The sequence below is a fragment of the Scardinius erythrophthalmus genome (assembly GCF_964197995.2).
Source record: "Scardinius erythrophthalmus genome assembly, chromosome: 3".
Lineage (NCBI taxonomy): Eukaryota > Metazoa > Chordata > Actinopteri > Cypriniformes > Leuciscidae > Scardinius > Scardinius erythrophthalmus.
Genome location: NC_138223.1, coordinates 52182827 through 52471184, shown reverse-complemented (window position 1 = coordinate 52471184; position 288358 = coordinate 52182827). Strand labels below are relative to the sequence as shown.

At 39.7% G+C, this 288358-nt stretch overlaps 14 protein-coding genes and 1 gene segment (V, D, J or C); 3 read left to right on the top strand and 12 right to left on the bottom strand.

The window, feature by feature from the left end:
• LOC308688282 (uncharacterized protein) overlaps positions 1 to 33533 on the bottom strand; it is a 49201-nt gene extending 15668 nt beyond the window's left edge. Inside the window, exons 1-7 of one of the 2 annotated variants that reach the window (XM_081361243.1) lie at positions 33146 to 33533; positions 32644 to 32970; positions 23430 to 23516; positions 22979 to 23056; positions 20711 to 20815; positions 20593 to 20627; positions 20369 to 20474 (exon numbers count right to left, since the gene is read on the bottom strand). In XM_081361243.1, coding sequence (XP_081217369.1) covers positions 20369 to 20474; positions 20593 to 20627; positions 20711 to 20815; positions 22979 to 23056; positions 23430 to 23516; positions 32644 to 32970; positions 33146 to 33185 — 778 coding nt within the window. In that variant the 5' untranslated portion in view covers positions 33186 to 33533. Of the gene's footprint in view, positions 1 to 20368; positions 20475 to 20592; positions 20628 to 20710; positions 20816 to 22978; positions 23057 to 23429; positions 23517 to 32643; positions 32971 to 33145 lie in introns of those variants that run through there. The other variant, XM_081361247.1, reaches the window with a different exon arrangement.
• Positions 33534 to 54436: 20903 nt separating this feature from the next.
• Positions 54437 to 61559, bottom strand: LOC308688292 (uncharacterized protein). The gene is made up of 7 exons (XM_081361264.1): positions 61413 to 61559; positions 60911 to 61237; positions 60267 to 60371; positions 56084 to 56192; positions 55926 to 55965; positions 55621 to 55698; positions 54437 to 55537 (listed from the first exon to the last, which is right to left on the bottom strand). The coding sequence occupies exons 1-7, from the start codon at positions 61450 to 61452 to the stop codon at positions 55469 to 55471; spliced, it is 768 nt and encodes a 255-aa protein (XP_081217390.1). The 5' UTR covers positions 61453 to 61559; the 3' UTR covers positions 54437 to 55468.
• Positions 61560 to 66671: 5112 nt separating this feature from the next.
• LOC308688290 (uncharacterized protein) lies at positions 66672 to 73079 on the bottom strand. Of its 3 annotated transcripts, none has more exons than XM_081361261.1 (7): positions 70666 to 73079; positions 70246 to 70560; positions 69891 to 69968; positions 69152 to 69229; positions 68696 to 68812; positions 68583 to 68617; positions 66672 to 68464 (listed from the first exon to the last, which is right to left on the bottom strand). In XM_081361261.1, exons 1-7 carry the CDS (start codon positions 70703 to 70705, stop codon positions 68252 to 68254), a joined length of 876 nt encoding a protein of 291 aa, XP_081217387.1. In that variant the 5' UTR covers positions 70706 to 73079; the 3' UTR covers positions 66672 to 68251. The 3 variants fall into 3 exon arrangements, with proteins under 3 accessions (XP_081217387.1, XP_081217388.1, XP_081217386.1); XM_081361262.1 differs by having other exon boundaries at positions 68696 to 68800; positions 70666 to 70760; XM_081361260.1 differs by having other exon boundaries at positions 68583 to 68812; positions 70666 to 70897.
• A 1805-nt stretch (positions 73080 to 74884) lies between these two features.
• On the bottom strand, positions 74885 to 128091 carry LOC308688280 (lachesin-like). The gene is made up of 9 exons (XM_081361241.1): positions 127972 to 128091; positions 127467 to 127796; positions 82202 to 82453; positions 81862 to 82113; positions 77032 to 77274; positions 76852 to 76948; positions 76694 to 76733; positions 75947 to 76024; positions 74885 to 75863 (listed from the first exon to the last, which is right to left on the bottom strand). Exons 1-9 carry the CDS (start codon positions 128009 to 128011, stop codon positions 75795 to 75797), a joined length of 1401 nt encoding a protein of 466 aa, XP_081217367.1. The 5' UTR covers positions 128012 to 128091; the 3' UTR covers positions 74885 to 75794.
• Positions 128092 to 146498: 18407 nt separating this feature from the next.
• LOC308688289 (protein CD300H-like) lies at positions 146499 to 183768 on the bottom strand. 2 transcript variants are annotated; one of them, XM_081361259.1, is made up of 7 exons: positions 183594 to 183756; positions 183092 to 183418; positions 181923 to 182009; positions 173477 to 173581; positions 173359 to 173393; positions 173151 to 173242; positions 146499 to 146963 (listed from the first exon to the last, which is right to left on the bottom strand). In XM_081361259.1, the coding sequence occupies exons 1-7, from the start codon at positions 183631 to 183633 to the stop codon at positions 146906 to 146908; spliced, it is 744 nt and encodes a 247-aa protein (XP_081217385.1). In that variant the 5' UTR covers positions 183634 to 183756; the 3' UTR covers positions 146499 to 146905. The 2 variants fall into 2 exon arrangements, with proteins under 2 accessions (XP_081217385.1, XP_081217384.1); XM_081361258.1 differs by lacking the exon at positions 146499 to 146963 and having other exon boundaries at positions 172742 to 173242; positions 183594 to 183768.
• LOC308688281 (uncharacterized protein) lies at positions 148974 to 155012 on the bottom strand. The gene is made up of 7 exons (XM_081361242.1): positions 154798 to 155012; positions 154353 to 154676; positions 154029 to 154106; positions 153282 to 153359; positions 152804 to 152920; positions 152685 to 152719; positions 148974 to 152572 (listed from the first exon to the last, which is right to left on the bottom strand). The coding sequence occupies exons 1-7, from the start codon at positions 154835 to 154837 to the stop codon at positions 152126 to 152128; spliced, it is 1119 nt and encodes a 372-aa protein (XP_081217368.1). The 5' UTR covers positions 154838 to 155012; the 3' UTR covers positions 148974 to 152125.
• Positions 166538 to 168064, bottom strand: LOC308688294 (CMRF35-like molecule 2). The segment is given in 3 exons: positions 167835 to 168064; positions 167382 to 167705; positions 166538 to 167018 (listed from the first exon to the last, which is right to left on the bottom strand).
• A 3271-nt stretch (positions 183769 to 187039) lies between the features above and the next one.
• LOC308688286 (uncharacterized protein) lies at positions 187040 to 193634 on the bottom strand. Of its 3 annotated transcripts, XM_081361254.1 has the most exons (8): positions 193142 to 193634; positions 192928 to 193029; positions 192499 to 192828; positions 192330 to 192407; positions 191418 to 191534; positions 189209 to 189243; positions 188940 to 189086; positions 187040 to 188817 (listed from the first exon to the last, which is right to left on the bottom strand). In XM_081361254.1, exons 2-8 carry the CDS (start codon positions 192965 to 192967, stop codon positions 188515 to 188517), a joined length of 1050 nt encoding a protein of 349 aa, XP_081217380.1. In that variant the 5' UTR covers positions 192968 to 193029; positions 193142 to 193634; the 3' UTR covers positions 187040 to 188514. The 3 variants fall into 3 exon arrangements, with proteins under 3 accessions (XP_081217380.1, XP_081217379.1, XP_081217381.1); XM_081361253.1 differs by having other exon boundaries at positions 192928 to 193204; XM_081361255.1 differs by lacking the exon at positions 193142 to 193634 and having other exon boundaries at positions 192499 to 192798; positions 192928 to 193101.
• A 15305-nt stretch (positions 193635 to 208939) lies between these two features.
• LOC308688291 (uncharacterized protein) lies at positions 208940 to 211408 on the bottom strand. Its single transcript, XM_081361263.1, has 7 exons — positions 211289 to 211408; positions 210760 to 211113; positions 210473 to 210577; positions 210027 to 210141; positions 209870 to 209909; positions 209534 to 209611; positions 208940 to 209450 (listed from the first exon to the last, which is right to left on the bottom strand). Exons 1-7 carry the CDS (start codon positions 211326 to 211328, stop codon positions 209382 to 209384), a joined length of 801 nt encoding a protein of 266 aa, XP_081217389.1. The 5' UTR covers positions 211329 to 211408; the 3' UTR covers positions 208940 to 209381.
• A 2412-nt stretch (positions 211409 to 213820) lies between these two features.
• LOC308687836 (CMRF35-like molecule 5) lies at positions 213821 to 216539 on the bottom strand. The gene is made up of 6 exons (XM_081360663.1): positions 216433 to 216539; positions 215976 to 216302; positions 214909 to 214995; positions 214697 to 214792; positions 214343 to 214395; positions 213821 to 214244 (listed from the first exon to the last, which is right to left on the bottom strand). The coding sequence occupies exons 1-6, from the start codon at positions 216473 to 216475 to the stop codon at positions 213957 to 213959; spliced, it is 894 nt and encodes a 297-aa protein (XP_081216789.1). The 5' UTR covers positions 216476 to 216539; the 3' UTR covers positions 213821 to 213956.
• Positions 216540 to 222118: 5579 nt separating this feature from the next.
• LOC308688202 (uncharacterized protein) lies at positions 222119 to 227281 on the bottom strand. The gene is made up of 7 exons (XM_081361129.1): positions 226973 to 227281; positions 225854 to 226195; positions 225002 to 225037; positions 224822 to 224890; positions 224119 to 224235; positions 222997 to 223040; positions 222119 to 222895 (listed from the first exon to the last, which is right to left on the bottom strand). Exons 1-7 carry the CDS (start codon positions 227010 to 227012, stop codon positions 222668 to 222670), a joined length of 876 nt encoding a protein of 291 aa, XP_081217255.1. The 5' UTR covers positions 227013 to 227281; the 3' UTR covers positions 222119 to 222667.
• A 598-nt stretch (positions 227282 to 227879) lies between these two features.
• Positions 227880 to 233500, bottom strand: LOC308688207 (uncharacterized protein). 2 transcript variants are annotated; one of them, XM_081361132.1, is made up of 6 exons: positions 233447 to 233500; positions 232974 to 233336; positions 230865 to 230909; positions 230598 to 230711; positions 230439 to 230479; positions 227880 to 228629 (listed from the first exon to the last, which is right to left on the bottom strand). In XM_081361132.1, the coding sequence occupies exons 1-6, from the start codon at positions 233493 to 233495 to the stop codon at positions 228372 to 228374; spliced, it is 870 nt and encodes a 289-aa protein (XP_081217258.1). In that variant the 5' UTR covers positions 233496 to 233500; the 3' UTR covers positions 227880 to 228371. The 2 variants fall into 2 exon arrangements, with proteins under 2 accessions (XP_081217258.1, XP_081217259.1); XM_081361133.1 differs by having other exon boundaries at positions 228195 to 228629; positions 232974 to 233333.
• Positions 233501 to 257355: 23855 nt separating this feature from the next.
• On the top strand, positions 257356 to 262691 carry LOC308687957 (uncharacterized protein; the record flags this gene model as incomplete). Its single annotated transcript, XM_081360776.1, has 7 exons — positions 257356 to 257410; positions 259834 to 259986; positions 260142 to 260220; positions 260337 to 260382; positions 261981 to 262067; positions 262160 to 262219; positions 262457 to 262691. The coding sequence occupies 7 exons, from the start codon at positions 257356 to 257358 to the stop codon at positions 262481 to 262483; spliced, it is 507 nt and encodes a 168-aa protein (XP_081216902.1). The 3' UTR covers positions 262484 to 262691.
• A 3826-nt stretch (positions 262692 to 266517) lies between these two features.
• On the top strand, positions 266518 to 272184 carry LOC308688267 (B-cell receptor CD22-like). 2 transcript variants are annotated; one of them, XM_081361224.1, is made up of 10 exons: positions 266518 to 266786; positions 267067 to 267121; positions 268198 to 268554; positions 268653 to 268901; positions 270190 to 270444; positions 270528 to 270764; positions 270846 to 270936; positions 271084 to 271129; positions 271328 to 271578; positions 271820 to 272184. In XM_081361224.1, the coding sequence occupies exons 2-10, from the start codon at positions 267076 to 267078 to the stop codon at positions 271875 to 271877; spliced, it is 1590 nt and encodes a 529-aa protein (XP_081217350.1). In that variant the 5' UTR covers positions 266518 to 266786; positions 267067 to 267075; the 3' UTR covers positions 271878 to 272184. The 2 variants fall into 2 exon arrangements, with proteins under 2 accessions (XP_081217350.1, XP_081217351.1); XM_081361225.1 differs by lacking the exon at positions 271084 to 271129 and having other exon boundaries at positions 271420 to 271578.
• A 4200-nt stretch (positions 272185 to 276384) lies between these two features.
• On the top strand, positions 276385 to 286565 carry LOC308687956 (B-cell receptor CD22-like; the record flags this gene model as incomplete). Its single annotated transcript, XM_081360775.1, has 10 exons — positions 276385 to 276427; positions 276785 to 277132; positions 277231 to 277479; positions 284562 to 284816; positions 285327 to 285569; positions 285638 to 285734; positions 285850 to 285895; positions 286091 to 286168; positions 286256 to 286315; positions 286539 to 286565. 10 exons carry the CDS (start codon positions 276385 to 276387, stop codon positions 286563 to 286565), a joined length of 1446 nt encoding a protein of 481 aa, XP_081216901.1.
• Between the last annotated feature and the right edge of the window lie 1793 nt (positions 286566 to 288358).

Here is a 288358-nt window from a genome sequence, read left to right as displayed (position 1 = left end):
TTGAAAGTTAGTCCCGCTGCACTGAAGTTTCTCTCGCTGCTGCTGCTACTTGCAGGGATGCTGAGGATACTACGGGCCAGTTTTGACAGTAAGGGGAAAACACCACTGTTGTTTTTCCACCAACCCAAAAGATCCCGCTCTTCTTCCATGCCGTGGTTGCGGCTGGAGTATTGCGTAACTTCATCTGCGGTTTCACCGAGGGGCACGTTTACCCACTGCTCAAACTCTGCCACTATCTTGCTTCTTTTAGTGGCCGGTTCAGCCACCTGTTCAGCTGGCTCGTTGCCTGTGGTAAAGCTGGCTATCCGACGCCTGGTTTCTTGCTGGATATCATCTCTGTCAGGGAGAGACAGCATGCGGAGCTGACAGAACTTTGGCCAAAGGAATATGGCAATCTTATGTAGTGTCTGGATTTTGATTTTGCGGTTCAGCCATTCTAGATGCCGCTCACGAATGATGGCCTGATGAGGACTGTCCGACGTCACAGGTCTGCAGTGGCACTTAAGCCTCTCGTGCCACAAAACAACCAGGTTAAGTGTGGGGTACTGGTCACCCTCTAGTTCCCTCTGAGCCTGGTAAAATGGGCGCAGAAACTCCAAGACATCTGGAGATATTTCGTCGATTTTTCGGCTTTTCCCTCGGCTTTCAAGTTTTTCTCGAAGCTCAGCGTACACCTGCTTAATTGAATCCAAGGTAAGGAACACCGTGCTAAACCTGGGGTCTGACATTTGCCTGACAGTTGTTGATAACTGACTTATTATACCCGTTTGCTTGACGTATCGCACAAGTGCCTTTGCTGCCAGCAAAGTCTGTGTGACCTCTGGTGCGCTGTCTCGTAGTTCGGCAGAATCAAGCGCGTGTTTGAGAGCTGTGTTATAAACATGGTCCTGACAATCCAGGCGATGATACGGCGCGAGTGCAGCAATCATGTTTGATCCCTGGTCAGTGACCCAGACGACTTTGTTCATAACACAAGCATCAAATCCTAGTACAGATACGAGCAGTCTCTGTAATTCTCTCCGTATGTTGTCACCGGTTTTCGCTTCTTCAGGAGGGAACATCGCTGTTGTAAGGACTCTGCTTCGAAGCAAAAAATCAGGTGTGATGTAGTGGCAAGTGATAGTTAAGAAACTGATCTTGCGATAATCGTCAGTCCACATGTCGGTGGTCATCCCAACACTAATATCATAGATATTTCTTTGACCAGCGCCTGTCTTTTGGAAGCCGAGGTTTCCTTGCATCTCCGAGAGATGGTTGTGGGATCAGGTAACACACTGTGCACTGAGACACAGCCATATGTAGCCCCCACATTTATTAGGTCTTGCGCTAGGTTAATAAAACCTTTTCCAGCAACCGTATGAAACGATCTAATATCCCGACAGCAAAACTCCACACATTTTTCTGTTACATTAGATTTTACAGAAGCTGGTACTGACTTGGCTGTTGGAGATAGATAGTCCGAAAGAGATGACTGTCTGTTGTTACTACTAGCGGCTAGGCCTGCTGTTGGACGAGTGCATCCACGATCAGTGTGTCGCTGTAGAGAAGATGTACCTGTCTTTTTGCTGTCATACGCCAAGACAGCTTTGCAAGCTCTACACTGCACGTAGCCACTGGGCTCTTTACTGGTTGAAACAACAAGATCATAATGCTTCCAGATTGCAGCTTTTCCTGCATCATTTGGAACTGTCATAAGTTTCCCCTCAGTTATTGTTTTGCTTTATCAGACTCATGGTTTGTTTGTTTGCTTGCTGTCGTCTGCTGTCTGTGTTGTGACTGAATGAAATAGCGCGCGAAAGCGGTAGCGCATGCGCAAAACAGTTTTGTGATATGAATGATATAATGATAAAATAAAACAAATAATATATATATATATATATATATATATATATATATATATATATATATATATATATATATATATATATATATATTTATTTATTTATTTATTTATTTATTATATCAAATTCAAACTCGGTAGGCAGCTGACAGAATTCCTTTTTTGGCGTGCAGGTGAATCCCAAAATATGAGCGAGAAGAAACCGCTCTGGATGAAATGTGAATTTTAAAATAAATTAAATGAACAATAACTTAAATAAAAGTGCTTAAAAAAAACATTTCGTTTGTATATAAATATATGCAACCGAAATGTTTTTTTTAAAGCACTTTTATTTAAGTTAATTTGTTTTAAAATTCACATTTCATCCAGAGCGGTTTCTTCTCGCTTTGCAATGTTTTCGCTTTCTTCTCGATGTGCAATGTGCAATGTGTGCATAGGCTACACAGACCACAGACACACAGGCTCTCTCTCTGTGTGTCTGTGGTCTGTGGTCTACTATGCACACATTGCACATCTGCGCACGCAACTTTCTCTCTCTCGCGTGCCGGTCACCACAACACAGCAAGCAGGCAAAGCACACGGCACGCAAACTATATATAGCCTATTTCGTTTTTCTTAGTTACAAACCAGAACCCGAGGCTGTTCAATAAACATTAACATTTTTCGGGACCCGTCGGGCTCGGGTCGGGTAGCAGACCTCTAGCTCTGATGCAGATGTCAGTGTGTGTGTGTGTGTGTGTGTGTGTGTGTGTGTGTGTGTGTGTGTAAGAGTGCAGATGTCAGTGTGTGTGCGTGTGTGTAGATGTCAGTGTGTGTGTGTGTGTGTGTGTGTGTGTGTGTGTGTGTGTGTGTGTGTGTGTGTGTGTGTGTGTGTGTGAGAGTGCAGATGTCAGTGTGTGTGTGTGTGTGTGTGTGTGTGTGTGTGTGTGTAAGAGTGCAGATGTCAGTGTGTGTGCGTGTGTGTAGATGTCAGTGTGTGTGTGTGTGTGTGTGTGTGTGTGTGTGTGTGTGTGTGTGTGTGTGTGTGTGTGTGTGTGTGAGAGTGCAGATGTCAGTGTGTGTGTGTGTGTGTGTGTGTGTGTGTGTGTGTGTGAGTGAGAGAGAGAGAGAGTGCAGATGTCAGTGTGTGTGTGTGTGTGTGTGAGTGCAGATGTCAGTGTGTGTGTGTGTGTAAGAGTGCAGATGTCAGTGTGTGTGTGTGTGTGTGTGTGTGTGTGTGTGTGTGTGTGTGTGTGAGAGTGCAGATGTCAGTGTGTGTGTGTGTGTGTGTGTGTGTGTGTGTGTGTGTGTGTGTGTGTGTGTGTGTGTGTGTGTGTGTGAGAGAGAGTGCAGATGTCAGTGTGTGCGTGTGTGTGTGTCTGTGTGTGTGTGTGTACCTGTGCTGGTGTGTTCAGTGCTGCTATACGGACTAATGCTGGATGTTGAGATCTGGACACGTGTCGTTGTCTTTGGAGCTGAGAAATGAAGAAGAGCGTCACACCATAATACATATATTCATAAAACTATAAACATGAGTGAAGAAGTAGATTGGTGTTAAAGCTGCAGTCCGTAACTATTTTGTGTTCGAAATGTCCTAAATGTATAGACACAAACAGAGAGAAGGAGCTCCGGCTCAATGTTCTTCAGACGCAGCAGTTTATTAACCTCTAGAGCGCCAACAGTTTCAGACTGCAGATTTAAGTGTTGAATATCAGGCACCTCTGATCACATCTAGCTGGATGTGTGTGTAGTGAGGAGACGCCCATCCAGCTTTACATCCGTACGGTCCAGCATCTTCCATCTTCAGGTTACTGATGGTCACTGTAAATGATCTGGTCTGACGATTATCCTTCAGTGAGAATCTGCCCTTGATCACTGAGGACTCTCCTCCATCAGACTCTAGTATACGGACAGCGTTACTGTAAACTCCTCTGTAGAAGTATTTATAAGAGTTTTCATATCCTCCTGGATAAGGGCACGTAATGATCACTCGTCGTCCCTCTGTTCCTCTCACTGTAATGCCCTCAGACAGTGAACTGCTCACTGCACACACACACACACACACACACACACACACACACACACACACACACACACACACACACACACACACACACACACACACACTGCTTTACTCATGTACACTGATAACACACACCATAATGTTAGATAATAAACACTTTTAGTGGAGATCTTCAGCTCTTACCCGTCAGCAGAAACACACACACTATCAGTGGAAACTTCATTTCTTCATCAGTTCAGTTCAGAAAATCAGTCTGAAACTCTCAGTAGTTCCTCACACGACTCTCTGAAACTCAAACAGCAATAATACTGCTCTCATCTATATGTGGAGAGAAAATAATACGCTTGTTTCTCATCTCACGTGTTGAGATTCAAACTCATACTGTTCACTGACTGTGATCTCTAGTTTCCGGTGTGAAAACCAGAAATTAACTGTGAATTCATCTTCTGTTCAGTCTTTAATATGTTTGAGTGTTTTCTGTTGCCCTTTTGCTCTTTTTCTACTTCTGAATGTTTTAATATATTTTCAAAACATGTTAATTACATGTTAAGCATCACCTAATATTATACCTAATATTGCCAAACTCTGAATGAAAAAGACATGAGATGAAGAAGAAATGTGTGTTAGGGGTATTTTCTGTGGTAATCGACAGCATGGGGAAACACTGTTGTTTACAGAAACTATAAATAATACAGAATATTTCTTGAACATTAAAATCTCTCTCACCATCATATGAGCTCTGGGAGAAGAGTTGCATTGTGGGAAACGTAGTGTGTTTAGCTGAAGCCTCAAAGCTCTTCCTGTGGCTGTAGTTTCACTTCCTGTTTGGCAAGTGTGAGCCGAAGACATCATGTTTAACTGAAGCTAAAGGCCTCCTAATATTATAATGATGAAGCTTTTCTTAAGCATCTCAATCGCACCAAACTAATCTGTGCCATTTATATGTTGCTTGCAATGATTTATACGGATATTCATCTACTTTTGAACGGTGCAGTTTCAACATCAGCCAGCAGGAGTGAACCGATGAACACAGACAAACCTTGAACTGAACATCCAACAAGGACATGCTATATTCACATTAATAACTACACTGAAAAAAAAATATTATGGCCCCAATTAAATTAAGCATAATGAATTTTTTCTCATTTAAACCATTTAAATTTAGCTGTTGATTTTAATAAAAATAAAAAAAAAAAAAAAAAACATTGGTTTTATGAGAATTACATGCATTTTGAACCAAGCTATGTGAATTAATTAAAGTCAGTTAAAAAAGAAAAGTTGGTTATAAGTTGGTTCTCTGCGCATGCGTGTAAATGCACAGATTCTTTCACGTCGTTTCCAGACAGCTTCATGCAGTGCGAGTGAGTTGAAGAATTGTATCATTTATCATCGATTTGCACAGTAAGTAACATTTCATATTATGTATCACTATTTATTACAATAAACCGTCTGTTGACTGTACAAAGAATATAAATTGCTCAGGTTCAGAACACGTCTTCCACAGACAATTTTCACATTGACCAACCGTCACATAGGCCTAACGTTACTGTACGTCGCACGCGCACATAATTTTACACATATTCTATGTGTATCTCTATCTTATGTCACGGGATGTACTTTTAAGATATTTTAGGTAAAAATGTTGCTTTATAAACTTCAAATATGCTGTTTGTAAAAATAGCTCCTATTTAAAAATTGCTGCAGCCTTTTCTGATCTCTGGGCGTCTTTAGCTGAGCACGTCAAAACACTTCGATGAACACACGGCCTAAAACACGTCAAATTAGCGTGTGTGTATACATATAAAAACAATGGGTTGGAAAACGTGTTCTGTGTGAAAGGCCTCTAATCGTTACAGTTTGCATGTTTGCAGTTTTTTGTTACTGAAAAAATAAAACTTCAGTTGCAACTATGGGTTTAAAGCAATGAGGACGAGATTGTGCTTCCTTGTACTTTGTCAGTCAAACACTGTGTTTGTGATTTTTTGCGCTCTAGTATTTTATAATATGTGGAGAATTTCCACAGTTTGTTCTATCGGTAAAGTTCACAATATAGCATTGGATTTCTGAATATGTTTAGTGAAGTTAACAATAGGGATCCTGTAATTATGTACCTGAAATTATGATCCTGTGATTAATGCAAATATCTTTACTACTGAAACATCAGTTATTTTCGCTAGCTTTAATGGTGTGGTATGTATATATCTTGAACTAACAATAATAATCATTGTGTGCTTCCTTTCATTTGAGGTGCTCTCCTCATGCAGAGTTTCCTGGTTCACATTTTCAGCCCAGTCCCAGAGTTCTGTTCCAACAATTTTCACAGTAAGTAATATTTTATTATGGGGCATCATTCAATACAGTAGACAATCTGTTGACTGGTTACGGATGTTTTTTTTTTTTTTAAGCATATATTAAAATAGCATATATTACTACCATGTTACCTGGATGACCCACAGCTGTTTTTTTTTTTTTTTGCGACTGTGGCATGACGAGGAGTTACTAAGGGTCTAATGTAATGACTACGCCACCTGGGAATTCTCAACCCAGGAAAACCAACCTAATAAATAGGCTGCACAGATTTATTCCCGTAATAGGACAAGAGACGTGGATGAATAAATTACTTTTTTTATTAAAAAAAAGAGACACAAATGTAATAAATTATTCAAGACAAAGACAATACAAGGAAAATGTTCAAAATACTACAGCGCTCAATAGCACAAACCTCACAACATCAAACACACAGTAAAATCTCCAGTGTTGAAATCCTGGTGTTAAGGACTTTTAGAGTAAAGTGTTAATTTTCTGGTGTTGAATTTCAAGGGATTAACACTGCTAGTGTAAACTGCACCCTCTGGCTGGTGAAAATATGTGGAGTTAAATTAATAACACCGAGAGAGTGTAATTAGTTACATCCGGGACATTTGCGCGCTGGGCGCGACCAGACGAGCTGAAACTTTTTTCAAAGACGCCATTTTCTTTGACTCGCGATGCAAGGCATACGAGGAGGGAAAACGCATCAATTAAAGCTCCAGTATGTGATTTTTTTTACCACAAGAGGGCGCAGTTTACAACAACAACAAAGGCGAAGCTTGATGACGCTATGAAGGAGGTGACGATGGGAGATGTCGTTTATAATGCGTTTTCACCATCTAGCGATATATATCTACATGGAATTAATGAATCATGATCACGGATGAGGTAATTTATCCGTTTTTGTATTACCTGTATGTCTGATCGTATTATTTTATGTCATCATAATTAATGAACTGCAAGGAACGTGAAATGTTATGCTATATCATCCAGTTACAACATAGAGCTATTTGTCAAATGATTTGTTGGGTTAATGTTGTGCAGTTTTACGTTTTATGGTTAATGCCGTGTTGTGTAACGTGTTCAAACCAATATCTAAAAGTAAATTTGAACGAACATTTGCAAGTAATGACTAAATATATTTTTTTAACAACACATATCCGATTGTATTTAATTGTACTGCCATAGTCTCGGTCACCACACGTGATAAAAAGCCTTACCAAAGTACAAAGAGCAATATAACTTTGTTTATAAGTGCTATTATTGACAGTTGCATGTCTTACCTGTCTATCAATACACTCGCGAGAGCAGAGTCTCGGTCAAATCCAAGATTGACGCGCAGCTCTCTCCATCTCGAAAACGCCTGGCCGATATTGATCCGGGTTTTATTCCTCCGTTTGTCACACAGTCTGCGTGTATCCGAATATGGACGCTTTCGTTTTGTTGGCACTTCCATACTCGCCAAAGAGTAATCGTGATCCATAACAGCTATAACCATACAGTCTATGGCTATAACGCTTTAACCACCACTTCCGCATTTGACCATGTGATATTCCGGCAGAGGTGGGACAAAGTCATTGTTATGCAAGTCACAAGTAAGTCTCAAGTCTTTGCCCTCGAGTCCCAAGTCAAGTCGAGTCAAAGATGAGGCAAGTCCCAAGTCGAGTCAAAAGTCAAAGCCAACAAGTCTCAAGTCGAGTCCAAAGTCCTACCATTTTAGTTTCGAGTCATTTCAAGTCGTCTTACCACAGAAATAAAATGCATACAAATCATGTATGTCTGTAAGATTTGTATTTATTTAAACCTTTTTATACAATGACATTAATCAAATACAGTAAAAAACAGAAAATTTAATTTTCAACAAAAAATTCACATGAATTTATTTCTTCTGCTGAACAGGAAGGAACAGGGGGAGATGGGTGCAACTAGGGGTGTGCCGGTTTCAGATTTGGTGATGACGGTTATGACGTGAGTCAAATGTGACGGTTCGTAACATAACTGTCAGGGGGGGGGGGGTTTGGTTTGAATAAAAGTAATATTTGTGTAGTGTTCAATGTTGTTATCAATAGAGATACGCGGATGGTGTATTATTTCATCCGCAACCGCATCACAAAACTCATCATCCGCACCAACTTTTTTTGACCAGATTTCAAAGCCGCAAGAATGCCCTTGTCTGTTCTAGAAAGGATGCAGCAAATATATTTAATGCTAATGTATGAGGCCTACGCTGAGTTTCATTCATTTACGATGAGATGCGCTCTAGTTCAGCTTCACAATGCAATGCAAGTGAGCGCGGCGCATCGGAACCTCAATGTCACGGTTATTTATTGTCTCCTATAGGTTTTAATTATTAAATACATGCAATAGGCTCTATGCACGAACGCTGCTAACGTATTTCCGGTAGGATCTCAGCCGGCGTCTTTACTTCCGCATAGCGCGTTCTATAGGACAATTCACTTTAATAAAATTCATTTTCTCAGAAACGGAGACAACGATTTTAGAAACTGATTCGCTAGTCGGATTTCTTGTGATATGAGAGAATACTCACCCTCAAAGTTGTCGATGTAGCTCGAAATTTTTAATTTAAAGAACTTCTCTTTCTTACTCATATGTGTGACAGTTAACTGCCTCACAATATTGTTAACATCATTCATGTTAACCACAGGAAGTTTTTGTAAACAGCGAGTGTAATTTGCCATTATCTCCACCTAATGCAAAAACGGCTTCTGACGCAGCACCGGATGTAACTGGGCGGGCTGAGACAAAACGCGGAAGCGATCGTACATAGAGCCTATAGAGAGCCTAAGTCCCTCCCCTTCCGGTAGACCACCATGGGACCTTATTTCGGAAAAATATTGTATGGTAGTCAATGGCGAGAGACAACAAATATTTTGATCTCGTTTGAATTGTGCCCTGATTTACACATATGATGTTTGTCAATTTAAAAGATACATTTTAAAGTCAAGAAAGTCGCAGTTTGATGTAAAACTGCTGAGGTATAAGACTGTAAAAATAAGTAATTAGAAAGACTACAAACCCAGAAGGCGCACATGGGACGTCATACCTTTTCTCTCAATGAATGAAGCTAACTTTACTGAAGCTAACGTCTGACATTTTTTCTATAGTCTTACATTATAATCGTAACGTTACGCCGTCATGCCTGAGTGTTTTGAGCCAGACTGCACACATACGAGCAACGGATCTTGTGACGCACATAGTGCGAGACGAGAGATGTAGTTAATTGAGCGATTTTCACATAAAACTAAACGTTACTCTTCTGTTTTATGACAAACTGTGACTTTCTTGACTTTCATAATTACCTTTTAAATTGACAAACATCATATGTGTAGTTCAGGGCACAGTTCAGACGGAATAAAAAGATAAGTTGTCTCTCGCCATTGACTTCCATACATATTTTTTCCGAAGTAAGGTCCCATGAGCCGGAAGCGGAGGGGCGGGACTTAGGCTCTCTATTGGTTGATGAAACATTTATTAAAATTAAGATACAATTAATTCAGTCAGACATGATTTTTACCACTTCATTAAGTTTTGCTTTGTAGAAATCCTTTCTTTAAAGCAAAACTTAATGAAGTGGTAAAAATCATGTCTGACGATTTACAAAACAAAACTTCATTAAGTGGTAAAAACCATGTCTCCCGATTGCAAATGTTCATTGCTAATGTTTATAATTGCTAATGTTTTTCATTTGTTTAATAAATCTCATAATGATGGCATATCATTATATCATAGCTTTTATTTCTATCTAAAATAATTGGGTCGGTCAGGGGGTACTTGGCAAAGAATCAAATACAGTTGGAAACGACGTAGACCATTAATAACACAGACTGTTAACAATTGTTTTTAATTAGTATTTAAACATTCTCTATGATAAAAAAATTTTGTGTAAAAAATATTTTAATAACACGGTTTTGGCGGTTATATAGATCTAATGATGGTGTTCAACTATAACCGTCGGTCTCACGGTTATATACTAACCGTCACACCCCTAGGTGCAACTGTGATGCAATTATTAATAATTGTAATTTTTGCATCACAATAAGTGTATTGTCAAAACATTTTAGTAACTAAACTGAATTTTATTAGGTTTAGTGACAACATGTTACAATGTTTACATGGTTCAATTTCTGGTAAGCTACGCTTTTTTATTATTTCAGTTCAATTCACTTATTATGATTTGATTTAGCCTAATATTGACTCATTTGGATAAATATTAGGTAGGCTACACAAGATAGGCATTCATTTTTCTCAAGAAAAAAACAACTCACCTAATGCTGTAAACATACAGAGAGCCCTATCAGCTGGCAGTATTATTTAAGGTTAAAAATAACACAAATTAAATATAATGCATTTTTTATTATAATAACAACTTTATTTAATGATATAAGTAAAAATATAATAAACATGCAATAGTACACATATTTAGCAAAATACTCTCTATAGCTCTTTTTTCTATAGCCAACTAACGTGCCTATATTATGGTCATTAAATGCTTTCCTGAGGTAAATTGTTATGTGACATAATTGTTCTCCAGCTGTTTTATTGACCCCTTTGATTGATGGCTCGATATTATGTATGAGGAATATACATTTCGGTAAGCTGTACTGTATCTTTCAACAGTGTTCATTCGTGTTTAACGTTATTTACTATCAGCTAGAGATGATCGGTTCACGTGCCGCTAGGGATCTGTCGTGTCACATTTACAAGCGCCAAAACGGTATTTATTGTCTGAATTTCGTAATAAAAGTGACAGAATCTGAGAGCAGAGATTTTTTTTATATCATAACTAACCTGCTCTGTCAAGTCTGTCGGTCTCCGTGTCCTCTTTGCTTCGCGATTTTTCTGTGCGTGAGAAAAAAAATGGATGTGTGGCTACATCCAATAAGGTGCTATCATTCGTTCAAATTCGTAGCATGCGTTGTGCTTGTTGCGCTTCATTGGTTGTCTTGCAATGTGCCTGCTTAGATGCTGTCGAATCAAAACAACGTGGGACTACAGTGTTTGGATGTCGTGCAGGCAGCGCGCGCGCTCTCTGCATGCATACAGGTGGTGCAAATTTTTTCACAGATGCAGATAAACAGAGCGGCGTGTGAACGTTTTTTCCCCAGTTTTCATGGGAAGTAGCAAGTCTTCTCGAGTCAAAAGGCGCAAGTCCAAGTGAAGTCACGAGTCATTGATTTTAAAGTCCAAGTCGAGTTGCAAGTCTTTGTACATTTTGTCGAGTCGAGTCTGAAGTCATCAAATTCATGACTCGAGTCTGACTCGAGTCCAAGTCACATGACTCGAGTCCACACCTCTGTATTCCGGTGTGGTGGGTCATATTTTTTATTTTATTTATTTTTCTTCTTTGTCAGACGTCGTTATTGTTTATTGTGATAAGAAAAAAAAAACTCAAAGTTGTTGTAAAAAAAAAAAATAATAATAATGTCCGCTCTATCCTTGTTTTCCGGTGTGGACCATGTGATCGGATATTCCACCACACCGGAAAACAAGGATAGAGCGGACATTGCGTCACTGAGAGGCGACGTTTCTTTTCCGGGACGGCCAGTTATTTAAAATCGGAATTTCTCTGAAATAAAAAATCTTTGGAGACTTTTGAAATATTGTAAGTACACAACTGGAGGAAATATATCACACTGTGCAAGTTATCTTCGGAAATTTTATTCCAAAATTCCTACATATTGGAGCTTTAAGTGTTTTATTGCATTTATACATGCATTTTTATAACATCATATTGTTTTATAACAATATGTATATGCTGTGCATGGCTAAACTGCTCTCAGAGGGGCATTTTACATGACTCGCGATGTGGAGCAGACCAGGATGGTGTTGCTTTTTAACAGGGAAACGACGAAAATAAGTGTTTTAACTAATTTGCAATATGTATTTTATAACATATTGATTTATAGCGCTATTTAAATGCTCTGCGCGCTTAAACGAGCCAAAACTTTTTTCAAAGGCGACATCTTCTTTGACTCAATACGGAACTGACGACGAGGAGATTTGCTTGTAACGTTAACAGGGAAAACACCGAAAGTAAGTGTTTTTACCTAATTTACAACATGTATTTCATGGCATTATATTGTTTTGTAACAATATTTATGTGATGTGCGCGCTTAAACCTTTCTCACAGACAAACGTTTGGCCCTCCATCTTCTTTGACTCGTGCCAGGGTTCGAATTACGGGGGAGCTAAGGGGAGCTCGGCTCCCCTGAAAAGGACCTGGGCTCCCCTGAAAGCCTACTTTGAGACATTTAGGGGGAGCTCTAAAACACTGTCCATTTTTTTGTGTCGCATATAGATTTTGATTTTCTGTACATTTCTTGTACAATCTGTACAAGGGAAAACTCCTTTATTCTCGAGAATATTGAAGCCTTTATTTTAAAACGCATTGCAGCAGCACAAGCGAGAGCATCAGAGCTCGCGCGCTGATAGGCTGTGCTGAGGCAACTGCACAAACCAATGGCGAGAAAGCAGAAGTGCGCGATCCAATAGGAGCGCTTGGCACCCTGCCAGACTCTGCGCGCCAAATGGAAGAGTATAAATACAGAGAAAACTCACCATATGACAGATCTAATCGACTGAAGCGAAAACACCTGACGTGAGAGAAATAGCACGGCAAGGCAACGCAGTACTCGTTCCCTTATCTCTAGTCTAAAGTAACCAAGGTTACGTAAGAAAGTACCTTCTGTACTGTTTACTGTAAACCTTTTTGTTTTAAATGCCCGAACATGCACCAAAAGCATTAAAGTCAGTCAGGGAGGATCGGAAAATAGGGCTCCCCTGAAAGCCACTTTGTAATTCGAACCCTGCTCGTGACGCAGTGCAGACACGGAGTTTGACTTTAACAGTGAAAACACGGAGTAAGTGTTTTAACTTATTTACAATACGTGTTTTATAATGTTATATTGTTTTATGATAATATTTGTGACGTGCAAATATCATAAAGTAGCCTATGTATTTATCCTCAAACTATCTTTTACTCTCGTTTGCCAGCACACCTAACGTATAACGTTAACTGAAAAACAGAAGAACAACTCCACAAACTGCGGACCGACAATGCACGTGAAATTGTCACTTTATTTCCTTATTTGATGGACCAATTTTCTTAAAATTGGTAAGTAGCCTAATTCTTTCAGATTAAAATATGTATGCAAAATGTATCAGATTTACTTTTGGTTGATGTTTGGATATGCTTTAAATGTATTGATTTTGCTATTTGTGTTTGCTAGGAGCATTTCTATGATGCACCAAGTAGCTAAGAGTAGCAGGCTGGGTGTTTAAAGACTGACTAGAACCTGGTGATGGTAACATTTAACAGATAACATGCATGTATGAGAGAATCTTGGGCACAAACATAAAAAATAATCATAGCTTTGTTGCTATTTTGTAGATTTTCTGTGTTTCATAACACTCATTTTGAATTTGTCCAGTCAAATTATTTTACAAAAGTAAATCTTTTTTTTTTTTTTACTTAAAATGAGTTTTCAAACCTTTTCATGATTTGACAGGTATGTTTTCTTGCTGTTTAATTTTAGACTCAACTGATTGAGAAAAATCTGCCCATCACCTGCCCCCAACATCACAAAGCCACAACAACGGAGAAAAGATTCTTCCGGCAGCTGACTATTTAGTGAGATTTCTTAAGGTGCGTGTCTTAATTTATTCTTAAAGGGATAGTTCACTTTGAAATTAAAGTTTGGTATGTTTTAGCTCACCTCAAGGGCATCCAAGATGTAGGTGTCTTTGTTTCCGCAGTAGTTTAAATTTTGATATTTTTAGGTCAAACCGTTCTTGTCTGTCAGTCATATAATGCAGGTCTATGGTCACGGTCTCAAAGAGCATGCACAGAGTCTGAATTAAACAATTTCCCATCGTAAGTACACATTGATGGCCTAAGACACGAAACGAGCGGTTTGTGTGAGAAAACGTAACTTTCTGGATTGTTTTGAAATAAAGGTTTGAAAGAGTAATATAGAGTGATGTGTTTATTTCAAAGAGTTTATTTTACAGTTCTTTGAAGTGGGTAATGCAGAACACTAATAAGAAAAACTGGTAATTCAGTGTTTTTATTTGTAAAAATGTGTTTTATCAACACCAAGATGGTGTAATATTTGACTCCTATAAGGTTGAGAAGATTGTGATTTCCATTTTTTTTAAAGTGTTAGGTCAACACCAGAACAGTGTAGAATTTTAACTGCACCCAGCTCTGTAACAGTGTTGTTGTTCTCTGCATTGGTGTTAATATTTTACTCTCTTAGTGTTCATAATGTAACACTGTGTCGGTGTTGCGAGAGGCAACACTTTTGAAAGTGTTGAACTAACACTTTGTGGGTGGTTCCCATGTATACACTTTTAAAGTGTTGAAATTAACTCTATTGGTGTTGATTTCCGGATTTCAAAATTACAAAAATAAATACACTTAGTCAAAAGAACAACACTCAAAAATAAGACAACAGGACTGAGTGAGGCCAGCAGGGGGGGACTCAATGTGCACCACAACACTCAGTAAGTAGCACCAGAAATGCAAAAGAAAAACCAAAGCAATAACCACATCAGTATCACCTTCACACCATAGACTGTAAAAAATATGGACAAAGCGTCTGTGACGTCACACATAGACTTTCTGAAGAACGGTTTTAAAGCAGTTTATGGGGGGTATGGGCGGCGCCATCTTGGAAAATCTCGGGAAATCCTAACCCCGCCCACCTTCTGGCCAATCCATATATGGGTAAAGAACGGGCTTTGTGTGAGACTGGAACAATGTCATTTTCGTGTGAGGAAAGCAACATAAACAACAATGGATGACATACAGCAGATCTTGTTCTTGCTTCTCTGCGTGTTTGTCACAAGAAGCCAAGCGCCGACATTAGGCGTTTCTCGATAGCAAGTACGCAAAGTTCAGACTTAATTTCCAAGTCCGACTCAGGAGAATGACTCCCGAGGACGCGAGTCCGGTTATTCTGCAAATGGAACAGCGTGCGTCACTCAGCTCGCTCTACTCCGGTTATCTCTGTATGTATATTTTAGGCAACAATAAAATGAAATATGTTATAAAACACCACACTGCCTCTTTTCGTTTTAATTTAAAGAAATCTTAAACATTATAGCCACACAAATGTGGTTCAGGCAACGCGTATTGATTATATTCACTGCATATAACGTTAGCCTATTTATAACAAAACGAAATATAAAACTAACCCTGCCTCTTTTCGTTTAAATATAATATAAAAATATTAAACTTTTAATATGGTCCAGGCAATATGTGCATTTGCACTAAACAACAGATGTTGCAGTAAACAACATTACAGATCATCTTCGTTGTATTAAAATTTAAAATGACAAAACTCAACCCAGTCTCTTTTTGTTAAATTTCACTTTTATCAATATTAGCCATTATAAAAGTATAATAAGTAAAAGGTACAAGAAGCTATACAAATAAAGCAAACAATTCAGTCAAACATACAAAGTCAGCGCCCTAGTCTAACCATACAACGGTAAAGTTAAATAGCTTATAAAGTTATGAAATTTCACTTAGCCCTCAGCCAAAACGATTGGCCAGGGAACAAATTATAGATTCACGAGACCAAAATTCGCCCATTAGATATAGACAAGACGAATTATATCTCATGTTTAACCACTACAGAGACGTCAGAGTCAGCGGCAAACGTCAGAACGACTAGCCGAGGAAAGGCTGTTCATGAGTGCCGAGCACCCGGTGATCGTCTGGATCTCACAACCTGGATCAAATTTTCATAAATCTTTATAAATAAACCACAGATTTGAGCTTTAAATAACTACATTCTCGCCTGAAAAACTCTTAAAACTACATTTCATGATACAAAAACAGTAGTATTATATTTCAACTGTAAATTAAAAAATGGCTCTTCTTATGTTGTCATTCTCCTTGGCGCAACCTATGCTCGTTATCAGCTGTCAATCAAGCTGTCAATCAAAGTTAACCACGCCCTTATTTGTCATACATTTTATATTTAATACTATCTAAACTAACGAGATAGAAAAATATTTACCCCCCTCACAGTTGTCAGGCACTCGGAACCTATCGAAAAATACAATAAAAGTCCATGGGACCAACCTGTAAAAACATGAATTTATGCTGTGAAAACGGACATTTTAACATGGGGGCTATGGACATTTGCTCCCTTTTGGGACCTCGCCCTAGCGGATTTTCGATGTATTGCAGTTTTTCGCACTTCCGGGTAGGCTTCATTTTTCAGATTAGAATGTTGCTGCTTGGTCTCTCGTTGCTTGCAGTCTCCGTCCAGACTGAATATGTTAATTAGGCATTTAGTCATTTTATCAATTTATTATTTTAAACTGCAATGACTTTATTCAGCTTTTTGTTTAATACTTTCAGTATTTTATTAGAAATATAATTATTTGAAAATAATGTGTTACATTTAATAGCTGAATTCTAACCTGTGTTACATGTGCCTGTGTCAGGTGAAGAAATAACCAGAGATAAAGCATATTAAAGGCTGAAGAGATGTTGAGGAGAAAGAGATGAAGTACCTGTGGAGGAGATCTGATGATCTGTGACGCTGCTGGACGCATCCTCTTTGCTTCGCGATTTTACTGTGCGTGAGAAAATGGACATGAGAGAGTGTAGATGTCAGTGTGTGTGTGTGTGTGTGTGTGTGTGTGTGTGTGTGTGAGTGTAGATGTCAGTATAAATATATGATGGCGTGAGAGCTTGTGAAAGTGTCAATTGTGTGAGTCTCACGGTGAATGCATGAGAGTTGTTGTGCATGAGATGTCAGTGTGTGTGTGTGTGTGTGTGTGTGTGTGAGTGTGAGTGCAAATGTCAGTGTGTGTGTGCGTGTGTAGATGTCAGTGTGTGTGTGTGAGAGAGAGAGAGAGAGAGAGAGAGAGAGAGAGAGACATTAATACAAAAAAGTCATTTTTATTTTTGATCATCTCACCTCATTTATAGCAGAACTTCTGTTTATTCTTTTCTTCTGACTGTCAAAAACACAAACAAGTTATTTAATTGTTTCATATACAATGAATAATCAAATATATTTATGAATTAGATCAATATATATATTTATGTACTCCTTATTGATACAGCATCTCCACACACCTTATAAAACAATTGTAAGTCATTTAACATCTCAATCAAAATCTAATTTGTCAAATATGCCCTGTTCTTGACAAGTGGTTGAGGTTTAGTAGCAAGAATCCATTAAGCCCTGCTGGTAGATGTCATATTAACTCCATTAACCCCTGCTGGTAGATGTCATATTAACTCCATTAACCCCTGCTGGTAGATGTCATATTAACCCCATTAACCCCTGCTGGTAGATGTCATATTAACTCCATTAACCCCTGCTGGTAGATGTAATTATTAACTCCATTAACCCCTGCTGGTAGATGTCATTATTAACTCCATTAACCCCTGCTGGTAGATGTCATATTAACCCATTAACCCCTGCTGGTAGATGTAATTATTAACTCCATTAACCCCTGCTGGTAGATGTCATTATTAACTCCATTAACCCCTGCTGGTAGATGTCATATTAACTCCATTAACCCCTGCTGGTAGATGTCATATTAACCCATTACCCCCTGCTGGTAGATGTCATATTAACTCCATTAACCCCTGCCGGTAGATGTAATTATTAACTCCATTAACCCCTGCTGGTAGATGTCATTATTAACTCCATTAACCCCTGCTGGTAGATGTCATTATTAACTCCATTAACCCCTGCTGGTAGATGTCATATTAACTCCATTAACCCCTGCTGGTAGATGTCATATTAACCCATTACCCCCTGCTGGTAGATGTCATATTAACTCCATTAACCCCTGCTGGTAGATGTAATTATTAACTCCATTAACCCCTGCTGGTAGATGTCATTATTAACTCCATTAACCCCTGCTGGTAGATGTCATATTAACCCATTAACCCCTGCTGGTAGATGTAATTATTAACTCCATTAACCCCTGCTGGTAGATGTCATTATTAACTCCATTAACCCCTGCTGGTAGATGTCATATTAACTCCATTAACCCCTGCTGGTAGATGTCATTATTAACTCCATTAACCCCTGCTGGTAGATGTCATATTAACTCCATTAACCCCTGCTGGTAGATGTCATATTAACTCCATTAACCCCTGCTGGCAGATGTCATTATTAACCCCATTAACCCCTGCTGGTAGATGTCATATTAACCCATTAACCCCTGCTGGTAGATGCCATTATTAACCCCATTAACCCCTGCTGGTAGATGTCATATTAACTCCATTAACCCCTGCTGGTAGATGTCATATTAACCCCATGAACCGCTGCCGGTAGATGTCATATTAACCCCATTAACCGCTGCTGGTAGATGTCATATTAACCCACTGACCCATGCTGGTAGATGTCATATTAACCCCATTAACCCCTGCTGGTAGATGTCATTATTAACTTCATTAACCCCTGCTGGTAGATGTCATATTATCCCCATTAACCCCTGCTGGTAGATGTCATATTAACTCAATAACCCCTGCTTGTAGATGTCATATTAACCCCACTAACCCCAGCTGGTAGATGTCATATTAACCACATTAACCCCTGCTGGTAGATGTCATATTAACCCATTAACCCCAGCTGGTAGATGTCATATTAACCCCATTAACCCCTGCTGGTAGATGTCATATTAACCCCATTAACCCCAGCTGGTAGATGTCATATTAACCACATTAACCCCTGCTGGTAGATGTCATATTAACCCATTAACCCCTGCTGGTAGATGTCATATTAACCCCATTAACCCCTGCTGGTAGATGTCATGTTAACCCCATTAACCCCTGCTGGTAGATGTCACATTAAGCCCTGCTTGTAGATGTCATATTAACCCCATTAACTCCTGCTGGTAGATGTTGAAACTACACTATACGGCTTCAACGGCCTCTTTTTACATTGACGGCCATTCAAACAATGTTTCCTGAAAACAACAAAAACACATGTTCTCTGTTTGCAACATTTAATTTGTAAAACTCTCTTGATTTTACAGTAGATGCCTACTGTCTTTCATTTAACAGCTCAGGAAAGCCATTAGTGAAGGTTTGAGACCGTTTGTTTTCTTGTGATGTCATCAGCCAATCAGTGACATCATGAAATCTGACCGTGCTGGGAAAGTCCTGATTGTGTAACTCTTGGTGATTTCTTGCTTCTCTTTCTACACAACACCATCAGCGCCATGAGGAAGATGATCACCATGATGAAGACTAACCTAACACAGATATAGATGAAAGACTCTGAATGAGAGTCGTGACCCATAACACACATTTAATGTATTTTAAACTGATATTATATATATATATATATATATATATATATATATATATATATATACACACACATTGCACTCAAATCCTCAAGAAATAAGAGTCATAAAGAGCGGCAGACAGATAAACTGACCTGATGTGATTTGATGATCTGTGTGATTCACGCTGATTCATAAAATGTATATATTCTAGCTATGATAAAACTGTGTTAGATGATGAGACTATACCGTGTTTTTCCAGTTAAAAAACAGTAAAATATTTCTTTTAGGTATGGAGAGTCATATTTTGAGTTCTGATGTTTGGATTAGGGTCATTGGTTTAGTTTAATACCCAGATCTGGTGACACTGACTCTGAAACACCAGAATCACTTCACACAGCGTCTCCAGGAGAGAAGAGGATAAACAGGCTAAAAATAAGGGAATTTACCTTTTATTAGCTTTAACTGTAGATGAGGTGTACTAATTACAAATAATAATAATAATTTTATTTTCTGTTGTTAGCAGCTTATCTTGTTAGTAAGATGACTGTGAACTTTATTTATACATACACTTTATAAACTGTGTTTTGTACAGAAACGTATGACAAAATATTGAAAAATTAAATCAATGTAGATTTTACTAGATGTAGATTTTGACAGTCTTTTTCATTTATGGTTGATGACTGAATATATCGGACCCTCGTTTGTTGAGATGTTTTGTGGATGTGTTGTGATGTTTTGTGGATGTGTTGCTGTTACGTAGATCAGTTCTGTCCCGCTGTCCTGTGTTGCTTCAGGAGACTTTATATTGGCATAATAATCACCGGCTGTATCTGTCACCTGATTGGTCGAGTGGGTGTGACTGGGGTTTGAATCAGGCTGGCGATTGGTTACTGTGGCGTAAACAGGAGAGACTTCTGTACAGTTGTGGAGGTGTGATGCAGGCGTCTGATTGGATGAAGATGCAGGCGTCTGATTGGATGAAGACGTGACGTCTATGTTTGGAATCTCCTCATACATGCAGTCAGTCTGAAAAACAACAATTACGTCAATAATCTACTTGTTAATATAAATAATTATCTCTGTTCATCAATAAACAATCATTGAACATGTCTGATCTTCTACTGGTAAAGATTTGAACACTCACCTCTGTATTGCGCTGCATGTTTTGCTGAAATAAAGCTGCATGAAAATAGAGAGTAAGTCAATTTACACACTAAAATAGAACTAAATAATAACACCAATAATCACAAATAAACTGTTACCCGTCCCAGATTTCCTCTTCCTCTTCTTCAGGATGATGAAGGTTCCAGAACACAGAGTCAGAACCAGCAGAACCGAACCCAGACCGCCAGCAACAGAAGCCAGATCTGAACAACACAATGTACACAACACAACAACACAATGCTGATTCTGATTATACTGTTTAGTGAATAATAGTCTATATCAGGGGTCGGCAACAGGCGGCCCGCGGGCCAAAACTGGCCCGCCAGCAATATTTTTTGGCCCGCCGGATTATTTTGGAAGTCCGTTTTTTTTTTTTTTTTTTTTTTTTTTTTAAATCAGCCTATTTTTATTTTACAATAACGTTTTACAAATAGGCCCCGCATATCATTCGTTCAATCGTTTTTTTTTTTTTTTTTTCAAATTAAAACCAAAAATTAAAAAATTAAAAACAACTTGTTTTTCCATTATTTATTTCCTGAAATAAAATTAAAAAACGAATAACGACTCGTTTTCCGATTTTCTGATTGTGCGTTCAGATCAAAAATAGAAAAAAAAAATAGGTTTAGACGAATTTTAATGTTGAATTTTAATTTAACACCTAGCAGATATACCAATCATTTTAAACAGATCAATTATTCGGGTATAACACACTGATAAATAATGTGTATTACCTGATAAAAAATATTTGCACTATGCTGCTGCACAAAACTCTTCCAATACTTGAGAAAAGCCGTGGCCGCGCGCCTACATCTGACAATATTGTTTTCTTGGTTGTGGTTTAAAAATAAACATTCTGAAAGTTTACTTCTGAATATTATATTTTGGGTTCAAACACGCGCCGCTGCACACCACACATAGTACTTAACAGTGTTAAATTTGAAAAATACTGTTCGATAGAACTGCTTTGTTACCACAGTTACCTGCGTGCTTCCTGCGATGAAGTTCCACATTTGCGTCTATCCAACACGAAAATGCAGCAAAGCCTTTCACAATATTGTTTTCTTCAGATAACTCCAAATTTCTCCCACACACTGGACTTGATTTTTGACGACTGTTGTCGACAACTTTACAATCTCCACTAGCTATTCTTTTCTTCAACTCCTCCTCAGCATCCATCTCGACGACTGCAGTGCAAGCAGATCGCGCGCGCGGTTAAGAGGAATTTTTAAAACTGAAAGTAGGTAACGTTATAGATTCCTGGGAAGTCGTGGCGCGTGGCCACAAATAAACTGATGTGGATTTTAAATTATTTTATAAACTTGAAATACAGGCATATTTTTGTAGATGTGTTTCTAAAAATATGCATATATTTTTACGTTTGAATGTGATTGTTTTAAACCCGTGTTTAGACCCGTGTCCGACCTGACCCGCACCAGTATCCGACACAGTTGGATATTTTTCACCCGTTTTAGCAAAATTTGCGGGTTACCCGTCGGCTACCCGAACCCGTGCAGGACTCTGTTTTAAAGTAGCCTATAGTAGCGGTCAGCGGGCGGTCGTCTGACTGACAATAGCCCACTTCCGACATGTTTTGACAGCGCATTCGCACTTCATTCTGACCACCTAGCCTACACCTAGATCTGAGGAGCTGTTTGGTACTGAAACCATTGTCAGTCAACAACATTCTTTTTTTTTTTTTTTGCAAGGATGTTTGGAATAGCCTAGTTTGGCAGAAAATAGCCTTCTTCATTTGTCAGTAGGGCAATATGGTTTTTATTTATGTTGCTTGAGTGATTTGTTATTTATTTGTTATTTATATTTCATTTTTTTTTTCTGTGACATTTTTTCTCTGCTGACAGTAGGCTACAATGTTAAAATAGCCTAATATTTATATTGACACGAACACAATATTTGTATAGCATTTATAATTGTTATAGGCTACTTAATCTCTCTCTTTCCGTTAGAGACATTTGAATGTGAGATTCTGGAAGTGAGATCTAAATTTTGCGGACCGTCAGGGCGGAACATAAAGCGGTGAATACAGAGTGTAGCCTATTTTAAGCGGTTTAATTTGTGTAGCTACGTGTAGCTGGCCCGCCACCTACTGGCTAAAAAAAATATTGGCCCGCGGCCATAGTTATTTGCCGACCCCTGGTCTATATACTGTTGTGTAACTGAAGTGAAACTGCAATGGTAAACCTCAACTCTTCAGAAGGAAACGCTTCTGTCTGTGGTTGATGTCAAAGCAAGTTAAACACATGAGTACGTGCCTCTACAAATGTTCAAACCACTTTCCTTTCTCCAAAATGAGCTTATTCTCTGTTGTCAAAGAGCTGCATTGTGAGAAATATAGATTGTGTGCTTACTAGTGTTTGTCTGATAGAGTTGAACTGTAGTATTTCCTGTTGTTGTTCTTGTTGTTTCAGTTTCTATTTGATGAGTCTCTGACAAAGAGAAACACCAGTGACTGTGAATCATGCAGTGAGAACATGAACACATATAAACTCTAAAGCTCTACATTCACACACAAACCATTCGCATCATGTGAATATGAACAGAAGTTGTATATTCTTTTATTCATTACACTGATTACTCTCAACTAAAAATATTTTAATGTTCATTCTAAAGACACTCTTATCCAAAGCAATTTGTGCATTTTAATAACGGGGAGCAAACATCTGAGGACTGAACCTTCAGTCTTCAACAACTTTAACACATTTAATCTCAAAGGAATCATCTAATATGACTTCAAGTACATTTAGAAGCACAATCTTCAAGAAATAAGAGTCATAAAGAGCGACAGACAGAGGAACTGACCTGATTGTGGACTCAGTTCTGTTGTACTGAAAGATGACGGTGTTTCTGAAGAAGGGCTGATGGTTGAAACTTCAGTGGTCTTATTATCTGAAGGGTCACAGGAAAGATCAACTTACAATCTTTCATTCAATCTCTGTTTTTATCACTCTGTTTCTTGTTGTGCCAAAGAAATCCAGTAAAGTCACTGTAACACACAGCCACTATAGGCCTATTACTGTATTTTACACTCAACACACTGAAGTATAAGCAGACAATCAACTCAACAGTTTAATATGAGTCAGCTTACAACCCCAAATCCAGAAAAGTTGGGACATGTAAACTGCAATAAAATCAAGAGTTACTGAAGGAGAAAGCTATACAGTACATCAGTTCACTGCAGATGTCTCTGAGTTATCTGAGCTTGAACTCATCTCAGATTATCTAAAACACAGTGGAAGTGTGTGCTGTGGTCAGATCAGTCCATGTTTCAGCTTGCTTTTGGGGAAAAAACTGACTTTGAGTTCTCAGTCCCAGACCTTCATCAGTTAAAGGTGCAAAAGCAAACATCTGTCCTGGAGCATCAGTGCAAACGGCAGGGGTGACTTACATGTGTGTAAAGGTACCAATGATGTGGAGACGTATACTGGGATTTTAAAGAGATCAAGATCACATCTTTCCTGCAGCAAGACAATGCCAGGCCTCATTCTGCTCAAGCTAAACAGTGGAAGTGCACCATTGACTTCCATGAAGTTCCATCGTATTTTTTTCAATGGGGTCCATCGACTGTTTTTGTTACTGACATTCTTCTAAATATCTTGTGTTCAGCTGAAGAAAGTAATTCATACAGGTTTGAATTAACTTGAGGGCGAGTAAATGATGACATAAACTTTGTCAGAGATTTTCTTTTAAGTTGTTCAGTGAAAACATTGGAAATTGTTCCTTTGTTAAATCAAGCTGAAAAATAATTAACAAATCACATAATTTTAATTGTATTGCATTTTACAAAATTATCACTTTTTTGGATCTGGGTGTTCGCGGCATCCAGTAGCCACGTAGAGGCTATGTAACGGGATGGCTTGTGACTCGCTCGCACTCATTTGTAATATCGGACGCTAGTTACCAAAAACAATAGACTGACGATGAGGATCGTATCTTGATTTCAGCTTTATTGTATCTTGATATGCAGCAATGAACGCAATACGGTCAAGAGAAAGTTGGCTTCTCTTTACAAGCCATTTCTGCCGTTCCTGTAGCTGAGGTAAGTATTCCCTTATCCACCTCCTCCAAAACAGGTCGGCCATGTACTGTACTTGTCGCCACCGACGACGTACATATAAATCCTCCTTTTCAAACAAACCAGGGGGTAAAGATGGTTGAGTTTTCAGAAGTAACAAATGGTTGGGTGTCAGAGCCTCTAGGTCTTTGGGATCCATGGATGATCTTGTAATAGGATGGCCATTAATAATTGACTCCACTTCGAACAAAAGCGTATGAAGGCCCTCTTCATCTAAACTCTGCCCCCTCAAGATTGAATTCATAATCTTTCTCACTGATCGAATCATTCTCTCCCAAATGCCACCGTGATGAGATCCCGTAGGAGGATTAAATATCCATTTGATACTCTTCTGGATTAGAACATCACTGATCTTACCATGGTTCCAGTTTTTTATGGCTTCCCTCAACTCTCGTTCGGCTCCAACAAAGTTGGTTCCATTATCGGAGCGTAATTCTAATACTTGACCACGTCGTGCTATGAACCGCCGTAAGGCGTGGATGAAAGAATCCGTATCCAATGATGCAACCACTTCGACGTGTATGGCTCTTATAGCCAAACAGGTAAAAATGACCCCATATCGCTTCACAGTGCTTCGTCCACGTTTGATTTCGAATGGGCCGAAACAGTCAATTCCAACTCGAGTAAATGGTGGTTCATCTGGTAAGACTCTGCTTGTAGGTAAATTTGCCATCTGTTGGGATCCTGCTGTTCCTTGAAGTCGTTTACAGATTACACATCTGGACAAAATTCTCTGTATGGCAGTACTTGCTCCTGGTATCCAATATCGTTGACGTAGCTTAGCCAACATGTAATTCCGTCCACTGTGCCCGACCTCATTGTGAACAGAAGTTCAGAAATATGCTGATCCTTTGCCAGTATTATTGGATGTTTTGATTCTTCAGGCATGGCTGAATTATCTAGACGTCCATACATTCTTATAACACCTACCTCAAGTACTGGATTGAGACGATACAGAGGACTGCTCTGCTTCACGTCTTCACCTCTTTGTAGAGATACCAATTCCTCTGGGAACCTCATTTTTTGGGAAAAGCGTATAATCGACATTTCACTTTCCTCTAGCTCATCCGCTGAAAGATAGCCTTCACTTACACTAGATCGTAGTTTACGCATGTTTCCCTTGATAACTTCCAGTGGTTGATTCGATTCAGTACAATCAAGAGTTTCCTTCAATTGTTTTCTCCTTTTACTTAGAGCTAGTAGGGCTTTTTTCAGCCTAAGGATCCAGGCCACAGCCCTCTTCAGGCGTGTCCATGATGAATAATGATTAATAAGCTGAGCTACAGCACTATATCCCTCCTCAGTTTGAACCAGTAGAGTGTTAACCACAAGTTCTTGCTTGATTTCTGGGTCTTGAACCAAACTCTTTCCCAAATCAATTGGCATATCTGGCCACTCTTCCTTTGAACCAGTAAGAAAGGGAGGGCCAAATGTCCACATCTTCTCCCGAAGTAAGAGATCCACCTTCAGCCCTTTTGAGGCAAAGTCAGCAGGATTGCAAGCAGAGTTTGTATATCTCCACTGAGCCACATGGGATGCACTCAGGATCTCAGACACTCTGTTGGCAACAAAACACTTAAATCTAGAGGACTCATTTTGTATGTACTTTAGCACAGCAGTGCTGTCAGACCAAAAAACAGAATCTTGTAATTTCATCCTTAGGTCTCTTTTTCATAGTCTGTCCATTCGACTGGCGAGAGTGGCGGCTGTAAGTTCCATCCGGGGAATGGTGGTAGATTTCACTGGTGCTACTCGAGCCTTACCCATCAAGAAGGCGGAATGTACAATGTTCTGACTGTTATGGAGAAGCAGGTAAGAAACAACGCCATAGCCTTCTTCACTGGCATCCGAGAAATGATGTAACTGAGCTGCCAAGACTTCTCCAAACTTCACAGGTTTCAAGCATCTTTTTGTCTCAAATTTCTCCAAGCCATGAAGATCTTCGAGCCAGTTTCTCCACTTCTGTACATATTTGATGGGTATAACACTATCCCATCCAACACCTTCCCTGCAAAGATCTTGAAGAATCTTCTTTGCAGAGAGAACCACTGGAGACAAAAATCCAAGAGGATCATATATTGCACTAACCACAGAAAGGATCCCTCTTCTGGTAAAGGGCCGTTCCTTTATTACTACCTTAAATCTGAAGGTGTCAGATTCGGCACACCACTGTACGCCTAGTACTCTTTCCATCGGAAGCGCAACATGGTTCAAGTCAAGGTCCTTTACCTCGTTCACCCGGTCTTCCTCTGGTATGGAATTCAACACCTTCCGACGTTGCTCATCCATTTGGTCAGATGGAATCCACCTTTAGTACACATTGCATGAAGCTCCTTATATAGTTGAATAGCATCAGATTCTGTAGGCACTGAAGTAAGACAATCATCTACATAGAAGTGTTTCCGGATGACCTCTGCCGTCTTGCAATTAAACAAACTTCCATGGTCCTCAGCACAGGAGTGCATAATTAGAACAACTTGGGGATGAAGAAGCTCCGAACAGATGTACAACCATTATGAATTCCTCCAAGTCGTTACTCAAATCGCCATTTGACCACCACAGAAACCTCAAAAGGTCAGAATCCTCCACAGGAACCTTCACTTGATAAAACATGGATTTAATATCAGCCATTAAAGCGACAGACTCCATTCTGAATCCTGTAAGAACACTTATTAAATTGCTCGTTAGGTCTGGTCCCTGAAGTAGTTTTCCATTCAATGACACTCCTTGAAATGAAGCACTACAATTGAAAACAACCCTGATCTTTTTCTTTTTCGTATGGTAAACCCCATGATGAGGTATGTACCACACCCAACCATTATGCCTCTCGAGTTCCTCCACAGGTACCTTTTCAGCATATCCTTTGGAGATCACATCTTCCATGAAAGCAGCATAATCAGCTTGAAATGCAGAGTATTTTCTGAATTTTCTTTGCAGACTCAAAGCCCGCTGTTCTGCAACTATTTTATTGTTTGGTAGGACCACATCTTTATTCTTGAGGGGCAAACCAATGCATTAATGACCATCTATCAGTTTTACAGACTGAGACACAAGATCCATGAACTGATTATCTTCTTTAGACATGCCTATCAGTTCATCTAGAGCATTTTCAGGGAAATCGGACTTAAACTGTTGTTCCCAAAGCTCATCCAATTTTGAGACAGAGATCCTGTTAACAGTCACATGAGGCTGGTCATTACAAAAAGTTCCATTACTTTCCATTCCTTTAAGCGGTCCATTCACTGTCCATCCAAGTATGGTTCTTACCGCATATGGTCCATTCATTCAACCTGCCATGGTTCCAGTGCCTCTGGTACATTTGCTCCAATTAAGAGCTCAACTCCTGCATCGATTGAGGGCAAGTGTATTTAGATAAGGCCATCGAACAAGATCATTCTGCATGGGAATATTGGATTTAGAAACTGGCATACTTTTCTGGGAATACACTTCAGGAAGTGAACAATAATGTGTCTGATCCAATCCAGCAACTTCTAGATCCTTGAAAACATAACTGGAAACCAATTTGTCTTGATTCATAGTTTTAAGCAGAATATTCAGTTTTTTGCCAGAAAGATTAAGCTTATTCATAAGACTTTCTGTACAAAAGGTAGCTGAACTGCCTGGATCTAAAAAGGCATATGTTTCCACAATTTTATTTCCATTCTTAGACTTGACACATACCGGTAGAATGGACAAAGCACAAGCATCTTCACCGGCCCCAGTAAGACTACTGGACTGAACAGAAATCAGAGCACTGCCCACTACTTGCTTTGGTTCCTCTGGCCTATCTCGCTGAAAGACATGAAGGATGCTGGGATGTTTTGAGCCACACACTCTGCATGTTATGCGCTTCTTACAATCTCTGCTAATATGGCCTGTACATAAACAGCCAAAACAGACTCCTTTCTTCTTCAGAAAGTCCAACTTCTCTTTATGGATTTTTTTAGCAAGAACAGTACAGGAATTCAAGAAATGTTCTTCTCCACAACAAAGGCAGGATACACTTCTTGGCTCAGTTTTCCTAACATCTTCCGTACCTGGTACAGTAACAGTGGTAGCAAAACTACTTCCCTTAGTCTTGGAACGAATCATGCTTCGACCTCCACCAAAGGGAGCCTCTAAGATGTTTCCAAACACAGGATCTGTTGCAATTTTTACTTGCTTCTCTACAAAATCCACAATGTCCTTAAATGATGCTGGATCCTTACGTTTTTCCTGCAGATCACATGCAACTGCTCTCCATTTGTCCCTGAGCTTAAAAGGCAACTTTGAAAGAATTATTTGCTTGTTGTAATTATTTGAATTATTTGCAAGATGATAATCTTGAAGATCCCTTGTATCCTCAGGTTTAATGAACTTCCAAGAGAGCACTTTGTCCATATATGCTGAAGAGATTTTGAGTTCGTTTCCAAAATGTTCCTTAAGTAGGGTCTTGGCTTTCATATAACCCTGCATGGATGTCATGTGTTGACAACTTCTGACAAGTTCTCTGGGTTGACCTCGGGTGTACTGCTCAAGAAAATAAAAACAATCACCATAGTTGTTTGCTCTTTTTTCCACAACCTCCTTGAATGAACGTATAAAGCAGGGAACGGCAACTGGCGGCCCGCGGGCCAAAACTGGCCCGCCAGCAATATTTTCTGGCCCGCCGGATTATTATGGAAGTCCTAAATGCTGCACAAAACTCTTCCAATACTTGAGAAAAGCCGTAGTCGCGCGGCGATTTCACCGCCGCATACTGTGTGAAACACACATAGGGAATCATGCGGCGCGGGATTACATTTTAAAGTATAACTGTACGTTCAAACTGGACGCGAATAGCGCGTCAAATTCGCGCCTGCCACGTCTAGTTACGCTTGACCACTTTGTGTCCATTCGCGCGTCAAAAGACTGTAGCGGTCAGAACTCTGGTGTACTTTGGACGGAGCGGGCGGTCTGACTGACAATAGCCCATTCCAACACCTTTTGACAGCGTATCCGCACTTAATTCGGACCTGTAGGCTACACCTAGCTCTGAGGAGCTGTTTGGTACTGAAACCATTGTCAGCCAACAACATTCTTTTTTTGCAAGGATGTTTGAAATAGTTCGGCAGAAAATAGCCTACTTCATTTGTCAGTAGGGCAATATGATTTTCGTTTAGGTTGCTTAGAAATTTGAGTGATAGGCTGCTTTTGTCCTATTTAATTTATGTTATTTATATTTCATAATTTTTTTCTTTGGCATTTTTTTCTCTGCTGACAGTAGGCCTACAATGTTAAAATAGCGTAATATTTATATTGACAGACCTCCTTAAACCTTAGGTGTGTATGTGTGTGTCCCGAATAAATAATAATAATAAAAAAGGAATAAAGTTCCAAAGTCGGACTGTAAGCGAATGAGGCATGATTCACACCTTTATTAAAATGGCTGTAATCTGTTACCACAATAGTACTTGATCTGTTTTAAATTATTTCCTTGATATATGCTTAAGGTGTTAAATTCAAAATAAAAAATCAAAATTAAAATTAGTCTAATCCAGTAATAAATTTTTTCTATTTTTGATCTGAGTACAATCAGAAAACCCGTCGTTATTTGTTTTTTCATTTTAGTTCAGGAAATAAATAATGGAAAAACAAGTAGTTTTTCATCTTTTTATTTTTGGTTTTAATTTGAAAAAACGATTGAACGAATGATCCACGGACAGTGACGGACCCATCATATTCTGCGATTATAGGCCTATATAAGAGTTTTTAATTTGTATCCATAGGCCTACTCTGTGTAGCTGGCCCGCCACCTACTGGCAAAAAAAAATATTGGCCCTCGGCCAAAGTTACTTGCCGACCCCTGGTATAAAGCATTGATATTGCAAAGGATCGCCATCAAAAGATAAAATATCTCTATGAGGAAGTAATGAAATATTGCGCTGTTTTACCAACATGGCAGTAATTTCATTTTGCTTTTCCATAAGATGCAATATATTTCCTGGTTCTCCATCAGTTAGTGATTGTCCTGAAACAGGCACATTGCTACTACGATCACTGAATAGCTGCCCATTCACAGATGCAGTTGGCTGAAATGGTGTTGTGGACCTTAGTTGTTGCACAGGCTGAAGCTGAAAATTTCTTTCCTTATTTCTTGCACCTCCTGATGAATTAATAAACAAAGACTGTGACTCAACATGCGGGTCGACTTGAACTGATGCCACTGCCACTGAATTAGAGCAGATCACTTCATCCTTCTCCTTTCTTGATTTTGTTACTTTCAAATGCATGCTTTGTTCTGATGCAGCAGTCCTATACACATTGGCTTTAGCCATAGACACGGCTAATTTAGTTTGAAGATCAATTTGTTCCTTTTCTTTCTTAAACGCTCTTCTTCAACCTCATGCTTTTGTTGCAGCATTTGCTGACTGGCTAATAAAGCCGCCACTTCCGCTTCAGCTTGAAGGCGAGCAGATGATGTAGATGATCTGCTAGATCGTGAACCAGAAGAAGAGCTCCTTTTACTTGATTTTTTGCTAAATACATTTGAAATACTATCAGTTGGTTTGATCTCATCCATGAAATGCTCACACGTCAATGCATTACATTCCTTACTTTGGTTTGGAATCCTTTGTGAATTTGCATTTGCATCAGAGGTTTCAGCAGCAGGCAACAAGTCATTTGAAGGAGAATGCCCTTGAACCGCCATTGTCATTGTTGGTATTCCATCTATTGCAGAATGAGATGACAGATGACATTCATTACTCTGTTCAGATGCTGCTGCTATGGTAGGAGTCAGTGTAGGTTTCATAGGTTTAAGATCAGACAGCCATTGCTCCACATCTTCTATAAATCCCTTGTTGAACCGAAAAACTGAGCCATACCATTCATTTTGCTTATTTTGTTCCTCAGCGGGAAGTAAAGGAATCACACTCTCATGCAACAAAGTGACATCATCTCTCAAGAGCTTCAATGTTTCCAGCAAAGAGCAAACTTTGGATGAATTTTCATCATTTTGCATAAGCTCTTTTATTGAAGCAATCACATTTTTTATTTTATTCACTTTGGATTTACGGTCCTTTTGTAGTGATTCAATCTTAAAATCCCAAGCCTTTGCGGTGAGCTTACGCTCCCTTTTACTCTCCATAAGCGCGTCAGCCTCATCTTCATCCATTTTCACTCATCAAACAACTTTAGCGACACATTCAACTTTCAAGGCAATCCGTTCAATCGCACACAACAATTGTGCAAATCCCAGCGCTACGTGAAACACACATGACACAAGCTACGCACTTTCCAGCCCACCGTAGTTTATCCAAACAAACGGATCCGCGCTCCACATCAAGCACAACCAAAGTAGCGTCTCCAATAGACAACCAGCAAGCAGATAGATAATAATCTGAATCACATACCGGTTCAAGTGCTCTGCTTCTCGTGTCCGTTTCTTCTTGCAATCCACAACTGCGTTCCAATGCAGCGCTTGAATGAAATCCACAGCTGCGTCCTAATACAGCGCTTGAATGAAATCTCCTTAAAAACAAAGCGCCGTTTTCTGTTGACTAATGTTCGCGGCATCCAATAGCCACGTAGAGGCTATGTAACGGGATGGCTTGTGACTCGCTCGCACTCATTTGTAATATCGGACGCTAGTTACCAAAAACAATAGACTGACGATGAGGACCGTATCTTGATTTCAGCTTTATTGTATCTTGATATGCAGCAATGAACGCAATACGGTCAACAGAAAGTTGGCTCCCGCAACTCGCCCCTTCCAAACACAGCATCAAACAATCCGCCAAAGGATATAATAAAGAAAACGGAAATGATCACCTGTGCCCACGTGACAGTGAATAACCAATAATAAAGATCAAATAATTAATGCTCCTACACTGGGGTTGTACAAGATTATTGACTTGATCTCTCACTCTCAGCTTGTTTCCATGCAGTTCATTTCTGCTATTAACAAATGTAATCACTTACCCAGTTCAACCAGCAACACAGTCTCTGAATAGACATCAATATCATAAGTCCTGCTCACACCACACCAGTATTGGCCTTCATCCTCTGTTCTCAGATCAGTGATGGTGACGGTGAAAACTCTGGTCATCGTGTCGTCAGTCAGAGAGAATCTCTCGTCTTTATCTGGAGATCCTGATTTAACCATGATGTTTTTATTTATTCCATAGTTACACTCCCCTTTACACAAATACTTTGAATTTGATTCATATCCAGATTTATATGAGCATCGGATCTCAACTCTCTCTCCTTTGTGTCCAGTAATTGTCTGTGGAGCTCCAACAACAACAGCTGAAAACACAAATATCATTATATAGAGCTGTTATGTGTGAGCAAGAGACATAAGCAGGCCAGAATAATAACTGACAAATATCATCCATATGAGTCTGATGATCATGTGATAACAGAGGAAAAACAAGAGAAGATGTCAAACTCTGTGTAAAAGAGCTGAGAGTCTCAAACTCACCTGTACAGATGCTGGAAAAGAGCAGCAGGACGTCCAACATGATGAAATTTGACAAGCGTTTCGCTGAAATAAAAGACCAGATTCTGTGTGACAAACGTTACTGTCGTTCTCTTCCGTACTGAGTGAACAATGTGTGTCAGCAACTGAAATATATATTTCCTTCCCCTTCTGTATCTCTAACCACATCAGCTCTACAGGACATCAGTGATGATTCACCAAACTATATTAAATATATAAGCAGTGTTTTACTCTGTGAGGAAGAGATGATCCACTTCATTATAAGAGGGAATGAGGATCTGTGACATTTACACAGTGTGTGAAATATGAGTGTTTCACACAGCGTTCCAGTGAACAACTCTTCTAGGGTATATTAAATATTAATGATGAGATAAAAATAAAATATTAAAATATATAACAACTTCTCCAGTATCAGTTCTCTTCCTGTGTTCATCGTCATAAGAAAGAAGAGTCTTACAATTGTAGTCCAGCCGGCAGTTCACATCACACTGATTCCCTCCACAAAAACACAACAGGATTTTCCCATAGGCTTCTGGATTATCGCAAAAAACAGCGACAAAAGTTCATGATACACACATGTTTCAGATGAACACAAATTTTATGAATATTGAAGCCTAAATGCAGTCGCCAGAAGTGAAAAGCTAACGGTCGGCTATAAATGAACTACATCACGATCATATGACTTCAACGTCACCATCACTAAACTTCTGAAAACTCTTTCAGTTTTCATGATCTAGAAACATTTTCCCAGAAGGTTTGAGTTAGAGTAGTTTATAAGATCTCAATGATAAGCATAACGATCAGGGTTCTAAATTAACACCCGCCAACCCGCCAAATGCGGGTTAAAATTAATTTTGGCGGGTGTTAATAAAAACTTACTAGCCAGTTTGGCCGGTGATGCATGAGGCATTACATGCAGGGATGTAGTGGAGGCTAAACGCACGTAAACGCCGTTTACGCACCTCCCAAAATTCGGAAATAGCGTTTACCCACCTCCTAAGTGTGTTTATCCACCTCTAAATTGCGTTTATCCACCTCTAAATTTCACGCTTTTCAAGTGCGTGATCGCCGATCGGTACATGATTCGAGCATTTGGGCCGTTAACGACAGTGCAGAACATTGAGCAGAGAGCGCAGGGCGCCGACACACACACACACACACACACACGGAAGAGAACGGCGCGGAAAAAAGTTCGTGAAGTTATAGCTGCGAGAGAATAAAACCTGATCGCCGAACACGGAGGCGAGATGGAACATTTTTGGTTTTATTTTTTTATTTTTTGCAAAATTGTCTGTTAATGTCGGCAGCCATTACACTTGTGGAAACTACAGTGCAACTATATTGTCTTCTGTTAATTACAGAAACTTTTTTCTAAGTTTTCTTTAGCCTAAAGTTTGCGAGAAACCATGGAAACGAATGGACACAGAAAACACAAGAAATAAGACAAACGGAGTTGGCTATAGTAAAGTATTAACGAAATGCGGCAGTGGTAGCCTACTTGGGACAGACTTCTGGGGGCGAGAAGAGGAACGAGGCAGGGGATGAGGAGGGTATTGACAGAGAAACTAAGAAAAGAAAATGCCAAATGGCTGACGGGTCGTGAATGGCTAGTGTTTGATCACAATAATGTCATCATGTATTGTCAGGATTGCCACATGTAGCCTACTCAAAAAAAAAAAAAATAATAATAATAATAATAATTTGGCTAGTGGATATTCTGATTGGCTGGTAACTTTAGAAAGTTACCAGCCACATTGGCTGGTGATCAAAAAAGTTAATTTAGAACCCTGATAACGATGCTGTAAAAGCGCACTGAGTTTACATGTTCGGCTGATGGCGTTTAATCTCCTCGACTGACTCTGTCGTCACATTTAGACACTTGTTAGCAACCGCCTTTTTCAAGACAAGTAACAGCTTCAATAAATCACGAGTGGGGAAATACTGATGTATTTTATGTCGTAGAATAAAGCGTGTCTTGAGCTTGTGTTCACCATAGACCTTATTTCAGCCATTTAACCAAAACCCATTTCATAAACCCATTGACTTCGGGACGATGAAACCAGAAGTGCTAAAATGCAACTCGCTTCCAAGATTTGGCTTACAAACTGATGTCAAACCTGCACCTCTACAGCCATCTTACCCTGAGGGAACGTGAGGAGCTTCGGCACAGCGCCACCTAGTGTTGGCGGATAATGGACAATTGATATTTTAGCCTATAAATAGTTTGAACTTCAATAGTTTAATATCAAGCTGAATGACACCCAACTTTCCCATGTTGGCCATTTACTATTTTGTAGTAACATGATGTATTTTATGAACTCAATAGGATATTATTACGAAACTTGGTTTGTGTGATCATGTCCTGAAGGAGCCTGAGAAGATATAAAGAGCTGTGTAGTGTTTTATACAATATCTTGTCAAAGCTACTGCCTTTTGCACTTAAACTTCATCATTGCTCTGATTCTCTGCTTTCTTAATGTTGCCTCTTGTATGAATTGCCTCATAATCGCTGCTTGCTGCTGTATTTTACATTTTTAATAACTTTATTGAACTGTAGATGAGGCAGAGTCCTGCACGGGTCCATTTTTGGAGACCCGCCCCCGCCCGTACCCGCAAAGTTCAGCACCAGATCCGACCCGTCACCCGTGATATCAAAATTAAATCCGCACCCGCCCAGACCCGTTAATATTTGGCCCGTTACCCGACCCGTGCCAAAATCATTCCAATTAAAGTGCTTTATTTTTTATCTCGCACCTCTCTCAACATTTATTCATTCATTATTTTTTTGTAAAGCACATTTAAAAACAAACCATGGTTGACCAAAGTGCTGAATAGGACAGAATAGTCAGTACAAGGATAATACAATATAATAAAATTACAAGAGCAATCGATACAGTTACAAGCAATAGAATAAATAACACATTGAGTATAATACAATTGAAGGTTAAGAGAGTACATTAAGGATCCACATTAAGAAAGTGTTTTTTAAGCTTCGATTTAAAGGTGGCAAATGACAAAACTATTCTGATTGACAGTGGTAGGCTATTCCATAATTTGGGGCCTGCTACTGCAGTCCACGGTTACTAGACCTAAGTGACCTGGGTGGGTTATGGTGTATTAAGTCAGATAAGTACCCTGGTGCTAGGCCGTGTACTGATTTAAAAAACAAAAACTAAAATTTTAAACAATTCTCTGTTTGACTGGTATCCAGTTTAGAGAGGTTAAAATTCGGAGTAATGTGATCAAACTTTCGACTACCAGTCAACAGCCTGGCAGCAGCATTTTGTACTAGTTGAAGGTGCCCGATAGATAGTTGGTTAGCTCCAAGAAAAAGTGAATTGCAATAATCAAGTCATGGGGTGATAAAAGCATGAATGACTATTTCAAAATTCTTTGGAGAGAGATAAGATTTGACTTTTGCAAGATGCTGTAAGTGAAAAAAGCAAGATTTAACGACGGAGTTAATATGCTGATCAAACTTAAAGGGTTACTTCAGGATTTAGCATTAAGCTTTGTATTAGTAGAAAACCTGTAGTATTTTCGAATTACCATGCTTTCCACCCTCATATCCCCCTGAGACGAGAGATTTATGTATTTTTTGTCTGGAAAAAATCCTCCGATGACGCAAAAATCGTCATTTTGCGTCATCGGAGGATTTTTTGTCCAGAGGCTAAAGACTACAGCCAGTAGATGGCGTTGTTCCGCATGTTTTCAACACGCCCATAGAGGGTGGGATCTCACTCACAGAATGTACACAGTATCAGCCGTCTTTCTTTGGAAGCTAAGCTAGCATGCTCTTGTTCTGTGGAGAAAGCTGAATAATAGGAGAAAGCTGAGTAAGTAGGGGTTACCATCTTCCTTTTCCCGGACTTGTCCGGCGGGCGAGACTGTTAAAAATGTCCGGGATTCGGCTTTTGCGTTCTGCGGTCGCCATTCATTGTTTACATGCACACCTCTTGTTCCAATCTAACTGAAATCATTCCGATCGGTGAATCTGACTGTAGTGTTTACATGAACGCTAAACAAGTGATCGGTTGATGTGCGTTTTACCCTTGCTAAGAAAATTCCCGCTCCTCCGTGAGAGATGCGAGACCCGGCGCGTCTCAGTAATGAAGCCACCGGCCTCGCGCCGTTCTCCCGCGGCCGTCAGCCTCGTCCTGCTCGCCACAGTAAACATGATGAATGGCGACTGTAGAACGCAAAAGCCGAATCCCGGACATTTTGGGTCTCTAAATCCCTGGCAAACTCATCACTTACTTAGGCTAGCCTTGTTGTTTACAACTGCGCACTCTTACCGGTAGGCGTGGCCTCCTAAGGCAGCGAAGCAAGTGCATTCTGGGAGTTGTTGTCTTTCATCCACATAAGCCAAAAATACATTTTCTGGCTTTTCTCAGTCTAGAAAGCTCCAAATTCAAAAATTTCTCCACATTTCTTCTTCTTAAATTACCTATTTTAAATACACATTCATCTTCCCAGAGGTGAAGTATCCCTTTAAGGCCTGAGTCAAACACAAAACCTAGATTTTTTGCAGAAGAGGTAACATGAGGATTTAACTCATAAAGATCTAGAATACCGGAGTCATGACGATCACTTTGTCCAAACAATATTACTTCAGTTTTGTTCTCATTTAGAGCCAAACAATTTTGTGCCAGCCATAGCTTCACTTCCTGAAAGCATGCAAGCAGGATTTCTAAAGAACTTGAATTATATTGTTTAAATGGGAAATACAATTGGGTATTGTCAGCGTATAAATGAAATGATACTCTGTGTTTAGAAAAGACAGAAACCAATGGTAACAGATATAAAGAGAATAATATCGGAGCTAGAATAGATCCCTGTGGTACACCACAGGAAAGATGTGCTGCTGAGGAAGTGCAATTTCCAATACATACAGAGAATGTTCTATTAGTTAAAAAAGACTGAAACCAATTTAAAACAGTGCCATGAATGACTAAATTCATCAGTCGAGAGATAAGAATTGAATGGTCAACCATATCAAAAGCAGAGCTAAGATCTAAAAGGACCAGGGCAACAGCACTCCCATTATCTGTAGTCAGCATAATGTCATTGATGACTTTCAGTAAAGCGGATTCGGTGCTGTGTAGTTTCCTAAATCCTGACTGGAAAGTATCATATAATGAATTTGTACTCAGAAAGGAGTGTAGATGATTGAGAACAACCATTTCCAGGATTTTCGAGATAAATGGAAGATTAGAAATTGGTCTGAAATTACTTAAATCAGATGTATCAAGATTAGATTCAATAGGGGAGTGACTGAAGCATGTTTTAGGCAGTGTTCAAACAAATGTTAATATAAAAATAGGAAATCAGGCCCTATGATATCAATAATTTGCGTAAAAAGTGTGACGGAATAAAATCATTTGGACAAGAGGTAGGTTTTAGATGTTCAACAATATCTCTGCAAGTAAGTAGTGAGATTGGATCGAACATGCTCCAGGTAGATGAGCACCTAGGCACTTCAGATAAAACAAGAGAACTCGGCGTTGTTTATGGTCTTAACCTTATTGTCTTTGTGACAAAAAAAAAAGAAAAATTTTCACATAAAGAATCAGACACATCAGGGAAAGCATCAGCCACAGGGTTTAAAACTAAATTCTTGGTCTATGGTGATTTTTTGAGACAATTTCTGCAAGATATTTTGATTTGGCAGACTTAACAGCTTTCTGGAAAACATGAAGAGATTCTCTTAAAATATCATACGACACCTGCAGTCGGTCCTTGAGCCATTTGCGTTCTGCTCGTCTACAATTTCGTCGGAGTGAGCGGATAGAGTCGTTAAACCAAGGTGAGGATTTTTTGATAGGACGTTTAAATTTTAAAGGAGCAATGTTATTGACAATGTCCAAGCAGGTATTACTGAAAAAAATTAGATATGCGTCAGCGTCCGGGCTTTCAGAGATCCGTTTCGTAGATAGTAGTTCATTGACTGCATTATAGGCAGTGGAAACGTCCTCGCTAGCTGTGGATGAGAAATAACGAACCCAACGTGCCTGAGCAGGTTTCGTATTTGATCGACGAGATAGGGCAGTTGTAAAAGTCACAGATTTATGATCAGGAAACCCATTGTCTCTTGTCTCCATATCCATGATAGAAAATCCATGAGCAAAGACCAAGTCCAGGATATTGAGAAAAATGAAGAGAATCCAATAGATTGCAAAATTTTTTGGTTAACAGCTTACTAGGACAGCAAATATGAATGTTAAAATCACCAAGCAATAAAATTCGGTCATATGTTGTTACTACATTCCCCGGAAAGTCTGCAAATTCACTCAAAGATAAATTATTGAACTGTGGGGGCCGGTAAACAACTGCTAATACTGGATTTTCCGTGTTCATTAAAGACATTTGAACCTCGAAGCTCACGTAAGCGTCTGTCGGAATGAAGCGGCCGTGAAAAGAGTTTTTAAAAACAATGGCCGCCACACCTCCCCCACGACCAGAGGATCGTGGAGAATTAAAAAAATGAGCAATTTTGGGGAACAAGTTCAGAAAAGGGACTCGAGTCCCCCAGTTTAGTCCAGGTTTCCGTCATAAACAAGAAATACAGGTTCTGTGAAATAAAAGTCATGTAAAATGAAAGTCTTATTTACCAAGGACCGCACATTAAGTAATGCCATCCTAAGCAGTGGGGGATCACTCTCCGGTTGAATCCCTCTGTTTAGCGGGCGCAGACACTGAGGGTGCACTCCACCTCGACGAACCCGGGGAAGTAGGCACACCATAGATACATCGAGGGAGTCAGGAACAATAGGCCGAATCCAGTCTTTTTTTATTTATCAGTGATCACTGAATATATCGGACCCTCGTTTGTTGAGATGTTTTGTGGATGTGTTGCTGTTACGTAGATCAGTTCTGTCCCGCTGTCCTGTGTTGCTTTAGGAGACTTTATATTGCCATAATAATCACCGGCTGTATCTGTCACCTGATTGGTCGAGTGGGTGTGACTGGTGTTTGAATCAGGCTGGCGATTGCTTACTGTGGCGTAAACAGTAGAGATATTTGTGCGGTTCTTGAGGTGTGATGCAGGCGTCTGATTGGATGAAGATGCAGACGTCTGATTGGATGAAGATGCAGGCGTCTGATTGGATGAAGATGCAGACGTCTGATTGGATGAAGATGCAGGCGTCTGATTGGATGAAGATGCAGACGTCTGATTGGATGAAGATGTTGCCATGGCGACATCACTGTTTGGAATCTCTTCATACATGCGTTCAGACTGAAAAACAACACATACATCAATAATTTACTAGTTTACATAGATAATTCTCTTTGTTGATCAATAAACAATCATTTAACATGTCTGATCTTCTACAGGTAAAGATTTGAACACTCACCTCTGTATTGCGCTGCATGTTTTGCTGAAATAAAGCTGAATGGAGCATCAATAGAGAGAAAAAGACTAATCAATTTCAACCCTAAAAACAGGACTTTATAATCACAAACAAACTGTTACCTGTCCCAGATTTCCTCTTCCTCTTCTTCAGGATGATGAAGGTTCCAGAACACAGAGTCAGAACCAGCAGAACCGAACCCAGACCGCCAGCAACAGAAGCCAGATCTGAAGGCAACGCTAAACACATGATATGTACATGATGAAACACAAACTGATTCTGATTATACTGTTAAATTAACAGATATAAATTCCTTTAATTATTGTACCATTAGGAATATTGTAATATAGTAAATATCCAGTTGTTATATTGTGTAACTGAAGTGAAACGGCAATGGTAAACCTCAACTCTACAGATGAAAACACTTCTCTTTACGGTTGATGTCAAACCAAATTAACCACATGAAATCTGATATGTGCATCATTTATATTTATACAGTATATCAAATGTGTCTCCACAAATGTTCTAATCAATTTCCTTTCAAAGATTGATCATGTGATCAGAGAGTTGCATTATGGGTAGTGTAGTTTGTGTTCTTACTAGTGTTTGTCTGATAGAGTTGAACTGTAGTATTTCCTGTTGTTGTTCTTGTTGTTTCAGTTTCTGTTTGATGAGTCTCTGACAGAGAGAAACACCAGTGACTGTGAGTGTGCCGCTCATGCAGTGATATAATAACACATAATAATAATAGACAAACACACACTTAACACTGTTTGCTATTGCTGCATATCTACAAATGTTGCAGATGTCAGCGCGTGCAGTCATTGTGTGTGTGTGTGTGTGTGTGTGTGTGTGTGTGTGTGTGTATGTGTGTGTGTGTGTGTGTGTGTGTGTGTGTGTGTGTGTGTGTGTGTGTGTGTGTGTGTGTGTGTGTGTGTGTGTGTGTGTGTGTGTGTGTGTGTGTACCTGTGCTGGTGTGTTCAGTGCTGCTATACGGACTAATGCTGGATGTTGAGATCTGGACACGTGTCGTTGTCTCTGGAGCTGAGAAATGAAGAAGAGCCGTCAATCCATTCAAATTAAACAAATATATTAATAACACAATCATGAACCACAGCATGAAGCATAAACATGAAGGATGAAGCAGATTGTTGTTAAAGCTGCAGTCCGTAACTATTTTTGTGTTCAAAATGTCCTAAATGTATAGACACAAACAGAGAGAAGGAGCTCCGGCTCAATGTTCTTCAGACGCAGCAGTTTATTAACCTCTAGAGCGCCAACAGTTTCAGACTGCAGATTTAAGTGTTGAATATCAGGCACCTCTGATCACATCTAGCTGGACTTGTGTGTAGTGAGGAGACGCCCATCCAGCTTTACATCCGTACGGTCCAGCATCTTCCATCTTCAGGTTACTGATGGTCACTGTAAATGATCTGGTCTGAGGATTATCCTTCAGTGAGAATCTGCCCTTGATCACTGAGGACTCTCCTCCATCAGACTCTAGTATACGGACAGCGTTACTGTAACGTCCTCTGTAGAAGTATTTATATGAGTTTTTATATCCTTCTGGATAAGGGCACGTAATGATCACTCGTCGTCCCTCTGTTCCTCTCACTGTAATGCCCTCAGACAGTGAACTGCTCACTGCACACACACACACACACACACACACACACACACACACACACACACACACACACACACACACACACACACTGCTTTACTCATGTACACTGATAACACACACCATAATGTTAGATAATAAACACTTTTAGTCGAGATCTTCAGCTCTTACCCGTCAGCAGAAACACACACACTATCAGTGGAAACTTCATTTCTTCATCAGTTCAGTTCAGAAAATCAGTCTGAAACTCTCAGTAGTTCCTCACACGACTCTCTGAAACTCAAACAGCAATAATACTGCTCTCATCTATACGTGGAGAGTAAAATAATACGCTTGTTTCTCGTCTCACGTGATGAGAAACTGTGATCTCTGTGTTTCCATGTGGCGTTAGATGTGAAAACTCCTCAGTTTTGACCAGGAAATGAACTGTGAAATCATCAACCACATCCTGTTTCTGTTCTGTCTTTAAGATGTTTGAGTGTTTTCTGTTGTCCTTTTCCTCTTTTTCTACTTCTTAATGTTTTTAATATATTTTCAAGACATGTTAATTACATGTTAAGCATCATCCACTCATAGGAAAACATGTCAAACATTTGAAGGAAACAATCCTTGCCAAACTCTGAATGAAAAAGACGAGATGAAGAAGAAATGTGTGTTAGGGGTATTTTCTGTGGTAATCGACAGCATGGGGAAACACTGTTGTTTACAGAAACTATAAATAATACAGACTATTGCTTGAACATTAAAATCTCTCTCTCCATCATATGAGCTCTGGGAGAAGAGTTGCATTGTGGGAAACGTAGTGTGTTTAGCTGAAGCCTCAAAGCTCTTCCTGTGGCTGTAGTTTCACTTCCTGTTTGGCGAGTGTGAGCCGAAGACATCTTATGATTAACTGAAGCTAAAGGCCTCCTAATATTATATTGATGAAGCTTTTCTTAAGCATCTCAGTCACACCAAACTAATCTGTGCCATTTATATGTTGCTTGCAATGATTTATACGGATATTCATCTACTTTTGAACGGTGCAGTTTCAACATCAGCCAGCAGGAGTGAACCGATGAACACAGACAAACCTTGAACCAAAGAGTATAGAATCCCAAGAGGCGAAACTCTGTTGTGTTATGGGTAACAGTCTGTAGATGGCGCTGTGGAGGCGCGTCCGCCATTATGGACTGAAAGCTGCTGAAATCGTTAGCGCCAGTCAATGGCAAAATCCAATTTAGTAGGTGTTTATAGTTCATGTGTGCACTTGCTAGATTGCACATCTTTTTTGTACCTTTCTGCCTGTAATAGGACATTCACAGATTGTTTTTTTTTCTTGACATTGAAAACATCGTTCACTGTGTGCACTTTCACTGAAGATGTTGAAAAAACAAGTTGTTAATATTTTTGTGATATTCTATGTAAAAGGAAAGTCTTTAGAAATGTTAATTTATAATGTTATTTATTTATTTATTTTTCCAAATCATATATATGGTGATGTTCACTAATTTCAAAATCAACATTTGAATAAATATCTTATTACTGTGTGTCTGCCTATATATTATTTCATGAATTTCTGTTATTCATATAACAAGGAAAATCCATAATAGAACATAAATATTGATAGATTAAAGGTTTGCAGTAATTTTATAATTGTATCATTGCAAACCGTAAGTGGTAGGCTAATGAAGCCGATTCGGTGGGGGACATACCCTTACTAAAAAGTACTATAGGAATCTTATAGTATTTTGGGACAAAATATTATAGTAATCTTATAGGAATACTATAGTAATTTGGGACATACTACAGAAGTACGATAAGACTACTATATAAATACTATAGCAGCTTTAAAATATTATTACAGAACATCACAGAAGTATGTTATGTTCTGTAATACCTCTATAATATCCTAGAGACGCTATAGTATTTCTATATTATTCTTATAGTACTTCTATAGTAATATTTTGTCCCAAAATACTATTTTCCTAAGGGTAATTAGGCCATGCATAACCGTAGACCATAGACGTAACATTTTCTGTCATTTAACGTCATTTAACGTCGGACATCCTCATTAATGTATTTTAAATTGTTTTCATATTTAGATATGATGGCCAGAAAAAATTAAGTTATGTTAAGTTTTTGTTATGTTAAGTTTTTCAGTGCCATTGACTCCCATTATTTTTCGGCGTTTTCCTTCAGTTTTCAGTCCATAATGGCGGCCGCGCCGTCACGTCATGGGGGCAACTGTTGCTATGGAGCGTTCTATTGAGTTTCGCCTCTTGGGCTTCTATACACTGTAAAATCCAACAGTGGTTCTTACTAAAACTTTTTAGTTAACTTTACTTAATGTCTTAACTTAATTGTAAAAATCTAGTAATCTATACTATTCACATACTATGTTTTATTTACTCAGAAAACCCAAGTTAAGATTAATTGATTGGTTTGAGTGTGGTTTTTGAGGCAGGGAAATTCTTAATGGACCTTTCACTCATTTCCTCCACTTCTGCAGTTATTTGTCTTTGTTTGCATTCACTCATTTCCCAAAGTAATCTTGAATGTTGAATTGTCAATACAACTGAAAAATTTGTAAGAATGTAACATAAGTTGACTTCATAAATTGATTTTGATTTTCCTAAAATATTTTTAGTCACCATTATGGCGATTAGTGATCCCTTTGGTTGGGCACTTGGAACTATATTTTCTTTATTATGATTATCTTTCTATAGATGCAGTGATGCAACAATAAATCAGTTGTTTAGTGTCAAAGAAAGAGAAGTAATACTACACACACACACACACACACACATATATATATATATATATATATATATATATATATATATATATATATATATATATTTGTGTGTGTGAGAGAAAATATGAATGGTGTATAATGTAACTCGTGTCAATTAGTGGTCTTTTATAATTTTGTTGCTACTGTTTATGCCTAAACACCTTCTGAAACAGTTAATCGAGTTTATATAATCCCTCTATATTTGTGAAAATCTTGTAATTGATCATGCTTGACTCACACAGACTTCATCATTCAGCATGCAAAACACAACCATGGTGACAAATACATTTCATTTAAAGGGGGGGTGAAATGCTATTTCATGCATGCTGAGTTTTTTACACAGGTAAAGAGTTGGATTCCCATGCTAAACATGGACAAAGTTTCAAAAACTAAGTTGTACGTTTGAAGGAGTATTTTTGTTCCAAAAATACTCCTTCCGGTTTGTCACAAGTTTCGGAAAGTTTTTTTCGAGTATGGCTCTGTCTTACGTAAGAGAGGGCGGAATTTCCTTATATGGGTCCTAAGGGCACTTCTCCGGTAAGATCGTGGGCGCGCGCGCACTCGTAAACCAGAGCAAGAGAGTGAAAGCAGTTCGCCATCAAAGCGCCCTGCCCGGCTTTTGGGAAGTCAATGTCACCAAAGAAGTGTGTTTTTGGTTGCCAGGGCAAGACAACCCTGCACAGATTCCCAAAGAACCCAGCGTTAAGGAACCCGTGGATGGAGTTTGTTTTCCTGAGCATAAACGGAGTTGTGTAAGACTGTTGTTCCCTGCATTTCGACGATGATTGTTTTATAAACAAAGCCCACATCGACGGATTTGCAGATCGTCTAATGCTTAAGGATCGAGCAGTCACAGTGATAAACGTTCGCGGTCGTGCGTTGGAACGGTGAGTAAAACTGTTGAACAAATGTCTCTGTGTGTTGTTACTAGCTCGGCGCCTTAGCACAGCTTTAGCTTCGCCCACACGGCCCGCCCCCAGCCGCTCGTTTTTTTCCGGAAAGACTCGGTACAGCCTATCTTTCAATTAAAAATATAATAAAACAAAAGACTTTTTGGAGATATGAAGGATGCAATATTACTCTATAGGTACTCAAGATTAACAGGAGATTGAGTGAAAATGAGCATTTCACCCCCCTTTAAAGTAAATTATCCAGTACTCTCTACAGTTATTTTTTAGTTACTAGAACTCTTGTGTAAGTGAACTATACTATACTAAGCATTTGTCAGTACCACATACTATTCCTATTTCACTTTACTTGCTTTTTTTAGAGCAATCGGTTTCCTGATATTTTTCTAGTAATGTGAACTCTAATGAGAAGTTAACACAACTAATGATTTTGATTCAAGAGTGCTTGAGTATACTTGATTAACAACATTAATACACTACTTTACTTGGTAATTTTAAGGCAATCAGTTTCCTCACCTTTTCTAAGTAAAGTCAACGTATTACATTTTACAGTGTACTCTTTGCTTGAACTGGACATCCAACAAGGAAACGAAATTCACATTAATAACTACAGACTCACAATATAATAATAATGAAATAAAACATATGCTTCACTTGCAATCAAGAATAACACGGTTTAATCTGTCCATTATAGTATTTAATGAATAAATATTTTTTGCGTCTGATATTCTATTTGTCATATTTATGTTTTGCATAAAACTGAAGAATATTCGGTACATCCTATTAAAAAAAATAATGATAATAATCAAATAAAATATTTAATAAAATAAAAATGTGTCAAGGTCTTGGAACTGATTATTTCAACATGACATCTTGACAGCTCAACAATAAACCATGAGAAAACATGAGATCAAGTATGTGAAACTTGCAGAAGAACACACATTATTATTTTACATTTGATTATTTTATGTATTTCTACATACAGTAACTCTTCAGTATACGTTGGTGTGCCTTAAAGGGGAAATGAAGCAGTCAATCAAGTTTACATGATTTACAAGATGGATTTCCACTTTAATCAACAATTATACAAGAAACATGACAAATGTAAACATATAAAAGAAAAAAAAAGAAAAACCGCTATATCTTTTGCTGCCAGGGCGCTGCCATTGTGTGCAGTATTCTAAAGTGTGACGTCACGGGGTTGGTTGGCTTTAATAAACCTGGCTGAATGTATTAATATCACGACGTCAAACTGTCTACACCACGGAGTTTTGACCGCGAACAACTAACGTTAGGTACAGTCATTATTAGCTAACAGCTGTAAGCATGAACTAGCTAACACTAACTTAGTGTTTAGCTAACTTTAGTGGAGTTTATTAGTTCCAGACAAAAAGACGACGTCAAACGTTAACGTTATGTTAACAAACTGCACATGGAAACATTGTTCGCGATGTCTGCCATCATATTCATGTCTCTTGTCAACAACACCATGTAAGCAGAGGTGGGTAGTAACGAAGTACATTTACTTCGTTACATTTACTTGAGTACTTTTTTAGAAAAATTGTACTTTTAAGAGTAGATTTGAATGTGGGTACTTATTACTTTTACTCGAGTACATTTCTAATGAAAAAACTGTACTTTTACTTCGTTACATTGGGCGACGTTCCTCTCGTTACTTTATTTTAATGCAATATGTGTTGTTAAATGCGTAGTTTATTCCAAGCGCGCTGTATCTTTTTTCTGGACTTGAGCGATGCTCAATTCACAAATGAATGACTCTTTTGAGTCGATTCTGTTCAAAGACTTCATCAAACAAGTTGGCAGATCTGTCTAAATCGGTTCGCGAATCAGTTTGAATGATCAGTTCAGTTCCTGCACGCACTGAATCATCTGAAGCCCTTTCAATTCACACTCGACTCGGAGTCGTAACAGAAAGATTTAAGCACATCAAGAGCGTTAGATGAAGTGGCAGTGGACCTACAGTAGCTACTAGCTACAGTCAAGTGAGAGCAAATCTTCAAATGCATTGCCAGCGATAAAGATCTTTATTACATCTTCGTAAGCTGTCTGTGAATGAATGATTCCACAGGACGATATATTCGATTTCATTTCACTCAGGTAATACATTTTACAACCAAACAGATTACTACGCCACGATACTAGAAAGTATGACATTACCCGTTTTTTGGACATATAAATTAATTTACATTAAATAAGCTACCATTGTTCACAGTTAATGAACACCCGCCATCCCGCGGTAGTTTGTGTGTATTGTTGCGCAGTGGGTGCGAACTCGACTTGAAATGCCTTTGCCTGCCGTTGACAGTTAGCCAGTTTAAACATGCTTGCAGAAATATACATTTGATTATATTTTTGGAGAACAGTCAGAAGAAGAACCGTCGATGTACTTTTTTTTGTTTTTGTTTTTTTTGTGTGTTCAGATGTTCAGTAGCAGTCATGAGCGCGAGCACATGTGAAGAGTTTTTAACTCTTCTCTGTAAATACCTTTGAATGCAACACTGCAGATTCATTTTATTTCGAAATTTTCTAATAATCCAAATGTAGTTGTATAAGTTAATATTCTACAAACCAGAGGACAGGCAATGATTTTCGAGCTATACAGATGGCAGAAATAATGCTTATGTCTCTCTTCTGTTTTTGTTGCAAAGATAGCTGATAATAATAGTCATTTAAATAAACAAAATCTAAATATATCATTTTATATATAGCCTACGACTTCAGAGGCAAAAGCCTCTAAGTACCATCTGAAATTTTCTTCTAAAAGAGCATTTTTATCAAGCTTGTATGTTTATGTTCACACTTAAATGGCAATGAAAAGTAGCCTACCTATTAATTGTCATTAAAGTGAAATTACTAACCTTAAATATACGAGCTTGATACAAATGATTGTTTTAGAAGAAAATTTCAGATGGCACTCAGAGGCTTTTGCATCATGAAGTCTTCACATATGTATATTGTTTTGGTTGTTGTTGTTGTGTTTCCTTGCCTTCCTACTATGTAAAGCGACCTTGGGTTTGAGAAAGGCGCTATATAAAATAAACTTATATATATAGCCTATATATAGAGGCCTATATGATCCGAAGTAACTAGTTACTCACTACTTGAGTAGTTTTTTCATTGGATACTTTTTTACTCTTACTCAAGTAACTATTAAGATTATTACTTTTACTTTTACTTTGAGTAAATATTTCTATAAGTACTTGTACTTTTACTTGAGTACAGTTTTTGGGTACTCTACCCACCTCTGCATGTAAGTTAGCATGTATTAATATATGCATTTGAGCCGATACGGCGTGGGAACCGAGCAGTGGTAAGTTACGTTGTTATGTCGAACAGCCGGTGGTGGTTTTGGGCGAAGAGCGGGTTGGTAAGTTGCAGCGCGTGTGGCTGTTGTAATGCGATGCCCACCGTGTCAGAGTCCATCTGCTGGATATTATGGCAAGCCATTTTAACATTTAAAAGCTAGACTGGATATGTGTTGCAGATATCTTTAATTCAGTTTTGCCTAGTCAAAAAGAACATTTCAGATATCCGCAACTACATTCTTCCTATCCATAATTGTCATTTCAGATATCCACAAAGACATTCTTCCTAGGACAAATGACATCACTTTTGCCATTCATTTGAATGGGGTTTATCATTACAGATATCTACAATTCAGATGCAGATATCCACTATGTGAATTACGGATATCTGTAACTGAATTGTAGATATCTGTAATTCTAGTTTGAGATATCTTCAATTAGATTCTGACTAGTCATAACTCCAGTTCAAGATATCTTTAATTCACCTTAATTCAAGATATCTATATGTTCCTTTTCAGATATCTTAAATTAAGTTTTGACTAGGCGAAATTACGTTGTAGATATCTGTAACTAGAGTTATGTCTAGTCAAAATGGCGTTGTAGATATCTCAAACTGGAGTTAGGGATAGTCATAATTTAATTGTAGATATCTATTATCAAGTTAAAGATATCTTGAAATTAAGTTTGATTAGAGATATCTGAAATTTGAGATATCTGTAACTTTTATTCTGCCTAGTCAAAATGTAATTACAGATATCTTGAATTAGAGTTTTGACTAGGCCAAATGACGTTGCAGATATCTGTATGCATGCATCACACTTTAGGCGGGAGCAGAGCGTGTTGTTCAAATCATCAAATCACATAGCACCTGTTAACTGTTAACTTTAATTAGCACTGATTAGCACCATGTCGGAGCAACCAGAGTTTTTAATCATCTTTTTTCATGCTGTTTCAAACTGAAAAAATAAAATTAAAAATAAGAACTAATCTGAACCAAGAACTTTGTTTCTCATCTAAGGAAGTTAATGTTATTGTACTTTCAAGAATAGCATGCATGTAAGCATCTTTATTGAAGTGAATTAGTGTGAATCTTTTTCACGCATAAATCTTACGGCAACAACAACCTTTTAAGCATGAACATAAACATAGCATTGTAAAAATTATTTTATTTTTTTTGTATATAAAAAACATTTTCTGGTGTTTTTTTCGATTACAGCCAACGCCATGACTGCTTCTTTCTTCTTCCATTCATAGAAATAAGGAAATTAACCCACTTTTTCTTTGATTATGGCGGGGAGGGGAAATGGATATGTAAAATAGAGCAACGTCATGCACAATAATTTGCACTAGTCATAATGACGTTTGAGATATCTTTAACTTTCATTCGGCCTAGTCAAAACTGAATTACAGATATCTGCAATTGTCATTTAAGATGTGTGACGAGTTGAATGTCATTTTCAATGACGTCATTGCAGATATCTGTAATTCAGTTTTGCCTATAGTCAAAACTGAATTACAGATATCTCTATCTGTCGTTTCGACTAGTCACAATTACGTTACAGATATCTTGAATGACAATTCCAACTATCCAAAATGTAATTACGACTAGTCAGAAAGACATTGTTGATATCTACAATGTTAATTCCGGATAGTCAAAATTTGCTTTTAAATGTTAAAATGGCTTGCCATAGTATATAACATGTTAGACTTCATTAGTTGTTCGCGAATCGCGGTCAAAACTCCGTGGTGTAGACAGTTTGACGTCGTGATATTAATACATTCAGCCAGGTTTATTAAAGCCAACCAACCCCGTGACGTCACACTTTAGAATACTGCACACAATGGCAGCGCCCTGGCAGCAAAAGATATAGCGGTTTTTCTTTTTTTTTATATGTTTACATTTGTCATGTTTCTTATATAATTGTTGATTAAAGTGGAAATCCATCTTGTAAATCATGTAAACTTGATTGACTGCTTCATTTCCCCTTTAAGCAGTCGTTCTGAACCAGTAATCATGTTTTTGACAATTCTGCAGGGATGGGATCATTTTTTCATTTTTTTATTTATTTACTACTTAAATTATGACTACATCATTATGTAATTATTTGACCCATTTTTAAGATAAGATCATCATTTATAGATAAGATCATCATTTATTATGCATGTTATTAATATTTATAAATGATAAATTAATAAATAACATTAATTATAATCTAAGAATTAATCTGTCTAATAACATCTACAAATATAAAAGTTATCTGTCTACCAAGCTCTGACAATGTATGGAATATTATATTAAGAGATTATCCAAATTTAAAAACAAAAACAAAAAAACAATAGTTTTTTCTGTCACGGTACTCTGCTTTAAAGCAACACTAAGGAACTTTTCCTCTTCGGTCCTCCTACAGGTTGGAAGCGGAATTGTCCATTACCGCTGTGGTAAATAATTTAGCCTACAGTCGCACACACACTCGCTGTTCATCCAGCAGCGGCTCTGGAATGAATGATGTCCACAGACAAGGTAGAGTATGATACATGATTTCATGAAAGTATGATGTACAGTCCTTCTAGAAAAATGCAGAGTTTTTTTGTGATTGTTGCGGGTTTTCTTAAAAACGCGATGGAATATGCGGGATATTTATGCAGTTTTATCAGATGAAATTTCGGAACGTGCAAAAACTGTGGTTTGATGAAAAAGAGAAAGAAAAGTGATTCCCCAACACCCTGTTCTCACAAGGCTACTACCTTAAAGGAGAACTCCGGTCAATTTTAACATTGAGCTCATTTTTTGTCCATTTGGAGTGCTGTCAATACAGAGAACAACGACAAAAATCTGTGTTGCCTAAAAAAAAAAAAAAAAAATCGGCTAAAGTGCAGCGTATATGAAAAAATGTGGCTCCTCATAAATATGCGGACTTTGGCTGATTATGCATTGAATTATGCGATCGCATAATCGCGTTGTTCTGTAGGGACTGGATGTATTGCAACATCAGAAACTAAGAAAAACTAAATAATGACTATTGTAACACTTGACATAAAACAAGTAAAATTTGTAATTTTCTTATTTCTCATTCGAACTACAGAAACGCGACCCGGTTTGGCAAACTTGCATAGTGTAGTTATAGCAGACATAGGGCCGCAAAGCGAATGCAGAAGTGCCGTTCACCCTGTTACGACTTGATGAACCACTGAAACCATTTTGGAAACATTATTTTAAGGTAAAAAAATTTCGTTAGTGTTGCTTTAAAGGAGACATATCATGCTTTTAAATTGTTCCTTTTTACATATAAATCATACATTTGTGGTCTATATAAAGCGGAACTGCAATGCTTGGGTCTGAATTCCTCATTATTATAGCTCCACAGGCCCCTTTTCTACCCCTTTTCTGATGTGCGTCTGAGAGCAACTCGTTTTGGTGCGGTCTCTTTAAATACAATTGAGACACTTCATACCCCGCCCCCTCTCCAGGTTGTAGAGGTGACACTCGGTCACACTCGGCACACCATTTTTGTAGTTTGATAGCAGAGATACGATTATCTAGCGGCACAGAAACTTTTGGACATCCAAGATTTGTGTCAATACAGAAAACATTTCATCATTGGATAGTTTTTTCATTTTATTAAAGTGTTGTTTTATGTCAGCTTAATGCCCGGAACGCTTTTCAGAAAAGATAAGGCAACTTATTTAGCACAATTCACACCCAGCGGTAATTCAGGAAAAAAAAATCTCCGAATGCTCCACATGAAATTTTGGTCTTCCGACCTTTTACCACCGTGTCGATTTATTTTGATTAATATGTGCGAGGGAGAGAGAGCAAGACAGCGCCTAGTTTGGAGACGGTGAAGTCTTGTTTACACTTTCGCCTGGCTCGGAAGAGAGAGAGAGAGCGACCGGGTCTCTCTCTCTCTGCTCGTTCTTTCAGTTAAACATGCGCCCTGTCACAAGCGCGGCAGTTCATCTACATTAGCCGGTGTAATGAAGCGTGTGGGTTACTACATCCAACAACATTACTCACTGATCAAATAAGACTTTGGTGGGACAAAAAAAATCGCTTTGGCGGGCGCTAAAACAAGTTCAATGCAGTAAAAACCCTGTTGTTGCTGAAGTAGTTATCCTTGAAGTGCTTCGCGTTCGCGCACACAAAAATGACTTATGGGTACATTTCCGTTAAAAATTAAACTCAACCAGGCACTTCGAAGAGGTTCTGATGCTGGGAGACGGTGTAATGAAGCGTGTGGGTTACTACATCCAACAACCGAACATTTTGACTTACCCTCTCGTAAGTTCTGCATCTTTGAGCTTGGACTACAAAATCGAAGCGAGAAATAAAAATGGCGGATTGCTCGAAGTGTTGGGCCGGGAGTCGATGTCCTTATTTGGCAGTTCTGCTGCAAAATACTGTGACATAATTGTTCACAAAACGTCATAGAGAATAGAAAAATCTGAAAAGGTTGAAAAATAAGGCCAAAACAGAATATAAAGATATCAACGAAACACCTGAAGAGACTAATTTCAAATTTTCTATACTTATACAACAAAATGCATTTAAGGGCTAAAAAAGTGAATTTAGCATGATATGTCCCCTTTAAGACAGAAGTCCACCGAAGTCTGCGTGAGCAAATTAAACTGTGCAGTTCGCCTTACGTTCATCATTAGTTACTGGACAGACATCGATACCTATTTTCAGATCTGAAGAGGACGTGAGCTCGACATGGTTTAAAAAAACGCCCATTACGCCCGTTTACAGCACATGTTGTCTAGACTCCGTCACTATGGAAACAAAGACGCTAATATCCAATCACCCGCAAATGAATGTGTGGGTCTATGTAAAATGGGACAAATCGCGTCCCACATTGATTTGATACGGGACGTATCATTTTTCCTTCAAATAGGCCTACGGGACGGTTCCGTATTTCACGGGACGGGTGGCAACCCTGCAGCGAGTCATTCTTTGTAATCTTCTTTGGTGAGCAAAATATCTTGAAACTTGCATTTTCCAGGCATCACGTTTCAGCCTATTTTAGCAATGTCTGTGAAACGTTGAGGTACCATTGTAGTAGTTTCGTGCGCGGGTGAACGTCACGGCAACGAACAACACAAAGTAGCCCACCTCACGCGGGAAACACTTAGCGTAACGCGTAAATGTGCGTAACTAACCTAAATCAAGCAAGCTAGTGTGCATAGGCCACAAAGTGTTGGCGAAATAACACATTCGCGGACCGGAGGGAATAATATGGAACTTTTTCCAGAAAACTTCTTGCACAAAATAAATTCAAGCACTTTCAAGGACCTGTATCTGTGTGTGTTTATTTTCAGAAACTTTCCAGGGCCTTGACTTTTTTTTCTCAGATTCACAAACTTTCAAGGATTTCAACAGTGGTGGGCCGTCAGAGCCAGCAAGGCCTTCTCTGCTGGCCTAAACACGACCACAATCACTGACTTGCACTTTAATATATTTTTTGAAATATTTTTTGGCTGTGGTTGAACGACCAATTTGCGACAGTATGGTTTCAGGAAACAGTTGTGACTAGCTAGTTGATTTCTTCAGTGATCCATCGTACTATGGTAGTTAAGCAGCGATTTACGTCGTTGTTCGGGAAACACACCCCAGTTTAGGCGGCCCCGAGTTCCTATAACTGTGTGTACAAGCTCCTCTTTTTCTGGTCTCTTGTAGATGCGAGCTCGTTGACCACATTTGCTGAGCTCTTCTTGCCCAGTTTTTCACACTTTTAACAGTTTTCATAGCGAAGCAAAGGTTATACATGTTTTGCTCTTTACTCCGACCTATATGCACTAAAAGCTATAACGGACGTTTGCAGTTTCAAGCTCCGTTTCTTTACAGCAAATGTATGTATCAACACTTTAGACAATGACAGGGCTGCGTCTCTAACAGACAGTGTTGATGTTTCTCTTTTTTCAGTAAAAAGAAGATCAGCTCTCTCTGTTCATTTCTCCATTTCATATTTTAAACAAATTTCTTTACAATGCTTTACTCCTATTAACTGTTTTATTTAATCTCTCTTGCTGTCTAATTATTCGCATCATCTCTCTTTCTTTGGGGATGATTTTCTTCTTATGAGGATTTTCCCTTCCTCCGTCTTCATTCCTTCTTGGCCTCCTTCTTTACTTTTATTTCTTTGTCTAGGGAGTTTATCATGGAAGTACACCTTTCTGGGTCAATTGACATGACATTTTAAAAAATTTATTACTGTTGGTGAGATTGCTCACATAGTATAGATTGAAAAAAATGAATGTAAGGACTGTTTAGTATCCATTGAGTAAGAGTGATGAGAGTTTCTTCTTGAGAAGACTTGAAGAGCTACTGAAGAGTCAGATTCTGATATTCAGAAGAGCCGGACTGGTGAACAGCAGGTCTGGGATGGACAGACTGTGTGAAAGACACATTGATTATTATCTGACTTTTGAATGCACAAACTGTTTTGCACATGTAGTTTTTGACATTTCTCTTACTGTGAGTGTGTCGTAGAGGTCAGGTGATCTGGACTTGAGCTCAAGAGCTGCATATGAGCCTGCACTGGGATCATCGCTCTACAGGGAAACAGAGAGAAGGAATTTACAGCACAAAAAAGAAGAAGAGATTTTAAACATTGTGAGTTCATGTCTCAATCAGAGTTTGTCAGTTTGTTGCGAGATGTTTGAGCATTCTGATAATTTCACAACATATGATGTAAACTGACTTGATCACAAGTTGGATCAGCCATAAAAAAACATCTCTAAATATACAAAAAAGCCATTTTAATTTTTGATCATCTCACCTCATTTATAGCAGATCTTCTGTTTATTCTTTTCTTCTGACTGTCAAAAACACAAACAAGTAATTTAATTATTTCATATACAATGAATAATCAAATATATTTATGAATTAGTTCAATATATATCTTTATGTACTCCTTATTAATAGATTTTTATTTACATTAAAAATAATATTAATAATATGACGATGACGATGATGATGACGATGACGATGATGATGATGATGATGATGAATAATCCTCCAGATGACGCTGTGATCGCATTTTGAACTGAAAGAGGAAGATCATGATTAACTCTCCAAACTGATGAATGATGTGAAGATACAGGAGTGTGTTAATAAAAGCTTCACATGTGACAGTTACAGCGCCTGAAATAACGTTACCCATGCAAGTACACTAAACGTTAGTTTCTAGCAAAAACAAAAGACACAGAGACTGAGTGAACTCAATCTCACCGTCTTTAACTCAGTAAAAACAACAGACTCAAACAGGGCCGGAGTCTGTAACTTAGGAAAACAAACAACGTATTTTGTCTTGTTTCCAACAGATATTCTATCAAAGCTTGTGGCAACCATAGAAACTGTACAAGACAACACCAGCATCAATTTAGCAACATGTTAGTGTTACATATCTGTTTACAAACTGTATCAGGTTATGCTGGCTCCATAATGTAACATAAAATGTGTCAGAAGTTTATTTACGCGCTGCGAATTTGAGGTTTTTGATGAGTAGCTTCTGTGAAAAACCGGCATGCATACAACCGGCGTAGCGTCATAGAACGTCTCTGAAAAGGTTCACGCCCACTTTTAGGGGAAAACAATCCGGCGAGCGCCATACACAGTAACGGATTGAGGACGTGTACTAACCCTTACAAACATGTAATATGTATTTAAAAATTTTTTTTTCACACAGTAGGCTACCCCTATTATGTATTTGTATTTAATTATTTTTTTTCACACAGTATTTTGTATTTTTTATTTTATTTTAAATACATTTCCATGTATTTATGCCCATCTCTGCCTGCCATCATCATCAATATCTTGCTGTTATGGAAATATCATGAATTACGGATGATGCTATCGAAAGCTAAATCAGGCTAGTTGTATGGCTGGACAGAAAAGTGCACTCAGTAGCTACTCTAAATATAAAGACACAATATTATACATTTAAAGATGTTTACTTCTTAAAACCGTAGTAAAATCATTCACTGGCTACCTGGTGACTCGATGAGGTACGAGTAAATGTCCGAGTAAACCACTGGGTGGGGTTGTTAGACCAATTTGACGCTGGTAGAATGAAACGGGATATGTTTTTAAGTTGCCCAAATTAAGTTTATAAATGTATCGTTCACGCTCTATGGAAGGCAGGGTGGACATATAATTACTCGACATATTTCATCTAAGTGATTTCTGAAGTTATACACGTCTGTCGGCTGTGTACGGACTAGGGATGGGCATAATTAATCGACGATCGATAATCGATCGTTAAGAATTTCGTCGATCACGTTTATTTGTTATCAATTAATCTAATGCAGGTTGCGTTGCGTAGTGTGAGTCTTGAAGCAATGGAATTGATTTTAGCGCGGAGGTACCTGTGCATCCCGGCAACGTCAGTCCCCTCAGAGCGGGTGTTTTCAGCGGCTGACTGGCTGTCACCAGGTTGCGGTCGCATCTGATCCCAGATCATGTCAACATGCTTATCTTTCTCAACAGAAATCAGTGGACTGGTGCAGAAGTTCTATGGGAACTTCATGCGTTTTCTCAGATCGGATAGCTATCTGATTTATCAAAACGATTCCATTTACACCCGGTCATATAAATGTGTTTTTGCAAAACGGATATAAATCCGATCTTGAATTCCCGCGCTACATATTTAAATTGTTGCACGTCCGAAAGCAACTGATATGACCTGCATTTTATTGATCATCAGCGAAAATTTCTAAATCAAAGACGGCAACAAGATATTGCGGCAACAGCCCTGGTAAGATCATTTCGGTTCTTTACTTTTAATGAAGATGATTGTGTGTTGATGAATGACTTTCACTTTGATTTGCGATAGTTTGCACGTTGGCTTGAATAGATGCTCATCTGTGGTGATGCGTGTTCCAGTAACGTCGTCATATCTGGCTATAACATGACATATAGCCTAGGCCTATAAAACGCTCTCACATGTTTATTTCTTAGCATTTTTGGGATAAGTCAAATTTACATATGTAGTTTCAACAACCAGATGCATTTACTCTTGTCCAGTTTCGTTTGGAATGCGTCTCAGATCTCCTCCTGAAGTGGTTTGAGCGATCGGGTTTAAATCCTCCTCGAATGCGTTTCGGAGGGCATTTACATTTGGTCTTTTCACGATCGGATAGTTATCCGATCACAGAAAACGGATGAAGTGGCCATGTGTCTCTGTTTAAGAACGCCGGCTCGCTGTTCTGCTGTTTTAGAGCACCGCAGGGCATCTTCAAGTCTAACGTTACCGAACGTGCAGTTTCACTGCCACAAGTTGATCTTCTTGTAATAAAGATCTCATCGAGGACAAACAAACTGTATTTTTGTATTTTCATTGCATTTTTAATTTATAAAAAGTTGAAGAAATAATGAATTTCAATATAAAAATATTAATGATTAATCGATAGTCGATCGTTAATTCTCCCGACGATCGACTAAGAAAATTTAATCGAATGCCCATCCCTAGTACGGACGTTGTTTTGTGCCGCTATTTTGTATTGAAGTCTATGGGAAGTCTGGCTTGTTTTCCCCTAAAAAGGGGCGGTTACGAAATTGACAGTTAAGTTCCCGGATGTGCCGGTTGTATGTATTGAACTGTGCCTGATTGACGAAGCAGTCATTCGTGAAATGAGCAGAACAGACGGTTTAGGTCGAACATTGCTGTGGTATTTCTGGATAAATAAACATTAGCCACTGGTCTCTTGTGTTAATGTTGTCCGGAAGCCTGTGCAGTGACGGTGGCAGTGTTCGGGGGGGCACTGAAGGCGGTGGTTGAGTAGTTCTGACGTCACACTTATACAGAAGTCACAACGGCTCGTGAAAAGGCACAGCTACTTTATGCAGGCTGTGTGCATGTGTCTGTGGATCGACTGTTGTGAAACTTATATGGTAGTTACACAGCTTCTAGACCTCTGTTATCATGGAAAAAAGCCAGGAAATTTCGGTTTTGACAATATGGGACATTTAAAGTGGATGTTGTTGTGAGGACTTTTATTATGACAAAGGTATAGAGAGAAGAGCGGAAGGAAAGGGTGAAGAGAAAAGTTAATAAAAGAGAAAGAAGCTAAAGAAGAACTCGTCCGTGTCCGAGGGTTTTATTTCTATATTCCTAAAGTTATCTTTGGGTGCTTTCACATCTGTAGTTCGGTTCATTTGGTCTTTGTAGCATTTTTCAGGCGTTTTGGTTCCTTTTCACACCACACTGATCGCTCTGGTCCGAATCAGTTTATGAGTTGATAACACGAACCAAAATGCAGTCACGTGACAACATCCACATCACTCGTTGGCCAGATGTGTCTTGAACGCATTTCCATAACTGCACTTCGATTGGTCAGAATTAACGTGCCGGAAAATTCCAACAGAACTCCCGGAAGCAGACAACACGCCGCTGTTTACTATGGAGAGACGACTGCGTGGGCTGATTGTTTCCTTGGTCATATTTTATCATATAGTTTGTCTACACCACTTTAGACAAACAATAATATTTGAGAATGAAGCGAGGATGCGGCTCGAAAATAATGTTAATAATTTCTATCAGGCTCCGCACTTCCTCACAACTCCAAGTTTGTCTGCGAGCTGCCATGCTTAAAGTGCAAACTGTCAACAAACATTTTTCCTCATCCCATAATGCACAGCGCATCTGACTACAGCAACTGGTTTAGTCCAAACATGCGCAGTTCTTTGGCAGTTGGTTCTGTTCGAGGTCGGATCACATTCTCACCACAAACGAACCGCTCCAGAGTTCGAGACCTGTCCGCTTTTGGTGCACCCGAGTGCGATTGCCACATCCACACCTGCCCAAACGAACCGCACCAATGGGGGAAATGAACTCTAGTGCCAATATCAATCAGAATCAGAATATCAGAAAATAAAAATAAAAATTGGTTTATGGAATAACTAAATCAAAAACTAATGCATGAAATGAGACGTATATGAGGCGTATTGAAAGTCATGTTGCCATGACAACCGTCTGTCAGACCTTTGACCTCCTGTGGCGATGGGAAGAGAGACGGACGGTGAGATGTGGAGAGATGTGTATATGTGTCCGGTGAAGAAATAACCAGAGATAAAGCATATTAAAGGCTGAAGAGATGTTGAGGAGAAAGAGATGAAGTACCTGTTGAGGAGATCTGATGATCTGTGACGCTGCTGGATGGATTCATTTCTGATTCTCTTGTGACTGAAAATGAGCCGAATGTTGAAACCTCAGTGGTGTTGTTATCTGAAGGTGGAAATAAAAGATCGACCTGAATTTGGTTATTAGATTTATATATTAACACAATCCTCTGAAAACTGCATTTAATGAAAACGCAGAACATCAACCTTTATATAATAATATGAAGCTGCTGATCCATCTACATTTCTGCCACAATAAACAGGAGAACTGATAATACTGTAGGTGAAGGGATTGTGATTGAGTGTAAAAGGAGCTTCTCAGACTTTGCAAGCATAGATGTGTCATGGCTAATCACCAAATATCATGAGATATTGTCAAACAATTCAGAAATCACATTTCTCAATTATTGATGACTTGATCTCTCCAATCTCTGAATAGACATCAATATCATAAATATTTCCTTTTTACTTTTGCCAGTTAATTAAAGTTGAAACAGAATTAACAAATGACAGATCCTTGATTTTATCGCATTTTACAAAATGATCACTTTTTCTGTGGGTTGTACAATATTAATGACTTGATCTCTCACTCTCAGCTTGTTTCCATGCAGTTCATTTCTGCTATTAACAAATGTAATCACTTACCATCTTTAACCAGCAACACAGTCTCTGAATAGACATCAGGCAAAGGCACAATCCTCTCCACACCACACAAGTATTTGCCTTCATCCTCAGTTCTCAGATCAGTGATGGTGACGGTGAAAACTCTGGTCATCGTGTCGTCAGTCAGAGAGAATCTCTCGTCTTTAGCTGGAGATCCTGATTTAACCATGATGTTTCTAAATCCATATTTACACTCCCCTTTACACAAATACTTTGAATTTGATTCATATCCAGATTTATATGAGCATCTGATGTCAACTCTCTCTCCTCTGTATCCAGTAATTCTCTGTGGAGCTCCAACAACAACAGCTGAAAACACAAATATCATTATATAGAGCTGTTATGTGTGAGCAAGAGACATAAGCAGGCCAGAATAATAACTGACAAATATCATCCATATGAGTCTGATGATCATGTGATAACAGAGGAAAAACAAGAGAAGATGTCAAACTCTGTGTAAAAGAGCTGAGAGTCTCAAACTCACCTGTACAGATGCTGGAAAAGAGCAGCAGGACGTCCAACATGATGAAATTTGACAAGCGTTTCGCTGAAATAAAAGACCAAATTCTGTGTGACAAACGTTACTGTCGTTCTCTTCCGTACTGAGAGAACAATGTGCGTCAGCAACTGAAATATATATTTCCTTCCCCTTCTGTCTCTCTAACCACATCAGCTCTACAGGACATCAGTGATGATTCACCAAACTTTATTAAATATATAAGCAGTGTTTTACTCTGTGAGGAAGAGATGATCCACTTCATTATAAGAGGGAATGAGGATCTGTGACATTTACACAGTGTGTGAAATATGAGTGTTTCACACAGCGTTCCAGTGAACAACTCCTCTAGGACATATTAAATAAAAAATGTTGAGATCAAAATAAAATATGGTGGTAATATTGTTGTTGACCCTGTTATGTGTTTAATGAAGGCATATTCATGGTTTTAAACACATGATTATCCTGTAGTATTTCAGTAACAGTACAACTTCTCAAGTATCAGTTCTCTTCCTGTGTTCATCGTCATAAGAAAGAAGAGTCTTACACTTGTAGTCCAGTCGGCAGTTCACATCACACTGATTCCCTCCACAAAAACACAATAGGATTTTCCCATAGGCTTCTGGATTATCGCAAAAAACAGCGACAAAAGTTCATGATACACATGTTTCAGATGAACACAACTTTTATGAATATTGAAGCCTAATGCAGTCGCCAGAAGTGAAAAGCTAAAGGTAGGTTATAAACGAACTACATCACGGTCACATGACTTCAACGTCACCATCACTAAACTTCTGAAAACTCTTTCAGTTTTGATCTAGAAACATTTTCCCTGAAGGTTTGAGTTAGAGTAGTTTATAAGATCTCAATGATAAGCATATCGATGCTGTAAAAGCGCACTGAGTTTACATGTTCGGCTGATGACGTTTAATCTCCTCGACTGACTCTGTCGTCACATTTAGACACTTGTTAGCAACCGCCTTTTTCAAGACAAGTAACAGCTTCAATAAATCACGAGTGGGGAAATACTGATGTATTTTATGTCGTAGAATAAAGCGTGTCTTGAGCTTGTGTTCACCACAGACCTTATTTCAGCCATTTAACCAAAACCCATTTCAAAAACCCATTGACTTCGGGACGATGAAACCAGAAGTGCTAAAACTCGCTTCCAAGATTTGTCCTACAAACTGATGTCAAATCTGCTCCTCTACAGCCATCTTACCCTGAGGGAACGTGAGGAGTTTCGGCACAGCGCCACCTAGTGTTGGCGGATAATGGAAAATTGATATTTTAGCCTATAAATAGTTTGAACTTCAATAGTTTAATATCAAGCTGAATGACACCCGACTTTCCCATGTTGGCCATTTACTATTTTGTAGTAACATGATGTATTTTATGAACTCAATAGGATATTATTACGAAACTTGGTTTGTGTGATCATGTCCTGAAGGAGCCTGAGAAGATATAAAGAGCTGTGTAGTGTTTTATACAATATCTTGTCAAAGCTACTGCCTTTTGCACTTAAACTTCATCATTGCTCTGATTCTCTGCTTTCTTAATGTTGCCTCTTGTATGAATTGCCTCATAATCGCTGCTTGCTGCTGTATTTTACATTTTTAATAACTTTATTGAACTGTAGATGAGGCAGAGTCCTGCACGGGTCCATTTTTGGAGACCCGCCCCCGCCCGTACCCGCAAAGTTCAGCACCAGATCCGACCCGTCACCCGTGATATCAAAATTAAATCCGCACCCGCCCAGACCCGTTAATATTTGGCCCGTTACCCGACCCGTGCCCGCGATAAATCACACACAAGCTAAAATCATTCCAATTAAAGTGCTTTATTTTTTATCTCGCACCTCTCTCAACATTCATTCATTATTTATTTATTTGTAAAGCACATTTAAAAACAACCCATGGTTGACCAAAGTGCTGAACAGGACAGAATAGTCAGTACAAGGATAATACAATATAATAAAATTACAAGAGCAATCGATACAGTTACAAGCAATAGAATAAATAACACATTGAGTATAATACAATTGAAGGTTAAGAGAGTACATTAAGGATCCACATTAAGAAAGTGTTTTTTAAGCTTCGATTTAAAGGTGGCAAATGACGAAACTATTCTGATTGACAGTGGTAGGCTATTCCATAATTTGGGGCCTGCTACTGCAAAGGCTCGGTCACGTCGATGTTTCAGTCTCGATCTACGCACAGAGAGCAATCCATGGTTACTAGACCTAAGTGACCTGGGTGGGTTGTGGTAGTGTATTAAGTCAGATAAGTACCCTGGTGCTAGGCCGTGTAATGATTTAAAAACAAAAACTAAAATTTTAAACAATTCTCTGTTTGACTGGTATCCAGTTTAGAGAGGTTAAAATCGGAGTAATGTGATCAAACTTTCGACTACCAGTCAACAGCCTAGCAGCAGCATTTTGTACTAGTTGAAGGTGCCCGATAGATAGTTGGTTAGCTCCAAGAAAAAGTGAATTGCAATAATCAAGTCATGAGGTGATAAAAGCATGAATGACTATTTCAAAATTCTTTGGAGAGAGATAAGATTTGACTTTTGCAAGATGCTGTAAGTGAAAAAAGCAAGATTTAACGACGGAGTTAATATGCTGATCAAACTTAAGGCCTGAGTCAAACACAAAACCTAGATTTTTTGCAGAAGAGGTAACATGAGGATTTAACTCATAAAGATCTAGAATACCGGAGTCATGACGATCACTTGGTCCAAACAATATTACTTCAGTTTTGTTCTCATTTAGAGCCAAACAATTTTGTGCCAGCCATAGCTTCACTTCCTGAAAGCATGCAAGCAGGATTTCTAAAGAACTTGAATTATATTGTTTAAATTGGAAATACAATTGGGTATCGTCAGCGTATAAATGAAATGATACTCCGTGTTTAGAAAAGACAGAAACCAATGGTAACAGATATAAAGAGAATAATATCGGAGCTAGAATAGATCCCTGTGGTACACCACAGGAAAGATGTGCTGCTGAGGAAGTGCAATTTCCAATACATACAGAGAATGTTCTATTAGTTAAAAAAGACTGAAACCAATTTAAAACAGTGCCGTGAATGCCTAAATTCTTCAGTCGAGAGATAAGAATTGAATGGTCAACCATATCAAAAGCAGAGCTGAGATCTAAAAGGACCAGGGCAACAGCACTGCCATTATCTGTAGTCAGCATAATGTCATTGGTGACTTTCAGTAAAGCGGATTCGGTGCTGTGTAGTTTCCTAAATCCTGACTGGAAAGTATCATATAATGAATTTGTACTCAGAAAGGAGTGTAGTTGATTGAGAACAACCATTTCCAGGATTTTCGAGATAAATGGAAGATTAGAAATTGGTCTGAAATTACTTAAATCAGATGTATCAAGATTAGATTCAATAGGGGAGTGACTGAAGCATGTTTTAGGCAGTCCGGGACCGTACCAGTGTTCAAACAAATGTTTATAAAACATAGGAAATCAGGCCCTATGATATCAATAATTTGCTTAAAAAGTGTGACGGAATAAAATCATTTGGACAAGAGGTAGGTTTTAGATGTTCAACAATATCTCTGCAAGTAAGTAGTGAGATTGGATCGAACATGCTCCAGGTAGATGAGCACCTAGGCACTTCAGAGAAAACAAGAGAACTCAGTTTGTGGTCTTAACCTTATTGTCTTTGTGACAAAAAAAGATGAAAAGTTTTCACATAAAGAATCAGACACATCAGGGAAAGCATCAGCCACAGGGTTTAAAACAGAGTCGATGGTGGAAAATAAAATTCTTGGTCTATGGTGATTTTTTGAGACAATTTCTGCAAGATATTTTGATTTGGCAGACTTAACAGCTTTCTGGAAAACATGACGAGATTCTCTTAAAATATCATACGACACCTGCAGTCGGTCCTTGAGCCATTTGCGTTCTGCTCGTCTACAATTTCGTCGGAGTGAGCGGATAGAGTCGTTAAACCAAGGTGAGGATTTTTTGATAGGACGTTTAAATTTTAAAGGAGCGATGTTATTGACAATGTCCAAGCAGGTATTACTGAAAAAACTAAGATATGCGTCAGCGTCCGGGCTTTCAGAGATCCGTTTCGTAGATAGTAGTTCATTGACTGCATTATAGGCAGTGGAAACGTCCTCGCTGGCTGTGGATGAGAAATAACGAACCCAACGTGCCTGAGCATTTTTGATCGACGAGATAGGGCAGTTGTAAAAGTCACAGATTTATGATCAGAAAACCCATTGTCTCTTGTCTCCATATCCATGATAGAAAATCCATGAGCAAAGACCAAGTCCAGGATGTGACCATGAACATGCGTAGGACATTGTACATATTGAGAAAAATTAAGAGAATCCAATAGATTGCAAAAATCTTTAGTTAGCAGCTTACTAGGACAGCAAATATGAATGTTAAAATCACCAAGCAATAAAATTCAGTCATATGTTGTTACTACATTCCCCAGAAAGTCTGCAAATTCACTCAAAGATAAATTATTGAACTGTGGGGGCCGGTAAACAACTGCACATAATACTGGATTTTCCGTGTTCATTGAAGACATTTGAACCTCGAAGCTCACGTAAGCGTCTGTCGGAATGAAGCGGCCGTGAAAAGAGTTTTTAAAAACAATGGCCGCCACACCTCCCCCACGACCAGAGGATCGTGGAGAATTAAAAAAATGAGCAATTTTGGGGAATAAGTTCAGAAAAGGGACTCGAGTCCCCCAGTTTAGTCCAGGTTTCCGTCATAAACAAGAAATACCGGTTCTGTGAAATAAAAGTCATGTAAAATGAAAGTCTTATTTACCAAGGACCGCACATTAAGTAATGCCATCCTAAGCAGTGGGGGATCACTCTCCGGTTGAATCCCTCTGTTTAGCGGGCGCAGACACTGAGGGTGCACTCCACCTCGACGAACCCGGGGAAGTAGGCACACCATAGATACATCGAGGGAGTCAGGAACAATAGGCCGAATCCAGTCTTTTTTTATTTATCAGTGATCACTGAATATATCGGACCCTCGTTTGTTGAGATGTTTTGTGGATGTGTTGCTGTTACGTAGATCAGTTCTGTCCCGCTGTCCTGTGTTGGAGACTTTATATTGGCATAATAATCACCAGCTGTATCTGACACCTGATTGGTCGAGTGGGTGTGACCAGGGCCGGATCTAGACATTTGGAGGCCCTAGGCAAAATTCATGTTGGAGGCCCCCCACCCCCAATAAAACACACTTGAAACAAATATGATTCCTAACCTTTTTATTTATACAACATTTAATTTTAAATTTAGTATATTTTTACTTACACAGTACATAAGTTTGGACAAATTACTATTTGTAATGTTTTTGAAAGAAGTCTCTTATGCTCATCAAGCCTGGATTTATTTGATCAAAAATACAGAAAAATAATATAGTGAAATATTATTACAATTTAAAATAATGGTTTTCTATTTTACTAGGCTATACTTTAAAATATATTTCTGTGAAGCAAAGCTGAATTTAGTGTCACGTGATCCTTCAGAAAACTTTATAATATTCTGATTTATTATCAAATGTTAGAAATGGTGCTTAATATTTATTTTATAACATGTGATACTTTTTTTCATGATTCTTTGATTATTAAAAAGTTGTTTTAAAAAAGTCTTCAATATCACTTTTATAAATTTAACACATCCTTGCTGAATATTCCTGTTTTTTTTCTGTATTTTTGATCAAATAAATGCAGGCTTGTAGCATAATAATAAACTTCTTTCAAAAACATTAAAAATAGTAATGGGTCCAGACTTTTTACTGGTAGCCTATCAAACTTTATCTAAGCTAATCTCTTTTTTTGTTTAATGAAGATGTTATTGTTATTGTTGTTATTTTGCTGTTTTATTCAGTTTATTCACAGTTCCAGAATACCACTTCAGTAGATGAACATCATGAACGTGCTTTTATCATTTTTCTGCGTTATGGGCAGGATTTTTCCCTCCCATTTAATCAATATTGACTGCAGATATTGTCATATTATTAATATCAGTAATATGTTATTATGTATTGCATTGCTACCTTAAATATGCTATACACAAATCAAGTGGAAGAGAAAGACACGATCGCTACTGAGCAGGAAAAAAAATCTAAACTAATATTCCTATAGGCTATGATGTCAGGGTATTATCTAATCATCAGCATCAGAATATAGAAGATAGACCCATAGATATGAGATCCTTTATTTGAAACATTTAAAAATGTTGCAGTGTGTTGGTTTTTTAACTTTGAATACAAACGTCTTGTCTTTTACTTTTGTAGCTTTTTTACTAGTCAGCTCTGGACGCGATGTTATTCATTGATTGTACGCGCAAATTCAAAGCGTCGCGTCTGGGCACGTTAATGACGCTCGCGCGCTCTTTTAAACTCATAAAGCGGTGAATGGTTTTTCCAGAAATGACGCTGATCTACAGTAGCCCACAAGTTTATATTTAAAATACATTGCAATCACACCAAAATCGATGACCTGCATTACGAGCTGTGCTTCTTTGCGTGCCTATTTCTGCTTTTGCTTCGCACTCAGCACCTGATGGATGCGTTCGTTGACCGCCTCTGATCGCCTCTGACGTCCCCTCGGACTAAACTGGCTGGCGCCTCTACAGTCATGGGCTGGCGTTAATGTGACGTAATGTAACAGTCTATGGTTAAGATAAACATCGTCACTATTTTTAGTTGATTAATAGGCTACATTTTGAAATAAATTGTAGATAGGACATTTAATTTTTTTTTTTTTTTTTTTTTTTTTTTTGTCCCTCTGTCTGGGCCCCATCCCGCCAATCGGGCCCTAGGCACGTGCCTAGTTTGCCTTTGCGTTAATCCGGCTCTGGGTGTGACTGGGGTTTGAATCAGGCTGCTGATTGGTTACTGTGGCGTAGACAGTAGAGACTTTTGGGCGGGTGTTGAGGTGTGATGCAGGCGTCTGATTGGATAAAGATGCAGGCATCTGATTGGATGAAGATGTTGCCATGGCGACATCACTGTTTGGAATCTCCTCATACATGCGGTCAGTCTGAAAAACAACACGTACATAAATAATTTACTAGTTTACATAGATAATTCTCTTTGTTGATCAATAAACAATCATTTAACATGTCTGATCTTCTACAGGTAAAGATTTGAACACTCACCTCTGTATTGTGCTGCATGTTCTGCTGAAATAAAGCTGAATGAAGCAATAGAGAAAAAGACAATTCAATTTCAACACTAAAACAGGACTTTATAATCACAAACAAACTGTTACCTGTCCCAGATTTCCTCTTCCTCTTCTTCAGGATGATGAAGGTTCCAGAACACAAAGTCAGAACCAGCAGAACCGAACCCAGACCGCCAGCAACAGAAGCCAGATCTGAAGGCAACGCTAAACACATGATATTTACATGATGAAACACAAACTGATTCTGATTATACTGTTAAATTAACAGATATAAATTCCTTTAATTATTGTACCATTAGGAATATTGTAAAATAGTGTAACTGAAGTGAAACTGCAATGGTAAACCTCAACTCTACAGAAGAAAACACTTCTCTTTACGGTTGATGTCAAACCAAATTAACCACATGAAATCTGATATGTACATCATTTATTTTTATACAGTAGATCAAATGTGTCTCCACAAATGTTCAAAGCAATTTCCTTTCAAAGATTGATCATGTGATCAGAGAGTTGCATTATGGGTAGTGTAGTTTGTGTGCTTACTAGTGTTTGTCTGATAGAGTTGAACTGTAGTATTTCCTGTTGTTGTTCCTGTTGTTTCAGTTTCTGTTTGATGAGTCTCTGACAGAGAGAAACACCAGTGACTGTGAGTGTGCCGCTCATGCAGTGATATAATAACACATAATAATAACAGACGAACACACACTTAACACTGTTTGCTATTGCTGCATATCAACAAATGTTGTGTTTTCTGTTCACATCACTGAATATTGATAATCACATTATATAAATGTTCATTTAGAAGACACTTTATTATCTGAACTGATACAGAGTCACTTTGGATAAAAGTCTCTGTCAAACCCACATAGCTGGACTCATGTTATTACTGTCATTATGAGATGATTTTACACTGACTGTCAAATGACGCGTCAAACGTTCAGTTGTTGTACATTTGATTCGAGTGTTGAGGAACATCACAACCTCTAAATGTTCAGTGTGATGCAATTGTGGTTTATTTTTCACAGAAGTTGAAGCTTTCAAGTTTCCAAGTTGATGCAAGTTTGTGTAAGACATGAATGATCTTGAATTACATCATGATCTTGAATGCAGCATTAAAATTGTGTTTAGAAGCTTTGATATCTCTGTGTTCACTATAATCAGAGTAAATTAATGATTTGATGGAAGTTAAGTTCTGAAAAGTTATGAAAACAATTAAAACACATATGAGTGCAGATGTCAGCGCGTGCAGTCATTGTGTGTGTGTGTGTGTGTGTGTGTGTACCTGTGCTGGTGTGTTCAGTGCTGCTATACGGACTAATGCTGGATGTTGAGATCTGGACACGTGTCGTTGTCTCTGGAGCTGAGAAATGAAGAAGAGCCGTCAATCCATTCAAATTAAACAAATATATTAATAACACAATCATTAACCACAGCATGAAGCATAAACATGAAGGATGAAGCAGATTGTTGTTAAAGCTGCAGTCCGTAACTTTTTTGTGTGTTCAAAATTTACTGAATGTATAGACACAAACAGAGAGAAGGAGCTCCGGCTCAATGTTCTTCAGACGCAGCAGTTTATTAACCTCTAGAGCGCCAACAGTTTCAGACTGCAGATTTAAGTGTTGAATATCAGGCACCTCTGATCACATCTAGCTGGACTTGTGTGTAGTGAGGAGACGCCCATCCAGCTTTACATCCGTACGGTCCAGCATCTTCCATCTTCAGGTTACTGATGGTCACTGTAAATGATCTGGTCTGACGATTATTCTTCAGTGAGAATCTGGGTAAGGTCTTTCCTCCATGAGATTGTAGTATAATGACACTCTCTCCGTAAACTCCTCTGTAGAAGTATTTGTAAGAGTTTTCATATCCTTCTGGATAAGGGCACGTGATGATCACTCGTCGTCCCTCTGTTCCTCTCACTGTAATGCCCTCAGACAGTGAACTGCTCACTGCACACACACACACACACACACACTGCTTTACTCATGTACACTGATAACATACACCATAATGTTAGATAATAAACACTTTTAGTAGAGATCTTCAGCTCTTACCCGTCAGCAGAAACACACAAACTATCAGTGGAAACTTCATTTCTTCATCAGTTCAGTTCAGAAAATCAGTCTGAAACTCTCAGTAGTTCCTCACACGACTCTCTGAAACTCAAACAGCAATAATACTGCTCTCATCTATATGTGGAGAGAAAATAATACGCTTGTTTCTCGTCTCACGTGATGAGAAACTGTGATCTCTGTGTTTCCATGTGGCGTTAGATGTGAAAACTCCTCTCAGTTTTGACCAGGAAATAAACTGTGAATTCATCAACCACATCCTGTTTCTGTTCTGTCTTTAACATGTTTGAGTGTTTTCTGTTGTCCTTTTCCTCTTTTTCTACTTCTGAATGTTTTAATATATTTTCAAAACATGGTAATTACATGTTAAGCATCATCCACTTATAGGAAAACATGTCAAACATTTTAAGGAAACAATCATTGCCAAACTCTGAATGAAAAAGACATGAGATGAAGAAGAAATGTGTGTTAGGGGTATTTTCTGTGGTAATCGACAGCATGGGGAAACACTGTTGTTTACAGAAACTATAAATAATACGGACTATTGCTTGAACATTAAAATCTCCCTCTCCATCATATGAGCTCTGGGAGAAGAGTTGCATTGTGGGAAACATAGTGTGTTTAGCTGAAGCCTCAAAGCTCTTCCTGTGTCTGTAGTTTCACTTCCTGTTTGGCAAGTGTGAGCCGAAGACATCACATGTTTAACTGAAGCTAAAGGCCTCCTAATATTATAATGATGAAGCTTTTCTTAAGCATCTCAATCGCACCAAACTAATCTGTGCCATTTATATGTTGCTTGCAATGATTTAAATTACAGAAGTACACTGTTATCCCTTGCTGTAAAAAAAGGCCAAATTCTGACAGTATCATACCATTTTCCATTTAAACAGTAATATACCGTAGAAAACAAAACTAGCCTACAGGAATATACTGTAAATTAACATTGCTCAAAATCGACACTCAGAGGCTGTTTTCTCAATCACACCCTATACTATGGAGCGAAATATGTGCCATAATTTAACAAACAAATCCAGCATTTTGCAAACAAACTCGATCCGCTTTGCAAAGGAAATCTCGACTCGCAAACAAAAAGAAACCAATGTGCAAGCACAAAGGTCACAAATGCGTGCAGGCAGATTTTCTCACAAATGCGTCCAGGCAGATTTTCTCACTATACTTAGTGAGTACTTAATACTTCTATAATAAGGTCTTCTGAAGAATATTGTATTAATATAGTGCATTAAAAAACTCTTGCTTGACTCAGACACACACAGACATCAACAATCAGCACATGAATCTCAACAATGGTGACAATCAAAAGTTTCATGTCGCAATGCATGCTGGGTTCCAGGATATTTTAAAACTTCCAGCATGCACTGCTGCATGAATAAAAAATATACATTGCCACCGTTGTTGAGATTAATGTGCTAAATTGTGATATCTCTGTGTTTCTAAAAGAGAGTGTAGCTCTGTTTCTCTGGTTATGCATGATGTGTTAAAAAAAATGAATCATTGTAATTTATTGCTGTGGTTTCACAGTGGTGCTAATGTAACACTTTTAATTGAGGATGAATTCCTTAGTGAATGAGCAGGCAATATGATGATTTTGTCATCATAATCATTATAACCGCAATCAGTCATAAACTGTGTCTCCTCATAAATATGCGGACTTTGGCTGATTATGCATTGAATTATGCGATCGCATAATCGCGTTGTTCTGTAGGGACTGGATGTATTGCAACATCAGAAACTAAGAAAAACTAAATAATGACTATTGTAACACTTGACATAAAACAAGTAAAATTTGTAATTTTCTTATTTCTCATTCGAACTACAGAAACGCGACCCGGTTTGGCAAACTTGCATAGTGTAGTTATAGCAGACATAGGGCCGCAAAGCGAATGCAGAAGTGCCATTCACCCTGTTACGACTTGATGAACCACTGAAACCATTTTGGAAACATTATTTTAAGGTAAAAGTTTTCGTTAGTGTTGCTTTAAAGGAGACATATCATGCTTTTAAATTGTTCCTTTTTACATATAAATCATACATTTGTGGTCTATATAAAGCGGAACTGCAATGCTTGGGTCTGAATTCCTCATTATTATAGCTCCACAGGCCCCTTTTCTACCCCTTTTCTGATGTGCGTCTGAGAGCAACTCGTTTTGGTGCGGTCTCTTTAAATACAATTGAGACACTTCATACCCCGCCCCCTCTCCAGGTTGTAGAGGTGACACTCGGTCACACTCGGCACACCATTTTTGTAGTTTGATAGCAGAGATACGATTATCTAGCGGCACAGAAACTTTTGGACATCCAAGATTTGTGTCAACACAGAAAACATTTCATCATTGGATAGTTTTTTTCATTTTATTAAAGTGTTGTTTTATGTCAGCTTAATGCCCGGAACGCTTTTCAGAAAAGATAAGGCAACTTATTTAGCACAATTCACACCCAGCGGAAATTCAGGAAAAAGATATCTCCGAATGCTCCACATGAAACTTTGGTCTTCCGACCTTTTACCACCGTGTCGATTTATTTTGATTAATATGTGCGAGGGAGAGAGAGCAAGACAGCGCCTAGTTTGGAGACGGTGAAGTCTTGTTTACACTTTCGCCTGGCTCGGAAGAGAGAGAGAGAGCGACCGGGTCTCTCTCTCTCTGCTCGTTCTTTCAGTTAAACATGCGCCCTGTCACAAGCGCGGCAGTTCATCTACATTAGCCGGTGTAATGAAGCGTGTGGGTTACTACATCCAACAACATTACTCACTGATCAAATAAGACTTTGGTGGGACAAAAAAATCGCTTTGGCGGGCGCTAAAACAAGTTCAATGCAGGAAAAACCCTGTTGTTGCTGAAGTAGTTATCCTTGAAGTGCTTCGCGTTCGCGCACACAAAAATGACTTTATGGGTACATTTCCGTTAAAAATAAAACTCAACCAGGCACTTCGAAGAGGTTCTGATGCTGGGAGACGGTGTAATGAAGCGTGCGGGTTACTACATCCAACAACCGAACATTTTGACTTACCCTCTCGTAAGTTCTGCATCTTTGAGCTTGGACTACAAAATCGAAGCGAGAAATAAAAATGGCGGATTGCTCGAAGTGTTGGGCCGGGAGTCGATGTCCTTATTTGGCAGTTCTGCTGCAAATACTGTGACATAATTGTTCACAAAACGTCATAGAGAATAGAAAAATCTGAAAAGGTTGAAAAATAAGGCCAAAACAGAATATAAAGATATCAACGAAACACCTGAAGAGACTAATTTCAAATTTTCTATACTTATACAACAAAATGCATTTAAGGGCTAAAAAAGTGAATTTAGCATGATATGTCCCCTTTAAGACAGAAGTCCACCGAAGTCTGCGTGAGCAAATTAAACTGTGCAGTTCGCCTTACGTTCATCATTAGTTACTGGACAGACATCAATACCTATTTTCAGATCTGAAGAGGACGTGAGCTCGACATGGTTTAAAAAAACGCCCATTACGCCCGTTTACAGCACATGTTGTCTAGACTCCGTCGCTATGGAAACAAAGACGCTAATATGCAATCACCCGCAAATGAATGTGTGGGTCTATGTAAAATGGGACAAATCGCGTCCCACATTGATTTGATACGGGACGTATCATTTTTCCTTTAAATAGGCCTACGGGACGATTCCATATTTCACGGGACGGGTGGCAACCCTGCGGCGAGTCATTCTTTGTAATCTTCTTTGGTGAGTAAAATATCTTGAAACGTGCATTTTCCAGGCATCACGTTTCAGCCTATTTTAGCAATGTCTGTGAAACATTAAGGTACCATTGTAGTAGTTTCGTGCGCGGGTGAACGTCACGGCAACGAACATCACAAAGTAGCCCACCTCACGCGGGAAACACTTAGCGTAACGCGTAAATGTGCGTAACTAACCTAAATCAAGCAAGCTAGTGTGCACAGGCCACAAAGTGTTGGCGAAATAACACATTCGCGGACCGGAGGGAATAATATGGAACTTTTACCAGAAAACTTTCCAAGGACCTGTATCTGTGTGTGTTTATTTGCAAAAACTTTCCAGGGCCTTGACTTTTTTTTTTCAGCTTTACAAACTTTCAAGGATTTCAACAGTGGTGGGCCGTCAGAGCCAGCAAGGCCTTCTCTGCTGGCCTAAACACGACCACAATCACTGACTTGCACTTTAATATATTTTTTTAAATATTTTTTGGCTGTGGTTGAACGACCAATTTGCGACAGTATGGTTTCAGGAAACAGTTGTGACTAGCTAGTTGATTTCTTCAGTGATCCATCGTACTATGGTAGTTAAGCAGCGATTTACGTCGTTGTTCGGGAAACACACCCAAGTTTAGGCTGCCCCGAGTTCCTATAACTGTGTGTACAAGCTCCTCTTTTTCTGGTCTCTTGTAGATGCGAGCTCGTTGACCACATTTGCTGAGCTCTTCTTGCCCAGTTTTTCCACACTTTTAACAGTTTTCATAGCGAAGCAAAAGTTATTCATGTTTTGCTCTTTACTCTGACCTATATGCACTAAAAGCTATAACGGACGTTTGCAGTTTCAAGCTCCGTTTCTTTACAGCAAATGTATGTATCAACACTTTAGACAATGACAGGGCTGCGTCTCTAACAGACAGTGTGGATGTTTCTCTTTTTTCAGTAAAAAGAAGATCAACTCTCTCTGTTCGTTTCTCCATTTCATATTTTAAACAAATTTCTTTACAATGCTTTCCTCCTATTAACTGTTTTATTTAATCTCTCTTGCTGTCTAATTATTTGCATCATCTCTCTTTCTTTGGGGATGATTTTCTTCTTATGAGGATTTTCCCTTCCTCCGTCTTCGTTCCTTCTTTACTTTTTTTGTCTTGTTTCCTTTGCAGATTTTCTTCAATCAAATCATCCATAAAAAATGTCAAGTTTATTTGGTAATTTTTTTTCTTTGTCTAGGGAGTTTATCATGGAAGTACACCTTTCTGGGTCAATTAACATGACAATTTAAAACATTTGATTATTGTTGGTGAGATTGCTCATATAATATAGATTGAAAAAAATGAATGTAAGGACTGTTTAGTATCTATTGAGTAAGAGTGATGGGAGTTTCTTCTTGAGAAGACTTGAAGAGCTACTGAAGAGTCAGATTCTGATATTCAGAAGAGCCGGACTGGTGAACAGCAGGTCTGGGATGGACAGACTGTGTGAAAGACACATTGAATATTATGTGACTTTTGAATGCACAAACTCTTTTGCACATGTAGTTTTTGATATTTCTCTTACTGTGAGTGTGTCGTAGAGGTCAGGTGATCTGGACTTGAGCTCAAGAGCTGCATATGAGCCTGCACTGGGATCATCGCTCTACAGGGAAACAGAGAGAAGGAATTTACAGCACAATGAAGAAGAAGAGATTTTAAACATTGTGATTTCATGTCTCAATCAGAGTTTGTCAGTTTGTTACGAGATGTTTGATAATTCTGATCATTTCACAACACATGATGTAAACTGACTTGATCACAAGTTGGACCAGCAATAAAAAACATCTCTAAATATCAAGCGTAGCGTTAGTTCTGGCAGGTCACGTTAGTCAAGCTCACATCAGCTGATCCACATCTACCTATAGGAATACGACACCTATCACCGTATACATATATATACATATACAGTATACTCTCCTTCAGTATAATCAGCAGCTATCGCGTTTCTCAGGATAATTACCCTCCTCCATCCCCAGCTCCTCCTCTCGGCCAGTCAGGATTTGGCATTCCCCTTGAATCAGAATATATTCTCGAATTATGTTGTACTTAAAATCTTGAATTAAATATATTTGCAAACATTCATGTTGGTTCTGTTCTGTTCACCCTAAGAGGGGTTATTGCTGCTCTTATCTATGCTAGGCTGCGCAGAGAGTTCTCGCCCAGAACCGAACCATAACGCCAATCCAAACTGTATGCTAATTGTCAATCGTATTTGACGATAGTGGTCCTACCAGAAATACAAAAAAGCCATTTTTATTTTTGATAATCTCACCTCATTTATAGCAGATCTTCTGTTTATTCTGTTCTTCTGACTGTCAAAAACACAAACAAGTAATTTAATTGTTTCATATACAATGAATAATCAAATATATTTATGAATTAGTTCAAAATATATATTTATGTACTCCTTATTGATAGATTTTTATTTACATTATAAATGATAATATTATGATGAAGATGATGATGAAGAATAATCCTCCAGATGCTACTGTGATCACAATCACATTCCCACCAGCAACATGATGAACTGAAAGAGGAAGATCATCATGATTAACTCTCCAAACTGATGAATGATGTGAAGATACAGGAGTGTGTTAATAAAAGCTTCACCTGTGACAGTTACAGCGTCTGATCTCTGAGATCCATGTTGATTGTGAGCCTGACAGTAGAAGCGTCCACTCTGTAGTGCACTGAAACTCTGTCCAGATCCAACAGCTGAGGGTTCATTCTCCTTAAACCAGCTGAAGTTCAGAGCAGGAGGGTTTGAGTCACTGATGCAGTTCAGAGTCACTGAATCTCCCTCCACTATTACACCAGATCCACTCATCAACACTGAGACGCTCCTGGGAGGATCTAATAACAATTATTATTATTATTATTATTATTATTATTATTATTATTATTAAGTTGGCTTGAGAAAGCCAACTTACTGAAATCCTATTTAAACTTCTTCTTCTTCTTCTTCTTTTTCTGACCGCAAATTTTGGGACACTAACTCCTAGACCGTTCAAGCTACATGCTCCAAACTCGGGTCAGACCTTCAGACTGTTCTGACTTGGTGTGCTATATCTTTTCAGACTGGTTTGACTTACGGTTTTCTTAAAAATTAATATTAAAAATCATAAAAATCCCACAGACTTTCATTGCAGACTGCTCAAATTGAGCCAAGACTACGGTGGCCCATTAGTGCACAAACCAAAAACTCAAATCTAAATTCTCTGAAGCCCTAGACTCAATTAAACTACCATTCTAAATCTATCTATCTATCTATCTATCTTAGAGTCCTGCACGGGTTCGACCCGCAAATTTTGCTCAAACGGGTGAGAAATATCCAACTGTGTCAGATACGGGTGCGGGTCGGGTCGGATCGGACACGGTGGAAACACGGGTCTAAACACGGGTTTAAAACAATCACATGCAAAGTAAAAATATATGCATTATTTTAGGAACACATCTACAAAAATATGCCAGTATTTTGATAAAATCATTTAAAATCCACATCAGCTTATTTGTGCCCACGCGCCCCGCCCTCCCAGGAATCTATAACGTATGGGTTACTTTCACTTTAAAAAAATCCTCATAACGGCGCGCAATCTGCTTGCAGTCGTCGAGATGGATGCTGAGGAGTTGAAGAAAAGAATAGCTAGTGGAGATTGTAAAGTTGTCGACAATACGTCATCAAAAATAAAGTCCAGTGTGTGGGAGAAATTTGGAGTTATCTGAAGAAAGTATTGTGAAAGGCTTATTTGCTGCATGCATTTTCGTGTTGGATAGCCGCAAATGTGGAACTTCATCACTGAGGAAGCACGCAGATAACTGTGGTAACAAAGCAGTTCTATCGAACAGTATTTTTCAAATTTAACACTGTTAATAATGTGTGGTGTGCAGGGCGTGTTTGAACCCAAAATTGTCGGCTAGACGAATTGCGTGGCAGAGATAGTGTTGTAGCCGCATCTGTTCGATTGGTAAAATGTTATAAGGCTACTCAGTTTTGTTGTAACGTTAGCCATGTTCTTCATGTAGCCTACCGGCCTTTTGACAGCTTCGGCTGAAGTTGTCCTTGTGTTAATTTCCTCTAATAACTTCTGTATGACCTGGCAATAAACATTTTTGTAATTGTGTCTATAATGTGATAGGCCTAGTCTAAACTTATTTTATTTCGGGTTCGGGTCGGGTAGCGGTTCTATTTTAAGCGGGTCGGGTCGGGTGCGGATTTTAATTAGTGCTGTTGACGGATCTTCAAACCCTATCTATCTATCTATCTATCTATCTATCTATCTATCTATCTATCTATCTATCTATCTATCTATCTATCTATCTATCTATCTATCTATCTATCTATCTTCAAACTTGATCTATCTATCTATCTATCTATCTATCTATCTATCTATCTTCAAACTTGATCTATCTATCTATCTATCTATCTATCTATCTATCTATCTATCTATCTATCTATCTATCTATCTATCTATCTATCTATCTATCTATCTATCTTCAAAACTTATCTATCTATCTATCTATCTATCTATCTATCTATCTATCTATCTATCTATCTATCTATCTATCTATATCTTTCTAACTAATCTATCTTTCTTTTTAACTAACTAATCTATCTTTCTTTTGAACTAAATAATCCATCTTTCTTTCTTTTTAACTAACTAATCCATCTTTCTTTCTAACTAATCTATCTTTCTTTCTGAGATCTATTTATCTTCAAACCTTATCTATCTATCTATCTATCTATCTATCTATCTATCTATCTATCTATCTATCTATCTATCTATCTATCTATCTATCTATCTATCTATCTATCTATCTATCTATCTATCTTCAAACCTTATCTATCTATCTATCTATCTATCTATCTATCTATCTATCTATCTATCTATCTATCTATCTATCTATCTATCTATCTATCTATCTATCTATCTATCTCCAAACCTTTTCCATCTATCTATCTATCTATCTATCTATCTATCTATCTATCTATCTATCTATCTATCTATCTATCTATCTATCTATCTATCTATCTATCTATCTATCTATCTATCTATATCTTTCTAACTAATCTATCTTTCTTTTTAACTAACTAATCTATCTTTCTTTTTAACTAAATAATCCATCTTTCTTTCTTTTTAACTAACTAATCCATATTTCTTTCTAACTAATCTATCTTTCTTTCATTCTAACTAATCTATCTTTCTATCTAATCTTTCTTTCTAACTAATCCATCTTTCTTTCTTTCTTTCTTTCTTTCTTTCTTTCTTTCTTTCTTTCTTTCTTTCTTTCTTTCTTTCTAATCCACCATTCATTCATTCTTTCTTTCTAACTAATATTTCTCTTTCTTTCTAGCTAATTAATGTTTCTTTCTTTCTTTCTTTCTTTTTTTTCTAACTAATCTTTCTTTATTTTTTCTTTCTTTCTAGCCAATCTTTCTTCTTTCTTTCTAGCTAATATTTCTTTTTTCTTTTTCTTTCTAACTAATCTTTCTTTTCTTTCTTGCTTACTTTTCTTTCTTTCTTTCTAACTAATCTTTCTTTTTTCTTTCTTTCTTACTTTTCTTTCTTTCTAACTAATCTTTCTTTTTTCTTTCTTTCGTTCTAACTAATCTTTCTTTCTTTTTTCTTTTGTACTTTTCTTTCTTTCTTACTAATCTTTCTTTTTTCTTTCTTTCTAACTAATCTTTCTTTCTTTCTTTCTTTCTTTCTTTCTTTCTTTCTTTCTTTCTTTCTTTCTTTCTTTCTTTCCACCTAATCTTTCCTTCTTTCTAACTAATATTTCTTTCTTTCTTTCTTTCTTTCTAACTAATATTTCTTTCTTTCTTTCTTTCTTTCTTTCTTTCTTTCTTTCTTTCTAACTAACCTGTCTTTCTTTCTTTCTTTCTTTCTAACTAATATTTCTTTCTTTCTTTCTTTCTTTCTTTCTTTCTTTCTTTCTTTCTTTCTTTCTTTCTTTCTTTCTTTCTAACTAACCTGTCTTTCTTTCTTTCTTTCTTTCTTTCTTTCTTTCTTTCTTTCTTTCTTTCTAACTAACCTGTCTTTCTTTCTTTCTTTCTTTCTTTCTTTCTTTCTACCTAATCTTTCTTTCTTTCTTTCTTTCTTTCTTTCTTTCTTTCTTTCTTTCTTTCTTTCTTTCTTTTTTTCTTTCATTCTTTCTTTCTACCTAATCTTTTTCTTTCTTTCTTTCTTTCTTTCTTTCTTACTAATCTTTCTTCTTTCTAATCTTTCTTTCTAACTTATCTTTCTATCTAATCTTTCTAACTAATCTTTCTTTACTTTCTAACAAATCTTTCTTTTTTCTTTCTTTCTAACTAATCTTTCTTCTTTCTTTCTAGCTAATCTTTCTTTTTTCTTTTTCTTTCTTTCTAACTAATCTTTCTTTTCTTTCTTGCTTTTCTTTCTTTCTAACTAATCTTTCTTTTTTCTTTCTTTCTTACTTTTCTTTCTTTCTAACTAATCTTTCTTTTTTTCTTTCTTCTTTCGTTTTAACTAATCTTTCTTTTTTCTTTCTTACTTTTCTTTCTTTCTAACTAATCTTTCTTTTTTCTTTCTTCTTTCCTTTTAACTAATCTTTCTTTCTTCTTTCTTGCTTTTCTTTCTTTTTTCTTTCTTTCTAACTAATCTTTCTTTCTTTCTTTCTTTCTTTCTTTCTAACTAATCTGTCTTTCTTTATTTCTTTCTAGCTAATCTTTTTTTTCCTTTTTCTTTCATTCTTTCTTTCTACCTAATCTTTTTCTTTCTTTCTTTCTTTCTTTCTTTCTTTCTTTCTTTCTTTCTTTCTTTCTTTCTTTCTTTCTTTCTTTCTTTCTACCTAATCTTTCTTTCTTTCTACCTAATCTTTCTTTCTACCTAATCTTTCTTTATTTTTTCTTTCATTCTTTCTTTCTACCTAATCTTTCTTTCTTTCTTTCTTTCTTTCTTTCTTTCTTTATACCTAATCTTTCTCTTTCTTTCTAACTAATCTTTCTTTCTTCTTTTTCTTTCTTTTTCTTTCTTTCTTTCTTTCTTTCTTTCTTTCTTTCTTTCTTTCTAACTTTTCTTTCTTTCTACCTAATCTTTCTTTCTTTCTTTCTTTCTTTCTTTCTTTCTAACTAATCTTTCTTTCTTTTTTCTTTTTTTCTTTCTTTCTTTCTTTCTTTCTTTCTTTCTAACTATTCTTTCTTTCTAACTATTCTTTCTTTCTAACTAATTTATCAATCAAAATTTAAACTACTTTAAACTTCAAACTACTTCAAACTTTTAACTACTTTAAACTTCTAACTACTTTTAACTTCTTCAAACTCTCTGGTCCGGCTTTCTCAAGCCAACTTAAAGTTTGTCTCAACAAACTTTTTTTTCTAGTTATTATTAATAACTCATATTACACGTTTTTAAAATTGCTAATATGGACTGAATTTATCAAAACAGAAAATTTGCATCTTATGTTTTATCATTAACTCACACATGACGTTTAAAGTCACAGCGGAGTATTTCTCTCCATATTTATTGATGGACTTGCACTTGTATTCTCCACTGTCATCAGAGCTGATCTTTGAGATGCTGTAGATTCTTCCAGATCCTACAGTCGTTCCTCCTTTAAACCAGTAGATTACTGCAGGAGGGTTTGAGTCACTGATGCAGTTCAGAGTCACTGAATCTCCCTCCACTATTACAACAGATGGACTGATAAACACTAAGACGCTCCTGGGAGGGTCTAAAAGGAAAAAAATTGAAAATTCACAATAAACATTAAAAAATGAATGAATTTGGAAATTTGAAACAATGTACGATCATTAACTCACACATGACATTTAAAGTCACAGCGGAGTATTTCTCTCCATATTTATTGATGGACTTGCACTTGTATTCTCCACTGTCATCAGAGCTGATCTTTGAGATGCTGTAGATTCTTCCAGATCCTACAATCGTTCCTCCTTTAAACCAGCTGATTTCTGCAGGAGGGTTTGAGTCACTGATGCAGTTCAGAGTCACTGAATCTCCCTCCACTATTACACCAGATGGACTGATGGACACTGAGACGCTCCTGGGAAAGTCTTAAATAGACAACAATGGAGATTCACTACAGATATAAGAAAATTATGAATTTAGATGTGAACAGTGTGTTTTTTGGTCCAACACACACACACACACACACACACACACACACACACACACACACACACACACACACACACACACACACACACTCTGTGTAAAAGAGCTGAGAGTCTCAAACTCACCTGTACAGATGCTGGAAAAGAGCAGCAGGACGTCCAACATGATGAAATTTGACAAGCGTTTCACTTAAAGGGGTCATATAATGCCATTTTTGTACAAGCTAATATGATTCTTTAGGGTCTAAATTAAAAGTTTGTAATATACTTCAATTAAAAATTCTCATTAGTATTGTAAGAAAACACTCATTTTACCTGGTCAAAGACAGCTCTGTTTTCAGCATGCCGTTTAAGTGCATGTGTCTTTAAATGATAATGAGCTTTGCTCACCCCGCCCCTCTGTTCTGAGGGGCGTTTTGCCACAACAACACAAGTGGAGTGGTGCCTTGACAACAGTTGAGGGTTTATTTTGAAGAATGGCAGTGGGAGTCTCTGAGGACACTGTGCAACCGTATCAAATTGAACCGGAGTTGGAAAACAGGATGTTTCTGAATGGTTGGTTAACTAATGTCACTTTGATCTATCTTTGTTTGTACTGGCAGGGTAGAGTAGTGAAAAGATATGAATGCTATGTGTTTACTGATGTATAGCCAACATTAGTTCATTGACAGATTGATGTTACAGCTAATGGTCATGAAAAACCTTTTTCCGGTAAATGTAGGCTTGTCCGTGATGCGTAACGTTATCTATGCAGTGTTAGGTACAACTGTCAGGGCTGAAGCACTAACATTTTACTGATCTGTTTAAAAAATAAGCAGTCTGTGAGACTATGACAGTCATTAGGCACATAAACAACACATACTCAGACAGGAGCTAATACCTTTTTCAATGTTCTCGTTTATATAGCAGTCTGGTGAAATGATTTGTGCAAACATGTAACGCACATCAGATGGTCAGATCACCAGCTCTATCTCTCTATATGTTAATTTACTGAAATTAGCCTGTCTTCAAATCCCCTTTTGCTCTGAGACCTAATTAAATCATTGGTGTCCTAATCCACAAACACCTCTATTGTCTTAAGATCCTTCCTTCCTGGACCCCAGACCCAACGGCGCCTACGAATGACCTAAATCATTAACTATCTATCTGAAAACAGAGATCCCTTACTGCTGACTTCTAGTTTATGGCTCCGCGAACATCCGCTGATCACCAAGAGCAATCCCCCCTGACCAATAAAAGCAATCTCAAGAGGACCCTAGGGACTCTCTGTCAGACATTCATTTACATGTAGACCCTCAGGCAACACGTAAGAAAACAACCAGACTCTGTTCGACCGCTAATCTAATCAGACCGAGTAACACGCACACACCTAGACTCTCTCACCCCGTGCTCGGGGACAAAAGTTCAACGCAGCAGGATGAACCTTCAGTGACTCTTCCAGCGCACACACACAAGGAAACACACACAGATCCTACCACGTGTGAATCAAAATCATCTTGTGAAATGTTTAAAATGTATTCTCTTGATGTATGCATGATCCCTTTGTCCCAAATATTATGCCTATATAGTTTTATTGATTTGTAATCCATTTGATGTGACTATAATCGCGAAAAATCAGGTATCCGCGGGTGACTATGTCATAGAGATACCATTCGTGGTATCATTGTGTTCCATAAATCCCAACGGTGTGGAATCTTTAACCCAAAATCTCCGAAGACGCATTATTTTATTAAATCCAGTGTTATTAACGATAGGAACAAATTTAGCTTCTCCTTAACTATTAGGAAGGGGCGTGAGCCTCCACAAAACGTCAGAAGGTAGTCACAATCGCCCTTCCAGGCGATTGGGTCATGCACCTAAAGAGGCTGGGCTTAACCCCTTCAAAATGCCGCGCTTCTCTGATCTCAACGCACATCGCCAGAGAGAGAGAGACGACACGCCTTCTTCCATCCTTGGAAGCTTCGTTCGCGTTTATTTTCATTTTTCTTCCAAGTTTTATTTTCTTAAAACTACTTTTACTTCAGTTGATAGTCTCCTTCAACCAACCCAAGATACCAACTTAAAGCTAAAGATCATTTTGCTGAGTTCCGCTCGCTTCAAGTCGCTATAGCAACTAGACGCTGTGATCACGTGACTCCGCTTCCGTCCAACACAGACGAGACCACACAAAGAGGGCCGATCTACAACTCAGACGTAACGTAGACCTTAATTTCCAACCTGAAGTGCTGTTTAAAGTGTCTAATACTGCTGTGCCTATTGGGGTCTTGTTGTGACTGACTGAACTGTCTCTACCTATCTCTCATTTCTCTTTACTCACACTTACACACTCTTCGACGCACACATCTGCACCTACACACACACATACACGCCCACCTCTTCACGTGTCTCCTAGACATAAACACACGGCCACGTGCTGCTAAAGGCGTGCTCCTACACACACACATACACACACACACACACCTCTCCTTACCACGCTCTCAGTGTACACACACAAAACCCTTTCTTAAAATTCTCTCTCTCTCTCTTATATTCTCCCTTCTTCCTTCCCCTACTCTAACCTTTTTATCTTACGTTTATTTTGTTGTATTCCCTATTTGCGATCGTATATTGTTTTGTTTATGCATATTTACTCCTGTGTGATTGAAAATTAGTACATGTAACCAGTAGCTCGTTTGAATAAACTTTGTTAAATCATTTGAATTAAGTTTGCCTGTTTGTTTCAATACTGAGTCCCTGAGTAGTGCAGATCTTTACCTCTTAACGCTCTACGATAAATTTTACTATTGAAAGAAATCTCAAATGGTCTAAAACACTAAGATCTTTATTTTCTTGTGGCCACAGAGAATAAATTGTCTATCAGTGTTAAAGACGTGAGATTTCCGTTCAGATATTGTACATTTTGTGTGCTGGACATACAGTTCGTACAATAAATGAACATTCTTCAACTTGTATCTAAAATTTCCCCAAATTGAACATATTCTACCCGTCTATATCAGTGAGTACTACAAGCGATTGTGTAACCTCTGATATAAGCCGAGGTTTTGACCAATTCCCTATTTGGTAATTCTTTAATTCATGTAAGCAACATATGCATAGTCACATTAATGCTAATTTGAGCTAATTAATTCCCTAACATAAGTCATTGTTGTTACATATTTATTGGTGTCTAGAACGGCGGGCACTCTCATACTCAGTTTGATACAGATTGTGCAAGTTTGTATTCATGTGTGATTTTTTTCAAAAGTTTAATGATTTTGTGCGCGTTTGAATCTTATAACGTTATTGAATAAGTATTGCATTACTGAATAAGTCGACTCGAAAACTGATCAAAGGGCGAAAAGCCATAACCCGCCAGCACGTCTGGTTGTGAAGGAAAACTGCAGTATTTACAGTGTTGTTGCGAGTCCAGAATTAGAGAAAAAAAAAAATCCTCTTTTTATTGTGACCTTACATGTAATTCTGTATTGAGACCTGTATGGGAACAGAGGAGTCCCTCAGGCATTATTACCGGTATTTCTGTAAATCCCGAGAGCAATAAGTAAGTAGCTACTCCGGTCAGAAAAGAATATATATTCTATTGTATGTCGTTAAGTAACGATAAAATACGGGTTAACGCATTGGTCTAGCTAACCAGAAGGAAAACCCCGTTCAAGCGTCTATAAAGACCAGAAACAGTTCCGCCGCGAACTTTTGATTTGCAGTGTTGTTTTATGTTTGCAAAGACCGGCCGTGGTCTTTAAAGAATTTATTTTGCAGCGTTGTTTGGTGCGTGCGAAGGCCTGCACGTTTGCAAAGTGTAATTTCTGATACGTCTCAAATTACCGCCCCGGTGACGCGTTCCGCGTTAGCGTAACACTGCCACCGTGTGGTCAACCACAGGTAAAGACCTGTTGGTCGTTATTCCTTCCGCCCTGATTGTTGGTGATTCAAAATTGACGGTCGTAAGTATCTAAGAAGTTGTTTAAATACATATTTGTATTTACAGCACGCTAAGTTCGTTAAAACAACCCTTTTATTTTGGACTGAGACATTTTATGGTGAATTTTAACTTCCCAGAAAGGGAACCGGAAGTTATAGAGTGTCTCGATCCAAAAACACTGATAGCTCACCCGGAAGCGAACAGCGCCCCTCGTGGCCACGCCCCTCCGGGTCAACTATCCCTCCTCCTCTCTAGTCACTCTACTCTGCTGTTTCCAGTTCTAAATCTGCCTCAGTGATTCTGTTTGGTTCTATTCCCATTCAATAATCATCTAATAACAAATTCGATGTTATAGTGATTATTTTATTTTTGTTCTATTAATTTTTGTTAAATCTTTCTATTTCTCTAAGACAACCAAACTTTTCTCTCCAAGGAAATTTAGATTTGAGGTGAAATTTAAACTTAATTTAATTTGGTTACTTCCATTTTCACATTCCAGTCATCTTAAGCCCTGAGCAGGACACCGCCCTCTGGTGGCCGAGCCTTTCTCAAGCCAGCCATCTGCCTGCTACAAATTTATAGAGTTACTAAATTTAATAACTTCAGTTATTGTGATTATTATACAAAATCAATTCTAATTCACTTGTGACTCTTCCTCAGGCTTAGTTGGATGTGATCTTGAACCAATGTTGAATTAAGATTTTAAATTGTGTCAAACAATTAGGGTGCACCACAGAGAGACGCCCCCTTGAGGCCTAAGTAACCCACTGCAGCAGTCCACCACACCCTCTTCCAGGTTACTTTGATTTTCTTTCTCTCTCCAAAGTTTTCTTTATCATTTGTATTATTATTGTTTTCAGTTACCCCTCGCAGGCCCATCTGACTTTTGTCCTATTTTCCCCATAACTCAATTTGGTGTAAGCCAGAAATCTTAAATTCACTTTAAGCTACTCTGTTCACTCCATCTTGTGTGTCCTATAGGCAAAACTCTCAGCGCCTGCAGTGGACTGGGGGGGAACCCCGAGCAGACCTCTGTGGGCAAGTTGGCCGACTGACGTTACCGACTCTGACCGTGCAGGTGACTCTTGAATTTCTCCTGTCTCTGCCACTGGCCGCGGCACGCAGTAGTGACATCAGCAATCCGGTGCCTCGGAGTGCCAGCCTCTACGCCAACGCAAAAGTTAATTGTTGGGACCACTGCCCAAACCAACGACAGTCCCTGTCACTCTAGGCCTACGGCCTAGTGGGTTCTGGGTAGTACCCACCTTTACATTGCGTTTGGTTGGTTGGTACCTCCGGGACTACCAGGGTTGTGTTTACGGTCACTCTGTTTGAGTGGGCGTGGTCGTGAGCAGAGTAACGGAGAATCCAAAGTCACGGCGGCCAAGTGTTTGGAGCGCCAGGAAGGTTGAACGAGCTCAGCAGGGGCCGGCTGGGTTGACCTCCATCCATTTCAGGTAAACTGAACTTTGATAATCAAACAAAAAAACAAAACAAAAAAAAACAGAAAAAAAACAAACCCTTGTCTTTCTTATAAACCACATAATCATAAATATTTTCCTCTGTGCACATCCCTCGTGCTATTAGTGTCCAAAGTACAGTCCAGATCAACTCACTGACATTTTTGTTTAATTTTGTTTCGTCCTTCCTTTTCAATCCTCACCTACGCGTGCCTTGCATGTTCTGTTATAACCTGTTTTTCAGTGTATCAACGAGATCCCAACAGGCTAGGTAACACAGGGACAACTGAACAGTCTCTATTCCGGGTCCCAAACTGACCCGCCTAACTGTCTAAAGTCAGTTAGCCCAAAATTTCTATAGACGGCACACCGTCCTATAGTTTATTAGTTTCACGACCCGGTTGCATTGGCCCTTCTTGTGTGTCTTGTGTGTTGTGTTTCTCTCGCCTACAGTGAGTCAAAATGTCACGTGCATCCAGTCCTGCGGAACACTGGAACAGCCTGGAGGCGTGGTTATCAGCCATAACTACGGGGTGCCTACCCAAAGACTTCGGTGACCCAAAGCTCCTGACCCAACAGGAACTGGACAACAAGGTGGACCAGATCATGTCCCAGGACCCCACGCAGGCCTACAGTTCAAAAGACTGGAGCCGCATCGTCGGGAGTCTCTCTCACTATCTTGTGTCACAGGCACGACTACTGGAGGAGGACAAGGCCAAGCTGGAAAAAGACACCGCTGGACTAAAGACTCAGCTGGAGGAAACCTGCAAACAAAAGGAACAAACCCAGCAGCGTCTGGAGGAGTTACTTCTGGAGGATGAGGAGGACACACGTCCAGAACTACAACAGGAAGTGGAAAGACTACAGCAGGCCCTGGAAGACCTGCGTCTGGACACAGACAGGACAGTGGAGACGGAGAAACAGAACACAGCAGCCCTCAATGACAAGCTACTATGTGGAGAGGAGCTGCTAGCAAGAGCACGCACAGAATTAAAAGACAGAGACGCTAGAGTCAAAGCTTGCGAAACATTGTTGCAGAAAGCCCAAGCTGAAATTGACGAGCTCGTCCAACAAAGATATGATCTCAAAGACGAGCTGGATATCGTCCACCGTGAACTCAAACATGCGTACGAACTACAAGGTAAGCGGGCGGGGGAGACACACATCACCCCGTCTCTCCCCACCCGTAAACCTGCAGGTCACAGCCAAACCCTTCAAGCTAAAGAAGAAGAGGAAAACCCACGTCTTGACGCTATCTCACCTGCTGGCCCCGTCCCGGAAGGACGAGCCACCAGTCACCGCACAGCATCCAAAGAACTGGACAAGCTTGCAAGAAACATCCCTACATTCAATCCAAATCCAGCCGGGGGCAACGACGTGTACTCTTACTTAACCGACATTGAATTCCACTTACAAACCGTGGACAACGTCACGACTTGGGACAAGTTATACCTCCTTCGGACCACTTCTGGTCGTATTGTAAGAAGTTTCCTTGATAGACAGCCAGAATCTGTGAAACAGAATTATCCACAATTACGACAAGCCCTGATCCGCGAATTCTCTAACCCAGACTCGGACCAAGGCATCATTGCGGCAATGGACCTCAAACAAGCTCGTCTGGAAACACCGCAAGCCTACTACGAACGTCTGCGACTCGCTTACTTCGGACCGAGGAATGAGGCATTTATGGAAGAGGACGTTAGTTTCAAAACGCTTTTCCTGCGGAATCTCCACCCCACTCAAAGTGCACACCTGGGCGTTTTAGTTTGTCCACGGACCCTGTCAATTCAACAATTACGTGACCTGGCCCACAAAGCATACGTAAAACAAACGACTGGGTCTGACAAACCTGGGAAATACCCCACAGTTTTCCCTGTCACTGCACCCTTTCCAGAACTGAATTTAGAAGGTGCACAGCCTACCAACTACGGACCCAGCAACAGACAGCCACGACCGTTCCAAGCTGGCAGAGGACAGCGTGGGCGGGGGGGAACCCGCCCAAAACCACAAAATGACCGTTTCAGGGGGTCCTGGGACCGGCAGCACTTCCCCCACAATCAAAAGGGGGGGGGCAGCTGGGATGCCGACCGACACCCCAGGAGAGGCCGACCCCGATCTCCCCGAAACACAAGCCCAGAGAACCGGCAACGGGACCCCTCCCGACAAGACACCGGTAAGCTCAAGATGGAGCCCAAATCCAGCGGGAACAGTGCAGCCACGCCTGACACAACAGAACTTGTAAACATCCTGAAAGAGCTTCTCCAAAGGAAACCCCACAAGGAAGACAAAGATAAACCAGACACTGCATGACTAATCCACAGGCCTGGACCCAATGCTTCCCACACTACCAACTCCACTAACTCCAGCCAGTTGACAGCACCACAAAACACTGCTGTCAATCCACAGACTGTTAAACCTGCTGTTACATCATTGAATGACAGCTCTAATCACTCCATTCAGATGACAGCCCCACAAAACCCTGCTGTCAAACCACAGACTTTTGAACTTGCTGTTTCATTACCCAATGACAGCTCCACTCACTCCATTCAGCTGACAGCCCCACAAAACACTGCTGTCAAACCACAGACTTTTGAACCTGCTGTTACAGCAACAAACGACCGCGTCACTCACCACAGCCAGCTGACAACGCCACTCCCTGAACAGGACTGCAACAGCTCTCACGATAAGGTCCCAGACAGTGCGGTCTTGTTGATCTGCAACCACAACGAGCCACCCCAGACTCACCCTCACTGCTTGTCAATCAATACACAAGATCCTACACCACAACTGCTGGGTAACCTAATTGAGAGAGGAGTGGCACGAAAACTGTACTTAACAATTACCTTGGAAAAGGACATGCATATCGAAGCACTGGTGGACACCGGCTCTGATCTAACGCTTATTTCTGCTCAACTGTTTGAAAAACTGAAGTGGGAAGCTCAAAGACAAAACAGAACTCTTAAATTCCACACGTGTGAGCTGAACGTACAGTCATACAGCCAGAATGACATCCAGCTAAATAATGTAGCTCCCATTCATCTGACCATCGGTCCAATGAGCATAGTCCACCCGGTATACATTTCTCCAGTAAATACTTATCAATTTCTCGTAGGCAAGGACCTGCTGGACCGCTTTGAACCATTATTAGACCTCAAGCACCTACAAGTTTGGGCGCAGGTGCGCGAACCACACCCCCTTCAGCCACACGACTCCATCGAACCAGACTGTCAAACCACAAGGTTCACGGGAGTTCCATCAGCCAGACACGAGGACAAAGTCCCCACAGCTGATCAGGGTTCAAGTTCGCTACTCTGCACATTCAGAACAACGCCAGACTCTGATAATTACCGCCCCCAAGTAAAAACTCCCCTGCAGTTGCAGGATGTGACCACAACAGACATTACCCTGGCACTATGGGCAGATAACTCAGCCATAAGTCTCTCCCTATTCAATGCAATCATTGAAAAGACTCCAGACCTGCCCTACACCTGCAAACGCACACGTTTCCCTTTGAACCCAGATCCATCCTCAATGACATCTGCCAAAGGAATCTGTGCTTTGAACTTGACATGGAATCACCGACACTTGACCCATTACTTTCTGATTCTGGAAGACCCAGCCCACAACGTTTTCATTGGAGCAGACATTTTGATTCGCCTCAAGGCTCATGTGGACATGATTAATGAAGTTGTATGGGCTCCCTTGACTTTACAGCCACCTGTTCCCATCAGCCATGACAATCTACTGTCAGGGCAGACCATTCCAGAAGTCTGCACTCTTATCAACGAACAGGGAACGGTGATGCCTGCTTACACTAAGGGGGTCGCTGTACGGCTCAACCTGCGACAAGGCCAAACCCTAAACCACACACTGGCCTTCTTCCAGCCTTCACCTGAGTGCGTGGAACTCGGACTAACCCTCGAAGCCACACCCCTCACTGAAGTGTCATCTCGGGTAGTCTACATCCTATTCAACAATTGCACGGCAACTGACATCGGCATCCCCAAAGCCTACAGACTGGGATGGCTAGTCAGTCACGCCTTTCATGACTTTGACCTGACGTTACCCGTCATAGGGCCCATTCCACCTGCACTGATACCTGAAGGGCATACTGACAACACATTGCTCACAACACCCTTCCAATTCATTGCCATCACATCTGTCATGCCGGTGGCCAAAAACCAGGTGTGCAGAACGGAGCTGACAGAGGACAAACAGCTCACAGTGTACACAGTCTCCCACCAGCCTGTCACTGAAACTGATACACCTGCCATGCCTGTCACTGAGACTGATACACCTGCCACGCCTGTCACAACCAGCTCAACTGACGACAAGCCTACGGAGGAACCGTATCCAGGTTTTGAATCCCAAGTGCAACAAATTCTACAGGATGCTGACGCACTTCAGGACAATGCCAATCGCCAAAAGCTACGACAAGTCCTATATAAATTCAAAGAACACTTTGCTAAAGACTCTTTAGACTGTGGTCTCACCAACCTCCACACAGTGCGCATACCCACGCACCCCAAGGCTCCTCCCACCTTTGTCAAGCAATACAAGATTCCCATTGCCTCACACGAACCAGTGCAGGAAATCATCGAATCCATGCTTGAAAAAGGTGTAATTCGAAATTGTAATTCCACCTACTCTGCACCCATCTGGCCCGTTCTCAAGCCAAACGGCAAATGGCGGCCAACAATAGACTATCGAAAACTAAATCAGCAGGTGCCGTTGTCACGATGGCCCATGACACAACTGGAGCAAGAAATACCCAGAATCAGGGGAGCCACCATCTTCTCTACACTCGATGTGGCCTCTGGATTCTGGACTATTCCAGTGCACCCAGACGACCAACACAAGTTGGCCTTCACCTTCGGCAACCGCCAGTACACCTTCAACCGATGCCCATTCGGGTATGCAAACTCACCAGCTGAGTTCAACATCTTCTTAAACAAAGCCTGCCCTGACGCCAGGACGAGAGGTAACCTGATTTACGTTGACGATGTGCTCATGAAAAGCACGACGGTGGCCGACCACCTAAAAGAAATTGACTATGTTCTGAACCAGTTATCTGCTGCCGGCGCCAAAATAGCTCTACACAAGGGGCAGTGGTGTCGCAAAAAGGTAAATTACGTGGGCCTGCTCATTGGACACCATGGCATCGAACCACAATCAAACCGCATCCATGCCATCCAAAACATCAAGCCTCCCACCAACGTCTCGGAACTTCGAAGCTTTCTGGGAGTATGCAATTACTCCCGGCAATTCATCGAACACTATTCAGACATAGCCAGGCCTCTCACAGCTCTGCTGAAAAAGGACTGCCCTTTCGTCTGGTCAGACGCCCAAGAACACGCCATGAAAGAACTTAAAAAACATTTATGCTCAGCCCCTTGCCTTGCGTACCCTGATCCGCAAAAAGAATTCCACCTCGACGCTGGGTTTTCAAACCAATGTCTAAGTGCTGGCCTATACCAACGGCATGACCAAGACAAAAAGGTGATCGCATATGCCAGCAAGACACTTCTCCCTCCAGAATGCAAATTCTCTGACTGTGAAAAAGCTTTGCTCTGTACGGTATGGGCCATTCAGCGCTTCTCCAACTACATTGGAGCACAAAAGGTCATCATTGAGACTTGCCACCAGCCCGTCATGTTCCTTAACAGCCAACGGATAAGAGACGGTGTGGTCACCAACTCACGCATAGCTACATGGCTAATGGCTCTCCAAGGACGAAACGTCGAAGCCAGATATGCACAAAACCACAAATCCGCTCTAGGTAACGGTCTGGCGGCATGTCAAGACTGCTCTGACAACGCACCTGCTGCAACGCTAAATACACCTGAGCCCCAGCAGCCACAACTGACCTGCCACAGGTACTTTGACAAAAATGCGTGCGAAGGCATGCCCACAGCTTACGTCGACGGATGTTCCTACAACAGCGAGGGCATCCTAAAAGCTGGCGCAGGGGTACTGTGGGTAAACAACCACCCATGCCCACCCCAAAACTTCAAGCTGGGCCCCCAGTCATCACAATACGCAGAAATAGCAGCAATTCTCATTACCCTGCAAATCGCAGCAGCCCATAACCTCAAAGAACTGCTTATCTGCACAGACTCGAACTATGCCAGACTCAGTTTTGTGTGCCATCTTCCAACCTGGAAACAAAATGGTTTCACAACTGCTAACAACAAACCCGTCAAACATCAACACCTGTTCCAAGAATGTGTCAACATCACAACAACACACGACATTACCGTGTACTGGAAGAAGGTGAAAGGACATTCTAAACTCCCAGGCCAAGACAAAGACCTCAACGACCACACTGACGCCCTCGCAAAAGCGGGCGCCCTACACGGAGAACCGTGGGTTTCCCCAAAAGCCCCACCCACCCCAGAAGTAGCAGTGATAACCCGCAGAAAGCAAACCGCACCTGCAACAGCACCTGCGTCAGAACTTCTGTCACTTACACCACAAATTTCCAACAACGACCTTGCAGATATGCAAGCATCAGACACTGCCATACAGGCAATTAAAACGCACCTCCTCGACCCCTCCACCTCCCCTCTCACACCTTCAAATCTCACTGATGACTCCGATCTCAGACATCTATACAACTCCAGACACATGTTACGTGTGCGGGACGACATTCTTTGGTTTGTCAACGATGACACCACTTCGCTAAAACTCGTGGTACCTCGCTGTCAAAGGGGGGAAATGATAAATCACGCCCACAACGCACCATATGCTGGGCACCACGGTACCAGAGCCACATATGAGACACTTAGACAGGTGGCATACTGGCCATGTATGCAACAGGATGTGGCAGAATATGTGAGAGAATGCCTGGTCTGCTGTCAGTTTCACCCAACAAACCTGACTCACAGAGCCCCGTTGCAACGCAGAGGAATCACGTTCCCCTGGTCAGACCTTCAAATCGACTGGGTAGGACCCCTCCCCCGGTCATCAAGAGGCAATAAATACTTTCTCACGGTAGTGTGCCAGTTTACCAAATGGGTAGAGTGTCTGCCAGCACCCAACGACACTGCCCAAACAACGGCATATCTCCTGATGAACCACATCTTCTCCCGATTCGGCCTACCACTCCGAGTCAACTCAGATCGAGGAACTCATTTTACCGCAGAGATCATGCAAAAGATCTGGAAAATTCTTGGGGTACAAGCTAAACTTCACATCAGCCACCATCCGATCTCATCCGGACAGGTAGAAAGGTCCAACCGAACGGTGGTCGCCATGTTGAGAAAATATGTGTCGACTAACCAGAAAGACTGGGATGTGAAACTTCCCCTGGTGCTGATGGCTATCCGAGCCACGCCGCAGGAATCAACCAGAGTGCCTCCATTCGAACTCATGACTGGGCGGCAGATGACCCTGCCATTACACCTGTTGTACCAACCGGGAGACCACAACCTCGTCACTGCCTATACCACGTCCCAATATCTGGACGAGCTCCATAGACATTTGAAAACAACTTTCGCTTTCGCCCAGCAACACCTGAAAACCAGCGCTGAGGGCCAGAAAGCGCATTACGACCGAAAGGCATCGCACCAAGAACTCAGCGTGGGCGACAAAATCCTGTACTACAGTTTCGCCTTGCCTCCCAAACAACTGTCAAAAAAGTTTCTGCCTCACTGGACTGGCCCTCATGAAATTGTGAACAAACTCTCCCCCGTAGCGTATCAAATCCAGCTGAAAAGGGGACCAAAAGAGCCAGTCCTCAAATGGGTCCACCGCAACCAGATTAAGAGATATGTGACCACTAGCAGGAACAGACAGGAAGGGCCTAATGCAAGCTAACCTCAACCGCCGTCGTTACAGGAAAAGAAGACTGGACCCTCCGATGGGACAACCCTCGCTGACCTGTGCCTTTTCTCTTTCCCCTTTGCTCTTCCACACCTCTCTCTCTCTTGCCTATAATAGGATGCTGCTGTGGATCGTCATCATGTGCTTCCCGACGACCGAAAGCCAGCCGCCACCTGACCTCGTCTCCTCAGCTCCGGCCTCGGGAATTGTGTTGAGAGAGCAGCCCGGACTGCTCATAACGAACTGTCGGACACACACCCAGAAGGTGTACGTGCGACTCGACCCTCGAAACGTCTACCGTGCACACTACCCAAAGACAGCCGTCATGTACAGCTGGGCAGGTGCCAAATGGACGGAGGCCGCCCTCAAACACGCTGAAGCCGACATCGAACACATGCTGAACCAACTCGAGAAGATGACCCTCACCCAGGCTGAATTGAGCGGGCACAACAGGCGCTCCAAACGTTTCCTAGGAGCCCTGCTTGGAGCCGCTGCTGCCGTAGGCACCCTGTTCAACATTGGTATGTCCAGTGTCAACGCGGTGAACATCGCCACGGTACGACGACAGGTAGCAGAAATCCAGACGGAACTTCCACAACTGAAAGATCAACTCACCACACAGAGCGCATCTTTGACCACCATAGGCAAGACACTGAGAGGCACGGTCACCGTCCTCAACACACATAGCGTCATGCTGAACAGGACTGTGAGCTCCATGAAACAGATGTTCACAGTCTTCCAGAACGATTTTGCCCAGACCCAATTGGTCACTGCATTAATGGGCGATATGCTCAGAGAAGTGAGCTCTTCCATAGACAATTTAGCCATGGGCAGGATTCCACCATACCTGGTACCCCTGAGCCTGGTCCAGACCGTGCTGGCTTCCGCCATCACCACACCTGCCGATCCTATACAAACCCATCTTGCCTACTCCTTAGGAAGTGCCATCCCCCTGTACGTGGACCCGGCGCAGCGAGAAGTGGGTTTCCTCCTAAACTTACCCATTATCGAGTCAAGCCGAATCTACCGACTTAAAGACGTGGTGAACATTGGATTTTGGCAGGGAAATACCCAATTTAAGGTACGGACCCCAGAGGTGGTAGCGTACCACGACAGCGACCCACAGCTGTACCTAGCCCCTAACTTGCACATGTGCACCCTCACAAAAGACATACACTACCTCTGCCCTAGCAAACCTTTCCTCCGGGATAACACCGATGGGATCTGCGGTCTCCAACAGCTGGCTAGCGACGCCCGTTGTCCGGCTGACGCGAAATCTCGCAACCAAGTCACCGAGACGCAAGCTGAAATTGTAGGGAACCGATGGCTCGTGAACACTCCAGTACGCTCAGCGACACTGACCTACGATCAACACGACACTGCTACACGTGTCAACCTGCTGAACCAAAGCATGTGGATTCAAGTCCCACGAGGAGCCATCCTCCACCTGGATGACCTCGCCTTGTACCATCTCCCAAGTGAAGAGTACCAAGCCGAACTAGAGATTCCATCTTTCTTTAGGGACCGCAACTTCACACTAGATCCAGAACTGGAAAGTTGGATCGCGAAAGAGGGGTCACAAATCATCGATATAGCCCCACTGGACTCAGCCCTTCAGGCCTTGTCTCGACAACCCATCCTGAACACTTCACCTGTGGTCCAAACCTGGACAGCGGCTGACACCGCCCTCTGTCTTACCAGCATCCTCGGACATACCCTAGCTTTGGGCTTGGCCTATATCCTGTACAGAAGAGTCAACGCAATCCGAGCTTCCACAACCAAGCTCACAGAGGCAGTCTCCGTCGGCTTCAGGAGAAACCCTCGGAAGGACGACGCCTCACCAGAGAATGCGGAAGACCTCATCGAACTAAGCCCCAATCTTAACAACCCCTTTATAGCCACCTCATCTCCCTGACCTGCCATCTGACCACTGTTACTGTGATGAGTCGACCAGGTCCATCCATGCCCTGTTCACTCATCAAGGGGGGAATGTAACGCACATCAGATGGTCAGATCACCAGCTCTATCTCTCTATATGTTAATTTACTGAAATTAGCCTGTCTTCAAATCCCCTTTTGCTCTGAGACCTAATTAAATCATTGGTGTCCTAATCCACAAACAACTCTATTGTCTTAAGATCCTTCCTTCCTGGACCCCAGACCCAACGGCGCCTACGAATGACCTAAATCATTAACTATCTATCTGAAAACAGAGATCCCTTACTGCTGACTTCTAGTTTATGGCTCCGCGAACATCCGCTGATCACCAAGAGCAATCCCCCCTGACCAATAAAAGCAATCTCAAGAGGACCCTAGGGACTCTCTGTCAGACATTCATTTACATGTAGACCCTCAGGCAACACGTAAGAAAACAACCAGACTCTGTTCGACCGCTAATCTAATCAGACCGAGTAACACGCACACACCTAGACTCTCTCACCCCGTGCTCGGGGACAAAAGTTCAACGCAGCAGGATGAACCTTCAGTGACTCTTCCAGCGCACACACACAAGGAAACACACACAGATCCTACCACGTGTGAATCAAAATCATCTTGTGAAATGTTTAAAATGTATTCTCTTGATGTATGCATGATCCCTTTGTCCCAAATATTATGCCTATATAGTTTTATTGATTTGTAATCCATTTGATGTGACTATAATCGCGAAAAATCAGGTATCCGCGGGTGACTATGTCATAGAGATACCATTCGTGGTATCATTGTGTTCCATAAATCCCAACGGTGTGGAATCTTTAACCCAAAATCTCCGAAGACGCATTATTTTATTAAATCCAGTGTTATTAACGATAGGAACAAATTTAGCTTCTCCTTAACTATTAGGAAGGGGCGTGAGCCTCCACAAAACGTCAGAAGGTAGTCACAATCGCCCTTCCAGGCGATTGGGTCATGCACCTAAAGAGGCTGGGCTTAACCCCTTCAAAATGCCGCGCTTCTCTGATCTCAACGCACATCGCCAGAGAGAGAGAGACGACACGCCTTCTTCCATCCTTGGAAGCTTCGTTCGCGTTTATTTTCATTTTTCTTCCAAGTTTTATTTTCTTAAAACTACTTTTACTTCAGTTGATAGTCTCCTTCAACCAACCCAAGATACCAACTTAAAGCTAAAGATCATTTTGCTGAGTTCCGCTCGCTTCAAGTCGCTATAGCAACTAGACGCTGTGATCACGTGACTCCGCTTCCGTCCAACACAGACGAGACCACACAAAGAGGGCCGATCTACAACTCAGACGTAACGTAGACCTTAATTTCCAACCTGAAGTGCTGTTTAAAGTGTCTAATACTGCTGTGCCTATTGGGGTCTTGTTGTGACTGACTGAACTGTCTCTACCTATCTCTCATTTCTCTTTACTCACACTTACACACTCTTCGACGCACACATCTGCACCTACACACACACATACACGCCCACCTCTTCACGTGTCTCCTAGACATAAACACACGGCCACGTGCTGCTAAAGGCGTGCTCCTACACACACACACACATACACACACACACACACCTCTCCTTACCACGCTCTCAGTGTACACACACAAAACCCTTTCTTAAAATTCTCTCTCTCTCTCTTATATTCTCCCTTCTTCCTTCCCCTACTCTAACCTTTTTATCTTACGTTTATTTTGTTGTATTCCCTATTTGCGATCGTATATTGTTTTGTTTATGCATATTTACTCCTGTGTGATTGAAAATTAGTACATGTAACCAGTAGCTCGTTTGAATAAACTTTGTTAAATCATTTGAATTAAGTTTGCCTGTTTGTTTCAATACTGAGTCCCTGAGTAGTGCAGATCTTTACCTCTTAACGCTCTACGATAAATTTTACTATTGAAAGAAATCTCAAATGGTCTAAAACACTAAGATCTTTATTTTCTTGTGGCCACAGAGAATAAATTGTCTATCAGTGTTAAAGACGTGAGATTTCCGTTCAGATATTGTACATTTTGTGTGCTGGACATACAGTTCGTACAATAAATGAACATTCTTCAACTTGTATCTAAAATTTCCCCAAATTGAACATATTCTACCCGTCTATATCAGTGAGTACTACAAGCGATTGTGTAACCTCTGATATAAGCCGAGGTTTTGACCAATTCCCTATTTGGTAATTCTTTAATTCATGTAAGCAACATATGCATAGTCACATTAATGCTAATTTGAGCTAATTAATTCCCTAACATAAGTCATTGTTGTTACAAACATGAAAGCATTGCTGTTGCACGGGCTATGATTGACAGCTCACTCACGAGCGAGGGCGGGTCTGTGTTGAAACGCTGCTGTCAATCAACAATCGTGGGAGGGGCGTCGATTTTGTGACGTCACACGGTCGAACGGCTTGATATGAGACAGGGGAAAACATAAGAAAAGTAAAAAAAAACACTGGATGGATTTTTATCATTTTATGATGGTTGTGTACAGGCACTGCCAACACACATTTCAGTACAATCAACTTAGTGCATGTAACATTATATGACCCCTTTAAATAAAAGACCAAATTCTGTGTGACAAACGTTACTGTCGTTCTCTTCCGTACTGACTGAACAATGTGTGTCAGCAACTGAAATATATATTTCCTTCCCCTTCTGTCTCTCTAACCTCATCCAGCTCTACAGGACATCACAGAGCAAAATCCCCAGAGTAAAATTAACTCTGTTCAGAGAACATTTGGTCCCTCTCTACAGAGAGTTAAAATAACTCTGAAACAGAGTAAAAGTTAATGAGATACTTAATTGATTAATTAAGTGATGATTGGGCATTAATGATGAACACCTGCTGTTAACAAGTTCTCAGCCACAAATTGGACATTTTGATTTTTTTTAAATACATAATAGGGGATTTTTTTTCTAAGACACAGACATCAAGAATCAGCTTATGAATCTCAACAATGGTAACATGTTTCATGCCGCAATGCATCCTGGGAGCCATGAGTTTTATACTATTGTGGCTCCCAGCATGCATTGCAGCATGAAGCATGTCACCATTGTTGAGATTCATAAGCTGATTATTGATGTCTTTGTTTAAAAAAAAAAAAAATCCCCTATTATGTATTTTAAAAATTCAAAATGTCCAATCTGTAGCAAGAGAGTATTATTAGTGGATATAATCTATTAACATCAAATGACCACTTTTGGACAGTGATGATATAAGCACATTTTTTTTACTATCTGCTGTTAAACACTATATCACTATATTGGTTTTCTTTGTAACAAATTACATGTTTTGGTAAAAGCTGTTACAAAAACCATAAACTCGCAAGAAGAGTCAAACTGACCAACTGAAGGAAACACTCATCACTATAATGGTAATCATACATTTTCAATAAATCAAAAAAAACATCTAAACCTCTGTTAATTCTTAATAAGACCTTCTGTAGATGTCTGACAGAAATAAAGTCAGTCTGGGGTACGTTTCCCGAAAGCAATGTTGGCCAACTATGGTCGCAAGTTCCGTCGTTACCAATAGAGTTCAATGGACATTGCGATGAACTTGCGACCATAGTTGGCCAACGATGCTTTCGGGAAACGCACCCCTGGTTAGTAATAAGTGAAGCTGGTAATGCTGTTTGTGGTGTTGTTTAATCCTCCTCTGCTGAGAACTTGTTAACAGCAGGTGTTCATCATTAATGCCCAATCATCACTTAATTAATCACTTAAGTATCTCATTAACTTTAACTCTGATTCAGAGTTATTTTAACTCTCTGTAGAGAGGGACCAAATGTTCTCTGAACAGAGTTAATTTTACTCTGGGGATTTTGCTGTGCAGTGATGATTCACCAAACTTTTTTAAATATATAAGCAGTGTTTTACTCTGTGAGGAAGAGATGATCCACTTCATTATAAGAGGGAATGAGGATCTGTGACATTTAAAATATGAGTGTGACCTCTTCCTTTTTCCTGGTAATGGAGCCAACAAGAAAGAGGAAATCCTCCCCTGTCTGGACTCTGGGCTCAACAGAAGCATCAGTGTCCTCATTTATACCAGCTGGCACTGGCATTGTTATATTCCCCTGCATTCTCTGTGGCAGGAGAGGTATTATCCAAGGAGAGGAATCGTCTAAACCCCAACACACTTGAAAAAATGATCCAGTCCCATAAGCACAACACTGCACTAAAATTAGTAACAGTTCACTGCACAAAACCCCCCAGAAACAGTTCTTAACTTTTCCCACCCCAGACTATTCTGTTGCAGTTTACTTTATTACACTCCCTCCACCAAAAGCACGGCACTCAACACAGTGTCACTTTTGTTGTTCATACTGTCACTATCCAAATAATTTATGAATAAATAATTAACTGTCTGTGTGACAGTTGTCTCTGCACAAGTAAATTCAGACAGAGAAAGATACATATTTTATTTTATACCAAGGCAATGGACAAATGTCTGCTCAAATCATTGGTTCAGAATTAATTAATATGTCTGCTATTTTCTTTGCACAGTAGCTATGCACCTTTTGGTGAAGCAATGGGCTGTGAGGTCTCAGGGGTTCAGGAAGCCTCATTTTGCCATCACTACGTGCTGTAACTCTGTCTGACGCACCCAACGCTAGCCTAGTGTAATGCGCGTTGCAGCGAGAGTGCAACCCTCACTCTCAAACAGTGAAATATGCAAATTGGAGTGAAGGGAGTGCACCGCTTCAAGATTTGGACCAGTAACCAGAAGATTAGACTAGAGTCCTGCACGGGTTTGGGTACCCGCGGGGTTCTTTCTTTCTTTCTTTCTTTCTTTCTTTCTTTCTTTCTTTCTTTCTTTCTTTTCATTTTATTCTGATCATGTATTTTCTTGTTTGGTTAAATGTTTCTTGATTGACACTGGGCTGGTCCAATCACATCTTTAAACACCTCCCCCTTTGGGCTTTGAGCGAGCGTGCAGTGTGCCAGTGTGTCTCTGTCAAAATAGTCTGAGAGATGGAGAAGAAACGCAAGGAATGTGCAGAGAAATAGCGTGAAAAATAGACACAGGCCCTTCATGCAGACGCTGTAAAATGTGTCAAAATGTTTTCTGCAGCAGCAGGACCTTCATCAGCTCCCGTGGCTGATGATGAGGATAGTGAGGAGGATCAGGACAGAGATGAGAGAGTGTAGAGCCTGTGGTAAGCAGAACTAACAGTTACTTTCAAAACACTTAGCTAGGCTATGTCATGAGTGTAGGAATCCATTACCCAGTAACACATTATTTCCACATCTGCATAGTTGAAGATTACCGTAATTTACTATAAATTTAATGAGACGCGCTTGTAAACCATGTTTTCCGCCAAAATAAAAGCTTGATGCAGTTTCCGTCAAAATAAAAGATCATGTGCTTATATCCCTTTCAAGTATAGAAATTAGTACAAAACTAATTATGAAGGTTTCCTTTATTTTTCAGTGCATTTGTTTTACAATATATGTCTATTATTGTGCTATTATTATTATGGCCAAAATGCCAGGGCCGTTTTTTTTTTTTTTTTTTTTGTCCCAGTCCACCCCTGATCAGTGTAGCATATTTCTTTGTGCAGACATGGATATTGCTCTTTCATATGGTTTTACATGCCATTTAGTATAGGCTACATTTACTATGCAGACAGGCTAAGTGATGATAGGGCTATAATGTTTGTCCATGTATCTACACGGTAAATTAAGAAACGGGAAAGTAAAGTAATAAGTAGTGAAGTTACTTTTCAAATGCAGTAACTAGTAAAGTAATCTCATTACAATTTACAGAAGTAACTAGTAACTAATTACTTTTTTTGAGTAACTACCACAACACTGGGTGCAGGTAGGATCATGTAGGACCTTGAGTTCACATACATGGACAGCGCCATGTCACACGAACATAGTCGAGTTTTCCTAAAAAGTAAAGCTGCCAAGTGGGGTAAAATTAATTTTAGGTTTGATATTTGCTGCATATTCACTGAGGCTGCTTTAGGGACCATACAGTACACACATATTTTTTATGGAAAACTTACAATAATTCCTGAAGGGATATTCCAAAGGTTGTAGCATGTTCCTAGTGACCTGACTGACTTATTACAGGTGAAATTTTGACAATACCTTCCTTACTGTATGTACAATAAACAAATATGTTTATGAAAAAATTACTGTAATTCACCTAAAGTATTTTTTTTTCATTTTCCAAAGGCTATAGTGCTTTCCTAGTGACCACACTGACTTACTACAGGTGAAAATGTTGACAATACCTCCCTTACTGTATGTACAAAAAAACAAATATGTTTATGAAAAAATAACTGTAATTCACCTAAAGTATTGTTTTCATGTTCCAAAGGCTGTAGTGCTTTCCATACTGACTTACTACAGGTGCAAATTTTGACAAAACCTCTCTTACTGTACAATTATCAAATATATTTATGTAATAAACATTATTACATGTGTTTATTACATATGTTTATGCAATAAACTGTAATTCACCTATAGTGTTTTTTTTATATATATTCCAATGGTTGTAGTACTTTCCTAGTGATCAGACTGACTTACTACATGTTAAATATTGCCAATACCTACCTTAGTGTAAGTATAGTACAAACATGTTATTATGAAGAAATTATTGTAATTTCACCTTTTTTCATGTTCCAGATGTTATAGTATGTTCCTAGTGACTCTACTCAATTAACTTTGATAAATGTATTAGGTAAAAGTATGTATTATAACTGCTGTTCCTTGTACAGCACATTTCTTTCATTGAAAATCAGATATTTTAGGTTAATCATATTTTCAACGTTATAAACAAGCAAAACCTTTATTTTAATGATTTAAGTTAAGTTTTTGTTATGAAGTCCTGAAGAAGTGGATTCTGGAACACACTGCTGCTTCAATGTATATCTAATGAGTGATTATAATCAAGGTACTAACTAGCCAGCCAACACCCCTGGACTTGCACACCGCCCCGAGGAGCTACCCCGCAAGACACAAAAGGCCAGACAACAAGAATAGAGTTCTTTTCTTTGTATGTAAAATGTCTCTAAAAAGAATCGCGCCCAGCCAGCGAGCGTTTCTCCCAACAGAGTCTGGTTGGATCAGCACAGTAGCTCTGGTTCGCTCCAGCACAGACTGGAACAACAGGAAGGTAAATAGTGGCTCAGTGGTTCTTCATTCCTGGCAACAGAGACTGAACAGCAGAGAATGGGTGACAATAAAGCGGCTCTAGTTCACTCCAGCACAGACTTGGACAGCAGAAAGATAAGTTGTGGCTCAGTAGTTGAACAGCCTGGAACAGCAGGAAAGTAAGTAACGGCTCAGTGGTTCTTCATTCCTGACGACAGAGACTGAACAGCAGAGAATGGGTGACAATACAGCGGCTCTAGTTCACTCCAGCACAGACTGGGACAACAGGAAGGTAAGTAGTGGCTCAGTGGTTGATATATATTGGTCAACAAATATTGGTCACTTAGCTCAAACTGAAGTTCGTTCTTCCTTCCTCAGCCACAGATCAATCTCTTGTTTCTTCGCTGCTTCCCTGCGGCCCCTCTCCCCCTCTCCCCCTCTCGAATGCGAAGCATTTTTTATACTTCTCTGTTAAGGATGCGCCCCAATCGCCGTTTGAGATCTCTCATCTCGCACCTGTCATTAATCCTGCTTGTTAGTCTTTCCGAGCCGCCATCTTACTCACGGGACATCGGAACCGGCCTGGTGTCCCACCGGAAACGCTCCCCAGCGGAAACATTCCCCGCTGCCAAGGTTCCGCCTTCTCCTCTCATCGTCACCCGTGACACTTGCTTATTTAGCCCAGCTTCCAGAGATGAAATATGGACTTCTTTAACAGGTGTCACTACATCCATCTGCTTTTCTAGGCAACCCTGATAGCAATGGTCTCATGAGTCATTGCAACCTATAGTTGAGAGACCATTTCTTAGTTAAAGTCTTTACTTTACAGTTAGATTTAAAGTATCCTCTCCTTGAGAGAAAGAACATGTTATCTTGATGTTTTGAGAAGACTCTCCTCCTCACCAAATCCAATCTTGAAGAAACTGTGTCTGTGTGTTTTAGTATTCTTGGTTACAGGTTAAGGAACAAGTGGAAATATAGCTGCAAAGAGCGATACGGGGCCAAGCCCCTGAAGCAGCAGCAAGAGCAGGAAGTGTAAAAACAGCAGAAATTGAAGAAAAAAGAGCTGGTTTAGAAGTATAGATGAAAATGAACTCAAAATGAACAGAAGTTCAGATGAGAATGAACATAGAATGAACAAGACATACATTAATCCAAGAGGAAGAAAGATTAGTACAACGCTGAATAATAAAGGAATCAACATGACACAACATTACACACAATTTTTTTAAATCAACCCACACTGGGCTCAAACCCATTATCTCTGGGTCAGATACCTGTCACTCATATCATTGCGCCACTGGGAAGTTGTGTTTTTGGCAAGATGAAGAAGGTCCATAGTTCAAGTGATAAGCAATTCAAAATGAATATTTTTTGCAATGACAAAGCTTAGACACTGTCTTACCAAGCTGCCGAGGAGAGGCTTAAGGCCATGTGTGCACCAAAGCGTTTTTGCCAGCTGAAAACGCTAGATGCTCTACTGAAAACGCCTAGCTGTGGGTGCTTGAGAGCGTTTTGGCAGTGCAGCGTTTTTTCAGTTGAGACGCTTCGTTGCTATGATACAGAATATCCGCAGCACAGTTTACTTGTAACTGAGTTCGCAGATAATTTGTTTCATACTAAAAAAATATTTTTCATCCATTTTGTTCGGTTAGCTCTGCTGGTTGATATCGTTATACAGAAAGAATGTTGTGACAGTTGGTCGGTGTGGTATTTGTCCCGCCCCTCCTCCACTGTGATTGGACGGCTGGGTAAAAAGTGACAGTGATGAGCGCTGCGTTTTACCCAAAGTTGAACATTCTTCAACTCTCGGCGACCTGTAAAAAATGCCGAGTGCTCAGCGCTTCAGCGTGAAAAAAAACGCTCAGCGCCTCGTTACGCTCATGACGTTTTAAAAACGCGGCCCTCCCATTGAAAACAATTGAAAAAAAAAACGCTTTGGTGGACACGCGGCCTAAGTGTAAGAATGAGCACACAAAAGCATGTTAACCAGATTAGCAAGCTAAGTTAGCTTAATGCTAATGTAGTTTATGGTTAGCCTGATAGCTGAAGAGCCACATTAGAAAGAATGGCATCTGGTTAGCATGCTAACCAATTAGCATGCTAAGCTAACTACCATAAGGCAACAAATACAGGTCAAATTTGGAGAAAAATATATCGGGAACGGTAGCGAAAATCAAAAATCTGTTCAGTCACTTCTGTGTGGCTCTGTCCAAAGATCATCTGAGCCAATTTTCGTAAGAATTGAACAAAATTTGAATGAGGATGTAACGACAATGAGAAGAAACCAACCACAGACTAATTTTCTTCCAGAAAATTAACTCTCCACAACTCTCTACTTCCTGCCGAACAAAACAGAAGATTTGTTCAGAACGTCAAATGATCCTCATCACTCTGGCTATTTAAAAGAGCCTCCCCCCAACACTAACGAAATAACTGGTCAATGCTACCTTTGTATACTGGTTAATGCTAGCTTTGAATACTGACTGGTTTAGAGAAAGTCAGTATTCAACTTCTGAAGCGGCAGGTCTCATCTCTTTCGGTTTGTCCGAAGAACTGGACGACGCTGTTTCTATGGCGGCATCTGAAAGTGAGGAATGGTCGGGCTCCGCGGACCCCGCCCCCCTCTCTCAGCTGGATCCCAGTCTCTCCATCCGGTCTCTTCGGCCCTTCTGTTAATGGCTTCGCTGATCGCTTCACGGAGGCTCAGAAAGCTTCAAGTGCTATGAGGCACTTCCTGCCCAAACGCTCTAGCTCGTTCCAACGGCGCCCCAAGAGCACGCCGCGACCAGAAAAGCCCGCGTCTCAGGTTCTCCAGCCCCTCCCCGCGGCTGACACCACTCGAAGCCTGAAGCCTGCAAAACGATTCCCGTTTCCCAGGCGCCAGGGCCCTCGACCGAAGCTGACGCTCGACCACGAGCCCAAGAAGCCGTCCTAACCGGCAGGAAAAGGGGTCTATGTCCCGCCGCGGCCGGACCAGTCCCGAAGATCGCTCGAGTGCTTCTCACAGCTCCCTCTTCAGTTCAGGCGGCTGGAGCAGTTGTGTATGCAGACAATGGGCCCGTCACGTGTTACGCACCCCTGCACCCAAATGCTGTTTTAACAGCGACCCACACAGAGCACAAAACGAGCAAAATTTCTCCCCTGGCTTCATATCAGTTCGAGCCCCCGTCTCCGGGCGTTCCAGATATAATGATGCCTCTGGCTCTTCGGGCTCTAGCTTGGCAGGCTATCCCAGGAGTTTCAGAATGGGTGATAAACATCATAAAGCGCGGCTACTCGCTTCAGTTTGCACGCAGACCCCCGCGCTTTCGTGCTGTGGTTCAAACCTCGGTCAGCAGCACATTACGTCATGTCCTCCGCACCTAAGTATTAAGTCTGCTAGCAAAAGGGGCTATCGAGAGGGTTCCCCCTTCTCTAAGCGAGTCAGGCTTTTACAGCCGTTACTTTCTCGTTCCGAAGAAAGACGGCGGCCTGAGGCCCATTTTAGATCTCAGACGTCTGAACAAGGCTCTCATGTCACGGCCGTTCAGAATGCTCACGACCAGACATATACTGGCGCAAATTCGCCCAGGCGACTGGTTTTTCTCAGTAGATCTGAAAGACGCTTACTTTCACATTCAAGTGAATCCCCACCACAGGCCATTCTTGAGATTCGCCTTCGAGGGGCAGACATACCAGTACATGGTTCTACCGTTTGGACTGGCTCTGGCACCTCGTACATTCACGAAGTGCATGGATGCAGCTCTCTCCCCCCTGAGACAGCGGGGAATGCGCATTCTAAACTACCTCGACGACTGGCTCATTCTGACTCAGTCAGAGGCGGAGTCACATACTCACAAAGCCTGGCTCCTCAGCCATCTAGAATGTCTAGGGCTCAGGGTGAATTTTTCAAAGAGTATTCTGTCACCCAGCCAACGTATCATGTTCCTGGGAACAGTATTCGACTCCGTTCTTATGAGAGCATGGCCCTCCCCGGCCCGTGCTCTATCGATTCAGCGGCTCGCCGCATCGTTCACGGAGGACTCTCATGCACCCCTCAGAACGTTTCAGAGGATCCTTGGCCTTATGGCCTCAGCATCATCAGTACTCCAACTAGGCCTACTGCGTATGCGTCCTCTTCAGCTGTGGCTAGCACCTCGGGTGCCACCCCGCGCCTGGCACTCAGGCCGATTGACTATCAAGGTGGATCAACGCTGTGTTCAAGCCCTGGCCCCTTGGACGAACGCCAGCTGGTTTCAGCAGGGCGTGAGTATGGGGGTGGTCTCCAAGAGGAGGATGATTTCAACAGACGCTTCCAACTTAGGTTGGGGAGCCCTGTACGAGGGCAGGCCTGCCTCCGGCCTCTGGTCGAGCTCGGAGAAACGCCTACACATCAACTGCATCGAAATGAGGGCGGTTTTTCTGGCCCTGAAAACCTTCCTCCCATACCTGGCTGGACACCACGTATTGGTCCGGACGGACAACATGTCAGTGGTATCTTACATAAATCGCCAGGGCGGCCTCAGGTCCCGCAACCTGCTTGCCATAGCCACCCATCTACTGTTATGGGCTCACACCAATCTGCGCTCGCTCAGGGCAGCTCACGTGCCGGGCACGTTGAACACGGGAGCAGACATGCTCTCTCGGGGCAGGGTTCCCCCAGAGGAATGGTCTCTCCACCCTCAGACGATTCTCCTACTTTGGGAGGTCTTCGGGAAGGCAGAAGTAGATCTCTTCGCCTCAGAAGACAATCGTCACTGCCCAATCTTCTTTTCAAAGAGCAGGGATGCGTTGGCCCACGACTGGCCCAGCCTTCCCCTCTATGCTTTTCCTCCGGTCTCGATGCTCCCTCAGGTCATCGAACGGATCAGAGACACGAAATGCGCAGTGCTCCTGATAGCTCCTCTATGGCGAACCCAGTCTTGGTTTCCGGAGCTGATACGGCTGTCTGTGACAGACCCTTGGCCAATCCCAGTGAGGCGCGACCTTCTGGCTCAGGCCAGCAGGACTATATGGCATCCCCGTCCCGATTTGTGGGCCCTACACGCTTGGCCACTCAACGGGTACCCCAGGACCTCCCAGAGGGCGTCCTGAACACGATCAGGGAAGCTAGAGCTCCGTCTACCAGACGCCTCTACCACCATAAATGGTCAGTGTTTTCCAGCTGGTGTTTAGCTCGAAACCTCGACCCACACACTTGTGAAATTCCAAGAGTGCTATCTTTTCTCCAGGAGATGCTGGATGCGGGTCGATCCCCCTCCACTCTCAAGGTATACGTAGCAGCCATTGCTGCACAGCATGTTTTGGAAGCCGGAGCCTCCTTAGGAAAATGCGACCTTATAGTTCGCTTCCTTAAGGGCGCCAGAAGGCTTAACCCGCCTCGGCCGCCATCTGTCCCAGCATGGGACCTTTCTTTGGTTCTGCGGGCTCTTAAGGGACCTCCCTTTGAACCACTTCGGTCAGCCGACCTAAAACCTCTCTCCCTGAAAACCGCCCTGCTGTTGGCACTGGCGTCAGTCAAGAGAGTGAGTGACTTACAGGCGCTCTCTACTAGCGCTTCCTGTCTGGAATTTGGCCCCAATGACTCTAAGGTCATCCTTAGGCCAAGACATGGATATATTCCTAAGGTGCTCTCAACTCCGTTCAGAGCCCAGGTTATTTCTCTGTCAGCTCTTCCCACCTCAGAAGAGTTCAGTGATGTTCTCACACTCTGCCCTGTCAGAGCTTTGAGAATTTATTTAGAGCGTTCAGCCTCTTTCAGACAGTCTGAACAGCTTTTTGTTTGCTTCGGGGGCCGAACCAAAGGTATTCCTGTCACGAAGCTCACGCTGTCCAGGTGGATAGTGGATGCCATCGCTCTGGCCTACACCTCACTGGGCCTTACATGTCCCATAGGTGTTAGAGCTCACTCCACGAGAGGCGTCGCCTCGTCGTGGGCCTGGTCAAGTGGTGTTCCTATCGAAGACATCTGTGCGGCGGCCGGATGGTCCGTCCCGTCCACATTTGTGAGATTTTACAACCTGGAAGTTCCTGCTCTGCAGGCACGAGTTCTCTCTATCTAAGCTCTGGCTCTGCAGACCCAGGCTGGTTTTGACATTCTTTCTGTCACACTTGTGCGACGACCGGCTAGTCTGTTTCGTCCACATTTGTGAAACGTTACAACCCAAAAGTCCCTGCTCCGCAGGTACGAATTCTCTCTAGCTAGGCCCTGGCTCTGTGGATCCAGACTAGTTATGAAAATGTCTATGCAGGACGTTATGCGGCGGCCGGCTGGTCCGTTCCGTCCACATCTTAGACCTCTATGGTACCTGCCTTATAGGCATGAGTAGTCTCTATCTAACGCTGGCTCTGTGGACCCAGACTAGTTTTTGACTCAGACACTGGTTGTCATCTCGTGTTGTGGGATTCTTAAGACTGGCCCTTGGCCCAGCTTTATCTGTTTGGATATCTAAGGGCCCGAAGATTCGGTCTCTTTATCCTAGGCTATTCTGTACTTCCTGGAGCTCTCGGTGAGTCAGATTGGCCAAAGACGACAAGCACGGCGTTTTAAATAGTGTTCCCACAGCGTTTTCAACGCAGTACGAGAGAACGTTCTCGTAAGGGAACGTACTTGGTTACTTACGTAACCTCGGTTCCCTTAGAGATAAGGGAACGAGTACTGCGTTGCCTTGCCGTGCTATTGTCTCTTATGGCAGGTGTCTTTTCGCTTCAGTCGATTTAAACCTGTCAAATGGCGGATTCTCTGTGTATTTATACTCTTCTGTCACGTGCAGTTTCGCGCGCTTGACTCTGGCAGAGTGCCAAGCGCCCCGATTGGCTCGCGCTCCTCTGCTGTTCCGCCATTGGTTCGTGCAGTTGCTTTGCACAAGCCAATCAGCACGCTCACGCGAGCTTCTAGCTCTCGCATGTGCTGCAGCAATGCGTTTTAAAATAAAGGCTTCAATATTCTCGAGAAAAGGAGTTTTCCCACAGCGTTTTCAACGCAGTACTCGTTCCCTTATCTCTAAGGGAACCGAGGTTACGTAAGTAACCAAGTACGTTTTGCGACAAGATTTCGAGCCACGTTTCTTCTGCAAAGCCAGCTTCAAACAAAGACTTTCATTCCGCCAGCACGCCACGTGACTGACCACGTGACCCAGACATCAGGCACGCGGAGACCAGCCAACGAACGGACCGGGAAAACCCTTTACACGCAACAAAAGGGAATCCCCAAAAGCAAAGACAAGCAAGTACTGCCTCCAGACTCTTAAACTGAACTGGTGTATTTGATACTGATTTAATAACCTAGGAAACGATAAAAGGGTTAAACTAATGATTGATGGTTCATTCAGGTTGTGTTTTATAATTGCATAGAAACTTGGGATTACATCATCTCACTCTTAAACTCACTCTTAAAACTTAATCTTTCCTTACTCTCTTTCTTTCTGCAACGCGTATGAATGTGTGTGTCTGTGTTAGGTATTAGTTGTGTTAGAATAATCAATAAAGTCTTGTTTGTATTTTAAAGAGAAATATTACTTGTGTTATTGTGCTTACAAATTTAATGTCTTAAACTTCTGATCTAAGTTACCTTGCTAACTATATAGTGTTTCACTATAGTTCGGATATTTATATCCGTTGCAGAGTTGATAATTACAGCCAGTTCAAATGAACCGCGAACGAGTCATTTGCTCGGTTGTAATAAGTGACTCTTTTGAATTCCCTATAAATTAATTAATAATTCCTTTGAGCTAAATTGTAATCACTAAAAATTACAAATATCTTACAAGGAGTAGCAAAAAAACTGAACACTGTACTTTTTTGAAAATGGCCACTACTGTAATGGGTGGAGTCTTAATGTAAGATATTGATTGTGATCACCATAATGAGTGGAATCAGGTGTACTAAGTTTTATTTTACATCTATTTACATTCACATCTAGATCAAAGCAGTCCCTCCAATTTTTAGCGATTTCGCGATCACTGAATACAACGCAAAATCAACCAAATGTCGAATTTTTTTGCGATCCTGCATAATTCCTAATTTAACCGCAAAATAATCACAAAAATGAAAAAGACCTCACAAAACATTCAATTATAATCACCCAATTGAAATATCTCTAGTTTAATTAAAGTTGTAATGCATTTTTACGTGGATACAGATGTTGCGGGAAAAGTGGAAACTCCTTTTCCTCGATTTACTAAAGCCTGTAATGTAAAACGCATTTTCCAGCTGCACAGCCAGCACAGTGAGTGTCTGGCTCACTCATTGGCTGTGCTGCGGCGACTGCACATCCAATGGCGCGGGCACCTCTGACGTGTGCGCCAATGAGCTAGCATCACGCCATTACACGTCAGAGCCCGCCAATGGGGCACGCGCCAGGTTACTATAGTGCGGCCGGCTACGCAATACTCGTTCCCTCAGGGGAACTGTCAGGGAACTGAGGTTACGATAGTAACCGAGTAGTTCCCTTTCGAACGGTCACTTCGTATTGCTTAGCTATACGCAGTGGGGACGCCATGCAAAACGCTGCACGATAAGTAACTGGTTGCCTACAGCAGGTCAGGACCGCTCAACTCAGGATTTACACACAGTTCTACAGTATAAATTACTTACACCTGCTGTTAATATTCACATAGGTCAGGTATAAAAATTGCCCATAGGTTGTTTTAAAATTTAATTTGATGAGAAATTAATTAGACCAAAATAAACAGGCTTTATGCATTTTGTTTGTGATTTGTGTAATCTATGACTATTGTGCATCTCGCAAATATTTTCACAAATTTCTGGAAATTACCACCACAAAATCAGTATTTTGATCGCAAAAATCACACAAAAAAATCGTGAAATCATGGAGGGACTGTCAAAGGGTTCAAAAGCTATAACCCTTTTAATGTTGAATTTTTTAACTGGTGGTGGCTATAGAGTTGGTTCTAGAGATTAAAAAATTGGTCCAATTACTATTCATTACAATCACTACAGGTGTGGAAGGTCACGACGTGCCTAAATTCAGGGTCCGAATGTCAGCCGCATAATTGATGGAGATATGCTTCAGTCTATCTATGTGTAGAAAATGTGTGATTATTTATTAGCCAATCAGAATCATTCAACCTGAAGCAATGACAAAGCTTAGACCTTGGTGAAGGGTATAATTGCTGTGATTTTTGTAAATGTAAGGGGAAGCGGCCTACTTTTGATCACTGGAGTAATCACTCCTTGTGATTCTTGAAGCTGACTTCTGCCTGATGAAACTGCAAACTAGCTTCAGTAAAATTTCCTTTAATTTATTATAATTCTGACTCTTGTCTTAAATTGAGTGCACTTCTAACTCCTGGTCTTAATAAATCATATCTGGTCCTTGGGTCTTTAACTGTAAGTCCCAAAATACAGATATACAGTGGTAATCCATATTGCAACAAGGATAATAAAGCAGAAGTTTCAGCAAATATTCTTTAATGATGTTCCACTGTTTAAGGTACACAGTGAGCACAACCATTGGGCATCTTTTCCAGGTAGCTTGTCTGGTGATAGTCCAATGCAGCATACATTGGGTACCATCTTTGGCACTGTTCACATTGGTAAACATAACAAGGATTAATTATGTAACAAACCACTAACAGTTATAGTTATGTGTGTTAACCAATTACATAATGCAATGAATAAATATAAAATATGTTAGATTGCTTGAATATTTTTGTTTACCCAAAGTAGTCCTGACTAAAAACATTGTATTCAAACACACACATTTGTTTTACTTAAACTTTTACGTCACTTCACTAAAAGAAATTATAGTAAAGTAAAAAGTACTTGACAAAACAATCAGTTAAAGGGTTTATGATAATATAAGAACAACTTAAACCAAGAGAGGATCAACAACAGCAACATTTTGAAGAGGTGAAATTGAAATATTACTCTAACCACAAGGAATTAATTACAACTTTTATGTATAATCCCAGTGGTATTCCATGAACAATTAGAAATATAATAGAAATAAAACAGTGCACTGTACAGTATCTTGAATGCCTCCATGATCTTGCTGTCCATTATCTGTCAGATTTGCTGCACCAATGCGTACAGGTTCAGTCACTACTGTTAATAATAATGTAGCCCCTATTAATGTACTACAACCTTAAACAAACAAAACCCCTTTTAGTGAATTACAGTATTATATTATTATGTAATACAGTATTATTAGGTATTGTCAAAATTTCACCTGTAGTAAGTCAGTCTGGTCACCAGGAAAGCACTACAGCCTTTGGATAATAATAAAAAAATCCCTTTGGTGAATTAATGTAATTTGATTCTACAAGTATTTGTGTACAGTTTGTTCAGTGAGGCAGGTTTCCTATCCTATCATTATAATGCACTTTTTATTGCTGCTAAAGGACTATCAATCGCATGAGAACACATAATGTGAGAGATATTTACTGGTACAGCTGTAGTTGGCTAAAATGTAGTTGTCTGTTTGCACAAAATGAAAAAATATTACAACTTTTTAGATGGTCCCTATCTTGGTTACCACCACACTACATTGGACATTCAGTGGACATTTGCAAGTTAGTATGCCATTGAAACAATACTTTCCCATTTTGATCGATTGTGGAAAATGTAGTTGATCATCTTTGTTGTCCATATCATGTAGCTGCTTAGAATTTGCAAAAATAGCTTTATTGCACATATAATTGAAAATGTGAATGTGCGAATATAAAACCAACTTTACCTAAGTCATCCAGGTGACATCTCAGTTTGATTCATCTTCAGGTTGATCCTTTTTGAGACTGTTTATCTGTGGAACGTTTTATACAAAGTTGAGTGTATTTTTGAACTTGCACACGTGATCTCCTGTTTATGTCAACGCACCCTACTGTATGTTCAGACAACGCACTCTAATTCATCGTTCTACAAACTGGTATTTTCCAATTTATTTTTCTTCATTTTTCTTCAGTGATCGAACTGATAAACAGTGAACTGTGATAATTCAAGTGGACTAAAGAACTTCGGTAACCATGAATGACTGGTGATCTGTGAATAAACATTTGAAGGAACATTTCATATAAGTGCTTAGAGGTGAGATTTAATGGTATGTTTTTTTTTTTTTTTTTTTTTTGTTTGTTTGTTGTTTTCAAATGTGATTGTTTGAAGGTGATCGTTTGGAAAGGTGTGGGTTTACAAACTGACATATTGCGAATGATCTCATTTTGAAGTTCCATAAGGGATTTGTAATACCACAAATGAAAGGGTTTTACAACTTACTTGTTGAAAGTGTTGGTGTGAATTCAAAAGACAAAACAAAGACTGTAAATTATTTTATTTAATCCTTTACTTGGACAGAAGACATAACGAATCATAAGAAAAATAAATCTAAAAGAATAAATTCTGTTTAATTGCTTTTTGCACTTATTTACATTGTATCTTTTTGTTGAGAGCTGCTAGGGAGTGGGGGAGTCTCACTTACCTTATTAGATCTGGGGAGGGAGGAGCATATCACACTGTGTTCTCACATATGCAATTTCACTTCAGGAAGCCACCGTGTGACATTACCATACCTGAAGCCTACACTGTTAAAAAAAAACTGTGAAATTTACGGTAAAAAAACGGCAGCTGTGGTTGCCAGTATTTTACCGTAAAAAATATGGTGGCAACCGTTTATGTTTTTACGGGATTTAAATTTACTGGCAAAAAAACACAATGTAAAAAAAACTGTGAAATTTACGGTAAAAAAAAACGTCAGCTTGGTTGCCAGCATTTTACCGTAAAAAAAATGGTAGCAAACTCACTTTAAAAAAAAAAAAAAAAAAAACATCAGCAGGATTTAAATGTGTGGTAAAAAAACATCAGCTGTGGTTTCCAGTAATTTGCCATAAAAAATACAGTAGTAAACTTTTAGTTTTCACGGGACAACACTTATATTTCATAAACCGATAAATGTTACTATTTAATTTCACTAAAGTATTAAAGTCTGCTTTATATCTTTGTAATATATTGATAACCATCATAATAATACAAATGGTTAAAAAGAAAAGCACATGATGATTTAAAGTAACCCATTAGTTTGATAAATGTACACTCAAATAAAGGCATGTATCATAACTTCAGTTAAATAATAGTACTCATCGTCGTCATCTTGGATAAGTTTTTTTTTACGTTTTGAAAATAAACCCTGTAACGTTAGTAGGCCTAAGGCGATGCGCAAACATGGATGTTTTACATGTCTTAAAGATCTAAAGTGAATAAACTGGTCTTCGTCATTGTAAGATATTTGTAATTTGTAGTGATTAAAATTTAGCTCAAAGGAATTATTAATTAATTTATAGGGAATTCAAAAGAGTCACTTATTACAACCGAGCAAATGACTCGTTCGCGGTTCATTTGAACTGGCTGCAATTATCAACTCTGCAACGGATATAAATATCCGAACTATAGTGAAACACTATATAGTTAGCAAGGTAACTTAGATCAGAAGTTTAAGACATTAAATCTGTAAGCACAATAACACAAGTAATATTTCTCTTTAAAATACAAACAAGACTTTATTGATTATTCTAACACATACAACTAATATCTAACACAGACACACACATTCATACGTGTTGCAGAAAGAAAGAGAGTAAGGAAAGATTAAGTTTTAAGAGTGAGTTTAAGAGTGAGATGATGTAATCCCAAGTTTCTATGCACTTATAAAACACAACCTGAATGAACCATCAATCATTAGTTTAACCCTTTTATCGTTTCCTAGGTTATTAAATCAGTATCAAATACACCAGTTCAGTTTAAGAGTCTGGAGGCAGTACTTGCTTGTCTTTGCTTTTGGGGATTCCCTTTTTGTTGCGTGTAAAGGGTTTTCCCGGTCCGTTTGTTGGCTGGTCTCCGCGTGCCTGATGTCTGGGTCACGTGGTCAGTCACGTGGCGTGCTGGCGGAATGAAAGTCTTTGTTTGAAGCTGGCTTTGCAGAAGAAACGTGGCTCGAAATCTTGTCGCAAAACTTAACTTAGAACCGAGACTCACAGCGGAAAAGAAAGGAAACTAAGAAAAGAAAGGAAATTGAGAAGAGTAGATGATGGCTTGAATGAAGCTGTTTAACCCATGTTCTTCAGATCTTGATTTGGGTTATTTCGTCTGCGCGTTTTACATGGTTACTGATCTGTCTTAGATCTTCATCTCCCGCTGCATTTTTGGTTCTGCACTGAAACTCTAAACTTTGTTCTGGTGTTAAGATTTTAAACTCAAATGTCCGCCCAGCCTCCTGGATCGGTTCTAACCAATTAGACACTGTCTTTATTTAGGAGGTGGCGTTCTCTTCACTTCTTATCATAAATCAAGCTTATCTGTGCTCTCCTTACTCTCTAAGCTCTAGCAAAGAGTACAGAGGCCACAGCTAAGACATTATTACTATTATAAGAATCCGAAACATTTTCCACAGATTTCAATCAAGCCATCCTTTGAATTAAGAACATACGATCATATCGATATGAAACACAACACATTTTCATTCAAACATCTAACAATTATAACAATTACATGAATTGTATGGCATCTAAGCATATCAGATACACCCATCTATTGTAGGAACAATATAGAATCATGTCGTTGCATGATGCTTGATCTATAAGTCCATTGAAAATTGTTCTTGAATGATTTTATTTATGTTATAGGTAAAATCTCAGCTCTGTGGTTTGAAACGATTTTACACCCTGAGGTCTATCAGAGGTCCTTACGGAGGGGGGGGTCTGGAATGTTGTGGGCTCGAGCAGCTTCTGCTGTTATCTTGATCGGGCTGAATTGTGCTATCTCTGAGCCAATCATTCTTTTCCAAGCTATCTTACATTGACCAGTTCTTCCTTTAGTTGGGCTCATCTTCTTTGAAGCTTGCATGGCCATAAAGTTCTTAGCTGGGGGTTTTCGTTGGTCAACGGAGACTGGCTGGCTGGAGCCTTCTTTTATGGCTCTGGGGTTGGTGATTTGGTGTCTGGAATGTTCAGTTCTGTGAGAAATTATGTTTGAACAATTCACCTGGAAGATTCATTTGTGTTTGTTTCGCACTCAATCCTACATCATTTTTATTTTATTTGTAATTAAATAAACTTACATTTCGACAAATTTGGCCCCTCATTCAAGTCCTTGGTTCACCCGTGCTCATGTATCAGCACAGCATCAGTTGACCAAAAGAAAGTTCGGTTCAGAGACGGTGCGATCACGGACGCACAGTCTCTCCAGCTCATCGGTTCTCCGTATCGAACGTGTCCGACAGAAACAGTTCTCGGTTCTGTGCTGGTGATTCGAGAACTGCTGCAACAACCAGTTCTTGACTCGAGAACCGCAGCATAGGCCTGTGTGTGTGGTCTGAGAACTGCTGAAACCTTACAATAGCCTACAGTTGACAAAACTAAAGAGTCGATGCATGTCTCCAGTATGTTAAATAGGCTACGTTATGTTTTGATTAACACATTATAAACATTTACTTTGCACCCTTAAACCATTGGCAAGATTTTACGTCAAAAATGTATATCAATTTACTTAGAAATTAAATGATCTGTTCCTGAAAATAATGTTTTAGTATAAATGTTTAGTTTTACAATCCATTTATTGTGTTTCCAATCTTTAAAATAATACAGTGAAAATACAGTAGCCCATGTGATAAACATGTTTCTATCATGTTTTATTTTGTTACACTTATTGATGTTCAACAAAATACTTAAGAAACATGCATTTCGTCCCTTGGAAAAAAATTGCACGCATGCTCAGCTCGTCAGCTCATCGGTTCTCAGTATGTCGAACACGTCCGAAATAAACAGTTATCGGTTCTGTACTGGTGATCCGAGAACCGCTGTACCTGTACATTCGGTAGTGCGCGCATGCTCAGTATCAGCTGCTCGTGCTCACCACTTCTCTCAGCACAACATGTCTCAGTTCAGTGAACTGTTGGATTTACTGGAGTAACATATGCCTACTCCGGGATATTGGTTTCTTTCGAGTCTGTCAGGACTCAGGCCTATCCGAAATTGAGTAACTTTAGTAACTTGTGAATCAGCGCTGACGCAAGACGCGAACTGTTTCGAACGATTTAGTCCGATTTAGTGTACTGGTTCGACCAGTTCACTAAAAAGAACCGGTTCAAAAGAACGATTCGTTCACGAACCGGACATCACTACTTCAGATTATCTGTTGGTCACTGCTGTATGGGATCAAATTCCCGCCAAATATATAGCGGTCACGTATAAAAAAATAAGCGTGAATCAAAAATTTAAAAACACATGTAAAAATATATTGAACAAACTGAAAAAAAAAATGCAAAATGATCAGAATAGCAAACAACGTGGTCACGGATCAAACTATAATAAGCGTGAATCAAGAAATAACAAGCATGAATAAAAACTTTAAACACATTAAAAGTTATTTTGCACAAAACTTAACCTGTTAAGCTTCACCAGTGCGTCGGCGCACTGAAGCGTTTTTTTTTTTATTTAGTTAAAAATTACTATCAGATTTAATGTTATACATTGACAAACTATACATCATTAAAAAGATATAAGACTCAAGTTTCAGTATTTGACCACTATTGTATTCTGAAAAACTTATAGTGACAGTTATGTCTTAATTTGTGTCAGGAGTTATGAAATGAAAAAATGAGTCGATACCTTTAATATGAATTATGACCGTCAGCCGCTTTCATTCATAAAAAACTCCCGTGCTGTCGTCATGACAGCGATACACAAAACAACTTCCCTCAGGGCTTTAGCTCAAAAATATGCAGATTTGGAGAAATATTGATATATTTTCATAAGTTTTCATCAGATTTCTATAGACAGGAATAATATTTATTGAATTTATGCCCAAATGCGTCGATGTAATCATTATGAGCGCTGGACACTGTGATGTATTGTGTTTTCAATCCATAACAACAGCCTGAGGGCGCTACATTCACAATAATAGTCCATTTATGTAACATGAAGAAGAACCATGATCATGTGACAATCCAGGAAGTCTCGAACACACACAAAGCTATCAGAGATCGTTGTTACATGCAGAAAAAAAGACTTTTTGAAGACAATAAACATGATTGAAATGATATTTGGTTTACCTGTGTTCTTCAAATAATGTCAGGTATTTCCATAATAATAGATTATATTTATAATGTATTGCTAATCGATATAGACTTTATCATTGTGCAGAATAATAAAAAATATATATTTTCTGTCTGATTTTTTAATCTGAAGCGAAATTATATCACAGAAGATTATTTAAAACACTCTACTTGCGTTATAAATTAAGTTTGAAGCACAAAAATGGTTTTAATCTCATAAATTGTCGTGTATTGATGGTGTGCTAAGCTAACATGCTAGCTAGCTCTAGGTGCACCTGCCACATATTGCAGTTATCCTTTTATAATTTTTTTCTAAATATGCTTACTAAAATGTTTCATTATTCAAGCAGGGCATTTGATCCAGTTTTTAAAAGTTAAGTAAGAACTTTGATAAAAGAAATTAGGGATTGAAACCCTATGAATAGCCAGTCGTTAGTAACTATAATGCAGACAAAAGAAATGCATATTTACAGCCATAACCAGGCTGGAGAGGTGTTAATGTGTGCAGGGGGAGACTGAGACTGAATGGGGCTCGTTTGCACCACAAAACAATAGAGACAATATACTGGATAGATGGTTAGAAGATGGCAGTAAACATCAGAATCATCTTTAACGTCAAATCAAAATAAAGTCAACTGACATGGTCTTGAAAAACATGTAACTAAATACAGAGTTTTGGACTTATTATCTTCAGATTTTAAACATAAAATGTTTAGACATGTGGATTTAGCTGTAGTGCATTTCTAGATTGCTCCAGTGCCAACTTCAATTTTATTTTCATGAGGATGTTTCATAAAAAATAATTTCTAATAACTTTACAAAACTTTGAAGCTATTTATAACAATTTTTTTCATTATGACAATAATTAATTCTACATTTACAATAAACTGCCAGGTGTCAGCTTTCAAATGAGATCATACTTGTGCTTTTAGTGCAAAGGGTTCATGAACTGTATCTGTTTAAGTTTGGGTATGTCATTTCTGGGGATTTTTCAAAAGTGGCGTTGCAGCTTAACAGGTTAAACTTATGCTCATGCTTTCTTAAAAAGTATGTTTGTACGCTTGTGCTTTTTTTCTCGTCGCTCTTCTTTCTATGTTCTGCGCTTGCTTTCCCAAATGTTGCAGTTCGAGTTTCATGTAAATTTGGGTGGGCTTAAACGTCACCATTGGTCCACTAGTTCTAGATTGACAGCTACTCCTCTAGCCAATCAATCGAAGAGGGGAGGTGACGTCACACCAATGCGACTCGTGGCTACTGATGCTTGTTATACAGGAGAAGACGACCATCAACTGATGGCAAAAATGTTTCCGTGGCAGGACACCTTTAAACTGCATGTGTGCCTTCAACTCAACCTGTTGCCGGTATATACGTATACCTGGCAATAGGGTATCGTTAAATTCGTCATCCTAACGACGACCTGTTACAGTTATGCCTGTCTGATGATCCATCATTCACCTCTAATGCACTGGACCTGGCACCGCGAGCGTCGATCTTCTCCGAACAGTAACTTGCCACCACCTGGCCGTTTTACTTTCATATTTAATCAATAACAAGGATGAGTAATGTCGGTCCTGGGTGCAGAGTTTAGCTCCCCCAACCCTAATCAAACACACCTGAACCAGCTAATCATCGTCTTTAGGATATTTAAGACAGGTGAGGTTTTTAATCGGAGTTGACGCTAAACTCTGCAGGACAGCGGCACTCTAGAAACAACGTTACCTATCGCTGATGGAGATGTTGCTGTATTCAAATTTTAAGCTATATTTAAAACATTAATCCTAAAGTAATATGCAATTATGTAGTTATGTAATTAAACACAAGTTTGTAATAAATCACTGTTTTAAATTAAACTTGTTTCTGTATATCTTCTCTGTAACACAATCATTTTCAATAATCTTGTCAAATTTGGCGAGGTTAATAAAAAAAGGTATATATATATATAAAAGCAGAAAGTTTTTTTACAATGAAAAACGTGCAATGGTAAACTTACAAGTGTCTCTGATTTAGGAAATTATTGAAGGCCTGCTTTCTGTATTTCTCCTTGAAAAATAAAAAAATAAAAATTACAAAATAAAATAAAAACGTGCAATGAAAAACAGGAATAGTTTTAATTTGTCATGTCATTGAATCAACAGTAAGAGAGAATAATAAACCAGAACTTAAACTTTTCATTTATAATTAAAAGTTAATATATAGCAGCTTTAGAGAGTGCCTCACGAGCTCAGCTTCTGGTTGGTCTTCTCACCAGAGCGCGCACAGCAGCGGAGTGCCGCGTTCACAATAGCAGCTCGTGATTTGGTCCGCTGAAGAGGTTTTTTTCTTTGGCGAGCAACTTCTATGTTGGGCTTGTTCCAACGGTCTGAAGAAGAACGATTCATTGCCGTTCGTTGCCGCTTTATAAAAGAAGAGCGCTTTCACGCACTTGAATGCCGTAGTAACGTAACCGCTGTATTTTTATTTATTTATTTTTTGCTGATCTCCCGCGCCCCCCCTGCAGTAACCTTGCGCCCCCCTGGGGGGCGCGCCCCACACTTTGAGAACCGCTGGGCTAGAGGAGTAGCTGTCAATCTAGAACTAGTGGACCAATGGTGAAGCTTAAGCCCGCCCTAATTTTCATGAAACTCGAACTGCAACATTTGGGAAAGCAAGCGCAGAACATAGAAAGAAGAGCGAAGAGAAAAACAGCACAAGCGTACAAAAGAGTAAAATATGAGCAGAAAATGCAAGAAAGCACAAAGTACACAGTAATAAAACCAAGGAAAACATACTTTTTAAGAAAACATGAGCATAAGTTTAAGTTTTGTGCAAAATAACTTTTAATGTGTTTAAAGTTTTTATTCATGCTTGTTATTTCTTGATTCACGCTTATTATAGTTTGATCCGTGACCACGTTGTTTGCTATTCTGATCATTTTGCTTTTTTTTTTCAGTTTGTGCAATATATTTTTACATGTGTTTTAAAATTTTTGATTCACGCTTATTATTTTTTTATACGTGACCGCTATATATTTGGCGGGAATTTGATCCCATACTGCTGGCTCACGTGTGGGGTCACAGAGATATTACACTCTAAAATGTGAAATATATTAATATTATAACTTTGCTCATAAAGTGAGAGATAAGACTCTTTATGAGATCAGTGAATCAAGCCCCTACATGATGATTAAGTCATCATTAACCTGCTAACATCACCTGGTCACATTTTCTCTCTGATTTTCATGCCATAACATTTGTGTTATATAAACACACAGTTAAAGCAGCCAGAGTAAATCTAAATTTAGAAAGTCAAGGGTCAAGAGCCCAACTACAGCAAACACTCATCTACATAATGGTAACTTCAAACTTTATTATTTTCAATAAAACATCAACGTCTGAACCTCTGTTAACCTGTTAACCGTTGCCAAAGCGCGGGCGCACTGAAGCGGTTTTATTTATATATAGTTCAAAGTTACTATCAGATTTAATGTTATACCTTGACAAACTATACATCATTACAAAGATATAAGACTCAAGTTTCAGAATTTGACCACTATTGTATTCTGAGAAACTTATAGCGACAGTTATTTCTTAATTTGTGTCAGGAGTTATGAAATGAAAAAATGAGTCGATACCTTTGATATGAATTATGCGCGTCAGCCGCTTTCATTCATTAAAAAACTCCCGTGCCGTCGTCATGACAGCGATACACAAAACAACATCCTTCTAGGCTTTAGCTCAAAAATTTGCAGATTTGGAGAAATATTGATAGATTCTCATAGGTTTACATCAGATTTCTATAGACAGGAATAATATTTATTGAATTTATACCCAAATGCGTCGATGTAATCATTATGAGCGTTTGTATACTCTGTTAAATGTGTTTTCAATTCACACCAATAGCCTGAGGGCGCCCTCGCCGCCCTGTGCACAGTATTAGAACATGAAGAAGTGCCAATCATGTGACAATCCAGGAAGCCTCGAACACACACACAGCTAACAAGAGATCGCGCTGTAACTATGGCTGTAACATGCAGATACAGACATTTTGAAGACAATAAACATGTTTGCTATGATATTTGAGTTACCTGTGTTTTTCAATCCATGCCAGGTATTTCCATAATAATAGATTATATTTATAATGTAATGCTAATCTATATAGAATCGTTGTGCAGAACACTATCCAGTATAGTTTCTGTCTGATTTTTTATCTGAAGCCAAATTAGATCACAGAAAATTATTTAAAATACTCGATTTGCTTTATAAAGTAAGTTTATAAGCACAAACATGGTTTTAATCTCATAAATTGTCGTGTATTGATGGTGTGCTAAGCTAACATGCTAGCTAGCCCTAGGTGCACCTGCCACCTAGAAGTAATATTTTTATTATTTTTTGAATGCTTACTGAAATGTTTCTTTATTCAAGAAATGCATTTGATACAGTTTAAAATGTAAGGGTGAACTTTGAGAAAAGAAATTAGTGACTGAAACCATATGAATAGCATGTGAATAGCCAGTCGTTAGTAACTATAATGCAGACAAAAGAAATGCATATTTACAGCCATAACCAGGCTGGAGAGGTGTGAATGTGTGCAGGGGGAGACTGAGACTGAATGGGGCTCGTTTGCACCACAAAACAATAAAGACAATAGACTGAATAGATGGTTAGAAGATGACAATAAACATCAGTAGCATTTTAGTGTCAAATCAAAATAAAGTCACATGACATGGTCTTGAAAAACATTTCACTAAATACAGAGTTTTGGACTTATTATCTTCAGATTTTAAACATAAAATGTTTAGACATGTGGCATTAGCTGTAGTGCATTTCTAGATTGCTCCAGTGCCAACTTCAATTTTATTTTCATGAGGATATTTCATAAAAAATAATTATTTCTAATAACTTTACAAAACTTTGAAGCTATTTATAACAATTTTTGTCATTATGACAATAATTAATTCTACATTTACAATAAACTGCCAGGTGTCAGCTTCAAATGAGATCATACTTGTGCTTTTAGTACAAAGGGTTCATGAACTGTATCTGTTTCAGTTTGGGTATGTCATTTCTTGGGATTTTTCAAAAGTGGGGTTGCAGCGTAACAGGTTAACATTTCTTTTCCGTTGCTTTTTTCCATTTTTTTACCGTTAAAATTACGAACATTTTTTACAGTGTAACCTTGTCAATCTTTAGTGTTCTAACACAATAAGGTAAGAAACCACATACACACATTAGTGTGCAACGAGACTAAAAAGTTTGAGGAGCGGGGACCAAGATCCTTTCGTTGTCCAAACTTCCAGGGCAGCCATAATCCATTTCCCCTACACGATGGGCTAAATATCCCGTTATACACACATACACACACGCTACTATGTGCAATTTTATTATAGGCCTCAAACATAACTACCACCACCGACAATTATGCCCACAAATATTAATACAGACTGTCCATTGCAGAGAAGCATAAGCATGCAGTAGAGAATATTATATAGCCAAATGTGATCCAGCAGTAAATAAAGATTTATGGCCTACCTTTTTTTGATGTTAAGTAACTTTACTGAAGAACAACGTTTCAAAGAACTCTTCGCCAACTGGCTAACGTTAAATAATAATAAAAATATTATAAGCAAATAAAGGGGCTCATTCATTGTTTATTCATGATTGTTGTGAAGAAAAAGAATATCCTCCACTGTTGAAGGCTTCATGTTATTGTTTGTTGTGGTAATCAAATCAAAACTCTTTCAAAATGCAGCTTTTCCTGAAGTATTGGGAACTTTTACTCCCCACGCTCCAACTTCTCCATGATGCTCTCCATGGTCAACTGTCACCTAATGCATTGCATGCGCGTCGTGTTACTCGCGTAATTGCATATTGCGTTGCATATTTATAATATTATATAACTATATTTCATACAGTAGCCTGCGCTCTGCACGTATATATTATGGGCACGATGAAAGGAGAAAAGCTAAATGAGCCCGAGTCCGACCAAAGCCCGATATGTAAAAAAAAAAAAAAAAAAAAATGGCCCGACTGCTCCCAATAAGTGACAAAATAACGCCAACATCCTACTTGGGCGGAGTGATTTGCTTGCAGCGCCTGAGAAGCCCTGTGGTGAGGAGCAGAGAGTTCGCTCAGAGTTGGAGTAAATCACTCCGCAGAAGTAGCAGTGCTTCGCCTTCTGAGAATATAGTTCCCAGTATGTATACGGTTAGAAGATGGCTGTGTCTCATGTGACCTTGTTATTCGTACACGCTGTGATTAAACAAATCACAAAATGTAAATAGGAAAATGTTGGCGTTATTTTGTCACTTATTGGGAGCAGTATGCTAGCTGGAGCTGTTTACCTTCAGTCTTTGTGCTAAGCTAGGCTAGCGGTGGTCAGGCAGTGTTAACGCTGGGGGATACAGTGAATAAGCTAAAGTCCCAAAAAGTCGGCATGTTCCTTTAACTAGCAACACAATGTATGAATAGACATCAATATCATAAATTCCTTTTTACTTTTGCCAGTTAATTAAAGTTGAAACAGAATGAACAAATCACATATTATTGATTGTATTGCATTTTACAAAATGATCACTCTTTTCTGGATCTGGGGTTGTACAATATTAATGACTTGATCTCTCACTCTCGGCTTGTTTCCATGCAGTTCATTTCTGCTATTAACAAATGTAATCACTTACCTTCTTTAACCAGCAACACAATCTCTGAATAGACATCAGGCAAAGGCACAGTCCTCCTCACAACACACCAGTATTGGCCTTCATCCTCAGTTCTCAGATCAGTGATGGTGACGGTGAAAACTCTGGCCGTCGTGTCGTCAGTCAGAGAGAATCTCTCGTCTTTAGCAGGAGATCCTGATTCAACCATGATGTTTTTATTTATTCCATAGTTGCACTCCCCTTTACAAAAATACTTTGAATATGATTCATATCCAGATTCATATGAGCATCTGATGTCAACTCTCTCTCCTCTGTGTCCAGTAATTGTCTGTGGAGCTCCAACAACAACAGCTGAAAACACAAATATCATTATATAGAGCTGTTATGTGTGAGCAAGAGACATAAGCAGGCCAGAATAATAACTGACAAATATCATCCATATGTGTCTGATGATCATGTGATAACAGAGGAAAAACAAGAGAAGATGTCAAACTCTGTGTAAAAGAGCTGAGAGTCTCAAACTCACCTGTACAGATGCTGGAAAAGAGCAGCAGGACGTCCAACATGATGAAATTTGACAAGCGTTTCGCTGAAATAAAAGACCAGATTCTGTGTGACAAACGTTACTGTCGTTCTCTTCCGTACTGAGTGATCAATGTGTGTCAGCAACTAATATTAACATTTCCTTCCTCTTCTGTATCTCTAACCACATCAGCTCTACAGCACATCTTAAAAGAGCTCATTTACTCTGACAAACAGCACATGCTTTGCTTATATACTGATCTAAACAACACAATACTTAGTTTTATTGTATGAATGTCATTTTTTATCAAAATCAGAACTAAGATAAGGTTATTATTTGTATATGTTTAGGTTTTGTAACTGGTCTCAGTTTCTTTTAAGTTTTAATCCTAATTCTTACCTTCACTAGTTCATTTTAAAAGGTGGCCAAATCATCTTTAATTCTCAATAATAAATTTTATTATGACAAATTGGTTTGTAATACAATATTTTTTAAATTACAGGAAACTACAGCTGGCAGGTTTTTTTTTTTTTACATAAACTGAAGTTCAATGCCATAAAACCTAAAATATTACTACCATATTTTTTACGGTAAAATACTGGCAACCAGCTGCCGTTTTTTTACCGTAAATTTCACAGTTTTTTTTAACAGTGCAGTTTTTTTCCGTAATATTTAGTTCCCTTTCGTGGTCACTCCGAGTTACGTCGGATGACGACGATTGGGGTTTCGCTTAGAAGCCTATCACCTTCGAGTATTAGAAAACGAGCCAATGGCAATGAAATGCCATGGGTCTGCGGAATTTGCATAGCGTAACTCCGCCCGCCGCAGGGGGTATATAAGGAAGTACGCGAGCACAATGCAGACATGCTTTCGCTGAGGAGCCGAGAACTTCTCCACTCCTGTAAGCCAAATATTCTGAGTTAGTCTTCTCTTACCTTCGAGACGAGCGAACTCTCCGGTGTTGGTGTGACGGCGATTTCAGCGAGTGCTCACTACCCTGCTGGTCTGTTCAGTGATCTGACAGTTAGTGTGTTTCTCCCTGTTCGCTTCAGCATCCGCGGAGTTTATCCTCTCACAAAAAGAGCTTGCACGCGGCAGTCTTTTTAAAGATGCCTCGCCGGTGCACTTCTGGTTGCGGTCGCGAGATATTTTTCTCTGATGGGCATGAACACTGCTTAGCGTGTTTGGGCGTTGTAAGATATTATGTATTCTGTAGTGATTACAATTTAGCTCAAAGGAATTATTAATTAATTTATAGGGAATTCAAAAGAGTCACTTATTACAACCGAGCAAATGACTCGTTCGCGGTTCATTTGAACTGGCTGTAACTATCCACTCTGCAACGGATATAAATATCCGAACTATAGTGAAACACTATATAGTTAGCAAGGTAACTTAGATCAGAAGTTTAAGACATTAAATTTGTAAGCACAATAACACAAGTAATATTTCTCTTTAAAATACAAACGAGACTTTATTGATTATTCTAACACATAAAACTAATATCTAACACAAACACACACATACACATTCATACGCGTTGCAGAAAGAAAAGAGTAAGGAAAGATTAAGTTTTAAGAGTGAGAGTAAGAGTGAGATGATGTAATCCCAGTTTTCTATGCACTTATAAGACACAACCTGAATGAACCATCAATCATTAGTTTAACCCTTTTGTCGTTTCCTAGGTTATTAAATCAGTATCAAATACACCAGTTTAGCTAAGAGTCTGGAGGCAGTACTTGCTTGTCTTTGCTTTTGGGGATTCCCTTTTTGTTGCGTGTAAAGGGGTTTTCCCGGTCCGTTCGTTGGCTGGTCTCGCGTGCCTGATGTCTGGGTCACGTGGTCAGTCACGTGGTGTGCTGGCGGGATGAAAGTCTTTGTTTGAAGCTGGCTTTGCAGAAGAAACGTGGCTCGAAATCTTATCGCAAAACTTAACTTAGAACCGAGACTCACAACGGAAAAGAAAGGAAACTAAGAAAAGAAAGGAAATTGAGAAGAGTAGATGATGGCTTGAATGAAGCTGTTTAACCCATGTTCTTCAGATCTTGATTTGGGTTATTTCGTCTGCGCGTTTTACATGGTTACTTGTCTGTCTTAGATCTTCATCTCCCGCTGCATTTTTGGTTCTGCACTGAAAACTCTACTTTGTTCTGGTGTTAAGATTTTAAACTCAAATGTCCACCCAGCCTCCTGGATCAGTTCTAACCAATTAGACACTGTCTTTGTTTAGGAGGTGGCGTTCTCTTCACTTCTTATCATAAATCAAGCTTATCTGTGCTCTCCTTACTCTCTAAGCTCTAGCAAAGAGTACAGAGGCCACAGCTAAGACATTATTACTATTATAAGAATCCGAAACATTTTCCACAGATTTCAATCAAGCCATCCTTTGAATTAAGAACATAAGATCATATCGATATGAAACACAACACATTTTCATTCAAAAATCTATCAATTATTACAATTACATGAATTGTATGGCATCTAAGCATATCAGATACACCCATCTATTGTAGGAACAATATAGAATCATGTCGTTGCATGATGCTTGATCTATAAGTCCATTGAAAATTGTTCTTGAATGATTTTATTTATGTTATAGGTAAAATCTCAGCTCTGTGGTTTGAAACGATTTTACACCCTGAGGTCTATCCGAGGTCCTTACGGGGGGGGGGAGTCTGGAATGTTGTGGGCTCGAGCAGCTTCTGCTGTTATCTTGATCGGGCTGAATTGTGCTATCTCTGAGCCAATCATTCTTTTCCAAGCTATCTTACATTGACCAGTTCTTTCTTTAGTTGGGCTCATCTTCTTTGAAGCTTGCATGGCCATAAAGTTCTTAGCTGGGGGTTTTCGTTGGTCAGCGGAGACTGGCTGGCTGGAGCCTTCTTTTATGGCTCTGGGGTTGGTGATTTGGTGTCTGGAATGTTCAGTTCTGTGAGAAACTATGTTTGGACAATTCACCTGGAAGATTCATTTGTGTTTGTTTCGCACTCAATCCTACATATCCCCTCTTCGTACGGCGATGTGTTAAGATGAAGACATCGGTGAACGCTGGAGAAACACGGGTAGAAGAAACAGACACATACAAAGCAAACAACAAGACAACACCTCCATGACTGGTCACTGTACTGGTGCAGGGCATTAGATTACTTAAGTATTAAAAGTTCAAGTTCATTCTCTCAATATGGTCTATTATATTGAGTAGAGTTTAAATTTTGGGATTGTTATTCTAATTTGTTTCGGTACGGTGATTCTTTGATCAAATTCTGTGATTACGTTTGTTTGTTATCTTCTCTTCTAAGTTGTTTCACGTTAAGACGTTTTACCTTTTATTTTCTGGTGAAATAATTTGTGGTAACAATTATGTGACCCATCATGCATGGAGCTCTCTGGCTCACATTCGTTTTAAGGCGGCTTACAAGTGTCAGGCGTGGTGCGTCAATCCTATTACCGTGACCTTGACCCTTAGGGGGGGTAGACATGCATTTTACCTAATACAAGAAGAAGGAAAGTTAAGGAAGAGGTAAAACAAAACAATTGAGTGTTCCTAGTATGGCTTATAACTACTGTTGTGCAGCTAAGGTGTCAGGTATCACAGGGTAATGAGAGGTGTTCTACTTGTTGGATGGATAGCTAGTATGTTTCCTATGGTAAGTGTAGCTAAGTCGTTAAGCTAGTTTCTGAAGTTAGTTTTCTACCTGTGGGGAAAACATGTTTGTTGAATGTTTTCCATGGTAGATGTGGTTAACCTCTACGTGTTAGTGAGCATGTTAGTGGCGTAGGGTAATGCATGTATGTATGTATGTATGGTCAGATCTGTCTCAGTCTGTTTGGCTCCCCCCCTTTTCTTGAAGGCTTGCCCACGTGCTTCTTGGCTTAGCTTTGATGAGCTTAGATGAAGGTTGGCTTGTTGCATCATTGCCTTAGGAAAGGGATCTTCTATGATCTGCTGGGGGTCAGTCCAGTAAGGCAGGAAGTTCTCTGGCAGACATTGGGAGGCAGTTTGGCATGGATGCGTGAAGCTGTGGTGCAAAACTTTGTCTCCGTTGTTGCACTCCTCTTGTGATGCCTTCTGGTTGTGACAGACTTTCTGACCTTCTGTGCTTACTGTGGTTACTGTAGCACACACGTGGTTCTTGAGTTTGGAGCTTGTGTGATGGTTTCTTTGTGAGTAATGGGAAGCCAGTGTGGTGTTTTCTGGTACCTCTGGGTGTTTGTCAGTGGTTGGCTGTGAGAGACCCCTCTGTTCTGTGTTGTTGTAGAACAGGTGGTCGTCATCTTCATTATGAAGGTGTACCAGATGATCATTGGTCTTCCGTTCCATCGCTAGTCATAGTGAATTTGACTCATCTTGTTGGTCATTCGTGTTCAGCTTGTTTTCTATGAACACTTTCATTTGCCTCATTAGTTGCTCCATGTCTTCTGAGGGTAAACTGTCTTGTTCTTGGGCACACTCAGTGTTGTGTTTGACTGAGTGGTGCCGAGGTGAGTTTCGTCGTCGATTACTCACATTGAATGCTTTTGGATGCGTTGGTTGACAGCCTTTGGATATCCAGTTAGGATTCCAGTTGTTTCCTTCTTGTGGGTTCATTGAGAAGCGTGGCTGGTCCCATGGCTTTTCCATGCGGTTGGTGTGGTAGCCGTCATTGGCCTGGGGGTCACGTTCTCTGTGCACCTTGCGAAGGACTGTGGTGTTGTCATGCCACTGGGTGTCTTCCAGTGCATAGCTTGTGTCTTGGCTGAAGGAGTTTGACACTGTGGATGTTTTCAAACCTTTCTTTGAGGACATCTTCTGTTTGATGTGGGCCTTGTGTGTCAGGTCTCGTAGCTGTTGAATTGTCATTGTGTCTGGGCTGGCCATGAGATAAAGATGATGACTCAATCCAGGGTGCAGGTTTCTCAGGAAGAGGGTTTTGAAATTCACATCCTCTTCATGTTCAGGTGAGTTATGTGCACCAAAGAAGGCTTGTCGAAAACGGTGGTAGTAGGCTTGGGGAGTCTCGTGTCGACCTTGTTTGGTTTCCAAGGCGATTAACACACCATGTTCCGACTCTGGGCCTGTGAATTCCTTAATCAGTGTCTCACATAGCAGCTGGTAGTTCGACTTGACATGAGCAGGTTGTCGGTCTAGGAAGCTTCGTACCTCTGGACTGCAGGTGGATCGGAGGAGGTAGAACCTGTCTCTGTCAGTCACATGTGGTCTCACCTCTAGGTGGAAGTTGATATCTCGGATGTAGGCTTCAATGTCTTGGCCCTCTGTGGAGTTCGGGTTGAACTGAGTGATATTCTTAACCAGCTTGTTGAGATCTTTAAAGGTCATCGCCTGCGCAGCTTTGGAGTCTGCCTGGATGAGCTCTCGTTGCTTGTTGGCAGTGAACAGTTCTGTAGTGAAGGCTGGTGATGTTTTGGGTTGCGGCCATTCACCTTTTCTGTTGTATGGCAGTTCTTGGATGGAGGACTCTGTTCTGCTCAGCAGTGGTGATGCTGAGGGAGGTCTCTCCCTTCTTGGCTCTGGTTTCTGTTGGAAAATGTGCTGGAGTTCACCTCTGACCGCGTAGAGCTCGTCGTTGGCGTCATCTCGCTGTTGGGTCAGATGGTCAATGTCAGCACTGCACCTTTCCAGGTGGTCTTTCAGAGCATTAATTTTAGAGTTCTTGTCTTTAATGTCAGCTTTAGCTTTCTCTAGCTGATGTTCAGCAGCCTGGAGTTGGTTTACCAGGTGCTTCTGGACAGTCTTTAATTCTTGTTTGTCACGTTCAGTGACTGCAAGGGCTTCTTGGAGCTTGTCAACTTGTTTCTTTGTTTCTTGCTCCACTACATCAGGCATGAGTTTGTCTTGAGCTTTCATTTTGAGCTGGTCTGTGCAGCGCTGAGTGTGCATCAGCTCTCTCAAGAACTCAGTGGTCTGACGCTTGAAGTCGTCCTGGACTTTCACTTCCAGCTTGTCTATGCGGCTCTGGGCACGTGTCAGCTCCTCCTGAAGGTGGGTGATGTGCTTGTCGCTTAGTGTCAGCTGGGCTGTAAAGGCATTGCTTAGGGAACAGATGATCTTGGTTAGTTCCACGTGGTTGTGGTTTTGGCTTGAATCATTTGTCAGGAATCTTCTCAGCGTTATGATTATTATTAAAAATAATAACAGTTCAATTGTCTTTGGTGTGAGGCAGTCTGTGATGCCTCTGAGCCAGACGTCCACGTCGTCAGTGGGGTTTGTCGTCCACGGCATGTTGGCACGCTGGAGTGAAGAGACTGACACAGATCTGTGAGGGGTATGAGCTACAGTATATGTGGTTGAACACTAAGTGTCGTTTCAGTGACTGTACAACAATAGTGAAGTGTTGCAATGTCTAAGTGTTGGTCTCAGTGTAGACAGGTAGGTTAGTGATGTGGAAACTTTGTCACTCAACTAAGTGAGGGAAAAATAGAGAAAAAGGTTAAAACAAATTCAATAACAAAAAGAAAGAAAGTTCTTAACTATGAGAAATATTTTTCTCGTAAACGTTTCCTATCAAAGAGAATCTGTTTCCAGAAAGGTAAACAATATAATTGTTTGTTTTCCAACGAAAAATAATACAATAATAATGCTGATACCTCTTTTCTAAGTTTGACAGGATTGACACACCTTCAGTTTGGACCGCTTACAGCTCTGATGGGATGCTTTGAAGGCGACGGTTGCTCAACACTTGTCTCTGTTAATTGATCTTGGATAAGATGTCAAATTGTAAATTGCGTTTACAGATGCAGGGAGAGTATGGAGAACAGAGAGGGTTTGATCAAAAATCAAATACCTAATAATTGTTTTCTTTGGAAAAATTATCTTTCTCTTTCTTTAGACTCGATTTATGGTTCTTCCAGGTTTGTTCCCTACAAATGTGAAGAATGGGAAAGCAGGACAGAACAGGAAGGATGTAAGAAGGAAAGGAGGGAAGGAGATTGGATCCACAAATGGCTCTGGAGCCTTTGTCGAACTACGAGTGCAGAATTGCTAGTTGCCAACAACTAAACATTCAAAAATAAAACTTTGTAGGAGAGGGTTATCTCTGATTTATTTGACACTTGTAGTGAGATACCAATGTCTCCTATTGAGGCTCAGGTGTGTTACTCCCAAGCTAGAGTAAAAAGAAAAGAAAAAGGTAATAAAAAGATGAAAGAAAGTAATAATGTAATGGACGAAATAAGCAAAAGGGAAATTAAAATAAAGAGGTAAATGACTAAATCAGATAGAATAGTTAGGTTTATAACCGTAACAAAAAGAAAGGAGAAACGGAGGATACAACGCACTAACAATACATGAGCAAGTATGAGTCTAACAATATTTGTAATAGGGAAATGTTGGTTGAATAAGTTTACTTAACTTTCAAAGTTTAAGACTTATTCACCTGAAGTGATTAAATCTAAAAGATAAATTTAGAAATTATGAGAATTAAGAAATTAGATTTATTAAAAATAAATCTAGAAATCGTTAGAGATTACCTGTTTAGAAAAATAAAACTTCAATCTTGATTTAATATTTCCTTTTTTAAATCAAATTAGAATTTGGCAATTAATAATCATAAACCAGTCTTTTATTTTCAAGTAAAATGCAGGTAAATGAAATTAATAATTGTGAACCGAAGTTTCCTTTTCACAGAAAAATAAAGTATGAGACAGGTAAAAGAGGAAAGAAGAAAAGAACCAACAGGTATAAAAGTCAAGGTGTTTAAATGGTTAAATCACTTTAACGTTGTTCAAACAGACACTGTATTTAACCACTGATTTTACTACTGATAACCGGAAATAATGCTTAGGCTTTAGCATTTAATATTAGGCCTCAATTGTAAACAACTACTTAGCTTAGCTTTAGCCTTAGCTTAGCCACAACTGGGTTTTGTTTCAGTTTGTTTACACTTTGGCGTTGGTCAGAGTTCACCCGGAAGCGTTGGTTAAGACTTCCGTGTCACGATTGTAACTATGGCGACAAAACAACGCTAGTGGGCAAACATGTGAATTGCAACAGTTTGTAAACAGTTACGCATGTTACATGAAATGTCGGCGCATTTCAACAATGTTCAAAGAATATACACGTCGATCATCTTACGTGAAATGTCGGCGCATTTCAAAAATACAAATAAAGGACACCACTCGTAGCTGTTTTTACGACGTGGGGCTTCACTCAGTTGTTTAAGAGTGATTAACTTTAAAGGACAGCTTTGTGCTGTAATAGATGGAACAATATATCGCTATAGCGATCTCTGTGGATCGTCTCTGTGCAATTTTATCTGAGCACACGAAAACAACAGGGTTCTTAACTGTTGGTTGAGTTTCAACGTCAAGCTTTACTTGAACACAACTTTAAATAACTCCTATTCAATTACACTCGGACATACGCAGTGTTTATACGAAAATTAATTGAACAGACACAGATAAGCTTATTTATCACGGGGATTGTAGTGGGACACGCACTGACAACCTGGGAAAAACTAAAACTTAACTGAGAATATTCGTCCTAGCAGTGGAACTCGCACTGCCAGTCACAAATATAGGCTTCTAAGTTTATCACGAATCGCCGTGGAACACGCACGGTGAATCAAACAAATAACGTTAGAAACACGCTCATCGCTCTGTGAGGAGAATGTTGTCCCAGTGGAACACGCACTGAGTGACGATCAGATAAATAAGGACTAACGTTCACGTTAGACGAGGGACACGCTCGTCCGTCCTTTACATGGTTATTTTAATTACTGCAGTTTTAATTTAATTCATCTCTCTGACTGATACAAACACACATAACGTTATAGCTATTTGAAAGACTCTGGAACACGCAGATGTCTTAAGCTATAAATAAAGTATTTCAGAATCGAGGGACACGCTCAATTGTTACCTTATCGTTGCGTGGGATCTTATATCTTGGGTTATTTTACTGCAGTTTGAATAAAATAACAAATAAAAAGAATAAAATGGGGAGGCAGACTAGACTAGAGTAACAGCTCAAGCAGCAGGTCATTCATTCAAACAGAGCGCGCGGCGCGCGCTGCATACGTCACACACACAGACTCGGAGGTTCGGATCTCTCCGCATAGGCTACTATGACAATATAATTACTTCGTATATGCTTACAATTTTAGGTTAAACTGCCCGCATCCTCCACCAATATGTAAGATATTATGTATTCTGTAGTGATTACAATTTAGCTCAAAGGAATTATTAATTAATTTATAGGGAATTCAAAAGAGTCACTTATTACAACCGAGCAAATGACTCGTTCGCGGTTCATTTGAACTGGCTGTAACTATCCACTCTGCAACGGATATAAATATCCGAACTATAGTGAAACACTATATAGTTAGCAAGGTAACTTAGATCAGAAGTTTAAGACATTAAATTTGTAAGCACAATAACACAAGTAATATTTCTCTTTAAAATACAAACGAGACTTTATTGATTATTCTAACACATAAAACTAATATCTAACACAAACACACACATACACATTCATACGCGTTGCAGAAAGAAAAGAGTAAGGAAAGATTAAGTTTTAAGAGTGAGAGTAAGAGTGAGATGATGTAATCCCAGTTTTCTATGCACTTATAAGACACAACCTGAATGAACCATCAATCATTAGTTTAACCCTTTTGTCGTTTCCTAGGTTATTAAATCAGTATCAAATACACCAGTTTAGCTAAGAGTCTGGAGGCAGTACTTGCTTGTCTTTGCTTTTGGGGATTCCCTTTTTGTTGCGTGTAAAGGGGTTTTCCCGGTCCGTTCGTTGGCTGGTCTCGCGTGCCTGATGTCTGGGTCACGTGGTCAGTCACGTGGTGTGCTGGCGGGATGAAAGTCTTTGTTTGAAGCTGGCTTTGCAGAAGAAACGTGGCTCGAAATCTTATCGCAAAACTTAACTTAGAACCGAGACTCACAACGGAAAAGAAAGGAAACTAAGAAAAGAAAGGAAATTGAGAAGAGTAGATGATGGCTTAAATGAAGCTGTTTAACCCATGTTCTTCAGATCTTGATTTGGGTTATTTCGTCTGCGCGTTTTACATGGTTACTTGTCTGTCTTAGATCTTCATCTCCCGCTGCATTTTTGGTTCTGCACTGAAAACTCTACTTTGTTCTGGTGTTAAGATTTTAAACTCAAATGTCCACCCAGCCTCCTGGATCAGTTCTAACCAATTAGACACTGTCTTTGTTTAGGAGGTGGCGTTCTCTTCACTTCTTATCATAAATCAAGCTTATCTGTGCTCTCCTTACTCTCTAAGCTCTAGCAAAGAGTACAGAGGCCACAGCTAAGACATTATTACTATTATAAGAATCCGAAACATTTTCCACAGATTTCAATCAAGCCATCCTTTGAATTAAGAACATAAGATCATATCGATATGAAACACAACACATTTTCATTCAAAAATCTATCAATTATTACAATTACATGAATTGTATGGCATCTAAGCATATCAGATACACCCATCTATTGTAGGAACAATATAGAATCATGTCGTTGCATGATGCTTGATCTATAAGTCCATTGAAAATTGTTCTTGAATGATTTTATTTATGTTATAGGTAAAATCTCAGCTCTGTGGTTTGAAACGATTTTACACCCTGAGGTCTATCCGAGGTCCTTACGGGGGGGGGGGAGTCTGGAATGTTGTGGGCTCGAGCAGCTTCTGCTGTTATCTTGATCGGGCTGAATTGTGCTATCTCTGAGCCAATCATTCTTTTCCAAGCTATCTTACATTGACCAGTTCTTTCTTTAGTTGGGCTCATCTTCTTTGAAGCTTGCATGGCCATAAAGTTCTTAGCTGGGGGTTTTCGTTGGTCAGCGGAGACTGGCTGGCTGGAGCCTTCTTTTATGGCTCTGGGGTTGGTGATTTGGTGTCTGGAATGTTCAGTTCTGTGAGAAACTATGTTTGGACAATTCACCTGGAAGATTCATTTGTGTTTGTTTCGCACTCAATCCTACAGCGTTGATCACGCTAAAGCAGCGTTCATGGATGACTCATGTTCTCACTGCGGGAACATGACCATCTCCATGCTGCGGTCGAGACTCAATGAACTCACCAGAGCGAGAGTCCCCCTACCCACACCCCGATCTACTGACTCCGAGAGGGCTAGTACTTCGGCTGGTGGCCGGGGTGACCTGAGGGTGACTGTGGCCTGAGGACGTCCGCGGTCCACACACCCCTCTTCAGCAGTGGTACCCGCGAGTGTACAGACTGAGACCGCTGGTTCCTCTTCGGAGCCCCAGCGCGTCTCGTTTGGAGCTCCAGAGGAAGATACTATGTCGATCGCGGCATCACAAGGTGGGCGCGAGTCCTCGGGAAGTGAGGATTCGGCTGCGTTGCCGCCCTCGGGCGTGTCAGCGTTGCCTGAGTCTGATCCCGAGCTGACCGCCATGCTTTCCCGGGCAGCCGCGGCCATTGGTGTTGAGTGGTCCCCGCCACCTGATCCAGTGCGCTCGCGGCTGGACGATTGGTTTTTGGGAGCGGCCGCTGACACCCGTCGCCGCCCAACCCCAATTCCTTTCTTCCCGGAAGTGCATGAGGAAGTCACGCGGTCCTGGAAGGCTCCCATGTCTTCCCGTGATCGTTCGTCGGCTTTCTCCGCCTTTCCTCCCCTCGATAAAGCTGATGCTTGTGGGTACACTGGGATTCCCACGGTTGAACGTTCTGTCGCGATGCAGCTGTGTCCGGCAAGCGCTTCATCACGTGGTGATCCAAAGCACCCTTCCAAAGCCTGTAGATTCTCGTCTACTATGGTGGCGAAGTCTTACAGAGCGGCGGGACAGGCAGCTGCTTCACTGCATGCCATGGCCATCTTACAGGTCTACCAGGCCAAGATGCTCCGTGACATGCACGAGGGTAGGACAGACCCAGGGCTCTTTGATGAGCTGCGCGCCGCCACTGACCTCGCTCTCCGGGCGACGAAAGTGACCGCGCGCTCCCTGGGTTTGGTGATGTCCACAGCTGTGGTCCAGGAGAGACACCTGTGGCTGAACCTGGCCGATATGCGTGAGCCTGAGCGGACTCGTCTGCTCAACGCTCCCATATCCCAGGCCGGCCTTTTCGGCGGTGCAGTCGAGGACTTTGCCCAACAGTTCTCGACTGCTCAGAAGCAGACTGAGGCCATTAAACATATTCTGCCCCGGCGTGCTGTTGCTGCTAAGCCACCGGTTCAGAGTCCTCAGCCTGCTCGCCGCCGAGGGCGCCCTCCTGCGGCTCCCGCCCCTCCCGCACGGCCCCAGCAGCAGTCATCGGGGTCGCGTCGTGGAGGAAGCCGCAGGAAGGCGCCACAGCCCTCTCCAGCCCCGCCGCCCGCTAAATGCCAGGCTAAGCGGCGCTCCTGAGACGGGCAGCTCAGGATTGGCTTTCCTTTCTGTTCAGGAGGTGGTAGCAGGGCCACTCCTTCCCCCGGTGGAGGGCCGGGGGAGAATCTTTTGTTCTCCACTCCCCGCTGCTCGTCCCACGACGGGCAGCACCCTAATGTGGTTAAAGACAGAATCGAAAATCCCAATCCTGAGCCCACAGAGCCCGAGGGCCGCAGTGCGCGCCACCCTCGGGTCCCGCCACTGCCGCCCTCCTCTGTCCCAGAGGTGCGGGATGACAGCACGCGCCGCCCACGGGCCTCGCTCCTCTCATCCCCCTCTGTCGCCAGACCCCTGCCAGAGCACGCCCCCGTGGGACGCGCGCCCTCCCCTGGCCTCCTCTGGCAGGACGCGGTTAATGACCGTGCCCCCGCACAGGGCCGCTATGCCACCCTCGCCGGTGCCGGTCATTCCGCCTCGCTGCCCCACCGACGGTACGTCTGTGGTTCGTATGACCCCGCTGGTGCACTTTCTGGAGGCCTGGCTAGAGCTTCCCAGACTGTCCCGCTGGGTCGCGAGAACCATCAGGCTCGGCTACGCGATTCAGTTCGCGCGATCTCCTCCCCGCTTCAGGGGAGTCCGCTTCACTATGGTCGGTGGCAATGCCCCTGTCATGAGAGCGGAGGTCGCCACCCTGCTGGCGAAGGGTGCGATCGAGATTGTCCCTCCAGCCGAAATGAAGTCCGGCTTCTACAGCCCTTACTTCATTGTACCCAAGAAGTCCGGTGGGTTACGGCCGATCCTCGACCTACGCGTCTTGAACCGCTCCCTTCACAGGCTGCCGTTCAAGATGCTAACGGCCAAACACATCCTCCAGTGTGTGCGGCCGCAGGATTGGTTTGCAGCGATCGACCTGAAGGACGCCTACTTCCATGTCTCCATTTTACCTCGACACAGACCGTTTCTACGGTTTGCTTTCGAGGGACAGGCATACCAGTACGCGGTTCTCCCTTTCGGACTAGCCCTGTCTCCTCGCGTCTTTACGAAGGTCGTCGAGGCAGCCCTTGTTCCCCTCCGGGAACACGGGGTTCGCATCCTGAACTATCTCGACGACTGGCTGATCCTAGCTCACTCTCGAGACCAGGTTTGCGAACACAGGGACCTAGTGCTCCGGCACCTAGTTCGTCTGGGCCTTCGGGTCAACTGGGAGAAGAGCAAACTCTGCCCCGTGCAGAGGATCTCTTTTCTCGGTATGGAGATCGACTCGGTCGCCATGTGCGCGCAGCTTACGAGCGAGCGCGCGCAGTCACTGCTGACTTGTCTTCGTCAGTTCGAGGGCAAGAGTGCGGTTCCACTGAAACTTTTTCAGAGGCTCCTGGGGCATATGGCATCCGCAGCCGCAGTAACGCCGCTGGGATTGCTTCATATGAGACCGCTTCAGCTGTGGCTTCGCGATCGAGTCCCGAGGTGGGCATGGCAACACGGCACGCTCCAAGTCCCAGTGACTCCAGCCTGCCGTCAGACCTTCACCCCGTGGGCGAACCTCAATTTTCTACGGGCCGGAGTGCCCTTAGAACGAGTTTCCCGGCATGTTGTTGTATCAACAGATGCCTCCAACACGGGCTGGGGCGCCATGTGCAATGGTCATGCTGCCGCGGGCTCCTGGACAGGACCCCAGCGCCTTTGGCATGTCAATTGCCTCGAGTTGCTGGCTGTACGTCTCGCCCTGCACCGCTTCCGGGCGTTGCTCAGGGGTCAGCACGTACTAGTCCGATCAGACAATACCGCAACAGTAGCGTACATCAACCATCAAGGTGGTCTACGCTCCCGCTGTATGTCGCAACTCGCTCGCCACCTCCTCATATGGAGTCAGAAGCATCTGAGGTCGCTTCGAGCCATTTATATCCCGGGACACCTGAACCAGGCGGCCGACGAGCTGTCTCGAGTTCGGCCTCTCGCTGGAGAATGGCGACTCCATCCCCGGACGGTTCAGCTGATTTGGGATCAGTTCGGCGACGCACAGGTAGACCTGTTTGCCTCCCTCGACTCGTCCCACTGCGACCTGTTTTATTCCCTGACCGAGGGCACGCTCGGCACGGATGCACTGGCGCACAGCTCGCCGCGGGGCCTACGCAAATATGCGTTTCCCCCAGTGAGCCTCCTTGCGCAGACCTTGCGCAAGATCAGGGAGGACGAGGAGCAGGTCACTTTGGTTGCCCCGTATTGGCCCAACCGGACCTGGTTCTCCGAACTAGTACTCCTCGCGACAGCACCTCCCTGGCCAATTCCTCTGAGGAAGGACCTCCTTTCTCAGGGACGGGGCACCTTATGGCACCCTCGTCCCGATCTTTGGAACCTCCATGTGTGGCTCCTGGACGGGACGAGGCAGGTTTGAGTACCCTACCACCTGCGGTGGTGGCTACCATCACTTCCGCTAGAGCATCGTCCACGAGACATGCCTATGCGTTGAAGTGGAACCTCTTCGTCAACTGGTGTTCTTCTAAACATCAAGAACCCACGAAATGCCCCATCAGTGTCGTGCTTTCCTTCCTGCAAGAAGGGTTGGAGCGAAGGCTGTCTCCCTCCACCCTGAAAGTGTATGTGGCCGCCATTGCCGCCCATCACGAAGCAGTCGATGGTAAGTCTCTGGGAATGCACGACCTGATCGTCAGGTTCCTGAGGGGAGCCAGGAGACTAAATCCTCCTCGTCCTCCCCTCGTTCCCTCTTGGGACCTCTCAGTGGTTCTAACTGCCCTGCAGAGCGCTCCATTTGAGCCTTTGCAATCAGTGGAGCTTAAGTTCCTGTCAATGAAGACAGCGCTCCTGGTTGCATTGGCCTCCATCAAGAGGGTAGGGGACCTGCAGGCATTTTCGGTTGACGAAGCGTGCCTGGAATTCGGGCCGGCTGACTCTCACGTGATCCTGAGACCCCGGCTTGGATATGTGCCCAAGGTTCCTACCACACCCTTTCGAGACCAGGTAGTGAACCTGCAAGCGCTGCCCTTGGAGGAGGCAGACCCAGCCTTGGCACTGCTCTGTCCAGTACGCGCCCTCCGTGCTTATGTAGACAGAACGCGGTGTTTCAGGACCTCAGACCAGCTCTTTGTCTGTCATGGTGGGAAGCTGAAGGGAAAGGCTCTCTCAAAGCAAAGGTTATCACACTGGATAGTGGATACCATTGCGTTGGCATACCAGCAGCAAGGTCGTCCGTGCCCCCTTGGTGTGAAAGCCCACTCCACACGTAGTGTGGCTTCCTCTTGGGCTCTAGCGCATGGCGCCTCGCTAACAGACATTTGTAGAGCTGCAGGCTGGGCGACACCCAACACATTCGCGAGATTTTATAATCTCCGAGTAGAGCCAGTTTCTTCTCATGTACTCGCTTCAACCAGCCGGTGCTAGATTCTGCTCAGGTGTCTTCGCTTGCTCGCCATTCCCCTCCACGGACGGGATACGTGCGATATTTTCCTCAGGTGAGTCTGATAAGCTCTGAGTTTCCTCCAGCACTGCTTATGTCAACGCCTGAGTTATGCCAAAATTCCATACTCAGCTTTTGCGCTTGACCAGCTGCCACCATGTGCATGGTCCCCCCTCTGGGCGACCCCCACATGTGTATTCCGCTGTAAGTCTCCTTGTGAGCGTGTGTCTTTCCCTTGGCAAGCCACCTTGCCACCCCTGGGGTTTAAAATTCCACCTGCGGCTGGACACCTCAGTGATCTTCCGTATGCAGCCTCTGGCCATATGTGTATTCTAAGTCCCCCCCATCAATGGCTGGGCATAATTGCATACTTCTCTCTGGAGATATGCTTCCCAGTGTACCTTGGTATCCCTGTGTTAAGTAGGACTCCTTCGTTCGTGCTAGCACAACAGGGAGCTCAGACTTACGCAGGGCACTGGAAGACAGCCGAGGTGGCGTGATTAGACTGGAACCCCAATCGTCGTCATCCGACGTAACTCGGAGTGACCACGAAAGGGAACGTCTCGGTTACGGATGTAACCCTCGTTCCCTGAGTGGGAACGGAGACGTTACGTCTTCCTGCCACTTCCGCTGTACCGCTGAAAAACGCCTGGGGCCAGTCTCGGCTCCTCAGCGAAGGCATGTCTGCATTGTGCTCGCGTACTTCCTTATATACCCCCTGCGGCGGGCGGAGTTACGCTATGCAAATTCCGCAGACCCATGGCATTTCATTGCCATTGGCTCGTTTTCTAATACTCGAAGGTGATAGGCTTCTAAGCGAAACCCCAATCGTCGTCATCCGACGTAACGTCTCCGTTCCCACTCAGGGAACGAGGGTTACATCCGTAACCGAGACGTTCACTGTTTTTTATCGTAATTTTTTTGTTCGATGTTGTAAAACTTTGTAAAATTAGTAAAAAATTGCTACCGTATTTTTTACGGTAAGGTAAGGTAAATGCAACGGTAAGTTTTTTTTACCGTGAAATCCGTACATTTAACAGTATATAACCATGTGTGCAGCTATAAGCCAAAATGGTGTTGTTCACCATCATGCAACCATAGGCCCATACAACACTGCACACATTATTGCATTCCTGGACACCTTACATGACATGCTCACTGTTCAGAGACCAGAGCATACTCGATATGTCATCATATGGGACAATGCTAGTTTCCATAGGGCTGCTTTGGTCCGCAACTGGTTTACAGACCACCCATCCTTCATGGCACTCAACCTCCCTCCATACTCTCCATTCTTAAATCCCATCGAGGAGTTCTTCTCTGCCTGGCGCTGGAAAGTGCACGACCGTCATCCTCATCAACAGGTAGCCCTTTTACAGGCAATGGAGGAAGCATGTGGAGATATTGACCAGGCATCATGTCAGGCCTGGATACGGCATTCAAGGAGATATTTTCCCCGGTGCCTTGGACTGGAGGATATCGCATGCGATGTGGACGAAATTTTGTGGCCGGACCCAGAAAGACGACATGATGTAGGCTGATTGTCTTTTTTTTTTTTTTTTTTTTGTGAAATTACTATTTTGTGTTCTGACTTTGTCTTGGTTTTGATGAGTGTGAATAAACACCAATACTTGAAGTTTGGATCCTTGTATGTTTACATGACACTATGACAAAAGTATGACCTCAAATTGACATCTGTACACAGAGAAAGCAAAAGCCAGATGTGTTTTGTATTCATACCATCAGTGTGTAGTTGGCACATTGTGTGCTTAGTAGATGATGGCTTGTGTTTACTGTTTGATACGAAAACACCATTTTCACGAAGGTGTGAAGAGTTAATCTAGCTGTGTTCGCTTTTGCAAGAGAACTACAATGTTTTGATAATTGGGTGAAAGGTTTTCTTATTTGTGTGTAGAGTTTTGCAAAAATAGCCACTAGTTACAAAAAATGTGCTTGAGCAATCAGAAAAAACTGTAACTCCATTAACCCCTGCTGGTAGATGTCATATTAACCTCATTTACCCCTGCTGGTAGATGTCATATTAACCTCATTTACCCCAGCTGGTAGATGTCATATTAACCCATTAGCCCCTGCTGGTAGATGTCATATTAACCTCATTTACCTCTGTTGGTAGATGCCATATTAACCTCATTAACCCCTGCTGGTAGATGTCATATTAACCCATTAGCCCCTGCTGGTAGATGTCATATTAACTCCATTTACCCCTGCTGGTAGATGTCATATTAACTCCATTAACCCCTGCTGGTAGATGTCATATTAACTCCATTAACCCCCGCTGGTAGATGTCATATTAACCCCTGCTGGTAGATGTCATATTAACTCCATTAACCCCTGCTGGTAGATGTCATATTAACCCATTAACCCCTGCTGGTAGATGTCATATTAACTCCATTAACCCCTGCTGGTAGATGTCATATTAACTCCATTAACCCCTGCTGGTAGATGTCATATTAACCCCTGCTGGTAGATGTCATATTAACTCCATTAACCCCTGCTGGTAGATGTCATATTAACCCATTAACCCCTGCTGGTAGATGTCATATTAACCCCATTAACCCCTGCTGGTAGATGTCATATTAACCCATTAACCCCTGCTGGTAGATGTCATATTAACCTCATTAACCCCTGCTGGTAGATGTCATATTAACTCCATTAACCCCTGCTGGTAGATGTCATATTAACTCCATTAACCCCTGCTGGTAGATGTCATGTTAACCCCATTATCCCCTGCTGGTAGATGTCATGTTAACCCCATTATCCCCTGCTGGTAGATGTTGAAAGTACACTATACGGCTTCAACAGCATCTTTCTCCATTGACGGCCATTCAAACAATGTTTCTTTATTGTTTGTTATATATGAAGTTCTATATTAACTTTATTTATACATTATACACTTTATAAACTGTGTTTTGTACATAAAAGTGAGACAAAAGATTGAATAAATAAAACAATGTAGATTTTACCAAATTTTGAGAGTCTTTTTCATTTATGGTTGATCACTGAATATATCGGACCCTCGTTTGTTGAGCTGTTTTGTGGATGTGTTGAGATGTTTTGTGGATGTGTTGAGATGTTTTGTGGATGTGTTGCTGTTACGTAGATCAGTTCTGTCCCGCTGTCCTGTGTTGCTTCAGGAGACTTTATATTGGTATAATAATCACCAGCTGTATCTGTCACCTGATTGGTCGAGTGGATGTGACTGGGGTTTGAATCAGGCTGGCGATTGGTTACTGTGGCGTAAAGAGTAGAGACTTCTGTACAGTTGTTGTGGTGTGATGCAGGCGTCTGATTGGATGAAGATGTTGCCACGGTGACGTCTGTGTTTGGAATCTCCTCATACATGCGTTCAATCTGAAAAACAACACATACATCAATAATTGAATAGTTTATGCAGATACTTCTCTCTGTTGATCAATAAACAATCATTGAACATGTCTGATCTTCTACAGGTAAAGATTTGAACACTCACCTCTGTATTGTGCTGCATGTTTTGCTGAAATAAAGCTGCATGAAAATAGAGAGTCAGTCAATTTACACACTTAAATAGAGCTAAATAATAACACTAATAATCACAAACAAACTGTTACCTGTCCCAGATTTCCTCTTCCTCTTCTTCAGGATGATAAAGGTTCCAGAACACAGAGTCAGAACCAGCAGAACCGAACCCAGACCGCCAGCAACAGAAGCCAGATCTAAACGTATTATATTGTATGAAACAAAATGCTGATTCTGATATTACTGTTAAGTGAACAATAACATTCTTATCATTTATATAAATAATTTGTATTATAGTACAATAGAATATTATATTGAAATGAAACTGCAATGGTAAACCTCAACTCTTCAGAAGGAAACGCTTCTGTCTGGTTGATGCCAAAGCAAGTTAACAACATGAGTATGTGCCTCTACAAATGTTCAAAGCAATTTCCTTTCAAAGATTGATCATGTGATCAGAGAATTGCATTATGGGTAGTGTAGTTTGTGTGCTTACTAGTGTTTGTCTGATAGAGTTGAACTGTAGTGTTTCCTGTTGTTGTTCTTGTTGTTTCAGTTTCTGTTTGATGAGTCTCTGACAGAGAGAAACACCAGTGACTGTGAATCATGCAGTGAGAACATGAACACATATAAACTCTAAAGCTCTTCATTCACACACAAACCATTCGCATCACGTGAATATAAACAAACGTTTATTGATTTACACTGATTACTTTCAACTGAAAATATTTTAATGTTCATTCTAAAGACACTCTTATCCAAAGCAATTTGTGCATTTTAATAACCGGGAGCAAACATCTGAGGACTGAACCTTCAGTCTTCAACAACTTTAACACATTTAATCTCAAAGGAATCATCTAATATATATAAATGAATTCAAGTACATTAAGAAGCACAATATTGAAGAAATAAGAGTCATAAAGAGCGACAGACAGAGGAACTGACCTGATTGTGGACTCAGTTCTGTTGTACTGAAAGATGACTGTGTTTCTGAAGAAGGGCTGATGGTTGAAACTTCAGTGGTCTTTTTATCTGAAGGGTCACAGGAAAGATCAACTTAAAACACTGACACTGAAGTTCATTTAAAATACATACAATCTTTCATTCAATCTCTGTTTTAATCACTCTGTTTCTTGTTGTGCCAAAGAAATCCAGTAAAGTCTCTTTAACGCACTACCAAGTCACAGTTAATAGTGACAATTGGACCCTAATATGAAGTTTCCTTCACGTGATGAGAGTCAAACTCATACTGTTCACTGACTGTGTGTCTGTGTTTTTTTAATGAGGCGAGTTCGAGTGAGCAGTAGGCAACCGACTTTAGGGGTATTAGCAAACCCTACATCCTCTGACTGAAATCAGAATTAACTGGTTTGTGTCCGTGAGAAACACGATTTGGCCGACATGATCTCTAAGCGGCATTCGGGTCCATAATGATTTAATAACTGAAAGTATGGGATACTCAGAGTAAACAAAGATCTAAATTAATTCATAATCAATATTTATGACTATTTTCTAATCAGAAATACGATCTAAATTTGATTATCATTTGAAATTGGAGTCAGATTACGCATAGAGCTAAAGTAATACTAAAACTAAGTTCCAATAAATTAAGTGAACTTCACTGGATCGCTGAAAAGACATACACGCTTTAAACCTTCGCCAGGCCGTTGGATTCCGTCATTGGGCCAATGGATGGTCCTTACACCCGTGATATCAAAATTAAATCCGCACCCGCGCAGACCCGTTAATATTTGGCCCGTTACCCGACCCGTGCCCGCGATAAATCACACACAAGCTAAAATCATTCCAATTAAAGTGCTTTATTTTTTATCTCGCACCTCTCTCAACATTTATTCATTCATTATTTTTTTGTAAAGCACATTTAAAAACAAACCATGGTTGACCAAAGTGCTGAATAGGACAGAATAGTCAGGACAAGGATAATACAATATAATAAAATTACAAGAGCAATTGATACAGTTACAAGCAATAGAATAAATAACACATTGAGTATAATACAATTGAAGGTTAAGAGAGTACATTAAGGATCCACATTAAGAAAGTGTTTTTTAAGCTTCGATTTAAAGGTGGCAAATGACGAAACTATTCTGATTGATAGTGGTAGGCTATTCCATAATTTAGGGCCTGCTACTGCAAAAGCTCGGTCACGTCGATGTTTCAGTCTCGATCTACGCACAGAGAGCAATCCAAGGTTACTAGACCTAAGTGACCTGGGTGGGTTGTGGTAGTGTATTAAGTCAGATAAGTACCCTGGTGCTAGGCCGTGTAATGATTTAAAAACAAAAACTAAAATTTTAAACAATTCTCTGTTTGACTGGTATCCAGTTTAGAGAGGTTAAAATCGGAGTAATGTGATCAAACTTTCGACTACCAGTCAACAGCCTAGCAGCAGCATTTTGTACTAGTTGAAGGTGCCCGATAGATAATTGGTTAGCTCCAAGAAAAAGTGAATTGCAATAATCAAGTCATGAGGTGATAAAAGCATGAATGACTATTTCAAAATTCTTTGGAGAGAGAAAAGATTTGACTTTTGCAAGATGCTGTAAGTGAAAAAAGCAAGATTTAACGACGGAGTTAATTTGCTGATCAAACTTAAGGCCTGAGTCAAACACAAAACCTAGATTTTTTGCAGAAGAGGTAACATGAGGATTTAACTCATAAAGATCTAGAATACCGGAGTCATGACGATCACTTGGTCCAAACAATATTACTTCAGTTTTGTTCTCATTTAGAGCCAAACAATTTTGTGCCAGCCATAGCTTCACTTCCTGAAAGCATGCAAGCAGGATTTCTAAAGAACTTGAATTATATTGTTTAAATGGGAAATACAATTGGGTATTGTCAGCGTATAAATGAAATGATACTCTGTGTTTAGAAAAGACAGAACCCAATGGTAACAGATATAAAGAGAATAATATCGGAGCTAGAATAGATCCCTGTGGTACACCACAGGAAAGATGTGCAGCTGAGGAAGTGCAATTTCCAATACATACAGAGAATGTTCTTTTAGTTAAAAAAGACTGAAACCAATTTAAAACGGTGCCGTGAATGCCTAAATTCTTCAGTCGAGAGATAAGAATTGAATGGTCAACCATATCAAAAGCAGAGCTGAGATCTAAAAGGACCAGGGCAACAGCACTCCCATTATCTGTAGTCAGCATAATGTCATTGGTGACTTTCAGTAAAGCGGATTCGGTGCTGTGTAGTTTCCTAAATCCTAACTGGAAAGTATCATATAATGAATTTGTACTCAGAAAGGAGTGTAGATGATTGAGAACAACCATTTCCAGGATTTTCGAGATAAATGGAAGATTAGAAATTGGTCTGAAATTTCTTAAATCAGATGTATCAAGATTAGATTCAATAGGGGAGTGACTGAAGCATGTTTTAGGCAGTCCGGGACCGTACCAGTGTTCAAAGAAATGTTAATAAAAAAATAGGAAATCAGGCCCTATGATATCAATAATTTGCTTAAAAAGTGTGACGGAATAATATCATTTGGACAAGAGGTAGGTTTTAGATGTTCAACAATATCTCTGCAAGTAAGTAGTGAGATTGGATCGAACATGCTCCAGGTAGATGAGCACCTAGGCACTTCAGAGAAAACAAGAGAACTCGGCGTTGTTTATGGTCTTAACCTTATTGTCTTTGTGACAAAAAAGATGAAAAGTTTTCACATAAAGAATCAGACACATCAGGGAAAGCATCAGCCACAGGGTTTAAAACAAAATTCTTGGTCTATGGTGATTTTTTGAGACAATTTCTGCAAGATATTTTGATTTGGCAGACTTAACAGCTTTCTGGAAAACATGACGAGATTCTCTTAAAATATCATACGACACCTGCAGTCGGTCCTTGAGCCATTTGCGTTCTGCTCGTCTACAATTTCGTCGGAGTGAGCGGATAGAGTCGTTAAACCAAGGAGAAGATTTTTTGATAGGACGTTTAAATTTTAAAGGAGCGATGTTATTGACAATGTCCAAGCAGGTATTACTGAAAAAACTTAGATATGCGTCAGCGTCCGGGCTTTCAGAGATCCGTTTCGTAGATAGTAGTTCATTGACTGCATTATAGGCAGTGGAAACGTCCTCGCTGGCTGTGGATGAGAAATAACGAACCCATCGTGCCTGAGCATTTTTGATCGACGAGATAGGGCAGTTGTAAAAGTCACAGATTTATGATCAGAAAACCCATTGTCTCTTGTCTCCATATCCATGATAGAAAATCCATGAGCAAAGACCAAGTCCAGGATGTGACCATGAACATGCGTAGGACATTGTACATATTGAGAAAAATGAAGAGAATCCAATAGATTGCAAAAATCTTTGGTTAACAGCTTACTAGGACAGCAAATATGAATGTTAAAATCACCAAGCAATAAAATTCGGTCATATGTTGTTACTACATTCCCCAGAAAGTCTGCAAATTCACTCAAAGATAAATTATTGAACTGTGGGGGCCGGTAAACAACTGCTAATACTGGATTTTCCGTGTTCATTGAAGACATTTGAACCTCGAAGCTCACGTAAGCGTCTGTCGGAATGAAGCGGCCGTGAAAAGAGTTTTTAAAAACAATGGCCGCCACACCTCCCCCACGACCAGAGGATCGTGGAGAATTAAAAAAATGAGCAATTTTGGGGAACAAGTTCAGAAAAGGGACTCGAGTCCCCCAGTTTAGTCCAGGTTTCCGTCATAAACAAGAAATACCGGTTCTGTGAAATAAAAGTCATGTAAAATGAAAGTCTTATTTACCAAGGACCGCACATTAAGTAATGCCATCCTAAGCAGTGGGGGATCACTCTCTGGTTGAATCCCTCTGTTTAGCGGGCGCAGATACTGAGGGTGCACTCCACCTCGACGAACCCGGGGAAGTAGGCACACCATAGATACATCGAGGGAGTCAGGAACAATAGGCCGAATCCAGTCTTTTTTTATTTATCAGTGATCACTGAATATATCGGACCCTCGTTTGTTGAGATGTTTTGTGGATGTGTTGCTGTTACGTAGATCAGTTCTGTCCCGCTGTCCTGTGTTGCTTTAGGAGACTTTATATTGCCATAATAATCACCGGCTGTATCTGTCACCTGATTGGTCGAGTGGGTGTGACTGGTGTTTGAATCAGGCTGGCGATTGCTTACTGTGGCGTAAACAGTAGAGATATTTGTGCGGTTCTTGAGGTGTGATGCAGGCGTCTGATTGGATGAAGATGCAGACGTCTGATTGGATGAAGATGCAGGCGTCTGATTGGATGAAGATGCAGACGTCTGATTGGATGAAGATGCAGGCGTCTGATTGGATGAAGATGCAGACGTCTGATTGGATGAAGATGTTGCCATGGCGACATCACTGTTTGTAATCTCTTCATACATGCGGTCAGTCTGAAAAACAACTCATACATCAATAATTGAATAGTTAATAATTCTCTTTGTTGATCAATAAACAATCATTTAACATGTCTGATCTTCTACAGGTAAAGATTTGAACACTCACCTCTGTATTGCGCTGCATGTTTTGCTGAAATAAAGCTGAATGGAGCATCAATAGAGAGAAAAAGACTAATCAATTTCAACCCTAAAAACAGGACTTTATAATCACAAACAAACTGTTACCTGTCCCAGATTTCCTCTTCCTCTTCTTCAGGATGATGAAGGTTCCAGAACACAGAGTCAGAACCAGCAGAACCGAACCCAGACCGCCAGCAACAGAAGCCAGATCTGAAGGCAACGCTAAACACATGATATTTACATGATGAAACACAAACTGATTCTGATTATACTGGAAAATCAACAGATATAAATTCCTTTGATTATTGTACCATTAGGAATATTGTAATATTGTAAATATACAGTTGTTATATTGTGTAACCGAAGTGAAACTGCAATGGTAAACCTCAACTCTACAGAAGAAAACACTTCTCTTTACGGTTGATGTCAAACCAAATTAACCACATGAAATCTGATATGTGCATCATTTATATTTATACAGTAGATAACATGTGTCTCCACAAATGTTCAAATCAATTTCCTTTCAAAGAGTGATCATGTGATCAGAGAGTTGCATTATGGGTAGTGTAGTTTGTGTTCTTACTAGTGTTTGTCTGATAGAGTTGAACTGTAGTATTTCCTGTTGTTGTTCTTGTTGTTTCAGTTTCTGTTTGATGAGTCTCTGACAGAGAGAAACACCAGTGACTGTGAGTGTGCCGCTCATGCAGTGATATAATAACACATAATAATAATAGACAAAAACACACTTAACACTGTTTGCTATTGCTGCATATGAACAAATGTTGTGTTTTCTGTTCACATCACTGAATATTGATAATCACATTATATAAATGTTCATTTAGAAGACACTTTATTATCTGAACTGATACAGAGTCACTTTGGATAAAAGTCTCTGTCAAACCCACATAGCTGGACTCATGTTATTACTGTCATTATGAGATGATTTTACACTGACTGTCAAATGACGCGTCAAACGTTCAGTTGTTGTACATTTGATTCGAGTGTTGAGGAACATCACAACCTCTAAATGTTCAGTGTGATGCAATTGTGGTTTATTTTTCACAGAAGTTGAAGCTTTCAAGTTTCCAAGTTGATGCAAGTTTGTGTAAGACATGAATGATCTTGAATTACATCATGATCTTGAATGCAGCATTAAAATTGTGTTTAGAAGCTTTGATATCTCTGCATTCTCTATAATCAGAGTAAATTAATGATTTGATGTTAAGTTCTGAAAAGTTATGAAAACAATTAAAACACATGTGAGTGCAGATGTCAGCGCGTGCAGTCATTGTGTGTGTGTGTGTGTGTGTGTGTGTGTGTGTGTGTGTACCTGTGCTGGTGTGTTCAGTGCTGCTATACGGACTAATGCTGGATGTTGAGATCTGGACACGTGTTTTTGTCTTTGGAGCTGAGAAATGAAGAAGAGCGTCACACCATAATACATATATTCATAAAACTATAAACATGAGTGATGAAGTAGATTGGTGTTAAAGCTGCAGTCCGTAACTTTTTTGTGTGTTCAAAATGTACTAAATGTATAGACACAAACAGAGAGAAGGAGCTCCGGCTCAATGTTCTTCAGACGCAGCAGTTTATTAACCTCTAGAGCGCCAACAGTTTCAGACTGCAGATTTAAGTGTTGAATATCAGGCACCTCTGATCACATCTAGCTGGACTTGTGTGTAGTGAGGAGACGCCCATCCAGCTTTACATCCGTACGGTCCAGCATCTTCCATCTTCAGGTTACTGATGGTCACTGTAAATGATCTGGTCTGAGGATTATCCTTCAGTGAGAATCTGCCACTGATCACTGAGGACTCTCCTCCATCAGACTCTAGTATACGGACAGCGTCTCTGTAAGGTCCTCTGTAGAAGTATTTATAAGAGTTTTTATATCCTCCTGGATAAGAGCACGTAATGATCACTCCTCGTCCCTTTGTTCCTCTCACTGTAATGCCCTCAGACAGTGAACTGCTCACTGCACACACACACACACACACACACACACACACACACACACAGCTTTACTCATGTACACTGATAACATACACCATAATGTTAGATAATAAACACTTTTAGTCGAGATCTTCAGCTCTTACCCGTCAGCAGAAACACACACACTATCAGTGGAAACTTCATTTCTTCATCAGTTCACTTCAGAAATTCAGTCTGAAACTCTCAGTAGTTCCTCACACGACTCTCTGAAACTCAAACAGCAATAATACTGCTCTCATCTATATGTGGAGAGTAAAATAATACGCTTGTTTCTCGTCTCACGTGTTGAGAAACTGTGATCTCTGTGTTTCCATGTGGCGTTAGATGTGAAAACGTCTCTCAGTTTTGACCAGGAAATGAACTGTGAAATCATTAACCACATCCTGTTTCTGTTCTGTCTTTAACATTTTTTAAGAGCTTTCTGTTGTCCTTTTCCTCTTTTTCTACTTCTGAATGTTTTAATATATTTTCAAGACATGTTAATTACATGTTAAGCATCATCCACTCATAGGAAAACATGTCAAACATTTGAAGGAAACAATCATTGCCAAACTCTGAATGAAAAAGACATGAGATGCAGAAGAAATGTGTGTTAGGGGTATTTTCTGTGGTAATCGACAGCATGGAGAAACACTGTTGTTTACAGAAACTATAAATAATACAGACTATTGCTTGAACATTAAAATCTCCCTCTCCATCATATGAGCTCTGGGAGAAGAGTTGCATTGTGGGAAACGTAGTGTGTTTAGCTGAAGCCTCAAAGCTCTTCCTGTGGCTGTAGTTTCACTTCCTGTTTGGCAAGTGTGAGCCGAAGACATCTTATGATTAACTGAAGCTAAAGGCCTCCTAATATTATATTGATGAAGCTTTTCTTAAGCATCTCAGTCACACCAAACTAATCTGTGCCATTTATATGTTGCTTGCAATGATTTATACGGATATTCATCTACTTTTGAACGGTGCAGTTTCAACATCAGCCAGCAGGAGTGAACCGATGAACACAGACAAACCTTGAACCAAAGAGTATAGAATCCCAAGAGGCGAAACTCTGTTGTGTTATGGGTAACAGTCTGTAGATGGCGCTGTGGAGGCGCGTCCGCCATTATGGACTGAAAGCTGCTGAAATCGTTAGCGCCAGTCAATGGCAAAATCCAATTTAGTAGGTGTTTATAGTTCATGTGTGCACTTGCTAGATTGCACATCTTTTTTGTACCTTTCCGCCTGTAATAGGACATTCACAGATTGTTTTTTTTTTTTGCCATTGAAACGTTCACTGTGTGCACTTTCACTGAAGATGTTGAAAAAACAAGTTGTTAATATTTTTGTGATATTCTATGTAAAAGGAAAGTCTTTAGAAATGTTAATTTGTAATGTTATTTATTTATTTATTTTTCCAAATCATATATATGGTGATGTTCACTAATTTCAAAATCAACATTTGAATAAATATCTTATTACTGTGTGTCTGCCTATATATTATTTCATGAATTTCTGTTATTCATATAACAAGGAAAATCCATAATAGAACATAAATATTGATAGATTAAAGGTTTGCAGTAATTTTATAATTGTATCATTGCAAACCGTAAGTGGTAGGCTAATGAAGCCGATTCGGTGGGGGACATACCCTTACTAAAAAGTACTATAGGAATCTTATAGTATTTTGGGACAAAATATTATAGTAATCTTATAGGAATACTATAGTAATTTGGGACATACTACAGAAGTACGATAAGACTACTATATAAATACTATAGCAGCTTTAAAATATTATAGAGGTATTACAGAACATCACAGAAGTATGTTATGTTCTGTAATACCTCTATAATATCCTAGAGCCGCTATAGTATTTCTATATTAGTCTTATAGTACTTCTATAGTAATATTTTGTCCCAAAATACTATTTTCCTAAGGGTAATTAGGCCATGCATAACCAACACATAGACGTAACATGTTCTGTCATTTAACGTCATTTAACGTCGGACATCCTCATTAATGTATTTTAAATTGTTTTCATATTTAAATATGACGGCCAGAAAAAATTAAGTTATGTTAAGTTTTTGTTATGTTAAGTTTTTCAGTGCCATTGACTCCCATTATTTTTCGGCGTTTTCCTTCAGTTTTCAGTCCATAATGGCGGCCGCGCCGTCACGTCATGGGGGCAACTGTTGCTATGGAGCGTTCTATTGAGTTTCGCCTCTTGGGCTTCTATACTCTTTGTTTGAACTGAACATCCAACAAGGAAACGAAATTCACATTAATAACTACAGACTCACAATATAATAATAATGAAATAAAACATATGCTTCACTTGCAATCAAGAATAACACGGTTTAATCTGTCCATTATAGTATTTAATGAATAAATATTTTTTGCGTCTGATATTCTATTTGTCATATTTATGTTTTGCATAAAACTGAAGAATATTCGGTACATCCTATTAAAAAAAAATAATGATAATAATCAAATAAAATTCTTAATAAAATAAAAATGTGTCAAGGTCTTGGAACTGATTATTTCAACATGACACCTTGACAGCTCAACAATAAACCATGAGAAAACATGAGATCAAGTATGTGAAACTTGCAGAAGAACACATATTATAATTTTACATTTGATTATTTTATGTATTTCTACATACAGTAACTCTTCAGTATATGTTGGTGTGCCTTAAGCAGTCATTCTGAACCTGACAATTCTGCAGGGATGGGATCATTTTTTCAATTTTTAATTTATTTACTACTTAAATTATGACTACATCATTATGTAATTATTTGACCCATTTTTTTAAGATAAGATCATCATTTATAGATAAGATCATAATTTATTATGCATGTTATTAATATTTATAAACGATAAATTAATAAATAACATTAATTATAATCTATGAATTAATCTGTCTAATAACGTCTACAAATATAAAAGTTATCTGTCTACCAAGCTCTGACAATGTATGGAATATTATATTAAGAGATTATCCAAATTTAAAAACAAAAACAAAAAAACAATAGGACTATACCTTTAAAAGCAGGGATTTGTCTGTCACGGTACACTGCTTTAAAGCAACACTAAGGAACTTTTCCTCTTCGGTCCCCCTACAGGTTGGAAGTGGAATTGTCCATTACCGCTGTCGTAAATAATTTAGCCTACAGTCGCACACACACTCGCTGTTCATCCAGCAGCGGCTTTGGAATGAACGATATCCACAGACAAGGTAGAGTATGATGCATGATTTCATGAAAGTATGATGTACAGTCCTTCTAGAAAAATGCAGAGTTTTTTTGTGATTGTTGCGGGTTTTCTTAAAAACGCGATGGAATATGCGGGATATTTATGCAATTTTATCCGATGAAATTTCGGGAACTTGCAAAAACTGTGGTTTGATGAAAAAGAGAAAGAAAAGTGATTCCCCAACACCCTGTTCTCACAAGGCTACTACCTTAAAGGAGAACTCCGGTCAGTTTTAACATTGAGCTCATTTTTTTGTCAATTTGGAGTGCTGTCAATACAGAGAACAACTACAAAAATCGGTGTTGCCTAAAAAAAAAAAAATCGGCTAAAGTGCAGCGTATTTGAAAAAATGTGGCTCCTCATAAATATGCGGACTTTGGCTGATTATGCATTGAATTATGCGATCGCATAATCGCGTCGTTCTGTAGGGACTGGATGTATTGCAACATCAGAAACTAAGAAAAACTAAATAATGACTATTGTAACACTTGACATAAAACAAGTAAAATTTGTAATTTTCTTATTTCTCATTCGAACTACAGAAACGCGACCCGGTTTGGCAAACTTGCATAGTGTAGTTATAGCAGACATAGGGCCGCAAAGCGAATGCAGAAGTGCCATTCACCCTGTTACGACTTGATGAACCACTGAAACGATTTTGGAAACATTATTTTAAGGTAAAAAATTTTCGTTAGTGTTGCTTTAAAGGAGACATATCATGCTTTTAAATTGTTCCTTTTTACATATAAATCATACATTTGTGGTCTATATAAAGCGGAACTGCAATGCTTGGGTCTGAATTCCTCATTATTATAGCTCCACAGGCCCCTTTTCTACCCCTTTTCTGATGTGCGTCTGAGAGCAACTCGTTTTGGTGCGGTCTCTTTAAATACAATTGAGACACTTCATACCCCGCCCCCTCTCCAGGTTGTAGAGGTGACACTCGGTCACACTCGGCACACCATTTTTGTAGTTTGATAGCAGAGATACGATTATCTAGCGGCACAGAAACTTTTGAACATCCAAGATTTGTGTCAATACAGAAAACATTTCATCATTGGATAGTTTTTTCATTTTATTAAAGTGTTGTTTTATGTCAGCTTAATGCCCGGAACGCTTTTCAGAAAAGATAAGGCAACTTATTTAGCACAATTCACACCCAGCGGTAATTCAGGAAAAAAAAATCTCCGAATGCTCCACATGAAATTTTGGTCTTCCGACCTTTTACCACCGTGTCGATTTATTTTGATTAATATGTGCGAGGGAGAGAGAGCAAGACAGCGCCTAGTTTGGAGACGGTGAAGTCTTGTTTACACTTTCGCCTGGCTCGGAAGAGAGAGAGAGAGCGACCGGGTCTCTCTCTCTCTGCTCATTCTTTCAGTTAAACATGCGCCCTGTCACAAGCGCGGCAGTTCATCTACATTACTCACTGATCAAATAAGACTTTGGTGGGACAAAAAAACGCATTGGCGGGCGCTAAAACAAGTTCAATGCAGGAAAAACCCTGTTGTTGCTGAAGTAGTTATCCTTGAAGTGCTTCACATTCGCGCACACAAAAATGACTTTATGGGTACATTTCCGTTAAAAATTAAACTCAACCAGGCACTTCGAAGAGGTTCTGATGCTGGGAGACGGTGTAATGAAGCGTGTGGGTTACTACATCCAACAACCGAACATTTTGACTTACCCTCTCGTAAGTTCTGCATCTTTGAGCTTGGACTACAAAATCGGAGCGAGAAATAAAAATGGCGGATTGCTCGAAGTGTTGGGCCGGGAGTCGACATCCTTATTTGGCAGTTCTGCTGCAAATACTGTGACATAATTGTTCACAAAACGTCATAGAGAATAGAAAAATCTGAAAAGGTTGAAAAATAAAGCCAAAACAGAATATAAAGATATCAACGAAACACCTGAAGAGACTAATTTAAAATTTTCTATACTTCTAAACACTAAAAATATACAACAAAATGCATTTAAGGGCTAAAAAAGTGAATTTAGCATGATATGTCCCCTTTAAGACAGAAGTCCACCGAAGTCTGCGTGAGCAAATTAAACTGTGCAGTTCGCCTTACGTTCATCATTAGTTACTGGACAGACATCGATACCTATTTTCAGATCTGAAGAGGACGTGAGCTCGACATGGTTTAAAAAAACGCCCATTACGCCCGTTTACAGCACATGTTGTCTAGACTCCATCGCTATGGAAACAAAGACGCTAATATCCAATCACCCGCAAATGAATGTGTGGGTCTATGTAAAATGGGACAAATCGCGTCCCACATTGATTTGATACGGGACGCATAATTTTTCCTTTAAATAGGCCTACGGGACGATTCCATATTTCACGGGACGGGTGGCAACCCTGCAGCGAGTCATTCTTTGTAATCTTCTTTGGTGAGGGAAATATATTGAAACTTGCATTTTCCAGGCATCACATTTCAGCCTATTTTAGCAATGTCTGTGAAACGTTGAGGTACCATTGTAGTAGTTTCGTGCGCGGGTGAACGTCACGGCAACGAACAACACAAAGTAGCCCACCTCACGCGGGAAACACTTAGCGTAACGCGTAAATGTGCGTAACTAACCTAAATCAAGCAAGCTAGTGTGCACAGGCCACAAAGTGTTGGCGAAATAACACATCCGTGGACCGGAGGGAATAATATGGAACTTTTTCCAGAAAACTTCTTGCACAAAATAAATTCAAGCACTTTCAAGGACCTGTATCTGTCTGTGTTTATTTGCAAAAACTTTCCAGGGCCTTGACTTTTTTTTTTTTCAGCTTTACAAACTTTCAAGGATTTCAACAGTGGTGGGCCGTCAGAGCCAGCAAGGCCTTCTCTGCTGGCCTAAACACTTCCACAATCACTGACTTGCACTTTAATATATTTTTTTTTATATTTTTTTGGCTGTGGTTGAACGACCAATTTGCGACAGTATGGTTTCAGGAAACAGTTGTGACTAGCTAGTTGATTTCTTCAGTGATCCATCGTACTATGGTAGTTAAGCAGCGATTTACGTCGTTGTTCGGGAAACACACCCCAGTTTAGGCGGCCCCGAGTTCCTATAACTGTGTGTACAAGCTCCTCTTTTTCTGGTCTCTTTAGATGCGAGCTCGTTGACCACATTTGCTGAGCTCTTCTTGCCCAGTTTTTCAAACTTTCAACAATTTTCATAATGAAGCAAAGGTTATACATGTTTTGCTCTTTTCTCTGACCTATATGCACTAAAAGCTATAACGGACGTTTGCAGTTTCAAGCTCCGTTTCTTTACAGCAAATGTATGTATCAACACTTTAGACAATGACAGGGCTGCGTCTCTAACAGACAGTGTTGATGTTTCTCTTTTTTCAGTAAAAAGAAGATCAACTCTCTCTGTTCGTTTCTCCATTTCATATTTTAAACAAATTTCTTTACAATGCTTTACTCCTATTAACTGTTTTATTTAATCTCTCTTGCTGTCTAATTATTCGCATCATCGCTCTTTCTTTGGGGATGATTTTCTTCTTATGAGGATTTTCCCTTCCTCCGTCTTCATTCCTTCTTGGCCTCCTTCTTTACTTTTATTTCTTTGTCTAGGGAGTTTATCATGGAAGTACACCTTTCTGGGTCAATTGACATGACATTTTAAAAAAAATGATTACTGTTGGTGAGATTGCTCACATAGTATAGATTGAAAAAAATGAATGTAAGGACTGTTTAGTATCCATTGAGTAAGAGTGATGAGAGTTTCTTCTTGAGAAGACTTGAAGAGCTACTGAAGAGTCAGATTCTGATATTCAGAAGAGCCGGACTGGTGAACAGCAGGTCTGGGATGGACAGACTGTGTGAAAGACACATTGATTATTATCTGACTTTTGAATGAACAAACTCTTGCACATGTAGTTTTTGATATTTCTCTTACTGTGAGTGTGTCGTAGAGGTCAGGCGATCTGGACTTGAGCTCAAGAGCTGCATATGAGCCTGCACTGGGATCATCGCTCTACAGGGAAACAGAGAGAAGGAATTTACAGCACAAAATAATAAGAGATTTTAAACTTGCACTTCGATGTTTGAGCAGTCTGATAATTTCACAACATATGATGTAAACTGACTTGATCACAAGTTGGATCAGCCATAAAAAACATCTCTAAATATACAAAAAAAGCCATTTTAATTTTTGATAATCTCACCTCATTTATAGCAGATCTTCTGTTTATTCTGTTCTTCTGACTGTCAAAAACACAAACAAGTAATTTAATTGTTTCATATACAATGAATTTTTCATGAAATTTTTCATTGAATTATTTATGAATTAGTTCAATATATATGTTTATGTACTCCTTATTGATAGATTTTTATTTACATTAAAAATAATATTAATAATATGACGATGATGATGACGATGACGATGATGATGATGATGAATAATCCTCCAGATGACGCTGTGATCGCATTTTGAACTGAAAGAGGAAGATCATCATGATTAACTCTCCAAACTGATGAATGATGTGAAGATACAGGAGTGTGTTAATAAAAGCTTCACATGTGACAGTTACAGCGCCTGAAATAACGTTACCCATGCAAGTACACTAAACGTTAGTTTCTAGCAAAAACAAAAGACACAGAGACTGAGTGAACTCAATCTCACCGTCTTTAACTCAATAAAAACAACAGACTCAAACAGGGCCGGAGTCTGTAACTTAGGAAAACAAACTATGTATTTTGTCTTGTTTCCAACAGATATTCAAAGCTTGTGGCAACCAGAGAAACTGTACAAGACAACATCAGCATCAATTTAGCATCAATTTATATCAGGTTATGCTGGCTCCATAATGTAACATAAAATGTGTTACGCGCTGCGAATTTGAGGTTTTTGATGAGTAGCTTCTGTGAAAAACCGGCATTGAACTGTGCCTGATGGACGAAGCAGTCATTCGTGAAATGAGCAGAACAGACGGTTTAGGTCGAACATTGCTGTGGTATTTCCGAATAAATACACATTAGCCACTGCACATTAGCCGGAAGCCTGTGCAGTGACGGTGGCAGTGTTCGGGGGGGCACTGAAGGCGGTGACTGAGTAGTTCTGACGTCACACTTATACAGAAGTCACAACGGCTCGTGAAAAGGCACAGCTACTTTATGCAGACTGTGTGCATGTGTCTGTGGATCGACTGTTGTGAAACTTATATGGTAGTTACACAGCTTCTAGACCTCTGTTATCATGGAAAAAAGCCAGGAAATTTCAGTTTTGACAATATGGGACATTTAAAGTGGATGTTGTTGTGAGGACTTTTATTATGACGAAGGTATAGAGAGAAGAGCGGAAGGAAAGGGTGAAGAGAAAAGTTAATGAAAGAGAAAGAAGCTAAAGAAGAACTCGTCCGTGTCCGAGGGTTTTATTTCTATATTCCTAAAGTTATCTTTGGGTGCTTTCACATCTGTAGTTCGGTTCATTTGGTCTTTGTAGCATTTTTCAGGCGTTTTGGTTCCTTTTCACACCACACTGATCGCTCTGGTCCGAATCAGTTTATGAGTTGATAACACGAACCAAAATGCAGTCACGTGACAACATCCACATCACTCGTTGGCCAGATGTGTCTTGAACGCATTTCCATAACTGCACTTCGATTGGTCAGAATTAACGTGCCGGAAAATTCCAACAGAACTCCCGGAAGCAGACAACACGCCGCTGTTTACTATGGAGAGACGACTGCGTGGGCTGATTGTTTCCTTGGTCATATTTTATCATATAGTTTGTCTACACCACTTTAGACAAATAATAATATTTGAGAATGAAGCGAGGATGCGGCTCGAAAATAATGTTAATAATTTCTATCAGGCTCCGAACTTCCTCACAACTCCAAGTTTATCTGCGAGCTGCCATGCTTAAAGTGCAAACTGTCAACAAACATTTCTCCTCATCCCATAATGCACAGCGCATCTGACTACAGCAACTGGTTTAGTCCAAACATGCGCAGTTCTTTGGCAGTTGGTTCTGTTCGAGGTCGGATCACATTCTCACCACAAACGAACCGCTCCAGAGTTCGAGACCTGTCCGCTTTTGGTGCACCCGAGTGCGATTGCCACATCCACACCTGCCCAAACGAACCGCACCAATGGGGGAAATGAACTCTAGTGCCAATATCAATCAGAATCAGAATATCAGAAAATAAAAATAAAAATTGGTTTATGGAATAACTAAATCAAAGACTAATGCATGAAATGAGATGTATATGAGGCTTATTGAAAGTCATGTTGCCATGACAACCGTCTGTCCGACCTTTGACCTCCTGTGGCGATGGGAAGAGAGACGGACGGTGAGATGTGGAGAGATGTGTATATGTGTCCGGTGAAGAAATAACCAGAGATAAAACATATTAAAGGCTGAAGAGATGTTGAGAAGAAAGAGATGAAGTACCTGTTGAGGAGATCTGATGATCTGTGACGCTGCTGGATGGATTCATTTCTGATTCTCTTGTGACTGAAAATGAGCCGAATGTTGAAACCTCAGTGGTGTTGTTATCTGAAGGTGGAAATAAAAGATCGACCTGAATTTGGGTATTAGATTTATATATTAACACACTCCTCTGAAAACTGCATTTAATGAACAACGCAGAACATCAACCTTTATATAATAATATGAAGCTGCTGATCCATCTACATTTCTGCCACAACAAACAGGAGAACTGATAATACTGTAGGTGAAGGGATTGTGATTGAGTGTAAAAGGAGCTTCTCAGACTTTGCAAGCATAGATGTGTCATTTAATCATCAAATATCATGAGATATTGTCAAACAATTCAAAAATCACATTTCTCAATTATTGATGACTTGATCTCTCCAATCTCTGAATAGACATCAATATCATAAATATTGCCTATTTACTTTTGCCATTTAATTAAAGTTGAAACAGAATTAACAAATGACAGATCCTTGATTTTATCGCATTTTACAAAATGATCACTCTTTTCTGGATCTGGGGTTGTACAAGATTAATGACTTGATCTCTCACTCTCAGCTTGTTTCCATGCAGTTCATTTCTGCTATTAACAAATGTAATCACTTACCAACTTTAACCAGCAACACAGTCTCTGAATAGACATCAGCCAAAGGCACAGTCCTCCTCACACCACACCAGTATTGGCCTTCATCCTCTGTTCTCAGATCAGTGATGGTGACGGTGAAAACTCTGGCCGTCATGTCGTCAGTCAGAGAGAATCTCTCGTCTTTAGCTGGAGATCCTGATTCAACCATGATGTTTCTATTTCCATATTTACACTCCCCTTTCAGGGAACTACACTGCGACCAAAATGGTCGCATATGCGACCTTTTGAAATGCCATTGCGACCCTAATTTTGAATGGGTCGCAAATGTATCACTGATTATTTTTGTACCTGTTTTAGGCAATATGCTATGATTTACTATGAGCATTTATTAAAACAGAAATGTGTAATTTAAGAATAGGCCTACGTTTTATAACGTGCTCTGCGCATTCAAAACTTCAGCCCCACGGCCTGTATCAGTGCTGCACGTCTATGGTGCTGCGCGAGCGGCTCTCTCTCTCTCTCTCTCTCTCTCTCACAAACACGGACGCGCGCACACAGATAGAGAAGATAATTGTAAAATGAAAATTGACGGGCTATAGTTTACATTTAGTATTTAACGTTTTATATTTTAACGTGTTATAACGTGTGCGTTCCTCAGCGCGTACATGTGAAGCTCACATGCACTAAAAGCCTGTCTACCAGTGCCTGGATACTGGACTAAGTTATCTTTCGAGTCGTATTGTGCTTATACTGTCAAATACACACAAGGTTTACATAAACAAAGTCGGTTATGTCTAAAGTGAAAGAAAACTTGAGAAAAATGAGTAAATCTGCTTGTCAAATGCGTGTATATTAGACGCTTTGCGCGCAACTCTTAAAGAGACAGTAGCAATAGTAAACACGCTGCCGCTTGTCCTTAAAGGGATAGTTCACCCAAAAATAAAAAAATATCTCATCATTAACGCACTCTAATGTTGTTCCAAACCTGTATTAATTTCCTTCTAATATTTTTCTAATATTAATATTTTGAAGAATGTGGCTATCCAGTAGCTGGTCCCCATTGACTTCCATAGGAGAAAAGTCACAGGAGTACAACAACTGTTTGGTTACCCACATTCTTCCGAATATCTTTTATTTTCAACAGAAGAAAGAAACTTATTCGAGTTTAAAACATCTTGAGAGAGTAAATTATGACAATTTGAATTTTTAGGAGAACTATTTAACGTTAATAAAATAAGTATCAACGTATAATTTATACAGTGAAGTCTATTTTGTTTTATTTTCATATTTGTTAATTTAATTACTTTCTTCAATGCTACTGTTAAATACACCTACTGAAGCTGAAATGTCTGCCAGTTTTTAATATATGTTTTGTTACCTAAGGCTTTGTTTTTAATATATGAACATTAGTTTGGCTGTAATACTCAGTCACAAAATAGTAAAACCAACATAAAAAATAATCGTAAAAAAAAAACGTGAAACGATATTTTTACCATATCGCCCAACCCTAATTGGAATAATAAATTAAGTAGCCTATCTTAATTGTACACAATGTTCCTGTTTTTTTTTTTTTTTTTTTTTTTTTTTTTACTGTTTTATGCCATAACAGCAATATTAATATCGGTTATTATCGGTATCGACCACAATTTTCACATCGGTGCATCACTACTTAAGAGTTCAGGAGTCTGCCCATCTGTGCCCATAGCTTGTTGAAATCCATTTAGCAGAAACTCTATCCCATTCCCAACCAATGTTAAAGAAAACAAGAAGGCATGTGGTTTAAAAGATGGCAAGTAAAATAAAAAGCACATCTGTATGTAATAGTTTCATTATTGTTCATTATTATCCAGAGCGGCTTACTTTAAATAATTTGTGCGACCAAATCATGTTTTGCGCCAGTAACTGAAAAAGTTAGTAGCGCAAGTGCCACCAGTGGAAAAGGTTAGTGTAGTTCCCTGCCTTTACACAAATACTTTGAATATGATTCATATCCAGATTCATATGAGCATCTGATGTCAACTCTCTCTCCTCTGTGTCCAGTAATTGTCTCTGGAGCTCCAACAACAACAGCTGAAAACACAAATATCATTATATAGAGCTGTTATGTGTGAGCAAGAGACATAAGCAGGCCAGAATAATAACTGACAAATATCATCCATATGAGTCCATATCACACAGCAAAATCCCCATGTTTATACAATCCACACTCAGAGAGTTATAAGTAACACTGAAGTTAATGAGATAATTAAGTGAATAATAAACAGGAGAACTGATAATATAGATTGAGTGATTGAGTGTAAAACATATACAAAAAAGAAAGAAAGAAAAGGAAAGAAGGAGCTCCGGCTCAATGTTCTTCAGACGCAGCAGTTTATTAACCTCTAGAGCGCCAACAGTTTCAGACTGCAGATTTAAGTGTTGAGTATCAGGCACCTCTGATCACATCTAGCTGGACTTGTGTGTAGTGAGGAGACGCCCATCCAGCTTTACATCCGTACGGTCCAGCATCTTCCATCTTCAGGTCACTGATGGTCACTGTAAATGATCTGGTCTGACGATTATCCTTCAGTGAGAATCTGCCACTGATCACTGAGGACTCTCCTCCATCAGACTCTAGTATACGGACAGCGTTACTGTAAACTCCTCTGTAGAAGTATTTATAAGAGTTTTTATATCCTTCTGGATAAGGGCACGTGATGATCACTCGTCGTCCCTCTGTTCCTCTCACTGTAATGCCCTCAGACAGTGAACTGCTCACTACACACACACACACACACACACACACACACACACACACACACACACACTGCTTTACTCATGTACACTGATAACATACACCATAATGTTAGATAATAAACACTTTTAGTGGAGATCTTCAGCTCTTACCCGTCAGCAGAAACACACACACTATCAGTGGAAACTTCATTTCTTCATCAGTTCAGTTCAGAAAATCAGTCTGAAACTCTCAGTAGTTCCTCACACGACTCTCTGAAACTCAAACAGCAATAATACTGCTCTCATCTATATGTGGAGAGTAAAATAATACGCTTGTTTCTCGTCTCACGTGTTGAGAAACTGTGATCTCTGTGTTTCCATGTGGCGTTAGATGTGAAAACGGCTCTCAGTTTTGACCAGGAAATGAACTGTGAAATCATCAACCACAACCTGTTTCTGTTCTGTCTTTAACATGTTTGAGTGTTTTCTGTTGTCCTTTTCCTCTTTTTCTACTTCTGAATGTTTTAATATATTTTCAAAACATGTTAATTACATGTTAAGCATCATCCACTTATAGGAAAACATGTCAAACATTTGAAGGAAACAATCCTTGCCAAACTCTGAATGAAAAAGACATGAGATGCAGAAGAAATGTGTGTTAGGGGTATTTTCTGTGGTAATCGACAGCATGGAGAAACACTGTTGTTTACAGAAACTATAAATAATACAGAATATTTCTTGAACATTAAACCTCTCTCTCCATCCTATGAGCTCTGGGAGAAGAGTTGCATTGTGGGAAATGTATGTTTAGCTGAAGCCTCAAAGCTCTTCCTGTGTCTGTAGTTTCACTTCCTGTTTGGCAAGTGTGAGCCGAAGACATCACATGATTAACTGAAGCTAAAGGCCTCCTAATATTATAATGATGAAGCTTTTCTTAAGCATCTCAATCGCACCAAACTAATCTGTGCCATTTATATGTTGCTTGCAATGATTTATACGGATATTCATCTACTTTTGAACGGTGCAGTTTCAACATCAGCCAGCAGGAGTGAACCGATGAACACAGACAAACCTTGAACTGAACATCCAACAAGGAAACGAAATTCACATTAATAACTACAGACTCACAATATAATAATAATGAGATAAAACATATGCTTCACTTGCAATCAAGAATAACACGGTTTAATCTGTCCATTATAGTATTTAATGAATAAATATTTTTTGCGTCTGATATTCTATTTGTCATATTTATGTTTTGCATAAAACTGAAGAATATTCGGTACATCCTATTAAAAAAATAATGATAATAATCAAATAAAATATTTAATAAAATAAAAATGTGTCAAGGTCTTGGAACTGATTATTTCAACATGAAATATTGACAGCTCAACAATAAACCATGAGAAAACATGAGATCAAGTAGGGGAGAGGCGGGACGATTGAAACGCGGGACGGATGAAACACTGAGATTTTCTTGAAAACCACTTACGTCATGTACGTCAAATTTCGTCAGCACGTACAGCACGCAATGCCTAACATACCCGCGAAAACATTTCTTCTTTACGTCGTGTCGTTTTGGAGTTAAAGCCGCAAAGCTGTTTTTGAATGCGGTGAGTGAATTATTTCGTGCGGTACTTTTTTTTGACTGACAAGTTGGATTTATTGTTTCATGTGCCATTGTAATGATAATACGGCAGGTATATTAGTACTGCAACACACCCTTAAGTGTGCAATATCAGAGTTTTTTACTTTAAGAGCAAAAGAGGTTTAAATGACATGATGCGCTGTCGGGACGGTTGAAACAGTGTTTCAACCGTCCCGCCCGCGCGTCCTGCCCGTTAAACCTGGTCATACTGTTCATAGATTCATATACTGTTTCTAGACTTGTGTTTCTTTTAATGCAAATTAATTTTCAATTACGCAACACATGCTATCTCTGTAATAATCATCAATTGTGCAATCTTCAATCTTCAATAAATTTCATTTATCGTCGTCTGGTTGACCTCGTTTTCTTCATAATAACAGGTTATTCAACTAGCAAACACTCAATATGACTCAAGGAAGAAATGTAAGAAAATTATTTGTAAACTGATTTGTCTGTCTTCGTCAAAACAGCCTGTTAGAAAGATTACAAAATGCGCATAGTCTTATCGCCTATTGTTTATTGGGCGACATAACAAAAATGGTTAATATGAACCTTTAAATGAAAATAAATTACAAAATATGTTTGTAACAATATGTACATAAGTTACTTGTCATGTGTTGTTCACAAAAAAAAGCATTAGATGATAGTTGCCATTTAAACTGTCATGTTTCATCCGTCCCACCCCTGTGTTTCAACCGTCCCGCACAGGCGGGACGATTGAAACAAAGCACAACTCCCGTTCAAAGTCATATTTTACTTAAATCATTCTATATTTGTACCGAATAACACATGATACTAAGAGAACACATATGTGAGTTGTTAATCACAAAAAAATTAAAAATCTATCTGTAACCTTATCTTAGAAAACGACATTTATCTGAAAAGTGTTTCAACTGTCCCGGCTCTCCCCTATGTGAAACTTGCAGAAGAACACACATTATTATTTTACATTTGATTATTTTATGTATTTCTACATACAGTAACTCTTCAGTATACGTTGGTGTGCCTTAAGCAGTCGTTCTGAACCAGTAATCATGTTTTTGACAATTCTGCAGGGATGGGATCATTTTTTCATTTTTTAATTTATTTACTACTTAAATTATGACTAGATCATTATGTAATTATTTGACCCATTTTTAAGATAAGATCATCATTTATAGATAAGATCATCATTTATTATGCATGTTATTAATATTTATAAATGATAAATTAATAAATAACATTAATTATAATCTAAGAATTAATCTGTCTAATAACATCTACAAATATAAAAGTTATCTGTCTACCAAGCTCTGACAATGTATGGAATATTATATTAAGAGATTATCCAAATTTAAAAACAAAAACAAAAAAACAATAGGTTTTTCTGTCACGGTACTCTGCTTTAAAGCAACACTAAGGAACTTTTCCTCTTCGGTCCCCCTACAGGTTGGAAGCGGAATTGTTCATTACCGCTGTGGTAAATAATTTAGCCTACAGTCGCACACACACTCGCTGTTCATCCAGCAGCGGCTCTGGAATGAACGATGTCCACAGACAAGGTAGAGTATGATACATGATTTCGTGAAAGTATGATGTTTGCGACATCAGAAATGAAGAAAAGCTAAATATTGTAACGCTTGACATAAAACAAGTAAAATTTGTCTCATTCGAACTACAGAAACACGACCCGGTTTGTGCTCAGGATGTGCTTAATACTTTCAAGTATAAGATATTTATTTAATATACATAATGCTTAATGTCCTGTTCTGTGTTCTATGATGTTGTGCGGATCTCTGTGGATATCATGATGGAGGAAGGATGGACGGGTGGCAATGGGAAAGGGTCGAGAGTTGTGTGTGTGTGTTTTCCCCTTTTTTTTGTTAACTGTTCATTACCTTGAGCGAATCTTGTTAGGGGTTGGAGGGGGGGTTGGGCTGGGTAGGAAATGGGGAGGAGAAGAGAAACAGTTACCAGAATAAGCACAACTTTACTGTGCCTTTGTTATATATTTTTTTTTAATGATGATGTAATCAGCCTAAGGTTTTTTCTTTCTCTTGTGAAGGTGTTTCCTCACCAATGTGTACATAATGATTGTAAGAAAATAAATAATTGATCAAAAAAAAAAAAAGAAACACGTCAAGTCATATGCGTGAAAAGCTTTCCACGCCAAGGAAAGCGAAATATTTGTCGTGTCATCCTCTTAACGTTTAAGGGGATTTACCGTGAATGTCATCAGGGACAGCGCTGGTCAGCGTCCCACAGCGCGAGGAAGCCGCGGGAATCAAAAAAGCAACGAGTCACGCATTGAATCAATGCCATTTAAGTGTCAGCTTCAGCGTTACCCATGCGACGCATTGCTGGTCAGCTCAGCCTTGAAAAGTGGAGCTTAACAACTTGTTTCACTACTATATACTATATCCACTTCCTAATAGGTGGAATTGTTGGGACGGCTGAACGATTGGAAGACGCCGGGGAGGAATTTTGAAGTCTCGCTGGTGGAGGCGAGGGCTGGCCTCGGCGTCTAGGCGAGTGTGTGGCTGTTTAGGATCGGCAGATTGCAGCTAATGATCCGGGGAGAAGTTAGACTCGTCGTCAGATGGGAAGAGCTGGAGTTGCGACATGATAGCACAAAGTGTGAACAAATATGCTGAATAAACTGTCAAAGAACAGAGGTGGGTTCTGCTGTTATTTATATTGTTCTGAGTTGATTACTGATTGATCTCCACGTGTGCTAATTGGGTTAATTATCTGCACCTGCTCCTCCCGAACCTTGTTAATAAAACATAATTTAATGACATAATAGGCGCATGTTAGTTGGCTATAGAAAAAAGAGCTATAGAGAGTATTTAGCTAAATATGTGTAGGCTACTATATTACATATTTATTATATTTTTACTCATATCATTAAATAAAGTTGTTATAATAAAAAAAAACACATTATATTTAATTTGAGTTAATTTTAACCTTAAATAATACTGATAAGGCTCTCTGTATGTTTAACAAACACTAACAGCATTAGGTGAGTTTTTTTTTTTTGCCCATCTTGTGTACCTAATATTTATCCAAATTAGTCAATATTAAATCAAATCACAATGCATTGCACTCAAATCCTCAAGAAATTAGAGTCATAAAGAGCGGCAGACAGATGAACTGACCTGATATGACGTGATGATCTGTGTGATTCACGCTGATTCATGAAATATATATTCTATGTTAAAACTGTGTTAGATGGTGAGACTATACAGTGTTTTTCAAGTTAAAAAACAGTAACATATGTATTTACACACCAGAATCACTTCACACAGCGTCTCCAGGAGAGGAGAAGAGGATAAACAGGCTAAAAATAAGGGAATTTACCTTTTATTAGCTTTAACTGTAGATGAGGTGTACTAATTACAGAACTATATATATATATATATATATTCTGTTGTTAGCAGCTTATCTTGTTAGTAAGATGACTGTAAACTTTATTTATACATACACTTTATAAACTGTGTTTTGTACAGAAACGTATGTCAAAATATTGAAGAATTAAATCAATGTAGATTTTACCAGATTTTGACAGTCTTTTTCATTTATGGTTGATGACTGAATATATCGTTTGACCCTCGTTTGTTGAGATGTTTTGTGGATGTGTTGCTGTTACGTAGATCAGTTCTGTCCCGCTGTCCTGTGTTGCTTCAGGAGACTTTATATTGGCATAATAATCACCGGCTGTATCTGTCACCTGATTGGTCGAGTGGGTGTGACTGGGGTTTGAATCAGGCTGCCAATTGGTTACTGTGGCGTAAACAGTAGAGACTTCTGTACAGTTGTGGAGGTGTGATGCAGGCGTCTGATTGGATGAAGATGCAGGCGTCTGATTGGATGAAGATGCAGGCGTCTGATTGGATGAAGATGTTACCACTGTGACGTCTGTGTTTGGAATCTCCTCAGACATGCGGTCAGTCTGAAAAACAACACATACATCAATAATCTGCTAATAATAATTAATATACAGAATTATCTCTGTTGATCAATAAACAATACAGGTAAAGATTTACAGGTAAAGATTTGAACACTCACCTCTGTATTGTGCTGCATGTTTTGCTGAAATAAAGCTGCATGAAAATAGAGAGTCAGTCAATTTACACACTAAAATAGAACTAAATAATAACACCAATAATCACAAACAAACTGTTACCTGTCCCAGATTTCCTCTTCCTCTTCTTCAGGATGATGAAGGTTCCAGAACACAGAGTCAGAACCAGCAGAACCGAACCCAGACCGCCAGCAACAGAAGCCAGATCTGAACAACACAATGTACAGATGTACAACTAGGGGTGGGACGATACAGGTACCTCACGATTCAATTCTGTGGCGATATGTGGTCCACGATATGATAATATCACGATTCGCGATATCTACGATATTCAATATATTGGAAGAAATTTCATCAACAATATATCATGATATATGTGACTGAAAAGAAAAAGAAGGAATAAGGAAATAAGGAAATTTTATGCATTTATTATTAACATTGTGCAAAGAAATATGCATTTGCATAATAACTCACTGCCTCCTGGTCTTAAATGTAAACACTGTACATCTAGACAGATAAAAGTGCATGAACATTACAAAACAACATGAACATTAACATGTGTAAACCATAATACTGAAACGTCAGTAGCGAACGAGGTGCATTTGCAGATTCGTAGTGTTGCTGTTATATTTTATCTTTGCAAAGCAGTTCTTGCAGATTGCATAGTCTTTATCCAGTGCCTTTCCGTCGACTGTCTTGTAAAACCCTTTAGAGTGGAAACTAGCGGGTGGGTCCTTGATTAGTTTTTAGCGCAATTTTCCACCGGACAAAATTGCGATTGTTAACTCATGATTTCTGTTCTGTCTGTGCGCACCAATCTTGTACTTCTATCTCCTCCTCAACCAGACCACCTAGAGACTTCAGGTTTTCGGCATTATGTTAAGGAAGGTCTAATCTCGGGAACGCACAAAAAAAATCCAGGAAAAGATTTACTATCTCTTATGCCGAGTTCAGACTGCACGATTTTCAAAGTAGTCGGGTCACTGTTCTTTTCACACTGCATGACTATCCAGGGTAACATTCAGTTGCTGGTGTGTTCACACTGCACGATGCATCGGCGACAGGAGGTTTCACACTGCATGACTTTCAGGAGGAAGAATCGCCGACAACTCCTGTCTGGCCCGCAAACTACGTTTCGCAACCAAACACACGCGAGAAGTGATAAGGAAATAACGCAAAATCCGCGTGCGTAAGACCGCAGTTCTCGCGCGAGTTTGAAATTGTTATTAAAAATAATAGCCTGCAAGAAGCTTGCGACCCAAATTGTCTGTGCACTGATTTGCAGCGAAAATGAGAAAAAGGAAAACATTATGCGTGAGGAAATGGCTGGGAAGACAAGGGGAGCAAGGACTGTGTGTTCTGCAAAGAGAGTTTGGGGTAAATAAATAATGTTGCAATGTGCTGCTGTTGCTCAAGCAAATGTTTGTGCTTTGTTTCTGTTTGATATAATTGTAAATATATCTATTAAAATACTAATATTGTGGCCTATAACTCCTCCCCGAACTCCCCGCTGCTCTGTATCTGGCTCTCTCATTGGCTGTCGGTCATCGCCGATGTAGTTCTCTTACGAGAGGTTCTCTCGTATTGCGTAAGTAGCTTACGCATCGGGAAAGTCTTCTTTCTTCGAGATCTGAAGCCAAAAAATTATCCTTAATTTTGTATTCATTGTCAACGCAGTGCAGCAGCCGACAGACCTAGGCAGGCTGTATAAGCGTGCTCATTGGCTGCTCGGCTGCAACTGCTTAAGCCTATCGGTGAGCGCTCTGAACGCGGCAACCAATGAGGGCGCTTCGCGCCCTCCACACCCTTCTAACCGTCAGAATGGGCGTGGCCAGCGTGTATATATTCAGCGCTCACAGGCTAAAGTTCTGATTTTCTTGTCTTCAGCGACGCTCTTCGCATCGCTGGATCTTGAGAGCCGCCGCCGTTGAAACCAGCGACCGGCAAGCTTAGGACAGCGCCTGAGGAAGCCGGCCGTCTTCGCCGCCTTCAGCCATCCGTGCCTGCTACGCTATCCGGCGACATATCCTTTACATTATTACTGTTTCTGTGTGTACTCTAAAAGAGCACGAGGCGTTTTTGTAAAAACGCCTCGTTTTTGCGGCTCGTGCCGCGCCCCGCTCAGCTACGGAGACCGCCACCTCTCTGCGCTCTCCGCCTGGGCCGCGGGCACGCCGCCACCGCACTCTCCGAGTGCGAAGAGTTTTCAATGTCGACCCTGCGGGCTCGACTTGAAGCTTTCGACCAAGCTGTCGCTCCGCCTGTCCCTGCCGGGCCGCGCAATAAGAAGCGCCGCTCGCAGCGACCACCGGAGACTGTTGTGACTGAGGAGCTCGCCGGAACCTCTCCCTCGAGCTCTCTCTCGCCCTCTCCCTCCCGGCCGCTCAACCGCCGGCTCTGCCCGCGCCGCCGCCGCGTCAGGAGATGAGGCGAATGTGATAGATACCCGTACTCTCCCTCTGTTCGAGCCGTGCAATACGCCGCTCACAAGGGATGGCAGAAGCGGACGGTCTCGGAGCGAGTTTCCTCTCCCTCTGTTCGAGCCGCGCAAACTAAGCCGCTCACGAGGGATGGCAGAAGCGGACGGTCTCGGAGCGAGTTTCCTCTCCCTCTGTTCGAGCCGCGCAAACTAAGCCGCTCACGAGGGATGGCAGAAGCGGACGGTCTCGGAGCGAGTTTCCTCTCCCTCTGTTCGAGCCGTGCAATACGCCGCTCACGAGGGATGGCAGGAGCGGACGGTCTCGGAGCGAGTTTCCTCTCCCTCTGTGTCTCGCTACGGCTGGACAACCGCCAATACTCACACATTTCTCAGTCCCCTCTTAAGTTCAGGCGACTGGAAATATTACTATTGCAGTAAACGAGCCTGTTTTAAACACACGCTCGCCTGCAAACGAACGCCGACGCGACACATGAGGTCGCTTTTTATATGCTCGCGCTAACTGAAAGCCTATGTGTTTCCCCTGTGGCTCAGTGGCAGAATCATACGCTTTCATGCGAGAGACCCGCGTTCGATCCCAGCTCTCGGGGAAAATAAAATTTATGCTGCTTGCTTCTCCGAGCTCGCGGCCAGTCTTTCTTACTTATAGAAAGCGAACCCGCCCCTCGCACCACACCTTCTCAGGGTGCTCGAGTATTTTTTGAGCGTCTAAACACGAGAGAAGAAAAGACGGTTAAATCCCGCAGCCCTGCGGCTGGACCACCGTCGAAGCTTAACGCTCTGTCAGTCCCCGTTGCCACGGCTACTGCAGCTGTTTACCCCGCAGTCAACGAGCCGGTATCTACCCGCTCGCCTGCGCGCATCCGCCGTTCTCACGGCAACCCAGAAAAATGTCAAAAGAGCATAATGTCTGGTTGCACGGCTGACGCCGTATGTGTTTCTAGTACAGTGAATGTGCCCACGTTCTGTGCTCACCCCTGTACACAAGCACTATACATCCCGTGTCTCTCACAGAGCCCACTCTCATGAAGCAGGCAAAAGCCGCTTTAGTGTTAAAAGTAGGTCACGTGTCCACTTCTCCGTGCCCACACCTACTCACTGCCCGCTCTGTCACACGGCCTCGCACGACCGGTCATGTTTTAAATGTGAGTCCTGTGCCCGCCCTCGAGCGCTCACACATACTAACTACATTTTCGCGCCTCACACCGTATGTTCCCCGTCCAAAGCCACCGGGACACTGTGTGTAAGACGGCCAGCTATCGCTACGTGCGATCCGCCGTATCTAACCACCAAGAGCGCGCGCGCCGCGCCCGCCCCTGAATGTAACTCCTGTGCCCGCCCTCGAGCGCTCACACATACTAACGAACATTTTCGCCCCCGACGCCGCCATCGCGCGTCGCGCCTCACACTTTATGTTCCCCGTCTAAAGCCACCGGGACACTGTGTGTAAAACGGCCAGCTATCGCTGCGTGCGATCTGCCGTATCTAAGCACCAAGAGCGCGCGCGCCGCGCCCGCCCCTCCGTTTCGAGCTCTCGAGCCCGCGATGCGCGGCGATCGGAGCCCGGAGGCCATTCTGCCCCTGGCTGCACACGCAAAAGCGTGGGAAACTATTCCAGGCGCATCAGAACGGGTGCTAAGCACAGTAAAACAGGGCTATACTCTGCAGTTCGCTCGCCGCCCTCCGCGCTTTCAAGCGCGTATCGAGACCAGAGTGAATGGGGAAGTAGCACATCTACTTCGAGCAGAAATAGCTACACTTCTGTGCAAAAGGGCTATGGAACCGGTTTCCCCTTCCATGAACGAGTCGGGCTTTTACAGCCGTTATTTCCTCGTTCCCAAGAAGGACGGAGCTCTCAGACCAATTTTGGATCTGAGACGTTTGAACGAGGCTCTTATGAGAAGACCGTTCAAAATGCTCACAACCAGACAAATTCTCGCGCAAATTCGCTCGAGGGACTGGTTTATATCTCTTGATCTAAAAGACGCGTGCTTTTCAGATCCTGATAATACCCCGTCACAGGCCATTCTTGAGATTCGCCTTCGACGGTCAGGTATATCAGTACATGGCCCGCCTGTCGACACAGCGCGCGCGCTGCATTCGACGCCTGGCCGCGTCCCTCCGGCCGGGCAGCACCGTACCTCTCGAAACATTTCAGAGGCTACTGGGTTGTATGGCCTCAGCCGCAGCAGTGCTTCGGCTGGGTCTTTTACGAATGCGCCCGCTACAATGCTGGCTGAATGCCCGAGTGCCTCACAGAGCATGGGCTTCCGGCGGTATTCGCATCAGAGTGACTCAGAGCTGCGTTTCAGCTCTGAAGCCCTGGTTAGCGGCCGACTGGTACCAGCGGGGAGTGACAATGGGAGCTATCTCACACACCGCAAAGTTATCTCGACGGACGCTTCCACCTCAGGCTGGGGCGCTCCGTTCGAGGGCAAACCGGCTTTTGGCCTATGGTCAGACCGGGAAAGATGCCTCCACATAAACTGTTTGGAGATGATAGCGGTCGAGAACGCGCTCAGGCGCTTCCTCCCATTCATACGGGATCACCATGTGCTAGTCCGCTCGGACAACATGTCCGTGGTATCCTATGTGAACCGACAGGGCGGTGTCAGATCCAGGAACCTGTGCAGGCTGACAGAACGCCTCCTCGTGTGGGCTTACCGCTCGCTGCGCTCGCTGAGAGCCGCGCACGTGCCGGGCCACCTGAATGTCGGTCCAGACAGACTGTCCAGGGACAACATTCCCCCGGGAGAATGGTCTCTGCACCCCCAGACAGTCCAGTTTCTCTGGCGCCTATTCGGCAGAGCGGAAATCGACCTCTTTGCGTCGAAAGACAATGCTCAATGCCCGAAGTTTTATTCGAAGAGCGAGGACGCGCTGTCCCAGACATGGCCCAGCCTCCCGCTGTATGCTTTTCCTCCGATCTCCCTGTTGCCACAGGTCATTTCGAGGATCAGAGAAACGCACCACTCAGTGCTGCTTATAGCCCCGCGATGGGAAAACCAAACTTGGTACCCAGAGCTAGTGAGGCTGTCGCACTCACCCCCATGGCCGATCCCGGTGAGAAAGAATCTCCTCTCCCAAGCCGCTGGATCGATCTGGCATCCCCATCCAGAGCGCTGGTCGCTGCATGCATGGGTGATCAACGGATACCCGTTGACCTGTCAGAAGGGGTCGTGAACACGATCACGCAGTCGAGAGCCCCCTCCACGAGACGGCTCTATGCGTCTAAATGGTCGGTGTTTTCTAAATGGTGCGCTACTCAAAACCTGGATCCGTGCGCATGCGGGGTCCCGCGGGTGCTCTCCTTCTTGCAAGAGCTGTTGGAAAAGGGCAGATCCCCTTCCACGCTCAAAGTATATGTGGCCGCTATTACAGCGTTCGCTGAGACGACGCTCGGCCGGGCAATGGGAAGGAATGAGCTCTTTATCCGCTTCCTCAGAGGAGCTAGATGGATGAATCCCCGCGGATCTGTCCTTGGTCCTGGCGGCCCTAAAGGCTTTTCCCTTTGAACCGCTTGAATCCACGGATCTAAAGTATCTGTCGCTTAAACCGTTTTTCTGATAGCTCTGTCTTCAGTCAAACGAGTGGGTGATTTGCACGCGCTATCTGTTAGCCCTGCATGTCTCGAGTTCGGGCCGAATGACTCGAAAGTCATTCTCAGACCGAGGCACGGTTACATCCCCAAAGCGATTGGAACCCCGTTTAGGGCACAAGTTATTTCCCTCTCGGCTCTGCCAGCATCCGATAGTGGGGACAGTGATAACCTCCTATGCCCTGTCCGGGCGCTGAGAGTTTACATCACGCGCTCCGCCGCTTTCAGGCGTTCAGAGCAGCTCTTTGTTTCCTTCGGCGGACGCACCAAAGGTCTTGCCGCCTCGAAGCAGAGCTTGTCCAGGTGGATAGTGGACGCGATAGCAGCAGCTTATGCCTCCAAACACCTGCAGTGCCCTCTGGGCATCAGAGCCCATTCCACTAGAGGCATGGCCTCGTCGTGGGCCTGGTCCAGCGGAATTTCTATCCACGACATTTGTATGGCGGCGGGCTGGGCCTCCCCGTCTACATTCGTGAGGTTTTATAACCTGGAAGTTCCTGCCCTACAGGCAAAAATATTGTCGGTATAAGTGACATGTATGCTCTGCCCAGCTCCCGTGTGCAGACTACGTTCACATGCTGGCGCTATTCTGGTAACTACTCAGGGTGAAGTGTTTGACTCAGACCGGCTGATCCGTTCTGTTTCCTATTTCCTGTTACGCGCTGTTATCGGTGCTGGCCCGCGCTGCTGGCCGCCCGCATTATTTTCTGCCGCACGGGAATTTTTCTCTTCATGTGAGACCGACTATGTCGTTTTCTCCTACCCTTATGAGTGCTTATGTACTGTATGGGCTCGCTCCGCCGGCCCTACTGTTTGTACTGCTATGTTTATAGACCGGCCGCGCCGCTCTATTTCATATGCTGCATGAAGTGCATGTACTGCGCTGGCCCGTCTCTCCGACCGGCCACATTTCCCAGCAGAGTGTTTTCCCCGGTTCCCCTGGGATTCATGGGCTGGATGCTCGGCGCACACGGCGTTGACAAAGGGTTCCCGATGCGTAAGCTACTTACGCAATACGAGAGAACCTCTCGTAAGAGAACGTACTCGGTTACTAACGTAACCTCGGTTCTCTCTAGAAGAGGGAACGAGTATTGTGTAACCTGCCGTGTCGCGCCACGAGCTTTTGCGCTTCAGACTGCGAAAACCAGAACTTTAGCCTGTGAGCGCTGAATATATACACGCTGGCCACGCCCATTCTGACGGTTAGAAGGGTGTGGAGGGCGCGAAGCGCCCTCATTGGTTGCCGCGTTCAGAGCGCTCACCGATAGGCTTAAGCAGTTGCAGCCGAGCAGCCAATGAGCACGCTTATACAGCCTGCCTAGGTCTGTCGGCTGCTGCACTGCGTTGACAATGAATACAAAATTAAGGATAATTTTTTGGCTTCAGATCTCGAAGAAAGAAGACTTTCCCGATGCGTAAGCTACTTACGCAATACTCGTTCCCTCTTCTAGAGAGAACCGAGGTTACGTTAGTAACCGAGTACGTTTTCAGTCAGAACACTTTCACACAGCAGGATTTTGAATCGCCGACAGGTCCAGATATTTAGCATGCCAAATATCTCACGGGCGTCGGCGACTCGTCTGTGATTCTCTCAGATCGCGTCTTTGCTCATTCACACTGCGTGATTGTCACTCGCGTGAACGAGCACCGATTTGCCTGTGATTTCGGGCATTTGTCGGCGATTTCTCAAAACCTGTCGGCGAGCCAAAATCGGGGCTAAAATCATGCAGTCTGAACTCGGCATTAGTGTTGTGATCCCATGAGGTGAGAAAATTGCGCTAAAACACTCACCGAGTTTTTATTACTTGTTTATTGTTTTCCGCCATTCTTCTTGCTTCTCTTTTTTTCTGCAATTCTCTGTTGTTGTTAGTTAACTTGTGTTCTTCACCGGCCGCTGTTTGCGCCACTTTACCCCTATTTACTCGAACAGCGCCCCCCGCAAACAGAATGGTAGATATTGGGTAGTGACAGTGACACTGACAACGGGTAAATCATTTTGTGTTGTAATAAAATATCGATATTGGGCGTTAGTGTATCGATTATTTATTGCGACAGAGAGCACAACAATATATTGCAATATCGATTTTTTTTCCCACCCAACACAACACAACACAACACAATGCTGATTCTGATTTTTACTGTTTGGTGAATAATCACAGTCTATATAATATTGTGCAACCGACGTGAAACTGCAATGGTAAACCTCAACTCTTCAGAAGGAAACGCTTCTGTCTGTGGTTGATGTCAAAGCAAGTTAAACACATGAGTACGTGCCTCTACAAATGTTCAAAGCAATTTCCTTTCTCCAAAATGAGCGTATTCTCTGTTGTCAAAGAGCTGCATTGTGGGAAGTGTTTGTGTTTCTGTTTGATGAGTCGCCGACAGAGAGAAACACCAGTGACTGTGAATGTGTCGCTCATGCAGTGAGAACATGAACACATATAAACTCTAAAGCTCTACATTCACACAATATTCAAGAAATAAGAGTCATAAAGAGCGACAGAGGAACTGACCTGATTGTGGACTCAGTTCTGTTGCACTGAAAGATGACGGTGTTTCTGAAGAAGGGCTGATGGTTGAAACTTCAGTGGTCTTTTTATCTGAAGGGTCACAGGAAAGATCAACTTACAATCTTTCATTCAATCTCTGTTTTTATCACTCTGTTTCTTGTTGTGCCAAAGAAATCCAGTAAAGTCACTTTGGCTACGTTCACACTGCAGGCTGAAACGACCCAATTCCGATTTTTTTGCCCCTATGCGACCTGTATCTGATCTTTTCATGACAGTCTGAACGACACAGATCCGATCTTTTCAAATGCGACCCAGGCCACTTGGGTATGTGGTCCCAAAACCGATACATATCCAATCTTTTGAAATGCGACTTCAGTGTGAACGGCCAGGTCGCATGTATCCGACCCGCACGTCATTGATACGCGAAAAACGTCATAATTCTGCATTGAAGTAGTCGTCGGTTTGAAAACGGACTGCATATTCGTCGAGCTGAGGTAAATCTGCCGAACGGGTCGACCTCGACTAGCCCGTTTAATAAAAAAAAAAAAAGCCCACGGCCGTTATTTCAACTTATTTGTGCTGAATCTGATATTAGATAGGTCAGCGGCTGCTGTCTGGCTCTTGTTTAACGGTCGCTGCGTGCGCTCGTGTGTGTGTGTGTGTGTGAGTGAGAGAATCACAATTAGTTGAAGCAGAGACGGGCTCTGGTTAAAGTTTAGCTACTTCCGCAAACAACAAGTGACGTCGTTGACCGTTGAGTACTCTTCTGCGCATGCGGGTCACTTCTGGGTCATTTCACGTTCACACAGGAGATCACAAAAGGTCGCATTTAATTGGAAATGTGAACGGCCTTGCAAAAAAATCTAATTTTTTCAAAAAATCTGAATTGAGCATTAAGCCCTGCAGTGTGAACGCACTACCAAGTCATAGTTATAGTGACAATTGGACCTTAATATGAAGTGTGACCAAAACATGAAACTTTTTCTTTGTACTTTTGTCAGTAAAATAAAGTTGAAAAATTAACAAATCACAGATTCTTCATTTGTATTGCATTTTACAAAATTATCCAACTTTTCTGGATCTGGGGTTGTACAAGATTAATGACTTGATCTCTCACTCTCAGCTTGTTTCCATGCAGTTCATTTCTGCTATTAACAAATGTAATCACTTACCTTCTTTAACCAGCAACACAATCTCTGAATAGACATCAGGCAAAGGCACAGTCCTGCTCACACCACACCAGTATTTTCCTGCATCCTCTGTTCTCAGATCAGTGATGGTGACGGTGAAAACTCTGGTCATCGTGTCGTCAGTCAGAGAGAATCTCTCGTCTTTAGCAGGAGATCCTGATTCAACCATGATGTTTTTATTTCCAAAGTTACACTCCCCTTTACAAAAATACTTTGAATATGATTCATATCCAGATTCATATGAGCATCTGATGTCAACTCTCTCTCCTCTGTATCCAGTAATTGTCTGTGGAGCTCCAACAACAACAGCTGAAAACACAAATATCATTATATAGAGCTGTTATGTGTGAGCAAGAGACATAAGCAGGCCAGAATAATAACTGACAAATATCATCCATATGAGTCTGATGATCATGTGATAACAGAGGAAAAACAAGAGAAGATGTCAAACTCTGTGTAAAAGAGCTGAGAGTCTCAAACTCACCTGTACAGATGCTGGAAAAGAGCAGCAGGACGTCCAACATGATGAAATTTGACAAGCGTTTCGCTGAAATAAAAGACCAAATTCTGTGTGACAAACGTTACTGTCGTTCTCTTCCGTACTGAGAGAACAATGTGCGTCAGCAACTGAAATATATATTTCCTTCCCCTTCTGTCTCTCTAACCACATCAGCTCTTCATGACATCAGTGATGATTCACCAAACTTTATTAAATATATAAGCAGTGTTTTACTCTGTGAGGAAGAGATGATCCACTTCATTATAAGAGGGAATGAGGATCTGTGACATTTACACAGTGTGTGAAATATGAGTGTTTCACACAGCGTTCCAGTGAACAACTCTTCTAGGGTACATTAAATATTAATGATGAGATCAAAATAAAATATGGTGGTAATATTGTTTATTCATGTAAAATACACTATATAAATGTCATTGTATGTATGTTTGTATGGACAGGTTGATGGCTAAATTCGCTGGTACTTGTGACAATAAAGGCTACAACTACCACTACTACTTGTTTTAAACACATGATTATCCTGTAGTATTTTAGCAACAGTACAACTTCTCAAGTATCAGTTCTCTTCCTGTGTTCATCGTCATAAGAAAGAAGAGTCTTACACTTGTACCGGCAGTTCACATCACACTGATTCCCTCCACAAAAACACAATAGGATTTTCCCATAGGCTTCTGGATTATTGCAAAAAAAAAACAATGACAAAAGTTTATGATACATACATGTTTTGTCCTGCAACATAATTATCACATATGAACAACTTTTATGAATTGTGAAGCCTAAATGCAGTTGCTAGAACTACACCAGTGTCCCACGACCACGCTGTAAAAAAATCATAATTTTAAAGGTAATTTTTTTTAAAAAGCAACGGAAAAGAGATGTTAACAGTATGTACCATTACTATACAGTGCAAAACTGTAATAGCTCTCATGGGACAATTCATGCAATTTTACGGTAAAATACTGTTAAATGAACAGATTTTTGAAGTACACTGTAAAAAAAAACTTTCCGTTGCATTTACCGTACCTTACTGCAAAAAAATACGGTAGCAATTTTTATGTTTTACATCATTGAACTAAAATTTATGGTAAAAAACAGGCAGCTGTGGTTGACAGAACTTTACCGTAAAACATATGGTAGTAATTTTTTAGGTTTTACGGCAGTGATCTAAAGATTACGGTAAAAATCTGGCAGCTGGTTGCAAGTGCTTTACCGTAAAAAATGCGGTAGTAATATTTTAGGTTTTATAGCATTGAACTTCAGTTTATGAAAAATAAAATTGTCATAAAAGTTATTATTGAGAATTAGCAGAAGTTTAGAAGTTGACGTTTTTTTGAAAATAATAAATTTTGAAGTTACCATTTTGGTGATCAGTGTTTGCTGTAGTTGGGCTCTTGACCCTTGACTCTCTAACTTTAGACTTACTCTGACTGCCTTAACTGTGTTTATAAAACACATTCATTATGGCATGAACATCAGAGAGCAAATGTGATCAGGTGTTGTTGGCTATTTGATGACATAATAGTCACGTAGTGGCCTGATTCACTGATCTCATAAAGAGTCTTATCTTTCAATGTATGAGGAATGTTTAATACTAATATAAACTCACGTTTTTAAGTATAATAGCTCTGTGACCTCACATGTGAGCAAGCAGTGTCAAACAGATAATATGAAAAACTTTAAAAACACATCTTGGATATGGACACATATCCAACATCACGTGATTCATTTTCTCTCTGATTTTCTTGCCATAATCAGCATGTCTTATAAACACACAGTTACAGCAGGCAGAGAAAAACTAATGTTAGAAAGTCAAGTATGGAGTTAGAATCATGCCAAAACCTGTTTTACTCACACCCAACGATTCACAAACAAACTCAGTGTGGTTTGCAAATACAAAACATTCCAACTAAAGCAGTCACTGATCTCCATCACGGTGACTTCAAATGAAACAATAAATCATCAACATCTAAACCTCTGTTAATTCTCAAACAGAACTGTAGACGTCTGCCAGAAATAAAGTCAGTCTGGTTAGTAATAAGTGAAGCTGGTAATGCTGTTTGTGGAGTTGTTTAATCCTCCTCTGCTGAGATCTTCACAGATTTAATGTCTTCTTTTCTCTTCAGTTGATTATTTCATCTGTATTTTTTATGGTAAAGTACTGGGAACCACAGGTGATGTGTTTTTTTTTTTTTTTTAAATCACACATTTAAGTCCTGCTGATGTTTATTTAAAAATAAAAAAATAAAAAAAAATGCCATAAATGTAAGTCCAAAGTAAGGTTGCTACCATATTTGTTACGCTACAATACTGGCAACCAAGCTGACATTTTTTACCCATAAATTTCACAGTGTTTTTTAACAGTGCAGAGGCAAACCTATGATAACGACTTTCTCAGTTTGTGTAAATCTACTTATGGTTCAGAGTATTTATTTTTTCCCCACATTAATTTCCCACATATCTAGTACAATTATGTGGTTTTGTTTTATTAATACAGCGAATACTTTTTTCTTGATATACCCCGAAAGAATGGAAGTGAACTGTGACAACAACATGCCCCATAGGTGGAGTACATTATAACATGACCATATGAGAGATTAAAATGCTATTTGATCTAATAAAAAAAAAAAACATACAAGACAAACTAAAATATTTCCTCACTAAAATACAATTATTAACTTTTTCATATAAAATAATGGCATTTTTTAATAATTAAAAATAAAATAATTTTTTGAGTTTGACAACGAACACACTGGAAAACACAGTTATACAGTATAGTTCAAAACATAATAATTAATAATTTCTGAACATTGACTCTCAGTCTGTATTCACATTTTTCTCAACAGAATTCATAAGAGCATAGAATATAATATCATATTTCTTATAGGGGCTCATTGTAACGAAGCTGTGACAACATGCCCCGCCTGCACAACTGGGATTTAAACCTGGCTAGTGTCTTCTGCTGGTTAGATCAGCATTAAAGAACCATATCAACTGTTAAACAGCAGATTGGAGATTAAAATAATATCAGATTTGTCTAATTTAAAATAAACACCAAAAATAGAGATGAAAAATTAACACAAGAAATTTACTTTAGCTATGGTTAAATACATGTTCAGTGATATCTTCCAAAGATTTCTGGATTTTGGTGCAATTTTTTTCTCTATATAGTGTTAATATGGCAACTAGTACGTAAGTACACTAAGTTTCGTCATGCTAGCATGTGTGGAAGTATTTAAAACAAGTGTGTTACAACTAGCCCCGCGCTACGTTGTGTCCCGCTCTCCCCTACATTAAGGTCGGGCCCCAGGCAAAATGAACCAAGGGCGCCCTTCTAAAATATATATTTTTGTTACCTAGATGTATAATTATACATCATACAAAAAGTTTTCAAAACACATTGACAAAACTTCTTTACAAAACTTCAATCTTTTTAATAGAAAATACAATACAATACAATACAATCTTCAAGATACAATCTTCATATTTATAACGGATTATCACCTTAAAATCCGTGACAGGAACAAGCAATGCTCCTACATATAGTTGATCAACTAATTCTGTCAACTCAACTAATTTAATGAAGAAGAGCTGCATGCACTACTAATTTAATAATGTCAGCTAAGTAAGTAAATGTATTGATTAGGGCTGGTTTGTTTAAAGGGGTGGTCAGACATCAGACCTAATTTCCAAGTTAGTTTTCAACATTTTTCATCCAGTCCTTCCAGTTGCATAGTTCGCCAGTGCTAGGCTAGCACGAGTCAACTGTATCTGCTAGCCTGCCATTAAAAACAGTTTTACCCACTCCACAGTGCACCAAAAGCAAATCAATTATAATGCCAGACAATCAGTGTAAATGTCTGTTGAGAGAATATCGTTAGAAATCCTATTGAGTTCATAAAATACATCATATTACTACAAAAAAGTCTAAACAGACTTCTTAGCCACTAATTTTGACTCTTGTGTGTATTGCCTCATAATCGCTGCTTGCTGCTATTTTTTACATTTTTATTAGCTTTATTGAACTGTAGATGAGGTAGGCTACTAATTACAGAGAATATTGAATTTTGTGTAATTTTTAGATGTTATTTAAAATAAAACATTTAGTTGTTGGTTACTTTTCTGGTTAGTAATTAAAAAAAAAAAGTTAATATAAAGTTAAATAAATGTAGATTTTACTACATTTTTCATTTACGGATGATCAGTGAATATATCGGACCTAGAGCAGCAGATTAATCGTTAAAAGATGGCGATCTCGACTCAAACACCCACGCGATCTTATTCATAAATGACCATAATTAAGCTATGTCTTTTATTCCAGTTTTAAGGTGTTAAGGTTTTAATTGACACAACTTGATATTGGCAGTGACGAAACACGAGCTGCTCACACTCCGCTGATGCTTGTGATGTGAAACGGTTTAAAACAAAGACTGGTTAACCTTTGAAAGTACAAGCTAACAATCTTTCAACCACATATCATCGGTATTTATGTGTTACAAACACTTCAATAACAGGGGATAAAAGTCTCTAGTTTGGGTATAAACACAGTGTTGATCAAAATAAGAGTAAATCATCTTTTAAAAAAGTATTTTGACATTTGAATGTATTGCATTGCTTATCGTTACGACTGAGTGTTTGAAAAAAAGTATCGGTCATTGAATCGTTAACAGATGTATTCACAAACGCCGATTCATCCAATAATGAAACCGTGATGAATGAGACATTGACATTTTTTGTTCAAATGAATATATCTTTTAAATAGACCAAAGTAATGACCCTTCTGTCAGAACCTCTACTCTGCATGTTATTTTGTTTTGTTGTCCGATGTTTTTTTTTCTCCAGAATTGTGGGAGAATCACGATTTCCGTTTTACACAAAAAAATCATGACTCTCAATTTATACAGAATTGTGGAGCTTTCAGTGGATCCTCGTCTATTGTAAAGTTTGGTGGATGTGTTGCTGTTAGGTAGTTGTAATCACCGGCTGTATCTGTCACCTGATTGGTCGAGTGGGTGTGACTGGGGTTTGAATCAGGCTGCTGATTGGTTCCTGATGTGTAAAGAGTAGAGACGTTTGTGAGGTAGTTGAGGTGTGATGCAGGCGTCTGATTGGATGAAAATGCAGGCGTCTGATTGGATGAAAATGTTACCACGTTGAAGTCTGTGTTTGGAATCTCACCAGACATGTGATCAGTCTGGAAAATAACACATAAATCAATAATTTAATAGTTTACATATATAATTCTCTTTGTTGATCAATAAACACTCATTTAACATGTATGTCTGATCTTCCACAGGTAAAGATTTGAACACTCACCTCTGTATTGTAGTTGAGGTGTGATGCAGGCGTCTGATTGGATAAAAATCCAGGCGTCTGATTTGATGAAAATGCAGGCGCCTGATTGGATGAATATTTTACCACGTTGAAGTCTGTGTTTGGAATCTCCTCAGACATGCGTTCAGTCTGAAAAATAACACATAAATCAATCATTTAATAGTTTACATAGATAATTATCTCTGTTGATCAATGAACAATCATTGAACATGTATGTCTGATCTTCTACAGGTAAAGATTTGAACACTCACCTCTGTATTGTGCTGCATGTTTTGCTGAAATAAAGCTGAATGGAGCATGAATAGAAAAGAAAAGTAACAAATCAAATCAAATCAAATCAATTCAAACACTAAAAACGGGATATTTTAATAACAAACTGTTACTAGAGGTGGGAGAAAAAAATCGATCCATCGCGATTCTCTCTCCAACGATTCTGGATCAATTCTGAGAATTTCAGAGTCGATTCTGAGCTTAGCTTTTAACCAGATGTGCAATGACGCTGAGTTTGCTTTAGAAACACCCGTAATCTGCTTGCTTCCAATTCCTCACACACACCAATCAAACTTTCCGAAAAATAATCTTTCATAAAGTTCGGATAGGTTGAAGCGAAACACAGGGACATTCACAGGCGATGCGCCGAGAGAGACGCGCGCTTTGTTTGATGTTACGTTACACTCGAAGCGTGCTGTCTCGCCTGTCGGTATTTTCCTTACAAATGCTCTACGAAGTCATCATTTATGTGGTTTGGTATGCAGTGGACTTTATATTTAAAATACAAACCTCACTAACAGAAGGCTGCTTTCAATTTCAAATGCTGACGCGATTTCAGTGGTTTAATATACTTGTGCAAAATTAACGTAAACACAGCCAGTTATGTCTTAAGGGATTAAACGGACAGGACAAACCACATTACTTCTTATATTTCAAAAGTATGGAAGCTTGTTTCCACCACTGAATAATAAATAAATAATAATAATAGCGACTTTTTATCTCACAATTCTGACTTTTTTTCTCACAATTGCGATATGTCAAGTCAGAATTGTGACTTTTTTTCTCAGAATTGCGAGATATGAAGTCAGAATTGTGAGAAATATAGTCGCAATTCTGAGAAATAAAGTCACAATTGCGAGATATAAAGTCGCAATTCTGAGAAATAAAGTCGCAATTGCGAGATATAAAGTCGCAATTCTGAGAAATAAAGACGCAATTGCGAGATATAAAGTCGCAATTCTGAGAAATAAAGTCGCAATTGCGAGATATAAAGTCGCAATTGCGAGATATAAAGTCGCAATTCTGAGAAATAAAGTCGCAATTGCGAAATATAAAATCGCAATTCTGAGAAATAAAGACACAATTGCAAGATATAAAGTTGCAATTTTGAGAAATAAAGACGCAATTGCGAGATATAAAGTCGCAATTGCAAGATATAAAGTCGCAATTCTGAGAAGTAAAGTCGCAATTGCGAGATATAAAGTCGCAATTCTGAGAAATAAAGTCGCAATTGGGAGATATAGTCAGAATTGCATGATATAAAGTCGCAATTGGGAGATATAGTCAGAATTGCATGATATAAAGTCGCAATTGCGTGTTATAAAGTCAGAATTGTGAGATATAAGCTATTCTGTGAAAAAAAAAAAAAAAAGTCTGTCTTTTTTTCCCTTAGAATTGGACTTTATATCTCATATCTCACAATTCTGAGAAAAGATGTCAGAATTGCGAGATATAAACTCGGAATTGTGTGTTATAAAGTCAGAATTGCGTGATATAAAGTCGCAATTGTGAGAAAAAAAGTCAGAATTCTGACTTTATGACACGCAATTCTGACTTTATATCTTGCAATTCTGACTTTATAACACACAATTGCGACTTTATTTCACGCAATTCTGACTTTATATCTCGCAATTCTGACTTTATTTAGATGTAAACTCGCAATTGTGAGATAAAAAGTCGCAATTATCTTTTAAAATGTTTTATTCTGTGGCGGAAACAAGCTTCCATACAAAAGAGATCCGTGCGTGAATGCAGCTTAATAGATCTCCCGCAGTCTATGATGTCATATATTTTACTATAGTAAAAAACAACAGTAAAGATGAAGAAAAATCACTCACAGTTCTGGAATGGAAACCGTTCAGATAATCTTAAATAAGCTACTGAAAGGACTCTTGGTTTTTTTGTTAAATGATTCTATGCTCTTCTTTATTATTTGCTACTTGCTTGTATGTTTTGAAGTTATATTAGTTTAAAATTCTTAACATACAACTGTTTTAATTATTTTTTTAAATTTGTAATTTTTTTTAAAAAAGTACTTAATTACTTATGTAAACTAATGAATTAGGGGTAAAGTAGATAACGTTTAGTAGATAAATAATCGTTCTGGAAATCGGATCGTGACTCCCAGAATCGGAATCGGAATCCGATCGGATCGTGAGGTGACTAAAGATTCCCACCCCTAACTGTTACCTGTCCTAGATTTCCTCTTCCTCTTTCTACAGATGATGAAGGATCCACAACACAGAGTCAGAACCAGCAGAACCAAACCCAGACCGCCAGCAACAGAAGCCAGATCTGAAGGCAACGCTAAACACATGATATTTACATGATGAAACACAAACTGATTCTGATTATACTGGAAAATCAACAGATATTAATTATTTTGATTATTGTACTATTAAAGATATTCTAATATTGTAAACATACAGTTGTTATATAGTGTAACCAAAGTGAAACTGCAATGGTAAACCTCAACTCTACAGAAGAAAACACTTCTCTTTATGGTTGATGTCAAACCAAATTAACCACATGAAATCTGATATGTGCATACAGTTGATCAAATGTGTCAAAATATTTACAAAACAATTTAATTTCAAAGAGTGATCATGTGATCAATAAGGCTGCAGTTGCATTATGGGTAGTGTAGTTTGTGTGTTTGGCTGATAGAGTTCGACTATAAATCTTTACCTGTAGAAGATCTGTAAAATGACGTGTCAAACGTTCAGTTGTTGTACATTTGATTCGAGTGTTGAGGAACATCACAACCTCTAAATGTTGCAACTGTGGTTTATTTTTTCACAGAAGTTGAAGCTTTGATGAAATTCAGTTTCCAAGTTTGTGTAAGAAATGAATTAACTTGTCAGAATGAGCTGGAAACACGTAATTACAGGAATTACATCATGATCTTGAATGCAGCATTAAAATTGTGTTTAGAAGCTCTGATATCTCTGTGTTCACTATAACCACACTTTTAATATTTTGATGGAAGTTAAGTTCTGAAAAGTTATGAAAACACAACTTCACATTAACAATATTTTCATCAACACACATGTGAGTACAGATGTCAGTGGGTTCAGTGTGTGTGTGTGTGTGTGTGTGTACCTGTGCTGGTGTGTTCAGTGCTGCTATACAGACTAATGCTGGTTGTTGAGATCTGGACACGTGTCGTTGTCTCTGGAGCTGAGAAATGAAGAAGAGCCGTCACACCATAATAAAAACAATAAACATGAACGATGAAGCAGATTGTTGTTTAGTATTGAATATCAGGCACCTCTGACCACATTAAGCTCCACTTGATGGTAGTTTTCATAGTCATGTCCAGATCTACATCCATACGGTCCAGCATCTTCCATCTTCAGGTTACTGATGGTCACTGTAAATGATCTGGCCTTAGGATTATTCTTCAGTGAGAATCTGCCCTTGAACGCATAAGCCTCCATTCCATCAGAATCTAGTATAAGGACACGGTCTCCGTAATTTCCTCTGTAGAAGTACTTGTAACTGTAAGCATGTATAATTCCTTCTGGATAAGGGCAGGTTATGCTCACTCCTCGTCCCTCTGTTCCACTCACTGTAATGTTCACAGACAGTGAACTGCTCACTACACACACACACACACACAGCTTTACTCATGTACACTGATAACATACACCATAATGTTAGATAATAAACACTTTTAGTAGAGATCTTCAGCTCTTACCCGTCAGCAGAAACACACAAACTATCAGTGGAAACTTCATGTCTTCATCAGTTCAGTTCAGAAAATCAGTCTGAAACTCTCAGTAGTTCCTCACACGACTCTCTGAAAATCAAACAGCAATAATACTGCTCTCATCTATATGTGGAGAGTAAAATAATATGCTTGTTTCTCATCTCACGTGTCAAACTCTACTGTTTATGTTCAGTGACTGTACTTGTGTTCCGATTCCGAGGCTTCATCTTGCTTTTCTTTCTTTCTTTGTTTTCTTTTTGGACGCACCCAAGGCTGATTGCGTCACAGCTGCGCGACGAAGTCTGTCCCAATGTGAAGCTCCGTCGAATGCGGCCTCTCTTCTTTATTTTCTCTTTCTTCCCCGGGCCGCTAAAGATAGCACAACTGAGCCTTCTCAGCTTGACCTGTCCCGATTGCGCGCTGGTGTTCTGAGATATTCGGCGTCTGTGTCACTGGACGGAGCTTACATGAACATTCATTCACGAGTGTCCTGTGTTATGTGTTAAGTGAACTCCCTAACTGTCACCCCAACCCCCTTTTTGACCCCCCTTTTTCGATTTCCCTTTTTTTAAATGTTCGATAATGTTTATTCCCCAAAAGCGTAGCGAAACTCATTTGAACCGCGCGCCACACGGACCATCCTCTCGGCTCAAAGTCCAAACGGACGCGCAGCGCGAGCTCACTAGAGCAGAGGCATTACTCTGATCGGTGTCAGTCACGAGATCCAGTGAGAAGCGCTTGAATTCAGCGAAGGACACACATCTCAGTGATTTAAACCAGTTTAAAGGCAGATGAAACAGCGCTGACAGACAGGAGAAACACTGCGCAACGATACAGTCAGACGGCTTTTCCGTCTACAAATTCCCATTTAGGCCTACCATGGATTTAGGCTACTGTAACATTAACTGCACCATGAAATGTGGGATATACATATTGAATTGTATTATATTATTAATGTAGACAATGTTTTAAAGGACTAATGGAATACAATTACAGATTCCCCCTTCAATGTAATTTGAGTGCCGAGAAAAGCGCTATATAAATGTAATGAATTATTATTATTATTAATTATTTAGGCTACTGTTTTTCATTCACATAAATACCATAGAAAGCATAGTTACATTTTGCCATGATAGTGAGGTGCTATAGGCTATGCCTGGTTTTATCTGTGCATGGTTATCATGATCTAAATGCATGATGCTGGATGACCAATTGTTAATTTTAATAAAACTCAACAGTCAGAATATTAGCCTACATTTTACCAAATAAAAATGAGGTTGTTGCATTTTTTTAAACAGATGTTACTGCCTGGATGCCAGCCAAACTTAGCCCCGCCCACAAAATTTTTAGGTCGGGAAGTTCTGTCTGGACTCGATCCGTTGAGGAGCTATTATGCGCGAACAAAAATTGTTCGGACCAATCAAATTGTCAGGGCGGGCTTTATAAGATGATGCAATATGAGCAACGTAATCATCTACGTCACCAACGAGCGCTTGGGTTGAATTCGTTATGACTGCCGCTGGAGAATTGAGTTTCCTCTCATGCTGATAGGGTAGACATGGTGTTTGATGACAAGTTGATTGGATTGAGTATGTGAACGTGCTCCTACCGAACTTTGTTTATGAAACATTATGTGTAGATTCCGCCATCGCGTCTGTTATAGAAGATATCGACAGCGCATTAATTTTAAAAGAGGAACAGAGAACCGCGAACAAAGGCATTTGTCGATCGGAAACATGAATGAAAACTTACTCCGTTGCTCTGATTGGTTGTAGGTCTATCCAATTGAGTGCAGAGGCATTTTCCTTCCTGATTCGGTTGAAACACGCCCCACACTGTAAAAACTAAAGGAGCCTCAAGTATCCTGTTGGATACTCAAGGAACTTCAAAATGTAATTTTGGTGCCTCAAAGCTCTTTTTTCTATAGAAGGGTTACTGGAAGAGCATTGACAATCTTTGAGGTTCTTGCTGGAACTTATGGGATCCTTTAAGCACTTTGTATTTACTTCAGAGGTTCTGGAGTCACCTTTTCATTACCATGAGACCTCGAAGTGCTTTGGGGGAAAATAGAGGAACTTGAATGCGATAGAAGGGTTATTGGAAGATCTTTTAACATTTAAGTGGTTCCTGGAAGATCTCTTAAGTTAAAGCCAGCATCTGGAGGAACCCAATGTTTCAGTGAGGCCAGAATTAGATTATTATTCTATTATTATTATTATCCTATTATTATTATTATTATAGGCTACTTAAGTTTGATTCAGTATACATACCCAGGTGAAAAAGACGTACTATTAAATGTATTAAAAATTTACTTGAGTGTGTTTTTAGTAGACCTACAATACAAATATACTTTAATGCATTTTAATACATTTAACAGTAACCTAGTCTTTTTCACTTGGGTAGATTACATATATTTAGTATAGGCCTATTTTATTAAGTCATTTAAACCTTAAACAACAACACTAAATAATAATAATATTATATGAAGAAGAAGAAGCAGGAGGAGATAAGTTTTATTCAGTCACGAAACTGCTGCTATTCCTCTGCTCTCGTCGCTTCAGTGATGCTCGCGCGCAACAAAGCTCAGCTGATCGACGTCATCGGTTTGAAAGTAACGGCTCCTCTCATCAAAGCTTCCGCCGTTTGTTCGGCTCTCCATTACAAGGTTTGTAAACTCGCCAAATAAATATAAATACAGAGTCTACTCACTATATATTTAAACACACATATATATAAACTAAATTTATTATACATTACTACGTTTTTACAGTGTTTACCACTCGTTTATTGCACAGTATCTGGTTTTAGCCGCGATGCTAACTACGTTGATCTAATGAACAAATGGAAATGATTGACTTATTGTCTTAGATTGATTTAGTCATTCAATTCAACATATTTTGTACAACTGTGTCTTCAAATTGCCTAACTAATTTAGAAAATTCTCTGATTCTTGGCGTTTGTTATGAATAACAAAAACAGGTTTGCTCTGTTTTTGTTTAGCCTAACGTTAACTTTACTTACTACAGGTGCCCTCATTCTCTCTCCATTTACTGGTCAATAAATATTATGTTGTGAATAATCAGCTTTGTTCTTTTGTTTCCCCAGAACAACCATTACATTTCTAAAATAATCTGAACATTTCAGTGGCAACATTGAATTACAGTAAGTTACCTGCATCACATGCTGTACTTTATTACTATGAACTTTCTCTGTGTGCAATTGTATTGTTTGACTGTGTACTTGTGTTTTTTTAATCAGTTACTCTCTGAAAATCTTTTCTCATGATCTCAAATCTCGTTCATGTTACTCAGAAAAATAATATCACAGGTTTGATTCACAAAAAATGCTATAGACATTTTAACTCTGAATTATAACTTCAAGTTTAGTCTTTTTCGACAAAAAAAAAAAAAAAAAAAAGGAAAAAGCTATTAGGCTTCAGAAGACTTGCAACACAACCCATAACACATGAGTTGTGAACTCATTGATTATTTTTAGGATCTTTTCTGGGACATTTTTGGATCTTAACCATTTTTACATAAAGTGTTGTATTGAACTGAACTAGACAAGTGTACATAAGAATGGTTTCATGAATGATTTACACATTTTTTTCATGCAGTGAAAGCGAACGGTGACTGGGGTTGCATTATGCCTGAGATCTGCTTTTGGGTTCCACAGACAGAAAGTCAAACAGGTTTGGAACGTCACAAGTCTGAGGAAATTATTTAAATTTCACAACTATCACTTTAATAACATTACTAACAGTAAATTTTGTACTTTGCAGGGATCTCGGTAAGCTGAAATACAAGTTTGATCAAGAATAAAAATCCTCCTGTAGACCTGAAAATCATTGAAGTGTCTGGACCATCCACCAGAGAAGAGGAAAAACAAACGGAAAACGATGCTGTACCTTTTCACTTTTCTAACTCGTTAAGTACCTCACACCAACTTGGTCCCATGGTGACATTTTTGACCACAAACGAAATTGCTGATCGTGTGGATTCTTATTGAAATGACTGGAATTCACCAGTGAACATTCACAGAACAACAGATAATTTTACTGCACCTTAATACTGTTTCCGGGTCGAAGCCTCTACTTCCTCTATCTTGTTTCATGAGAATACTCAAAAACCATTTATGAACACTGTTGATTCAAGTCACACATTTAAGATTTTCAAAAGCCATAGTGTACATTATAGACTCCAGTCTAACGGCATCCCAGACTTAAACATTTTATGATTCAAAATAGCTGAATAACTAACAATCTGAGATTTCAGTATAGAGATAAAGGTTACAGCACAATGAGTGTATATTAGCACTGTTGTTTGTTTTTGGCATCTGATAGAGCTTTTGGACTTGGAAACAGTGATGTCAGACTTACCATCGGACTGAAACACAAATGTGTTAAAGTTAAGTATGATGGACATTTTTAATTAGTTCAAATGTAATTTTATTTACATTGATTTATTTCGTGGAACATGTGTTTCCATGCATTTTGTTGAGATGTCTTTTCTTGTTTATCTATTGTATATACATGGTTGATTATTCATGTTGCTTATGTATTATACTATTTTTTTGTGTATTCATTGATATTAATCTGTAGTTAGCTTTTTTCCCCATGTGCATGGAAGTGTATGTATAAAAATGAATATCAATAAACAATTCTTATTTTGTATTTGGTTCAATTTGTTTATTATAATAGATGTCAAAGGTAACCATAGTAACAACATGAAATTAAATATTTAAAAAAAATGAAATTTGGTTCCTGGAGGCACCCAAAGTGGTTCCACACAGTGCCTAATATCAGAGTTCCTCAGGAAACCTGTGTGGTTCCTCAGAGAACCGGCCCTTTTTAAAGGGTGCCTAGAGGATCTACAGACGGTTCCGCCGGTGTGGCGAAGTGAAGAACCCCAAAAGGTTCCTCCAGGCACCTTTTATTTTTACAGTGCATAATCAAAGCCCAATGGAGCAGTATGAGACTCACATTCTGACTAGAATCTGAGTATGACGACGTCAGGCTAACTGTTTTTGTTAATGAACACATTTAACAGTAAATCTGCATCCTAACTCGAGCTAATACTACTGTCAATTAACTGTCAAATATGCGTTTCGAGACAAAACGTAATATTAATATTGCAGCCTGCGCTGCAAACTGTGCTGAAGATCCGTGCCATCAAAGTCAGGCAACACAAACCTGTTTCAAGACAATATCCCCCATTAGCACATGCAGAAACTAAGAAATTAATTTTATATAGCAAATATAAATTACATTTATTTTGTTAAGGAAAAATGACAAATGCTTGAATGTTTTACCTCAGATTTGTGAAATGTTCACCTGTTTGGCAAGTGTTTGTCATGATATGTTCTGACAATAAAGTTGAAAACCACAATTAACGCTCTGGTTTCTACAACTTTCACTTAGGAGCAAAAATATGCCTTTAACCCTCTGAGGTCTAAGGGCATTTTTTAACTTTTTCTTCGATTTTACATATCTTATTAAATTCACTTTTTAAAGGCAATTACATAACAATCCCATGTGCTCTCTTACTGATGAGCTCACCACTTCTCCTAGAGCATTGTGTAAAGAGAGAGAGAAGAGGGATCATTTGGCTCTAAAAGGTGAAAAATGTAAGTCCGATTTTTTTAATTCTTCAATTCTCTTGTGGAAACATACCATTACTCATGTGGACGAATTATTTTGGTCCTTGAAATGGGTTTCCCAAAGTCTTAGGGTCACAAAAGTAGTGTAATATATGAATAAAATAGTAGATAATGAATAATTGTCTAAAGTGACATTTTGAAAACTCGTTTTTTAGTGCAAGTTTTGTCTGTGACTTTACCTTCACCAAATGTTAGAGGGACTGAGATAAAATAGGACTAAAATAACTTCCTACTACATATCAAGCTTTATGCGATGTGTGCAAATGAAAAAGTAGCATTACAACAGGTCTTGCTTTAAAGCAAAACATTTACTTTGTGAAAAAAAAAAAAAAAAAAAAACATGATTGTAAGATATTTGTAATTTGTAGTGATTACAATTTAGCTCAAAGGAATTATTAATTAATTTATAGGGAATTCAAAAGAGTCACTTATTACAACCGAGCAAATGACTCGTTCGCGGTTCATTTGAACTGGCTGCAATTATCAACTCTGCAACGGATATAAATATCCGAACTATAGTGAAACACTATATAGTTAGCAAGGTAACTTAGATCAGAAGTTTAAGACATTAAATTTGTAAGCACAATAACACAAGTAATATTTCTCTTTAAAATACAAACAAGACTTTATTGATTATTCTAACACATACAACTAATATCTAACACAGACACACACATTCACACATTCATACGAGTTGCAGAAAGGAAGAGAGTGAGGAAAGAGTGGGTTTAAGAGTGAAATGATGAAATCTCATGATTCCATATGCACTTAGACATGACCTGAACGAACCATCAAACATTAATTTAACCCTTCTATCGTTTTAGGCAGGTTATTAAAGTTATATAAATACACCAGTTGAGTTTTAGTCTGGAGGTACTTGCGTCTTTGCTTTTGCGTTCCTTTTGGGAATTCCTTTGGTCAGCGTCAAAGGGGTTCGTTCGTTGGTTGTCTCCTCGTGCCTGGGTCTGCGGCGTTCCAGTCACGTGTTGTGCTGGCGGATGAATTGAAAGTCTTTGTCTGAAGCTGGCTTTGCAGAAGAAACGTGGTCGGAATCTTGTCGCAAAACTTAACTTAGTACCGAGACTCACAACGGAAAATAAAGGAAATGATAACTCAGAAAAGAAAAGAAAATTTAGACGAGAGTAGTAAGATGGCTTGAATAAATCGAACCCGTCTGATCTTAATTTGGGTTGGTCTGCTCCTCAGTTACATGGTTACTCTGGTTCAGATCTTCATCTTTTTCTGCCCATCTCTCTTGAGAGTGATAGCAGAGCGTTTCTTGAGGGTGAACCCAGAGAGCGAGAGCACAGAGAGAGCTTCGAGAGCAGCGAGAGAGAGAACTTAGTTTTTGGGTCTAAGGTTTTAACTAAAAGTTTTGTCCCCCCTCTTGAAGAGATCGGACCAATTAGACACTGCCTTTGTTTGCAAAGTCATAAATCATGTCTTCCCTGGGGGTTTAAAGACCAGATGCACCGTTTAGGCATGATTTCTAATTAAAAAGAAGATCAAAACATATTACATAGATATCATTCAAGCCATCTTTTGAGTCATGAGCATACGATCACATCGAAATTAAACAGTACACATTTTCATTCACACACACCTAATGATTATAACATTTACATGAATTATATGGGATCACAACATATCTTATTAGAATATGCATATAAGTGTTGGAAACACACAGGATTAGGTAGTTGCGTGATTGTTTGATTGTAAGTCCATTGAAAATTGTTCTTAAATGATTTTATGTAGTTTATTGGTAAGAATCAGTTCTCTGGTTTGAAGAGACAGAACACTGTTTGTTTGTTCAGAGGTCTTACAGAGGAGGGGTTCAGGAATGTTTGCTGGTATCGATCCGTCTTGTAAAACTATCAAACGTTGACCAGTTCTTCCTTCAGTTAACCAATAAAAGTCTTTGGTTAGCAGACTTTGTGGAGACTGAAATGATTCATGGCTCTGGGTTGGGTAATTTGAATCTGGAATGTGAGGGCTCTTGTGTGAGACCTTGGTCTCTGTCTTTCTCTTAACCAATCAGTAATTTCGGCAACAAAGATAGCATTGACCAGTTATTTCGTTAGTGCTGGGGGTCAGTTTTAAACAGCCCGACTGGTTGGCGCCTGGCCCTGATGACAAGATGTATGAGGATCATGAGGTCCTGACCAAATCTTGAATTAATATTCTGTTTGAATTAATATTCTGGAAGAAGATTAGTTTGTGGTTGGTTCCTTCTCATTGTTGTTACATGATTTAATGGATTATCACTTTCAACCAATAGGTGGTGCAGTTACAAAACTGATGTGATGTGGTCAGAGTGAAGTGACAATGACACATACAAAGTTTGGTGTCAATATGTCAAGGCATTGCAGAGATAAAGCCTGAATAGTGTTTTTGGCATCATGCCTCAAATTTGCTGCTGCGCTATACGAGAACGGTTTTGTCTATCGACACGAAATCCATAACTTTTAGTCGGCGCGGTCTGGAGATGATACGATTAGATTTTGGTGAAAATCGGACAAACGGTCTAGGTCTAGGAGGAGTTCGAAAAAGTAGGTTTTGACTGAAAATCAAGATGGCGGACAGGAAGTTTGGCCAAATAAGGAAAACTTGGTATCTATGTTCTCGGCTTGACCCAAGGAATCTAAGACCAGTGGCATTTCAATAGCCAGATTTATTAAAAAGTTTTATTCAAAAAATTTTGTTATAACTTTTTAGTACTAGTTGCACTGTCTCGAAATATTTTGGGTACCTTCAGGGGATGGTGCTGATGGCACGTCCTGAGTTTCATAATATTACACCAATGCATTTGTTTAATATAGCATTTTATTTCACAAAACTGCATTGAAGTCAATGGGAATTTCATGTGTTGTTCTATTATAGAATGTCAAACCATTACAACTTTCCCGCAATCGGTTCTATGGGCTGCCATAGACTCCCAGTCGGAAGAAGGAAGAATAATAATAATAAGAACGGGAACAGATACAATAGGTGCCTACAATAGGTGCCTGTGGTGGCTTTTGTGGAAGAATCTGCTGCATGAACGGCAATTGGCACAGGAATATGACCTGCAGGTACCGGGACTGGAGCAGTGTGGAGAGGCTTACCACAGAGTTCAACAGTCAGCTCCTCCATGAAAGCTCTGTGTGTCATGGGTGTTGTTTGCTGGGCCACACAGAGTTCCTTGTGGAGGATGTAGCTGTTGGTGGTGGCAATGTCCAGAAAATGGTTAAACAGGTGTCTGCACCAGCGCATTGTTTTGTGTTTTGTAGAGTAATACTGAACGAGCTGATCTGAATGATCAACTCCCCACATGTGTTCATTGTACTCCATAACTGGTTTGGGACAGGGGATTGATGTCTTTGTCCAAGAGCCATCTTGTTGTTTCACCCTCCTCTGCACAGCGTTACCAGAGTGTGCTGTGTGAAGTGTGGAGCAGACTGATACTTCCCTTGTGTCCATCCATTTCACATAGATGAGGGGGCCGTCCCGGATCCATCTTATGGAGCCTCTTTCTGATTTCTTTGTGAGGGCGTTATTTGTTGTCCGAGGGCAGTCCTTGCGGTTCTCCCTGTAGGTCCCACAGGCAGCAAATTTTTGCTCATGGAGAGACCTGAAGAGCTTGGGGCTAGAATAAAAATTGTCCATGTAAATGTGGTAGCCCGTGCCAAGGTAATCTGGTTGTACCAGGGACATCACAACATCATAGGAAAGGCCATGTCCAGAGGGGATGTCACTTTGCCGGTGTAAACGGAAAAGTCCAATGTATAGCCATTCCGTGAGTCTGCCAAGACAAACAACTTGAATCCCCACTTTATCGGTTTTGCCTTCATGTACTGCGTCATCCCAGTTTTGGTCTTTGATGCAACCATTCTTTCATCCACAGCCACATCTCTGTGAGGATGATAAAATGACTTGCTGGCATGTTTGATGGTGTTCATCAGGGGTCATAGTCTGAAAAGTTTGTCATGGTCGGCTGTGCCCTTTTTTTTGTCGTTCTGGACATCCTCTTCAGGGTCGCTAAGGTGAAGGTATCAAGAAAGTGTTCTGTATCTGTCCCGTAGCATGATCTGTACTGGAAGTGATTCTGTCTCCAGTAATCTGCAATGCTGTCGAGTTTCACCATGGCCATGTACAGAAGCAGTCCAATGTACTTGTAAAACTCCCCTATGTTAACATCTAATCATTTATATTTCTTTCCCTGCGTCATTTGTTTAGCAGCCTGCTTGTTTGTGTTTTGGCACAGTGTTTGTATGGATTGTACAGGGAAGAAAAGTTTGAAGAGGTCGAGAGGTGTATATGTGGAAGTGGAGCTGATCTGTGGTCTTGGTGTTCGAGCTGGTTGAAACCTGGAGACAGGGGAAGCGATGTCTGGGTCTTTTTCCATCTTCCAAGACAGTGGAGCTGGCTGCTGTGTAGGTGGAGGTGCTGGTTGATGCTGGGGGGTACGGGACCTCTTGGCTGGCCGGGCTGGTGATGATGACAACAAATATTATTGATATAAGTGATCGTTAGATTTAATCAGCGTGATTTACTGCAATGCTTTTTTCCCCTTAGTTGGTCAGAACAAAAGTGGATGTTACTTACTTGTTCAGAGGACATTTTCCGGTGAAAACTCTTATGTTGGTCATACTTCCAAAGAGTATAATCTGTGATTCTGAATGACAGTCTCCACACCGGCGCGGTGACGGAGAGACACACATTCTCCTCAAAACATTGTGTTCATCCGCGCTGTGCTGTGGCTCAAGTTGATAATTCCGCGAATGACTGCAATTGCAGATTTCAAACAGAGATGGCGACAAAGAGGAAAAGCTACGGACTGCAGCTTTAACATATCCTACATAAACTTGTAATGTAATGCATTTATGTGTTTGTTATTAGTCAGCAGCCGAAACTTATTATTATTATAAATATAATATTTAATGGTCTATAATTCAATTTCAGTCTGTACAAAACCACTTTAATGTTTGTGTTGGCTGTTTCTACATGTAAAGTTTTTATACAGTAAGATAGTTGTGATTGTGATTTTTTTTTTTTTATTCATTGTCACCAAATGGGGCCATTCAAAGCCTTTATAAAGTCCCCTAATGGCTAACACACACAACACATGCAGGTAAGCGTCCAACACTAGTTTTGCTATTGCTTTATTTAATAATATGTACCATATTGTGAATATGTGAGCATAATTTTATACATATCGTCGGCTAACGTGAATATATCTATAAGCTAACACTGGTCTCTCAGCAAAAACACAAAACGACTCACCTAAATAGCATTTTATAAGTATATTTTTATATTTAAATCTAGTTCCTACATTATTTTTCTATACATTGGCTCAATGGGTACTCTAACCTGTAATAGGCCCTTTAAATAAAATTGTTTTTGCTAATTATGTCATATACAGTATGTCTTGGCTTTTCCTTGTGTGTAAATAAAACTTCAACAGAATCAGTTGTGCTTTTTTTATTAAAAAATGAAACTGCTCTCATGATTTACTTTTATCTTTGATATACAGTAAATGTGCAAATTAATACATGGTCTATTATTTTAGTCGCTAAATAAATGTTATTGAAGTTTAAACCTTTTTTATTGTCATGGAAAGCTTGTACAATAGAACTAAAACATGCATGTGTGCAACAGCATCTCAGTGACAGTTGCTTTTAGGGGCATTAAAAAAAATCTGTGCCATACGTTTGTGGCGAGCAGGACAAGGCCGAGGGCTGTGACAGAACGAGATTGCTGATAAGCAACACCTGCGCGACGCACCGGCCTCGTATCTCTCACGGAGGAAGGGAAGCATAAAAGGAGGAGCGACGACAGTAAAGGACGAAAGAGGACCAGGCCTGGATTTTATGTTGTGTTTTGTTAATGTTTTATTATCTGTGGGCGGCAGTCATCCGTAAGAGGCACAGACACATGATAAAACATAAACAAAACACAACATAAGGCCTGGTCATCTCTTGTCCTTCACTGTGGTCGCTCCTCCTTTTATCAGCAATCACGCCACCAGTCTCGTCCTGTTTGTCACACTCGCAATGCAAACGTGCTGCAAATATTCACAACGCAACCAAATACAATAACATGCTGCAAATACTCACAACGCTACCAAATACAGAAACACGCTGCAAATACTCACAACACAACCAAATACAGAAACACGCTGCAAATACTCACAACGCAACCAAATACAGAAACGCTACAAATACTCACAACATAACCAAATGCAGAAACACGCTGCAAATACTCACAATGCAACCAAATACTGAAACACGCCTCAAATACTCACAACACAACCAAATACAGAAACACGCTGCAAATACTCACAACACAACCAAATAGAGAAACGCTACAAATAATCAGAACATGACCAAATGCAGAATCACGCTGCAAATACTCACAAAGCAACCAAATACAGAAACGCGCTGCAAATACTCACAACGCAACCAAATACAGAAACACGCTGCAAATACTCACAACACAACCAAATGCAGAAACACGCTGCAAATACTCACAACGCAACCAAATACAGAAACGCGCTGCAAATACTCACAACGCAACCAAATACAGAAACATGCTGCAAATACTCACAACACAACCAAATGCAGAAACACGCTGCAAATACTCACAACGCAACCAAATACAGAAACGCTACAAATACTCAGAACATAACCAAATGCAGAAACACGCTGCAAATACTCACAACGCAACCAAATACAGAAACACGCTGCAAATACTCACAACGCAACCAAATACAGAAACACGCTGCAAATACTCACAACACAACCAAATGCAGAAACACGCTGCGCGCTGCAAATACTCGCAACGCAACCAAATACAGAAACACACTGCAAATACTCACAACACAATCAAATACAGAAACACGCTGCAAATACTCACAATGCAACCAAATACAGAAACACGCTGCAAATACTCACAACACAACCAAATACAGAAACACACTGCAAATACTCACAACACAATCAAATACAGAAACACACTGCAAATACTCACAACACAACCAAATACAGAAACACGCTGCAAATACTCACAATGCAACCAAATACAGAAACACACTGCAAATACTTGCAACACAACCAAATACAGAAACACGCTGCAAATATTCACAATGCAACCAAATACAAAAACCCGCTGCAAATACTCACGATGCAACCAAATACAGAAACATGCTGCAAAGACTCACAACGCAACCAAATACAGAAAACAGTGCAAATACTCACAAGGCAACCAAATACAGAAACACACTGCAAATACTCACAACGCAACCAAATACAGAAACACGCTGCAAATACTCATAACGCAACCAAATACAATAATATGCTGCAAATACTCACAACGCAACCAAACACAGAAACACGCTGCAAATACTCATAACGCAACCAAATACAATAATATGCTGCAAATACTCACAACGCAACCAAATACAAAAACCCTCTGCAAATACTCACAACACAATCAAATACAGTAATGCTTGTAAATACTCACAATGCAACCAAATACTAGCCTGGTCCCACCAGACTCTCGTACATTTCATTTGTACAGAGATCTGGCCACTCTCCATTTACAAGCGTTAACTTCCTTGAAGGCTGGTACTCTGTTGAAGTTTAAAACTATTGGATCTGCCCAGAACCACTCTGGATCTGCCATAACTAATCGCTAACGTTTGGTCGTGACGTAACCCTATAACTCAAAATAGTGCACAACCTCAACGTCATCGTTCTCAGCCACTCCCTCTGTTTGCTGATTGAACTGGTTACAATTTGACCAGAGAAAACCCACGAATATACTGCAAACCCAGATGGAGAACTGAAGGAAAATGAATATTGAGCGGAAGCATGTAGGAGGGTGGAGCCAGGCTAACCAAATACAGAAACACGCTGCAAATACTCACAACACAACCAAATACAGAAATGCTTGCGAATACTCACAATGCAACCAAACACAGAATAACGCTACAAATACTCACAACACAATCAAATACAGAATTGTGCTGCAAATACTCACAACGTACCCAAATACAATAACATGCTGCAAATTCTCACAATGCAACTAAATACAGAAATGCTTGTGAATACTCACAACACAACCAAATACAGAAAGTCCATTTGCAGCATGTGTTGTCAAAATAATGAAGAGTTGAAAAAATTATGTTTTCTTAATTTTCTGGTGTTTACTTTTTTTTTTTTTTTTTTTTTTTTTTTTGCATGTGTTTTATTCAGTTGTAGCACGTTGAGCTCTCTCGGTCAAAGTAATATTGGCCAATTTGACACGTACTCTAAAACCCTGATTCAAAACAGAAGGTTGAATGGCATGTGTACCTTTTTATACTTTACTGTGTTATTTAAAAAGGAATAAAGCTAAAACCCTTCAATAAACTGCTATATATTAGTGATGGGCGATACTGCAAATTTCGGTATTGATCCGATACCAAGTAAATACAGGGCTTATAAGTATCACTGATATCGATACCAATACTTTTTCATTTTAAAAGCATGCACTTGAACTTGTATGCACTTTCCTGTGCTAGAGCAGTGTGTCATGATTTATGGGGTGAATGCATCATTAATATACTAAATCTGAATAGGTTTTCATGACTACTAGGCCTAAATATTTTGTGATTTGTGCTCTCAACTCGCCTGTAATTAGTCAGTGACTTTTACTAAACGACAATAATTATAGTACTAGCCTACTACTAGCCTACTGTTCAAAAGTTTGGGGTCTGTAAGATTTTTAATTCTCTTCTGCATTTATTTGATCAAAAACACAGTAAAAACTGTAATATTACAATTTAGCATAGGCTATCTGTTTTCTATGCCATAGTAAACTGTAATTTATTCATGTGATCAAAGCTGAATTTTCGGTATCATTACTCCAGTCATGATGATAATTCATTTAAATATGCTGATTTGCTGCTCAGGAAACATTTCTTATTATTATCAATGTTGAAAACAGTTTCATATTTTTGTGGAAACCATGATACATTTTACAATTTTGCAGAATTATTTGATAAACAAAGTTGAAAGAACAGCATTTATATGAAGTAGATTTTTTTTAAAGGTCCCGTTCTATGCCCCTTTTCACAAGATGTAAAATAAGTCTCTGATGTCCCCAGAGTGTGTATGTGAAGTTTGAGCTCAAAATACCCAACAGATCATTTTTTACAGCATGTTTAAATTGACATTTTTTGGGGCTCAGAAAAACGAGCCGTTTCAGTGTGTCCCCTTTAAATGCAAATGAGCTGCTGCTGGACGACACAGGGGGCGGAGCTTCATGAGCTCGTGCTCAGTCTGTCAGGAAAAATTCATCTCACGGAATGATGATAATATCAGAAACTCTCAGTAACGGCGTTCATTTGGAGTCGGACAATAATGCCTACAGAGTCAGATTGCTGTATAGAGATGAAACAGGTATGGTTTAGTAGTTTAATTACGGTTATTATAACGTATTTGTCATCTGCTTGTAGGCTATGTATCCATTATTTATTAATAGCCTACAAGTCTGCTGTCTGAATGATGATCAAACATATACTGATGAGTTTAATAAAGTTTATTGTACATCACACAAAAGATGAAGCGTCAGTTTTACTTCAGAAAATCACCGTAAGAGCTGAGTAAACACAGTAGCCTAAGTTATAAGAAGTGCGCAAGTAGCCAGTAGAGTTGAGGGAGCATTCCTGTGGGCGGAGGTTAGTCAAGAAACGGTTCTGGTGATGTCACTAATGCAGGATGTAGAGGGGTGTAGTCCAATCGAGCCGTTTTTTGTAGTCAACTTCTGTTAAATAAAATATCTCGCTTGGCATTGAACTTTGAGCTTTATAATTTTACAGATATTATTTATGCTCTAACAGCAACATTACACACTAACTAAAGTTTGAAACATGGAATCGCATGCAACGGGACCTTTAACAGTGTAAAACCCTTGACTGTCACTTTTGATCAATTTAATGCATCGATCCTTGTTGAATAAAAATATTAATTTCATTAAAAAAATCTTACTAACATCAACATTTTGAACCGTTATGTACACTTTTGGTTTGTTTATTGCAAAATAACTCCCGATTGTTTCTCTGTCATCTAAGCAAGGTTTTGTTTCTATCCTACACAATTATCTGCTAACATTCGCTTATTTTTCCACTTAGAAGCTTATTTTATGCACTGAATTGCGTGCTAAATTAATAAAAAATTACTGGTAAAAAAAACACACATTTGGATCGATATTTTTATGTGAGGATCGATCCTTTTCGATACCACGTCAGTATCGAAGTATCACTACTATATATATTCAGACATGATTTACTCACACAAGTCCTTTAATAAAGCAACAGCTCACAGTGGTAAACTCATTTATTAATGAACATAAACCATTACTTTCAACAAAAGCAATGAGAAACATCACTTCCCTGCAGAATGGAAAGGTGTGTTCACACACAAAATTCTTCATTTTCATTGGTAGTTGTGATGTGGGCGTGTCCAATGATGCAACAAAAGCTGAGTAAACTTTAACTTGTGCTTCATCTTAGCGCTGCGTCTTGGCATGAATTGTTAAGGAAGACACATTTGCTCAGGTCTGCAAACATAAAAAAAAACACACACACATGAAAAAAGCCAACACTACAATAGTATAAATAATCATTCTCACAAATTTTAAAAATTTGATTACTGTTGGTGAGATTGCTCATATAGTATAGATTGAAAAGAATGAATGTAAGGACTGTTTAGTATCTATTGAGTAAGAGTGATGAGAGTTTCTTCTTGAGAAGACTTGAAGAGCTACTGAAGAGTCAGATTCTGATATTCAGAAGAGCCGGACTGGTGAACAGCAGGTCTGGGATGGACAGACTGTGTGAAAGACACATTGATTATTATCTGACTTTTGAATGAACAAACTGTTTTGCACATATAGTTTTTGATATTTCTCTTACTGTGAGTGTGTCGTAGAGGTCAGGTGATCTGGACTTGAGCTCAAGAGCTGCATATGAGCCTGCACTGGGATCATCGCTCTACAGGGAAACAGAGAGAAGGAATTTACAGCACAAAAAAGAAGAAGAGATTTTAAACATTGTGATTTCATGTCTCAATCAGAGTTTGTCAGTTTGTTGCGAGATGTTTGAGCAAGCTGATAATTTCACAACATATGATGTAAACTGACTTGATCACAAGTTGGATCAGCCATAAACAACATCTCTAAATATACAAAAAAGCATAAAACACTTTTATTCCTTTAATGATATTATTCTATGGTTATTTGATCATCTCACCTCATTTATAGCATATCTTCTGTTTATTCTCGTCTTTTGACTGTCAAAAACACAACAAAGTTATTTAATTGGGTCATATACAATTAATAATCAAATATCTTTATGAATTAGTTTGAAAATGTATGTATGTACTCTTTATTGATAGACTTTTATTTACATAATAAATGATAATATTATGATGATGATGATGAATAATCCTCCAGATGCCGCTGTGATCACAATCACATTCCCACCAGATCCACTTATCAACACTGAGACGCTCCTATGAGGGACTAAAACAGACAAAAAATGGAGATTCACTATAGATAGTAGAAAATTATGACTTTAAATGTGAACAGTGTGTTTTTTGGTCCAACACACACACACACACACACACACACACACACACACACACACACACACACACACACACACACACACACACATATATATATATATGACTGAAAATAAGCTGATTGTTGAAACCTCAGAGGTCTTGTCTCTTGTTACCTGACAGTGGAAAGGAAAAATCAGCCTGAATTTGGTTATTATCAGGTGAGGAAATAACCAGAGATAAAGCATATTAAAGGCTGAAGAGATGTTGAGAAGAAAGAGATGAAGTACCTGTTGAGGAGATCTGATGATCTGTGAAGCTGCTGGATGGATTCATTTCTGATTCTCTTGTGACTGAAAATGAGCTGATTGTTGAAACCTCAGTGGTGTTGTTATCTGAAGGTGGAAATAAAAGATCGACCTGAATTTGGTTATTACTTTTATATATTAACACACTCTTTTAAAAACTGCATATAACCATGAATTAAGCAGGACATTGACCTTTATATAATAATATGAAGCTGCTGTCCCATTTCCATGTACATTTCTGCAATAAATGTGTCACATCATTCACTTACTCTCCTTAACCAGCAACAGAATCTCTGAAAAGTCATCAAGCAAAGGCAAAGGAAAAGGCAAAGGCAAAGGCAAAATCCCCTCCACACCACACAAGTATTTGCCTTCATCCTCAGTTCTCAGATCAGTGATGGTGACGGTGAAAACTCTGTCCGTCGTGTCGTCAGTCAGAGAGAATCTCTCGTCTTTAGCAGGAGATCCTGATTCAACCATGATGTTTTTAAATCCAATGATGAGACACTCGCCTTTACAAAAATACTTTGAATATGATTCATATCCAGATTTATATGAGCATCTGATCTCAACTCTCTCTCCTCTGTGTCCAGTAATTGTCTGTGGAGCTCCAACAACAACAGCTGAAAACACAAATATCATTATATAGAGCTGTTATGTGTGAGCAAGAGACATAAGCAGGCCAGAATAATAACTGACAAATATCATCCATATGAGTCTGATGATCATGTGATAACAGAGGAAAAACAAGAGAAGATGTCAAACTCTGTGTAAAAGAGCTGAGAGTCTCAAACTCACCTGTACAGATGCTGGAAAAGAGCAGCAGGACGTCCAACATGATGAAATTTGACAAGCGTTTCAATTAAATAAAAGACCAAATTCTGTGTGACAAACGTTACTGTCGTTCTCTTCCGTACTGAATAAACGACATGCAGTATTAGCAACTAATATCAACATTTCCTTCCCCTTCTGTCTCTCTACGCAGGATCTTAAAAGAGCTCATATGTGATGTTTCAATATAAAGTAGTTGCAGGTCAGTCGTGAGACAGTGTTCCTCGCGTGTCCAGCTGTGAACTCACTTCAATCACCTCAAATATGTATTTAAAAATACATGCATTGTTTTTTCCACACTTGATAAAACTGCATGCACTGAATATAATATTTGTAGATCTCTTTTGTTTGAATACGGTATCTTTCATGACATTGGAGTGTCAATAGTCTACATTGAAAAAAGGGAAAATCTAAATTAACTGGTTTTAATCAAGTCTAAAATATTTATTCAGAATTGCTTAATTAATCACATTAATTGATACCAACCTAACTTGTATGGGTTAAATCCGGTAGAAACAGGTCTTTAATAGAGTACCTCAGAATGGAAAATGTAACAGAAACAAATGATAATGACTTGATAGACTAAGTCCTGGCAAGTGGTTGAAGTTTAGCTGGTTAGCAAGTCCCCATTAACCCCTGCTCCTAGATGTCATATTAACCCATTAAACCCTATGTCCGACAAGCCTTTCAGCTCTCACTCCACACATCATGTTCTCACACAGTGAAAAATATATTGCAGAGCAAAGAGGACACTGATAGTGCGCCAACAGACAAGACAGAGCAGGTTCCCTTTTTGTATAAAATAAAGTTTCAGCTTTAAAATTGTGTAATTTTTGTGAAATTCAAACAAAAAATACCATTTTGTGATGCTTTAATGTATAGCACCTTAGTTCAAGCAGCATGTGAACTGATCATCAATTTTAGTTATAGCATGAATTAAACATGAATGAACATTAGAACTGCAAAAAGATGTCAATACACACCATTTTTCAAGTTTAAGTCCACTGACTGATTTAATGCCCTATCTTGCACCCAGCGCAATTGACTTTGTACACCGATGCATCATTCCTATTTTGCACCGACGCACAGCGGACTTTTCCCTCCACAGACGCATGTCAGTAAATTAGGGAATGAACTTGCGCTCCCGGGGGTGGTTCAGCAAAAAGAGGAGGCGTGTTCCAGCGCAAACGTTCCCTGGTGCTGTTTTGCAGGTTTAGAAAACAATTCCTCCACTGACCAGGAGAAACCTAGTCTAAAGTCAGTGGCGCATTGCGCATGTTATTCAGATGCTATTTTAAGGGCACATGCTTGGCTATAATGTAGCGTGTGCACAACGCACATACACTTTGCTTATCTCATCTACACAGATGCGGCATTTTCATTTTTTGAAAACCATACATTATTACAAGGAAAAATATTACCACATGAGGGAAATCATTGTTGTGTCCATGAAGATGTGAAAAAATAGGCATACATCTAGCTTACACATTTACCCAAATTATTATACTCCTGTTTAACTGAAGCTAATATGGGTGGGTTTCTCCATCCCCAATGTCACTTCTCTGTGTTTTACGGCCCTGACGAGAACGTCGGTCTTCTCGGCTGTGAATCGCTCCTGGCAAATCCGCTGTTATAATAGCAATCCGCCATGGAACAAGCGCGTCTGCTCTTAAAGGGAATGTGAGATGACGCTCTGATTGGTTTATTACACGTTACGCCCAAACCACACCTATGAGTAATGAAGCTACTTCAGACCAACCCATTTTAGATCCGCCCACAAAGTTACTTGTGTTTCACACTTGATACTTGTGTTTCAGATCTTTAAAATAGGGCCCTTGGTTTGTTTGTCAGACAAAAATTATGGATATCTGCATTATGATTTTTTCAGAATCTGCAAGGTAATGCTCAAGAATGCAACACGATGCGTTAAGAGCCAGGGGTAAACTTTTGAGCAAGAAGATGGTGATGTGTACAATTTTCTTATTTTCTTTTACATGTTAATATTAGTTAGCCTCTGAAGGGCAGTACTAAATTAATAAAAAAAAAAAAAATAAGAACAATTTACACCAATTTACATGGCCTGGCTCTTAATGCATGTTTCCTTCTTGAGCATGACTGAATGTTTGCAGCATTTGTAATAGTTGTGAAAGGATAAAGCTCAAGCTGATTCCGAACATACATTTTGAGCGAATTCTAAGCATTGTGACTCTAAAACGCCTCTGATTGGCCACTGCGTTCACATGCTTAATATACATGTGTGTGATTGGCTACAATGCTCAACGCTGACACAACACAAGTAGTTTCGTTTCGTTTTTGAATAATATTGTGTCCTCCAGTGCCCGGATTTGACTGTACTCGGACATTTTTCCGAGTCTAAAATGTCCGAGTCCGTGTCAAGTCCGAGTACAAATTCACCCGAGTGCATGACACGTCCGAGTTCATTCAAAACTGGACTCGAGTTCGAGTACCCCAACTCTAGACATTAATATTCAAATAATTGCACCCATTATACATTTATTAGACGAGATTATTTAAGACTACTGTACCATTTTTGAAATTATACAAAGCATTCATATGCAACAAAAGTCTGAAGCAAAATAAGGGGTTTGGTTGTTCGTTGATGAGGCGTCTGTGTTCAGTCAGTCTGTTTTTTAACAATGGTGTGATAGATGGCCTCTCCTTGAGCAGAATCTGCTGTAAGACACTGATAAACGTGACTCTGTCTAATGGCGTTCATTTCTGTGTAGATCTGATCTGGACTCAGACTGTTTGTCGCTGCAGCAGCAACATTTATATAGTAGAGGTCGGTGTCGGCTGGTTCTGTGTTCGCAGGTCTGTGAAACTCGTTTGCTGCCGAACTGTTATCACATCGAGCTGTGTGTGAGTTTGGCAGGACAGTCGGGCCCCCTTCTTCATATTCATTCTGTACATTGGAAGAAGGAAATAATTGCTTCATCATTGTTGACAAGTATACTTGAAAGTTAATGATGGAAATGTTCAAGGAAGATGACTCTGACTCACCTCTTCTCCTTTTCTTAATGTCAGATGAAGCATTGCACTGAAGAAGGCCAGACCTGTGATAGATGCATGTTATATAAGTTTCAAAACTTCCAGTATGTGAATTCAATCCTTCAAGTTAGCTTGAATCATGACATTGTGTCGATGTCTCGTTTGTTTTGTTTAGACAGCAAGAATCTGACTAAAAAAAATTACAGAAAGAAAATATGAAATCCTATTATTACAAACCCAATTGTTTTAATCTGAATGATTATGTCTGTTTTCATGTAGATTTTCAATCATTAGGGACTATAGAGTGTCTGAATTCACTGATGTAATGCAGATTTTATTTATTAATATATCGTTCAAAAATATTACCACAAGTCAGCTTTTTCGTTCGTACGGCCAACACAAGCGGTACTGCACATATCAGGAGCAAAAACAAAACTCCTGCGATGATGATGCCAATTGAACCTAAGAATAGAAAAAAAGACAAAAGTGCTAATCATCTGGTTCACAGAATGAAATGAAAGATGTTTACATGAGAGAAATATCAGCAGCGAGCGTGTGAGATGTTGAGAGGCGTTTACCTGTGTCAGGTTTAGAAGTTTGGGGTAAAGGGGTTTGAGCCAATGGATCTGATGAAACAGTCGTTAAAACTTCAGTCGTCTTCTTATCTAAAGGGGTAACAATGAAGATGGACTAGAATTAAGTTATAATACTAATACATGAGCACACTCAATTCAAATCAAAACAGATACAAACATTAAAGGTCCCGTATTATGCCCCTTTTCACAAGATGTAAAATAAGTCTCTGATGTCCCCAGAGTGTGTATGTGAAGTTTCAGCTCAAAATACCCCACAATTTTTTTACAGCATGTTTAAATTGTAATTTTTGGGGGCTCAGAAAAACGAGCTGTTTTAGTGTGTCCCCTTTAAATGCAAATGAGCTGCTGCTGGACGACACAGGGGGCGGAGCTTCATGAGCTCGCGCTCAGTCTGTCAGGACAATTTCATCTCACAGAATGATGATAATATCAGAAACTCTCAGTAACGGTGTTCATTTGGAGTCGGACAATAATGCCTACAGAGTCAGAGTGCTGTATAGAGATGAAACAGGTATAGTTTAGTAGTTTAATTACGGTTATTATAACGTATTTGTCATCTGCTTGTATGTATCCATTATTTATTAATAGCCTACAAGTCTGCTGTCTGAATGATGATCAATCATATACTGATGAGTTTAATAAAGTTTATTGTACATCACACAAAAGATGAAGCGTCAGTTTTACTTCAGAAAATCACGTAAGAGCTGAGTAAACACAGTAAGTTATTAGAAGTGTGCAAGTACATAAACGAATTTCGGTAGAGTTGAGGGAGCATTCCTGTGGGCGGAGGTTAGTCAAAAAACGGTTTTAATGACGTCATTAAAGAAGGAAGTAGAGGGATGTAGTCCAAACGAGCCGTTCACTGTAGTCGACTTCTGTTAAATAAAATATCTCGCTTGGCATTGAACTTTGAGCTTTATAATTTTACAGATATTATTTATGCTCTAACAGCAACATTACACACTAACTTAAGTTTGAAACATGGGATCACGAAGAACGGGACCTTTAATTTAGACTATAATGCTATAGTTCAGTTAGTAGATGCTTACCCGGTTTAACCAGCAACAAAATCTCTGAGTAGACATCAGGCAAAGGCACAGTCCTCCTCACAACACACCAGTATTTTCCTTCATCCTCTGTTCTCAGATCAGTGATGGTGACGGTGAAAACTCTGGCCGTCGTGTCGTCAGTCAGAGAGAATCTCTCGTCTTTATCTGGAGATCCTGATTCAATCATTATGTTTTTAAATCCATAGTTACACTCCCCTTTACAAAAATACTTTGAATTTGATTCATATCCAGATTTATATGAGCATCTGATCTCAACTCTCTCTCCTCTGTATCCAGTAATTGTCTGTGGAGCTCCAACAACAACAGCTGAAAACACAAACATCATTAGCGAGGATTAGCATGTTTACTGTATTAAGAAAGACCGACTGCTGCAGGAATACAAGACCAGTGGAAATTAGAGAAGTTTAAAAGTCACACATACGAATCTTGAACTTACCGATACGAATGCAGGACCAGAAAAGAAGAATAAGGTTCCACATGGTGAAGCTTTACTGCACTTTTTTGAGAGATGTCTCTTTCTTCCGTACTGGCACACAGAATGGTGTAAGGCTTAACTTCTCCTTCCCCTTATTTCCTAAAATATATTGACATTAAAGGAGAACTCTGGTCAATTTTAACATTGAGCTCATTTTTTTGTACATTTGGAGTGCTGTCAGTACAGAGAACAACGACAAAAATCTGTGTTGCCTACACCGAGTTATCCTCTTTTTAAAATTTGCACCCTGTTGACTTCAATGGGGCAAGTACTAAACCTGCTTTTAGCCTCTTAACATCCTTGATGTGTCATTACAAGTGCACAGGTCATGTGAGTGATTCCTTCAGAGTGAACACGGGTGAATCTGACTGCAGTAGATGTGAAAGATATGTATAAAAATGATGTTATTTAAGCCAGCGCAAATAGCTGTTTACATCCTGTTTTCGGTTGAAGTCCAAAGTAATAGATTGCCGAGTTCACGCGCGTGATCATAGGTAACTAAACCTATGCGCGTGAACTCGGCAATCGACTACTTTGGACTTCAACCGAAAACAGGATGTAAACAGGTATTTGCGCTGGCTTAAATAACATCATTTTTATACATTTCTTTCACATCTACTGCAATCAGATCCACTCGTGTTCACTCAGAAGGAATCACTCACATGACCTGTGCACTTGTAATGACACATCAAGGATGTTAAGAGGCTAAAAGCAGGTTTAGTACTTGCCCCATTGAAGTCAACAGGGTGCAAATTTTAAAAAGAGAATAACTCGGTGTAGGCAACACAGATTTTTGTCGTTGTTCTCTGTACTGACAGCACTCCAAATGTACAAAAAAATTAGCTCAATGTTAAAATTGACCGGAGTTCTCCTTTAAAAGCTTACTGTGCATTTCAAAATAGATCTAGTTCATAACAATGTGTCCTCGTGTTATGTTTTCATGTGGCTTCAGAGAGTATTTAGATCCATCACTCACACTTAAACGTGTCTAAATGACATTGATACATATCAAACAAACTGGATCTTTTCTCTTCACTAACTTAATTCATTACTTTTACCCAATTTCATTTAATCAGTTGCACGTTTCTTGAAAATTTTTATTTTATTATCTAATGCAATGGCAAATCAATAATTTAAACGTATAATTGTATGATTTTAGCTGTAAGATCGAGCAACAAATGAGGCACTGGACTATACTGAAATTAATTTAGTTCTCAGGAGAGACTCTTTATTTTGCTACTCGTGTTAAACTGTTAACTATAAAGTTTCTCAAGTATTGTGTGATCAGTGTATTGATTACTGTGACAAAAAACAGCTATAGTGCAATATACACCCCATATTTTCATCTGAAAGGATCAAATATGAAAACGGTTCAGTACTATGCTAACATAACCCTAACTTAAAAATAGATAATTACAGTGATTCCAGGGTATGATCAATCATAAATAATAGAGGAATTTAATATTTCCTTTTCAGGTGCATTGTAGACTTTAGTCTATTTACAACTCTCCTTATAGAAAAAGGCACTTTTTGGATCACTTATGCAAAAGTTAGACTATGTTTGGCTCGCTTATAGTCTGTGAACTTTTACTAGAAAACAAGTATATATTTTTGCATCCAAAAATGACTAACCTCACATTTAAATGCCCTTAACTGAGGAAAACTGCCATATGTACTGACTCATATTGTGAAGGATTTGTGAAAGTATACTTGTACAGTATAAAAACATTCATGAAGGTGTGCAACAATGTTCAGGAAAACACCTGTATAATCAATACATGGAGTATGTATACAGTATATAGCATTTACAACAATAGAAAGCCATTTAAAATATAAATTAAAAGCACGGTTGTCTGATCGACCACATTCACAGTCCTAACTCTGGAATATATGACTGTGTACATTGACTGAATACAGTCAGTCACTGGCGATCCACTCTCCAATCCAGAAGGGGGCGCACACGCTAATGCTAACGCTACTTGCTAACCGCCACAACTGGAAAAAGAGCAGGAGATCAACGCACCAACCCAAACCAAGAGTTCAGATGCACGCAAGAGCTTGCGAGTAGCCTATATGCTGAGTTTCTATTCTACAGACTTCACAAAAAGGAAACCGGGAAGGCAGAATCCTGTTTCTTTTCTTTATTTTACAAAAGCACAATGTTTTCTTTTTATTGTGAATGTACACAAATAAAAACAGACCCTTTACAGTTTAAAATGATCTCACTCTAATCTGTGTGACCATCAATGACAGACTATTTTAAGTTGTTTCCACTGCAATAATGAGACAAAATCATTATGCATTGTGCCGATTTGTGTCGTGGAAGTCTCACTACAGTTCAGTGAGGAAATATACGTGTCCTGGAAATGGGAAGCTTCACTCGCCGTCTCCTCGTGAAAAGCTGAAGTAGACTTAGATGTAGATGGCACTTTTCTCCTACTCGCTCGTCTTTCCGTGACTTCTTGAAAATGCGTAATATTGACCATCCGCCATGTTAATGAACTCTCACGCACAAAGATAATTACAGCGTAGGCTACACACAACATGTTAATCAAACCAATACGTTTAAAGGGGTGGTAAAACACCTTTTTTCGAAGGCTTGATTGTGTTTGTGGGGTGCACTGTAACATGTGTTCATGCTTCGTTTTTTAAAATTCGCATTATTTTTCACATATTTAACCATTATTCTACACTGCTCTGTCCCTCCTTGTAAAAACGGTCGGATGATTTCCTGGTTCTAAGAAGCCCCGCCCTCAAAAATACGTAATGGGCTCAGATTGGTTAGCTGGCCCAGTGTGTTGTGATTCGCTAACCGCCAAGTTCACGTTGTTTCGGAAACGCCCCTTACCCTCACCGGTAGTTTGTGCTTCAGTAAACAACGGCGTTAATATTCCCATACCAGTTTGAGCCCGAATCAGACCCAGAGAATGTTAGTGGAGAGGATCGAGCAGAACCTGTTCAAGAACGGCTGTTAAAGGACGTTTCAGAAAGGTATGTTTTTTTTTTAAGACTGCAGATCTATTGTGATCGCTATATGAAGCTGTTACTTTTGTATATTTAAAACGATTGTAGCTAAATATCTGTCGCAGAACTATTAACCCAATACGAACACTAAACATCGGCTTTACAACAGTAGCCAAATCAAACACAAAGAATGTTTAGCATGCCTGTAGATAAACAATACATAAAAGCTATTAATCAAAGAATAATTTACAGTGATCACATAAACGACAACAACCACGAACATTCCAAGTTCGCTGCGCTGGTGATATTAAACAGAAGTTTGTATGTGTTTGTCGGATAAGTATGAATTAACGTTAGCATTTAACAAACTGGTTTGTGGAGACAAACAGCGTTGTCCTTCGTTTACTTCCTCACTACAATGTACAATTAACAATACGAACTATTACAGGAAAACTCATCAACGAAAAAATCATACTTACATGTTGTGGCTCGTAAACAGCTTCTGTTTTTAAAGTTGGAACTGCTCGATCTTTCAGGACAAGCCGTTGTGTGAATCCTGCATTGTAACTCGTAGATTGAGGAAGCTTTCCTCCGGAAAATGTGCAGCACAGAGAGCGACATTTGGATTATAATTATGAGGGACCGAGTTAAAAATAAATTGTAACCGTCCTTAGGAACACTGAACAAAGTGGACCTGCAATCTGGGTGAAAATAACAGCGTTTCGACGGCATAGCGGCAACGGCACTCTACTACCACAACAACTCTTCTCCAAAGCAACATAAAATGGCCTCGCCCCCTCTATGTATTGTGTTCCCAGAGGAGGGGTTTATGTAAATGTTGGGCTTAGTGATGTCAGCAAGCCCACAGGAATGTCGTGTAGTCCTTCTCAGCCGTTTCTGTAGTTCTTAGAAATTGATTTCTTTAAAAGCAAATATCTCCCTTTGCTTTAAACTTTGAACGTTGTAACTTTGCAGATGTTGTTTATGCTCAAACAGCAACATCACACACTAACTAAAGTTAGAAAAGTGAAATCGTGTTTTACCACCCCTTTAAAAAACTGTTTGGGCCAGACATGTAAACGCACCGAACTCATTTCGACCCTTGACCCCAAAACCGAGGTACGTACCGAACCGTGACCTAAGAAATACACAAGGGTCTCGTTTCCGCTATACACCAAAATGCCATGACACAAACAGTAAACATGGCAACTTATAAGAAAAGTACAGCTTGAATGAACCCAACAGCTTTTAAAACTATTATCAGGGACGTAGCACAAGATCCCAGGCCCTATAGGCAGTCCTTATGGGCCCCCATGTTCCTCAACCCTTAAAGCTTATACAAGACATTGGAGTTTTCCCCCCAGTAAATACCACTGAAGGTATAGCCTAATATTAATGCCATATGTGCTTAAGTCACCATTTCAGACTTTCTTAACATACTCTGGTCTACAGTCACTTTACTTTGATTGAAAGTGAAATGTTCTGCTCTTTCAATGAGTTGTCTCAGTTCATTTTTAACACTAAACGATCACGGAGATATCCAAGCAGTTTAGCACTATAGATTCTGTGTTCTAGTTTGTGCTCAGATGGACTCAACCATTTGGTGCATTAGCAAGGGGTGGGTGAGACCATCTAAGTCTTTACAAGATGTAATTAGTAAATCAACGAGTTATTCAGCCAATACACTAACTTTACATTTCATCTGACATTCATTATGAAATTCAATTAGGAAATGAAAATATCCAGGTAAAATAAAATATATTCCAGACTTTTCAAGGGCCGTCTCTCCCCTTGGGGCCCTGGTAATCAGTACTGGTTTTACCCCCAGTCCGACGCCCTTGACTATTATTAAGTAACTTGTAAAATATATTCAGTAAATAACACCCTCAAATACACGTAGAGTCACATATTTGTAAGTGCCTTTAAGAAGTCTGTCCACCAGATGCCAGAATCTGAAAGCCGATGGTCACACTGAAGTCCGATCCTTCGTCATATATAGTGTATCTGTCTCTGCAAGTCGACTCCTCTTCTATATTAAATCGAAAGAGAACAAACTCGTCCACTTAAGAGTCTCTGCAGAAATATTTGATGTTCCTGCAGGCGAGAAGGTGAGATGTTCCCTCCCGCTGGATCAGTTCCAGGATTCAAAGACACCGCAGGAAATCAGAGTCAGACAGGATGTGACATCACATCATCAACAGAATCCATAACTCGAGCGAGTCAGTCAGACTATCATTCATATTAAAATGGCCTCAATTATGAAACACAAGCACATTCTGTTTAAAGCAAGAAACAATTTACAAACATTCTGTCTTGTTATCACATAATCTTTAGTTACTTGTATCCTAAAGATTAGCAAATGTAAATATGCACTAAAAATCGCCAAAAACTGAAAACACTCACTTTACACTTTTATAAAAGCTAAAACCAGGGCAAAGTATACAGTAGGCCAACAGTTTTCGTGGTACGATAAATTATTTACTTCTCTCTTTCTGTCTCTCCATCCTCTTGAGACATATGCAGTTATGCAATAGTGACGTCGAGATCTTTACCCACACAAACTCACACAAGACTGTTTCTATGGCGATTAGCAACTTCCCCTCGCTACAGACAGTAAACATTAGATTTACAGTACATTTAATGCGTGACAGTTCATGAGACAAAATAATAATTTACAGCCTTACACTATTAGACTGATTATTTATTCAAGGGTACAATTCAGTGATTTTTCTTTATATACACACTTCCATTCAAAAGTTTGAGGTAAAATTTCTTAACACTTTGACACATTAAACTGATCAAAAGTGACAGTAAAAAAAAATGTATTAGAAAAAATTTGTTTCAAATAAATGCTGTTCTTTTGAACTTTCTATTCATCAAAGAATCCTGAAAAATAAAATGTATTCCAGTTTCCTCGAAAATCGGAGGCAGCACAACCCTTTTAAACACTGATAATAATCATAAATGTGTCTTGAGCATCATCATATTAGATTGATTTCTGAAGTAATGATGCTGAAAATTCAGCTTTGATCGCAGGAATAAACTACATTTCAGATTCACATAGAAAACAGCTGTTTTAATATGTAATAATATTTTGACAATATTACGGTTTTGATTGTATTTTTCCATCAAATAAACAGCCTTTGTGAGAATAAGAGACTTCTTGACCCCAACATGTAAGAAAATATGAATATTATTGTGGGGAAAAAAGCTGTTAATGAGGCTTCAGTTGTCAGTCAGTAATTTGATCAATACTGTAATAAATTGACTCCTGAGCAAAACCAGGCTTCATTTCTGTGTAGATCTGATCCAGACTCTCTGCCGGAGCAGATTCGATGTCTTTGCCGTGGGTCTGTTGTGTGTTTGTAAGTCTGTGAAAATCCTCGACAAAAGAACATTTCTCCCTTTGAGACCCGGATGAGTTTGAAAGTACGACTGGGCTCATTTTCAGATACTCATCCTGTAAAGAGGACGCTTCATATCAGCAGGGAAATCAATGAACTTTATCAGTATTAACGCGGTAATACTCGTGAATGTGATATGATAGATTTACTGACTTACAACAATGTGATCTGATGTCGTCCTGGTGTGATAAGACACGGAAACTGGAAGGGGAAAAAAAAGACGTATTAATTGTCATGATAAATGTTAAAGTTTCCTTGTGGTGAAAAAATCAAGCTTTTAATGTTGTTTATGTGTCTATGTGGTGTTTTTAATATGCCTTAAGACAAACTATGTGTAAATTCATAAGTCGACAGCATTGCTGAGTATTTCCTCCTTAAAACTGCAGTGAACCAAAGACAGTCTCAAAAACACGCTTTGAAATCGCTGGTGTTTCTGACGTCACACACTACCTTGTAACCAATCAGATCAACGTGTGATCGTCAACCAGTGGATCTCTGAGCTGAGTGAGTGAGTGGAGGCGGGGCTCATTTGCATATTCATAGAACCGCGCATACTAAATGAGGCAAGGGTCGAGTTACATTCAAGCTATTTTAAGGCATAAAGAAAAAAATCAAGGAAAAAACTTTAAATATGTAATTTTGGTGATCAAAGATGAGTTTAAGGGATTAAATGATTGACTACAGGGGGACTTTAGTAGCCTGGATGCCAGCCGAACTTAGCCCCGCCCACAAATTATTTAGGTCGTGAAGTTCGGTCTGGACTCGATCTGTTGAGGAGCTATTATGCCCGAACAAAAGTTGTTCGGACCAATCAAATTGTCAAGGCGGGCTTTATACGATGATGGACAGATGATCAACAGTAACGTAATCATCCACGTCACCAAAGAGCGCTTGGGTTGAATTCGTTTACAACAAAGATGACTGCCGCTGGAGAATTGAGATTTCACGAGTTCACACTTACAAATAAGTCAGATAGAATAAATGCATATTTGACGTGCTGTCCGAGGAGAGGCTCCGGGCTCGGGCTCCAGAAACATGAATGAAAAACATACGTCACTTACTCCGTTGCTCTGATTGGTTGTAGGTCTATCCAATTGAGTGCAGAGGCATTTTCCTTCCTGGTTCGGTTGAAACACGCCCCATAATCAAAGCCCAATGGAGCAGTATCAGACTCATATTCTGACTAGAATCTGAGTATGACGACGTCAGGCTAGGACTTTGAGAGCGTGAGTGTGTGAAGACGGTGTAGAAAAGAGGAAGTCTCCTCTAGCCAACTCACCTGACAGCTTGCTGGTGGAGGCCCATTTAAAAACCTTAAACAGAGCGAATGGACACACAACAAGAAGTGTGCCGACACACACCAGACTCAACACGGTCACAAACCTGAGGGAAGATTCTGTAGAAAGAGGAAACGATCTGACACAGCTGATAAAAACACCATTCATTTGAGTGGAAGAAAGAAACAGAGAGAGGAAGAGTGATTGAGAGAAACCCTCACAGATCTCTTCAGGACCGGTGACGATATTAGATCTGTCAATGAACACCAAGACACAAGCTGTGTGTTTGTGAGAAGTTGCTTGTGCAATTAAAAGATAAAGATCAGATAGAATGAGAAGAATGAACAATAGAACAAACAATATAGATCAGAACATGTGATGGATGGATGGATGGATGGATGGATGGATGGATGGATAGATAGATAGATAGACAGATAGATAGATAGATAGATAGATAGATAGATAGATAGATAGATAGACAGATAGACAGATAGATAGATAGATAGATAGATAGATAGATAGATAGATAGATAGACAGATAGATAGATAGATAGATAGGCAGATAGACAGATAGATAGATAGATAGATAGATAGATAGATAGATAGATAGATAGATAGATAGATAGATAGATAGATAGATAGAATGAAAGAGTGAACTGTGCCAAGGACAGACATAATAATATGAATCACAGAGAGAGAGATCACCCTGTTCTCTTGTCTCGGCCCAGTTCTGTGCTGTGATGTTTGCAGGACTGTTTGTGCTGCTGACAACCACTAAAACAGTTCATGAAAATGAAATTAAAAGTTCATTAATATATTGTACGAATAGTTTTGTTGTGTGTGTGAATAAACAATAAACATTGTTATCCTGGCTTATTCTCGTACCTCTTGGTAATGATGTTGTGGGTCTCTGTGGTTCACCTGTGCAGAGAAGGAACGTGAACGTGAAAGATTCGCTCCTTTAGCATTCAGTCATGCCAGCTAACAGGGAATCTTTCCAGAACTTTCTGGCAAGGTTCCCTCAAAGTTAAATGTTATTTCAGAAACATGTCCGCTCAAAATTATATGGCTCTTAATAATATCCTTAATGTCAGCACAAAAACATTATCTTATTGAACGTGGTCTAACATTTAAAAATGTTACTTGTTTTAGAATGTTCACTTGTTTTAAAATGGTCACTTGTTTTAGAATGCTCACTTGTTTTTGAATGTTCACTTGTTTTAAAATGCTCGCTTGTTTTAGAATGCTCACATGTTTTAAAATGCTCACTTGTTTTAGAATGTTCACTTGTTTTAGAATGCTCACTTGTTTTAGAAAGTTCACTTGTTTTTGAATGCTCACTTGTTTTAGAATGTTCAATTTTTAAGAATGTTCACTTGTTTTCAAATGTTCACTTGTTTTAGAATGCTCACTTGTTTTAGAAAGTTCACTTGTTTTAGAATGCTCACTTGTTTTAGAATGTTCACTTTTTAAGAACGTTCACTTGTTTTCAAATGTTCACTTGTTTTAGAATGCTCACTTGTTTTAGAATGTTCAGAGAACGTTTAAAAGTAACATTCCTATAATGTTTGCAAAATGTAATGTTCCATTTACGTTCACATTACCAAGATTTTTTTTTTTAAACATTCTAAAGTGAACATTCAGATTTAACGTTCAGCAAAACGTTCTTAGAACATATTTTTGTTAGCTGGGATGTGCATGAAAAATAGAGATTTATAGATGTTAAAGGACTCTCACCTCGTCTTCTGACAGTGAGTTGTATTTCAGTATCGGGATCAGGCATCAGTTTAACATCCACGCCGAAGGTGTACACGTGAGAATCCTCTGAGATCAGTCCGAAGATGGTGGCGGTAAGAAAGTGCGCAGATGTGTTGTCAAGAAGAGCGAATCGTCCCTGTCTGGTCCACCTGTTGGATTCAGTGGTCTGAACCAGTTTCTCAAAGAAGAATCCATTTGATCTGCCGAAGTACTTGCTGTTTTCCTCGTAGTCCGATGGGTATCCGACATGAAACGTAAAGTCTTCTCCCTCATATCCAATCTCAGTGGATCTAACAGCGCAACTAATGTCCAGCAGACAGACTGGAAACAAAATTAAATGACTAGATCGTGATTTCTGTAATACGCCGACAGAAATAAGCAGCAGTCCATAAGCATATTCCCAGTAGTTCATCAAGTGAAATGAGAATTGGCAAGTTTGACCATTTGACTAGCAATTAGCAACGCCTAGCAGTGACGTGAAGAGTATTGAGCTATTCCGAGCAAGAGCGTCACTACATGAACTGTTTTTGTTCTTATCACAACTTCGTACTGTTTTACAGCAAAGCAAACTATGAAAATATCTCGATTTCAAGCTTGATGTTGAATTAAGCTTCTGTCATATGAAGCCGTTTGATTCATTTAAGTGAATTTGTTCGGATTAGACTGTTCAAAGCAAGAGCTGTTCAACCAAAACGACTGACTGATTCATTTCAGCCAGTGTGGCATTTTACATTTTTAATGTAATATACACATTCATGTTTTTTATATTATTTAATAGGATTTAAGAGTTAATAATATAAAAGTTAAATACATTTTATTGCAGTGTTTTACTAGTGGAACTTATCTGTTTAGATGCTGTAACCCTTAAGATCCTTTATGTACAATCAATTATATTAAAAAGAGTATTTTATTAGTAGATTAAGTAGTTTGTCATGTAGCAGATATACTTTTTTTAAGCGTTGATTGAACTATAGATTACCAAACTAGAGTTTCAGTTTCCCCAATACTGATGCAGATGGTTTTGAATTTATTGAGATTATTTTTAATTCTGAGATTAAGATATTGCTGTTTTATTGTATAGCGATCGCTAAAACTCACCTGTACATATGCAGAAACCAAAGACTCTTGCTGTCCACATGCTGAATGGTTTTAACTGCTTTTGTTGGTATGCAACTTATAAAACCGCATCTGTCTTTCTGTCTGTCTCTCTCTCTCTCACTTCCTTGTTTCTATTTGGGTCCAAAACACAAGACTTTAGCTGTACAAAGGCAGCTCAAGTGATAATCAACTTCCCTAACTTTTCACCAATATGCAGCCTTCTCTTTTCTGTATAATTGCTTGCACAGGAACAAACATTTAAACAAAATGATCAATTATGAAAGTATACTTTACACACAAGTATGCTCCAAAAAAAAAATACAAAAAAGCTGTAAAAATCTTCAGCAAAGTTGTAATTTCCAGAACGTAATATTGTACTTAGTACTTCTAAGTCTTGATTATCTGGCTGGGTTTTTTATCGGTTTGATTAAGCACATTATATAACTGTGCAGACTGACACTGCAAAACATTTTCTTCATCAGTATATGTATTGTTTTCCAGTAGAATCAATAGAATGTGTATTGTATAGTCTAATCAAACTTGTTTTCAGAGAAACATTGTATGTTTCTTGGATGGCAAGACAAAAATACCAGTGCAAAGTGAAGATGAAAAACACAAGAGAACATAATAGTACCTTATAATACTTTATTAGGCAGTTACTGCTTCTCAAAACTATACCTGAGACAAATGTGAATGAATTCTGTATTATATTCAATAACTACCATACCATCTAAGTTTTTTTTTGCATTCTAATGTTTTTCTGCTCTATATTAAAGTCCCACTGTAGTCAGTAATTTATCCCTGTGATTTTTTTTCAAACTCATTTTAATTTTAATTTCATAATTTTATCAAACTCATCTTTGATCACAAAATGACATTTTTAAATGTTTTTTTGTTTTTTTTTGTTATGCCTTAAAATAGCTTGAATGTAACTCGACAACCTTGCCTAATTTAGTATGCACAGTTCTATGAATATGCAAATGAGCCCCGCCTCCACTCACTCGCACAGCTCAGAGATCCACTCGTTGACGATCACACGTTGATCTGATTGGTTACAAGGTAGTTTGACTGTTTTTACTATCAGGTCATTTGAAAGCGTGTTTTTGAGACTGTCTTTGGTTCACTGCAGTTTTAAGGAGAAAATACTCAGCAATGGTGTTGACTTAAGATTTTACACATGGTTTGTCTTAAAGCATATTACAAACACAAAACTAGACATATAAACAACATTAAAAACTTTATTTTCACCACAGAGGGACTTTAACAAAAGGCTGTATCAATTAATTCAGTGAACTTAATATTTTTTATTTTATTTAGTGAAAACAACACAAAAACTTGTGAAGCTGACAGAGGTTGGATTATCGTAGCTGTCAGAGGAATCTAGGGTTTTGGAGAGGATTCAGTGATCAATAGTGTGATAGATGGCCTCTTCTTGAGCAGAATCCGCTGTTAAACTCTGGTACACGTGACTCCGTCTACTGGCGTTCAGTTCTGTGTAGATCTGATCTTGTGTTTGTGCTGAAACAACATCTGTGTAGTAGGAGTCTGTGTCGACCGCTTCTGTGTTTGTGTAATCCAGGTTTATGGGTCTGTAAAATTCCTCTTTATCACGTTGAGCTTTGGATGAGTCTGGAAGCCTTATTCTCTGGTAGTCATCCTATATAAAATAAATAAATATAACTTGTAAATTATAAGCAGATAACGGCTAATATATAATATACACTGCCTTCTTAAGAGTCTATGATTGGATCATTATCACAGTGATTATTATGTTTCTAGCATTTTATATGTTTGGCAACAGTTCTTCTAACCCTAACTGATGGAGTGTGTGGTATTCATTACTTAAACAACCATGTAGGAAGACACATCATGGCCATATTCCAGGATTACAATGTCAAGATTCGTCAGGCTCAGATTGTGAAGGAATGGTTTGGAGGAGCATGAAGAATCATTTCCACACATGAATCGGCTCCTCTGAGTCCAGAGTTTAAATTCGCTGAAAGTCTTTAGGATGTGCTGGAGGAGACTTTACAGAGAGCTGGACTCTTGCAGTGACAATACAAGATCCTGACCAAAAACATCACAACAGTTATTTCCATCCAGAGATGAATCTTGATATTGTCATCCTGGAATATGGCCATGATGTGTATAATAATAGTGTCTCAATGATTCTAAAATAACACTGATGTTAATGTAGAAAGTGGCGTCAGGTACTTGAGGGAACTGTATGAAACAATTATATAACGTTCGACTACGCCACCCGGTATATACCGGGAACTATCAGCCCCAACTCAGGGAGCGCCCAGGTTCGTTACCAAAAGAAATGGGTGAGCAGAGAGACATAGGCCAGGGAATATCAATGATGAGGCAGTTTTATTCAAATACAAAAGTTAAAATCATCAATACATTAACAAGGGCTCAATATTCACATATCAAAAAGAAAAGGAAAACAAACACTTTACAAAACTTTAAAATAAAGAAATAATAAATACACTAATACAAATACACAAGAAAGCTTAATTAGGAGGGAGATGGCCTGCTGTGACCCTCAATTCACACAACACACTTAATATCCACAGACACCCACTCTGTTGAAGTCAAGTCACTCAAGCACAGCACTCAATGTGAACCCCTTAAACAGCAGCTAAACCCCTCCTCGATACACTTTCTTCGTCAAAAACCAGCCCCAAAAATAAAGAAATCTAAATTACAATTTGAAGCAAACCAAGAGACAAATCAAAATGAAACAAACATGCCACGGTCGGCCGCACACACACTCAGAGCAGAACAAGTCAGCGAGGAAACAGCCACGCACTCGCACACTGCGGCGAGCAATCGTCCCGGCTCGCTGTTATGCAAGTTCAAGTTCGCTCCAACGAAAAGACGACAAAACTAAGCTCAGGCAAGACAGCAGTGCGTTACGTCAACAGACGCGCATCTCTTCCCGCAATATAGAGGTGAAACCCTTGCTCTCGTCACTCAAATCTGTCAAACATGAAACAGAAATTACTAATAAAACAATAAAAGAGACAACCCACACGAATTGTTCTCATACGTACCGGAAACGTTCTCAGCGCAGCACTATACGTGTTCGCTGGCCTCAACATGCCGCCGGTTGCTCGTCAAAGAACTACACAGACTCAAAATAGTAAATACACGTTCCATTGATAAAAATCCTAAAAACAGACGTAGGTTACCATCCTCAAAGCCCGGGGCAGCCTGTGCACGGCCACACAGAGCCGAGACAGCACTCCCATTCATAAATGGCGGCCTCCGTAAAAGGGCGGTACGGGTGTCGACGCATCGCATTCGCAAGTGGTAAAAACCTCCCCATTTTATACCATAACACCAGACTGCCGATAGGTTCAATGTTTTCACATGACACTGGCCATTAATCAACACAGACACTTCACCCTGCTACATTAAGACAACATTATTAATTATGAATGAGATTTGCTGTCGTCACCTGAACTGGGTTTGATATTGTCCTTTGGTGAGGAGCAGAACCTGATAAGAACATAAATATGTAATTATCAATTTATTGAAATATGCAGGGACTCTTTCAGAACTTGAACAGAAGATGTTTTGAAGAAAAAGACATGTTCTGTTAGTGCTGTAGTCTCACCTGAGTTACTGCGACTGCTGTGTTTCAGGACTTGAAACAGACCAAACAGAAACACGAAAAGCAGAGCGCAAACACACATCAAAGCCACCATCATCATGAACCTGGAGTAAGACTCTGTTGATGCAAACCCACAATGAGTTGACTGAAAAAAGCAAAACCACATGTGTGTGAGTGTGTGTGTGTGTGTGTGTGTGTGTGTGTGTGTGTGTGTGTGTGTGTGTGTGTGTGTGTTTGTATGTGTGTGTGTGTGTTTCGTAACCTCCCCACCAGGTTCTTCCGGGAACAGGTCTGTGGTTTGTTCTTGTGAATCCTCTGCACAGAAAACAAAAGCGAAAGGACTATAGTTCATCATCTGATAGTTCATCAATATATAGTTCATTCAAACCTCAGCTGGCTTTCATTTACCACACATTTGAGTGAATTCAGTTCTCACAGTGACTCATTATGAGACGTGTAAGAGGAAGACGAGGCTGTATCACATCCCATCTGAAACCAGTCTGAGTCTCAGTGGCACCTCAAAAATCCCTGTAACTGTTGAACGGTCGTGTTTCTCAGTGCAAATGATGCCGAACAGATCGGGATCGCATTAATAATCGATCGGGTTAATGACAAATATACAATACATGGACGTTTTTTTGTAATCAAGATATTAGGTGTCACAATTTGTGTGACGAAACTGTATATTCCATGTCCTCATGAGTCAATTTACATGAGCTCTTAAAAACCACAGGCACAGTGAAAAAAGAGCTTTTTAAAATAGTTGTACATGGAGCTTGAATGTATTTTTAACAGTTAACTGTTAAACAAATGAAGATGTTTAAGTCAAGTCAAGTCGCCTTCATACAGCACTTTTAAAGGGTCATGAAACCCCCCTCTTTCAGCTCAAGTCTAGCTCACAATCTTTTTGAAAAATGCAACTTAAATGGGCGTGGTGGCTGTGAGAAGAAGGGAGGGGAGTGGGTGTGGTACGGCAGGGGAGAGGGGAGAGGGGGAAACTGTCATCGCAATGGCCCATGCATATCGACTGTCACTAAAAATCAGTGGTAAAACGTGAGGAAATGCTAAAAAAAAAAAAAAAAAAAAAAAATATATAGCTGGCAAAGTTGAAGTCTAATGAAATACACTGATGCCTTATTTTTGTCCTTTCAAAAGTAACTGAATGCCCTGCTACATTGCCTACATTAAGTCTAATTGTATTTAAAACATATAATGTTTATGTATAATTATGTCATTATAAAATATATATTTGTTTATACACACTATAAATGCATATATTTGAAAATAATACATTTTCCGCTTAAAAAAAAAAAAACGTTCCGTGGGCTACATAGCCTAGATCTACGCGCCTCACATAGTAAAGATGGACAGTGACAGAAATTTGCACGCATACGTTCCATACAATTGAGGTATTATCGAAATATCTAAATTTTAATAACAGGTGATTATTAAACAAAAGGCATGTAAAACGGTCAGGGTTACATTTTAGACACACACACACACACACACACACACACACGACACACCTCTGAAGCGATAGAAAATCCTCGGAACCGCATCACTCGCAAGACGAAACCTGCATTGGTGTACAAGGCCGAAGTCCACCATTCTCCCGTTGAATGGTTGCTACACACACATATTTAGATGTGTCCGTGGGTGATGGCCGGAGTCCAGCTCGGGCAGCATCGCGGGGAAAGATGCACTGGAACTTTTGCACCACGAAAACAAACGCGGGTCCCATCATTGCCTCTCTCGTCAGCTACGCGATATCACAGTTTGATATGTCTTGTCTGTCATTGTAAAGTTCCCCGTGGTGTCATGAATAATTAAGAGAAAGTGTCTTCTCATTGGATAAGAAAACTCAGCACATGAATAATTATGAGACACGGATGAGTCATCAAAGTACTATAGTACTCTGCCACGTCACAGCCTGTGACGTGGACACGATGAAGATTTTAAAACCGGAAGACGAAAATAGCGGAAAAAAAAACTAAATTTTAACCATTTTCCCCCTACTATTAAATCTAACAGATGCTAACATTGTCTTCAGTGGTGTTCAACACACATACCTGTGTTAAAATCTCAGAAAATTTGGCTTAGGGTTTCATGACCCTTTAACAATATAGATTGTTTCAAAGCAGCATTACAGTGATAGTAGGAGATTACAGTAACAGAGATTGTTTGGCTTTACATCAGCTCTAGAATAAAGTTATTGTCCAGCTAAAGTTAGTTTTGATTGATTCACTTCCGTTGCAAAGATCATTAGTTATTAACTTAGGAGCCGCTAATACGACACTGTTCTAACAGAAAACTCTACTCATCACATCAACTGCTCGTATATACTAAGGACGGATAGTCTTCAGCTGTTGTGAATCTCACCTTTGCTGACTGTTATCCAGATCTCAGAGGTAAAGTCAGGCAGGAGATCGACATCTACACCACACCAGTACTTCCCCGAGTCTTCTGGAGCCAGTCTAGAGACGAGAGCCGTGAGAACATGAGCGCTGGTGTCGTCCAGAAGAGCCAGTCTCCCTCGTTCAGACCTCGTGTCTCGATGGGTCGTGTGAACACACTGAGGATCTCTTGGAGAAAACCAGCCGCTCATCTGACAGAAGAACTTGCTGTTATTCTCGTATGTTTCAGGGTATCTGCAGGAGACTGAGATGTTGCTTCCCACAGATCCAGTGACGGTAAGAGCCAGTGAGTTATTCATCAGCCACAGCGCTGACAGAACAAGCACTGCTGACAGAGGCAGATTCAGAGTTATTAGGCTGAATTGTGGTGTTTATCAATGACACTGAAGAGTAAAAAGTGCAATTCTTACTGATTTAGAGTTAGGACAGATATCATACCTGAGAAACTGATGGAGGAGACTGTTCTCATGACTGTCCACTTGAACATCGACTCCCACTACCTGTTCTCACACTACATACTAGATAGATATTGTGTGTGTGTGTGTGTGTGTTTATCGAGTTACACTTCCCTAATGCACTTGGATAAACACAAACACAGTGTCAGAAGTATGATCTGAAAAACAGCTCCTCTTCAGGACAGTGGAGGTAAAGTCTGGCCATCCTCAATGTTACACCATCCATCCATCATATTGGTGCCTGATTCTTTTATATAAGGGAATGAAATTACATGTTACTGCCCCATAAATTCATAAATTCATCCATCCATCATTCACCCATGCATAATATTGGTACTAGATCATTTTACAACCCCAATAGATTTTGAAATTTTGTAAAATGCAATAAAAACAAGAATCTTTGATTTCTATTATCTTCAATTTTTATTTAACTGACAATATATATATATATATATATATATATTTTCACTGAACAACTTGTGTATTTTGTAAATATAAACAAATATTTATTTTGATGGCTGTTACACACTCCAAAAAAAGTTAAATGATTATAGAATATCTAAGTTAATCTAATTTGAAACAGTTCACAATAAACAGGTAAGCTGATAAATGGGGGAAGTGTCGTGACTGAGTGTAAAATGGGCATCTCAATCTCAATCATTGTGTATCGTGTGAAAGGATGAGGCCAGGGCAAATGCAAATGCTCACACAGATTTAAAGGCACAATATGTATCTTTTTTGCTTTAAAAATAGCAAAAATTACTATATCTACGTTATATATATTTTTTTAGTTGTGTACTTACATTATCCCGACTGTTTCCAACAACTTTTAATTTTAATTTAATTCGAAGACACGGCACGTTTCTTTATTTCCGTTTTGTCGCCGTCAATGGCGTCATATCTGTGTTGTCCCTGATTTCCGCTCGTACTGCCATGGTAACCAGAGCTATGAACCAAAGCCGTCTGATAGTAACCAAGGCGACAGACGTGGACAATGTAGTTCGCAATGTCTATTTGCACGCTGTTGTTGTTTCGTTCAAACATTATGGACCATGGCAAGCAGACTTTGGATAAAAAATGAGAACTAAAACAAGAATCAGGCCCGGGGTGGGTAATCGGGAGAATTCCCGGTGGGCCGCTTCACTTTTGGGCCGGTCGAGGATTTAAAAAAATAATAATTTCTTCTTCACATTTGTCACGTTAGTTACATTACACGTTCCGCATTCTTACACCGCAGCGCGCAGCCTCTGCATGGGTTGTACCATGTGAGGGAGTTCTCCGCTCCCCTCCTATAGAGTTGGTTGGGTCCATAGTCCGTCTTTTCCAAAACGTTTTCTCAGGTAGGTATAGGCTACCGCGGCACCGCCGGCGCCTACCGATAGCTGGGCCGGCCCTACCGTAACGGTACGCGTCAGGGAGGATGGATGGGAGGAAGAGGCCAGGAGGTATGGAAGCTTGTTTCTGCCACAGAATAAAACATTTTAAAAGATAATTGCGACTTTTTATCTCACAATTGCGAGTTTACATCTAAATAAAGTTAGAATTGCGAGATGTAAAGGCAGAATTGCATGAAATAAAGTCGTAATTGTGTGTTATAAAGTCAGAATTGCGAGATATAAAGTCAGAATTGCGTGAAATAAAGTCGCAATTGCGTGTTATAAAGTCAGAATTGCGAGATATAAAGTCAGAATTGTGTGAAATAAAGTCGCAATTGCTTCTTATAAAGTCTAAGTGAATTATTATTTAACCTTTACATTATTTGTTGAACCATGGTATTAATACAAACTACACAATAGTAAGAGCTGAACTGTTGCTTCATTTATCCAATTTGGAAAAAGTGCTAATTTGGAATTCCACCATTGAAAAAGTGGACCGGTCTTGGGCCTGAAACTCCCGGGCTTCTGCGTGTAGTTCAGTAGAATGAAATGTCCATCTTCCTTTTATATCTGCGGGACTCGCGTCGCGTGTGGAGCTGATAGCTGTCTCTTAGCAATCCCGAACTACTTCATATCACAGACATGATAAAAGCATCGATGTATTCAGTCATCCATAAACATTATTAGATCGGTCGGCTTGACGTTGACGACAAGATCCATAATTCTTAGCAAATGTTGCGTCATCAAACTACGCCTTTGTTATTGTAAGAGGTTAGCGACCCCTAGCGGCGAAAAAAATTACATACTGTACGTTTAATAAAAGGAAAAACATAAATAAACATAAACGATGAACATACAAGAAAAACCCCAAGTAAACCACACGCTACATCAACAACGACTCATAAAACTGAAAAGCAAGAATTTAAATATACAAAGCAATGAATGGATAATTGACAACAGCTGGAACAAATGAAGATGGCCATGGTGACTAATGTGACAACACAGAAGAATGGAAATCAAACAGGAAAGGAACATTCAAAAAAAAAAAAAAAAAGACAAAACATAAGACCCTGATCATGACACAAGCAAGGCAAGCAAAGCTGTGTCATGGCTAATCACCAAATATTTTTATTTATTTATTTTTATTTATTGGTTTATTTGATAGGGACCATGCATATTCATGAACATTGTTGTATAAAAATACACCATGTAAAAATGCCAGAATTAGTGAAAATGCTTTTCATCTGCAGCCCTAGGCCGGTAACATAAGACTAACATAAAGACAGTCAACAATCATACAGCATTCATTCACTATAACAAAACAATATTGTATACATTGACAAAACAAACAAACAGAACAAAACAAAAATACATGTTGACAAAGACATTGTTCATCCACCTCTATACTGCATTTGATTTAACAGTTTAAGTGTACGGGTGAGTAATGTGTGACAGTTAAAAGTGAGAATATCTCTGGTTTTCTAGGAGCCACTGTTTTAGGTGAGTTTTGAAGGTGTTAAATGTTGGACACTCTCTTATCGGGAGGGGCAAAATTTTATCTTATCGGTTTTGTCCAAAAGTGGTGCGTTTAAATGGTATCACACAGTCCCCTTTTACAGAGGCCTGTGTACTACCTCCACTTTCAAGTCTTTGGAAAAAGCCATTCCAAGCAAGATTATGTAACACTTTATATACCAAACAAGCATACTTGAAATGTTTGAAACTGTCAAAGCTTAAAAATGTATGTCTCTCTAAAAGATGGCAATGGTGAAATGACAATGCCTTTTTATCAAAAGTTGTTTATGGCTTTCTTAAATTGAGATTCAATACTTTTAAAAGAGTAGATATGCTAGTTAATGACCAATTTGTCATTAACAATACTCAATTTGAGACAAAAAATAAAGCCCAGATAGCAACATTGTTTCGGCCCAGATCCGGCCCACATCTGGCACTTGTGGGTTACTGATCTGGCCCACATGCAGCGTGGAATGATGGCACTTGGGCGGACAGCTCCTGTTTGCCAGATCTGGGCCACAAGCAGGCCATAGCAATGCCACATGTCAGCCAAGAGCAAAGAAATAAACCAGAACTGGACCTTATCTGAGCCACAAAATCTGTGTATATTAAATATGGAGTCATTTCAGCCTTAATAAGCCTGTTAACAAGCAGAATCACTGAAGGGAAGAATAGAACAGAAAAAGAGACGAGCAGAAACACAAGAACTACAACTGACTTCAGACACAGCCTTAGATGAAATCAACTGAAGAGAAAAGAAGACATTAAATCTGTGAAGATCTCAGCAGAGGAGGATTAAACAACTCCACAAACAGCATTACCAGCTTCACGTATTACTAACCAGACTGACTTTATTTCTGTCAGACATCTACAAAAGTTTTATTGAGAATTAACAGGTGTTTAACTCTAATGTGTTTCATTTAAAGTCACCATAACAGTGATCAGTGTTTCCATTAGTTGGGCTCTTAGCTCTTATTATATATTTTGTCTTCTTTGGCCACTGTGACAGTCTGTTTGTCAAACACATTTGCAGCAGCAAAGAAAGCTAAAGTGAAATGATGACATGGCCTATTGTACTGCAGGCGTTCTGTCCTCCTCCCTTCAAGGATTTAGACTGGGAGAAAATGAACCTCATCTGTCCAGTCAGAGCACTGGATAGCTATGTCCACAGATCTGCCCAGTAGGGAAAGTCTGATTAAATATTGGCATGCTTTGGACCCCCTAAGAAGGCCTTCCTGTATGCAAGCAGACGGTTAGCAAGTGGATAGTAGAGGCTATCTCTCTTGCATATGAGGTTCTGGGGCATCCTTCACCTTTGTCCACTAGAGCTCATTCTACATGCAGTAATGTTACAAGAAGTTTGTGATGCAGCTGACTGGTCTTCGCCGCTTACGTTTGTCAGATTTTATGACCTAGACATGGACGCCACGGGGTCTAGAGTTCTCATGTCGTGACAGTTTAATACGACTGTAACCCTGGTTCCCTGAATGCGTCACTTTGCCATACTTCCTACATCCCTGTGATCGACTTGCTTTGGCCTTTTTCGAAGCTAGTGTAGTTCTAACCGGATGTGCTTTTATCCTTTCCTGTTCATGACGTCACCCGCCCGTGACGTTCACTCTCACCATTGGACTAGTTGACACATGTGCTTCAGACGCAATCACGCAGAGGCATTCCCAAAGCGTCATCGACGCATCGTCTCGTTCCTTACTCAGGGAACCAGGGTTACAGTCGTAACCTGAAACGTTTCTCCTCTCTCTAAAAGAGCTGCACTAGCACTCATAGATGAGTCATGTTTTCATTGCGGGAACATTACCATCGCGATGCCTATATCGAGACTCAATGATCTCTGTGTGGGTAGAGTCCCCTCTGCCACACCCCAATCTATCGCTTTCCTCGAGAGGGGATACAGGTGATACAGAGCCGAGCCATGCCGAGCTGTGGGCCACCTTCGCCTCCAAAGCAGTGCTGACCTGGGACTTCTGTCAGACCAGACCCCCGTAGAATGCTCGTCCTTCCCTGGTCTGGAAACTTGACCACGCCCCCCACGCAGGGACGCTATGCCTTCCATGTCTGGGCCGGTCGATCCGCTGCACACTGTACCGACCTCGCTCTACGAGCAATGTAGGTCACTGCGTGATCCCTGGGCCAGGTGATGTCCACATGTGTGGCCCAGGAACGCCATTAGGGCTCAACCAGGTTGATGGCAGGAGTAGGAGGAGGTCACAGGAGGGCAGCACCACCCATCTACACCCCTAAGAATCTTTTGTTTTCTAAGAACTGATGCCTCTTCCTCCGAGCCCCAAGAGGCCGTGGATGGCAGGGTGCGACGCTCTGCCTCGCCACTCTCGTCCCCCTCAGACACCAGATCCCTGTCAGAGCAGGCCCCTGTGGAACCCTGGTCAGTGTCGTGCTTTCCTTCCTGCAAGATGATTTGGAGCGAAGGCTGTGTCCCTCCACCCTCAAAGTGTATGTTCATCGCACATCACAACGCAGTTGAAGGTAAGTCCGTGGGGAAGCACAACCTAGTCATCAGGTTCCTGAGAGGAGCGAGGAGACTAAATCCTCCTTGCTCTCCTCTCATACCCTCTTTGGACCTCGCAGTGGTTCTATCTGCTCTGCAGAGTGCTCCCTTTGAGCCTTTGCAATCAGTTGAGCTTAAGTTCCTGTCTATGAAGACAGCTCTCCTGCTTGCATTGGCCTCCGTCAAGAGGGTAGGGGACCTTCAGGAATTTTCGGTTGACGAAGCGTGCCTGGAATTCGCGCCGGCCTACTCTCACCCAAGCGAGCTGCACAAGCCCTGAAAGGTTAAGTCAAAGCGTCTCGATCGTCCCCCCCGGTGACTGGTCCTAGTATAGGTCATAAACCCCACTTACCCCTGTGTTTTTCAAAGGGTCGTGAGACCAACTAAAAAATTAAATTACACTTCAAATATATTTTTTCCAAAGATGGTTTCTATCGTTTTTATCACGCTGATGTAAGTTCAAGTGTCTGTTTTTAAAATAAGTTTGTTTTTTAGTTAGTTACGTGATGCTATAAAAAAACGGTGGTGTAACTTTATGATTGACAGCTGTGATTGACAGGTTCTCTGAGCAATGTAGTCACTGTAGCACCAACTGACTTTTTTCGGGATCTTTGGAGGACTGAGGAGATTGTATTTACTTTATTTGAACAAGCCTCTTGTCGTACTTCAATCAACAGACATCAAAATGGGAGCAGAACGGAGCAGACATAAGCCACTTAAAAAAGTGCAGGGAGAGTGCATTCTGCGAGTGTGAGGGAGGGGCATTTATTTCACGACTTTACTTCCTGCTCACTACTGCACAGGTCTGGTCCCAAGATCGCTACTGCGCAGACTCAAGTCCCAACATGTCAGCGCCATATCGGGACACTAGCGGCTTCAGTTCTCACCAATGGAAGAGAGCGAAGGGGCATCATCCATCTTTTTTTACAGTCTATGCTCTCACATGATCCTGAAGCCTGGATACGTGGCCAAGGTTCCCACCACTCCCTTTCGAGATCAGGTGGTGAACCTGCAAGTGCTGCCCTCGGAGGTGGCAGACCCAGCCTTGGCACTGCTCTGTCTAGTACGCGCTCTCTGTGCTTACGTAGACAGAACGCAGTGTTTCAGGACCTCAGACCAGCTCTTTGTCTGAAGCTGAAGGGAAAGGCTCTCTCCAAGCAAAGGTTGTCTCACTGGATAGTGGACGCCATTGCTTTGGTATTCCAGCAGGAAGGTTGACCGTGCCCCCTTAGTGTGAAGGCCCACTCCACCTCGAGTGTGGCTTTCTCTTGGGCTCTAGCGCATGGCGACTAAGACATCTGCAGAGCTGCTGGCTGGGCAACACCTAACACATTTGCGAGTGTTTTCTCTGAGTGGAGCTCCTCCTGTGTACTCGCTTCGACTAGCCGGTAACTAGGATCTGCTCAGGTGTCTTTGCTTGCCCTCCATTCCACTCCTCTGACTGGATACGTGTGATATTCTCCTAAGGTGAGTTTCTCCGGGAAGCCCTGAGTTCCTCCAGCACCGTTGACGTCAACGCCAGAGTTATGCTGCCGGCAGCTTTTGTGTTTATTAGGTGCCTACGTGTGCATGGTTCCCCCCTTGGGCGACCCCCACATGTGTATTTCCACTGTAAGCCTCTCTCGAGCGTGTGTCTTTCCCTTGGCAAGCCACCTTGTTCTTTCATATGCAGCCCGCTCGCGGGTCATATGTGTATTCTGTAAGTCCTCAATTCGGGCAGGCATTGTGTTGCATATTTCCACTAAGATATGCTTCCCAGGTTACCTTGGTATTCCTGTGTTAAGTAGGACTCCTTCGTCCGTGCTAGTCTCACGAAAGTGATCTCAGACTAACGCGAGGCTCTGGAAGACAGCCGAGGTGGTGTGATTATACTGGGAGGGAATGGAGACGTTATGTCCCTCTGCCACAACTACTGTACCACTGAAACGGCCTGGAGATCAGTCTCGGCCTCTCAGCGAGGAAACATAATGCGAGATTGCTGGCGCTCCTCCTTTATACCCACACGGAGGGGCGGAGTTGCGCCATGGAAATTCCGCAGACCCATGGCATTTCCCATGCCATTGGCTCGTTTTATAGAACTCGAAGGTGATGGGCTTCAACGCAAACCCCCAAATTTCATCAGTCACTGATGTAACGTCTCCGTTCCCTACTCAGGGAATTTTTTTCTTAATAAGTTTGTGTCCCACTAATGTTTCATAAACATCTGAATTGTTTAATGACTTTTATCATCATGTATTCTGATACATAACATGATTGTTGTTTTATTTGATGTTTTTAGGCTATCAAATGTGCAGACTGTGGAAGAGCCGTCTGTGATCTACAGCCGTTTCAAATGAGTAAATGAGACCATCATGAAGGCAAAGACCAAAACAATTAAACGATATTCTGAGAGGCCTGTCAATTTAGCATGCTAATTCACTCAGTTATTTATTATTCATTAAATCAGGTGAATACAGTGTCTGTGATCTTTTTCTCATTACAAGAGCAGAATACAAAGGAAAGAAACAACAACCAACAACACCAACAAACACATTTTGTGATGTCACTGCATGGTAATTTGTTTGTTAACCCCCTGAGGTCGACAATCGAGCGGGCGCGATAGGCTCGCTTTTTTTTCAGTTCAGTTCAAAAGAAATTAATTTTGCTCTGTTGACTTTGATATTACAAGCAAGTTTCATACATCAATCGATTCTGTTAAATGTGTATTATTTTTGTGTATACTCACAATAAAGACAAAGTGTTGTGCTTTTTGCCAAATAAAGAAAAATAAACATGATGCGAGTTCTGCCTTCTCTCTGTCAGTTAAATCCATTCTGAAACGCGTCCGAAAATGAACTGTAACTCAGCGAATACTCAGTCAAACAGGCATACAGACACACAGGCATGAAGCTTGAATTATCTTCTTTTAAATGAGGTAATTTATATAAAAAACAAATATTCTCATCTTGTGAAATCTGTATTAAAAGAGAGAGATTCCAGTCGAGCTCATTAGAGCTAATTCAAATGTAATGTGAACCCGCCCACGGAGAGCGCGTGCTATTCAAACGCAAATTACTGAGGCAAACCTGTGAACGCCCCCATATCAGTTCAAGAAAACACAAGTTTAATCATATCATTGTAGCCTACGTGTTTACACCATCTGACAGCGCTGTGAGGAATAATAATAATGGAGAATCTACCTCAGAGTGCAGATATTGCGAGGAGCGAGGATCCGACTAAGTGAGGAAAACTGTAGTAAGTTTTTTTTCCTTCCCAAGTTAATCGCGTTTCCGTGTGAATGAATGAACGGCAGCCGCAGAGATGTGCGCTGTTTACCACAGCTCGCAAAAAGACAGTTTAAATTTAAATCACCTTTCTGTGTGTGTGTGAATGAATGATGATGTTTTAGCAAAACATGTGCATTTCTCCGGTGCGTTCACTAGCCTACTGCAAAGATCGCGAGCCTATGGTCAACGAATGATGATTTTTTAGCAAACTGTATTGCTATACTGAGATGAGTAAAAATCGACTGAAATATGTTGAAATAAAATGTAGGCTATTTGTATAAGCAACGTATTAAACTGCAAATTAACATTTATATGCCCTAATATTTCATAAAAACAACGTTACAGTCAGGCGTTTCTGTGTGTGAATGAATGTTTCGGTTTTAGCAAACTGTATTGCTATACTGAGTAAAAATCGACTGAAATATGTTGAAATAAAATGTATTTGTATAAGCACCGTATTAAACTGCAAATTAACATTTATATTTCTTATAATAAAAATGAAAGAACTATGTTACAGACATATGAAAGACAACATTTCGTTGATTAGTTTTGGATAGATTATACATTTTTACTGTAAAATATCTGCCACCTCAAATAAGCTTTTGTTGCCAATTTTTGCTCATATGTTAAATATAGTATGTTTTGTCAAAAATAAAGTAATCAAATAATCAATCAAATCCTTAACTTTGAAATATGTATGATAAAATGTATACTTTAGTTTTTACAAAGAAAGATTACACTTTAATTGTTGTTGTAATTGTAACCTTTTTAATTAAAAAAAAAGAAGATATTTATAAGGTAGATGTAAACAAACTATTAACCCTCTGGAGTCTGGGCTGTTTTTGGGGCCCTTGAGATGTTCTGACATGCCCTGAAATTTGTGCTTTTTTCAGTTGCTTATAAACATATTAATGGCAAAGGTGTAAATTCACTCTATAAAGCACAAACAGGGCTACAATAATATGTGAGCCATGTGAATGTACATGTTTTCATTTTTGAGAGAATAATGTTTATGCATGGATATTGAAAAAACTAAAAACTAAAATTTCTGAAATAAGGCCACAAAACAAATAGTAAATATGTGTCAATAAGACTTTTGACTAATGGATGTCCTCGCCTAGAATTTTTTTCTTCAAAATTATGTGAAAATAGTCTTGCTTTATTGTTCACATAAAACCATACATTGATTTAAATTGATGTAAAACAGGTTTTGCTTGGAAAGCCAATATGCGAGGGGGGCGTGAACGAGGAGTGGTTTACACCTGAATTACCACCCACTCTGCATAATGATGAGCCATTCACACAGGTGTGACACTGACTGAGCCACAATGCAAGGACAAAGGATATTTAGAAGAAGACTTATATTGACCATTTAAGATTTTGCTTACATCTATCTTGTACATATGTTTTGCTATTTTATTAAAAAGGTTACAATTACAACAATAATAACAATTTCAACAATATTTCAAGTGTACTCTTTCTTTGTAAAAAAAAAAAAAAAAAAAAAAATATTATAGGCCTACATTTTATCTATGTATTCATTACTTTGCATATAGCCAACATTGGAACAGCTAACATCTTAGTTGATGACTTTATTTTTGACAAAAATAGTAGGCTATTTTATATATAGAAATTGATAAACAAAAGCTTATTTGACGAGGCAGTATATTCTACAGTAAAAACTGTACCCAAATCTACTAAACCAAATGTTGTCTTTCATATTTCGCCTGACTGTAACGTTGTTTCCATGAAATATTAGGGCATATAAATGTTAATTTGCAGTTTACGTTGCTTATACAAATAGCCTACATTTTATTTCAACATATTTCATTCGATTTTTACTCATCTCAGTATAGCAATACAGTTTGCTAAAAAATCATCATTCGTTGACCATAGGCTCGCGATCTTTGCAGTAGGCTAGTGAACGCACTGGAGAAATGCACATTTATTATACATAGTTTGTTTTGGATGGTTTTGTTTAGAACCAGCTTTCTGTAAATATATTTCAAATTTTTTAGACATGTGAGGCGAGTAGGCTCATGATTCATGATGATCTCCAGTTCAAGCACCTTATGTTGTGATTGCTAGCCTATATTTACTTTAATTTGTTAATGAAAAAATTATTAAAATTAAGATACAATTGATACAAAACGAAATTCGTTTTAAAGAAAGGATTTGTACTTTCTGTTTTGAGGTCTCTGTGAAAGTTTTAGAGCGCTGGGGTCCATAATGGAGAACTGTCACGTAATATTGTTTTTTTGCCAGCTGTGGTAAACAGCGCGCATCTATGCCGTTCATTCATTCATAAACAGAAACCCGAGAAGGAAAAACTTACTAGTATTCCTCAGCTCGTATTCCTCATTATTCCTCACAGCGCTGCGAGACGGTGAGGTATGTTCTGAATAAACTGGTGTTTTGGTTTTCTCGTGCTGATGATAGGGGCGTTCACAGGATTGCGCGGATTACCTCAGCCATTTGCTCTCCGTGGGCGGAGTCACATTACATTTGAATTAGCTCTAATGAGGTTGACTGGAATCGCTCTCTTTTAATACAGATTTCACAAGATGAGAATATTTGTTTTTTATATAAATTACTTCATTAAAAAGAAGAGAATTCAAGCTTCATGCCTGTGTGTCTGAATGCCTGTTTGATTGAGTATTCGCTGAGTTATTGCTCATTTTCGGACGCGTTTCAGAATGGACTACACGGACAGAGAGAAGGCAGAACTCGCTTCGTGTTTATTTTTCTTTATTTGGCAAAAAGCACAACACTTTGTTTTTATTGTGAGTATACACAAAAATAATACACATTTAACAGAATCGATTGATGTATGAAACTTGTTTTGTAAAATCAAATTTTGGGTCTCAATCAACTCATAAGGAAAAAAAGCGAGCAGATCACGCCGGCGTGATCTTCGACCTCTGAGGGTTAAAAGGTAAATATAAGCCTTTTCTTTAAATCATTTTTATTGTGTTTTATTAGTGACAAATTTGGGGAGAGGATAAATATTCCAAAACTGAAAATACAGTATGAGAATTAACTGCACAATTACTAGACATGTTTTCCTTGGATATTATAGGCCAATTTGCAAGCTCAATATATGGAAAAATAAAAAAGAATTGAGATGCTTCGAACTGTTGCTCTTGCATTCTTGTGGCTCAGTGACTCACCTGAATGAATGGCTAATTAAGTATGCAGGCCCCATTGTCTCCAGGTGCGAACCACTAAATATGCATGATCATTGACGCCCACTCCGCATATTGCCTTTCCAAACAGAAAGTGCTTTGCAAAATTCAAATCAATGTATTGTATTATGTGAATGATTAGGCAGGGTGATTTTCACATCATTTTGAAGAAAAAACACTAGGCAATGACATCCATTAGACAAAAGTCTTATTGGCACATATTTAGTATGTGTTTTGTGGTCTTATTTCAGAAACGTTAGTTTTTAGTTTTTTCAATAACCACGCATAAACATTATTCTCTCAAAAATGCAGACATGTACATTCTTGTTGCTCAAATATTATGGTAGCCCTGTTTGTGCTAAATAGTGTGTATTTTTTTTTTTTTTTTTTGCCATTAATATGTTTATAAGCAACTGAAAAAAGCACAAATGTCAGGGCATGTCAGAACATCTCAAGGACCCCAAAAACACCTTAGAACCCAGAGGGTTAAAGTCATTTGAACTTTTGACTTCATGTAACTTTTGACTTTGTTTCTGTAAGCAAATAAAAAGGCTGTATCAGTTTTACCGAATTCAAGCTTGTGTGTGGTCATTTCTGGGTCATTGTAGACCTAAGCTCAGAATAACCTACTATATGTGATTGCTGGGTTAATATTAATATTTGGGCTATTCTAACAAACGTGTGCAACAGTGGATACAATTAAAGCTTTGATGAACACCTCAGTCTATTAAAGTCACCAGTGATGATTATTTGTTGACATGGTTCGAATTACGTGGGAGCCAGTGGGAGCTGAGCTCCCATAGAGAGAGGATGAGCTCCCATGAAAGCAGTAAAATCATATACCTGTGGGGGTCTCTAAAAATCATCAGCACCATTATTTTAAATTACAAATAAAGAACTTTTTCCTTCAGACTACTGTAGCATGATCGTCATCACACTACATCCTTATGCTTAAATCAAGTGATCAAAGTGCTCGTTGCCGCTGCGATCAGTGGCGCGGATACTGTGTTTGTTTGTGGCTCGCGCATTCTTCACTCGGACGCGCGCTTCAATCCGTTGTGGAGACTCTCTATTCGTTCCGGTGAAATTACAAAACAAAATACACACAAACGTGTCACTGCCTGATATACAACCACTGATACACATAATCGGATTTGACAAAAAGATAAAAGAAAACCTATACAAGTAAGGATTCGAACCCAGAACCTCTGACACGCTTGGCAAAAGTTCTACCACAGGACCACTGATTATTTATTTAATTGCTAACTAACAACATATTAGACCCCATTAAACGTCAAATTAAACCAAATGTACTATTTAAATTGAATTGTTTTACCAACGCTTTTTTTAAAAAAATTAAATTTGTATTATATTTACAAATTTTTATATTTTTATATTACATTATTAAGATACACCGCCCCTGCTCATAGGCTAGGCCTACTTTTTTTTTTTTTTTTTTTTTAAAGAGACCCCCACAAAGATGAAATCATAATTCGAACCCTTTAATCAGCTTGACTAAAACAACATTTAATGGAGCCCCTAAAGTCACATGGTGGTGGAAATTATATTTCAATGCTTTTGCGTTTTCTCTCAAATTCTTTCCATTCCCCATGCATGAAACTTTTGTGAGCAAATGCAAAAGCATTGAAATATAATTTCTCCTCCCATCTCATGCTTTTGAATCTCCATGTGCTTTTAGGGGCTTTTGTTATAAGCAATGTTAGCAAAGAATTTATTTTGAGCGATGAGTCTCAATGTGTATTTTGAGCGTCTTACTCAATATAAGTTCCTATCTTGCTAGTGTCTTGCTCAATAATTCTACAGAAAATGTTTTCCAGGAAGAAAGGCTATAAAAACTAAGTTAAAAAAAAAATTAACTTTTATTTGTATTCTATATATTTATGAACATCCCCTCACTTTTAAAATGTGGAAATTCATCTTAAACTGTAAATACATCCTATATGTTAATAAATCTTTGTAGAAGAGCAATACAAGAAATGGACAAACTTCTTCATATGTGACCCTGGATCACAAAACCAGTCTCAAGTCGCACGGGTATATTTGTGGCAATAGCCAACAAAACAATGTATGGGTCAAAATTATCGATTTTTCTTTTATGCCAAAAATCATTAGGATATTAAGTAAAGATCATGTTCCAAGAAGATATTTTGTAAATTTCCCACCTTAAATATATAAAAAAATGATTTTTGTGAGTGGATGCAGCACAATCGCCAATAGAAATGGTGAACTTTAAAGGAGATTTTCTCAATGTTTTGATTTCTCTGCACCCTCAGATTCCAGATTTTCAAATAGTTGTATCTCAGCCAGATATTGTCCTATCCTAACAAACCATACATCAATGGAAAGATTATGTATTCAGTTTTCAGATGATGTATAAATCTAATTTTAATAAAATTACCCATAAGACTGGTTTTGTGGTCCAGGGTCACATATTCTTAAACATTTTGGGTTTAATGCATTTTTAGATATCAATAAATGCCATTGGATCATCATGAAAAGTTGTCTAAAGTTGCTTGTGTGGGCAGGAGTCAAGAAAGAGGAAGAAACATTTTCTGTCTGTGCAAGTATTTTAAAATAAGCATGGTTAACCACGAGAAATTCATCAGTTCAACGCCTGCTGGAGAGACTCACCAGAACACGGTAAGAGTTACACTGGTTACTGTGTGAATATAGTCAGATTAATGCGGTTGTAGAAACCACTGACCCAATCAATTGGAAATATTCTCAGTGAAATATTATTTATGGAAATGTTTTTAAAGCTAAAGATTGTTTTTTATAATGCTCATTGTGTGTGTTATCCCTGTGGTCCCAATCCTGGTATTTGAGGACCCCCTGCACATGTTTGATGTCTCTCTTATCTGACAAAGCCATCTAAGGCCTTGGAGCCTTTAATAACGAGCTGATGAACTGAATTAGGTGTGCTTGATTAAGGAGACATCTAAAATGCTGAGGATCGTCCAGGATTAGGAACAACTGTGTGATTCTGTATTATTGTTCTTGTAGTGACGTCACTGATAATGGCTCCTCCTCTTCCTCTGGTGTTTCTGCTCATGATTCACGGTGAGTCGCTCCTTTAGTCTCTCATCAAAGTATTTCTTTTTTAAATCATGTCACCCTGCTAAAACCCCTTTCACAAACAAATTTTGTGGAAAAAAAAAATCATGCAAATAAAGTAAAACATAAAGGCAGTCAGAGATAAATTAAAAAGAATAATACATTTAGATAAATGTTTAAATGATTCTGATTGGAATTAATGTACAATTTAAATATGTGCATCAATAATGATTATATTAATGTTTTTGATTGTAATGAAACAATTGTTTTTATATTAACTATCCCTTTAAAGGAGTCATAACCTAGTATTACCTTGGATACCTACTGCTGTATTATAGTCTTTCAGGCCCTTCTAAAAAAGAAAAGTGGAAAAAAAATAAACACAGAGCTCCTCTGACCCTTATTTCTGAAGGCATTATTGTCTCGCGAGATCTGATGCGATATTTTGGCTGTCGTGGACGGTCATTATAATAATGCAAATGAGGGGCGCGTTGATTGGTTGCAGGAAGGAGGGGGGTTGACGCCGCAGGTAACGCTTTAGCATATCATTCCAAAATGACATCATGGCGCAAGTTATGAATGAACCCCACCTGGCCGCGACCGGCTTCCCGACCAGTGTATAAGCGTTAGGCAATCAATATACAATAGCCGAATTCATGATGATCTCAGTCATTTGTTGTTTGCAAAGTAACGTTAGCAGCCATTCCCCATGTTTACCTCGAAGCTAATACTCCCGCTAGCATACAATAGCCGCATTAGCAGTTAGCTGCTGTTTGTTACACACAGTAGAGCAATAAAAACTCAGTTTTACCGTTTCAATTTCAGGCAAGTCTCTGATGGTTGGAATTGCACCTTTTTCCAAACAGAGCTTCGAGGCCAACTTCGCCTGATATTGCCCCAAATTTGTGTATGATTCCTGTGTGAAATGTTTAGCGCAGACTCCTAACGATAAGCCAGTTGAAAGGGGTGTTGGGACAGCGTCATTAAAAATGAATTTCATCCACTGGTCCCTGACAGCTTGGTCCGTTCTTGGTAGAGAAAACACATTTACATGTTGATTCTGGCAGTCAACAACAGAGCAACTCAGGTGTGTACTCGTTTCTCCATCTTTCTCGACTGAACTGAATATGAGGGGGAGAGGGGCGGGCTTCCCGCGGCATAGGTTTGCGGTGTCCATATATGGTATATCCTGCCCCGTCATGACCTCAAGACGGGGCTGAAATCAAAATCTCGTATTTGAGTGCGCGTGCACGCGCGCTGTTTTATTTACCCTGGGGTAAACAAACGCTTCACTTTTAAATATCGGCTTCCCGGCCAGTGTATAATCGTTAGGCAATCATAACATACATTGATTCTCGTGGAAAAGTGAAAATTGCAGGTTATGACTCCTTTAATGTATGTTTCAGGAGTTTTCAGTAAGCGTACTGATTGGAGTGTGAGTTACAGTCCTTCACACATCTGTGCACTAAAGGACTCAACAGTGATAATGAGATGCACTTATACATACCCTACTGGACATCAGATCAAGAAAGTGTTCTGGACAAAAACACTCGTAAAAGATAATGAAGAGCCTCCAGATCTGTCTGAGGACCCTGAATACAGTCAGAGGCTTCAGTATCTGGGAGATAAACAGCAGAACTGCACCGTCAGACTGAGTCATGTGACACTGAAGGATTCACACATGTACTATTTCAGATTCCTCACTGATAAACCTGGTGGAAAAAATATGGATATTCCTGGAGTGACTCTTACTGTCACAGGTGAGTTTGATGAGGTTTATCTCTTCTTCTGTGCATTATGTTGAATAATAATCAGTGTATGACAGCAACACTAGATATAATGTGTGTGTTGTGTTCAGATCTTCAGGTGGAGTCTCCTGAGAGAGTGACAGAGGGAGATTCAGTCACTCTGAGATGTAAAAGCAGCTGCGCTCTGACTGACAGAGCAACATTCATCTGGTACAGAAACTCACAGCCATTAACTGAGAGAAGAGACAGAAACAATGAACTCCTGCTGCAGTCAGTCAGAAGAGAGGATTCAGGCAGATATAGCTGTGCTGTAGACGGACACAGCTCTCCTGCTGTTCAGCTCAATGTCATGTGTGAGTATCTATTTTATTTAGTATATAATAAAATTATACAGTTCAGTTAATGCATTATGTTTAGATAACAAACCTTTGTTAACAACCTATTTTTCATCACCACTTCGCTACACTGTTAATTATTTCCCTGTTAAATAACTGGAAATTACTGGCAGCAGGGTTACCATTATTTTCCTGTTATTTTAACAGTTTATTCCTGTTAATGTTTTTTTTACAGTGCACTCCCCGTAATGTTTTTTAACAGGAATTTACTGTGAATCACAGAAAAAAACAGGAAACAACTGGCAGCAGTGTTACCATTATTTTCCTGTTAAATCACCATTTATTTTGTTTTCATTAAATATTGTTAATTATTTTTAGCATAGTAACGTGTACCACTGATTGTTATAGACATATTCTAGCTTGAGTTAATACAAGAATAGGCATAATCCATCAGATAACACTTAAGTGAAAGAAAACTAATAGTTCCGTGTTGAAATAAACTTTTTTTTTATTGTAATACAAATACACATGGATCAGACCAATCACAGAAATATTCTGTATATCATGTTCATTGCTGACATCTGTGGTCTCTGGACGGAAAATAACAACTGCGTCTGTCTTAAATGAGAACTCCGGTCAATTTTAACATTGAGCTCATTTTTTTGTACATTTGGAGTGCTGTCAGTACAGAGAACAACGACAAAAATCGGTGTTGCCTACACCGTGTTATCCTCTTTTTAAAATTTGCACCCTGTTGACTTCAATGGGGCAAGTTTTGTCCAGTACAGTAATCAATTGTCGAGTTCACGCGCGTGATCATAGGTACTAAACCTATGCGTGTGAACTCGACAATCGATTACTGTGGACTTCGACCGAAAACAGGATGTAAACACAGGTATTTGCGCTGGTTGAATAAACATAATTTTTATCCATTATCTTTCACATCTACTGCAGTCAGATTCACCCGCAATCACTCTGAAGAAATCACTCACATGACCTGTGCACTTGTAATGACACATCAAGGATGTTAAGAGGCTAAAAGCAGGTTTAGTACTTGCCCCATTGAAGTCAACAGGGTGCAGATTTCAAAAAGAGGATAACACGGTGTAGGCAACACCGATTTTTGTCGTTGTTCTCTGTACTCACAAAAAATTAGCTCAATGTTAAAATTGACCGGAGTTCTCCTTTAAACTAGCAAAGACACTTGCGTTTGGCTTTGCACTGCGTCGATGCAAGATAGGGCCCTAAACCTCAACATTTAATGTTCCCTGAACTGCTAAAATTCAGCTAAAAAGACTCAAACCAAGGATACACACTGTGACTCCTGGTCACAATTTTTTTTTACAAATAGGCTTGGTACTGTAGGTTGAAGATGTAAAAACAGGAAAAAAAAGACGCCAGCCCTGTCACAAAGGTGGACTGGATCCCTTCGCAAACGATTTGGCCCTCAAGGCTGAGCATCCAGCGCTGGAAGCTGCTTCCCATTTCTTCTGAAACAGAAATGTTTTAAACTGTCAAATTTCTGTTTTAGTTTTCAATTTGAATACAGTTTAGTTTGATACCATTGAATTCACTACATACAACACCAAAGCCAACTGTCCTATCTAAAACCAACTTACCAAGAAGCACCAGACGAGGAGTTGCAGGTATAGAGAGTGAACTCTCAAGGTCAGCTGCAGTGGCATATCCCTAGGACATAGAACAAATTAAACACAATATTAATGACACAAGACTACCACTGAGTGAGATAGAAATATAGATAGAATGAAAGATGGAGAGACAGGAAGAGATAGATAAAGATACAGAGAGAGATAGTGATGGATAGATAGATAAAGTGAGATAGATAAAAGAGATAGAGGAATAGATAGAGATAGAGGCAAAGTGAGGGAGAGATAGATGGTCAAAGAGGAGTATGTCTGTGAGAAAGAGAGGCAGAGAGGTGTGTGTGTGTGTGTGTGTGTTTGTGTGTAGGGGAACTTACATCTGCAAGAATAATGAGCCCTGAGACATCTTCAGAAAAGTGAGACAGAAGAAGATGGATGACCTGATAGGACAGCTCGACATCATTCATCTGTTGTCCACAAGTTTGGCAAGAAAACATTATGCAAGCCAATTAGACTTATTGATAGATTAGAAGTAAATTGCTAGATTAAAGCAAGTAAAGAAACCAAATTAAATTTCCACCTGGTTCTGTGCTGTCATGGTACCCTGCATCTGTATCTGTAATAAAAAAAAAAAAAAAAAAAAAAAATAGGGTGCACTATGCCAATGCAATTAAAAGAGAATAGCTGTTCACATAGCTAGATATTGCACTATCCCGATCAGTAGTAGCTGTTTTTGCTGGATTGACTCATTTAAGTTACCTCATTGATAGGCTAACACCTGCACATAAAATAGTCACACCAGAATGTCTGGTAGCCTAAACAGCTATAATCCATCAAAGACGAGCAGCTGACATGAATTCATCAAATACAGTCTTTGACCAACTATCTAGCATCATAAACAGCTATCAGTAAATAGATTTATGTTAGCCATTTGATTTTCTGGATGAATCTGCTTTAACCAGACGTGCACATGGCAAGAATGCCACACTAACTTGACCACAGGAGCTACTTAAACGGTATAGGCCTAACGTTAGCCTATTGTTTATAGATTTAGATCATATACATAAATGGACATTAAAATAAGTGCATTGTTTCTAAAATTAATGGACAAACAGTCGAAATGTTGCTAGCTTTAATCACCTTGGCTCATTAGCAGCTAACTAGCTAAGTTACTTCATTTCATGTGGTGTAAGTCCGTGGCGTTTAGTATCAACATCACTGATGTTAAAACTATGCATGACTTTCAAGAAACTCTTTAATCTCACCGAATTATTGTGATTTTGGTCGATATCTCCACTGCGATCTTCCGACATGGACCTCCGTGTTCGTTGCAGGTTCAAATGCCTTCTACGCTCCTTCCCAGAATGCAAAAAAAAAAAATACTGTATGATCATGTTATTTCAAATAGTGGCGCCAATAGACATAATAAAGAGGCGCGGGCGCCTGCCAGCGTGCTGCGTGCCATACGGATATTTACACCGTGTTCAGAAAGAACGGGGAGACACACACACATTGGGAGCGCAGTAGGCTGTCTCGCGTAAAATCCGGAGTGTATGGTATTAATAGGGTAATAAAAGACTATTACACCCACGATAACAAACACATTTGCGCATGCACATAAAACACCACAAACTTTATTATTTCTGTCTGTGGAACAGGCTATGCAAGACTATTCTTGATAACATTTGCAGTAGAGAAATCGGGTGTTTAATTTGTCTAATCTTCATTCAGTAAATGCATACAATATTTAGTTTGTTAGTAATGGATTGCACCGTCGACTATTGATTGAATCAGTCGTTGTTTAGCAACCTAAAAAAAAACGAAATGAAATTGCAAACTTCTCCACTGATAAATAACTTTTTTTATAATAAGCATAAAATTGCATATTGGCATCTCCAAACATACCAGAACATCTTACTCTTACTTACTATCCGACATCTTTGCTTGAATTTTCGATTTTGCGGTTAAATAACAACAATGAGGTGTTATTTAACAATGAGGTGTTAAATAACAAAAACAGGTTAATCATGTTGAAATTTGGGTGTAAATTAACAGAAACATTTAACAGTGTAGGGTGAATAATTTATATTAAGTGCAAGAATTTATATTAAAATCTATATTATTTGCCATTTATAATATAAATGAATCTTCACAAACATCAGAGGCATTTCACAATAATCAGGAGCTTAAGCCACAAAAGTAGCAACTCACCATGCAGATTACAAGAGGACAATCTGTTGTTATCTTCTGAGCTATTCTGAGATGGGTATGAAGTCCGTGGTCTTATCAAAAGCATGAAAATGAAAAGATTAAAATGAAATTTCAAATATTTCACCTGTAGATCCTTCAGTGAATCCTCCCCCTAAACAAAATTATGTCCAAAAGACGTCTTTTCAACGTCTTTGTCACAAAAGCATACGTTGAAAAGACACTGATGAGCCAGAATTAAAGGTTTTATGATGTCTTTTTCTGACGTGTTCTGCCGTGGGATGTTCAAGTCTCTTTAAAGTTGAGGTTGCTGGCTACGTTCACTTCACTGAACGTAGGTAGAGTCCGAAGACGAAAATAAAGAAAATACTTAAAGAAAAATAAAAGAGAAACGGAGAATGGAGAATGCTCCCTAAAAGGGAGCCATATGGATCTTCTCGCTGACGAAGAGGGTTCGTAAAAGTGCTCCCCGAAGATTTCCTGAGTCGGTCTTTTATGGAAAAGATGGGTTGACGCCTCTGTTCGCGCGAACAACCAATCACCTTCAGAGATTTCAGAGCGGGAAGAAGTTTCTTTGTCCTGCAGGCAACGCCAAACCCTAACCCTAACCCTAACCCACTGGAATGAGTCATGAGTGAGATCGAATTTGAGAAGATTTGCTCTCGACATATGAAATGTGTCAAATGATACAAATTACTGCAGTTGGTTATCGAAATTCAACTCCGTTAGATTGAGAGAAATACAGAGATATCAGAAACGTCACCTGAAGATTATAGTAATACAAAGTTACCATCACATGCACAAATAGAAGCATTTAAAAGTTCGTTCCTTCAAATAAATGTCATAAATGAAGAGAATATAAACTAGGAGACACACAGGAGTATATGAAATCCGACATGCTTATATTCTAAGTTTAATGTTCAAAGTTCGTATATGTGTGTGTGCGTTTAACGCGTGTGTTGGAATGTTGAGCTCCCCGTTATCTCATCTTGCAGAGGAGCTGGCTGAAGCTTGGTGGTCAAACTTTATGACCTGCCAATGAGATCGGGTTACGGGATGCGATTCTACTGGGAGTACATTCTTCAAAAGTACATTTCAGAGCCAAACACTCGAAGATCATGACTATATGATCAAAGCAACACTAATCAACATGCATAATGGAATTGTACATGTATCAAAAATAATATCTCTAAGTTCTAAGTTAAACACAAAGGATGTTTGTGTGTGTGTGGGGGTGTGATGTCACGTAGCAGGAGAAAGTTTCGTTATCTCTTTGGTGCAGAGAGGAATGTTAGTTTCAGGTTCTGGAGTGTCTCTGAGGTGCAATTAGTGTCGTAAAAGTCCATTTGCTCCAGTCTCTCTGGAGCCGGCGTATGATTTGTATTTGGGAGTCAAGAGGTTACAAGCTTTAGTAAGCTTAGCAAAGAACATTTTGGGAAGGAATGTGCTTAGAAAACACAGAGAGTCTGAATTTGTTAATTGATTTTATTGATTTTATTGATTGAATTTGTTAACGAATGAATGATTCAAATAGCCCAGTTGCTACACATCTGTAATTCACTCATCTGTGGATCGTGAGAGAAACCAGATCTGAAGTTAAGACTTTCTGACTCAGTGTTTCCCACTGAGCCACTGGTGCTGCTCTCAATCAAAGACATAAAATACAGAAACTTTGACTATTTCAGTCAGATACAGAAGGTGGATATAAAGTTTTGAACAAGTGTACCATGTAGTCACACACAGACATCAAGTTCCCTTTCGTTTGGGAACTCCTACGTCTCGTCGGAGGAGTTTCCAACGAATTGGGATCACGCTAGGGAGACCAATTGCCTTTGAGTGAATTAAAACGAGCCAATGAACATTGGCATGCAACATTTGCATTCCGCAGCCCGCCTACAAGTGCGGGTATAAAGGTGGAAGCAAGTGCATACACAAACGCTTTTAGCTTCGGAGCCGACCGGTTGTGTCCTCTCTGAGTGAATGAGCTTTAAGATTGTATCTATCTTACGCTCTACGAGTCTGCTGTTTCGGGAGGGGATCTCTCGTGTTGGCGAGACGGCGTTTCAGCGACCGCCCGGTTTCCTGTCTGCCAGCTGCGTCTACGCGCTGTTAATTCAAAAGCTGTTTTCACAGCTGGTAAATGGTTGAGTGCACACAGCGGGCTTGCAGTTTCCCCGCTGTGTTCGTTCGTTTTCCCTTTTCTCGTAAAGGCTTGAGCCGCTCAGCGTGCCGTGTGCCGTCGCGGCTTTCGGATGGGATTCTGGTCCTTCTCATGAGGGACCAAGCATTTCATTCGGGGCCCCAGGGGAGGACAGATGTCGATCGCTACATCACAGAGAGGGCTGTTATACCCTAAAAATGATGCTGAGTTCCTACTATAATGGTGTGTTCTCATGCTGAAGATTCAGACTTGACAGCCACACTTCCTGGGCTATTCTAAAGTGCCTATTCTAAAAATTTTGGCAGTAAGGAAGCATTTTGGTGCCAATATGGCAAGCCAAACATGCCTAAATCTGCAGAAGTTTTCCGCTTTGTGACTGACCGTGATTAGTCACAGCACTGGCCCTCGGTCAGACGATGTCCACACTGATGGTCCAGAAGCGCCTCAAAACCAGCCCACTCGGAGTCGTTTCCCCCCAGCGAAAGGAAGGGAAACGACCCTGAGAGGAGCGGCCCAGTGTATGTGTCGTCTGCTCTTCGGGAGGGCGTGTCATCACCACTCCTTCTCCCGGAGGAGGGCCGGGTGGAGAACTTCGTTTCCGTTCCGCCGGTGGTCATCCAGTCAGCGGTACCCAAAGTTTGAGCAGTCCACTTCCTCTGAGTCACTCACGGGCCCCAGCGCTCAGATGACAGTGAGGGCTACGGCCTTGTCACTCTCTCGCTGGGCGAGGAGGCGGAAACCAGGACTCGATGCCCCTGGGCCTCGCTCCTCGTTTCCCCTCACGGTCGAGACTGGCAGTAAAATAAGACCAGTCTCCTCCGTCCGAGAGGGCAGAATGTCAGTGTGCGCCACCACGTTGCCTTACCGCTAAAATTCCCCTCGCTCCAGCGTTCAGATGATAGTGACGTCGCCCCGGCCTCGTCACTCTCGTCTCCTGCTGGGCAAGGAGGGTCAGAAACCTGGATTCGCCCCCCTGGGCGTCATTCCTTGTTTCCCCTCCTTCCTTCGCCTTGGGGCGACGAGCAGTTGTCTTATTGATCAAGCAGGAAAAATGCCCCTCCCCGCAGTCAAAATCAGATGTCTGTGGATGAGAATCCAAAACAAGGACTGGTGGGACGTTGTCCTGCTCCACTTCACAGATGCGCGAGTGAAATGAGAATTTTAGAATGACGGGAAACTTATTTATATGACACTTTATTCAACAGGAAGAACAGCTCGTTCCGCGCGTCATACGTCATTACGCTATTTAACGTCATTGCACATGTGCAGTCCTTTCAGTTTGGGTTTTCAATCCGATCAAGTGTTTACATGTTCTCTCGATCGGATTACAAAAGGGATAAACCACCCCTTTCAACCCGATCGAAATTTAATTTGGATCGAGCTCAATCGGATCGATTAAGGTGTTTACATGAAGTTTTTTTAGTCTGATTGAGCCGTCAATCCGATTATAAGTGTCCATGTAAACGCATCTAGTGACTCAAACCCTCCTGCTCTGAACTTTAGGGACCGTTCAGTATTTATGGAATGGTTCACCGGAGGAAAATAGGGGAGGGTCATGTCTTTTTATTCTTTGTTGAGGGGAGGGCCACCCAACTTTTGAATTCGTGAAAACAGCAAAATTTCAAAGTCGCTTGTTTTGTGCATATTTTTCCAGCGCTATCAGATGGGTCTGACCCAACAAAAATCCAGTTTGGTGCTTTTGACAGTGCGCGCGTTTCGGGGTGTACACACTCAGAAAAAGTGCATCATGTCAGAACAGAACGCCAATGAAATGTTTACCCGGCAAAGCTTTAAAGCACGAGCAAATAATGAACTTTTGTGATTGTGAATAAGTGCAGTGTCCTGTGAGTGAACTCTACCGCTTTTTACAGTTTTACAGGACTGAGGCGCCAGAACTGCAGCTGATAGAATGTGCGCTACCATATTTTAGTTTCCATGCTTATTATGTTTCCACAACAATGTTAGTGAGTAAATCTACTGAAATGGCCACCATAACAGTGGAGTGTGATGTGTAAGATGAGAAAGCAGAGGTTAACGCCTGTTTGTGTGAAGTGTGTATGCGGTGCAGAAGCAGCACGCTATAGTGCTTTCGCATATGCTGCCTTTGCAGTGCGTAACTGATCCGCGGCTGTACCACAAACACATACTCACTATTTTACTTTCAAATCAAGAAGTTATCAGCAACTTTTATTAAAAAAAAGTTTTGTCAGCACTCTTTAATAGACATATTCACGTTTAAACACAATTTAAACAACATATTATTCAATGCATTACTTTTGTATAGATTTATATATTAAGTTTCTCAAGCAAGTCGTAAAATATTAAACCATGTACTTATATGAAAAATCGCAAACATTTTAAATTAAAACTTAAAATTGACAAACACAGCCGACTCTCAAACCTTTTCTTTTGCATTTAAATTTTAATACAATATTGTATTTCACAAATAACTTGTTTTTCCACCTCCACGAATGAGACGAGTGTTGTTCATTATGTCGCCTTGTTGAGGTAATTGTAGTTTCCCTTGCTTTACCCCCGGTCTTAAAGTAAAAAGATGACTGTGAAAAATAGTAGTATTTAATTAAATACATTTATGGTGAGATTACTACATTTTATTTCATTTCACTAGTTCACACTTACAAATAAGTCAGATAGAATAAATGCGTATTTGGCGTGCTGTCCGAGGAGAGGGCTCCGGGCTCGGTATTCGGCCCGAACCCAGAGTACTCCCCCCGTATTCCTGGCTGTAAAAGATTGAGCCAAGAGTGAGGAGTCGGGGTGATGGAGGGATGCTGGAAAACTGTCAAGGAATATTAGGTGAGTTGACAGAGTGGATATATATATATATACTTCTTGTCATGCTGATTAGGGTAGACATAATTGTTTGATGACGAGTAGATTGGATTGATTATTTGAACGTGCTCCTCCCGAACTTTGTTTATAAAACATCATTAAATGCATTTATGGTGAGATTATTATATTTTAATGTCAGTCTGTGTTCATTTTGTCCACGAAGCATGCGCTGTCACTTTAATTCAGCGCGTGCAGCACAGCGAAAATAGAAACGATCTGTGCACTGCTGTATACGCACCGCACCTGGAACGCATCGCCGGACCGCATCCACGTGCAGTGTGAAAGCTCTAACATGGGTACAGAAAAAAGACGCACCACATACGCACTGCAAACGGAGTATGTGTGAAACGAGCGTAAGTCGTTTGTCATGGTTGTAAAAAAACAATGATAACACATATTACACTTTTTGTCTTTACAGATCCTCCCAGAAGCGTCTCAGTGTCCATCAGTCCATCTGGTGTAATAGTGGAGGGAGATTCAGTGACTCTGAACTGCATCAGTGACTCAAACCCTCCTGCAGAAATCAGCTGGATTAAAGGAGGAACGATTGTAGGATCTGGAAGAATCTACAGCATCTCAAAGATCAGCTCTGGTCACAGTGGAGAATACAAGTGCAAGTCCATCAATGAACATGGAGAGAAATACTCTGATGCTGTGACTTTAAACGTCATGTGTGAGTTCATGATGGTTCAGTAAATGTGACATTAAATCCTCTAAACATTGTCTGTTATGTGAAATTTATTGTGTTTTCTACTTTAGACCCACCACAGAATGTATTCGTGTCATTCTTAGTTTGTAGGCTTAATTATAATATTCTCCCTCTTTCAGATAATCGTGGTACTGGTTGGCTCGTCTGGGTAGTGATCACAGAGGCATTCATCATCATCATCATCATACTGTGTACAATGTAAGTAAAAATATATATCAACAAAGAGTAATATAATTTGTTTTTAGACTAATGCAAAAGTACTTTGAATTTTACACAAAACAATTAAATGACTTGTTTCCGTTTCTTTTTGACAGTCAAAAGAAAAGGATAAACTTTAGATCTGCAATACACGAGTGTGAGGTAAGATGTCCAAATAACCACAGAATGATACTAATAAATCAATTACAGCTTCTTTGTACATGTATATAGCAAAATCCCCAGTGTTAAATTAACACTGCTCAGTGTTTATATGAGTCCACACTCACCCCTAATTTCCACCAACTGCTGAACGGCTGCGGATCCGCTCCGGAACGGCAGCGGAGTCAATAGGTTTCCATTGATGTCAGTCTGTGTGTATTTTCACTGACTGCGGAACGGCTGCGTTCCGACTCCGGCGATCCGCAGCCCTCCGGAGCAGGTACGCAGAGCTTCTATTTTTGCCGGATGCCGGAGAGCTCCGCAGCAATTCAGCACATATATCGCGCAATCATACGTGAATTTGCGAGATCTCGTGGGTCCTCGTGTCTTCAGCTTTCAGTCATGGCCGCAGCCATTCCGCAACAAATCCGGACCTGATTTCAAACCTTGTTATTGAGACTGTCTGGTATTGAAGGACGACGGAGGCAGTGTAAAAGTTAATCATATAATTAAGTGAATATTTGATGATGGTTGAGCAATATTGAAGACACCTGATGTTAACAAGAAGAATCACTGAAGGAGAAAACTGTAATGTAAGTTACCGTTATGGTGATCAGTGTTTGATTTAGTTGGGCTCTTGACCCTTACATTTTTAACTTTAGATTTTGTTTGCCTACTGTAACTGAGTGATAACAGTGAGATGAACAAATAGAAAAAGGTGATCTGATGGTGTTGGTTGTGTTTTAACATAATTATTACTTGGCCTGAATCCCTGAACTCATTGAGAGCATAATTTCTGGGTTAAGTTTACTTTATGGATTATAGCAGCACTGTCCTTGTAGAGCATGCCATTTTTAGCCTTTTCAATGAAATCAAAATAATCAAATCAATTACCACAAATGTAATGTAGGCACACACAGACATCAAGAATTGGCGTATGAATCTCAGCAATGGTGACAAACAGATCACCTCTGAACATAAGATCATTATTTATTCATTTATAAAAATATTATGCTGTACAAGGACAGTGCTGCTATAATTAATAAAGTAAACCTAACTCAGAGATTGGGCTCTATATGAGTTCAGTGAATCAGGTCAAATAATTGTGAAATAATGATCATGTTAATACACAACCAACACCATCAGATCACCTTTTCTCTTCGTTCATCTGGCTGTTATAACTAAGATACAGCAGCCAATCTAAAGTTAATGATTTAATGGTCAAGAGCCCAACTAAAACAAACAGCGATCACCATAACGGTGACTTAAAATACGTTTTTCTCCTTCTGTGATTCTGATTGTTAACATCAGATGTCTTCAATAATGCTCAATCATCACTCAATTATTCACTTATCTCATTAACTTTACTTATAACACTGAGCAGTGTTAATTTAACACTGGGGATTTGGCTGTGTAATATATATATATATATATATATATAAACACAGGATTGTACATTGTTTTATGAGTAAAGTCTCTGGAGTGATTACACATTTGATTGTCATGTAACAATTTAAATCTTTTACATTATTATTATAATTTTTTATTTTATTTTTTCAAAATGTAATATGGTGATAGTCCTTTTCTTTGTTTCCCTGTAGAACAATCCCAGAACTGATCCCAGTGAAGGCACATATACAGGTCTTGACCTCGAGTCCAGATCATCTGACCTTTACAACACACTCCCAGTAAGAGAAATATCAAAAACTAAAAGAGTAAAAGTGCAAAAGAGCTGCATTCAAAAGTCAAATAATCAATAATCAATGTGTTTTCCCCATAGAATGTCCATCCCAGACCTGCTGTTCACCAGTCCGGCTCTTCTGAATATCAGAATCTGTCCGTAAGTGTGCGATCCTCAGGTCTTCTCAATATCATCATGGGTTGGGGTTAGGTCATAAATGTCCTCAGTAGTCAATCAACTAGTCAACAGATACTAAACAGTCTTTTCTTTCTGTTACAAGATGGATTATTTGAGTCGATTCACTGACAGAAATATATATATATATATATGTTCTCAGATTATTTGTACCATTTGTAGTGTTGATTTATGTAAATGTGTGTCTTATTTCTGTTGTAGCCACAGCAAGACGCCACAGTAAGATGAAGCACAAGCTAAACTTTACTCAGCTTTTGTCTCATTGCTGGACACATCCACATCACAACTACTGATGAAAAATGAAACACATCTTCAGAGTTTCCATTCTGCAGAAAGTAATAGATTATATTCATGTGACATAATTAAACAGTCAAAGTGTAATTAATTAACAAGTTTAGAGTAGTTTCTGTAATATTTTATAAGGTTTATCTGTGTATTAAAGGGTCCATGTGGCAGATTTTTGTCTTTTTTCCTTTTCAAATAAAACATTAAATGATAAAAAAAGTATTCATATATCAATATTCTATGTCAAATCTGTGTTTGAAAGTGCATATCAAAACTGGCCAAGTCACGTGATTTCAGCAAACGAGGCTCCGTTACGCCATACAATGTCAAATGAAATTCTGATAATTTGACGCTACAACAGTGGTTCTCAGTTTTTTTTTATTTTGCCCCCTTTAATCCTTTAAAAAAATCGTGTGCCCCCACCTCAGACAACTATATAATTTCACAAAAAATTATGAAGATTGAAAGATTTGCAGCTGAAAAACCTGCAACGAGAAACACCTGCAATAGTTTCAATGTCACCGTGTCTGCATGTGACGCGAGCAGCGAAACACAACTGAAGACAATAGAAACCATCTTCACTGGATCCGGCGGGACAAGACAAATCCCAGACAAGAAGCTGATACTTCTAGTTTTGACATTGATCTTTCCGACCCCTCCTCATCCCCTCTCCTGACTGAAAATCCTGTGGGTTTATTCAGTAATGTGTAAGATGTTGACATGTCTAAGATACAAATAAGATATAAACCAAAACTTAAGCATACAAATACAACATAATACTGCATTGAACGTCCTGGTACAATCTAATTGCGTTTGGAAAAAAATACTTCCTAAAACACTCCTTGTAACAGCGGGGATGAATTAATCTTGAGCTGTGAGTACTCACAAGAGCTCAAACTGTTTCATTAAGGGGATGACAATCATGATTCATCATAAACATAATTCTCCTCTAAGGTGGGTAACACAATCCCTACAACAGAACCTGCCTTCTTTATAAGATTATTTATTCTTCTCCTTTTCCAACAGTCCCCCTCCTCAACATGTGACAGAGTACAAGACCACAGATGAGACTACAGAGTCATAGAAGGTCTTAAGTAATACATGACAAACCCTAAAGGATCTCAGTCGCCTTAACAAATGAATATGACTTTAACCCTTCTAATAGACTTGCATCATATTGTCAGACCAGTTGAGCTTGTTGTTCAAATATACACCCAGATACTTGTAAGTTCTTACAATCTCAACTTCTGACTCTCGTGTGTAAATTAATGTGTTTGAACACAGATGTGTGTAAAAAAACAGCCTACTGGTAAAAATCAACCCCACACTTTGTTATAATCCCCACATATCATTATCAATCTCTCAGAACAAGCTGTTTCAGATTTCCCTCTACTCCTACATAAGACTAGGGAAACTCGCCCACGACACTGGTGACGATCTGCACTAGATCCCGCCCTGAGTGAGAAGCAGCAGTCTCACATTATAACTGTAAACTAAACCATACCTGCAACTAACCATCTCCATGCAGCATGTTCTGGCTCTGTCGGCATCCTAATACAGTTCACACACAAGCACCTTTACAACAGTTTATAGATTAACATGACAGTACAGGCTAGTCGATGAGATGAATAAACGTAACTCCACAACAACTAAGTTACATAAATGTATCCACTAACCATTGAGAAACGTCCATGTAGAGTCTAACAGTTGCAGCCTCTTCCTGAGTCTCTCCATCTGTGTCTGACTCCGGTTCAACCATGTAAGGCTGCACTCGCTACTGGGTATTATTGACATTTTGCCTGAAAGAAATTTGTCCGTTATGTAGTTCCCACAGTGTCCGAAGCTCATATAAAGGATTGGTCCAGTCTGAACGGGGACGGGGAGCAGCAGCTCATTTGCATTTAAAGACAACCTATAATAAAAAAATTTCACTGACACATTCTGAGGAAACCAGAGATTTATATTAAAAATGGGCATAATAGGTCAACTTTAAAGGTGCATTGTGTAATATTTAGGAGGATCTGTTGACAGAAATGCAATATCATATACATACCTATGTTTTCAGTGGTGTATAAAGCCTTACATAATGAAGCGTTGCATGAACCGCAGTGGTGTAAAAAGCCTTACATAATGAACCGTTATATTTTTATTACCTTAGAATAAGCCATTTCTATCTACACACACCGTGGGTCTTTTTACATTGAAATAGACATTTTGCTACGCCGCTCTAGAATGTGCTTTATTCGACAGGTGAGCAAATGTACATAAAACAAATCAATGTTATATAGCTCAACATGATGAGTACAATATGATCAGTATGATATTCTAATGTTGATCTAGCTCACTGCTAGTCTCATACAGTCAACCAACTAACACATAGAATAACATAATAACTTTCAACACACTCAAATGCTGTTTAGTATGATAGTGTAACTGTTAAACCAAGTAAAACAGCGCTGTGTTACCTCACATATTTAATTTGTTTAATAAACTGACCTGTGTGAGTAGTAATTCAGAAATTGCAGGTAGTTTGGTAGAATGAAATGTCCTCATTCCTTTATATCCCCAGGACTCGTGTGTCGCTGATATCTGTCTCTCATTAGCAATCGAGCCCTACTTCAAACCACAGTCATGTTAAAAAACATCAATGTATTCACTCATCCATAAACATTTCCCAATAAACATTATTAGATCCATCGGCATGACGACAAGTTCCATGATTCCACGCTCATTCACTGCGTCATCAATCTACGCCTTTGTTATTGTTTTGAAGAGGTTAGCGACTCCTAGCGGGAAAAACTACATATTGTACCTTTAACAAAAGGCTGTATCAATTAATTCAGTGAACTTAATATTTTTATTTTATTTTGTGAAAACAAAACAAAAAACTTGTGGTGCTGACAGAGGTTGGATTATCGTAGCTGTCAGAGGAATCTAGGGTTTTGATGAGGATTCAGTGATCAATAGTGTGATAGATGGCCTCTTCTTGAGCAGAATCCGCTGTTAAACTCTGATACACGTGACTCCGTCTACTGGCGTTCAGTTCTGTGTAGATCTGATCTTGTGTTTGTGCTGAAACAACATCTGTGTAGTAGGAGTCTGTGTCGACCGCTTCTGTGTTTGTGTAATCCAGGTTTATGGGTCTGTAAAATTCCTCTTTATCATGTTGAGCTTTGGATGAGTCTGGAAGCCTTATTCTCTGGTAGTCATCCTATATAAAATAAATAAATATAACTTATAAATTATAAGCAGATAATATACACTGCCTTCTTAAGAGTCTATGATAGATATTGTGTGTGTGTGTGTGTGTGTGTGTGTGTGTGTGTGTGTTTATAGAGTTACACTTCCCTAATGCACATGGATAAACACAAACACAGTGTCAGAAGTATGATCTGAAAAACAGCTCCTCTTCAGGACAGTGGAGGTAAAGTCTGGCCATCCTCAATGTTACACCATCCATCCATCATAGTGGTGCCTGATTCTTTTATATAAGGGAATTAAATTGCATGTTAATGTCCAACCATCCATCCATCCATCCATCCATCCACATATTCATCCATCCATTCATTCATTCATTTATCCACAAATTAATCAATCCATCCATCCAATAATCAATCTTTCTTTCTTTCTTTCTTTCTTTCTTTCTTTCTTTCTTTCTTTCTTTCTTTCTTTCTTTCTTTCTTTCTTTCTTTCTTTCTTTCTTTCTTTCTTTCTTTCTTTCACCCACAAAATTATCAACCCACCCATCCATTCATTCATCCATCATATTGTTGCCTGATTCTATTATTAGGGAAGGCAATGGCATGTTCCTCCTCAGATAGGTGTAAATACTAAACATGCATGTAAACACACACAGTTTGATCTTATTTTGTAAACACTGTCTTTAAAAATGAAGAACTACTTGTCTTAAAGAAAGAAGATCACTTTTCAGGAAGCTGAAAAACACCATCTAATCATGTTGACAGGAGGTTTCCCGTCACACTGAAAGTTTCATTTGATATTTGTAATGTAAACTCTATAGTCATGCTTTTAGATATTCTTTAACCAGTCCTTTAGAGAGAGTGTTTTATCTTTTTCTATTTCCGAGTGGTTTCATTCGGGTTGTTCCTGTCTCGGTGTGAGGAAGGTTGCTTAGACTTTAAAAAGAGGAAGGAAAAAATCTGTAAAATAGCAGAAGAAAGTTTTCAGCTTGCATTTGTACTTCACTCTCCTGGAGTCTGTTTGCAGCGGCTTAAACTACAAAACGGTAAGAGATTCACTTGTTCAGTAATTAATATTGTATAACTAATTAATCTCCTCACAAGAAAATGGAAGTAAGAAACATTTTCTTTCATAATAACCTCTGTTAGATGACTCGTGTTCCTAACGTTATCTTTAAATGAGTTTCATCCGTGGAAATCTACTAACAGTGAAGACTGTAAAGTATTTGTATCATTTTTGCAGTGTTTATAATGCAATAAACGGCTGTTATTATAGTTTTGATGAAATGAAAGATGACATATTGAACTGTTGTGTAAATTATTTAGTTTCCTGTGATGTCACTGCTAACTCTTGCTCTGGTGTTTCTGCTCCTGATTCCAGGTGAGTCTCTCCTGTAAATGACATACGAGTTCATTACTAACTAAGAGTAAAAGGTTTTGGCTAGTTAACATGGATCAGTTAGCACTGCTGGTGCCCCAGGAAACATAGCACTGGTAAAATAACTACTACACTGGAGGGAAATTTCTGTGACTTATTTGTTTCTTCTAAGAAAATGGTATTATTCAGGTTATGCTGATAATATATAATGCTGATATAATGCTGAAATAAACTGCTAACATTTAGAGCATAACATGTTTTTCATGGTTAGTGTTCAATGTTCTGCTTCCTGCATTTCATCACCTTCTGTCTGATGGCTGTAGGTTTTACACAGATCACAACATAAGTGTAATTCTTCATTTATTAACAACAGTTTTGTAATGAAAAACAATTTTTAATGATATTGTATGGTCCTGTTTAAAGGGATAGTTCACTTTGAAATTAAATTTTGGTATGTTTTAGCTTACCTCAAGGGCATCCAAGATGTAGGTGTCTTTTTTTTGCAGTTGTTTCAATTTTTATATTTTTAGGCCAAACCGCTCTTGTCTGTCAGTCATTGAATGCAGGTCTGTGGTCACTGTTTCAAAGAGCATGCACAGAGTCTGAATTAAAACAATTCCCCATCGTCCAAATTAAACAATTCCCCATCGTAAGTACACATTGATGGCCTAAGACACAAAACGAGCGGTTTGTGTGAGAAAACGAACAGTGTTTATATCGTTTATACCTCTTGTAACACAGCCACGTCCAAGTGATCTGAGGGCGCGCGCGCTTCCTGCTGTGTGACGTGTGCGCAGACTGGTGCATAGATATATATACACTAGATGTCGCATTAAAGAGATTCGTTCCAATGAACTGCCGTAGCTAAGGCGACATCTAGTTTATATATATATCTATGCACCAGTCTGCGCACACGTCACACAGCAGGATGCGCGCGCGCCCTCAGATCACTTGGACGTGGCTGTGTGTAAGAGGTAAAAATGATATAAATACTGTTCGTTTTAGTATGGTCCTATTTAACTCATGGATGGGTATTTGTTTCCTTCAATTGTTGTTTCCTTATGAATGTTGTGTTTCAGGAGTTTGTAGCCAGTCGGGTGGTTGGAGTGTGAGTTACAGTCCTTCACACATCTGTGCACTAAAGGACTCAACAGTGATAATGAGCTGCACTTATAAATACCCTACTGGACATCAGATCATGGAAGCGTTCTGGACCAAAACAAAAGATAAAAAGAAAGATGAAGAGTTTCCAGATCTGTCTGAGGACCCTGAATACAGTCAGAGGCTTCAGTATCTGGAAGATAAACAGCAGAACTGCACCGTCAGACTGAGTCATGTGACACTGAAGGATTCACGCATGTACTATTTCAGATTCATCGCTGATAAACCTGATGGAAAATGGATTGGTGCTCCAGGAGTGACTCTTAATGTCACAGGTGACTTTGATGAGGTTTATCTCTTCTTCTGTGCATTATGTTGAATAATAATCAGTGTATGACAGCAGCACTAGATATAATGTGTGTGTTGTGTTCAGATCTTCAGGTGGAGTCTCCTGAGAGAGTGACAGAGGGAGATTCAGTCACTCTGAGATGTAAAAGCAGCTGCGCTCTGACTGACAGAGCAACATTCATCTGGTACAGAAACTCACAGCCATTAACTGAGAGAAGAGACAGAAACAATGAACTCCTGCTGCAGTCAGTCAGAAGAGAGGATTCAGGCAGATATAGCTGTGCTGTAGACGGACACACTCACATCTCTCCTGCTGTTCAGCTCAATGTCATGTGTGAGTATGTTCTTTAAAGTTTTCTTTCCAAAGCCAGTAGAGTTCACTCGTCCCTCCTTTTCTTTAAAAATGATAGTAATTGGGGCTAATATTTAAAACATTTAAATGCTCACTGTTTCAATAGTACAGTCACAAAACATGAACAATATATGTGATTTTAACATTTTATGTTATATTCAGTTATATTCAGTTTTACTCCCTTGTCATGGCAACGACACACCATAAACACAACACACTAAAATAGCTGTTCAAATAATGGTTCAAACACCTTTAAAGCTCAAATAATGCACATATTTGAACACAATACTGATTGTAAATGCTTTATGAAATAATAAGACTCACATTTATGCCTTTAAATCCTCCAACATTAGCCCCATTCACTTCTAATTTAAGTACCTCAACATTTTTTTCTCTTTTTTAAAGCTACACTGGATTTTCTCCCATCTAGCGATGAAATTGTATATACCAACTGAATATTACTTTCTAGCCCCTCCTATTCCGAGGGCGTTTTAACTCCTACGGTGGCCGTATTATTTACAAGGTAAACAATCCTTTTTCATCATTGACGTGAGGAAAAGGATCCTAGACGTCGTTCTAGCGTTATCCACAACCATGCTATAGTTAGCGAATCAAAAACTTTTGAAAACTTTGAATTTACACAAATAGACTGAATTACCTCTGTCGCAAGAGTGCCTATTGAGATCAGAGGAGTGAGGTTTACTCGCACAGTGACTAGCTGGCCTCCGTTACATGTGGTGTGGGGGAAACCGTAGTACCCCGGAAGAAGCCCACGCTGACACGGGAGAACATGCAAACTGAAAGGACTCCTGCTGTGAGGCAACAGAGCTGATCAATGAGTCCCTGTGCCACCCGGATTCATGGATAAGGACTGATTATTTCTCTGAATCTCCTGAGTAGTGCGCTTACTTGTGATGAAAAGTCTGATTAATTTCCGGCTCGACTGGTTACTTCATATCGGCTCAAAAGAACAATTCGTTCAAGAACCGAACATCACTAGCGCTTTCTACAGCCACACCTAACAATTATGTTACTAACTACAATTTTTGTCCTGTAATTTGGAATTAGTAACCGACTATAGTTTGTAAGTAATCTATCCAGCACTGATTTACTGAAAAAAGAAAACGTGTGTGTTTTTTTTTTTTTTCACTTGGGGTGGGGGTGGGGGGTTGTGGATATTTCTTGATAAGTGACATGACCTTTTGACTCAAGGATCCATGGATTCATGTTGTTTATGCTAAATTCTGCCCCTACTATTGAGAGATTGTAGATCCTCCAGTGAATCCTATGATCTTCATCAGTCCAGCTCGTGTAATAGTGGAGGGAGATTCAGTGACTCTGAACTGCATCAGTGACTCAAACCCTCCTGCAGAAATCAGCTGGATTAAAGGAGGAACGATTGTAGGATCTGGAAGAATCTTCAGCATCTCAAAGATCAGCTCTGATGACAGTGGAGAATACAAGTGCAAGTCCATCAATGAACATGGAGAGAAATACTCTGATGCTGTGACTTTAAACGTCATGTGTAAGTTAATGATGGTTCAGTAACTGTGACATTAAATCCTCTAAATATTTTCTGTGATGAGAAATTTATGTTTTCTGCTTTAGACCCGCCAAAGAATGTCTTAGTGTCTATCTCTGGTGAAATAGTTGAGGAAGATTCAGTGACTCTGAACTGCACCAGTGACTCAAACCCTCCTGCTCTGAACTTCAGCTGGTTTAAGGAGAATGAAACCTCAGCTGTTGGATCTGGACAGAGTTTCAGTGCACTACAGAGTGGACGCTTCTACTGTCAGGCTCTCAATCAACATGGATCTCAGAGATCAGACGCTTTAACTGTCACAGGTGAAGCTTTTATTTTATAAAGGGTTCAAGACAGTTATAGCTTTGAGACTTAATCTGAACTCATATTTTTTCATCTTTCAGTACATCGTGGTCATGGCTGGCTCGTCTGGTTGGGGATCACAGCATTTTTAGGATTCTTCATCGTCATCATCATCATAATTCTGTTTATAATGTAAATCTGATTAAAATCATTCTCAATTACAGTGAGTGTATGAATGTAATTCACTTTCAGACTAGTGCAGGTGGAAATGCCTCATGTAATGTGAGTAGTAATGAATCTTTAAAATGCAGCTTACAAGTTTAATGTCTGTTAAATCAGGAGAAAACGAAGAGGTGCTAAAGTTGAAGACCTCACTGAAAAACAGGTAAATCTTCCAGACACAACATGTGAATAGTCTAGTTAGACGGGGCCATTCACACAAAACGTGAGAGACAAGTCAGTGGAACGAGAGAAAAAAAAAACCCAGAAAGTCTAGAGATGTGTTTTTAAAAGATAAACGTGTTCTGTGTGAACAGCCTTTAAATGTGAATGATAAATAATATTTAATTTTCCTCCGTTTCAGGACAATCTGTACTCTACCGTAACAGAGAGAGACGTTCATGTTTCTGAATCAGCCGATTGTGATGACGCTCAGTACGCCATTGTTATTTCCAGCAAACCCAGAAGAGACGGAAATGCTCCTGAATGCAGAGATACTGAGGAGATCCAGTACGCAACTGTCCAACATCACAGAAAGACCGAGGTGAAGAGAGCAGAGGAGAACGAAAGCCACTACGACAATATCAGGATTCGTCAGCCTGATTCTGTCCTGAGGTGAGGAGAACGAGCTTAAAGAGACAGTTCACGCAAAAATAAAACGTTTGCCATCAATTCACACTCATGTTACTTTTGTGTTGATGAAAGGAGAATTTATAGTTCTTTAAGTCTGTATTTATTTTTTTCTAAATAACTTTGTGTCCCACTAATGTTTCAGAAACATCTGAATTGTTTAATGAATTTTATCATCATGTATTCTGATGCATAACATGACTGTTGTTTTATTTGATGTTTTTAGGCTATCAAATGTGCAGACTGTGGAAGAGGCGTCTGTGATCTACAGCCGTGTCAAATGAGTAAATGAGACCATCATGAAGACAAAGGCCAAAACAATTAAACAATATTCTGAGAGTAGGGCTGACAATTTAGCATGCTAATTCACTATTTATTATTCGTTAAATCAAGTGAATACAGTGTCTGTGATCTTTTTCTCATTACAAGAGCAGAATTCAAAGGAAAGAGCCAAAGAACCAACAACACGTGTTTAGTGAGACTAAAACATTTTGTGATGTCACTGCTTGGTAATTTGTTTGTTAAAGTCATTTGAACGTTTGACTTCATGTGTTTTCTGTAAGCAAATAAAAAGGCTGTACCAGTTTTACCAAATTCAAGCTTGTGTGTGGTCATTTCTGGGTCATTGTAGACCTAAGCTCAGGATAACCTACTATATGTGATAGCTGGGTTAATATTAATATTTGGGCTGTTCTAACAAACGTGTGCAACAGTGGATACAATTAGAGCTTTGATGAACACCTCAGTCTATTAAAGTCACCAGTGATGATTATTTGTAGAGCAACTTCTGTGCGCGTGTGTTAAGACGAGGTCAGTCATGTTGGTTTAATCAGCTTGACTAAAACAACATTTAATGGAGCCCCTAAAGTCACATGGTGGTGGAAATTATATTTCAATGCTTTTGCGTTTTCTCTCAAATTCTTTGCATTCCCCATGCATGAAACTTTTGTGAGCAAATGCAAAAGCATTGAAATATAATTTCTCCTCCCATCTCAAACTTTTGCATATCCATGTCCTTTTGGGGTTCTTTGTATTGAAGGGGGGGGTTAAATGCTATTTCATGCATAGGGGAGAGTGGGGTGATTTGTGCCAGGGGGGGAAGTAGTTCCACCCCTTGTTCTGGAAAACCATAGAATAATTTGGTCATGTGACCACATAATTTTGAAAAGCAATCAATTTTACTCATCCTCCAAAGAAGAGAGATACATGGCATGAGAGTTAAGCACATTTTAGTGCAAAAAACTGTTTTTTCCCTTTCAAAGTAAATTTTCTATGATTAAGGTTTTTTGATTGTAGTGTCTGGACAATTATAGACAAGTCTGAAAACATTTCACACATGTTTTAGTGCTTTAGTAGGCTACACAATGAGTCTATACAGTTAGCATGATGTTAGCTCTTAACTGCTGGATCATGCTAATTATTCAAACTTGTGGGTCTGGGGTGATTTGTGCCAAAGGGCATGGGGTAAGTTGTGCCAGATCCAGACCACCTAGAGACCTACATACTCACAGGGGATCATCTTGAGAAGTGAGGAGATGGGCATGCCTCATCATTGTTTGACTTAGGCCTACCTGTTATTTGTTTAATTTAGCTAACACTGATTTCAGTTTTGAGTTTGCACTATGTTAATAAAGAGAAGTTTTATTCCGTTTTTAAGTGGCCTAAGTCACAATAGGATGTTTAGAAATTAGCCTAGTAACTTTATTCTTATGTTACATAATTGACAGACAGCGCTATGTCAACAGGCATCTATTGCCAAAGCCTTTTTTGCCTGAAATGAATCACAAATATCATATATTGTGTTGCTATGGTGCTCTAAATGGTTGCTAGGGCGTAGCTTGATAGCTTCAGAATGATCCTGAGAGACTGATTGGTCGTCTGAGTAAAATGAGCTTGTCTCTGTGACACTGTGATCCAGAGTTGTGTTCATTACAAAATCCCTATGCAATTGACCATAGTAGGAAAAACACATGCTATGGTATTCCAGGGTGACAATATCTAAATAAACCTTAAATTAGTCATTTTGTATTGAATTTGTCTTGCTTTCATATAGCATACGGTTCATAACAGTAAAATGTTCTGTTTTACTTCAGAAAGCACTGGCACAATTTACCCCAACATATTTCCCCAAAAGGCACAACTTACCCCGCACCAGGGGCAAGTTGTGCCATGAGACCACTTTTTTCCCAAAAGCTATATTTCTGAAACTATTTATTTCAGATCCAAAGTTATTATTCTCAGGGATGCACAACATCCTGAAATACATGTACATCCTTAAGTTGAAGGCATTACTGTCATGGCCTCACTTTAAAGTCACTTTGAGTAAAAACTGGCACAACTCACCCCACTCTCCCCCTACTGAGTTTTTTACACTGTTAAAGAGTTGGATTCCCATGCTAAACATGGACAAAGTTTCAAAAATTTAATTGCACGTTTGAAGGAGTATTTCTGTGCCAAAAATTGTCCTTCCGGTTTGTCACAAGTTTTGGAAAGTTTTTTTCGAGTATGGGTATGTGCGGCGTCAGATGTCACGGAATTTCCTTATATGGGTCCTAAGGGCACTTCTCCGGTAAGATCGCGGGCGCGCGCGCACTCGTAAACCAGAGCAAGAGAGCGAAAGCAGTTCGCCATCAAAGCGCCCTGCCCGGCTTTTGGGAAGTCAATGTCAACAAAGAAGTGTGTTTTTGGTTGCCAGGGCAAGACAACCCTGCACAGATTCCCAAAGAACCCGGCGTTAAGGCACCCGTGGATGGAGTTTGTTTTCCTGAGCATAAACGGAGTTGTGTAAGACTGTTGTTCCCTGCATTTCGACGATGATTGTTTTATAAACAAAGCCCAGATCGACGGATTTGCAGATCGTCTAATGCTTAAGGATCGAGCAGTCACAGTGATAAAGGTTCGGTGAGTAAAACTGCTTCTAATCTATTGTCTCTGTGTGTTGTTACTGGCTCGGCGCGTTAGCACAGCTTTAGCTTCGCCCACACGGCACGCCTCCAGCCGCTCGTTTTTTTCCGGAAAGACTCGGTACATCCTATCTTTCTTAATATAATATAATAAAACTAAAGACTTTTTGGAGATATGAAGGATGCAATACTACTCTATAGGTACTCAAGATTAACAGGAGATTGAGTGAAAATGAGCATTTCACCCCCCCTTTAAGCAATATTAGCAAATAATTAATTTTAACAATGACGTACATTGAGACACATTGGGCTGTGCATGTGTTCTTCATTACGGGCTGGCGCTTATGTGTGGGTGAACTGATTTTGGATGAGGTCATTTCCTGTCCCACCCACCTCTACTGCCCACCACTTCTTGTCGCTATTCTTCTATTCGCCAATAAACTGAAGGCAAAAGTTATCTTGAGGATGTCAAAATACAACTTGTCTGTCTGCGGTCAAAGTGTCGACATCCAGTCTTACTCAATAAAAGTTCCTATCTTGCTAGTGTCTTGCTAAATAATTCTACAGAAAATGTTTTCCAGGAAGAAAGACTATAAAAACTAAGTTTAAAAACCCACTTTTATTTGTATTCTATATATTTATGAACATCCCCTCACTTTTAAAATGTGGAAATTCAAGTTAAACTGTAAATACGTCCTATAAGTTAATAAATCTTCGTAGAAGAGCAATACAAAAGTGGTGGACAAACTTCTTCATATTGTTAAACATTTTGGGTTTAATGACTTTTTAGATATCAATAAATGCCATTGGATCATCATGAAAAGTTGTCTAAAGTTGCTTGTGTGGGCAGGAGTCAAGAAAGAGGAAGAAACATTTTCTGTCTGTGCGAGTATTTTAAAACGAAGTGTGTAACCACGAGAAATTCATCAGTTCAACGCCTGCTGGAAAGACTCACCAGAACACGGTAAGAGTTACACTGGTTACTGTGTGGATATAGTCAGATTAATACGGTTGTAGAAACCACTGACCAAATCAATTGGAAATATTATCAATGAAACATTATTTATGGAAATGTTTTTAAAGCTAAAGATTGTTTTATAATGCTCATTGTGTGTGTTATCCCTGTGGTCCCAATCCTGGTCTTTGAGGACCCCCAAAACTGCACATGTTTGATGTCTCTCTTATCTGACAAACCCATCTAAGGCCTTGGAGCCTTTAATAATGAGCTGATGAACTGAATTAGGTGTGCTTGATTAGAGGAGAACTCCGGTCAATTTTAACATTGAGCTCATTTTTTTGTACATTTAGAGTGCTGTCAATACAGAGAACAACGACAAAGATCGGTGTTGCCTACAATGTGTTATCCTCTTTTTAAAATTTGCACCCTGTTGATTCAATGGGGCACATTTTAAACCTGCTTTTAGCCTCTTAACATCCTTGATGTGTCATTACAAGTGCACAGCCATGTGAGTGATTCCTTCGGAGTGAACGCAGGTGAATCTGACTGCAGTAGATGTGAAAGATATGAATAAAAATGATGTTTATTCAGCCAGCGCACATACCTGTATTTACTTCCTGTTTCGGTAAAACGAGTAATCGATTGTCGAGTTCACGCGCATTGGTTTAGTACCTATGATCACGCGCGTGAACTCGATAATCGATTACTCTGGACTTCGACTGAAAACAGGATGTAAATACAGGTATGTGCGCTGGCTGAATTTCTCTGTATTGACAGCACTCCAAATGTACAAAAAAAAATAGCTTTCTCTCAATGTTAAAATTGACCGGAGTTCTCCTTTAAGGAGACATCTAAAATGCTGGGGATCGTCCAGGATTAGGAACAACTGTGTGATTCTGTATTATTGTTCTTGTAGTGACATCACTGATAATGGCTCCTCCTCTTCCTCTGGTGTTTCTGCTCATGATTCACGGTGAGTCGCTCCTGATGGAGAATATTTTAATGTTTTTTTTTTTAAATTATGAGTCCGGCAGCACCCTATTAAAACCCCTAACACAAACAAATTTTTGTGAAAAAAATCATCAAAATGAAGTAATAAATAAAGGCAGTCAGAGATAAAATAAAAAGAATAATAACTTCAGATAAATGTTTAAAATTATTCTCACTGAAATTAATTTACAATATAAATATGTGCATCAATAATGATTCATGTTTTTGCAATATCAGAATTATATCAGAACAAAAAGAATAAGAAGGTAATGAACACGAGGGGTCAATAATTATGAAACAATAATTTTTGTGTGAACTATCCCTTTAATGTGTGTTTCAGGAGTTTTCAGTGATGATGATTGGAGTGTGAGTTACAGTCCTTCACACATCTGTGCACTAAAGGACTCAACAGTGATAATGAGATGCACTTACGAAACTGATTATTATAAAATCAAGAAAGTGTTCTGGACCAAAACACTGGTAAAAGATAATGAAGAGCCTCCAGATCTGTCTGAGGACCCTGAATACAGTCAGAGGCTTCAGTATCTGGGAGATAAACGGAAGAACTGCACCGTCAGACTGAGTCATGTGACACTGAAGGATTCACACATGTACTATTTCAGATTCATCACTGATAAACCTGGTGGAAAAAGGATTGGTAGACCAGGAGTGACTCTTAATGTCACAGGTGAGTTTGATGAGGTTTATCTCTTCTTCTGTGCATTATGTTGAATAATAATCAGTGTATGACAGCAGCACTAGATATAATGTGTGTGTTGTGTTCAGATCTTCAGGTGGAGTCTCCTGAGAGAGTGACAGAGGGAGATTCAGTCACTCTGAGATGTAAAAGCAGCTGCGCTCTGACTGACAGAGCAACATTCATCTGGTACAGAAACTCACAGCCATTAACTGAGAGAAGAGACAGAAACAATGAACTCCTGCTGCAGTCAGTCAGAAGAGAGGATTCAGGCAGATATAGCTGTGCTGTAGACGGACACACTCACATCTCTCCTGATGTTCAGCTCAATGTCACGTGTGAGTATGTTCTTTAAAGTTTTCTTTCCAAAGCCAGTAGAGTTCACTCGTCCCTCCTTTTCTTTAAAAATTATAGTAATTGGGGCTAATATTTAAAAAAAATAAATGCTCACTATTTCAATAGTACAGTCACAAAACATGAACAATATATGTGATTTTAACATTTTATGTTTATGTTTATATTCAATTTTACTGCCTTGTCATGACAACGCCAAACCATGAACACAACACACTATGGTTTAATAATGGTTTAAACACCTTAAAAGCTCAAATAATGCACATATTTGAACACAATACTGATTGTAAATGCTTTTATGAAATACACAATTATGCCTTTAAATCCTCCAAAATTAGCCCCTTTCACTTCTATAGTAAGTACCTCAACATTTTTTTTTTTAAAGCTACACTGTGTAAGATTTTCTCCCATCTAGCGGTGAAAATATATATGACTACCAACTGAATATTACTTTCTAGCCCCTCCTATTCCTGAGGGCTTTTTAACTCCTACGGTGGCCGTATTATTTACAAGGTTACCAATCCTTTTTCATCATTGATGTCGTTCTAGCGTTATCCACAACCATGCTATAGTTAGCCAATCAACTATAAAACTGAGTGTAAAAGCGTGAAAGGCGAAGCTTGAATTTCCAGGTATGTCCCTCTTTGGCTAATGTATTTTCAAGATGGAGGCGCAACATGGCTGTCGCCATTCGAGCGACTCGCTCATATTTTTATTTTTTATTTAACCTTTATTTAACCAGGAAGTCCCTTGAGATAGAATCTCTTTTTCGAGGGAGACCTGGCCAAGACGGCACACCAGTTACAATTTAAATACAAATACAACATAGTCAAAACAACCAAACAAGCATCACATAAAAAGGAACAGGTCACATATGGCAGTTACATTTTTGAGTTATATGGCATTTTAACATGGTCTTGAATTCATTTAATGGGACTAAATCATTTAGATGTAGCAAGTTTTGCAGATTATTCCAAGACCATGGCGCAAAGTAAGAGAAGGCTTTCCTCCCCAGCTCAGTAAAAACCCTTGGAACCTGGTAAGAGAGCCACCTGGTGGAACGGAGATGAAAACTGCTGGAATTCTTCTTAAGAAGATTACATAAATATGTCGGCAATTTACCTAACATGGCCTTGTATAGAAAAATATGCAAATGAAGTTGTCTACGTAGACTTAGTGATGGCCAACCAATCAGTTCATACAACGTACAATGATGAGTACGGGAACCAGAGTTAGTTATAAAGCGCAGAGCACTGTGATACACAGAATCTAAAAAGTGGAGAGTACTAGAGGCAGCATGCATGTAGACAACATCACCATAGTCCAAAACACTCAAAAAAGTAGCCTGCACAAGTTTTTTTCTATCTAACAGGTTAAAGCAAGCCTTATTCCTAAAAAAAAACCCCAGTCTTACTTTCAGTTTTTTTACAAGCTTTTCAACATGAACTTTAAAAGAAAGTTTGTTGTCCAGCCAAAAACCTAAATACTTGTATGATGTAACATTTTCAATTAAGTCCCCATTTAGTGTGTTAATAGTTATATTATCTGGGGATTGGGAACGTGCCCTTGAAAACGTCATAAATTTGGTTTTCTTAGTATTTAGCACTAACTTAAGGCCATGTAGTGAGACTTGGAGCTGTTTAAAGGCTAATTGAAGGTAATTTATGGCTTGGCTCAATGAAGGGGCGACTGAATATATCACAGTATCATCTGCGTAAAGGTGCAGTTTAGCAGTTTGCACATCCTTTCCAATATTATTTATAAATATAGAGAATAAAATAGGGGCTAAGATCGAACCTTGAGGAACACCCTTGGAAATCTCTAAAAAGTCTGATTTAAGACCATCTATAGAAACACATTGCGTTCGTTCTATAAGATAATTTTTGAACCAATTAATAGCTGTGTTTCCTATTCCAATATTACGTAATCTATTTAGCAATAACTCATGGTCAACAGAGTCAAATGCCTTGGACAGATCCACAAATAAGGCAGCGCAATGTTGCTTTTTGTCATATGTATTCTGAATGGCAGATTCTACGCTTACGAGGATACTTGATTAGTTGGTGGAAGTAAATACACATTAATGAGCACATATAATTTTGAAAGAACAAAGTGTTTTTGCTAAGAATCAACTTTAAAAAATAAACAGTGTAGCTTTAAAGAAAACAAAACAAAAAATATAATACTTTTTGTTGTGCAATCAGTATAATGCAACAAATGTTTAAAAAAAAAACAAAAAAAAACTGTTGCATAATACAGTCAGAGCTGGGTAGTAACTAATTACATGTATTTATACCAAGCATATCTTATTCAAATTAATGTGATAAACAAGGCAATGTGTGTAATGTAACAGATTACTGTTAGGGTTATGTTTAGTTTAGTTTTTTTTTTTGTTTTTTTTCTGATCCTGTTTATATGAGTTCCCTGTAATTGTTAGTTTTCATAGTTGTTAATTAGTCAAACACATGTTCTCTGTTCTGTTGATTATCCTCCCTTGTGTATATTTAATCCTTCAATTCATTCAGTTCTTTTTCTGGTATTGTCTGTGTTGTAATGTAGATGTGTTCTCCTGAGTTTCTCCCTGCCTATTATATATATTAGGACTGGAGCCTATCCCAGTTTCTTAGGCCAGAGGCAGGGGAAAGCTCCCTGCATGGCCAGCCCACACACACACACACACACACACACACACACAGGCAATTTTTGACTGTCCAATGTACCTAACCTGCATGTCTTTGGACTGTGTGTGACCCCTCCTCCCGGGTTCTACTCACCCCGCTCTGTGCAGACCTCGAACCCTAGTCTCCGGCGTGAGAGTCAGGCACTGTAAAGACTGCAGCTTCTAGCGTCTGCCGTAGAACGCCTATTGAGATCAGAGGAGTGAGGTTTACTCGCACACAGCAAAAACTCCAGCGTTAAATTAACACTCCTGGGAGTGTATATGAGTTCACACTCAAGAGTGTAAAATGTTAAAATATGAGTGTTAAATTAACACTCAAGAGTGTTAAAGTTAATGAGATAATTAAGTGATTAATTAAGTGATGATTGAGCATTATTGAAGACACCTGATGTTAACAAGCAGAATGACTGAAGGAGAAAATCTCAAATTGTAAGCCACCGTTATGGTGATCAGTGTTTGCTTTAGTTGGGCTCTTGACCCATATATGCTTACTTTAAATTTTACTTGTCTGCTGTTATTGATTTATAACAGTCAGATGAACAAAGAAAAAACGTGATCTGATGGTGTTGGTTATATTATGACAATCATCATTTGAACTCGATCACTTAACTCATTAAGATCCTTATTTCTGACTTCGATTTGGTTACAGCATAACTGTGAATCTGCATAAATATCCAGAATTTTAGAAATAATATAAAGGATTTCGTAAAAGTTGTTTTGTAAAAAAAGCAATAAAAAAAAAAACTTTTTTTTAGGCACACACAGATGTCAAGATTCAGTCTATGCATCTTAACAATGGTGACGAGCAGAATATTCAATTAGGAAAAAGTAACTTACATAGACAATTCAGATCATAATTTATTCATACCGCAATGCATGATGGGAGCCATTAATGAGTTGTGATTGGTGGCAGCCACTTGTAGCAACAATGGGTTGTACATTAATATTAATATTAGCTCAAATGATCTATAGGGAATTTTAATAATTAATCATGAATATGATTAATATTTTGTATGTTACAGTTAAATTAATTTATCGCAGCTGAACTAGATTGATATATGAATGATTACCATAACGGGTTATGGTTCGTCATTAATACATCAAATAGTCTTATTTCAGCTCGAAGTTATGGGATAACTTTAATGGAATTAATTTAGTTATCAGACAATCTGTTTGTCCAGCAAACATTGAATTGAACGTAAGATTAACTTAATTCTCAAGGAAAATTATCCTTCTTACAAACACGAGAAAGAGTATCTTTTCCAGGCCTTGAAAAGACAACTTTCTATGTTTGTAAAATTAGCTTACTTAAATCGTAGGCTACCAAGATAAAGCATATAGCTAAGATCGAACATTTCAGGGACTAAGTAACATGGGCAATTAAAACAGAGTCAGTCAAGGACATATGGAATTTAATAATTAGACTAATACTACATTGAACTAAGGAATACAAGTTCTACAATTTACACGAGTAAATATGTATGTACAGGACACGTAAACAAAATACAAGACTAAACGGATAACAGATGAGAGAGGGAGAAGAAGGGAGAAAGTGAAACTAAAGTTCAGGATGAGAGAGATCACCGAGATGACCTCAGCATGGCAAAATCACAGACAGTAACCCGTAAGAGACAACAAGGAAATCACATTGTAAGTTCAATTCAATAATCGATACTTGCATGGCACATGGTTCTCTGTGTATGAGGGAGGAAGGCAGGGTTCTGCGTGTCTTTAAAAGCAGCGCGAGTCGTCTGAGGGGAGGTGTGCGCGTGCTGTCTTCCGGCGCGCGTGCGAGCGCGGGAGCTTCAAAGAGTCTTTCTTTGAGGTGAAGTTGCCGGGAATGATTCAGGCTAAGTTCATTCAGCTCGTGAATGAGCAGAGGCGAATAGGAAAACGAAAGAAATAAAAGAGAATAAAAGAGAAGCAGGCCGAAGCCGGTCCGGGCTTGGGTTTTGGAGGAGGAAGAAGAGCGTAGGAATGAGAGGGAGAAGAAGGAGGGTTTGGACTTTTTATCAGTGTCCTGTGTACGCCTCCTTCTTCGTGGATGACGAATCAGTTTAGGGCATTCCGAGCAGGAAGATCGTCTGGGTGTGTTAATGCTTCCCGACCCTCGTGTGGAATCACGAGGGGGCAAAATATGATATTATGCTCAGGGAAATAAAACGCATGGAACCATAACATTTATCACAGTCTCTTATCAAAATCTCCTTCGTTCTGCACAGAGGATCAAAACAATACTAAGAACGACTATTGACAAAGATAGCAACATAGAGATACATTATTTTGTTGACACAAAGGCACTTTAAGATTACATTACTGTAATTCAAAAACACAACTACTCTAATATCATTCTGGGGAACATTCAAATCACCCAGAACACTCTTTATACAGTTGTAATAGTTGGTAAAATTAGATTTTACTATTGGAAGTCCATATATGGTAATGTGCGTGTCTGCCTGTATTTGTGAGTTTTGGGATGTGTGTGCGTTGGAATGTTGCGCCCCCCGTTATCAATGAGATCGGGTTACAGGATGCGATTCTACTGGGAGAACATTCTTCAGAGACAAATACATTTCAGAGCCAACACTCGAAGATCATAACTATACGATCACCACAACATTAATCACACATACATACAGGAAGTTCAGATACAAGTCTGAGTTACATACATTAAAAGGATATTAAGTTAAACACAACAGATGTTTGTGTGTGTGTGTGTGTGTGTGTGTGTGTGTGTATGTATGTGTGTGTGTGTGTCCCACAGAAAGTTTTGTTATCTCTCTGTGGTCCAGAGAGGGGAAGGGGGTTTGGAATGTAGAACTTTGCAAAGTAAAGAGAATGTATTGACTTTTTATTAGTCTCCAAGGTGCAATTTAGGTCGTAAAAGTCAATTTGTTCCAGTCTTTATGGAGCCTGGCGTATGATTTGTAATTTCGAAGTCAGGAGGTTACAAGCTCTGATAAGCTTAGCAAAGAACGTTTTGGGCAGGAATGTGCTTAGAAAACACAGAGAGTCAGAATTTGTTAATTCAGAATCAAACGAACGAATGATTCAAATAGCCCAGTCGCTACACACTGCAACATGCTTTATTATCGTCACCATTGTTGAGATTCACAGGCTGATTATTGATGTCTGTGTTTCTAAATAAATTCATTTCAAAGTATTTTGATCAGAACAATGTTTATTAAATATTTTTGATTATATGAAATATACTGAAAATCATATGCTGTAGAATCACAGAGCTGATGTAATTAACTAGTTAAACCAAACTATCTCAATAAGTTTAGTTAGTTTAATTAGTTTTTCAGACCACAACATGATTATGTCAAAACATAACCAACACCATCAGATCACGTTTTTTCTTTGTTCATCTGACTGTTATAAATCAATAACAGCAGACAAGCAAAATATAAAGTAAACATAAAAGGGTCAAGAGCCCAACTAAAGCAAACAATGATCGCCATAACGGTGGCTTACAATTTGAGATTTTCTCCTTCAGTCATTCTGCTTGTTAACATCAGGTGTCTTCAATAATGCTCAATCATCACTAAATTAATCTCTTAATTATCTTATTAACTTTAACACTCTTGAGTGTTAATTTAACACTCATATTTTAACCCTTTACACTTTTGAGTGTGGACTCAAAATACACTCCCAGGAGTGTTAATTTAACACTGGAGTTTTTGCTGTGCACAGTGACTAGCTGGCCTCCGTTACATGTGGTGTGGGGGAAACCGTAATACCCCAGAAGAAACCCACGCTGACACGGGAGAACATGCAAACTGAAAGGACTCCTGCTGTTAGGCAACAGAGCTGACCAATGAGTCCCTGTGCCACCCGGATTCATGGATAAGGACTGTTTATTTCTCTGAATCTCCTGCGTCGTGCGCTTACTTGTGATGAACGCCATCCTCGGTACCATCCTCTGCAGACTTCCACAGTTGGTTAAACCGGCTCATTTGGGTCTTTTTGAGTAGGACATGTTACTTTGGCTCGTGTGTTTTGCATCATTAACCTGGAACTAAAGTTCGATTCAGTTAGATTAATGAACCGGCTCGACCGGTTACTTCCTACCGGCTCAAAAGAACAATTCGTTCAAGAACCGAACATCACTAGTGCTTTCTACAGCCACACCTAACAATTATGTTACTAACTACAATTTTTGTCATGTAATTTGGAATCAGTAACCAACTGTAGTTTGTAAGTAATTTATCCAGCACTGATTTACTGAAAAAAGAAACCGTGTGTGTGTTTTTTTTTTTTCACTTGGGGTGGGGGTGGGGGGTTGTGGATATTTCTTGATAAGTGACATGACCTTTTGACTCAAGGATCCATGGATTCATGTTGTTTATGCTAAATTCTGCCCCTACTATTGAGAGATTGTAGATCCTCCAGTGAATCCTATGATCTTCATCAGTCCAGCTCGTGTAATAGTGGAGGGAGATTCAGTGACTCTGAACTGCATCAGTGACTCAAACCCTCCTGCAGAAATCAGCTGGTTTAAAGGAGGAACGATTGTAGGATCTGGAAGAATCTTCAGCATCTCAAAGATCAGCTCTGATGACAGTGGAGAATACAAGTGCAAGTCCATCAATGAACATGGAGAGAAATACTCTGATACTGTGACTTTAAACGTCATGTGTGAGTTAATGATAAAACTTAAGATGCAAATTTTCTGTTTTGATAAATTCAGTCCATATTAATGATTTAAAACATTTTTAATTAAATTTAATAATAATAATAATAATAATAATAATAATAATAATAATAATTGTTAATAGATCCTCCCAGGAGCGTCTCAGTGTCCATCAGTCCATCTGGTGTAATAGTGGAGGAAGATTCAGTGACTCTGAACTGCATCAGTGACTCAAACCCTCCTGCAGTAATCTACTGGTTTAAAGGAGGAACAATTGTAGGATCTAGAAGAATCTTTAGCATCTCAAAGATCAGCTCTGATGACAGTGGAGAATACAAGTGCAAGTCCATCAATAAATATGGAGAGAAATACTCCGCTGTGACTTTAAACGTCATGTGTGAGTTTATGATAAAACATAAGATGCAAATTTTCTGTTTTGATAAATTCAGTTCATATTAGCAATTTTAAAAATGTGTAATACGATTGAAAAAAAATAATCTGATAATTGTTATTAGACTCTCCCAGGAACGTCTCAGTGTTGATGAGTGGATCTGGTGTAATAGTGGAGGGAGATTCAGTGACTCTGAACTGCATCAGTGACTCAAACCCTCCTGCTCTGAACTTCAGCTGGTTTAAGGAGAATGAAACCTCAGCTGTTGGATCTGGACAGAGTTTCAGTGCACTACAGAGTGGACGCTTCTACTGTCAGGCTCACAATCAACATGGATCTCAGAGATCAGACGCTGTAACTGTCACAGGTGAAGCTTTTATTAACACACTTCATTCTTAGTTTTTCGATTTAATTATGATATTCTCCTTCTTTCAGTTCGTCGTGGTGCTGGTTGGCTCGTCTGGTTGGGGATCCCAGTGGGATGTGTCGGAATATTCATCATCATCATCATCATCATCGTATTGTATAAAATGTAAATATAAAATGATCAACAAAGAGTAATATAATTTGCTTTTAATTAATGCAGAAGTGCATTTGATTATTAAATGAAACAATGAAATGGCTCGTTTCCATTTGTTTTTTAACAGTCAGAAGAAAAGGATAAACTGCAGATCTGCAATACACGAGTATGAGGTAAGATGGCAAATAACCACAGAATCATAGGCTACCAATAAATCAATTAGAGCTTCTTTATACACGCAGAACATATATTACCACAATTTTACAGGATTGTATGTGAGAACACACACTGTGTAGTGATTACACTTTTGATTGTCATGCAAAATCTCTTGTTTTGTGGTGACAGTCCTTCTCTCTGTTTCCCTGCAGAACGATGATTGCAGTGCAAATACATATACAGGTCTTGACCTCAAGTCCAGATCATCTGACCTCTACAACACACTCACAGTAAGAGAAATGTCAAAAACTACACATGCAAAAGAGTTTGTGCATTCAAACGTCAAATAATCAATAATCAATGTGTTTTTCCCATAGACTGTCCATCCCAGACCTGCTGTTCACCCTTCGGGCTCTTCTGGATATGAGAATCTGTCCGTAAGTGTGAGATCCTCATCTTCTCAATATCATCAATAAAGTAAGAAAATGTCCTCAGTAGTCAATCAACTAGTCAATAGATACTAAACAGTCTTTTCTTTCTGTTACGAGTTGGATTATACGAGTCGATTCACTGACAGAAATATATATATATTTTTTCTGAGATTATTTGTACCATTTGTAGTGTTGATTTATGTAAATGTGTGTCTTATTTCTGTTGTAGCCACAGCAAGACGCCACAGTAAGATGAAGCACAAGCTAAACTTTACTCAGCTTTTGTCCCATCACTGGACACATCCACATCACAACTACTATACTGGCTTCGTACCCAGCAAGCTAAACACATCCACTCAATAAACAGTCTTGACACCGGAGTCGTAGTTCAGATTTGCTGAATAAATGTGTAAAACTGTAAAACAATATAAAAACAAAATTAATACATAAATAAACTGTCACAAATGACGAGTCCAACAATGTACAACTGGAGAAAATAATACAGAATGTTCACACAATATAACAAAGAACTATGAAAACGATTACTTTTATATGCACTCCCTCATAAACATACAAAATGCCAAAATCAAGAATAATTAAACTCCACTTACAGGCAGTGCCTTGTTTAAGTGTTGTTGTTGTTGCTATAGACTGAGGCAAATTCAACATGCGCTTGTTCTTCTGAACCCAACCTCCGAAACTGAATAAAACCAATCAGGGCAGAATATAAAAAGACCAGCAGGGGGAACAAAAACGCTAAAGTCTTCTTTAAAGGTGAACTAAGTAACTTTTTTACCTTAACCGAACAGCTCAACAGGAACAGGAACAGGAGTCATTGGAATAGTTATATGACTTTTTTCGGGTTGAATGGTGGTCGTCGCGCATCCCCCAAGCGCCTGTGAGCTGAAAAACCACACTTGCAAAAACCACACTTGGCCTCAGCGTCAGGAAGTATCGCGTGATATCAGGTCTCGCCATGTAACGAATTGCTTTACGGCACAGCACACATACACAATAGGGATAGCTCACAGATGAAGTTATTAGAGGCCAGACAGACTCACGGAGGCGATTGGCATCTCACAATTTGCACTTTATTCCCCAATCTAACTCGTGTAACTGTCTATCACCCGTTCTACCGTCCACAGCTTTACTTGATAAACAAAAGTAGGATAAGAACGAGCATCAAACTGAAATAACCCGCATACGGGTGTTCGAGGTGCACATACAACACAGACTGCCGATGACAGTTCAACAGGGCGCGTGCAGCTCTTAAAGGGGACACACCTTATTTCCACTCATTACAGCTTCCATCCGACTGAACAGGGACCGGTATGGAGGGCGGAAGGGATCAGGCCGTGAGTGCAGAGACGGCTCTGCACGAGGGGTATTTACGACAGTAACATTAAATACAAGTACTCCACAGCGACTCTAGGGGTCACTGTTTGACAAAAACGGAAAGCTGCATAGTGTGCCTTTAAACGCATCTTCAGAGTTTCCATTCTGCAGAAAGCAATGGATTATATTTGTGTGACAGTCAATGTGTAATTAATAAATGAGTTTAGAATTGTTTCTGTAATATTTTATACATTTTATCTGTGTATTAAAGAGTGCATGTGACAGATTTATTCCTTTTCAAATAAAACATTAAATGATAAAAAGGTACGAAGACTCAACATTCTGTTTCATATCTGTGTTTTAAAGTGCGTATTAAACTGGCCAAGGCACGTGATTTCAGAAAACGAGGCTTTGTTAGGTCATACAATGTGAAACGAAACGAAATGAAACGAAATTTGAAATTCTGATAATTTGATGCTAAAACAGTGGTTCTCAAACTCTTTTGATCATACACCCTTTAAACCTTTAACAAAATCTGGCACCCCCACCTCAAATTACTGTACCAAATAAATTCACAAAAAATTAAGAAAATTGAAAGATTTGTAACTGAAAAACCTGCAACGAGAAACACCTGCAATAGTTTCGATATCCCCTATCCTGACTGATAATGCTGTGGGTTTTGTCAGAAATGTGTAAGATGTTGACATGTCTAAG

Coding starts and splice junctions, on each gene's coding strand:
- LOC308688286 (XM_081361254.1), bottom strand. CDS start 192,967: ATGAAGTTTCCACTGATAGTTTGTGTGTTTCTGCTGACGG. Junction 191,535..192,329: donor CACTGAACACACCAGCACAG/GTACACACACAC, acceptor TCATGTGTTTAG/CGTTGCCTTCAGATCTGGCT. Junction 189,244..191,417: donor GAAGAGGAAATCTAGGACAG/GTAACAGTTAGG, acceptor TGCTCCATTCAG/CTTTATTTCAGCAAAACATG.
- LOC308688207 (XM_081361132.1), bottom strand. CDS start 233,495: ATGTTCAAGTGGACAGTCATGAGAACAGTCTCCTCCATCAGTTTCTCA. Junction 230,712..230,864: donor CCTGTTCCCGGAAGAACCTG/GTGGGGAGGTTA, acceptor TTGCATCAACAG/AGTCTTACTCCAGGTTCATG. Junction 230,480..230,597: donor CAGCAGTCGCAGTAACTCAG/GTGAGACTACAG, acceptor TGTTCTTATCAG/GTTCTGCTCCTCACCAAAGG.
- LOC308688291 (XM_081361263.1), bottom strand. CDS start 211,328: ATGTTGGACGTCCTGCTGCTCTTTTCCAGCATCTGTACAG. Junction 210,578..210,759: donor TCTGTTGCTGGTTAAGGAGA/GTAAGTGAATGA, acceptor TTCCACCTTCAG/ATAACAACACCACTGAGGTT. Junction 209,910..210,026: donor ATAATATTATCATTTATTAT/GTAAATAAAAGT, acceptor TGTTTTTGACAG/TCAAAAGACGAGAATAAACA.
- LOC308688292 (XM_081361264.1), bottom strand. CDS start 61,452: ATGTTGGACGTCCTGCTGCTCTTTTCCAGCATCTGTACAG. Junction 56,193..60,266: donor TCATCAGATCTCCTCAACAG/GTACTTCATCTC, acceptor TTCCTCTTTCAG/TTCAAAATGCGATCACAGCG. Junction 55,538..55,620: donor ACCTCTACGACACACTCACA/GTAAGAGAAATG, acceptor TCTTTCACACAG/TCTGTCCATCCCAGACCTGC.
- LOC308688281 (XM_081361242.1), bottom strand. CDS start 154,837: ATGAAGTTTCCACTGATAGTGTGTGTGTTTCTGCTGACGG. Junction 154,107..154,352: donor CCAGCTAGATGTGATCAGAG/GTGCCTGATATT, acceptor TTCATTTCTCAG/CTCCAAAGACAAAAACACGT. Junction 152,720..152,803: donor GAAGAGGAAATCTGGGACAG/GTAACAGTTTGT, acceptor TGCTCCATTCAG/CTTTATTTCAGCAAAACATG.
- LOC308688202 (XM_081361129.1), bottom strand. CDS start 227,012: ATGTGGACAGCAAGAGTCTTTGGTTTCTGCATATGTACAG. Junction 223,041..224,118: donor CTCCACCAGCAAGCTGTCAG/GTGAGTTGGCTA, acceptor TTCCCCTTCCAG/TTTCCGTGTCTTATCACACC. Junction 222,896..222,996: donor CGACATCAGATCACATTGTT/GTAAGTCAGTAA, acceptor TCCTCTTTACAG/GATGAGTATCTGAAAATGAG.
- LOC308688290 (XM_081361260.1), bottom strand. CDS start 70,705: ATGAAGTTTCCACTGATAGTTTGTGTGTTTCTGCTGACGG. Junction 69,230..69,890: donor CACTGAACACACCAGCACAG/GTACACACACAC, acceptor TCTCTCTGTCAG/AGACTCATCAAACAGAAACT. Junction 68,465..68,582: donor ACATGCAGCACAATACAGAG/GTGAGTGTTCAA, acceptor GTTGTTTTTCAG/ACTGACCGCATGTATGAGGA.
- LOC308688280 (XM_081361241.1), bottom strand. CDS start 128,011: ATGTTGGACGTCCTGCTGCTCTTTTCCAGCATCTGTACAG. Junction 82,114..82,201: donor TGTGACTTTAAATGTCATGT/GTGAGTTAATGA, acceptor TTTTCCTTTTAG/ACCCTCCCAGGAGCGTCTTA. Junction 77,275..81,861: donor TGTGACTTTAAACGTCATGT/GTGAGTTAATGA, acceptor AATTGTTATTAG/ATCCTCCCAGGAGCGTCTCA.
- LOC308687836 (XM_081360663.1), bottom strand. CDS start 216,475: ATGTGGAACCTTATTCTTCTTTTCTGGTCCTGCATTCGTATCG. Junction 214,996..215,975: donor TTTGTTGCTGGTTAAACCGG/GTAAGCATCTAC, acceptor TTACCCCTTTAG/ATAAGAAGACGACTGAAGTT. Junction 214,396..214,696: donor AACGAAAAAGCTGACTTGTG/GTAATATTTTTG, acceptor CATCTATCACAG/GTCTGGCCTTCTTCAGTGCA.
- LOC308688289 (XM_081361258.1), bottom strand. CDS start 183,633: ATGTTGGACGTCCTGCTGCTCTTTTCCAGCATCTGTACAG. Junction 182,010..183,091: donor TGTGTTGCTGGTTAAAGAAG/GTAAGTGATTAC, acceptor GTGACCCTTCAG/ATAAAAAGACCACTGAAGTT. Junction 173,582..181,922: donor AGAACTGAGTCCACAATCAG/GTCAGTTCCTCT, acceptor TGTGTTGTTCAG/ATCTGGCTTCTGTTGCTGGC.
- LOC308688267 (XM_081361224.1), top strand. CDS start 267,076: ATGTCACTGCTAACTCTTGCTCTGGTGTTTCTGCTCCTGATTCCAG. Junction 270,937..271,083: donor ATCATAATTCTGTTTATAAT/GTAAATCTGATT, acceptor CTGTTAAATCAG/GAGAAAACGAAGAGGTGCTA. Junction 271,579..271,819: donor CAGCCTGATTCTGTCCTGAG/GTGAGGAGAACG, acceptor TGATGTTTTTAG/GCTATCAAATGTGCAGACTG.